We start from the raw sequence: 288,358 nt of genomic DNA, 5'->3' as shown, positions 1-288,358 counted from the left end.
CCTACCGCCTTGTCCTCCCGTCTTCTTGGCGGATTCACCCTGTTTTCCACACATCTCTTCTCAAACCTTGTCCTGCCTCCTCCCGCCTCCGTCCCCGGTTGCCCCAGTGTCCCTGGCTACCCCTGATGTCTTCGAGGTTTCCGGTATTCTAGGTTCCCGCCTCCTTAGGGGCAAGCTACAGTATCTGGTAGATTGGTTGGGCTACGGTCCGGAGGAGCGGTCTTGGGTCTCGGCTTCGGATGTCCAGGCCCCCCGGTTGGTTGCTCAGTTCCATCGGGAGCATCCTTCCTGCCCACGCGGTCGTGGGCCTTTGCGGGGGGGCTCTGTCATGCCCTCCATCCGACCCACCAGTGATCCCAGTTCCCCCTCGGCCCGAATACACCCCCCACTTACCCTCCGGGGCTCACGTTGGCGGTCCAGACCGGCTCGCACACAGCTACAGGAGCAGCTTCACGCTACCACTCCACAGTCACGACTGCGACCGTTTCTTCATTGGCAGCTGCCGTGGAGATTAAGCCATCAAAAGATCAAGTTCGCTTCTTTATCGTGCTGCTGGGTCTATCCGATCGCGTGACCTGAACTCGCGGTCACGTGACCGGAACTCGCGATCACGTGACCCGGACTCGCGATCACGTGATCAGGAAGCAAACGGTACTTAAGCAGTGGAGTGCTTCAGTACCGCGCTTCACAGCTGTTTTTTCGGAGACCCTGTTTGGCCTGCATTTCTCACCTTGTGTTACGATTGATCTTGGACCCAGCTAACTCTTCTAGGAACTCTTTTTGGATCACGTTATATCTGTGCTTTATTGGCTTGGACTGATACACTTGGCTCTTGACCTCGGATTGTTGTCACGGACTTCTCTTTGGATCCCGCTCTTCATTGTTCCGTCGGCTTGGACTGCTACACTTTGCTCTAGACCCTGGATTGTTGTCACGGACTTCTTGTGGATTACCCCTCTTCAAAAGAATCTGGAACATTGTATGAACTACGACTCATCACCGCCCTTACCTACAATTTGGTTCAGTCCTGCTTGCAGGTCTTCTCCAGGTGGGGTCTGGTGTGACTACCAGTAAGTGTCTCCTATTCGGGACCTTTTGCCTTCTTGAGCCCCAGAATCCCTTCTTCTATCAATTCCTGGTAAGATCCTTCCTGTTTTTTGGTTACTCGTGCTTTACCCTGCTTGCTTGGTACTTAACACTGCTTTCCTTTACAGCTTCCGTGGGGCTTCCAGTACTTCGCGGTTCCGGATTCTTCTCCACCTGTGGCCTCAAAGGTTGTATAGGGAGTGAATTTATCGTTCTCCCTGTGCGGCACTTGGGGACGGAGGTCTCACATATCTACACGACATTCAAGTTACAACAGCAAATTAGGCCACAGAAAGCAGTGAGGGACAATAAACTGAAAAATACCATTTACAGCTAACTGAAAGGCAAACACAAGATCAACTGGTAATCCATATATGGAAAGAAACTCATACCGGACAGAGTCATAGTTGAGAAGCTGGGTTTAAAACGATTTCCTGTAGGTCTCTTCAGACCGTAAGTTTTGATTTTTACAAATAAAGTCAGGAAGATTGCTCTTTGTCCACAGTCCATAACATGGGTAAGAGAATTCAAGTTTCAAGCTCCTAGCTAGGCATAAAAAGTCACTGTCCCCTCAGTTCTCTTCCTGCACACAGCACACCATTTCTTACTTGCCAAGAGAAAACTATTACTCGCCAGTGGCTAATAGCAAGTGCACATTTTGAGGGCTTCTCTATAACAATAGGGTCTAGCATGCAATCCCATGAATGCTAAATGCATTTACCTTCAATATATGTGTCTTTACCCTTTGTTTACTATTGAGTCAAGTACAGTGCAAGTGAAAGCATCTTAACCTTTGCGAATGAATCAAGCACAGTCTGATTGTGAGGGCTTGGCATAATCAGAGTGCCTGTGCTTCCTCCCAACTCAGAGTAGGAACCAAATTGTAAACCTTTCAGGGTTTGTGCCTTAGAGGAATTTTAGTATGGAGGATCTTCTGAACTTACTTCTTTTTAGTATTAGCTGAAAGGGGGCAAGGCCACCTTGGTAACAATGAACACTTTATTATGTTGTTTCTGTGTGCATGTACATACAGCATTTTGTCTTGCGGTTTCCTTCCTGTTAGGCATTCACTCTTCCTTTAAATGGCAACTTCAGATACACACCATATTTGAGTGAGTAGCTTTGTTACTCCACTCCTAAATTCATCTTGGGTCCTCTCTGCCCATCCCATACCCATACCAGATAAAGTTTAAACTCATTCGAAAAATAGAGTACATGCACACCATGTGTTTAATCCTTTTTTGGAGTCAATAGGTTTTTAACATTTGGAGCTCGTGAGGCTCACTAGTAGTAAGTGTAGGTAAAGGGTGTGGGGAGAAAAGAAAGACTCTGGTATCAAAATTCAGAGAAAGATAGCTAAGAAAAATTGAGAACTCATGGAACATGAGTCCTCCCGTCCCCTGCACACCTGTAGGTACTGGTAAATGTCACCAGTCAATATTAGTTTATTTCTATTTGTTAAATAGGAATTAGTGATAGCTAATGTAATTTATGTAACTTCATCCATATAATCATTCGAAAAGAACTTTCTTGAATAATTTTAAAGAAAACATACTCAAAAAATGTTTTGCATAATGGTTGTATTAGTTTCATACATATCTTTTGTGCCTATAAAGTAATATCAGGTGCATAATTCTTAAGTGCAAAATTCAAGATTCAAAAGTTCAACACTTCTGCACAATTTCAAATTCAGAGTTTCAAAATTCTAAGTTTTTTTCAAAAAAGTACAAAAAATTACAAAAAAAGGAAAATTACAAACAATAGTCAACATACACAATTTTAGATTCACATAAAACAGAGAGCTCAACGCGTTTCGAGAGATCAACTCTCTTGTTCAGGAGCAATATACCCTAAGTCTCTTAATCACAGAAGGAGCTTTGAGTTCATTTGTAAAGTAATATCCATTCAGCAACTTAATGCTGACATTTAACCTCTCAAGTCACGTATATTCGCCTTGTGGAGTGATGGTTACCCAGAGGTCAAAAGCAGAATCCTGCAATGAATATAGCTAACGTTGTGTTAATTTAAAAGGAGGTGGGAGATTTGCTAATAATATTGTAGTGTACTCTCACTGTTTACCTGCACTACGTTTTGGATAATATCCAAAGTGGATGACATTGTGCTTCAAAAGGTGACACAGATGCGGTCTGTGAGAGTCTTGACGTGCAGACAAGGTCCTGTAATACAGGAAAATGGCTTCCAATATCTAATGGTGCTGATTCTAGTACGCTATGTGTTGTCAGTTTCCACAAGCGATCCCCTCTATACAGAGATGCAACTCACGATATCATATACAGTATTGCACACCTCGGGTGCTCATATTGCTTTCGTCGAGCTGTGTCGGGGTAGTGGAGAGTTAGTCACTCCTGATCTCATCAAGAGGGCACTCTCTCAGTATCTTGTTAAACAATATGGCAATCAGCGCAATGTAAGAGCAAGCCTCCGTCCGTGTTCTGAAAGCACACGAAACCGGCGTTGCAGCCGGGGCCGTGTGTGTTGAGAAGCAGGTTGCTAGGAAACGGCCGTCTAGTGAGCTGCGTGTTGACTATGGAAACGTCTGCACGTTCATTGAAGGGTTTTCTGGGAATTGAAGTGAAAAATGACTCCTACTCTTGTGTGCTGTCAATGAAATGAAATACATATCCTTACAAATGTCGCACGGACGTGTCTGCAGACATGTGCAATGCGAAAAGTTTGAAAGAATTCGCTCGTGGTGGTGGATTAATCTTAAATACTGTAGCCAACTCCAGTGGTGGCCATTATTAAGAAGATTGACAATACTGACATACAAGTGGTTTCTAATTGGAAGCCACGTTGTCGCAACATAATTGGTCGTTCAATTACAACTGATGAGAAATTAACAGGGAAATCGTCGGTGGTAGCCAATTATTAACATTGCGTGCTAGATTGGTGGCCATCATTCCACAATCTTGGCTGTGACAGTTTTGACATTTTCATAAAGATACATGTAACCATACATCTGTTTGCAGCCCATTTGCATCGTTGCAGTATTTAGAGGAAAGCACAGGTGGAGAGAATTGAGAGAAAGGAGAGAATGTTTCTTCTGTGGGGGAGTAGTCTGACCTCTTATCGGCTATGTGCCTCAAATTGTGACCAATTTGGAAGAATCATAATATGGAATCAGGGTATGGTAAATGCAGTTCCTATTAGCTAAGTGATGCCCATTTTGTGTTGAGAGTGATCTCATTAAGGATTGTGTATAGTCCTGTGACCATCAAAAGGTCGGTTTATAGAGACTTTTTCGAATAGAATTTTATCGAATGCCATTATGTTGAAAAAATTTCCCCGAAAAAAAATATTTCGAATGTCTTTTGGGTTCCCCCCAAACCTCCAAACCCCCAATTTTTTTAAACACTTTTTTAACTTTCAAAACCCCCCAAAAAATATTAAAACATATTAAAAAAAAAATATACATATGAAATATTTTTTTTCAGCGAAGTTTTTTCGACATAATTGCATTTTGAAGAAATGCACTCGAAAAAATGACCGGATACCCAAAAGGTAATCTCTTGGGTATGTGTTAGGCCCAAGGGCCGAAACTCAGAAGTGGTGGCTTGACACGTCGTGAAGCAATTGAGTCTTTCTGACAATATACCCCTAAAGAGTACAAAAGGACAGATTGAGCTGAGTATTGCCCAGAAATATTTGGTAAACCCTGGTACCCACCCAGCTGGCTGCAAAAGAAAAAAACAAGGATAATGGATTACTCAGAGCACCAAGAAAACCTAAACAGTAATCGAAATTGTTACTCACAATCAGGAATGAATGGTTTGACTAATGTATTCCAGGCTAGTAGGATAAGTAACCCTGAGAAAATAGAAGCCGCAATTACTAAAGGAAAACAAAGTAAGAAAGAACTAACACTGATGCAATAGTCTGCTTACCAATGGAAGAATGTTATGCGTCTTGGGGTGTTCTTGTAAGAATATTGCAGAAGGATGAAAGTTAGTTCCGGAATCACAATGTTGATCTATTCCCGCCGGCATGAGGACGCCTAAACAAAAGTACTTGATCCTTGCGCCGTTGCGCCAATGTCCCCAGAGTTCTTTGAAGGTCCCAAGCGGAGAACAACCAGACTATTAGATGTGTGGAACGATGAAATATTCCTAATCCGTGACAATCCAATAAGCATTCAGAGTTGGAAACAGGTAGGAGCAGCGTGGCAGGGGTAAGTGTTCACAGTCCAGTAAGCGTTCCGAAGGGAAGGGCAGAGCAACAGGGAGAACCGTGACAATCCAGTATACGTTCCGAGTCGGCAACAGGTAAGGAAATAGCAAAAGGGAGAACCGTGACAATCCAGTAAGCGTTCCGAGCCGGCAGCAGGTAACAATACAGAGCAGAATCAGGAGACGAAGCAAGGGTATCCGAAATGCAGACCAAGAGTTCAAGACCAGGAAACAAGGCAGTAACAGATGTAACAAAGCTTTCAGAACAAACTCAGAAGCAGCGCCGTGCAGGGTGGGCGGGGCTTATATTAGGAACAGCTGACTGCATGCACAATGCGCCGCCGTAATCCAGGAAGCAAACGTCTATGCAGTGGAAGCCAGCGTTCCCACGGCAACCCATAGCGTTCTTTGAAGGGATGCAAACTTCTAGGTGAACGTGTTTTCTGAGGGCTTAGGAAAGGATGTTTGAGTCCCTAATTATCAGGAATAGAGGTAGATGTCCTGGAAGCACAGGGATGTTTCTTTTTATGTGTACCTAGTCCAGGACGTGATGATGAAGATTGAAACAGAACCCTGACAGTATGTAGTACAGGATTCCAATCGCGAGGTGGTTTGTGGCTTTTACAAGAACATATTTAATGAGAATTCTTCATTCATACCTCGTGGTTCGAGGGATACTAATCCTTGAATCCAAAAAATTTCTCTACAGGATAAAATTTGTTGCAGATTTCCCCCTCCTGCTGGTCTGGTTACCAATTCCAGAATGATGAATCTTAATTGTAAAATTGTGTGGCGTTTTTTCAAAAAATGTCTAGAAACTGAGGATTTTTCATTATTTGTTCGGATGTTTGATTTGTGTTCCAAGATCCTATCTTTGACTCTCCTCGTGGTTTGCCCTACATAGTATTGCCCACATCGGCAGATTAAGGCATAAATTGTCCATTTGCTGTCGCAGGTTGCATAGTCATGAAGTGCAATTTTTTGTCCCGTGTACGGATTCTGATAAGATTTCCCTTCTGAACATTGTTACAATGGCAACAGTTTAAACATGGAAATGTTCCTTTCTTGGGTTTTGAGAGAAAGCGTTGTTTGGTTTTCTCTATTTTTCGGCTTTCACTAGTGCATCTCTCAAGTTACGGACCCTACTGTATGCCATCAATAGTTGATTTGGGAATAGTCTGGATCCTACTTCAAGCAGTAACGAAGGTCAGAGCAAAAACAAGGACAGAACTTTTGGACAAAGCAACAAGGCCCAGAAAGATGAATTTCCTTGAATTTACTCATCTCAATTTTCACGACAAAGTTCTCAAATTAAAAGAATTGTCATGAAAAACTGGAAAATCACATGATTGGATTCACAACTGTTCAGACTATTCCCAAATCAACCATTGATGGCAGGCAAGTTGGACTAACAGCCTTTGCCAGAGTCAGGAAATTAACACTAAGGGCCTGCACCTGAACTTAATTGTCGCACCAGTAAGGAACAAAAGGCTGCAGAATGAAGGAGCTGGAGCAGGAACTCGGAGGCTGGCAGTAATAGCAGGAAAAGAGCATGAGGTTGGCACTTAATGAGGAAGTGTGATCACTTAAGGGATAATGGGATGAGAGAAGAGCAGATCAGTTCTGAGTTGGTCCTGTGTTCACAAACCCGACCTTGCCGTGGCTGTACTGAGAGAGATGTTCTGAAGTTGCAGGTCTTCCCAGGTGCACCTAGTGGCTGTAATTGCAGAGCCTAGATCATACTAAAACCAAGGCCCTTGTGCAGAAGCAAGCCGAGGGACGAAGGAGTGAAGGAGACTCCCCGTGGTCGAGACTTGACCGGAGACATGCATGCTGGAGACGGCTGTGAGTCCCAGGAGTGCCTAAAGCAGCAGTAGAAGGAAGAAAAGTCTGGAAGTGGAAGCATGTTAGGACACCACCACCACCTACCTGATGTCTTCGAGGTTTCCGGTATTCTAGGTTCCCGCCTCCTTAGGGGCAAGCTACAGTATCTAGTAGATTGGTTGGGCTACGGTCCGGAGGAGCGGTCTTGGGTCTCGGCTTCAGATGTCCAGGCCCCCCGGTTGGTTGCTCAGTTCCATCGGGAGCATCCTTCCTGCCCACGCGGTCGTGGGCCTTTGCGGGGGGGCTCTGTCATGCCCTCCATCCGACCCACCAGTGATCCCAGTTCCCCCTCGGCCCGAATACACCCCCCACTTACCCTCGGGGGCTCGCGTTGGCGGTCCAGACCGGCTCGCACACAGCTACAGCAGCAGCTTCACGCTACCACTCCACAGTCACGACTGCGACCGTTTCTTCATTGGCAGCTGCCGTGGAGATTAAGCCATCAAAAGATCAAGTTCGCTTCTTTATCGTGCTGCTGGGTCTATCCGATCGCGTGACCTTAATTCGCGGTCACGTGACTGGAACTCGCGATCACGTGACCCGGACTCGCGATCACGTGATCAGGAAGCAAACGGTACTTAAGCAGTGGAGTGCTTCAGTACCGCGCTTCACAGCTGTTTTTTCGGAGACCCTGTTTGGCCTGCATTTCTCACCTTGTGTTACGATTGATCTTGGACCCAGCTAACTCTTCTAGGAACTCTTTTTGGATCACGTTATATCTGTGCTTTATTGGCTTGGACTGATACACTTGGCTCTTGACCTCGGATTGTCGTCACAGACTTCTCTTTGGATCCCGCTCTTCATTGTTCCGTCGGCTTGGACTGCTACACTTGGCTCTAGACCCTGGATTGTTGTCACGGACTTCTTGTGGATTACCCCTCTTCAAAAGAATCTGGAACATTGTATGAACTACGACTCATCACTGCCCTTACCTACAATTTGGTTCAGTCCTGCTTGCAGGTCTTCTCCAGGTGGGGTCTGGTGTGACTACCAGTAAGTGTCTCCTATTCGGGACCTTTTGCCTTCTTGAGCCCCGGAATCCCTTCTTCTATCAATTCCTGGTAAGATCCTTCCTGTTTTTTGGTTACTCGTGCTTTACCCTGCTTGCTTGGTACTTAACACTGCTTTCCTTTACAGCTTCCGTGGGGCTTCCAGTACTTCGCGGTTCCGGATTCTTCTCCACCTGTGGCCTCAAAGGTTGTATAGGGAGTGAATTTATCGTTCTCCCTGTGCGGCACTTGGGGACGGAGGTCTCACATATCTACACGACATTCAAGTTACAACAGCAAATTAGGCCACAGAAAGCAGTGAGGGACAATAAACTGAAAAATACCATTTACAGCTAACTGAAAGGCAAACACAAGCTCAACTGGTAATCCATATATGGAAAGAAACTCATACCGGACAGAGTCATAGTTGAGAAGCTGGGTTTAAAACGATTTCCTGTAGGTCTGTTCAGACCGTAAGTTTTGATTTTTACAAATAAAGTCAGGAAGATTGCTCTTTGTCCACAGTCCATAACATGGGTAAGAGAATTCAAGTTTCAAGCTCCTAGCTAGGCATAAAAAGTCACTGTCCCCTCAGTTCTCTTCCTGCACACAGCACACCATTTCTTACTTGCCAAGAGAAAACTATTACTCGCCAGTGGCTAATAGCAAGTGCACATTTTGAGGGCTTCTCTATAACAATAGGGTCTAGCATGAAATCCCATGAATGCTAAATGCATTTACCATCAATATATGTGTATTTACCCTTTGTTTACTATTGAGTCAAGTACAGTGCAAGTGAAAGCATCTTAACCTTTGCGAATGAATCAAGCACAGTCTGATTGTGAGGGCTTGGCATAATCAGAGTGCCTGTGCTTCCTCCCAACTCAGAGTAGGAACCAAATTGTAAACCTTTCAGGGTTTGTGCCTTAGAGGAATTTTAGTATGGAGGATCTGCTGAACTTCCTTCTTTTTAGTATTAGCTGAAAGGGGGCAAGGCCACCTTGGTAACAATGAACACTTTATTATGTTGTTTCTGTGTGCATGTACATACAGCACTTTGTCTTGCGGTTTCCTTCCTGTTAGGCATTCACTCTTCCTTTAAATGGCAACTTCAGTTACACACCATATTTGAGTGAGTAGCTTTGTTACTCCACTCCTAAATTCATCTTGGGTCCTCTCTGCCCAACCCATACCCATACCAGATAAAGTTTAAACTCATTTGAAAAATAGAGTACATGCACACCATGTGTTTAATCCTTTTTTGGAGTCAATAGGTTTTTAACATTTGGAGCTCGTGAGGCTCACTAGTAGTAAGTGTAGGTAAAGGGTGTGGGGAGAAAAGAAAGACTCTGGTATCAAAATTCAGAGAAAGATAGCTAAGAAAAATTGAGAACTCATGGAACATGAGTCCTCCCGTCCCCTGCACACCTGTAGGTACTGGTAAATGTCACCAGTCAATATTAGTTTATTTCTATTTGTTAAATAGGAATTAGTGATAGCTAATGTAATTTATGTAACTTCATCCATATAATCATTCGAAAAGAACTTTCTTGAATAATTTTAAAGAAAACATACTCAAAAAATGTTTTGCATAATGGTTGTATTAGTTTCATACATATCTTTTGTGCCTATAAAGTAATATCAGGTGCATCATTCTTAAGTGCAAAATTCAAGATTCACAAGTTCAACACTTCTGCACAATTTCAAATTCAGAGTTTCAAAATTCTAAGTTTTTTTCAAAAAAGTACAAAAAATTACAAAAAAAGGAAAATTACAAACAATAGTCAACATACACAATTTTAGATTCACATAAAACAGAGAGCTCAACGCGTTTCGAGAGATCAACTCTCTTGTTCAGGAGCAATATACCCTAAGTCTCTTAATCACAGAAGGAGCTTTGAGTTCATTTGTAAAGTAATATCCATTCAGCAACTTAATGCTGACATTTAACCTCTCAAGTCACGTATATTCGCCTTGTGGAGTGATGGTTACCCAGAGGTCAAAAGCAGAATCCTGCAATGAATATAGCTAACGTTGTGTTAATTTAAAAGGAGGTGGGAGATTTGCTAATAATATTGTAGTGTACTCTCACTGTTTACCTGCACTACGTTTTGGATAATATCCAAAGTGGATGACATTGTGCTTCAAAAGGTGACACAGATGCGGTCTGTGAGAGTCTTGACGTGCAGACAAGGTCCTGTAATACAGGAAAATGGCTTCCAATATCTAATGGTGCTGATTACTCATTTACGAAAATCAATCTCTAGTACGCTATGTGTTGTCAGTTTCCACAAGCGATCCCCTCTATACAGAGATGCAACTCACGATATCATATACAGTATTGCACACCTCGGGTGCTCATATTGCTTTCGTCGAGCTGTGTCGGGGTAGTGGAGAGTTAGTCACTCCTGGTCTCATCAAGAGGGCCCTCTCTCAGTATCTTGTTAAACAATATGGCAATCAGCGCAATGTAAGAGCAAGCCTCCGTCCGTGTTCTGAAAGCACACGAAACCGGCGTTGCAGCCTGGGCCGTGTGTGTTGAGAAGCAGGTTGCTAGGAAACGGCCGTCTAGTGAGCTGCGTGTTGACTATGGAAACGTCTGCACGTTCATTGAAGGGTTTTCTGGGAATTGAAGTGAAAAATGACTCCTACTCTTGTGTGCTGTCAATGAAATGAAATACATATCCTTACAAATGTCGCACGGACGTGTCTGCAGACATGTGCAATGCGAAAAGTTTGAAAGAATTCGCTCGTGGTGGTGGATTAATCTTAAATACTGTAGCCAACTCCAGTGGTGGCCATTATTAAGAAGATTGACAATACTGACATACAAGTGGTTTCTAATTGGAAGCCACGTTGTCGCAACATAATTGGTCGTTCAATTACAACTGATGAGAAATTAACAGGGAAATCGTCGGTGGTAGCCAATTATTAACATTGCGTGCTAGAGTGGTGGCCATCATTCCACAATCTTGGTTGTGACAGTTTTGACATTTTCATAAAGATACATGTAACCATACATCTGTTTGCAGCCCATTTGCATCGTTGCAGTATTTAGAGGAAAGCACAGGTGGAGAGAATTGAGAGAAAGGAGAGAATGTTTCTTCTGTGGGGGAGTAGTCTCTTATCGGCTATGTGCCTCAAATTGTGACCAATTTGGAAGAATCATAATATGGAATCAGGGTATGGTAAATGCAGTTCCTATTAGCTAAGTGATGCCCATTTTGTGTTGAGAGTGATCTCATTAAGGATTGTGTATAGTCCTGTGACCATCAAAAGGTCGGTTTATAGAGACTTTTTCAAATAGAATTTTATCGAATGCCATTATGTTGAAAAAATTTCCCCGAAAAAAAATATTTCGAATGTCTTTTGGGTTCCCCCCCAACCTCCAAACCCCCAATTTTTTTAAACACTTTTTTAACTTTCAAAACCCCCCAAAAAATATTAAAACATATTAAATAAAAAATAATACATACGAAATATTTTTTTTCAGCGAACTTTTTTCGACATAATTGCATTTTGAAGAAATGCACTCGAAAAAATGACCGGATACCCAAAAGGTAATCTCTTGGGTATGTGTTAGGCCCAAGGGCCGAAACTCAGAAGTGGTGGCTTGACACGTCGTGAAGCAATTGAGTCTTTCTGACAATATACCCCTCAAGAGTACAAAAGGACAGATTGAGCTGAGTATTGCCCAAAAATATTTGGTAAACCCTGGTACCCACACAGCTGGCTGCAAAAGAAAAAAACAAGGATTAATGGATTACTCAGAGCACCAAGAAAAACTAAACAGTAATCGAAATTGTTACTCACAATCAAGGAATGAATGGTTTGACTAATGTATTCCAGGCTAGTAGGATAAGTAACCCTGAGAAAATAGAAGCCGCAATTACTAAAGGAAAACAAAGTAAGAAAGAACTAACGCTGATGCAATAGTCTGCTTACCAATGGAAGAATGTTATGCGTCTTGGGGTGTTCTTGTAGGAAGATTGCAGAAGGATGAAAGTTACTTCCGGAATCACAATGTTGATCTATTCCCGCCGGCATGAGGACGCCTAAACAAAAGTACTTGATCCTTGCGCCGTTGCGCCAATGTCCCCAGAGTTCTTTGAAGGTCCCAAGCGGAGAACAACCAGACTATTTCTTTTGAGAGAAAGCGTTGTTTGGTTTTCTCTATTTTTCGGCTTTCACTAGTGCATCTCTCAAGTTACGGACCCTACTGTATGCCATCAATAGTTGATTTGGGAATAGTCTGGATCCTACTTCAAGCAGTAACGAAGGTCAGAGCAAAAACAAGGACAGAACTTTTGGACAAAGCAACAAGGCCCAGAAAGATGAATTTCCTTGAATTTACTCATCTCAATTTTCACGACAAAGTTCTCAAATTAAAAGAATTGTCATGAAAAACTGGAAAATCACATGATTGGATTCACAACTGTTCAGACTATTCCCAAATCAACCATTGATGGCAGGCAAGTTGGACTAACAGCCTTTGCCAGAGTCAGGAAATTAACACTAAGGGCCTGCACCTGAACTTAATTGTCGCACCAGTAAGGAACAAAAGGCTGCAGAATGAAGGAGCTGGAGCAGGAACTCGGAGGCTGGCAGTAATAGCAGGAAAAGAGCATGAGGTTGGCACTTAATGAGGAAGTGTGATCACTTAAGGGATAATGGGATGAGAGAAGAGCAGATCAGTTCTGAGTTGGTCCTGTGTTCACAAACCCGACCTTGCCGTGGCTGTACTGAGAGAGATGTTCTGAAGTTGCAGGTCTTCCCAGGTGCACCTAGTGGCTGTAATTGCAGAGCCTAGATCATACTAAAACCAAGGCCCTTGTGCAGAAGCAAGCCGAGGGACGAAGGAGTGAAGGAGACTCCCCGTGGTCGAGACTTGACCGGAGACATGCATGCTGGAGACGGCTGTGAGTCCCAGGAGTGCCTAAAGCAGCAGTAGAAGGAAGAAAAGTCTGGAAGTGGAAGCATGTTAGGACACCACCACCACCTACCTGATGTCTTCGAGGTTTCCGGTATTCTAGGTTCCCGCCTCCTTAGGGGCAAGCTACAGTATCTAGTAGATTGGTTGGGCTACGGTCCGGAGGAGCGGTCTTGGGTCTCGGCTTCAGATGTCCAGGCCCCCCGGTTGGTTGCTCAGTTCCATCGGGAGCATCCTTCCTGCCCACGCGGTCGTGGGCCTTTGCGGGGGGGCTCTGTCATGCCCTCCATCCGACCCACCAGTGATCCCAGTTCCCCCTCGGCCCGAATACACCCCCCACTTACCCTCGGGGGCTCGCGTTGGCGGTCCAGACCGGCTCGCACACAGCTACAGCAGCAGCTTCACGCTACCACTCCACAGTCACGACTGCGACCGTTTCTTCATTGGCAGCTGCCGTGGAGATTAAGCCATCAAAAGATCAAGTTCGCTTCTTTATCGTGCTGCTGGGTCTATCCGATCGCGTGACCTTAATTCGCGGTCACGTGACTGGAACTCGCGATCACGTGACCCGGACTCGCGATCACGTGATCAGGAAGCAAACGGTACTTAAGCAGTGGAGTGCTTCAGTACCGCGCTTCACAGCTGTTTTTTCGGAGACCCTGTTTGGCCTGCATTTCTCACCTTGTGTTACGATTGATCTTGGACCCAGCTAACTCTTCTAGGAACTCTTTTTGGATCACGTTATATCTGTGCTTTATTGGCTTGGACTGATACACTTGGCTCTTGACCTCGGATTGTCGTCACAGACTTCTCTTTGGATCCCGCTCTTCATTGTTCCGTCGGCTTGGACTGCTACACTTGGCTCTAGACCCTGGATTGTTGTCACGGACTTCTTGTGGATTACCCCTCTTCAAAAGAATCTGGAACATTGTATGAACTACGACTCATCACCGCCCTTACCTACAATTTGGTTCAGTCCTGCTTGCAGGTCTTCTCCAGGTGGGGTCTGGTGTGACTACCAGTAAGTGTCTCCTATTCGGGACCTTTTGCCTTCTTGAGCCCCGGAATCCCTTCTTCTATCAATTCCTGGTAAGATCCTTCCTGTTTTTTGGTTACTCGTGCTTTACCCTGCTTGCTTGGTACTTAACACTGCTTTCCTTTACAGCTTCCGTGGGGCTTCCAGTACTTCGCGGTTCCGGATTCTTCTCCACCTGTGGCCTCAAAGGTTGTATAGGGAGTGAATTTATCGTTCTCCCTGTGCGGCACTTGGGGACGGAGGTCTCACATATCTACACGACATTCAAGTTACAACAGCAAATTAGGCCACAGAAAGCAGTGAGGGACAATAAACTGAAAAATACCATTTACAGCTAACTGAAAGGCAAACACAAGCTCAACTGGTAATCCATATATGGAAAGAAACTCATACCGGACAGAGTCATAGTTGAGAAGCTGGGTTTAAAACGATTTCCTGTAGGTCTGTTCAGACCGTAAGTTTTGATTTTTACAAATAAAGTCAGGAAGATTGCTCTTTGTCCACAGTCCATAACATGGGTAAGAGAATTCAAGTTTCAAGCTCCTAGCTAGGCATAAAAAGTCACTGTCCCCTCAGTTCTCTTCCTGCACACAGCACACCATTTCTTACTTGCCAAGAGAAAACTATTACTCGCCAGTGGCTAATAGCAAGTGCACATTTTGAGGGCTTCTCTATAACAATAGGGTCTAGCATGAAATCCCATGAATGCTAAATGCATTTACCATCAATATATGTGTCTTTACCCTTTGTTTACTATTGAGTCAAGTACAGTGCAAGTGAAAGCATCTTAACCTTTGCGAATGAATCAAGCACAGTCTGATTGTGAGGGCTTGGCATAATCAGAGTGCCTGTGCTTCCTCCCAACTCAGAGTAGGAACCAAATTGTAAACCTTTCAGGGTTTGTGCCTTAGAGGAATTTTAGTATGGAGGATCTGCTGAACTTCCTTCTTTTTAGTATTAGCTGAAAGGGGGCAAGGCCACCTTGGTAACAATGAACACTTTATTATGTTGTTTCTGTGTGCATGTACATACAGCACTTTGTCTTGCGGTTTCCTTCCTGTTAGGCATTCACTCTTCCTTTAAATGGCAACTTCAGTTACACACCATATTTGAGTGAGTAGCTTTGTTACTCCACTCCTAAATTCATCTTGGGTCCTCTCTGCCCAACCCATACCCATACCAGATAAAGTTTAAACTCATTTGAAAAATAGAGTACATGCACACCATGTGTTTAATCCTTTTTTGGAGTCAATAGGTTTTTAACATTTGGAGCTCGTGAGGCTCACTAGTAGTAAGTGTAGGTAAAGGGTGTGGGGAGAAAAGAAAGACTCTGGTATCAAAATTCAGAGAAAGATAGCTAAGAAAAATTGAGAACTCATGGAACATGAGTCCTCCCGTCCCCTGCACACCTGTAGGTACTGGTAAATGTCACCAGTCAATATTAGTTTATTTCTATTTGTTAAATAGGAATTAGTGATAGCTAATGTAATTTATGTAACTTCATCCATATAATCATTCGAAAAGAACTTTCTTGAATAATTTTAAAGAAAACATACTCAAAAAATGTTTTGCATAATGGTTGTATTAGTTTCATACATATCTTTTGTGCCTATAAAGTAATATCAGGTGCATCATTCTTAAGTGCAAAATTCAAGATTCACAAGTTCAACACTTCTGCACAATTTCAAATTCAGAGTTTCAAAATTCTAAGTTTTTTTCAAAAAAGTACAAAAAATTACAAAAAAAGGAAAATTACAAACAATAGTCAACATACACAATTTTAGATTCACATAAAACAGAGAGCTCAACGCGTTTCGAGAGATCAACTCTCTTGTTCAGGAGCAATATACCCTAAGTCTCTTAATCACAGAAGGAGCTTTGAGTTCATTTGTAAAGTAATATCCATTCAGCAACTTAATGCTGACATTTAACCTCTCAAGTCACGTATATTCGCCTTGTGGAGTGATGGTTACCCAGAGGTCAAAAGCAGAATCCTGCAATGAATATAGCTAACGTTGTGTTAATTTAAAAGGAGGTGGGAGATTTGCTAATAATATTGTAGTGTACTCTCACTGTTTACCTGCACTACGTTTTGGATAATATCCAAAGTGGATGACATTGTGCTTCAAAAGGTGACACAGATGCGGTCTGTGAGAGTCTTGACGTGCAGACAAGGTCCTGTAATACAGGAAAATGGCTTCCAATATCTAATGGTGCTGATTACTCATTTACGAAAATCAATCTCTAGTACGCTATGTGTTGTCAGTTTCCACAAGCGATCCCCTCTATACAGAGATGCAACTCACGATATCATATACAGTATTGCACACCTCGGGTGCTCATATTGCTTTCGTCGAGCTGTGTCGGGGTAGTGGAGAGTTAGTCACTCCTGGTCTCATCAAGAGGGCCCTCTCTCAGTATCTTGTTAAACAATATGGCAATCAGCGCAATGTAAGAGCAAGCCTCCGTCCGTGTTCTGAAAGCACACGAAACCGGCGTTGCAGCCTGGGCCGTGTGTGTTGAGAAGCAGGTTGCTAGGAAACGGCCGTCTAGTGAGCTGCGTGTTGACTATGGAAACGTCTGCACGTTCATTGAAGGGTTTTCTGGGAATTGAAGTGAAAAATGACTCCTACTCTTGTGTGCTGTCAATGAAATGAAATACATATCCTTACAAATGTCGCACGGACGTGTCTGCAGACATGTGCAATGCGAAAAGTTTGAAAGAATTCGCTCGTGGTGGTGGATTAATCTTAAATACTGTAGCCAACTCCAGTGGTGGCCATTATTAAGAAGATTGACAATACTGACATACAAGTGGTTTCTAATTGGAAGCCACGTTGTCGCAACATAATTGGTCGTTCAATTACAACTGATGAGAAATTAACAGGGAAATCGTCGGTGGTAGCCAATTATTAACATTGCGTGCTAGAGTGGTGGCCATCATTCCACAATCTTAGTTGTGACAGTTTTGACATTTTCATAAAGATACATGTAACCATACATCTGTTTGCAGCCCATTTGCATCGTTGCAGTATTTAGAGGAAAGCACAGGTGGAGAGAATTGAGAGAAAGGAGAGAATGTTTCTTCTGTGGGGGAGTAGTCTCTTATCGGCTATGTGCCTCAAATTGTGACCAATTTGGAAGAATCATAATATGGAATCAGGGTATGGTAAATGCAGTTCCTATTAGCTAAGTGATGCCCATTTTGTGTTGAGAGTGATCTCATTAAGGATTGTGTATAGTCCTGTGACCATCAAAAGGTCGGTTTATAGAGACTTTTTCAAATAGAATTTTATCGAATGCCATTATGTTGAAAAAATTTCCCCGAAAAAAAATATTTCGAATGTCTTTTGGGTTCCCCCCCAACCTCCAAACCCCCAATTTTTTTAAACACTTTTTTAACTTTCAAAACCCCCCAAAAAATATTAAAACATATTAAATAAAAAATAATACATACGAAATATTTTTTTTCAGCGAACTTTTTTCGACATAATTGCATTTTGAAGAAATGCACTCGAAAAAATGACCGGATACCCAAAAGGTAATCTCTTGGGTATGTGTTAGGCCCAAGGGCCGAAACTCAGAAGTGGTGGCTTGACACGTCGTGAAGCAATTGAGTCTTTCTGACAATATACCCCTCAAGAGTACAAAAGGACAGATTGAGCTGAGTATTGCCCAAAAATATTTGGTAAACCCTGGTACCCACACAGCTGGCTGCAAAAGAAAAAAACAAGGATTAATGGATTACTCAGAGCACCAAGAAAAACTAAACAGTAATCGAAATTGTTACTCACAATCAAGGAATGAATGGTTTGACTAATGTATTCCAGGCTAGTAGGATAAGTAACCCTGAGAAAATAGAAGCCGCAATTACTAAAGGAAAACAAAGTAAGAAAGAACTAACGCTGATGCAATAGTCTGCTTACCAATGGAAGAATGTTATGCGTCTTGGGGTGTTCTTGTAGGAAGATTGCAGAAGGATGAAAGTTACTTCCGGAATCACAATGTTGATCTATTCCCGCCGGCATGAGGACGCCTAAACAAAAGTACTTGATCCTTGCGCCGTTGCGCCAATGTCCCCAGAGTTCTTTGAAGGTCCCAAGCGGAGAACAACCAGACTATTAGATGTGTGGAATGATGAAATATTCCTAATCCGTGACAATCCAATAAGCATTCAGAGTTGGAAACAGGTAGGAGGAGCGTGGCAGGGGTAAGTGTTCACAGTCCAGTAAGCGTTCCGAAGGGAAGGGCATAGCAACAGGGAGAACCGTGACAATCCAGTACACGTTCCGAGTCGGCAACAGGTAAGGAAATAGCAAAAGGGAGAACCGTGACAATCCAGTAAGCGTTTCGAGCCGGCAGCAGGTAAAAATACAGAGCAGAATCAGGAGACGAAGCAAGGGTATCCGAAATGCAGACCAAGAGTTCAAGACCAGGAAACAAGGCAGTAACAGATGTAACAAAGCTTTCAGAACAAACTCAGAAGCAGCGCCGTGCAGGGTGGGCGGGGCTTATATTAGGAACAGCTGACTGCACACACAATGCGCCGCCGTAATCCAGGAAGCAAACGTCTATGCAGTGGAAGCCAGCGTTTCCACGGCAACCCATAGCGTTCTTTGAAGGGACGCAAACTTCTAGGTGAACGTGTTTTCTGAGGGTTTAGGAAAGGATGTTTGAGTCCCTAATTATCAGGAATAGAGGTAGATGTCCTGGAAGCACAGGGATGTTTCTTTTTATGTGTACCTGGTCCAGGACGTGATGATGAAGATTGAAACAGAACCCTGACAGTATGTAGTACAGGATTCCAATCACGAGGTGGTTTGTGGCTTTTACAAGAACATATTTAATGAGAATTCTTCATTCATACCTCGTGGTTCGAGGGATTCTAATCTGTGAATACAAAAAATTTCTCTACGGGATAAAATTTGTTGCAGATTTCCCCCTCCTGCTGGTCTGGTTACCAATTCCAGAATGATGAATCTTAATTGTGAAATTGTGTGGCGTTTTTTCAAAAAATGTCTAGAAACTGGGGATTTTTCATTATTTGTTCAGATGTTTGATTTGTGTTCCAAGATCCTATCTTTGACTCTCCTTGTGGTTTGCCCTACATAGTATTGCCCACATCGGCAGATTAAGGCATAAATTGTCCATTTGCTGTGGCAGGTTGCATAGTCATGAAGTGCAATTTTTTGTCCCGTGTACGGATTCTGATAAGATTTCCCTTCTGAACATTGTTACAATGGCAACAGTTTAAACATGGAAAATGTTCCTTTCTTGGGTTTTGAGAGAAAGCGTTGTTTGGTTTTCTCTATTTTTCGGCTTTCACTAGTGCATCTCTCAAGTTACGGACCCTACTGTATGCCATCAATAGTTGATTTGGGAATAGTCTGGATCCTGCTTCAAGCAGTAACGAAGGTCAGAGCAAAAACAAGGACAGAACTTTTGGACAAACCAACAAGGCCCAGAAAGATGAATTTCCTTGAATTTACGCATCTCAATTTTCACGACAAAGTTCTCAAATTAAAAGAATTGTCATGAAAAACTGGAAAATCACATGATTGGATTCACAACTGTTCAGACTATTCCCAAATCAACCATTGATGGCAGGCAAGTTGGACTAACAGCCTTTGCCAGAGTCAGGAAATTAACACTAAGGGCCTGCACCTGAACTTAATTGTCGCACCAGTAAGGAACAAAAGGCTGCAGAATGAAGGAGCTGGAGCAGGAACTTGGAGGCTGGCAGTAATAGCAGGAAAAGAGCATGAGGTTGGCACTTAATGAGGAAGTGTGATCACTTAAGGGATAACGGGATGAGAGAAGAGCAGATCAGTTCTGAGTTGGTCCTGTGTTCACAAACCCGACCTTGCCGTGGCTGTACTGAGAGAGATGTTCTGAAGTTGCAGGTCTTCCCAGGTGCACCTAGTGGCTGTAATTGCAGAGCCTAGATCATACTAAAACCAAGGCCCTTGTGCAGAAGCAAGCCGAGGGACAAAGGAGTGAAGGAGACTCCCCGTGGTCGAGGCTTGACCGGAGACATGCATGCTGGAGACGGTTGTGAGTCCCAGGAGTGCCTAAAGCAGCAGTAGAAGGAAGAAAAGTCTGGAAGTGGAAGCATGTTAGGACACCACTACCACCTACCTGCTGGCAGTCCTCGAGGGGTTCCCCTGGTCTTGCTCGACCCTGGAGACTCTACCCCAATTACCGCTGGTGGGGTCCACGGGTGGATGGAGCACAACCTCGCGTGGGCGCATTTTGCCGAGTCCTGAGCTCTGCGCATGCGCAGTTGGGCGGCTCCGCAGAGCTTGCGTTGCAAGCCTCGCTTTTGCGCCGTAGGAACGCGCGAGGAGGCGTTGCGTGCCTGGCCTCGTTCTCGTGGGGACTTCCTTATTATGCGGTCGGGTCGGGAACTAGTCGTGTCTCAACGTGGCTTGGTTTCTGACCCTCCGCATCGCTCTTGTGAGAGTTCTGACCCGCTCAGTTGCTCTGCCTTCCCCTGCCCTGCTGGGTAGGGCTCCCGTCCTGCTTCCCCTCCTGTCTAAGCTTGGGGGGTTGTTCCCTGCTCCTGTCTGCTCCTGCCTTGGTTCTGCCCTCTACTGATTCCTTCCTTCCCAGGTGCTGCCCTGCTCCCTGCTCCCCCTTGGCCAGCGTCCTGCTCCCAGTCCGCTCCTTCCGCTTGGTGGTCACTTGCCTAGGGGTTCCCACTTAGTTTTCCTCTGCCTGATCCTGTCTGCTGTTCTCCTCTGGCTTGGGCTCTTGGTCAAGCTTGTTACCAGCATCCTTCATCACCTGGCTACTACTTCTGGACCTGACATCTACCAGCCCAGTACCACGCTGGAACGGCCTTCCCTGTCAGTGCTTGCACTGTTCTGGCGCCACATTAAGATCCAGGGAAGCGCCTCATTTGTGGCGTCAGGAGTTGGTTCCCCTTCAGCCCTGTGCCATTAGGGCGGGAGTGGGGCTGACTTCTGGCATCATCTTTCTTCGGACTACCAATCGATCGGCAGCCTGGCATCTCCTCAACGTGCATCTCCTGGAAACTCAGGTACGCAACGTGCCAGGGACGTACATCTTGACAAAGCAACTGCAGTGTTTCTGGAGCCGGTCAGTGAAGCTCTGTATTCAAATGCACTGGAAAACCCTTGGCGGTAACTGTGACCAGCTCCATTACAAGTTGCGTAGAGTGAGCGCGTAGAAGTTGGTTGTTGCTGTGAAAAACTCTAACAAGAAAGGAATTGTATCACGTGCACGTTTAATTCAAGTTAGAGTGCTTGAGTAAACAAAAAGCTTTTCTTTTTCCATTGCTGAACTAAATAACTTTACCTGAGTGGTCACGTATCTCCAATTGAGAGGGACAATGCTGTTCTACATCACTCTGAAGGTTAAAGCTGACGTTCACAAATTGTTACAAGTATTATTATATCAAAAAAAGGTCACGTATGGACAATTGTGATTCCCGGCCAGAGTCAAAGTATCACTCCATATGAATGAAAGGGAATACAAGTCCTTACGGTTCTTTAAAGCTAACATTCTTCATCAAAGAGTGGCCGCATGTACCTAAATCTGTTTCTCTTGTAAAACTTGGATATTGTAACATCCAGATGAAATATTCCATAATTGTAGAATTTGCTGAAGTAAAGAGAAGAACAAGTATTACCCAAGTCAGTAGACAAATCCTTTCTACAGTGAAAACAGTCCTATTAAAATCTAACCACCTGTACTTTGAAGTTGTTAAAGTAGTTAAAGGTCCAGTATTATCTGATACAAGGGTGACAAGGTTATACAAAGCTGGAAGAGTGTCAGAACAGGTAGGGGTAGCTACTTGGGCCAAAAAGGTGTGAACAAACTGGGAAAGGGAGCTGGGTGCTGGTGAGAAGATTAAGTCCACAATGTGTAATGCTTAGACTGTTGAAGCTGAGAGAGAAGCAGTCTGGAAGCAACAGCAGATTATATTGGTAGCAGTAAGACAGATAGAAGAGGCAAAGAGGCTTCCCCTTCCCTATAACATAGAAAGGAAGAGTACCTTGCCTACCTGTGGACGTCGAAGGGTCTTCTTTCAGTTGCCGAACAATCATTAACTACCAAAATGAAGTAGAGCTAACAAACCTGTGGTTGTCTATAATACTGTCAGAGAATGTTGTATAAAAGGTGATTGAAGCAGTAGTACACTGTGGAGCAAAGGAGCCTGCTTCCACATTAACAGTAGCAGACAGAAAGGAGTTGTTGAGAGGAGAGCAAAACACCCTAAGAAGAAGTGGTACACAGTCCTTTCATCGTGGGATGAAAGGACGCTGGGTTTTTCACTGTTGTCATTTCAACGTGAAAACTCATCGAATTTTTTGGGGGGGGGGTTAAAAAAATTATAGATAAGGTGTGGGTGTTCGGAAATAGTTAAATAATTAAAGGGGATGGGGGTTTGGGGGAACCCCCAAAAATAAAATAAATAAATAAATACAATGAGTTTTCGCGTTGAAATATCAACGGAGAAAAACCCATCATTGTTTCATCCCGCAATGAAATGACATGGAACCGAAGAAGCATCCTGACAAATTATACTGCATCCTGACACTGCAGAGGTTACAAATATATGGACAGTTGTTGAAGTAGGAGTGGTACTTTTGTCTTTTGTCTTTTGAATTGTGTGAAGTACAACCTGGAAAGAGGATATCCAGGATTGCCATTGGTGCTGTTTTCTTTACTGAAATTGGAAGGGGACCTTTTCAACGGACAGATAAAGAACTGCTGTCAGTGGAATTTTGTTTGGGGGAACTTTTGTTTCTTTCTGAACTTATTCAAGATTGTACTTTTCTTTATGAACACTTGGAGAGATTGGCTTTGGACAATCCTGGGAAAGGGATCTACCCAGGACAGGTGAAGGTTATCCAAGTCACTGGTTATTTGGTAATCATTTATTTATGTTGTTTATGATTTACTTTGTATATTTTGATGTTTAGTGTGTGAGAAACCTGAAGGTGTGTCACCTGCCAGTCCCCGGGGATCTGTCATCCAGGTGGCCAGGACACGGCCATCGCTTTTGGATGTAGTTCCTGGGGGTGGACTAGTGCAGGAGGATCACCTGGATGAGGGGACCTCGGGGAGTGATAGTGGGACACCTGAGGGTGAGATTCGGTATCCCCTTCCCAATAACACCTTTTCCCCATCCTACCAGGTGGGATACCTAGGAACACAACCCCCCCCCCCTTTTCCAACACTAACACTTTCTCACAGACAGTTCACTGTGAGGACAACGGACTAACACCCGAGCCGTATACCTGACATGTCCCAATACAAGGATCAGGCGGAGTCAGGCAATTACTGATAATTACACACACCTGACTTCCATCACACTTCCCTACACGGATAAAAGGCGGAGCACGAAAGCACACTCTGAGCAAGGCAAAACACATGAGGAAGCAGCAGTTCCTATATTGGCAGTTTAACACGAGGAGAAAGATGGCAAGACCAGAAAGGGTTGCAAGGAGGGAATTGCCCTTGGCCTTTTCAGAGGAAGAAAACCGTGACTTTCACAATCCCTCAAAAAAAAGAAACATAAGACCAGGAATTAAAGCTGAAGAAAGGTGCAGTGTGTGTCGAAGGTACCCGGAGCTCCCCTGCATCGATAGCCGAGGCAGGGAGGAGTGATTGCCGCTGTGTTACTGTCCTTGGCTCCCACAACAAAGGCGCTCCTGCCCAGTCAGCACAGCCGGTGAGTCGGGGAGACTGATAGCAGACTGGTCTGTGTTAGAACCAAGGTTACAAGCATCAACATTGTATGAAGAAATCTGTAAAGAGCAGAGAGAAAGGTGTATGTTATGAACCATGCAGTTATAATTGAATATCTAAGGAGTGACTGAACTTTTGAAAGCCAGGATACCACATACAGAGTGGTCCGGCACCACATGGGTGCTCATTCGAAGGACTCTGCTAGGTATCCAACTGAGAGTGTAAAATTGTGAACAGTGATATCGAAGTGATACTGCAACGGGTCAAGCCAAACCCTGTGCACATTCGAAATTCTTCGATAACTAATACGAACTGTAATTAGTCCGAACCCGGCTGAGGGAGACTAATTGTGAAAATGGGATGTGAGCCCGACTGAGGGTGATCCGTGTTGAACCGTGAGTCACCCGAGAAAAGACATATGAACTGTAATCGGTCCAAACCCGGATGGGGGAGACTAATTGTGAAAAGGGGATCTGAGCCCGACTGAGGGGGATCCGGGGTGAACTGTGAGTCACCCGAGAAAAGACATAAGAAATGTAATTGATCCAAACCCAGCTGAGGGAGACTTATTGTGGAAAAGGGATCTGAGCCCGGCTGAGGGGGATCCAGGCTGAAGAGTGAATCACCCTACCTGAATACTTGGAAAGGAACTTTTCGTTTGTTTGATACATCAGGCCCTTTGAAGCCAAAGACTTTTTAAACTAAGAGACTTAGACATAGAAGGCCCTGATGCTTATAATGGAACTGGGTCCTCGTGCAGAAGGAGCCTAAGAGTGTGCTGTTCCCAAGTGAACCACCTTGTCCCATGCTGAAAATGTGGGGAAGGGAGGCCAATGGCCTGAGCATCCTGGCTTATCATTTGTGAATACTTCTTTCTTTTTAATGATCATTACCCCACACTATTTGTAACTTAGCTGTAAGGATTGGCAATAGTTTTTTTTAGTATAGGCCCTTTTATTTTGGCGAGACTCCACTAGGACTGCATTATTATTATTTGATGGTCGTGGCTTGTTCCCATCCTAGATTTAGGGTTTAGATAGACGTTATCGCACCCATTAAACACCCTTGAACTGTGATCACTTGTGTCTGTCTAACTTTGATGCGATGACTTCCTTACAACTGTCCAACTTTCAAATTCCCCAAGGGGAGTTGAAGGGTGCGAACGAAGCAAGCCCTTGGTAGAGTATCCCTACAAGCGAACAAGCCACCAAGCCAGTCGGGCTCAGACCAACCAGAGCACTTGCCAATTTAAACAGAGCCTCCGAAGGGCGATCTGTTAGTCTACTTCAAGTGCGGGTTAATTGAACTGAAGACTGTCAGAGGCTTGAAGGAAAGTTGTGTAGGGCACCTGTGTTGTGTGCGCCTGATTACAGCAAGCCCTTTGTCGTTCAAACTGACACCTGTGACACCGGAATTGGAGCTGTCTTGTCCCAGTTAGATGACAAAGGAGGAGAACATCCGATCATATTCATCAGTAGACAACTCAAGGGTAGGGAACGTAGGTGGGCTACTGTTGAAAAGGAATGTTTTAGTATAGTTTGTAGCCTTTGGCGTTTTAGACCCTACCTTACCGGTTCTACCTTCAAGGTCCAACCAGAACATAAGCCCCTGAAGTGGCTTATGCAGATGAAGGGTGAAAACCCGAAACTGCTCAGGTGGTCCATTAGCATGCAAGGGCTAGACTTCACCACTGAGCACAGACCAGGGAAGAGTTACGATAACGCAGATGACCTTTCCAGAAGGTATGTTGACCGTCTGGATGAGGATGTCATTCTCGTGGGAGATTAGACACCCTAACCTCAGTCTGGGGGGGGGGGACTGTAATGCTGGAAATGTATCGGAGGGACAGGGAATCTGTATCCTTGTCCCTTATTGCTTTTTATCGTGTGTTCTGTGATGTTTTTTGCGCAGGAGTTAATGTGGGACTCCTGGCGATGCAGCTCTCTCTTTTGGTTTGGTGAACAGACCCTTGGGATACCCCTATGGCACTCTTGGGCGGGAGTACAACCCTGTACTCCTAGTGTATTTTGGTGGCCCACAGAGCAGGTTCCCGGCTGGTGGCAGCACTATGCTGAACGACAGGTGCCCTGAGCGTCCTCCATTTTGGGATGCCCAGGCCCTGTCATTGGAATCCGTCGATTCTTGATAGGAAACAAGATGGCCCCTGTGGCCTCTTGCTTTCCATCGCCTGTTACCTTGGTTTCCCAAAGTCCCGGGAAGCCCGGACTCTGTCCCTTCCCCCTGACTGGCTGTTGGGTGGAAGTTCCATATATGTTAGTGTGGGGAAGTGCCGACCAGACTGGCTGGAGCCTTCCCAATGACCGTATGTTGTGGGTACGCCCTTGGTGTGGGACCTGGGTGAATGGAGTGTGTGACGAATACGCATTCTGTGTTATGGGTGTCTAGTATCTGGTGTTTGACACAATGACTGAGACAGCCCTCCCTGAAACTGGTATGAATGCAGTGTGTAGTGCTGAATGGCAGAGTGCTTGTCCGAATCCACATTCTGTGTTGTGAGTGTCTGGATGAAGAAGAATGGCCTGAATGCACCGTGTGCCTGATTGGCTGACTGACTGCCTGAATGCTCTTCTGAGTGATTGGTTGCCTGAGTGTGACCCAGCAGAAGGAATGGGAGATCAACTAGTGTATCTGGGGGCCTCTCACTGTAAGAAATCGTTCAGAAGCTGAAGTTGATACTCGATGCTTACTCTCGAAGCCGAGCCGGAAGAAGAAGGTGAACCGCTGTTCCCTTCTGTGTAATTTGAAAGCTGCTGTGTCCTCAAGAACTGATCTTAGAGAGGACCTGGTAAGGAGACCTCTCCCCGAGCTACGAGGGGCCATCGTGCACCAGCTGATCTTTGCCAAAGCACACTGGTAGACAGACCTACGAAAGGATGCTGAACGGAGAAGGGGACCACTGAGGAGAACGAAGAGAAGCAACGGATAGCCGTCCACCGTCGACGACTGCTGTCCCGGACCAGAGCCACAGTGCTCCTTTGCCTAAGAACATTTTCATTCAAGGACTCCCTTGTTCATCATTGTCGACCGCTTTCGTCCTGCAGGAGAAAATCAAGGCCGTCGACGAACGAGGATAATCCGCTGGTTGGTTTCCCGCCACCTGAAGACCTCAGTGACGCAGATGAAGCTACTGAAGCCAGCCGTGGTCACGTCCCATTCGCCGATGCCAGACGCCGACGACTCATTGCCCTTGCTGAGCCAAATTTCTTCACTAACTCTTTGCGGTAACAAACCAACGTCGCTGAGGTGCACCGCATGCATCCCCTGTTGCAGGACGTTCTCGATCACTCATCAACGGGCTCCGCAAGGACCGAAGCTGCTGCCTCAAAGACAGCGACAGCGTTCACCCTTTCTTCATCTCGGAAGTTTGGCGACCCGTGGCGCCTGCTTGAAAGGGAGTGCACTCAAGAAGGGCCCGTCGATTCCCCGACGAAGAATTCTACAACACAAGGTACATTTGGGTTGCAGAACTATAGAAGAAGATAAGACTCTGATAGACAATATATGGACTGGGCTTGTAGTGCAACTTCATTTACAGGTTGCCCAGATGAGGGGACCTCACACGGAACTGTGTCTAGGTATCAGGGCCAGTATTCTGCGAATAGTCTAACCAACTTGTCTTCCTCCTAAGTCTATGGTTGGTATCGTTTTGCTGTTGTAACGCTCACCTGATTCTCGCAGAGGCGCCGGTCTTGACTGGGCGACTACCGTATCTTCAAAGGTGATGTGTAGCACCCGGTTGGCTCTTTGGGCTGGACCTCTGTGCACTGTATGCCTGACGTGTAGAGTAAGATGTCTGCAGATAGAAAATATGGGGTTAATGAACTGGGGTTATTGGGGTGTCCCTATCTCTTTCCTCTTCTCCTCTCCTGTACACCCCCAAAGGTTAACGCTCTCACCTTAGGTAAGTGAATGCCGAGCTCTCCATCTGCCTCAGGGCAGGGTGCTGTAACCAGTTTCTTCACTGGATAGGTAGCGCAGGCCTCTTGACTTCAGAGGACTGCTGTCCGTCGTTTACTGCACGAACGGTAAGTTTCGAGTCATTCAAATGTCTTTAAAGTCTTTAGTAATGATGTCTCTTGTTTTGCAGGGTTCCGGCGATGGCGGATGACGGGCTGAAGTGAGTTGAAGATGGAGCCCGTGTGATGAATAGAAGCGCCTGGACGCACGTAAGTAAGCGCTTGTTGCCTGCTTCACTATGCGCTCTAACTGTCTTTTTATTTTGCAGGTACGAGTTCGGAGCGGCTGAAGGGTGCCGGAATACCCACTGGATTAGATGTGGAAAGGAGTAATGGCACGTGAGTATTAAAGTTCCCCAATGTCTTTAAACGCACCTTGTTTTGTCTTTCAGATGCGGGATGCAGCGCCGAAGACCTCCGGAGCGCACGAAGAGTAGGTAAGCCTTTGCCTTTCAGATGCCGGAATGCTAACCTGTTCTTTCTTGTCTTTATAGGTGTTGCTGAAGACTGGATTCAGGATGGTAAGCCTTTGCCTTTCAGATGCCGGAATGCTAACCTGTTCTTTCTTGTCTTTATAGGTGTTGCTGAAGACTGGATTCAGGATGGTAAGCCTTTTTCCTTAGGCCCAGGACCGGATGCAGAAGGCACGATGAGCGTTCTGCTGCAGAGGTTGCAGAATAACGCAAAGCAAGATTCATCCACCGGGTGTGGTTTAAATAGCCTCCTGTAGTGCTTAGGTGTCTCCTTCCACAGCCACGCCCAAGTAAGAAAAGAGTTCCTGGTAAGAAAAGAGTTCCTGCCTTCCAGAAGAGTTCCAGTGTTCTGAATCTAGGGAGTGGCTCCAGCCCCACCCAACAGGAAAAGTAGTTCCAAACAGAAGAGGATCAGAGGCTCAACTGGCAGGCAAGTAAGCAGCATGGTCTGCTGAAGGTAAGTCCACCCAAGCATTATGAGCCCGGCGCTTCCAGCGCTGGGACTGGGCATATTTATGAGCCTGGTGCCACTGGCGCCAGGACTGGGTCCAAAAGGTCCCAATTGGGACTGGTTGGCACTCGGTACCTGGGTTATGGATCTGCTTCCAAGGGAGTTGGGAAAACCCTGACCTTTTGGAAGCAGAGATCATGACAGTACCCCCCCTCAAGGCCCCTCCCAAACCAGGCTTCTCCGGGGGTTTTGGCTTGTTAGGAAATGTTCGGTGAAATCTTTTGATTAGGCGAGGATCGTGGACATATTCAGCAGGTTCCCAGGATCTCTCTTGGGGGCCGTAGCCTTTCCAGTCAATTAGGTAGAATAGTTTAGATTTGGAGATCTTGGAGTCCAGAATGCTTTTGACTTCAAACTCGAGTTCTCCATCCACTAGGATAGGTTTTGGAGATTTGGTTAGTCGGGTTTGAGGTTGCACGGGTTTTAATAGAGAGACGTGGAAGACCGGATGTATCTTCATGTGCGGGGGCAAGTCCAACTTGACCGCTACTGGGTTTACTATGGTAGTGATGGAATAGGGACCAAGGTATCTTGGGTTGAATGTGCGTGGCCCTTTTAGAGATAGATATTTGGTGGATAACCAGACTTGATCCCCTACTTGATAGTGAGGGGCTTCCTTCCGATGTTGATCTGCTCCTTTCTTGTATTGTTCTTTAGCCCTTTGAAGGTGAGAAACAGCTTCCTTAAAGGCTTGGGTGATTGTAGAATGCAGGTAGTCTACTGCTGGTGTTTCAAGATCTTGGAGGGGATCCAACTCCGAGGTTCGAGGGTGACTGCCGTACAAAAGAAAAAACGGGGTTTTCCCAGTTCCCGAATGGACAGAGTTATTGTAGGCATACTCGGCTATCCAAAGGATATCTTTCCAAGTTTTTTCAGTTTGTTGCAGCATGCAGCGTAAATACTGTTCCAGAGTTTGATTGGTCCTCTCGGTTTGTCCGTCGGTCTGAGGGTGGTGACTGGTCGATAGTCTCACATCAATTTGAGCTGACCGACAGCAACTTCGCCAAAAATGAGAAATAAATTGACTACCTCGATCCGAAATCAGAACCGAAGGAAAACCGTGCAGTCGGACGATGTTTTCGAGAAATTCTCGGGCCAGAGTTGCTGCTGTTGGCAAGCCTTTGAGCGGAATGAAATGCGCCATCTTGGAGAATAAGTCCACGATTACTAGAATCGTATTGTATCCGGAGCATGGAGGTAGATCGGTGATGAAGTCCATAGAAAGCGTATGCCAAGGGCGAGGTGGGATGTCAATAGGGCGTAAGAGGCCTGCTGGTCTTTCCTTTTGACTCTTGTTTTGGGCGCATACTCCACAGGACATTATAAAGTCTCTGATATCTTTTTTCCAAGACGGCCACCAGAAGTAGCGCTTGATCTTTTCTGAGGTCTTGGCTATACCGGGATGACCTTCCATTAAAGAGTCGTGATAACAAGAGATTATTTTTTTCTGTAAATCTGTGCTGGGTAGGTATAATCGTTCTTGGAAATACAATAAGTTGTCCTTTACTGCAAAGTCCTTTCCCTGCAGATGCCAATTCTGTATGTCTGCTGGAGTTACAAGTTGCCTGGCTTTATCCTTAACTTCCTCTATGGATTCTGTGGCGATTACACCCAGAATTCTTTGTTCGGGAATGATTGGTACAGGTTTAGGGTTAACCAAGTGTTCTTCCACTCCCATCCGAGAAAGGGCATCGGCTTTACCGTTCTTTGTACCAGGTCGATAGGTAATTATGAAGTCAAACTCGGCAAAGAATAATGCCCAACGGAGTTGTCTAGAGGATTGGGCTTTTGCGGTCTTCAAATATTGCAGGTTTCGGTGATCCGTAATCACAGTAACGGTGTGTCGGGCCCCCAGCAGATAATGCCGCCAAGCCTTAAAGGCAGACTTGATAGCCAGAAGTTCCTTGTCAGTAATCGTGTAATTGATTTCAGGAGGCGAGAATTTGCGGGACCAAAATGCCACGGGATGCAACTGATTGGTTACCGGGTCCTTTTGTGATAGAACTGCCCCCATGGCAAGGCTTGAAGCATCAGTTTCCACGATGTAGGGGAGTTCGGGGCGAGGGTGTTTTAAGATTGGTGCAGAGATAAATTTAGTCTTCAAATCCTGGAAAGCTTGTTCCGCCTCGGTAGACCATTCAAAACGTTTGTTTTTCTTTAACAAGGCAGTGATGGGCTGGACTATTCGAGAGAATTCGGGGATAAACCTGCGGTAAAAGTTAGCGAAGCCTAACATGCTTTGCACACCTTTTACGGAGGATGGGGATGGCCATTTGAGAACTGCATCGACCTTCTTTGAATCCATACGCACTCCGCCAGGTGATAATATGAATCCCAAGAATTCAACTTCAGTCACGTTGAAAACACATTTTTCCAACTTAGCGAAAAGTTTGTGTTGACGCAATCTTTCGAGGACCATTTTCACATGTTTCCGATGTTCAGATTCCGATGAAGAATAAACGAGGATGTCGTCAATGTAAACAACAACACATACATCTATGAGCTCTCTGAGGACATCGTTCATAAAATATTGAAAGGCGGCCGGGGCATTGCAAAGTCCGAAGGGCATGACCTGATATTCAAATAGCCCATACTTGGTGCGGAAGGCCGTCTTCCATTCATCGCCCTCTTTTACTCGTACCAAGTGGTAAGCTCCTCTAAGATCCAGCTTTGTATATATGCATGCTTTTCTGACTTGGTCCAGGAGTTCAGGGATCAAAGGTAACGGATATCTATTCTTAACGGTGATCTGGTTCAGGGAGCGATAATCGATACAAGTTCTAAGGTCTCCTTCCTTTTTTGGAACGAAGAACAAAGCTGAAGAAGCAGGGGACTTGGAAGGACGAATAAACCCATTTGCCAGGTATTGATCCAGGTATTGTCGAAGGTGAAGGTTCTCAGGCTCGGTGAGGGCATAAATTCTACTACAAGGAGGAGTAGATCCAGGTATCAGGTCTATCTGGCAGTCATAAGACCTATGAGGAGGTAGAGAGTTAGCCTGATCCTTCCGGAAAACATCTTGGTATTCTAGGTATTCGGGAGGTAACTGGGGAGTCTCTGAAGAAATTGCTGCCAGTGCAACACCAGGTGGAGGGTGACAAGTAGAGACACATTCTGGAAACTGGACCGTTCTTGCTCGCCAATCGATCAGAGGATTGCGTTTCTCTAACCAAGGTATTCCTAGAATAATCTGAAACTGAGGGGCCTTGATCACATCGAACACGATCTTCTCATGGTGTCCATCTTGACTTACTAGCGTCACCTCTTGAGTGGTATGCGTTACTGGCCCGGAGGCTATCTCCGTACCATCCACCGTAGTAATGACGTCCTTTACAGCCTTGGGACAAAGAGGTAGATTCATCCTCAAAACCATTTCATGATCCACATAATTGCCGATGGCACCGCTGTCGACGTAAGCTTCAATTGCATGTAATCGATCCGGATTATCAGGGCTAATGAGGACCATAGGTATCACGAAATGCGAGGTCACGGAACTGGTTTTCATGCTCGGCAAGAGGACCTCTATTCTTGTCGGGCGAGGTCGTTTCCCTGCTCAGAGTTTGTAACTTTGGTAACTGCAGCTCCTACTGCCTTCTTGGCAGGTTTCACCGGACAGTCTCGAAGAAAGTGCCCTGAGTTTCCGCAATATAGGCATAATTGCAACTGTTTCCTCCTTTCCCGCTCCCTTTGTGTTAGAGGACCTTTCAGACCCCCTATTTGCATGGGTTCCCCGGAGTCTACTCCTTTGGAAGGAGTTGGCGGTTTGGAAAATACTCGAGCACCAAACTTGGAACGATCGACCTTCCTGTTCTGCAGCCTGTGATCTATTTGAACGACCAAGTCTATATAATCCGAACAGTCTTGTGGGGGATTCACTACTTGGGCTAAAACGTCTTTGAGCTCTCCACGTAGACCTCTATAAAACAGCGTAATCCTTTTGTCCTCAGGCCATTGAGTTTCCACTATTAATCTATTGAAAGATGCAATATAAGCCAAAAGGTCTTGATTACCCTGTCGCAACAAAAGAAGCTCATTGTCCAAGGCCTGCCCCTGTGAATGTCTTGCGAACAGTTTTTTCATACTAAGCTGAAAGGCTTGAAAATCATGGAGAACCGGATCATCTTGATTAACTAGAGGGATCGACCAGTCTGCCGCATTGCCACTAAGGTACGAAAGTACAAAAGCTACTTTTGCTTGATCAGTTGGAAAGGCTGCTGGCCGGCATAAGAAGTGCAACCGGCACTGATTGATAAATACTGCAAACCTCTTTGGGTCACCAGAAAATCGTTCGGGCGGAGCCAGAGGTACATTCCCAGGTAGGTTGATCTGCACTGGATTCATAGAGGATGTTGAAGGAAGATTTGCCCCTGATGCGGGTAACGGGGTCTGTCCGGCTTGTGACTGTAGCACTTGTCTAGCAAGATTGTCTGTTCTCTCCTTGGAAATAATTAGTTCCCTTCTTAGAGCATTCGTTTCCTGACGAGCTGCATGCACTTCTGCCCTTAGTTCCCCAAGTAACCGGGCTAGGGGGTCAGTATCCGAGGTTTCCATAGCGCCTGGGCGAGAGTTTTGCGGTAGGCTTTGCGTTCTGTAACGCTCACCTGATTCTCGCAGAGGCGCCGGTCTTGACTGGGCGACTACCGTATCTTCAAAGGTGATGTGTAGCACCCGGTTGGCTCTTTGGGCTGGACCTCTGTGCACTGTATGCCTGACGTGTAGAGTAAGATGTCTGCAGATAGAAAATATGGGGTTAATGAACTGGGGTTATTGGGGTGTCCCTATCTCTTTCCTCTTCTCCTCTCCTGTACACCCCCAAAGGTTAACGCTCTCACCTTAGGTAAGTGAATGCCGAGCTCTCCATCTGCCTCAGGGCAGGGTGCTGTAACCAGTTTCTTCACTGGATAGGTAGCGCAGGCCTCTTGACTTCAGAGGACTGCTGTCCGTCGTTTACTGCACGAACGGTAAGTTTCGAGTCATTCAAATGTCTTTAAAGTCTTTAGTAATGATGTCTCTTGTTTTGCAGCGTTCCGGCGATGGCGGATGACGGGCTGAAGTGAGTTGAAGATGGAGCCCGTGTGATGAATAGAAGCGCCTGGAAGCACGTAAGTAAGCGCTTGTTGCCTGCTTCACTATGCGCTCTAACTGTCTTTTTATTTTGCAGGTACGAGTTCGGAGCGGCTGAAGGGTGCCGGAATACCCACTGGATTAGATGTGGAAAGGAGTAATGGCACGTGAGTATTAAAGTTCCCCAATGTCTTTAAACGCACCTTGTTTTGTCTTTCAGATGCGGGATGCAGCGCCGAAGACCTCCGGAGCGCACGAAGAGTAGGTAAGCCTTTGCCTTTCAGATGCCGGAATCCTAACCTGTTCTTTCTTGTCTTTATAGGTGTTGCTGAAGACTGGATTCAGGATGGTAAGCCTTTGCCTTTCAGATGCCGGAATGCTAACCTGTTCTTTCTTGTCTTTATAGGTGTTGCTGAAGACTGGATTCAGGATGGTAAGCCTTTTTCCTTAGGCCCAGGACCGGATGCAGAAGACACGATGAGCGTTCTGCTGCAGAGGTTGCAGAGTAACGCAAAGCAAGATTCATCCACCGGGTGTGGTTTAAATAGCCTCCTGTAGTGCTTAGGTGTCTCCTTCCACAGCCACGCCCAAGTAAGAAAAGAGTTCCTGGTAAGAAAAGAGTTCCTGCCTTCCAGAAGAGTTCCAGTGTTCTGAATCTAGGGAGTGGCTCCAGCCCCACCCAACAGGAAAAGTAGTTCCAAACAGAAGAGGATCAGAGGCTCAACTGGCAGGCAAGTAAGCAGCATGGTCTGCTGAAGGTAAGTCCACCCAAGCATTATGAGCCCGGCGCTTCCAGCGCTGGGACTGGGCATATTTATGAGCCTGGTGCCACTGGCGCCAGGACTGGGTCCAAAAGGTCCCAATTGGGACTGGTTGGCACTCGGAACCTGGGTTATGGATCTGCTTCCAAGGGAGTTGGGAAAACCCTGACCTTTTGGAAGCAGAGATCATGACAGCTGTGTTGATTTGTATGCTATTTGAACTGAGTACAGTTGATGCATTTAAATGGAATCAGAGTAATCGTGGTACCACCTAGAACTGTATATATTTACCATTTTAGAATTGTCGGAGCACAAAGTGTATTATCGTGATTGTGTATATACCCTTAACCTTATTAATATAAAGACTGTGATTTAACCAATACAGTGTGCGCACATTCCTTTGTGGGTGCTTGGGGACTACACTGTACTTAAGAACCAGCCCTCATCACCTCCTGAGAAGCTAGGCCTTGATTGCTCGCCCATTGCTACCATCAATGGAGAATCTTGGCTGGGGTCCTCTGTGCCTCTCCTCTACCATATAGAGAGCAGGAGTACAGACACCCCCCTCCGGTCCTTCACAAGTGCGACCCGCAGAGCAGGTGTCAAAGAAGGCGGTGAGTGAAGAACACCTTGCACAAGCAATGCCAGCAACAGTATCCAACTCCATTTTAACTCGCGTAAGCTTTAAAGCAAATAGAAGTTGTTAGTTGAAGCTGAAATATCCAAACAATGGAAATGTAGCACTCGTGTATAATATGAAAGTCATTTTACTCGCGTGAGAAGTTAACGCTGCCTAAACCCATTGTTCAATCTCTACAAGACTATTACTGTCTAAAGGAGTGGTCATGTGTAACTAATTAATACGAGTGAACTCTGTGAAAACCATTAACGAATACCTAACATTGACAATACAATTGTTGAAACCTTTAACGTATGAAAGATACATCAAGGAGTGGTCGTGTGCGCTTAATTGTGATTCCCAAAGGACGACTGAACTCTATTCTTCACTTTTACACGGGAATACAATTATATACCAATCTTTAAACCTTGAAAACTACATTAAGAAGTGATTGCTTGTGCCTAATTGGGATCTCTAAAGAAAGACTGAATTCTATTCTTTCCTTTTATGTTGCATACCTTTCATATTTCAGAAGTAAAGTGCATATATTAAAAAAGAAGAGAACAAGCATTGCCCAAGCAAAGGGTCTCTCCATATTAACAGTGAAACCAACCTTTCTCAAAGTTAAAACGCATTCTGACTGTACTGTGAAGTTTTGTTTGTTTTAAATTTATTTTTGTTGTTAAAACCAACACAACACATCTTTTCATTTTCATCATCCAATAACACTCCTCCCCCGAAAACTCCCCATCACTCCCCACACCTAGATTGTACGCCTTATGGTGCTCTACAGTAGCCTCGCCAATTGCTAGACCTATGTCCTTGCTTGCCGTAGCTTCCGAAGCATCCAAGCTTAACAAGGTCACAATCAGGCAGTCCACTGCTGTATATCTATGCTCATTTCCAGTTTCTGCCCCCGTAGTGCATTCTCCAATACCCCTGTTTCTGCCGCCACCCATTTCCTCAAGTCCTCCCACCACCGAATTACGCTCAGTCCCTTAGCATCTTTCCACTTCATGGCAATACAGTGTTTAGCTAATATGTACATTAAATCTCTGAATTTATTCAGTGGGTTTTTTTTCAAGCACCTTTTATACCTAGACGTACGCTGTCTTGGGCAGCCTTATGGGCCACCTGCCCCCAGAACCTCTGTATCACCCAGCACCCCCAGAACATATGAGTCATGCCAGCCCCCACTTCCTTGCATTTGGGGCATTCGTGTATGCTTGCGCCTCTAAATTTGGAAATCGCTGCAGGCGTAAGGTATGCTCTGTTTGTAATATAGAACTGGATCAATTGTAACCTAGAATTCCTGCAGACCTTTTTGTGATATACAGCAATGGCATCCCATTCTTTTTCCTCAAAACATTTACCCAATTCAGCCTCCCACCTTACCTTACACTTTAGTTCGGTCCTTGAGGTGCCCCTAAGCAATACTTCATAGATTCTAGAGATTTCATGTCCATCCTCTGCAGTATTGAGCAAGTACTCCACATCCTCGCATTCTATCTCCTCGTCTGAGATACAGGGACATCTGCTACTAACCACTCCTAGCACCGTCCCATGTAGCAGGAATTGTCCTGCGTGCATGCCTGAAATCTCTTGTAACTCGACAAACGTCAATTCCCCTCCACATTACGCAGGGCCCCGAGAGTGGCTATTCCGCAGGGTTCCCATATGTTCCGTACCATTGTGCTGCCCCATATCCTACCCATCATAGTCGCCGCAATAGGGATCTGTGGAGAGATCGGGTCTACCCACCCCATGGCCTTACAGGTTCTCCTCCAGATTTGGACACCCAACTGAACTAAGTATGGGTGACCTTTTACTTCTTTTCCGGGAGCCCAAAGCAGATCACTGAGGTACATACCCCTAATGGCCGGTTGGAAGAGTGTTGTTTCTTTCGTGGTCTCATCTGCCATCCAATGCAGCACATGCCTTAGTTGGCATGCCAGAAAGTATAGTTCAAAGTTTGGCACTTTCAATCCCCCTCGTTCGTAGGGCCTCTGTAGCACAGTCAGTAACCCCTGTGTCTCCCTTCTTGCCATAGGAACGCTCTACACAATTTCTCAAGGTCCTGAAAGAATTGCCTCGGGACATTGAACAGGACGTTGCCGAAGCAGTGCATCAGCCTGGGCAATGCTACCATTTTCAGAAGTGCGGCTCTTCCTGCCACTGACAACGACAGCCTACCCCAAAAATTCACTGATTTCTCCAACCCTTCCTTAACTCGTGTCGTGCTAAGAGCATGCTCACTGTTGGGGTCTTGGTGTATGTTAACCCCCAGGAATTTGAAGGAATCGATGCACCATGGCAGGGGCAGTGCAGGCAAACTCTATCTTCTCACGGCCACCATCGCGGCCAGAGGGAAGAGGCATGACTTGTTTTTATTTATCCAGATCCGTGTGAATGCACTAAACCCATCTAGCACCTCCAATACATATGGTAGGATGGTCCCTGGATCCCTTAGATATAACAGCATATCATCGGCGTACATAGACACAATGTGTGATATTCCATTTATTTCGATGCCTGCGTCGCCATATTCTTGTCTCAAGTATGCGGCTGTCGGTTCTGCGGCTTTAATGTATAACATTGGAGACAGGGGACAGCCCTGCCGCGTGCCGCTGTACAACTGCTACTTATCCGACTACACCTTCCTGGTTCTGACCCTAGCCATCGGTCCAGTATATATTAGCTTGACCAATAGGCCATATAGGTTAGTCCTATTCCCATTTTTCCCATGGTGGCATATAACCAGTTCCAGCGGACTGAATCGAAGGCCTTGGGGGTGTCTAGGGATGCCACCAGCCACTGCGCCTTCATTTCCTGTGAGCTATAGATAACATTGTGCAATCAGCGCAGATTTTCAGAAATGTTCCTGCCCGGCACATATCCCGCCTGATCTCGGTGACTCAGCAAGGGGATCACTGTCCTGAATCTGTTTGCCAGTAAAGCCATCAGTATCTTATTGTCCTGATTTAACATGGACAGCGGTCTATATGATCCGCAGTCCGTGCTCTCTTTACTGGGTTTCTGAAGAGGGGCTGTAACAGCTTCCCTCATGGAGTCTGGAAGGATCCCCTCTTCATAAGCTTTGTTGTACACTTTGGCCAGGAGTGGTGCCAGGGTGTCCTCATATGCCTTGTAAAACTTGCCAGTCAGTCCGTCAGACCCCAGGGCTTTACCAGTGGGAAGCGTTCTTATGGTGGCTATTACTTCTTCAGGGATGATAGCTCCTTCTAATAATTCAGACTGTTGTATTTCCAGTCAAGGTAATATTACTGTGTTTAAGACATCCTCTATATCACACTTGTCTGCCGACGGGGAGTCAGCATATAATGCCTGGTAGTACTCAGAGAAAACTGCATTTACGCCAACTTACGTGTTTACTTCTTCGCGCTCAGTGGTTTGAGTAGTGCATATTGGGGTCCTAGGAGTTTCTCGTTTATACAACCAAGCGAGCATTCTACCGGTTTTGTCGCCTTGTGCATCATTCCTTTGCACATGTCGTGCATAGTGGACCTTCCCAGCCTATTCCATTGCAACAAGCATGCCTGTCGCAATTCAATCTCCTTTTTTATGTGCTCCGGGCCCACATTCGCTTCAGTCTCAAGGACCCGCAGTTCCCCCTCTACGCCTATGAGGGTGTTTTCTATGGACTTCCGGGCCCCACCCGAAGCCGCTATCATTTCCCCCCTTATAACCACTTTATACGCCTCCCACACCATACCCACTTTCTCGATACTTCCCTCATTCATGGCTGTAAAGTCCAGCGTGCTTTTTCTCAGTTGTTCCAGAAAACACCATATCTAGAAGTGCCTCACTTCTCAATCTCCCTGTGGGAATGGGTGGTCTGGCGGCAGACACAGTCCAGGTAACAATAAGTGGGGCGTGGTCAGACAGAAACTTCACTAACTATCTTGCATCAGAGAACATCGTTTCATGTTCGGCCCCCACAAACACATATTCTATTCTAGTATGAACCTTGTGTGGGGCTGGGTAATAGGAATATTCCCTGCTGGCCCCGTGATGTTCCTCCACAGGTCACTGTGACAGCCCTCCCCAAAACTGGTATGAATGAAGTGTGTAGTGCTGAATGGCAGAGTGCTTGTCCGAATCCACATTCTGTGTTGTGAGTGTCTGGATGAAGAAGAATGGCCTGAATTCACTGTGCACCTGATTGGCTGACTGACTGCCTGAATGCTCTTCTGAGTGATTGGTTGCCTGAGTGTGACCCAGCAGAATGAATTGTAGATCAACTAGTATATCTGGGGGCCTCTCACTGTTAGAAATCGTTCTGAATCTGAAGTTGATACTTGATGCTTACTCTCGAAGCCGAGCCGGAAGAAGAAGGTGAACCACTGTTCCCTTCTGTGTAATCTGAAAGCTGCTTTGTCCTCAAGAACTGATCCGAGAGAGGACCTGGTAAGGAGACCTCTCCCCGAGCTACGAGGGACCATAGTGCACCAGCTAATCTTTGCCAAAGCACGCTGGTAGACAGACATACGAAAGGATGCTGAATGGAGAAGGGGACCACCGAAGAGAACAAAGAGAAGCAACAGACAGCCGTCCACCGTCGACGACTGCCGTCCCGGACCGGAGCCACAGTGCTCCTTTGCCTAAGAACATTTTGATCCAAGGACTCCCTTGTTCATCATTGTTGACCGCTTTCGTCCTGCCGGAGAAAATCAAGGCCATCGATGACCGAAGATAATCCGCTGGTTGGTTTCCCGCCACCTGAAGACCTCAGAGATGCAGATGAAGCTACTGAAGCCAGCTGTGGTCACGTCCCATTCGCCGATGCCAGACGCCGACGACTCAATGCCCTTGCTGAGCCAAAGTTCTTCACTAACTCTTTGCGGTAACAAACCAACGTCGCTGAGGTGCAACGCATGCATCCCCTGTTGCAGGACGTTCTCGATCACTCGTCAACGAGCTCGGCAAGGACCGAAGCTGCTGCCTCAACGACAGCGACAGCGTTCACCCTTTCTTCATCCCGGAAGTTAGGCGACCCATGGCGCCTGCTTGAAAGGGAGTGCACTCAAGAAGGGCCCGTCGATTCCCCAATGAAGAATTCTACAACACAAGGTACATTTGGGTTGCAGAACTATAGAAGAAGATAAGACTCTGATAGACAATATATGGACTGGACTTGTAGTACATCTTCATTTACAGGTTGCCCAGATGGGCGGACCTCACACGGAACTGTGTCTAGGTAACAGGGCCAGTATTCTTGCAATTGTCTAACCAACTTGTCTTCCTCCTAAGTCTATGGTTGATATTGTTTTGCTGTGTTGATTTGTATGCTATTTGAACTGAGTACAGTTGATGCATTTAAATGGAATCAGAGTAATCGTGGTACCACCTAGAGCTGTATAAATTTACCATTTTAGAATTGTGGGAGCACAAAGTGTATTATCGTGATTGTGTATATACCCTTGAACCTTATTTATGTAAAGACTGTGTTTTAACCAATACAGTGTGTGCACATTCCTTTGTGGGTGCTTGAGGACTACACTGTACTGAAGAACCAGCCCGCATCACCTCCTGAGAAGCTAGGCCTTGATTGCTCGTCCATTGCTACCAACAATGGAGAATCTTGGCTGGGGTCCTCTGTTCCTCTCCTCTACCATATAGAGAGCAGGAGTGCAGACAACCCCCTCCGGTCCTTCACAAGTGCGACCCGCAGAGCAGGTGTCAAAGAAGCCGGTGAGTGAAGAACACCTTGCACAAGCAATGCCGGCAACAGTATCCAACTCCATTTTAACTCGCGTAAGCTTTAAAGCAAATAGAAGTTGTTAGTTGAAGCTGAAATATCCAAACAATGGAAATGTAGCACTTGTGTATAATATGAAAGTCATTTTACTCGCGTGAGAAGTTAACGGTGCCTAAACCCATTGTTCAATCTTTACAAGACTATTACTGTCTAAAGGAGTGGTCATGTGTAACTAATTAATACGAGTGAACGCTGCGAAAACCATTAACGAAAACCTAACATTGACAATACAATTGTTGAAACCTTTAACGTATGAAAGATACATCAAGGAGTGGTCGTGTGCGCTTAATTGTGATTCCCAAAGGACGACTGAACTCTATCCTTCACTTTTACACGGGAATACAATTATATACCAATCTTTAAACCTTGAAAACTACATTAAGAAGTGATTGCTTGTGCCTAATTGGGATCTCTAAAGAAAGACTGAATTCTATTCTTTCCTTTTATGTTGCATACCTTTCATATTTCAGAAGTAAAGTGCATATATTAAAAAAGAAGAGAACAAGCATTGCCCAAGCGAAGGGTCTCTCCATATTAACAGTGAAACCAACCTTTCTCAAAGTTAAAACGCAATCTGACTGTACTGTGAAGTTTTGTTTGTTTTAAATTTATTTTTATTGTTAAAACCAACACAACACATCTTTTCATTTTCATCATCCAATAACAATCCTCCCCCGAAAACTCCCCAACACCTCCACACCTAGATTGTACGCCTTATGGTGCTCTACAGTAGCCTCGCCAATTGCTAGACCTATGTCCTTGCTTGCCGTAGCTTCCGAAGCATCCAAGCTTAACAAGGTCACAATCAGGCAATCCACTGCTGTATATCTATGCTCATTTCCAGTTTCTGTCCCCGTAGTGCATTCTCCCATACCCCTTTTTCTGCCGCGACCCATTTCCTCAAGTCCTCCCACCACCGAATTACGCTCAGTCCCTTAGCATCTTTCCACTGCATGGCAATACAGTGTTTAGCTAATATGTACATTACATCTCTGAGTTTATTCAGTGGGTTTTTTTTCAAGCACCTTTTATACCTAGATGTACGCTGTCTTGGGCAGCCTTATGGGCCACCTGCTCCCAGAACCTCTGTATCACCTAGCACCCCCAGAACATATGAGTCATGCCAGGCCCCACTTCCTTGCATTTGGGGCATTGGTGAATGCTTGCGCCTCTAAATTTGGAAATCGCTGCAGGCGTAAGGTATGCTCTGTTTGTAATATAGAACTGGATCAATTGTAACCTAGAATTCCTGTAGACCTTTTTGTGATATACAGCAATGGCATCCCATTCTTTTTCCTCAAAACATTTACCCAATTAGGCCTCCCACCTTACCTTACACTTTAGTTCGGTCCTTGAGGTGCCCCTAGGCAATACTTCATAGATTCTAGAGGTTTCATGTCCATCCTCTGCAGTATTGAGCAAGTACTCCACATCCTCGCATTCTATCTCCTCGTCTGAGATACAGGGCCATCTGCTACTAACCACTCCTAGCACCGTCCCATGTAGCAGGAATTGTCCTGCGTGCATGCCTGAAATCTCTTGTAACTCGACAAACGCCAATAACTCCTCCTCATTACGCAGGTCCCCGAGAGTGGCGATTCTGCAGGGTTCCCATATGTTCTGCACCATTGTGCTGCCCCATATCCTACCCATCATAGTCGCCGAAATAGGGATCTGTGGAGAGATCGGGTCTATCCACCCCATGGCCTTACAGGTTCTCCTCCAGATTTGGACACCCAACTGAACTAAGTATGGGTGACCTTTTACTTCTTTTCCGGGAGCCCAAAGCAGATCACTGAGGTACATACCCCTAATGGCCGGTTGGAAAAGAGTGTTGTTTCTTTCGTGGTCTCATCTGCCATCCAATGCAGCACATGCCTTAGTTGGCATGCCAGAAAGTATAGTTCAAAGTTTGGCACTTTCAATCCCCCTCGTTCGTAGGACCTCTGTAGCACAGTCAGTAACACCTGTGTCTCCCTTCTTGCCATAGGAACGCTCTACACAATTTCTCGAGGTCCTGAAAGAATTGCCTCGGGACATTGAACAGGAGGTTGCCGAAGCAGTGCATCAGCCTGGGCAATGCTACCATTTTCAGAAGTGTGGCTCTTCCTGCCACTGACAACGACAGCCTACCCCAAAAGTTCACTGATTTCTCCAGCCCTTCCTTAACTCGCGTCGTGCTAAGAGCATGCTCATTGTTGCGGTCTTGGTGTATGTTAACCCCCAGGTATTTGAAGGAATTGATGCACCATGGCAGGGGCAGTGCAGGCAAACTCTATCTTCTCACGGCCACCATCGCGGCCAGAGGGAAGAGGTATGACTTGTTTTTATTTATCCGGATCCACGTGAATGCACTAAACCCATCTAGCACCTCCAATACATATGGTAGGATGGTCCCTGGATCCCTTAGATATAACAGCATATCATTGGCGTACATAGACACAACTTGTGATATTCCATTTATTTCGATGCCCGCGTCGCCATATTCTTGTCTCAAGTACGCGGCTGTCGGTTATGCGGCTATAATGTATAACATTGGAGACAGGGGACAGCCGTGCCGCGTGCCGCTGTACAACTGCCACTTATCTGAGTACACCTTCCTGGTTTGGACCCTAGCCATCATTCCAGTATATATTAGCTTGACCAATAGGTCATATAGGTTGGTCCTATTCCCATTTTTCCCATGGTGGCATATAACCAGTTCCAGCGGACTGAATCGAAGGCCTTGGTGGTGTCTAGTGATGCCACCAGCCACTGCGCCTTCATTTCCTGTGAGCTATAGATAACATTGTGCAATCTGCGCAGATTTTCAGAGATGTTCCTGCCCGCCACATATCCCATTTGATATCGGTGAATCAGCAAGGGGATCACTTTCCTCATTGTCCTTATTTAACATGGACAGCGGTCTATATGATCCGCAGTCCGTGCTCTCTTTACCGGGTTTCTGAAGAGGGGCTATAACAGCTTCCCTCATGGAGTCTGGAAGGATCCCCTCTTCATAAGCTTTGTTGTACACTTTGGCCAGGAGTGGTGCCAGGGCGTCCTCATATGCCTTGTAAAACTTGCCAGTTAGTCCGTCAGACCCTGGGGCTTTACCAGTGGGACGCGTTCTTATGGTGGCTACTACTTCTTCAGGAGTGACAGCTCCTTCTAATAATTCAGACTGGTGTATTTCCAGTCTAGGTAATCTTATTGTGTTTGAGACATCCTCTATATCACACTTGTCTGCCGACGGGGAGTCAGCATATAATGCCTGGTAGTACTAGGAGAAAACTGCATTTACGCCAACTTGCGTGTTTACTACTTTGCGATCAGTGGATTGAATAGTGCATATTGGGGTCCTAGGAGTTTCTTGTCTGTACAACCAAACAAACATTCTACCTGGTTTGTCGCCTTGCGCATGATTCCTTTGCACATGTCGTGCATAGTTGGCCTTCCCAGCCTATTCCATTGCAACAAGCATGCCTGTCGCAATTCGATCTCCTTTTTTATGTGCACCGGGTCCACATTCGCTTCAGTCTCAAGGACCCGCAGTTCCCCCTCTACGCCCATGAGGGTGTTTTCTATGGACTTCCGGGCCCCACCCGAAGCCGCTATCATTTCCCCCTTATAACCACTTTATACGCCTCCCACACCATACCCACTTTCTCGATACTTCCCTCATTCGTGGCTATAAAGTCCAGCGTGCTTTTTCTCAGTTGTTCCAGAAACCCCAAATCTAGAAGTGCCTCACTTCTCAATCTCCCTGTGGGAATGGGTGGTCTGGCGGCAGACACAGTCCAGGTAACGATAAGTGGGGTGTGGTCAGCAGAGACTTCGCTAAATATCTTGCATCAGAGAACATCGTTTCATGTTCGGCCCCCACAAACACATATTCTGTTCTAGTATCAGCCTTGTGTGGTGCTGAGTAATAGGAATATTCCCTGCTGTCCCCGGGCTGTTCCCTCCACAGGTCCTTTAGTTGGAAACTCTGTAGTAATGATGATAACACCTTGGCGGGTGGAGATGGTCTTTTGTGTTTGGCATCTGATCGATCCTTCATAGGTTCTAAGGTGGTCCCCTCCCCATAGCAGAGGGTCATCCCGATATGGGCCTAGTCTCGCATATAGCGATCGGAAAAAAAAACAGTTGCTTCATGGTTTGGTGCGTACGTGTCAACTATGCAAACCTTGCGGTTCTCTTGCATGCCGTGAATGAGGACCATCCTGCCTTCATCATCATTTTTGGTTGTGAGAACCCTAAAGCAGATGGCCAGGTCTACCCAGATTAAGGCCCCTCTCGCATAGGTGGAGTATGTGGAGCCCACGAGTATACCTCTCCATGCCTTCGCTAAGTTCAATTGTTTTTGTGCATCCGGGTAGGTTTCTTGTAATAGTGCTATCCCCACTCTATTCCTTTTAATGTACATATGTATCCTGCAGCGTTTGACATAGCTGTTCAACCCTCTGACGTTGTTAGCCATCCCTCATAGAAGCCCAAATTATCATACTGACAGCAAAACTAACGACATCCTTAAAAATCCATGTACCTGGCGTAGCCCAAGGTGTGTCAGTGCTCCCTCCCCCTACTTCCCCTTATCCCCATTAACACCCATTCCACCTCCCACCCTCAACTGCAAACCAAACTCACACATAACTTGTCCAGCCAGGCAACCGCAGCTAGGACTACCCAGTTTCTGCTCCATTCTACCCTGTCCTAGACTAGTCCCCTGCTGCCCTACGGGCGGGCAAATAGGTGCCCGAAACAACTAATGGAACGCTAGCGGTATCCTGTTACCAGGAATTTGTGTCTTCACTGTTTGCTCCTGGTGTACTTGTCGGATCAAGTTGCCCTTATATTATCAATACAGCTTTTACAGTGGGCAGCGCCGATATGTTTATACACCCCAGAATTATATCTGCTGCATTACGTGTTAGCTGCAGTCCCCAGCAGTCACGGCATCTGTGTAGCATCCATCCTCTCCTGGGCATCCGCAGCCGACTCAAAGAAGAGGGTCTTATTGTTATGGAATACTTCCAGTTTTGCCGGGTATATTAGCATGTACCTCAGCCCAGCTTTCTTAAGTCTCGCCATCGTAGAAATGAATTGTGCGCGCCTCCTTTGGACCTGGAAAGTATAGTCAGCATACACCGCAATCTTCGATTGGTCTCTTTGGATGGTACCCTCAGATATGGAAAAGGCCAGGATCTTTTCCCTGTCTTTATAATTCAGCACTTTAGCTATCGTTAGTCTACGTGGAGTTCCAGTTGGAGGTCTCCTAACCAGGGATCAATGGGCCCGCTTGATCGTGAACCTCTGTGTGAGATTCTGTGCCCCAATTTTCTGAATCAGCAGGTTCTCCACATAATTGGTAGTGTCTGTTCTTTGGATTCCTTCTGGCAGGCCAACAATACGTATGTTATACCTGCACGCTCGACCTTCCGCTTCTTCAGCTCTATCTTCCAGTAGTTTGACTTTCTGCATAAGGACGTCCACGCCTTTTGTCGTCTGTGTTCTCACTTTGGTGTTTTCCTGGGCTTGTTCCTCCAGTTTGACTGTTCTTTCTGTTAAGTTCCGGACACCCTGGCGTAGCAATGCCAGGTCAATAGCTGCAGCGTCTATCTTGGTTTCCAGTGTGACCTGGAGCGCTGCTATGGCTTCCAGGATCTGCTGATTCCCAGATTCCGCTCTGATCCCAGCAGGCGGTGGCTGGTCTTTCCTTTTATGTCCATTGCCAGTGTCCGGTCGATGCGTCACGCCTGCCGTGAAGGTCTCTAACGTAGTCTGCTTGATTTTTACCTTGCCCTCTTTGGAGGCCATCCGGCTAGCTAATGTCGCAAGGCCTTAGGGTGGCAGTTATCGCCTGGGATAGCCTCCCGGCTTGGTAGGAGTATGTTTCATGACACCGTATTCACAGCTGTGGAATTCCCCTACGCGACGCAGCACATATATGTTAGGGGCCCTTGCTGTCTTCGGCTTCTTGTCTGCTTGCCAAGGCGCCCAGTCAGTCCTATAAGGCCCCTGCTGTACCTAAAGATAGGTTATGCGGTTCCCTGTTCAGCAATCCCTTTATTGAAGTGCATGTAGCTGGGGCTCGTGAATTATGGGGCAGCTGGCGTGTCCAGTGCGGCGCTGGGGTGTCTTTAACACCTTCTGTGCCATTATCCGCTGTGAAGGGCGAGTGTCTCTGGCATTGAGGAGGTGGGCTCAGAGTAACTTCTTAATCCGGAGGGCCAGTTCAGCCACAGGCACCGTGGTGACCTCTGAATATGTGCCCGCCGTCGTTACTGCACAGGACCCCGTGAGTAGTGGGGGAGGACCCGCTTACTTAGTGGGAGGTGTGTGGAGCCTGGTCATATGGATTCCAGGACTGATCGACGTATTTGGTGTTGCGCCAGGGCGTCTTCACTGCCTCTCACAACTGTTTACAACTATCTGGGAGGGTCACCGAGTGGGTGGTGCTGGGGCAACCGCGCTCTGAGATCAGGAGGGCTGGGTCAACTGTAGGTACCACGGTGACCCCTCAGGTGCACTATCACTTTGGTCACCTCACAGGAGCAATGGGGAGAGCCTGCTTGCCATTATTGGAAAAACTGTGTCTTATTTTGAGCCTCCCCCTCTCCCAGCTCCTTACCACAAGCTGCCGACACAGTCTCCATCAGCTTCACTGCCCCTCGTTGTTCGCTTCCTCGTAGGCAGCCAGTGGCGGCAGGCTCACCCGCTGTTCCTCCTCTCCCACTGCACTGCAGCTCATCTGTAGGTGCGTTGTACCTGCTTCTGCCTGCCGTCACCGAGCTGCTCTGTCCTTGCAGCGCTTGTATCCACCGAAGGAGCTCTCACCTGCGATTTTGTTCCAATCTTCAGCGGGTGGCCTAGGCAGCACGCCCGAGCTTGCAAGGCCGCCTTTGTTGTTACGCTCCCCGTCGAGGCAACCTCCCTCTTCCGGCATGGGAGTGTGAGTGCTGCCTTTACCTAAAATATGTTCATGTAAGCCCCGCCATGTAGAGCACCTCAGCCCCAAGCAGGTCGGCTTAGCTTTGGGCACTCTGCATCCTCCACCGCTCCCGTTCAGTAGTTTTGGCTGCGACCGCCAGCTTTCTTTTTTCTTTTTTTTCCTGTCCGCAGTTCGATTTCGCAACAAGCATTCACATCGAGTTCAGTCTCGCCTGGAAATCGTTCTCAGTGCAGAGGTTCCTTGTGTATTCATGTCACTGCACACAGCTTTATAGCCACATGGAACGTTGCAGGCAACAGATTAAGTCGGATCATTGTAGGGATCACCAGGAGCTCCTTAAAGACACGTCCTCCTTACATGGCCTCAAGCCATGCCCCCATGTACTGCGCAGTTACTAACAGTTAATTGGCCTAAAATACAAGTGTGCAAGCATTACCTGAAGCTAGGAGAGTGGCACCAAGGTTGCATGGTAAATACTTGTGCTGATAACTGGCAGAAAGGTGCAGGTAAAGTTGGGGAAGGGAAACTGGCTGCTTGTGGAAACTATTTTGAAGTGGACACAACCTGTATGTTTGTTTGTTTGTTTGTTTGTTTGTTTGTTTGATATAGCACGAAACCAAACCCGCAGGCAGGCAGGCGCAAACATTACAAGGATACTTGAGAACTTAGTTACAGTGAACACACAAAAGTAGGAAATAGGAACAGTTCTACAACATTATAGTCTGCAAGTGCTTATACAATTAATTCAGGTGTAGGAATCAAGGAGATAGGTCGTAGGATAGTTCAATAACGCTTCAGTCTGAATATAGTTGTGCAGTTGATTTCCAGGTGTCGGGAAGCATGAGAGAGCTAAGTAGTAGGAGTAATGGTCAACCAGAGTTAGCGGTCCTAGTGAGGTCAGTGAGGTGGCTAGGTACTAGCAGTGGAGGTTGGGGTCCCTAGGGTCCCTAGGGGATAGGTTGGCACAGTTAGCATAAGGGCATGGTCAGGAGGGTGTCGCTCAGGACGAGAGGTTCTGTTAGGGAGGGAGAACACATTAGATGTCATTGGAGCGTATCCATGAGAGCACCTTGTGCCTGAAACTTGGGTAGGGTTGGTCCTTTCTGAGTTCTATGGGGAGTTTGTTCCAGGTTTGAGCAGCTGTGACTGGGAAGCTGGCGCCGCCAGCTGTGCTCTTTTTGTATCTAGGCACCAGCAAGGTGAAGGCGTTAGTCGTTCTTGTGGGGCGGATTGAGATTCTCTTGTTAATTCTATTCACTAGGTAGGGAGGAGCTATATTGTTGAGGCACTTGGATGTGAGCGAAAGAGTTTTGAGGGTGATCCTGTCTTTGATTTTTAGCCAGTGGATGTTCCTTCTAACGGTGGAGACATGGTCTCTGTTAGGTATGAGAGTTTGGAGTTTGTTAAGGATATACTTGTTCGATCCCGCAAATAGGGCATTACAGTAGTTCAGTCTGGTTATGATAAGTGCATTGGCTAGGGTAATACAGCTGGCCTCCGTTAGGAATGGCCTGCATGCTTGGATCAGCTTACAAGTATAGGTTGTGGAGGAGGCTAGGGAGTTAATTTGTTTTTTGAAAGTGAGTGCTGAGTCCAAGTAGACCCCAGGGGTTTTGACTGCAGGCATCACTTCGATGATATTGTTGTCTATGTTAAATGAGGCATAGTTAGGATCAAGTTTTTTAATCGCTGTCTCTGTGCCGAGGATCAGAATCTCTGTTTTGTCGTCATTCAGACAGAGGCCGTGGGATGCCATCCATGGCTGAATGAGGGGGTATATCCTATTTACCAAAGCTGAGTCTTCCAAGTAGTTTCCTGAAAGGGGGATGAGGATCTGAGTGTCATTTGCATCGTTAGTGTAGATGACACCCAGTCTATCCAACTTGTCAAACAAGGGTTTGGTAAAGATGTTATACATAGTAGGAGATACACATGATCCCTGGGGGACACCACAGGAGACTTGTATGGGATCAGCAGCTGCAAGGGGGGAGAAGACTCTCATAGTCCGGTTGGCAAGGAAGGATTGAACCCAAGTTATGACATCGCTTGAAAAATGGCCAGCGGAGCTGAGGTGATTGCATAAAACTGTGTGTTCTACCAGGTCGAAGGCTGCTGGTAAGTCAAGGAAGAGTAGCATAGCTGATTTTCCACTATCCTTCAACTTGTCAATTTGAGTCTTAAGATCAATCAGTGCTGTTTCAGTGCCGTGAAGGGGGCGGAAGCCATATTGTCGTGCGCCTAGAAGGTTATTGGTTTCAAGGTAATCCTGGATTTGTAGGTAGGCTATCTTGTCGATAATTTTAAGTAGGAATGGGACGGTGGTGATGGGTCTGTAGTTTGTCGGGATGGCGGGGTCGAGAGTTTGTTTTTTAGCAGGGGTAAGACCCAAGACTGTTTAAGGTTATTGGGCACTAGGTTAGTCTTAAAGGAAGCGTTGATCAGTTTTGAGATGAAGGGAGCTAGGTCTCTCGCTGCATCTTTTATAATTTGAGGAAGGCAGTTATCTCCTTAGATGGCTTTAGGGAGAGTATGATTTTTTCTGTCTCAAGTATAGTTATTTGTTTGAAGCTAAAGGGGTGCGGGGTGTTAATGGCCTGGTTTGGGGAGGGCTGTGCCAAGGGGATGGGCTCAGGTGGCAATAGCAAGGCGGATTTTTTATTTGCAATTTTATTTTGAAGAGAGCTAATTTTTCCTGCAAGGGCATTTTGTATGTTGGTGCACAAGAGTTGATTTTTGGGGATGTTATCCGTTTGCGATATGGGCGATTCCATTTCACGCAGGATGGAGAATAATTCCTTGGTGACAGATTTGGCTTTGGTTATTCTTTCGTTGGAGGTGTTCTTTTTAGTGCTGATAATGTCCTTTTTGTATTATTTGGCATGGGTGGCTAACTTGACTTTGTTCTCCTCAGTAGGCGAGTGTCGCCATATAGAGTGCAGTTTTCTTTTTTGAGTCCTAAGGTCTTTTAGTTGAGGTGTGAACCAGTTGTTTAGGTGGGAGAGTTGTTTGCCTTTCCTGATTTTAGTGGGGGCGATCAAATCTAATGCCAAGGTCATGGTGTTATTGTAGGTTTCTACAAGTAGGGATGGGTCTGTAATGTTGTCTACATTGTTCAAGGTGGGGAGGAGGTGTGGAAGGAGTTGTTCTGCTGTGATGTCTTTTTTGCTTCTGGTGGGGAGTGGCGGGTCATTATTATCTGTTTAGGATGGGTGTGGTCAAGTGAGGCGGAGAATGAAATAAGATGGTGGTCTGTCAAAATTTGAGGGGTTATACTGGTGATGCTGATGTTGCAGTTTAGGTCAGCAACCCAGTCAAGGGTCTGCCCTTTGGAATGGGTGGAGGTAGTGACTTTTTGCGTTAATCCAAAGTCGTGCAGTAATGCTGCAACAGATGTGGCATGTTTGTCGTTGCAGTCATTGAAACCAAGGTTGAGGACTCCTAATAGTAGGATTTGCGCGTTGTCTTTTGGTATTGTTATTCAGGATACTAGTTAGGTCGTCCTCGAAGGTGCCTAATGGTCCAGTCTAGTGCCAAAGACTGGGGAAGACACAGAGAAGTGAGTCTTAAAGGCAAACCCAGGTTGTTATTGTGGTAGACAGACCAGAAAGGCAAAGAGACTGCCTCTTTTGAAAATAGATATTCAGAGAAAGAGTGTCTTGCCTACTTAAAGGTGTGGAAGTCCTTTAAAGTGTATATTGTTGAAGCCTGTCTAGAAGTACAAAATACTGAAGCTGAGGTAGTAGTCCAAAGTACTGGAGCTGTGGTGAGTGATATATCTGGTTATCAGTACATACAACACTGTAGTAGTCTAAACCAGGTGGAATACTGTGAGATGAAGGTGACTTTTCTCATGATGAATCAAGTAGAAGTGAAGTAATTGAAGTGGAAGCAGCAGCACTGAGATGTCATCCTGACACATATATGATTGTGAATTCCACAACCTGTAACTAAGGAAATACTAACTGTTAACTAAGAATTGTTTTTTACAGACAGTTGTGGATATTGTATCTCTTTTTTTACTGGGGTAAATCTTCTTGAAGAGGTGAGCAAGCATTGTGGCTGGGATTACCATTGGTGCTATTTGGTGGAAGTGGAAAGTTGATATTTCACCAAGGCGATGACAATTGTTATCATTGGAACTTTGGTTAACAAACTTTTACTTTTACTTTGAAACATCAAGAACGAATTTGAGACATTACTTTCTTTTGTTGAACATTAGCAGAATTGACTTTGAATCCTGGGGAAGGGAAAATACCCAGGACATTAGAAGGTCATTTAGAAACTGTGAAAGTTATTCATGTCATGTGTTGAATTGCCATATGTTTTGTTTGTATATTTGTTACTTAGTGTGAGGGCCAGTTATCCTGTGTTAGAGTATTTTCCCTTAGCTTTAGTTAGACAAAGAAATACTCAGCAGAATAGCGACAGTGAGGCATTTTGACCATATTTCTTTCAGAATAAAATTGCATGTCTTGACAAATCGTCATACAGTTGTCTGCCTCGCATTACAGACCCCTCACATAGTACAAAACATTCCCAACCCAAAGCGAATAAAGACCTATGAGCCTACAATGGACTAGTCAGATATTATAGAATGTTTATTCCCAACTTTCCCACACTAGCTGCACCATCGACTAACCAACTCAAGGGAAAGAAACCAAATCAACTTCGGGAAGGGGTAAGAGATATTGGAATTGAAGTATGGAAATATCAAGGACAAAGAGAGACTTAAGAGAAAAGGAGACAGTGTGGGGACAGAAAGGTGGATGAGGATTTCCTGGAGTTAGAGGGTCAGTAAGAGCCAGACCCATGCACAACGCCTAGATAAAGGTTGTATCATGGAAGTGGGAAGAGGAATGGGCCTGTGCCAAATCGACATTGAGGCTAGCCCAAAGACAGCATTAGGGACAGAACTATGGTTTATAGGCAGGAAAAGTGAGCAGCGATTTGGTGAGCAGGAACGTTAAACGAACTTGGAGGAGCACATGAGGCCCCATGGTCAAAGACGCCCCATAGCAAAGAGCCCAACATTTGGAAAGAACCTGAGCCTATTGCATCTCTGAGAGATGTTGTAGACCCTACTGAGGAAAATCTGGAAGCTTCAACAGGAGTGCCAATTCCACCTGAAGAATGTGGCAGAAGCCTGCTAAGGAATATTGATGGTTTGCAACAACACAGAGTGGTATACAAGAGATTGTGAGTGATGAAGGGGAGGAACCCCCAAGAGACTTTCCTTTAGGACAGGTTTTCTGAAGCAAGAAATCTTTGTTTGTTTGCCATCTATATTCCCCATTTAGGCTGCCCATCATTGTGTACATTTCCTTATAAACCTTGTTGAGCCAAACTCATGTTTTCCCACTCCACTTGGCTTCATGTTGCAGCATAGGTCATAAGGCAAGGGATTCCATTTCAACACCTTCCAGGCACAGATAATAAACACCCCACTGCATATTGCATTGCTAGATACAGACCAACTTTCATTTGTTTGCTTTTAAGCATACTTATGACAAGTCCTGCTCCGAGTTGCAAGTTCCTAGGTCCGTCCTCACCCATCCTTCCCATCATTGTCCAGGTACGAAGTGAAGTCTGATGACAGCATCCGGTAGAAAGTTGAGGCTGAAGGCATTGTATCAGCTCAACTAAAATGGAAAATTAGACTCAGCTGTTTCAACTAGTAGGTAGATTTTTGGAGTGGGTTTGGGAGCACTACATTGTTTAATGACCAGAAATAATGCATGTTTGGTCTTCACCATACAGGAACATGTTATGCCGCAATGCAAAGCCAACCCTTAGGACATAATAAAAGCAATCATTGACTGCACCAACCAACTTCCAGGCAGATGGTCTACAAGTGGAGAAACTAGATTTGACATTTATTTGAGAAATAAAACCAATATATAAACCCTAACTAAACCTACTCTACCGGGGGATTCCCTAGCTATTCAAAGATCTAAGGGAAAACCTCCTAGCATACACAAAACTAACCCTCTCACTAAACAATCAAACAATCAAAGTAAAGCAACAATAGCATCAATAAATGGTTACCAAACAATGAAGGTCTTGGTTGACTTCTGCTTGTTCTGGGCAGATTCCGTTCCCACAGAAATGGAAAGAGTCAATTTCTTTCAAGTAAATCAAAGTCTCAGCTACGTTCTTGAAAAGTAACTTGAAGAAAAATCAACAGGTAACAGTTTCTTCTTCTCTGAATGAAAAGCTCCCTTTTAAAAGTTCCATAAAGAAAAAAAGCACAAGCGGTAATCCTAGATAAGGTTCAAAAACCAAAATGCCACTTCCAATTTAATAACAACTTTACTTACTGCAGCGTCTTGTATGCAATTTGTCAGGGTGCTCCTATTAAGGAAATTGCTCTTCTCTGACAACTTCCTTTTCTCTGTGCTACTGTGAGAGCAGGCTTCTCTGCCTCACAGACTGCTGCTACTTCAGTTTCTTCAGCATGTAACAGTTCTGACAAAATTCTAGACAACCACAGTTCAACTTGTGCTGCTACAACTTGATGTTGTGGAAATGTTATGAGGCAATTTAAACAAGGCTCTTTGATCTCTACAGGTTGGGAAGGCACACTTCTGACTACTTCTGCCAGAAAGGGCAGTCTCTGTGCCTTTCCTCTAAGTCTTGTAGCTACCAATGAATCTGCTTCAGCTTTTGACTGCCACAGTGTCAGCTTTACTGATGTGTAATTATTTATTATTACAAGCACCAAGTACCCTTCCCCTGCTTCACATGCATCTCTGTATCTCCAGGGTTTACCCTAAAGTTGCAAGGCCACTGTCCCAGTGTTATATGACTTTGTCACCCTTGTATCAGAGGACCCTGGGTTAGTATCAGCTTCAACAACTTCAAGAAAACGAGCTTCAGTTCTTATTTTGGCTGGTTTCCTCTTTGGAAGGTTCTGCCTACTGGCTTGGGCAAAGCTTGTTCTATTTCTAAGTTCAATAACTTTAACAACTTCTGCAACACTTGAATGTACGATGTTGCAAGAGTTAAGGTTCACTTCAAAATCAACTTTAGGCACACGCAATGGCTTTTTGATGGTAAACTTCCACTTGCTACTTTCGTTCCCTTGCTCTGTAAAGTGCTTTGGATTAAGGCACTATATAAATAACACATCATTATCATTATCATTATTTTACAAAGACAGCTTTAATCTTTAACAATGATCGGGAAACATAATATTGCATATGGGGCCTCTCTGAAGTGATGTTTCCTTGTAACTGAATGGGAAAGTCTGATACTGCATACGCAATCATTACCGCTACTGTTCTCCCTGTTAATAGGAGAAACGCAATTTCTGTGGTTAATGATTTTAAAGTAACAATGGATAAAGAAAGACTTTTTTCAAACGCAGGCGCTTCAGTTATTGCTGGATAAGCATGTGATACATTTCACTTTGTTTGCCAAGACTTCCCACAACTACGAAGACTATCACTCACTTTACCTTTAACGTGAATGATGATCAGCTGGTTACAGTTACCAGCAAGGAGTTTCTGCTGCTCTGGAGTTCGGTCCTTCATTTACCGGCTCCAGTATTATAGTGGATTTGGGCTGCCTCAACCTCCCACTTCTTCTTCTCTGCTCCTGCTACCACGGGCATTCTCAGTATCCACACCTTTCCTCAGCACGGGTGTTTCGGATCTGGCCTCATTAATGGAGAGTCTTCCTTTCTTCAGCTTCCATTGGCTTGCTTCTGCATACGAGCCTCGGGTAAAACACAAGACTTCAGCTCTGCATTGACAACAAGTAGGAGGACCTGGAAAGACTGCCAGCTTTCTCCAGTCTCTTCCAATGCAGCCACGGCCAGATAGGGTTTGTGAGCCCAGGACCAACTCAGAGCCGGCAGGTAAAATCTGCTTGTTCTTTGTCTGGCGTCTTCCTTGTGAACTGCCAGCCTCCAGTTCTGTTTCTTCACCTCCTGCTGCCGACCTTCCAGCTCCTGCTCCAGCTTCTTTCTGTGACACCCACCTGCAGCAGCTTTTTATGCTCCTCATGTGGGTTAATTGGCTTTAGGTACAGACCCTCAGACTTAATTGCCTGACCTTGCCATAGGCGTTTAGGTCTGCCTGCCTGTTCCATACCTCTGCATGTCTCTTTAGCCCTCTTCTTTGTCACAGTGCCTGAGGGATTCGGGGAGATGCAGTCCCTTTTTGGAAAATGTGATCTTTTTGCCTCTCTGATTTGGCAAAAGGCCATCAGAAGGGCAGGGTCACTGGGAAAGTTAAAAAGGGGTTCATCCTAGTCTTCCCAGTCTGATTCCCCCCTCATGTGATCCTCCTGTATTACACTACCACGGGGTCGGGATCATAGAGCGCTTGTCTTCCCCTGGCCCCATCAGAAGGGTCCGAGACCAGGTTCCTGGTGGGATTACCATTGGATTCTCAACATACCCTTCCCTAATGTCACTGGTTTCTTCAGACTCCAGAGGGAACCGGCAAAGAAAATCGGCATTCCCTTGTTCCATACCTTTCCAATGTTCCACACAAAAACAATAGGGTTGCAAGTCTAGAAACCACCACATGACTCATTCAAGTCTTTTCTCAGACTTAACTATATTAACGGGGCATGGTCTCTAACTAGTTTAAACTTCCTTCCCGTTAGATTATACTTTAACTAGTTTATTGCCCATTTGGTGGCAAGGGCCTCTAACTCTATGGTGGGGTCGTTTTTTTCTCGATCAAAAAGTTTCTGACTTATATGTAAGACTGGATGTTCTATCCCATTGTGTAGTGAGACACCACATCCCCTAAGCCAATACGGGAAGCATCTGTTTGTAATACAAATGTTTGGTTAAAGTCAACTACCTTCGGAACAGGCTTGCTACATAATGGTTGTTTTAACTTATCAAAGCATTTTTGATCAGCAGGTAACCATTGTAATCTTTGAGGGGCTACATTATTAAGTTTATCGATCAGAGTGCTTGCGATGGAAGAACAATTTGGGATAAACCTATGATAGTAGCCCACAAGTCCCAGAAAAGCACATAATTCATTTTTAGTTCTACGGGTGCCGTTTTAATAACAGCCTCCACTTTATTTTGTTGAGGTTGTACCAACCCATTTCTGTCACAAAAACTAGAAATTTAACAGCAGCTCTAGCTAGGTAGCATTTTTGTGTATTGGCTGTTAATCCTGCTTGTTTTAGCGCTCTGGTGACTTTATATGGATGGGGCATAGGTTCAGGCCAGGTCTTACTATATATATTGATGCCATCAATATAGGACCCACAGAAAGATGATAATGGTCTCAAGACATGATCCATTAGCCTTTGAAAAGTAGCAGGAGCTCCATGTAAGCTTCAAGACAAAACTTTAAATTGGAATAGTCTAAAAGGAGTGGAAAAGGCAGTTTTAAGTCTATCTGCAGGACTAACTGCCACCTCCCAATACCCTTTTGTAAGGACAAGTGTGGAAAGGCAGTTGGCACTACCAAGTTTAGCAATCAGATAATCTTTTTTGGGCATTGGGTAACTATCAAATTGTGATACCGCATTTACTTTCCGAAAGCCTATACAGAATCTCCAGGAATTATCAGGTTTTTGAACCAGAACAATTGGAGAGGACTAGGGGCTTTGCGAGGGTCCAATTACATCAGTTTTTAACATAGCCTCTACCTCTTCCTGAATGATCTGTTTTCTACTTTCTGGGATTCAATAGGGTTTTGATGTACCACCTGCCACGGAGAAGTGCAAATGTAATGATATACTGCTTTCCACCGACCAGGTTCTGGTCTGAATACATCAGGAAATTGCACCAATAGATCCAACACATCTTGCTTTTGTGTTTGGGGCAACTCGGGGGATATTAGTTAATTTTCTGGATCTTCCTCTGATAATAAACTGGTAAGCATGATACAAGTATCTTTACATACAGGTTCTTTCCATTCCTTGAGAAGATTAACATGGTATATATGGATTTTGATTTTCCTATCAGTGCTGTGAGATGTTGTAATTATTAAGGGCTTGTCTGTTCAGTAGCTTCATAAGGCCCATGCCACCTGGATAACATGTTATTGTCAGATTAACGTAGAAGAACCAATACCTTATTTTCCAATAGAAAAGTATCCCATCACTGCCTTTTAGTTATAACATTCCTTATGTTGTTCTTCTGCATTTACCATATTGGAATTAACTATTTTCCTAACCACAGCCATTTGTTCTTTCAGTTTTTGGGCTGTTTGGGATAAAGGAAGGGTGGATATTTCTCTTTCTTTCTTCCCAAGTTTCCTTAAGCATTTCTAACACATCCCCAGGTTCCCTTGCACATAATAATTCAAATGGAGAAACTCCCATGGATGAGTTTTCCTGGTGGCAAACAAAGCCCAAGGTATCATCACATCCCAGTGCTTCCCATCTATTTCAATCAGTTTCCTCAAATATGTTTTAATGTCTGGTTGGACCTTTCAACCAATCCATCTGTTTGGGGATGATAAATTGATGTTTTTAGGGTTTTAATCTGGAGGATGTCCTTAACTTCGGACATAAGTTTGTTCATAAAGGTGGAACCTTGGTCAGTTAGAATCTCCTTGGGAAAACCAATTCTAAAAAAAAAAGGGTAATAAATGTTTCAAAATTTGGTGAGCGGTATTGTTCATAAAGGAAAGGCTTTAGGATATCTAGAGGCATAATCTAAATTCACTAAGAGATATTTGTTCCCTAATTCTGATGTTTCTAAAAGGCCTACTATATCCATTCCCATTTGTGAAAATGGAATATCAATAATAGGTAGAGGTTGTAAGGGAACAGGAGGAGGGATTTTTATACTGGCCTTTTGACACAATTCACGGGTGTTGATCTATCTTTTAATGTCAGCATAGATACTGTGCCATTAAAATCGGTTCACAATTTGGGCTTGCATTTTGTGGATTCCTAAATGTCCACCTGTCAAATGGCATGTGCCATTTCCAACACAATGGGCCTCATTACACAGTAGGCAGTAAGGATTTACCGGTACCGGTATTTTACCGGTACCGGTAAACCCTTACCGCCTTACTACGAGGTCCCTTTGCGGGTGGGTGAATTTAACGCCTGCTTTTTGCAGGCGTTAAAAACCAACCTGCAAAGGGACCAGGGAGCTAATTACGGTACCGCAATTTGCGGCACCGTAATTAGCGCCTTCCCCATTCCCATAGAGTCCTATGGAGCGAAAATGGGAATGGGGAAGGGCAATGGGGGAAAGGGGAATTACCTCCCCGCCAACCTTGGAATAGGGCGGTAATTCCCCTTTCCAACAAGGTGGTGCCGGTATTTTACCGGCATGAACCAAGGTGCTAATAGCAGCTTGGTCCACCGCCATCCGTGTAACGAGGCCCAATGTCTTTATGACTTTTGGGGACTATAATCTGGGTTCAGGTTTACCATTTGGATCTATATCACCTGTATACAGTAATCTATTTTGTTTAGGAAAAAATTATCCCCTTTTCTCCTGCCTTCCTCTTCATTGATAATCTGTTTAAAAGCCTCAACTAATAAAGGGTTATTACGTTGAGCAAAAGCTAAATCGTAAGTGCATTGGAAGTGCTGTTAGCTGTTGTGCTGGTCGTGCTGAACTCTAATGGTGCATGAAACGTGAACGCTGTGAAGTCACTGAAAAAGGCTTATTGGTTACTGCTGACTCCCCCCCTCACTCCAGAAGCACACTATAATAAGGGCGGGCCATGCGCATTGGCACGTGTGCATCCGTAAGTGCGGTTAGCTGTTGTGCTGGTCGTGCTGAACTCTACTAATGCGTGAATCATGAATGCAGTGAAGTCACAGAAAAAGGCTTATTGGTGATTTGGACACTTTGGACACCATATACTGGACATATACTGCACACATACTGGACTTGGATATTGGATACTTGCTAAAAAGGTTTTTTCTTTGATTTATACAGGTTAGTGCTGGCTCCTCCCCCTCACTCCAGAAGCACACTATAATAAGGTGGGCTGCGCACGTGCCTCCGGATGTGCATTGGAAGTGCTGTTAGCTGTTGTGCTGGTCATGCTGAACTTTATTGGTGCGTGAATCGTGAATGCTGTGAAGTTACAGAAAAATGCTTATTGCTGATTTTGACATTTTGGACACAATGGGCCTCATTACGACCCTGGCGGTACGGGGCAAACGGTGCCGTAAAAGGTGCCGGTGCCCTTTACCCCGTACCGCCTCATTACGAGGTCCCCTCGCGGGACCCACGAAGCAACACCTGGTCAAACCAGGTGTGCTTACCGTGTCCCGCGAGGGGAAGAGGGAGCAAACAATGGGCCAACTCGTAATGGCCCGTTGTTTGCTCCCTCTCCCATTCCCATTCCCATTCAGCCCTATGGGGGCTGAAATGGGAATGGGGAAGGACCGGGTCCGGGTTCTTGGAGGGAGGAATTACCGGGCCTTCCGAACTCGGAATGGCCCGGTTATTCCTCATTATGAGGACCCGGACGCGATTTCGGCGGCAGCCATGCCGCCAATAGCGGCATGGCTACCGCCGAACTCGTAATGAGGGCCAATATACTGAACATATACTGGACTTGGATATTGGATACTTGCTAAAAAGGCTTTTTTCTTTGATTTATACAGGTTACTGCTGGCTCCTACCCCTCACTCTGGAAGCACACTATAATAGGAGCGGACAAGCGCATTAGCGCGCACGAATCCGGAAGTGCATTGGAAGTGCTGTTAGCTGTTGTGCTAGTCATGCTGAACTTTACTTGTGCGTGAATCGTGAATGCCGTGAAGTAACAGAAAAAGGCTTATTGGTGATTTTGACATTTTGGACACAATATACTGGACATGTACTGGACACATACTGGACTTGGATATTGGATAATTGCTAAAAAGGCTTTTTTCTTTGATTTATACAGGTTAGTGCTGGTTCCTCCCCCTCACTCCGGAAAGTGCTCTTAGCTGTTGTGCTGGTCGTGCGGAACTCTACTGGTGCGTGAATCGTGAATGCTGTGAAGTCACAGAAAAATGCTTATTGGTGATATTTACATTTTGGACACAATGGGGGTCATTTACGACCCTGGCGCTAAGGGGTTAACGGCCCCATAAAAGGCTGCGGTACCATTAACCCCTTAGTGCCTAATTACGAGGTCCCTTTGCGGGACCCGACCTGAACGGCTGGTCTGGACCAGCCGTTAAAGTAGGGACCCGCAAAGGGACCTTCGAGGTAATTACAGTACCGCAATTTGCGGTACCGTAATTACCGCCTTCCCCAGTCCCATTGAGCCCTATGGGGCAAAAATGGGAATGGGGAAGGGCCAATGTTCAATGGGGAATTACCGCCCCGCCAACCTCGGAATGGGGTGGTAATTCACCATTGAACATTGGCGGACTCGTTACAACACCGGCAGCAACCAGCGCCATGGGTTACCGCCAGTGTTGTAATGAGGGCCAATATACTGGACATATACTGGACTTGGATATTGGATACTTGCTAAAAAGGGTTTTTTCTTTGATTTATACAGGTTAGTGCTGGCTCCTCCGCCTCACTCTGGAAGCACACTATAATAAGAGTGCGCTGCGCAAAAAAGCACGCGGGGACCCAGAAGTGCCTTGGAAGTGCTGTTAGCTGTTGTGCTGGTCGTGCTCAACTCTACTGGTGCATGAATCGTGAACGCTGTGAAGTCACAGAAAAAGGCTTATTGGTGATTTTGACATTTTACCATTACCGCTGCATTTAAGGGCTACCGCCCAACTCGTGTTCAGGCCCACTGTCACAGATCAAACATATATGCTTGAGATACAATATGAAGACATTAGTATAGACCCTAGTGTTCATATAGTTAGACCAACAAAAACCTATGTTGTTTGCAAAAAAAAACCTATATTGCCAAAAAGTATGGTGAATAGTGGCATAGAGTTGACATACATAGAGGGGAATGCATGTATGTCATTGAAAGTTGTCGCTCTGGCCAGTGAGTTGGCCGATGATCTTTGTATGACTGTCAGGAAACAGACACATGAAAATAGAGAAGAGCTGACGATTGAAAAAGAAAACAAAGAGAATGTCTTGGGGTTCACTGCTATTGTAACCTCTACTCTACCCCGTGCCATGACCAATGTGAAAAGCTTAGTTTTGCTTAATGTTTCGCAGTGTGTGATGGATTTTGATCTAGGGGTGTCTACCACTGAAAGTTGTCAGGTTCCTATGTTGTCACACCACTTGATTGAGCTATGTTGTGAACAGTGCCCCAAATGGCATACCCCCTGTGGGAACTGTACGAGCTGTAGCCAAACAAGCAGAGGTATAGAAGTAGACTTAGGTCTACAGAGACCTTGGAAACAACAAACACTCATGAATGGTAACTCCAAAATGGTAGTATATGCCATCTGGTGTCCTTGTGTAAAACTATACATTGGAAAAACAGAAAGGAAAATAGAAATCTCTTAGATCAGGAAATAAAAATTTGATAATACAGCCAAGATGCAAGACCTCAAAGGCTGAAAATGGAGCGTTCAATGTGAAGGCCCCTTCCCTTTAGAACAAATTACCTGCAAAACTTCGGAGTCATAATTCGCTCTAAGCCTTCAAGATAGAATTGAAAACCCTCCTATTCGCCTGAGCCTACTATGCCATGGAGGACTGGCTACAGGAATTACACCATTCTGATCTTTGGCCAGTCAGTTTTCTTTTTACGCTGCCACCAGCATCCCTTTTTTGCCAGGGATCCAGCAAACATTTCTTGTGGGTCCCTTAATCTCTCTCTCTCTTTTTTTCTCTGCTTTCTGTTTTGTGTTGTCTCTTGTTTCCAGTCCGCACCTTTATGCCTATGGGCCAATAGTGCGCAAAACAAATGTAATGTAATGTGATGTAAATGAGGATCACTGAACACAAGAGATGCATAAAAACAGAATACACACAGCACTGATAGTGAGTCATTTCGTCGAGTTCATACACAGAGCAGAAGAACTTAAATGGACGATAATTTACCAGATAAGACTAGGAAGTGATTTCAATATAGACAAAAGGAAATTAATACAAAAAGAAAAAGAATTGAGTAACAAAAGTCCTAAAAACAATAGACGCCTTAACCGGTTGAGAAGAGAATGGATAAGAAGAAGGTAAATGGAATACACATTTTACACATAGGCAATGCTTGAGATTAGCCGTGTAAACATACAAGATGGATTAAAATAGACAGGCCAATATAGGACCCGAGAGATACAAGGGAGAGAAGTGTGAGCCGAATTTTAAAATTGAAACACAGTAACGCATGTAAACAATGCACACAACCATTAGAGAAAAGCAGCTAGGGATGTTCCAAGCTCACGTGGTTACTATAGTAACACAGTGAGGACCCGTACTGCTGAGCCAGAAGAGATTGAGTCAGGAACCCTATCACGATGGTATATAAGGAGTACTACATACCGATGATCTAGCGGAGAAAACCTTAACCAATTTCGCGAATAGCGAAGAGGGATTGGAGCACGTCAACGCTCAAACTAATGTCCGTTCATCCTTTCTGCTTTGACCCATAGAGCACGGCGCGGACTAATGTTGTACATGGATGCGAAAACGCTGGATTAACACTCTGGACCACTATCAATCAAGCAGCCTAGCTTTTATGTGAATGACCGCCACAATTATGGTGAGTATCAAAGAATAATTAGAGCATAACAAAATGCCACGCAATGTAGAAACTGATTAGAACCACAAATATAAACCTACCAATGAATGGGATACCCTCGATGTCTTTGTTGTTTCCTATTCCATCATCTCCCTGTAGAACACTGGAAAATAAGAGCCTGTGCAGATTAGAACCCCCCATCCTGATAGAACTCACTGAACACAGGGACCGGACAGAATGATTAAAACAAGCAACAGAAAAACTGAGTAAAAAAGCCACCAACAAAACTACACCATATGCAGTCGCCGGAAGTTGGTTAGTCTGAGTACTTTCTCTTCCTTATTAAGCCTAAAAAGAAACGGGAATTAATCTCCCATTATCAAATTAATGTTGCGAGTGGCATAATTACTATGTACCTGATGAACGGTTAATCTAAACCACGAAAATAGGTTGTTAGAGGTAACACAGGTTGACCAAAATGTACTGAAGGCGAAGCATTACTGAGAAACAGAAGCTTATAATACTCGATCAATGCAATTGCGAACAAAAAGAAACAAGTTTCTAAAGAAGAATCATAAAACATATGGTCAAATCTATTGATTAAAAAGATTGAAGAATAGGGATTGTTGAAAAGCGAGTAGTGCTCCGCTGAAGAATTTCCTGTTAATGTTAACTGTTACCATTAGCTTTTACAGTTATGAACCTTGTTGAGAATTTCTCCAACAATGAGATATAGGATGATAGCACTAACCTGAACACTCAGCAGTGAACGGGAAGGCAATGGAACAGACGAATATGAGGATTCCCCCCGGGTAGCCACTCCCTACCCAGGTAAAACAACCAGGAGAAGAGAGGACTGCGCCCCCAGGGAAACCCTCCATGGGAAAAAACCCTGTGTAGCAGCGACGGCAGTCCACTGTCATCAGGTCTTCAAAAGTGGGAATCCTGGAGGAGTTCGTCTTTCATTCAGGTATACGATTTCTGCAGGGTAGTTGTTCTACGAATGAGAAAGGACAAGTGTGAGAGTTTGCAGAATAGTGAGCAGAAGGGGAGTCCCACGGAAACAGCCACCCACCTATGATCCGCTTCGGATGTTCTAATGCAGATCAATTATGCTCGCTACGTTCAGTAACTCGGAAGGCTGCAAGAAAGGGATGAACGATCCTAAATAGAAGGGTGAAAAGGGTTTACGAAAGGGTCAGTTGTAGTAATAGATATTAGAATAGCATAATCTGAAAGATGGTAATACAGTTGGGAGGAAGTGCGAGGTCGGGAAATATGTACCCCTGCGCAAAGTCAATTGTGGAACGCTAGGACGAGTTCCAGGCAGAATTCCGGAGAAAGACGGGATTGAGTCTCGGATGGCGGAGCCAAAGATTCCCCGATATCTGGAATAGTCAAATCTGAAGCTAACAAGAGGTAAGAGGTTAGAATTCAGGTAAGAGCCAGAATGTAAAGATCCCTAGATGGCGATCACTTACGAAGCGTCTGGACTAGGAGTAGCGACTCACTGAAGCAATGTATTAGATCCCTTATATTTGGTCACATGACCGGCAGGCAACGTGGGGAAAGCACGTGTAACAACTAGACCGGTGCTCAAAGAATGACATGAAAGATCAGCCGCCATTTTGGAAGGACTCATAAACGCAGAACGGCAAACTTGGCTGCTATGCCAAAAAGATCAGCGTTTATAGCAAGATGTAGCAGTATGCCCCCTCCGCAAAGGCGTGGAACCTGGCTTCCTGGGATGGAGCCGGAAGAACTTGCGCACCAAACGAGGAGCATGAACCCCTGAAGCCGGCTCCCAGGACCTGTATGCCGGAGCGAACCCCTTCCAATCAATTAGGAACTGAAGACGACCCCTGTGGTAGCGGGAGTCACAGATGGCAACTACCTCAAATTCCGGTCCCGTTGCAGTGGAGACAGGAGGTGGATGAAAATCAGAGGAATGTTGAAAACGATTGGGTACCCCCATCTTGATCTGGGAGATGTGAAACACGGGATGGATCCGAGACCAAGAAGAAGGCAGCAAGAGTCTGACTGCTGCAGTGCCCACCAGGGAAACAACCCTGAAGGGTCCAAAGAAACGGGGAGACAATTTAGAAGGAACCAAGTGGCGGGAAGAAATCGAGAGGACAACCATACTCTGTCTCCAACAGTTATCTTCGGTGCTGCCCTTCGATGACGGTCTGCAGATACTTTGGCCCAAACCTGAGCAGACTGAAGAGCCTTACGAGCGACTTGATGACCTAATTGAATGTCCGCAATGAGCCGGTCCACCCCAGGACAACAGGAAGGAGGTGGTGCTATGGTTGGGACATAAGCCGGATGGTAACCGTAGGTATAGTAGAAAGGGCTTGTGTTCAAAACCGAATGCATGGCATTATTATAGGGGAATTCTGCCAATGGTAAGAGATCAACCCAGTTGTCGTGTGCGGTGGATATAAAACAACGTAAATAGCACTCCAATGTCTGATTTAATCGCTCTGTTTGTCCATTAGTCTGTGGGTGGTACCCAGAGCTTAGTGCTCTTCTGATTCCCAAAAAGACACACAACTTCTGCCAAAAAAGGGAGATGTACTGGGGACCCCGGTCTGACACAATTTTGTCCGGTACCCCATGGCAAGAGAAGATATCCGAAATGAAGATTCGGGCCATCTGATCTGCATTAGGAAGTTTGGGCAAAGGGGTGAAATGGGCCATTTTCGTGAAATAGTCTATTGATACTATTTTAGTGGTATGATGAGAGGATGGAGGGAGATCCACTATGGAATCCATAGAAATGAATTCCCAGGGCCTTTCAGGGATAGGCATTCGGGTACGTAGACCCAAAGGAGGTTGCCTGGGTGTTTTGGATTGCAGACAGGTAACGCAAGCTGAAACATAGTCTCGCACATCGGAGTGAAGATTTGGCCACCAGAAATGACGTTTGACGAGTTCTAACGTAGATTGATATCCTCGGTGTCCAGCAGCTCTGGAATCATGGCACATATACAGTACCTCCTTCTGGAGAGTAGCGGAAGGCACAAGTACTTGCTCCTTATGAAAGAATAATCTGCGGTCTCTAGTTAGGTGGTGATTTCGTTCAAGAGCTTCGCAGGACCGTAAGTGTAGAGCCGTGTCTTGCTTAATTGTCTGGAGGAAATCAGTTACGACTGATATGAACTGAGCCTTGGGAAAAAAGCTTTCAGGGCTAAATCTAGCCGTAGGGTGGTCCTTCCGGGAAAGAGCATCTGCTCTAAGATTCTGACTTCCAGGTAGAAAGGTAAATAAAATGAGATAAGGGAGAAAAAAATGTGCCCAACGCGCCTGACAACTGTTGGTGGTTTGGGCATGTTGAAGTACTTTCAGTTTTGATGATCTGTGCAGACTTCCAGAGGAAATGGAGACCCCAACAACAGATGTCTCCACCCTTCAAAAGATCTTTTGATAGCCAGCAATTCCTTTTCCAGAACCGAATAGTTAACTTCAGCGAGATTAAAGGTCTTGGATAAATATGCAACCGGTGATTCCACACCTTGACTAGATCTTTGCAGGAGAACTGCTCCTAAAACATAATGTGATGCGTCGGTCTCTAATATAAATTGCTTGGACTGGTCGGGGGTAGACAAAATCGGGGCAGATGAAAACAATTTTTTCAGTTTATCAAAGGACTCTTCTGCATTCGAATCCCAGGAAAAGTGTACTTCCTTTTTTAACAACCTGGTAATAGGAAGAATGATGTTGGAAAAACATGGTATGAATTTACGGTAGAAATTGGCGAAGCCAAGGAACCGTTGTATCTCTTTAATGTTCGATGGAGATGGCCATTCCAATACCGCCGACACCTTTCTTGGATCCATAGAAACACCTTGAGCTGATAGCACAAACCCTAGATAATTGACCTGCGTTTTGTGGAATTCGCATTTTTCAGCCTTACAATACAAATGATTTGTTTGAAGTCGATCCAGGACTAACGTCACATGTCGGATATGTTCGGCTTTGTTTGCAGAGAAAACCGAAATATCGTCCAGGTATATGACTACACAGTATAACAGAACATCTGCAAATAGATGGTCCATAAATCTTTGAAATATGGCTGGGGCATTAGAGAGGCCAAAGGGCATTACTTGATATTCGTAGTGTCCAAAAGGTGTTCGGAAGGCCGTCTTCCATTCATCTCCGGGAGCAATTCGGATAAGATGATACGTCCCTCGGAGATCTAATTTGGAATAAATGGTGGCCCCTTGTACTGCCTCGAGAATATCTGGAATCAGGGGCATTGGATATTTGTCTGGTACCGTAATCTTGTTGAGGCCTCTATAGTCAATACAAGGTCTGAGCTCCTCTGAGTCTTTTTTTGGGATAAAGAACAGAGAGGCCCCGGCAGAGGAGGTGGATTCGGTAATAAGGCCATTTTGTAAGTTGGTATGAAGGTACTCCTTGCAGACGTTTTTTTTCTCACTGGGATAGCATATACATGCGCCCAAACGGAACAGGCTGATCCGGGATCAACTCTATATGACAGTCATCCCTCCGTTGAGGAGGTAGAGTAGGAAACTGCAGTGTGGAAAATACAGATTGAAATTTCTGGTAACATACAGGGATGTTCCCTATCTGTGAAATCGTAGTTATCGGAGTATGACTGGGAACTTGTGAGGGAACCTGAAGTCCTACAGCTTCATGAGAGAGACAGTGAGCCACTGTAAGACTCACCTGATTCCAGCAGAGGCGCCGGTCTTGACTGGGTGAATGCCGTATCTTCAAAGGTGATGTGTAACACACGGTTGGCTCTTTGGGCTGGACCTCTGTGCACTGTATGTCTGACTCGAAGAGTAAGATGTCTGCAGATAGAAAATATGGGATTAATGAACTGGGGTTATTGGGTGCCTCTCTCCTCTTCCCTTTCTCTTCTCCTGTAGAACCCCAAAGGTTAACGCCCTCACCTTAGGTAAGTGAACGCCGAGCTCTCCATCTGCCTCGGGGCAGGGTGCCGTAACCAGTTTCTTCACTGGATAAGGGTGCAGGCCTCTTGACCTCAGAGGACTGCTGTCCGTCGTTAACAGCACGAACGGTAAGTTCTGGGCACTTCAAATGTCTTAAAAGTCTTTTGTAATGATATCTCTTGTTTTGCAGGGTTCCGGCGATGGCGGATGGCGGGCTGATGAGAGTTGAGGATCGAACCCACGTGAGGAATAGAAGCGCCTGGAAGCACGTAAGTAAGCGCTTGTAGCCTGCTTCACGATGCGCACTAACTGTCCCTTTTATCTTGCAGGTACAAGTTTGGAGCTTTAGAGAAGCTGAAGGGTGCTGGAATACCCACTGGATTCGGCGTGGGAAGGAGTAATGGCACGTGAGTAATAAAGTTGCCCAATGTCTTTAAACGCACCTTCTTTTGTCTTTCAGATGCGGGATGCAGCGCCGAAGGCCTCCGGAGCGTGCGAAGAGCTGGTAAGCTTTTGTCTTTCAGATGCCGGAATGCAGTGCGAAGACCTCCGGAGCATGCGAAGAGTAGGTAAGCCTTTGTCTTTCAGATGCCAGAATGCAGCGCGAGGCGTTGGTGACAGCCGATGGACCAGGTAAGAGATGCGCTGCCACTGAAGACCGTAGTGCTAACCTGTTCTTTCTTTGTCTTTACAGGTGCTGCTGAAGACTGGATTCCAGGATGGTAAGCCTTTGTTCCCTTAGGCCCAGGATCAGAAGCAGAAGACACGATGAGCGTTCTGCTGCAGAGAATGCAGAATAACACAAAGCAAGATTCATCCATCGGGTGTGGTTTAAATAGCCTCCTGTAGTGCTTAGGTGTCTCCTTCCACAGCCACGCCTAGGTAAGAAAAGAGTTCCTGCTTTCCAGAAGAGTTCCAGTGTTCTGAACCTAGGGAGTGGCTCCTGCCCCACCCAACAGGAAAAGTAGTCCCAAACAGAAGAGGATCAGGGGTTCAACTGGCAGGTAAGTAAGCAGCATGGTCTGCTGCAGGTAGGTCCACCCAAGCATTATGAGCCCGGCGCTTCCAGCGCTGGGACTGGGCATCTTTATGAGCCTGGTGCCACTGGCGCCAGGACAGGGTCCAAAAGGTCCCAATTGGGACTGGCTGGCACTCGGAACCGGGGTTATGGGTCTGCTTCCAAGGGAGTCGGGCAAGTCCTAATCTTTTGGAAGCAGAGATCATGACATAAACTGGCCCTACTGCTTCTCCTAGATCTATCGGCAGCATTTGACCTTGTGGATCAAAAATGACTCTGTCAACACCTCTCAACCTCAGCTTTCTTCTCACCTAACGCAATCACCTGGATCGCCTCCTTCCTACAAGGAAGAGCCATGCGTGTCTTCTCAGACCAAGCAGCTGCAAATCCAGACACCATCCTATTTGGAGATCCACAGGGTTCCTGCCTAGCCCCATGCTGTATAACATTTTCACTATCTCCTTCTTCAACCTACTTGACTCGCTCGGCATCATGTACACCAACTATGCCGATGATACCCAAGTCCTCATTCCTCTCCCCGGCAACTACGAGGCTGACTCCAATACTCTTAACTCCATCTACACCACCATCCACACATGGATGGCTGAAATCTGGCTTTACCTGAATGGGGACAAGACTGAATTACTACTGCTAGCCCCTACTGACTCACGTATTATACTGGATGACCAGTACCTATCATTCACCACCGACAACATCACCATCCCAGTCTCCCATTCAGTCAAAACACTGGGAGTCTACTTAGATACTAACCTAATTATGTCTAGACAAGTTAGCGCAATTGCCACCACTGCAGCCTACTACTCCAAACTCCTCAATGCCACCAGACCGTTCCTCTCCCCCACAAACTGTGTGACAATCGCGCGAGCCCTCATAGGCTCAAGACTGGACTATTGTAATGTACTCTATACAGGAACCTCAGCGAAAAATGTAGACACATTACAAACTATTCGAAATAACCCTCTGCGCGCAGCACTAGGTATCTCCAAAAGGGAACATATCTCAGCAGCCAGGCAACAAGCGCAATGGCTGCCTGTCCCTAGTGCATCTTGTTCAAAATGCTCGCCATTACGCATAAATGCATCCATCACACTGCACCTCCATACCTCTCTCACAGAGTCATTCTGCCTCCTGCCGCAAGACCCATAAGGACACACCATATGCCAATATACTGCATGTTCCAAGAATTAAACATGCTAGAGGCGGGGGCGCAAGCTTCCCCTTCATTGCCTCCAGGCACTGAAACTCCCTGCCTGATGCCATCAGAGTTGAACCCTCTCCTCTCGCATTCCGCAAGGCAATCAAAATGAGATTGATTGCCTAAAACTGCAGCACACACAACTATTAAGGCTGTACCCTCCACTGATACTTGTTCAATGTTTAACAACCGTATCCTATTGACTATGGGTGTCCTTAACCAAACAACTGTATCCTGTGTATGATTGCAGCTCAACATGCAAGCTTGCTACCTTATCACACAAGTGTAACCAATGTAACCAAGCCTGCATACTGTAACCTAGGCAAGGGCTAATGTAACCAAGCCACTTACCTAAAGCATATAAACTAAGACAACATATTTTGTGGGCTAATGTAACATAACTGCCTAACTATCTTCTGCAACTAAGACATATGCTTGTAACAGCGCCTTGATGCCCCTGGGCTGTGTGAGAGCTTTATAAATGTAAATAAATAGAGTATGGTTGTCCACCAAATACCTACAAAGATGGGTACACCCTTCTATGCTATCACCTCGATTCATAGGCCCATACAAGATTAAGACTAAGATCAACCCAGTGGCCTTTGTCTTCAATTGCCAAAGTCTTTCAGCAGGTTACATCCTGTGTTTTATGTTTCACTGTTACGTACCTTGGTTCCAGACCCCCATTCCAGACAGAAGAAGACATATGGTACCTACACGGTTCCAGAAACTAAGGAATACAAGGTTACTCACATCTGTGATTCTCGTATCATAGAGGTTCTATACAGTATTTGGTGAGCTGAAAGGGTATCCACAATCCGAAGACTCCTGGGAGCCAAGTACGTATGTCAAGGCACCTCGAGTCATCCGGCAATTTCATCGACTTCATCCCGATAAACCTGGGGCCTTCAGGTATCAGAGGAAGAATACTGTAGCGGCTGCTCCATTCTGGTGTTGGCGGAGGAGAGGAACGCGCCACCATTAGTGTGCCGCTACGCTGTTGTGGAACGTTGCTGTTCGCTCTAGACTTTTTTTCCAAGATGGCTGCTGCCAACTGTATTCCTCCACACTGCACAGCATCGGCTGCGCGTTGCAACCCGTATTCTACTTTTTGGGTAAGGCACTGTATTCCTGCCTTTTCCTCTTTGCTCCTCGAGCGCATGTTCCTGGGCCTTTACTTTCCTCGCTGTGGCGCTTCCCATGACTGCTTCCTGCCTTCTACCTCTGTGTACTGCTCTACTTACCTGCAGACTCTTGGTTCTGTTTCTGCTTTTGTGTATTCCTGTGCTTGCTATTCAGCCAATCTATCCTGAATCCCTCTCTGCATTTAACAGCCAGTTACTTACTTGCTGTCCTCTCATTCCATAATACTTACCAGCCACTATGTCTTGTATAGACCCTGGTTACATAGTCTGCTTCCACTTGCTAGTTCTTACGACCGTCTTGGTTTGGAGTATCTTTGAGTGGTTTCCATCTTCACTCATCCTAATTTCTACAAGGAATCCATTTTATGTTGGTGATTGGAGGCTTCCCCCCAGCCCCGGGTGTTCCGGGGAGTGAGTCCCTTGCCTTGGCTGAATCCAGCAGAGAGGCATTGTGGCTACTTCTCATGGCAGACCATATCTCTACCAGGAATGTAAGACCTCCAAGAAGAAGAAAAAGAACAAGGCAAAAGAACCTATGGAACCTGCCTCCCAAATCACCTCTGAAGATTCAGGTGAGGAAAATGAAAGGGTGGTTGACAACAGTGTGTCGGAGGTACCCGGGGCTCTCCCATGCCGATACCAAAAGCGGGTAGAAGCGATTGCCGCTGGGTACTGTCCTTGGCTCCAACAACAAAGCAGCGTCAGAAAGGACAGCACAGCCAGTGAGTCGGAGAGACTGATATCAAACCAACGTGTCTATTGAACCAGGGTTGCAAGCAGCAACCTTGTATAAAGTGAAAAGTGTGTGAGGCGTTTCTAAGGATCAACGCAAATAATTTGAAACCAAAAGGAGTAGCCAAACTTTGTAAATGAACTTTGGGAGGCTAAGAAGTGATACCATACACAGAGTGGTCCGGTGCCGCATGGGTGCTCATTCGAAAGTCTCTGTTAGGTATCCAACTGATGATGAGTGTGAGAAAAAGGAATATTCAGATCGAAGTGGTCATGCAGCGGGTCAAGCCAAACCCAGTGCACATTCAAAAGTCTTTGATAGTTTCATGTACATCTCAATTGGTCTGATCCCGGCTGTGGGAGACTAATTGAGTGAGAAAGGGATCTGAGCCCGGAAGAGGGGCCTCCAACATTGACATTTTTGGTTTTAAAGGAATCTGAGAACGGAGGAGGGGGATTCAACTTTAAACTTATGTTTTGAAAGGGATCTGAGCCTGGTTCAAGGGGATCCAAGGTGAACACCCAAATTGAACACAGGAAAAGGACAGGAACATTTGCGTGTTATTACTCTTTTGTACACCAGGCCCTCTGAGTCAAGAGACGTGCAAGAAGTAACAAGACTTGGACACAGAAGATCCTGAACTGTGAAAAACGAACTGTATCCTCGTGCCGCAGAAGCCAGAGTGTGTGCTTCACTCGAGTGAACTGCCTTGCCCCGTAGCTTGCTCCTTTCTGCAGATTTAGATTTAGATAGGCAGTCATAACACCCTTGTGAAAGTTCAACAAACACCCTTGAACTGTAGTCACTTGTGTCTGTCTTACTGTTGATACCATGCCTTCCTTACAATACTCACATGGGGAAAGCTCAAGCCCAACAAAAATCTACCTATGACAAGAAGATAAATCTAAGATCTTTTTTAGTAGGACAGAAAGTGTTAGTCCTCTTACCTATCTCTGAAAATAAACTTGTATCAAAATGGCACGGGCCCTATAAGGTGGTAGAGCAAACAGGAACCTGTACATATAAAATAGCCCAGCCCGATAGAAAGCAAAAGACCCATCTCTACCACGTAAATCTCTTGAAAGAGTGGAAAGAAAATCCTTCCGCTGCTATCTCCTCTATATTGTCTTGTTTGGTACCCGAGGAGATAGTTCTTGGGAAATACGTTCAGAATTGTCTATCCAAACATAAGCAAGAGGATTTGAATGACATTATTACTGCCTTTCGTAATGTATTGTGTGAGAAACCAGGGAGAGCTCAAGGTACTTACCATTATATCAGAACGCCAAAGGGGAAACTGGTCCATTTGAAGTCATACAGACTCCCAGAAGCACAAAAGCAGATAGTAATTGATGAAGTTAGAAAAGAAATGTGAAAGCCTACATCATCGAGCCCTCTTTGAGGCCATGGTCCTCCCCTATTGTGTTAGTGACAAAATCCGAAAACACTTGCAGGTTTTGCATAGACTTCAGACAGGTCAACGCCATCTCCGCCTTCAATGCTTATTCTATGCCACGCATCGATGAGTTAATAGATAAACTGGAAAATGCCACATTCCTGTCAACCCTAGATTTAACCAAGGGATATTGGCAGGTCCCTGTACATGGACCTGATAAGCAAAAGACAGCTTCCTCTACGTCAATAGGACTATTCCAATTCAAAGTCCTCCGTTTTGGATTGCATGGGGCCCCAGCCACTTTCCAACGACTCATGGACAGGATACTTGAGCCTTATTCCGATTTCTGTGGGGCCTATATTGACGACATATTCATTTACAGTAAAACTTGGGAAGACCATCTTTTTAATCCTTCAACAATTATGAGAACCCTCCAAGAGGCCTGCTTAACTGCAAATCCATCAAAATGTAAACTGGCTCAATTGGCAGTGAAGTACTTAGGCTTATTTGTAGGGAATGGCAGTGTGCAGGCCCAGCAGGACAAAATGAAAGCCGTCTTAGATGCTCCCACACCCAAGACCAAGAAAGATCTCTGGGCAGTCCTAGGATTGATTGGTTATTACCAAAGGTTTATCCCACATTATTAAGATAGAACAGCCAGACTGACAGACAAACTATGAAACGCGGAACCCCAGAAAATGTGTTGGACTGATGAGGACAATGCTTGTGTAACGCTCACCTGATTCCCGCAGAGGCGCCGGTCTTGACTGGGTGAAAGCCGTATCTTCAAAGGTGATGTGTAACACACGGTTGGCTCTTTGGGCTGGACCTCTGTGCACTGTATGTCTGACTCGAAGAGTAAGATGTCTGCAGATAGAAAATATGGGATTAATGAACTGGGGTTATTGGGTGCCTCTCTCCTCTTCCCTTTCTCTTCTCCTGTAGAACCCCAAAGGTTAACGCCCTCACCTTAGGTAAGTGAACGCCGAGCTCTCCATCTGCCTCGGGGCAGGGTGCCGTAACCAGTTTCTTCACTGGATAAGGGTGCAGGCCTCTTGACCTCAGAGGACTGCTGTCCGTCGTTAACTGCACGAACAGTAAGTTCTGGGCACTTCAAATGTCTTAAAAGTCTTTTGTAATGATATCTCTTGTTTTGCAGGGTTCCGGCGATGGCGGATGGCGGGCTGATGAGAGTTGAGGATCGAACCCGCGTGAGGAATAGAAGCGCCTGGAAGCACGTAAGTAAGCGCTTGTAGCCTGCTTCACGATGCGCACTAACTGTCCCTTTTATCTTGCAGGTACAAGTTCGGAGCTTTAGAGAAGCTGAAGGGTGCTGGAATACCCACTGGATTCGGTGTGGGAAGGAGTAATGGCACGTGAGTAATAAAGTTGCCCAATGTCTTTAAACGCACCTTCTTTTGTCTTTCAGATGCGGGATGCAGCGCCGAAGGCCTCCGGAGCGTGCGAAGAGCTGGTAAGCTTTTGTCTTTCAGATGCCGGAATGCAGTGCGAAGACCTCCGGAGCATGCGAAGAGTAGGTAAGCTTTTGTCTTTCAGATGCCGGAATGCAGCGCGAGGCGTTGGTGACAGCCGATGGACCAGGTAAGAGATGCGCTGCCACTGAAGACCGTAGTGCTAACCTGTTCTTTCTTTGTCTTTACAGGTGCTGCTGAAGACTGGATTCCAGGATGGTAAGCCTTTGTTCCCTTAGGCCCAGGATCAGAAGCAGAAGACACAATGAGCGTTCTGCTGCAGAGAATGCAGAATAACACAAAGCAAGATTCATCCATCGGGTGTGGTTTAAATAGCCTCCTGTAGTGCTTAGGTGTCTCCTTCCACAGCCACGCCTAGGTAAGAAAAGAGTTCCTGCTTTCCAGAAGAGTTCCAGTGTTCTGACCTTAGGGAGTGGCTCCTGCCCCACCCAACAGGAAAAATAGTCCCAAACAGAAGAGAAGAGGATCAGGGGTTCAACTGGCAGGTAAGTAAGCAGCATGGTCTGCTGCAGGTAAGTCCACCCAAGCATTATGAGCCCGGCGCTTCCAGCGCTGGGACTGGGCATCTTTATGAGCCTGGTGCCACTGGCGCCAGGACAGGGTGCAAAAGGTCCCAATTGGGACTGGCTGGCACTCGGAACCGGGGTTATGGGTCTGCTTCAAAGGGAGTCGGGCAAGTCCTGATCTTTTGGAAGCAGAGCTCATGACAGCACCCCCCCTCAAGGCCCCTCCCAAACCGGGCTTCTCCGGGGGTTTGGGCTTGTTAGGAAATGTTCGATGAAATCTTTTGATTAGACGAGGCGCATGGACATATTCTGCAGGTTCCCAGGATCTTTCTTGGGGACCGTAGCCTTTCCAGTCAATCAGGTAAAATAGTTTAGATTTGGAGATCTTGGAATCCAGGATGCTTTTGACTTCAAACTCGAGTTCTCCATCAACTAGAATAGGTTTTAGAGATGTAGTTAGTCAGGTTTGAGGTTGCACGGGTTTTAATAGAGAGACGTGGAAGACCGGATGTATCTTCATGTGAGGGGGCAAGTCCAACTTGACCGCTACTGGATTTACTATGGTAGTGATGGAATAGGGACCAAGGTATCTTGGGTTGAATGTGTGTGGTCCTTTTAGAGGTAGATATTTGGTGGATAACCAGACTTGATCTCCTACTTGATATTGGGGGGCTTCCTTCCGATGTTGGTCTGCTCCTTTCTTGTATTGTTCTTTAGCCCTTTGAAGGTGAGAAACGGCTTCCTTAAAGGCTTGGGTGATTGTAGAATGCAGGTGGTCTACTGCTGGTGTTCCAAGATCTTGGAGTGGATCCAACTCCGAGGTTCGAGGGTGACTACCGTATAAAAGAAAAAATGGGGTCTTCCCAGTTCCCGAGTGGACAGAGTTATTGTAGGCATATTCGGCTATCCAAAGGATATCTTTCCAAGTTTTTTCAGTTTGTTGTAGCATGCAGCGCAAATACTGTTCCAGAGTTTGATTGGTCCTCTCGGTTTGTCCGTCGGTTTGAGGGTGGTGGCTGGTCGAAAGTCTCACATCAATTTGAGCCGACCGACAGCAACTTCGCCAAAAATGAGAAATAAATTGACTACCTCGATCCGAAATTAGAACTGAAGGAAAACCGTGCAGTCGGACGATGTTTTCAAGAAATTCTCGGGCCAGAGTTGCTGCTGTTGGTAAGCCTTTGAGTGGAATGAAATGCGCCATCTTGGAGAATAGGTCCACGATTACTAGGATCGTATTGTATCCGGAGCATGGAGGTAAATCGGTGATGAAGTCCATAGAAAGCGTATGCCAAGGGCGAGGCGGGATGTCAATAGGGCGTAAGAGGCCGGCTGGTTTTTCCTTTTGACTCTTGTTTTGGGCGCATACTCCACAGGACATTATAAAGTCTCTGATATCTTTTTTCCAAGACGGCCACCAGAAGTAGCGCTTGATCTTTTCCGAGGTCTTGGTCATACCGGGATGTCCTTCCATTAAAGAATCGTGATAACAAGAGATTACCTTTTTCTGTAAATCTGTGCTGGGCAGGTATAACCGTTCTTGGAAATATAATAGGTTGTCCTTCACCGTAAAGTCCTTTCCCTGCAGATGCCAATTCTGTATGTCTGCTGGAGTTACCAGTAGCCTGGCATTATCCTTAACTTCCTCTATGGATTGTGTGGCGATTACACCTAGAATTCTTTGTTCGGGAATGATAGGTACAGGTTTAGGATTGATCAAATGTTCTTCCACTCCCATCCGAGAAAGGGCATCAGCTTTACCGTTTTTTGTACCAGGTCGATAGGTAATTATGAAGTCAAACTCGGCAAAGAATAGTGCCCAACGGAGTTGCCTAGACGATTGAGCTTTTGCGGTTTTCAAATATTGCAGGTTTCGGTGATCTGTAATCACAGTAACGGTGTGTCGGGCCCCCAGAAGATAATGCCGCCAAGCCTTAAAGGCGGACTTGATAGCTAGAAGTTCCTTATCAGTAATAGTGTAATTGATTTCAGGAGGCGAGAATTTGCGGGACCAAAATGCCACGGGATGCAACTGATTGGTTACTGGGTCCTTTTGTGATAGAACTGCCCCCATGGCAAGGCTCGAAGCATCAGTTTCAACGATGTAGGGGAGTTCTGGGCGAGGATGTTTTAAGATCGGTGCAGAGATAAATCTAGTCTTCAAATTCTGGAAAGCTTGTTCCGCCTCGGTAGACCATTCAAAACGTTTGTTTTTCTTTAACAAGGCGGTGATGGGCTGGACTATTCGAGAGAATTCGGGGATAAACCTGCGGTAAAAGTTAGCGAAGCCTAACATGCTTTGAACACCTTTTACGGAGGATGGCGATGGCCATTTGAGAATTGCATCGACCTTCTTTGAATCCATACGCACTCCGCTAGGTGATAATATGAATCCCAAGAATTCAACTTCAGTCACGTTGAAAACACATTTTTCCAATTTAGCGAAAAGTTTGTGTTGACGCAATCTCTCGAGGACCATTTTCACGTGTTTCCGATGTTCAGTTTCCGATGAAGAATAAACGAGGATGTCGTCAATGTAAACAACAACACACACATCTATGAGCTCTCTGAGGACATCGTTCATAAAATATTGAAAGGCGGCCGGGGCATTGCAAAGTCCGAAGGGCATGACCTGATATTCAAATAGCCCATACTTGGTGCGGAAGGCCGTCTTCCATTCATCGCCCTCTTTTACTCGTACCAAGTGGTAGGCTCCTCTAAGATCCAGCTTTGTATATATGCATGCTTTTCTGACTTGGTCCAGGAGTTCAGGGATCAAAGGTAACGGATATCTATTCTTAACGGTGATCTGGTTCAGGGCGCGATAATCTATACAAGTTCTAAGGTCCCCTTCTTTTTTTGGAATGAAGAACAAAGCTGAGGAAGCAGGGGACTTGGAAGGACGAATAAACCCATTCGCTAGGTATTGATCCAGGTATTGTCGGAGGTGAAGATTCTCAGGCTCGGTGAGGGCATAAATTCTACTACAAGGAGGAGTAGATCCAGGTATCAGGTCTATCTGGCAGTCATAAGACCTATGAGGAGGTAGAGAGTTAGCCTGATCCTTCCGGAAAACATCTTGGAATTCTAGGTATTCAGGAGGTAACTGGGGAGCCTCCGAGGAAATTGCTGCCAGTGCAACACCAGGTCGAGGGTGACAAGTAGAGACACATTCTGGAAACTGAACCGTTCTTGCTCGCCAATCGATCTGAGGATTGTGCTTCTCTAACCAAGGAATTCCTAGAATAATCTGGAACTGAGGGGCCTTGATCACATCGAACACGATCTTCTCATGGTGTCCATCTTGACTTACTAGCGTCACTTCTTGGGTGGTATGCGTTACTGGTCCGGAGGCTATCTCCGTACCATCCACCGTAGTAATGACGTCCTTTACAGCCTTTGGACAAAGAGTCAGATTCATCCTCAAAACCATTTCATGATCCACATAATTGCCGATGGCACCGCTGTCGATGTAAGCTTCAATCGCATGTAATCGATCCGGATGTTCAGGGCTAATGAGGACCATAGGTATCACGAAATGCGAGTTCACTGAACTGGTTTTAACGCTCGGCAAGAGGACCTCTATTCTTGTCGGGCGAGGTCGTTTCCCTGCTCAGAGTTTGTGACCCTGGTAACTGCAGCTCCTACTGCCTTCTTGGCTGGTTTCACCGGACAGTCTCGAAGAAAGTGCCCCGAGTTTCCGCAATAGAGGCATAATTGCAGCTGTTTTCTCCTTTCCCGCTCCTTTTGTGTTAGTGGTCCTTTCAGGCCCCCTATTTGCATGGGTTCCCCGGAGTCTACTCCTTTGGTAGGAGTTGGTGGTTTGGAAAATACTCGAGCATCAAACTTGGAACGATCGGCCTTCCTGTTCTGCAGTCTGTGGTCAATTTGAACGACTAAGTCAATATAGTCCGAACAGTCTTGCGGGGGATTCACTACTTGGGCTAACACATCTTTGAGCTCTCCACGTAGACCTCTATAAAACAGCGTAATCCTTTTGTCCTCAGGCCATCGAGTTTCCACTATCAGTCTGTTGAAAGACGCAATATAAGCCAAAAGGTCTTGATTACCCTGTCGCAATGAAAGGAGCTCATTGTGCAAGGCCTGCCCCTGTGAATGTCTTGCAAACAGTTTTTCCATACTGAGCTGAAAAGCTTGAAAATCATGGAGAACCGGATCATCTTGATTAACTAGAGGGATCGACCAGTCTGCCGCATTGCCACTAAGGTACGAAAGCACGAAAGCTACCTTAGCTTGATCAGTTGGAAAGGCTGCTGGCCGGCATAAGAAGTGCAACCGGCACTGATTAATAAATACTGCAAACCTCTTTGGGTCACCAGAAAATCGTTCGGGCGGAGCCAGAGGTACATTCCCAGGTAGGTTGATCTGCACTGGGTTCGTAGAGGATGTTGAAGGAAGATTTGCCCCTGATGCGGGTAACGGAGTTTGTCCGGCTTGTGACTGTAGCAATTGTCTAGCGAGATCGTCTGTTCGCTCCTTGGAAATAATCAGTTCCCTTCTTAGAGCATTCATTTCCTGACGGGTTGCATGCACTTCTGCTCTTAGTTCGCCAAGTAACTGGGCTAGCTGGTCGGTATCCGAGGTTTCCATAGCGCCTGGGTGGGAGTTTTGCGGTAGGCTTTGTGTTCTGTAACGCTCACCTGATTCCCGCAGAGGCGCCGGTCTTGATTGGGTGAAAGCCGTATCTTCAAAGGTGATGTGTAACACACGGTTGGCTCTTTGGGCTGGACCTCTGTGCACTGTATGTCTGACTCGAAGAGTAAGAAGTCTGCAGATAGAAAATATGGGATTAATGAACTGGGGTTATTGGGTGCCTCTCTCCTCTTCCCTTTCTCTTCTCCTGTAGAACCCCAAAGGTTAACGCCCTCACCTTAGGTAAGTGAACGCCGAGCTCTCCATCTGCCTCAGGGCAGGGTGCCGTAACCAGTTTCTTCACTGGATAAGGGTGCAGGCCTCTTGACCTCAGAGGACTGCTGTCCGTCGTTAACTGCACGAACGGTAAGTTCTGGGCACTTCAAATGTCTTAAAAGTCTTTTGTAATGATATCTCTTGTTTTGCAGGGTTCCGGCGATGGCGGATGGCGGGCTGATAAGAGTTGAGGATCGAACCCGTGTGAGGAATAGAAGCGCCTGGAAGCACGTAAGTAAGCGCTTGTAGCCTGCTTCACGATGCGCACTAACTGTCCCTTTTATCTTGCAGGTACAAGTTCGGAGCTTTAGAGAAGCTGAAGGGTGCTGGAATACCCACTGGATTCGGCGTGGGAAGGAGTAATGGCACGTGAGTAATAAAGTTGCCCAATGTCTTTAAACGCACCTTCTTTTGTCTTTCAGATGCGGGATGCAGCGCCGAAGGCCTCCGGAGCGTGCGAAGTGCTGGTAAGCTTTTGTCTTTCAGATGCCGGAATGCAGTGCGAAGACCCCCGGAGCATGCGAAGAGTAGGTAAGCTTTTGTCTTTCGGATGCCGGAATGCAGCGCGAGGCGTTGGTGACAGCCGATGGACCAGGTAAGAGATGCGCTGCCACTGAAGACCGTAGTGCTAACCTGTTCTTTCTTTGTCTTTACAGGTGCTGCTGAAGACTGGATTCCAGGATGGTAAGCCTTTGTTCCCTTAGGCCCAGGATCAGAAGCAGAAGACACAATGAGCGTTCTGCTGCAGAGAATGCAGAATAACGCAAAGCAAGATTCATCCATCGGGTGTGGTTTAAATAGCCTCCTGTAGTGCTTAGGTGTCTCCTTCCACAGCCACTCCTAGGTAAGAAAAGAGTTTCTGCTTTCCAGAAGAGTTCCAGTGTTCTGAACCTAGGGAGTGGCTCCTGCCCCACCCAACAGGAAAAGTAGTCCCAAACAGAAGAGAAGAGAATCAGGGGTTCAACTGGCAGGTAAGTAAGCAGCATGGTCTGCTGCAGGTAAGTCCACCCAAGCATTATGAGCCCGGCGCTTCCAGCGCTGGGACTGGGCATCTTTATGAGCCTGGTGCCACTGGCGCCAGGACAGGGTCCAAAAGGTCCCAATTGGGACTGGCTGGCACTCGGAACCGGGGTTATGGGTCTGCTTCCAAGGGAGTCGGGCAAGTCCTGATCTTTTGGAAGCAGAGATCATGACAGCTTGTTACAATAACCTGATACAAACCTTATGCCAAAATCCAATACTAAGAGTAGTGGACTTCTCAAAGGAATTCGTATTAGAGACAGATGCCACCCTTGTATGGTTAAGAGCAGTATTATAGCAAATACACAATGGATTGCAACACCCCATCCTAATCACTAGTCATAAACTCTTCCCAAGTGAGAAGAACTACTCTGTGTTGGAATTGGACGCCCTTGCCTTGAAATGGGCAATTAGCCACCTTAGGTATTACCTTCTAGGGAGAAGGTTCACACTTGTCAACGGCCACTCACCTTTGGTATGGATAAGTCAATGAAAAGACTCTAACGCTCAAGACATGCGATGGTCCTTAGACCTGCAACCCTACTGTTTCACTGTGGAACACCGAAAAGGTAAAGAACAGGGAAAGGTTGATTTCCTTTCCCGGGTTCCCCTGTGAAACAGATGCGGCTACATGATATTGGGGAAGGGTATGTGAGAAACGAAAGGGTGTCTCTCTCAGGTAGCCAGGGTGGGAGGATCACCTGTGTGAGGGGTCCTTAGGGAGTGGGGATGAGGCAGCTGATGGTGAGATGCGGTATTTCCCCCTTTCCCACACACATGACCCATCCTATTTTATAGGATTCTCCAATGTCCCAACTTTCCCCCTTTTCACACAAACACTGGGTTGAGAAAGAGGGTGACTGCGAGTAAAGAGGCTAATCCTTACATATCTCACTGGACATGGCCCGTTAATCGGGTCAGGCAAAGTCAGGCACTTGACTTTAAGTGCATACATTTGATAGCAATTAGCTCTCCCGACAGGGATAAAAGGCGGAACATAGAGACACACTCTGAGCAAGGTGGAACATGAGTAAGAGCAGAACTTCCAGGGTGAAGGAAAACCTACTGGAGTGGAGCGACAGGCAGAGGGACGAGAGAAGAGGGTTGAGGACTCCAGGAGTTCCCTGCAGGAGGTTGTTGCCTCCAAAAGGCACGAAAGACACATGGAGAAGGCTGTATCCCAGACAAGAAGACTGCATTGTGTTTCAAGGATTGCAACAACTCTCCCTGGGTGAAGGGCAGAGTTTGGGAGGCGAGGACAAGCTTGTGGTAATAACCTTGACTCGCAAATTCAAACTCCAAAGACAAGAAAGGAATGCACACAGCCAGTGAGTTGGCGAGTGACTTGAAAGGCTAGTGTGTGTAAAGCAAAGATTGAAGCTGCAACAATATATTGCACAATTGAAAGCTGCAATGTGTGGATGAGATGCGAAGGAAGGCAGAACTGTGGTGAACTTTAGCTGTGAAACGAGTAATCCTGAGTAGCAGATTGGACCGGTGAGAGGAAGTAGGCCATTCGAAAGTCTCAGTGAAAGGTGAAGTGTTTTTGTTATGAAGCGTTAAAGCGAATGAACTATAAGAAGCTAAGTGAGCCAAATTAACTCGGGAGAAGGAGGAAATGAAAGGTGAACGTTGAACTTTTTGTGCTTTTGACATCGAAAAAATTAAAGGGAAAGTCGAAGTGGTCCTACGGAGGTCTATAGTAAAATCCACGCACATTTGAAAGTCTTCAACATTAACCAAAAGGTTCGAGTCTGGCTGAGGGAGACCGAAAAGTTTGACATCAGGAAAAGGTTTGAGCCTCACTGAAGGAGACCGAAAGTGTGATAAGTTAGGGCAAGGGAACCCCTAAATGTTGTGAACTAAGCTTTGGGAAGGGAACCTCTGCAAGTTATGTGTTTGAAGGGGTGAAGCCCAACTGAGGGAGACCCACGTAAACCTTTTGGTTGAACTTTTGCTTTGAAGGGTCCACGCCCGACTGAGGGAGATCCACGTGAACATTTCTGGTTGAACATTTGTTTTGAAGGGTCTGAGCCTAACTGAGTGAGACTTGCATGACCTGTTTGGTTGAACTTTTACTTTAAAAGGTCTGAGCCCGAATGAGGGAGACCAGCGTGAACTTTTTGTTGAACTGTGCTTTGAAAACTAGAAAGAGAGACTTTAATGTGGAAGGTCAGGTGGCCTTGATCCATATTCTGAACTGCCTTTGTTTTGAGAACCTGAGCCAGAGTGTGTCATACTGTCTACGGAAACCGCCTTACTCTGTGTTGTCCAACGTGGGGAGGAGAGCTGACTCAGCCACATTTATTCTTTATTTTCCAACACTGATTTTCCTTTGCATACATATCTTCCTTCACACAGTTTTTGCACAAGAGATAGGGCAGGCATTAGGTTTTGTTGGTGTAGGTCATTTTGATTTGACGGACTCAACTAGGACCGATTTATTTATTATTTGATGGTCAAGACTACTCCCATCCTAGCTGTAGGGCAACATAGGAGTTTTTCCAAACCCCAGAACTTTAATAAAGGTTTTACAAATTGTAGCTTTTGTGTCAGTGTCACATTTGTGATACCATGCCTCCCTTACACGTTGCTGCGAGCGATCTTCACGGGGCTGCCTTCCCCCTCTGTGCAGAAGTCCCTTTGGTTCTCGCGTCAGCGCTGACTATTCAGCTGCGCCAGAACACGCGCAGCTCTGCAGGGCCTCTCCTCCTTGGACACCACTGTGCATTGTTCACTCTCGCCTCACCGGAGCTTCTTCTCTCTGGCTCAGAACGCTGCTGCCCTGCTGTAGGCAACTGCTCACCGCCCGCCTTGGGCCTCTTCTCCTGGAAGCTGCCTCTGTCACCGGTCTTGCTTCCCGCTCCTCGTACTCTGCAGCGTCTCTCCACTTCCCTTCCTCGATCACACAGCTGCAGGTAACCTTTGGGTTTAAATGTCCTGCGCAGCTGATTCCAACTTGAACTAGAATACACTTCATACTTAACGTCACATTTCCTCCCGATTGACTCCTTGCTCTTCTTCTTTGTCCCAGTACCCCAGGCCTTATGGGAATTGGAGTCCCTATAGGTTTTAGACTTTTCAAGGTGATATTGTTTTAAATATTTATGAAAATAGAGAGTGTCAGTACTAGGAGAGGTTATGTGAACATTATGTGTGGTGCTGTTTCGCTCAGTACCCCCATACATGTCAAAATCAGTATAATCAAAAGATGGGGAATGTACATCATGCATACCTGTGGGGTAAATGTTATTCTGTTGAGAAGGGGTTTTATACACAGTGGTTTGGGTTTTAATATGGGAAGGATTTGTCAAATGACAACATGCCATCAGGTATTCATGGATTGTGGACTTGTCCTCTTCATATAGAGAAGAATACTGTGTCTCCCCTATAGAAGCCATCACATCTCCCCAACAGCCATTTCATCCCATGTGATCCTCCCTCAGTTTTTAATTTCCTGGGACTACACAGTCCTGCGGACAAAAAAGATTATACTTGCAGTCCTCTACAGTCTTCCAAACAGGGATAATATCTTGGCTGGATAGCCTTATGAAGATCACCCGACGTAAAAGGGCAAAGACCAACAATGTTCATGATCTTCTCTCATTGCTCCCATTCCCTTGATAGAAAAAAGAATCTTGGATGAATTTCTCCCTAGTCCTAGATGTGACAGAAATAGAATCTGGGTCAGGTGCTTGAGCATATGGCCTATCAATGGAAGGAGTAGGACCAGTCCAATCTTCTTTTGACATCATGTACGTGTGGCTAGTATCTACCATACTCATGTTGGATCCCCAGTTTGTATCAACTGAATCCGATCCCACCTCTGACACCATATATGAGGGGTCAGAAATGAGAGACGGACACAAAGTTGTAGGGTTCTCAACAGCTGCCATGTTTATTCAACACAAATAGGGTGGGATAAAGGCCTATCTGTCCCTATTCTAATGAGAATATCCCTACCTATAAAACTAACACTAAAGAAAATTGACCTTTGTCCAAATGGTATCTGACCCTTACACTAACATATACAAAAAGATGCAAGGTAATTGTCTCCGACTCCACCCCAACAAAGGATAATGTGAAAGCTTAAAATAGGTAATTCCAATAAAGGCAATCCTTGTATTCAGGAGTTGGCTCCCTTCCCCTGAACCAATTCAGGTAGCCTGTTGAAATATGTGGTTCTAATAATGTTGTCAAATGAATGAAAAAAGAAATTTCCACAAAAAACGACATCCTTGATAAAGCAGAATGTCTACTCCACAGAATACTGTTGTCAGAACAGCAAAACACTGAGCTTCTCTACAATGTATTTCGTATAATGGCACTTTTATCAGGATGGGAAAACCAAATGTCGCTTTTATATAATACTTTTCTCAGGATGTGTGAGAAACCTGAGGGTATTCTCACTCCTCCTCCCCCGAGGATCCTTTGCTCAGGTGGCCAGGGAAAGGCATCACTCTTGGATCCCGACACTGGGGGTGGGGAAGTGAGGGGGATCACATGGGCGAAGGGTCCTCGGAGATTGCGAGTGGGGCACCTGCAACTGAAACATGGTATACCCTTTCCCTATTGATGACCAGCCTAACCCTCCCCCGACCTTTATGGGGTATTGCAAAACGTCTCCCTTCATTTCCCCACATTTGACAGCTGAAACTACTGGGACAAGGAAGCGGGGACTAAGAGTAAAAACACTACACATCCATTTCACCACTCTGGTACTAGGACGAGGAAGATTCCTGCAGAGCACAAGGAAGATGCCTGCAGAGCATGATGAGAGTCAGGCATGTCCCCTTAATCATAGTCAGGCAAATCTAATGGGGTCCACACCTACAACCTGTTATAGGGTTGCAGGTGTATAACTTGAGAGCCAGAGAACGGTACAGTGAGGAGAAGCAGAGAAGCAGGGAAGCCTGTGGGAATGAGAACAGCAGGAAACCCTGTCCAGGAGGAGGCATCCATGGTGGGACCTGTGGAGGAGCCAGGACACTGGCCAGCAGCCCAGAGAGGTAGCCTCCGTGTTGTGGAAATGTGCATGAGGGAGGAGCATGCTGTCTGCATCTCCATCAAGGCAGCGGAGCTACCAGCGTGCGAGTGGGGGGCCCTGGTATGCAAGCTGTGCTCGCAGTAGCTTCTCTAGTGACCTGCAAGGAAGAAAAAAGCAGCTGGAGCCATTTGAGAACAAAGCCAAGTACCAGTGAGGGTCAGGAAGAGGCACTAGATAACCAGGACATTCCTGTCATCACCGTACAGTGAAACCTGGACCAGGGGACCACGTCTGTAGTATTCGGGATTTGATTGAAGAGCTCGGGTTGGAGCCTCCACCCGAGCCTCCTCTCTGTGAGGGAATGAACTCTTTTTAATGATATGATCCTCTACCGTAGGGGTAACAATACAAGAACCCGATCACTCAAAAGAGAGGGGAGAACGCACCGCCACAGTACCAGCTGTAAGGCAAGAAAAGACCATGAGTAACAAGCAGAAGACTAAAGAAACAGTCAACCCCCTTCTAGGATATACCCGATGTATTCTCCCTGGATGGATATCAGAGAAGCAGACCAAGGATACCTATAACATAAAGCAATGATATAATACCCAAATGACTATTCAGTAGCTATCCTTCTTATCCAGAGGTTGTTCTTACCACTATATGTACTGGAATAAGTCTTCTTGGAGAAATGAAAACAACGTCAGGGACTAAATAAGAAAAAAGGGATGTCAGTTAGGAAACTATCCCCGAACGGCACGAGGAGTGCTCTAGATCCGGGTTGGTGCACGCACAGCAGAGCATCCTTAGTGCACTTTCAGGCAGAGGGAGTTGCTACCAGTACGTAAGTATAGAGTTAGGAGCGGAGGAGTTCTGTATTTTGTAGTATAGCAGCTCTCCCATACAGGAGACGTGGATCGAAGAAATCAGGAGGTAAGTAACTGAATTAGTTCAACTTACTTGTTTGTCTCTGAGGTCCTGGAGCAGCAAGAAAGGGAGGCAGCATGTAGTCGGAGAGGTGGATGGAGCTACACCATGCGCCAGGTCAGGAGGTAGTTGCTGCGAAAGAAGGACTGCAAACTAAGCTTCTTCACAAGACGAGGTACAGGAAGCTTGTAAGCGGTCCGAGTTAGCAATCCATATAGAGTCAGGAGCAAAATCGCAAGGCAGAGCAGTTCCGATAGAATAGCCAAGCATCAAATGGGCGGCGAGCAGAAACGAGGACAAGGGAAAGCCAGAAGGAGTCCGTACGGCAAGCAAAAGGGTCTGGTAAACCGGAAATCCAATAGAATTCAAAAAGGGCCAGAGGAATGAAGACGTGACTTCACAAGAGTAACTTCAAATAGAAGCAATGACTCTGAGGTTACGGCTGTTTTAGTAGGTGGAGCGCCGTAATGATGGCAGCCTTCAATGTCATCACGCAACCCCAGGCAGCAGGGGTAATGTAGTCCAGTATCATGGATTCCTTTGTAGCTTCCACCGAGAGAAGAAGGGAGCAACGTAATGCCGCACACCCCGGGGGAGGTCTACAGGTGAAGAAAACCAAGTCTTGCCACCATATGAGGTGGAGGAATGTAACGGCCTTATGCATGCGCAATGGCGAGTGTAACAGTATCCACCCCCAAAGGCAGCGCCAACCCCTTACGGGCATGGAAATGACACACCAAGACCAGAGAGTGAATGTTACACAGAGGTTCCCAAGATCGATCCTCCGGACCATAGCACTTCCAATCCACCAGGTAATAGGGACGTCCCCTGCGTAGAGGGTAGCCCACTATATTCGCTATTTCATATTCCAGATCCCCATCAACAGAAACAGGGGTCGTGCGAGCAGGCAACCTAACACAGGGAGGACAAAGCTTCAAAATGCTGACATGAAAGACGGGATGAATCTTCCATGAAGAATGCAAGGATAGACGCACAGCCACTGGATTAACAATAGCCACCACAGGATAAGGTCCCACGTAGCGTGGGAGGAGCATACACTTGCCAGGGATCTTAAGGTTGCGCGTAGAAAGCCAGACTTTCATGCCCACTTTGCACACTGGAGCCGGGATACGGCAGTGGTCAGCGTAATGTTTAGCCCGTTTCTGGGCACGAAGCAGATGTAAACGGACTGAGCGGTAGACCTCCTTGAGGTTCCGAACACATGATCGAGCCGCTGGGTTGTTCACAGGAAGAGCAGGGTCTAAAGGCAGAGATCGAGGATGGAACCCATATAGAGCAAAAAACAGGGAGACCCCAGAGGCCGAGTGTACAGAGTTGTTATAAGCGTACTCAGCCGGGGGAAGCATAACCTTCCAGGTGGATTGGTACTGTAGACAAAGACATTGAAGACACTGCTCTAAAGTGGCATTGACCCTTTCGGTCTGCCCATTGGTTTGTGTATGATAAGCTGAGCTAAAGCGATCGTCAATGCCAAGGGAGTGTGTCAAGACCATCCAAAATCGTAGAAGGTAGGCCGAAATATCTGAAGATGTCTTTAAAGGAACAAAGCTGCCAGTGCGGGTGCTGAAGGCAGTCCGATACAGGGTGCGAAGATCGCTATCTTCGTAAAATAGTCGACAACGACCCATATGGTGTCAAACCTGTTCACTGGAGGCAAATCGACAATGAAATCCATGGAAATCATGTACCATGGTCGTTGTGGTACCGGGAGAGGTTGTAAAAGACCCATGGGTTTTGAGCGTGACGTTTTACACTGAGAACAAACAGCGCAGGAAGCCAGGTAGTCAACAACATCTTTGGACATTGAGGGCCACCAAGCCCAGCGGTGGATGGCTTCAAGGGTCTTCCGGTGTCCTGGGTGTGCTGCTAATAGAGTGTCATGGGACCAGGTAAGCGCACGCAAATGGGCCTCCCCCGAGGTAAGTACAAATGACCCTGAATATACGACAAGCCCTACACGATGTCTAGATTAAGATCAGTGCACTCCATGGGATGAGAAGAAATCCAGTCCGTGATCAAAGAACGCAGAGATGGTTGAGGAGTGCACGCGCACACCATCCGGCATGTCAATACCAAGGGGCGACCCGTCAAGGTGTTCCAAGAACTGGGGACCAGGCGTGACAGAGCATCAGCACAAGTGTTGAACCGGGCAGGACGGTAGGTGATGGAGAAATTAAATTGCGAAAAGAAGAGATGACATTGAGCCTGACGGGCGGTGAGGCATTTCATGGACCTGAATTCTGTGATCGGAAAAAATAGTAACAGAATGCATTGCACCCAACAGAGGGTGTCTCCATTCAGAGAAAGCGTCTTTGATGGCCAACAGTTCCCTTCCTGTAATAGGATAGTTTCTTTCATACTGGGTGAGTTTCCTGGAAAAGAAGGCAATAGGATGTGTTTCCCCCGAATCGGGACAGCACTGGGACAATACAGGACCAACAGCAGAACCTGAGGCGTCAGCCTCAATTAAATAAGGCAACAAGGGATTTGGATGTTGTAAAGCAGGAGCAGAAGAGAAGGCTGTCTTCAGGGCCTCAAAAGCCTGCTGAGCTGCTGGATTCCAATGGAAGGACTCCTGGAGCTAGTTAAAGCAGTCAATGCCAGAAAGATAAGTGACCAGCTCACCATGATTTACAACAATGTGCAACATTGGTTGGACTCCAATTGGATGTGCCTTAATGAACAAAAAAACTGAGCTTATGATCTTTGGCTACTCTTCAGTCAGAGCTAAACTATCTACCTCATATAAATCCTTCAAAATAAAAGACACACAGATTCAGGTCCTAAGTAAAGTCAAAACCCTGGTATGATGCTTGAAGCATCCTTGGAGACCAATGCGCAGGCACAATATATTAAAAAAAAACTGTGCTTATCACCTGAGATTACTAAAATCCATTCGGCCTTGCATATCAGAGGACAAAAGTGCCACCATTGCTAGAGCCATCATAATGTCTCACTTGGACTATGGCAATGCCCTGGTTCTAGGTGCCTCCAAAAAATGTTTACACAGCTACCAAGTTGTCCAGAATAACGCGGTAAGGATTGTGAAGCATAGAACCAGATCACAACACATCAGTGACTCCAGAAGGGAGGTACACTGGTTGAAAATTGAGGATAGGGTACATTTCAAGGCCTTACCAATCGTGCACAGAAGTCAGATGTATCCATGGAAAAGCCCCGGCTTACTTGAAATCCAGGATTCAGTCCTATGCTCCAGGCAGAACACTAAGATCAACCCATCTTGGCAAAATCACAGTTGCTCTGCACAAACTCAAATGCGGCCTTGGCAGATCCTTCCCAATACTGGCAGCTGGCCTTTGGAATAATCTTCCCACCCACATTAGACTGGAAACCAACTACATGAGTTTCCGCAAGCAAGTAAAAACTCTTATCTTTAAATAATCTTTTGTTGAAACCCACAACTAGGCCCCCTGCTCTTTTGTTTGTCAGTCCCGGTTTTGCAAAGCACCCGTACATTTGCATCATGTCCTTGTTTCTGCGCCCCGAGGCTTGCGGGATACCGGCACATTATAAATATTAAATAAATAAATAAATAAATGGAGCTGAAATGGCCGAAAAGGAATGTATAAACCTTCTGTAAATGTTAGAAAAACCCAGGAACGATTGGAGTTCCTTGACACGAGTTGGAATGGGCCCGTCCAAAACTGCCTTGACTTGGAGTGGCTCATACGAATGCCATGATTGTTAAGGTCATAACTAAGGAACTCCACTTCAGTGGTGTTAAAGACACATTTTTCAGCTTTTCCAAACAAATGGTTTTCTCTAACCCATTGCAGAACAAAACGCACATGATTGATGTGTGCCTCCAGAAAAGAGGAGTAAATCAAAATGCTGTCTAAATAAACCACCACAAACTGGTCCAGGCAGTCATGGAAAACGTTATTCATAAAGGCTTGGAACGTGGCCGGAGCGTTGCACCGTCCGAATGGCATCCCAAAATACTCGTACAAGCCATACCGCGTCTTGAAGGTGTTTTTCCATTCGTCCCCTTTACGGATACGCACTAAATTATACGCACCCCAGAGATCCAATTTAGTGAAAATAGCAGAGGACCCGAGTTGGTCAAGGAGGATTGTTATTAACGGAAGGGGGTACTGGTTTTTCATTGTAACAGCATTTAATGCCCTGTAATCAATACAAGGGCACGGAGGTCGCCTTCCTTCTTTGGGAAGTGGTGAAGCCACAGGTGACCTGGAAGGCCGTATGAAACCAGTGGCCAAGGATTTATCAATGTAATCCTTTAGCACCATGTCCTCCGGAATTGTAAGTGAATATACTCGGCCCGCTGGAATTTTTGCTCCGGGCATGAGGTCAATGGGACAGTCATGAGGGCGATGTGGAGGCAGATCTTCAGCCCTGCCTTTGTCAATGACATTGTGGTACTCAGATGGAATGTCCGACTCTGAAACAGCTCCAATGAGAGCTGACGAAGCAACTAAGGCCCGACAGGATGAACCAGAGGAAACACTAGTGTCCTGAAAGCACTGTTCATTGCAGAGAGAAGACGGAAACTGAACTAGTCTCTTAGTCCAGTCAATGGCTGGATTATGCTGCTGTAACCAGGGTATCCCCAAAATTACTCGGAACTGGGGAGCCTTGATGAGATCAAAGGAGATCGTCTCTATATGCCCATCCTCCGTCTGCATCCGGAGGTCATCGGTGTTCTGGGTAACCATCCCAGAGACGAAGGAAGTCCCATCAACGGCATGGACAGTTTCCGGGTGCGTTTTGGACAACAACGGAATGTTGTGGGAAACAGCATAATCATAGTCCATACAATTACATGTGGCTCCCAAATCAATGACCGCCAAAGAGGAAAAAGAGATATCAGGAGCGGTGGTGAAAACCACAGGCAGATTGACAGGAGCAGTAGCGCTGTTAGAAGAGTCCAAAGAGAACCCCCCCCGATGTAGGGACTCTAGCTATCGCCGTGTTCTGGCGTTTTCCGCCTTCTTGGTGGGTTTTTTTGGCCAATCCTTCAGCTGGTGTTTCGCTGAACCGCAGTACATACAAAGATTATTGACCCTCCGGTGTTCTCTTTGGGCAGGTGTTAAAGGTCCCCGAACAGCCCCTCTGTGCATTGGTTCTGGCATTGTGGAGGACAAACGCGTAGTGTCCGGCAGAGGAGCAAGTGGCGCGCTGTCATGATTCCTACCCCTCGTGTCCCCAGCCCTCCAAGATGTCAGGCTGGAGCCAGGCCACGATTACCTACATGGCCCTCAAGCGCCTCTCCATCCCTCCAAAGACCCACTTGGAGTCAGACTTGACACTTGTGGCACTAGACTCACTCACTCCCATAGGATAACATTGGGGATTGGACTTGTAGTGCATTGATGGGGACAAGATGGATTCCCCCACATATTTCGGTTCCCAGAACTGCATGTGCGTTCTAGTCTTTTGGGTGCGGTTCAGCCCAGAGACACCTGGGATACCCAGAGACTATTTAAGCCACAGCCAGGCTGAGAAACATGCTTTGCGTTTTCTGCACCTGCAGCGTGACACTCACCGTGTTCGGATCGGTCTCCAGTAGGCCTGCATCTTTCTTCTGCACTCAGCTCCTGCAAGAACAAGAACACCGTTAGGAACAGCCTTACCTTGCGGTGCTTCTGCCCATCATTCATCGCTCCTTCTGTTCTGCGGGCATCTTCGGCGGTGTCATTCCCATCCCGGCACGCCTCTTCCTAAGGAAAAGGGAAAAGAATAGAAAAAAGGCATTAGTAAGCATTCTGCAAATCTTCTCTTATTTTTAAATACTGTACGAGCTTCAAATGCTTACCTGAATCCCAGCCGCTCTGGGGAAACTCTGTCTCTGGAACTTCTCATCCATCTACAAGAGGGAAAAGACACTCCAGGTTAGCGTGGAAACATCTAGAGGCACTGCATACCGTGCTTACCCACCGCATTTGTTCTTCATAACCGGCATCCACGCTGAAAACGTCGCGGCACCTAAAAGACACAGAAAAAGAACTCAGTTCAATGCAAATACGAAAGGGGTGCATCGCGCATTCGTGCTCTCACTCATCTTCAGCGCTACTCATCTCAGCAGCAGCTGCCATCCCCGGATGCCGGCCATCATCTAAGGAAGGAAAGGAACGAAGTTAGAGAACTTTTCAAAAGACTCATTATACTTACCTGTCGGACTCTTGCCAATGAAGTAACTAGGCAGCAACAAGCCCGCATCAATCAACGCGCCCCTGCGCTGAAAGCAGGACGGAGAGCAAACTATCCAAGAAAGCAAGGTGAGCTGTTGATCAAAGGGAAGGGTTGGACCCCGGGGAAGAAGTGGTTCAAGCACACAGAGACAGTAGGGAGTTAAACTCTACCAATCCTGTGTTTCAGGCCCAGTCTCCAGTCGAATAGCCTCCAGGCAAGGGTTCGAGGTCGTAAGAGGTCAGAACAGGCTGAGTGACGTCCCTGTGGATACCAGGTGAGCATTACACGCAGCCGGTTTGCGTTCACCCTTCCTTTCTGCCTGCCTGGCATCGATCTGTCATACTAGGTCAAGGAGTTCACCAAACGTAGACAGGACTACCGGTACAGTGGCTAAGATGTCTTAATTCCTCAGACAATCCTTTATAGAAAACCGCAGATTTCTTTTCTTCTGGCCAATCCGTATCAGCTGCTAACTGGTTGAACCGGGTAAGATAGGCAAACAGAGAGGTAGTGCCTTGGCGTAGGTTCAGGAATTCCAAATCTGTAGTGTGAGCTTATAGCGAGTACCGAAAACTCTATGCATGGCGGTTATTAGTGCATCACAATCGTAATGTGGGAAGCTATTTGATTCAAGTAAAGGGTTCCACCATGCCGCTGCTGTTCCACCTAGATGGGACAGTACAAATGCAGCTTTTTTGGTCGATGTGGGAAAAGCCATAGGTCGGCATAGAAAATGCAACTTGTATTGAATAATGAAGGTCCTGTAATTTTTTGGATCACCAAGGAACCGTTCAGGGGGGGGGTGGAGGAAACTGTGAGGCCATTAGGACCGGTGGAGACACAAATCCCGCACCTGAGGCTGAAGATGCTCCTGAGGTAGATGCAGGGGCATCAGACGTGTCGGCCCCCAGGTTTTGGGGTGATGGAAATCTCCGAAGGCCTTCAATTCTATGATGTATGGCGTCATGGGCGGCTGCCATGTCTGCCCTAAACTCAGCCACCACGCGAACCATGGTGGCTAAGGGATCCTCTCCTTCGATAGCTTCTATTTCTGTCACTCACCGTACAGTGAAACCTGGACCAGGGGACCACGTCTGTAGTGTTTGGGATTTGATTGAAGAGCTCGGGTTAGAGCCTCCATACGAGCCTCCTCTCTGTGAGGGAATGAACTCGTTTTTAATGATATAATCCTCTACCGTAGGGGTAATAGTACAAAGACCCGATCACTCAAAAGAGCGGGGAGAAAGCACTGCAGCGGTCTTGCCACCATATGAGGTGGAGGAATGCAACGGCCGTATGCGTGCACGATGGCGAAGTGTAACAGTTCCAAAGAAGGCCGCGAGTGGGGAATGAATGCATTCAAATTACTGAATTGCACGGACACTTAAAAATAAGCACAAACAATACTTATTGAATACCAAACTGAATAACAATGTGAAGTCAAACCATATCAAGTGCATATTGAATACCAAATTGAAGGAAACTTTAAGCAATGCATACTTATTGAATATTGAACTGAAAAACATATCGAGTGAATATTTAAACATCACAGTGAAGAAACTTGAAATCAAACATACCGAGTGCACATTGAATATCAAACTAAATGAAACCTTGCAATTTCCTTTATTGAGTATGGAACTGAATTACACTTTTATGGGCAACAAAGAGGACAGCCAACGAGAAAGTGACCATGGTAAAACAGCGCATAGGAAAGAGCGCAAGTGTGAAAAGCTGTTATAGGAAGGTGGGACAGGAGCAAGACTACATACAGTGAACTTTATGGATAATTACAGTGTGGCAAGGCCAAAGGGCCAAAAACTGGCAAGAGGTGTGCAACACTTTGGGGCAGAGCCAAGGGGCTACTCAAGAGAAGCCAAAGGAGTGTGCATATTGCACATAAACCAAGAGAGACTACAAGAGCACAGCTCTGTACACAGGTGCAAGTCTGGATGAGCGGAGTGGGCTGAGGAGCATAGGGATCCGGTACCTGGGCTTACTGCACTTGCAGGTGGCTCTAATGGTGCCTAGCCTCATTGTGATAATACAAGAAAAGGAATGTTCCCTTACTGTGCTAAGTGGGCATAATGTAGTCCAGCATTTACATGCAGAGCATAATAATACCTGGGTACTGTACTATGTGAGCATACTCGAACCTGGCATTGCTGTCTTAAATGGGTGTATTGAATTATTACACTGTTTTTCTAACTGGGCATAAATTATCATGGCACTGTTGGCACCTAGACAAAAGTGAATCCGGCACTGCTCTTGTAACGGGCTTAATCCAATCTTTAACTGCTGTGGTACCCGAGTATAGTGGAACCGGCCACTGATATGCTAACCTTCTATATCCTTGACATTGGTATGTGTACCTGAGCATCTGAGCATTCTGATAACAGCACCTGAGCATTCTGATAACTCCTGGAAGTGATGCTACTTCGTTGGAATATGATGGCACTGCCTGGCGAATAGTGCGAGTACTTGGAGATATGATGCCACTATCTTTAGTTGTATTCATTTGAAGAACAGGGATGTCCATTTGGATGGGAAATGACATACAATAACACATTTAAAGATGTGGAAGCATTCCCATCAATAGTGTCTATAATATAGCATAAAGATGAAAACAAGTAGTGAGCTAGTTTATGAGGGTGTCAAAAATTAGGAAATATCGTTCAAATGAGAGTGGAGTATCAGGGGGACAGGTACCTTGAAATGTGGTGGATACCCTTGCCGAATGTATATTGTTCTGGAACTTGTGATACACTATAACCGATCATGTTTTCTTTATGATTAAAATTATTAAAATGTTTTATATAAAATAAAATTAGGACATATACTAGGGAAAAACTAAACAAACGGAAACAATATATATATATATATATAAGAAAACAGGTGACTTACAAAGGTAACATTAACATACGGGGCAAGTGCTTCAAACTAAAGAGGAGTATTAATTAAATATACAAAATGTCATTAAGTGTCACTGGCACCAGTGGGCTCTCCCTCATGAGCAAGAAATTGAAGTTTAAACTGAGCTTAGAAGAGATCTACAATTGGGCTGTCTTTGATTGTTATGGGCAGCGGGTTTCAGTGGAGTGGGGCAAGTAGGGAGAAGGAGCAGAAGCGAGAGAAGGCACAGGGAGGGTATAGGACGGTGAGGTTGAGTGCAAAGGAGAATTGGCTGTAACAAGATGGTGAGTAAACTGAGATACAATCAGACAGGCACTGAGGAGCAAGACAATTGAGAGCTGCCTAGACTAGGAGAAGGAACTTAAAAAGAGAGCGGTTGTGCATGGAGAGACAACCAGCATGTTGTCGGTAGGTAAAAGAGAGGGAGGATCTGGGTATTTGTATTGTATTTGTATTGTTTATCTATATAGCGCCTCCACACATGAGAGTGTTTCAAAGCACTCAAGGAGGGTGGGAACAGGGAGGAAAACAACAGTCGCTCAGAGCCCTTGAAATTCTGAGACGGTAATAGTCTGCACAGGCAGAGTAAGTGCATGAAATATATTCAATACACATGATATGATAGTTTATTTATATAGCGCCTATACACAATGTGTTTCAAAGCGCTTCAAGGCAAGGGAGGGAACAAGGGAAAATACAATGACATTCTTACAGGCCATGAACAGTAAGGATGTGAAATTAACTATCGTACTCGGCCTGACGACATTTCAGATAGTGCAACAGCTAAGACATAGATAAGGAAAGGAGGGGGAGAGTGGGAAGGAAATGGAAACAGACAGGCGACTACTGTACTAGGCCTGACGACATTTCTGGTAGAGCCGGAGAAAAACAAAAGGTGAGGGAGAGGGTTGCAGCAAGGGAGGAGAGGAACAAAACAAGTGACTATCATACTACGTCTGATGACATTTCAGATAGTGCTGGGGAGGAAAAAAACAGTAATGGGAGGGTGGAGGAAACGGACGAGGTTGCTATCATATTAGGTCCAGGGACAATTCTGATAGAGTAAGTGCATAGAAGAAAGTAAGGGAGGATATAGGAAAAGGGAGAAGGGAAAGGAGTAGAGAACAGAGAGTACGCAGTCAAAAAGAGTGGAGAAGCAAGAGTGGAGAGTGAATACAATTGCAGAAGTTAGTAGTAACACATAATGTTGCAAGGATACAAGATGAAGATGGGAACAGCATGATTCAGGGCCATCATGAGCACAAGATGCAAAGAGCATGAGAGTTGACAAAGAGTGATGCACTGTGAATCAATGAAGTCCATAAAAGTCAAATCCAGTATTGGCCACAAGACGGTGATGGTGAAACCAGAATGTATCAGGGCAGACTCCTGCAGAGGTAGGCTGGAGGAGGTTGAGGGGGAGCAGGGTAGAAGAATCAAGCAAAACAGGCAACATATGTGTGCGAGAAGGGGGGGCACCAGTGAGATTAAGGGGAGAAGACCAGGGAGAAATGACAGGCAATCATTAGGCATGTTGCATTTGAGTCTTGCAAGTGCATGGAAGGTCAACGGGGGGGTCCAAGAGCACTTAATTGGCGGAGACTGGGGTAAGTGCAGAGAGAGCCACTCTGTTGGGTTATTATAAGTGCAGTGAAGGTGGGTGGGAGTAGGGTGCGGAGGCAAGTGCGAGAGAGGACTGGCAGGTGTGCCTTGGACCGGTGAGACTCTGAGGTACACCAGATGGGCAGTCAGCAAGCTGTAAGGAAGAGGAAGGAGAGATGGAGAGAGCAGAGGGCTAGTAGGGTAGAGGAAGGGTGAAGGAAGAGTAGAAGAGGAAGGTATTGAGGCGTTTCTGAAACTTAAGAAGGTCAGGCTCAAGACGAAGGGCGGTAGGAAGGCTATTCCAAAGGGAGGCACCTGCTGAGCATAAGGATCTCCCTCCAAATCTCTGCTTGGAGAACCGGCTCACTTGCAGAAGGTTGGAGGTAGATGAGCGAAGGGCTCGTGAGGGACAGTATTTAGGTAGGCAGTGTTACAGGTAGGTAGGTCCAGGCCCCAGAAACCCTTGTGGACAATGCAGAGGGTCTTGAACTTGATCATTGCAGCCATGGGGAGCTAGTAAAGAGATTTCAGCACTGGAGAGATGTGGTCCCTGGGCTTGAGAACAATATTAAGTCTTGCAGTTCTGTTCTGGATAAGTTGCAGAGGGTGCAGGGTAGAAGAAGGGAGGTTGAGGAAGTTGTAGAGAGTGTAGGTAGCAAAGTTGAGGATTTTTTCTAGGGGGAGGGGCGAGTAGAGAAGGCGGCAAGGGAGTAGGCTTGAACAGTAGTCCAGTTTTTGAGTAAAAGAGTGAAGATTAGAGTTTTTATAGAGTGGTTAGTAAGAAAAGGAGAAGTGTATTGAATGTTGAGGAGGTTCGAGCAGTAGAGGCAGTGGTAGTGATGAATTGTTTCAGTCATAGGTCACTTTCAAAGAGAACCCCAAGATTGCGAGCTTTAGGTAAAAGAACAAGACAGTCGGGTGGGAAGGAGATAGGAGAGGGGACGGGATGGCATTGGAAGCTGGGACAAAGATGACTTCCATTTTTGAACAGTTCAGAATAAGGCAACAGAGACCCATCCATTAACGAATTGCAATGAGACAATTTGTAATCTGTTCTGAGATAGTCGGGGTGAAAGAGGGAAAGGAGAAATATATTTGAGAGTCATTAGCAAAAAGGTGATAGTGAGAACTAAAGGATGAGAGAAGTCGACATACGGCAGAGGTATAGAGGGTTTAGAGCAGAGGTCCAATGACTGACTGATCCTTGGGTGACACAGACAGGGAGATGGGTAGGGGCAAAGGTTTGCGAGTTCTACAAGATTTTAAAGTATCTACTCTAGAGGTAGGACACGATCCAGGCAAGAGAAGATTTGCGAAACTCAAGGTCCTGGAGAGCGAGGAGGAGAGAGGAGTGGTCAACGGTGTCAAAAGCGGCAAAAGGGTCCAAAAGGATGAGTATAGAATGGAGTGGTAAGCATTGGAGAGAAAGTTGGCGACAAGCATGAGTGCTCTCTCTGAGGGGTGTTTACTGTGGAAGTGAGATTGAAGTGGATCTCTGAGGCAATTATCCTGATTGTGTGTAGTGATCTGGTCAAAGAATACCTGCTCAAGGACTTTTGAAAAATGTGGAAGAAAAGAAACTGGGTGATAGTCTGCTGCGATGTTTGGGTAAAGAGGGTTTCTTTAATAGCAGTAAGACAGTTCCAGATTAGGAGGAAGCAGGGAAGAGTCAGGAGAAGAGAAAGAGACTTTAAAGAGCTCAGAGAGATGAGGGCAATTGCTTGAGACGAATTCTCGACCATTTGGGGAGAAAAAGGGTTGTTAGATGTGTTGGCACTGTGAGGGTGGGTGTTAATTCAATAAGAGGAGAGGTAGGGGAAAAGTAGTTGAACTTGGAAGAGGTAGGGGAGAGATGATGGACAGAAGGATGGTTGGGCAGGGAGAGAGGAGGGCTGTGAGAGTGTCACGAAATTTAGAGGAAAGGTAGTGTGCAAAGTCATTAGCAGGAAAGGAAGAGGCGATGGATATTGGCTTGGGAGGTGTGAGCAAAGATTGGAGGATAGATGAAAGTTTACATGGATGATTGCGAAGGGAGATTAGGTTTGTGAAGTAGGAGGATTTGGCAGAGTCCAGTGCAAAGCTTAGGACAGTAAGGACATCTTTCTAGGCTAGGAGGAAAGGTGTCTGTAATGACCTAAACATTTCTTACTCAGTAGCCAAGACCATTCGCTTTTCCAATGCGTGTTTGTTTTGTGGGGCGAGAAAAGAGCACACGGAGAACACAAAATGATTAAAAACAAAATACCAGGACCTGAGTGGTGCACTCTGCAGGGTTTCCTGTCAGATGACAGACCAGAGAGGTGAGTAACCACTCAAGCTTTGCTCTTGTCTCTATAGTGGGACAGAAATCTCATACCTGGCAGGAACAATGTCGTTGATGGTCTACCACCGAGTGTTATATAATGTTGCATTTCCCGAGTGCTCAAAGCGAAAGGTGGCTAGGCCTTGCAATTGAATACTTTGTTGTACTCTTCTCGGTGCGCATGTATGTTTCAATATATAAACAACTATGCCACTTATATTTCCATTCATAATCCAATCATATAAAGGGAATATCTTGTAAAGAGGCTGGCAGTTGGGTTTGCGTTGCTTTGTTTAACAGACTAGATGGCTTGGGATACTCCTTATGATTTCATAAAGTCCCTTTGCATGTCTTTGTGGGAGATTTTTTGCGAGATTCGCCACAGTCTGCTGCAAACGGTAATTGTTCTGCCTTCTCTTAGGAATGTTCTTTTCTTCCAAAGCAGGTCGTGGGGTGATTACGACACTTTGCTGCTGTTTACATCAGTGTTTATTTATTGGCGCCCTTTAGTTTTACTGACATATCGTCTTCCTCATTGCTTTACTCATAAAGACAATAAACCATGTATAATTGTGGAATCTATGAAACGGATTTATTACTTATGTTGCAGTATGAAAGGTTATCAAAAAGGTGTTTCGATCAACATGAGTGCCCCTATGAGATTTATTGTGAGAAAACAACTAACTTTCGGAGAACAATGACATCTTCAGCTATTCACTTCTATCGTGACACAACTGGATGGCCATGGCTTGAAGTTTCAAAGGAATACAGTTGCCACATTAACCCCTAATTTTGGTACATAATGCAATTCTAATTTCTAATGGCAGGGTCAGCAGCACTTCTCAAAAAGGGTCTACACTTTAGTCTTGGTGCAATGAAGGGCTGGTTAAATAGGTGCACATGCAATGCCACCATTTTTGAAAAGTCATCATGATGTTCTTTCAGTTGGGGAAAGTGTTGCCCACTCTGCATGGTGCATCTGTAGCATACAATGGACTAATGAAGGTGTTGGCTAAATATAGCCATTATATTATTGACAGGTGTGAATGCTTATCAAATCATTCAAACAATAGAAGGTTGAGATGGCCAATGGGGGTGTCATGTTGATTGATGGTGTCACATGGAAAATACATTACATAGCTTTTTGTCCAATTAGACTGCAAGAGCTGCACAATGGCCTTTTCTTATTGGCTGATGGAGAGTGGGCGGGACTGCTGAGCTCCACCTCATTCCATGCAGATTTGGAAAGCCTTTTTTCCAATGCATGTGACTGTTCTGCGTATGAGACAGACACTCCCCATTTGGTGACGTCATCCTCTGAGATCTCACGGTTACTTGACAGAAATGACCACCCCTTTACAGAGAAGGGGTACAAAGGTGTATGGGGGAAGGGTTAGGTGATGTAAGAAAGCTTTGGGGGGGTCATGACCCCCAATATGAGACTTTCCAAGGAATCCACGAAAGTGCCCAAATGGAATGGGGCCAAATCCTTAGGCCCCTCTCATTGGTCAGTTGACAACACATGCAAATGAGTAATACGTCACTTCCTGGGTATAAATGGGGCGCCATTTTCTCGTTCACAGGAGTTACAGGCTGAGTGGCGGGGGGAGGCGTTTCTTGCTGCTGGGTGCAGGACCGGGCGGGAGAGCGGGTAAGGCCGTACCGCGCGGCGGAGGAAGGGGGGAGGGGGAGGTGGCTGTGCATCTGTGGGGGGAGCCGAGCCACGAGGTTGCGGGTGAGTGAAATGCGGGGTTCGCGCAGGGGGGTGGAGTATAGGGGCGGGAAATAACCCCCCCCGCTTCAGCCAGGTGTGTGGAGGGGCGGGGTGCTCTCATTAGAGCCCTCTGGGCAATCCCCGTCTTTCTCTTATCTCGGGGATGCCACCGAGACCTGGGCCCTGCAGCGCTGTGTGCCGAAGCGGCTCCTCCCACAGGATGGCATGTTGCAGGGCGCCCGCCGCAGAAGGACCGCTAGTCTAGGAGAGGCGGCCTCCGCCGAGCGCAGCCCCGCGCCTTCTTGTGGCCGCCTCGGCCCCTTCCTCCTGCGGGGTTTGCATGCACGTTACCCCCGCGCCTCACAGAGGAACATGCCGTGCAGCCGCTGGAAGGCTTGCAGAAACAGCGAGCGAGCAACGCAGACTGCGCCGAGAGTGTCGGCCACGGAGACTGCCCCTCCCTCCCTCCTGCAGAAGGGGTTGAACCGAGCCCGCACTCCATGTGCTGCTGCTGCGCGCATCCCCTGCCAGATCCCGGCAACAACACAACAGGGACACGGGTTTTATAGCTTTGCAGCGCACTTCTGCTTATTCAGCCATGTGTATACTCCTTTAGTAGGGGGTGTGTTAAGTGACGTTCACATTGAAGTGCATTAGCCAGATACATGCTTTTTGACTTTTTTGTTTGTTTGGGACTTGGACACTGATTAAATGGGGGACCAGTTCATCAAAGTAAATATCATTCGAGGGTGAACTGGGTTGCATCTTGCAGGCGGGATTCGCTTGAAACGATGACAGGTCATTTGTCCTGCTTGTTGAGGTGCAACTAACCTGGACAATTGGTTCTGTGCAATTGGCCCACGGAGTGGATTTTATTTGATTTCATAGACAATGTAGCCTTGTCGACCAATTATGTACGTTTGGCAAGGATCCAATAAGTGACCGACCCCTATCGAGGCCTGTGAAGATATCGGGACATGATTTTATTAGCAATAAAGGTTTTGGCGTTCTAGTGGTACAGTTAAACATGTTTAATGAGCAAAGTACACCCAAGATCTTAACACTTTAAATGTAAGGTTGACTTGGAGCAACCAGAATCCCAATAACAAATACTTTAAATGTGGTTTAATCTTGTATTTGAATAACTAGGTTGTCTTTGTAAAGATAATATTTTAATTGTAGCGTTGGCTGAACTGGAAGCTGTTTTTTTTTTTTTAACTTTCTCTAGGTGCATTGTTAAAGTGAATGTTTTTTTTCTCTGCAAAAGTGAAAGCATTATTTCACGTCTTGGCTTTCACTTTTGTTAAATGTTTAGTGTCTTGTAAAAAATATTGCATCGCTGTTTATTGAATGCAGAGGAATGTTCTGTTTGCTTCTGAAGTCAGAATGTTTGGAATGCAGTCAATACTGTAGCTATTGACTGCATTCCGACGACTCTGAATGGCGAAGAGGAGGGCAATAATACCAAAAATGTCTACTAGCACATGGTCAAGTTGTAACCTTGTATAGGTTGGGAGTTTAATAAAACCTGCGCATAGTGTTTGCAGAACCTAATGCGAACGCTGCTCCCAATACCCCATTAAGACACATGTGAAGGGGTTACGATGGAGCCAGAACCGGACACGCCACTCCTCACTTTTCTTTTGTATTTATATTACCCCGAGACTATTGTTATACCTATTACAAAAATGCTACAATACATTAATTGTCAGACAACCGCCTCATTCTTTCTGTCTTGCATTAAATAACTACAGCGTGTTGCTTAAGTAGAACAGGGTTTGTGCACTTGTGGGTTTTAAAGAGCAAGAAACTAGCTGCGCAGAAACAGAGGTGAACCCGGGGGATCAGAGGGAAGGTTGGAGGAATCTGGGGTAATGGGGTTTTGGGGGGAGTATGGTTGAGTGGAGCGTGCGGCAATTAGCTTTCTGAGAAAACACTTGTCTATGGTCCTGCACGGACTTCACCGGTTCTAGAAAAGCAAATCGGCGACAAACTAAGGTCAAGTTGCGATTCTCTTTGAGAGAAAAAATGTCTCAATTGGCCACCTCGGATAAGGGGGAAGGAAGTGTATCAATCAGTATTATGCCCCTTTGAGTTATTTTATTTCCTGGTCATATCGTGACACTGTATTAGGGTAATAATTTTATACTGCCATGCTTAGCTCTAACGTTAAAGTTTGATGGTATAACGTTCAAGTTTGATGGTATCCTTCTGCTTAGGGAGGGAGGAGTCAAGCAGGGGCTCTTTTTGCAGAAAGTAAATTAGCGTGCTCGGAATATTTTAAGCACAGCGAGGGTTTTGGTTGGGAACATATTTCGCCATGGCTAGGCAGTGATGCTCTTTCTCAATGACTCGTTAAATTCCATGACCTTCCCAGGCAGTAGGATACTTTTAGGAACGTCAGACGTGGGAAATGTTGCCTGTGCTAACATTGCCAGAGCTTCGGATAAATGGTACATTCCACTAATCTCATCTTGTGCCTACTTATTTTGACAGTGTAGTTTTGGAAATCGGTTTACAGTAGTATGGTTGCCCCTGACCAACTCATTGACATGCTGCGGGTTTCCATCGACTTGACAAAGATGTTATTTTTCGTGAGACGGCCATGTCAACTTAAGGTCATGTATATATTTTGCCTGATACCAAGCTGGTATGGAACCTATTCGTAGCTTCCTCTGCAACTAATTTCTAATCGGCTGCTTAAGTGGTTGATTATGATGACTTGTTTCGCCATGTGGTGTCTCACATTGAGCAAATAAAGAATTATGAACTGAATGTTAATACAAGGATGGCTTTCATTTTAAAATTAAAGCACTAAGTATCTTTGTGAATTTCAGTTGTCATTTAACTTTGTACATGAGATCTGGACTTCAATAAACGCCTTTAGGCACCACATATGCTGGTTTTTGATGTCCACATGTATCCCTTTTTCAAATCAGCTTTTTTGTGTCCTTTTTTTTAAAGCAATATGCAGAAGCTACAATGCGAATTTGTGTGTGTATGTAATGTTGTTCACTAATTGTCGCCGAGCATTGTGTATGGCTGGCCTCAAAATTTGCACTAGCCATTTCCTAGTGATAATTGACCCTTGATGAGTAAGATATGGTATGCTGTGTGTATGTAGGAATTGAGGAGGCATGTGATTTTATGCCTGGCTACTAGCTTGCACCTTGAATTTTCTACCCCAGGCTTATTACATTGACCCACTACATCCGATTTGGCCCAGACAAAAGCGTAGTACGTTGCTTTATACCGTGCTCTACATCTGGGTCGCCTATACTAAAGCTTATTGCATTGTGCTATGTTGTGTCCTGCATTTAGGTGCTCCAAGACTCTAGTGCATTGTATTGTATTTTACTGTAATCTGTTCCAATCTGTCCCGAGGGTAAAGCGTGCTGCACTCTACTTTTTGTTTAGTTGGCTCAGGCCAAAGTCCATTGCCTTGTCATATCCTCTGCATCCAGGTAAATCACGCTAAAGCATAGTGCATTGGTATACAATGCTATACATCAATGTGTCACCCAGGGTAAAGCGTCCTGCAGTGTGTTATTGTCCCCTGGACCATATTGTGTTCTGCATTGAAGTATCAAAGACCAAAAGAAGACTGCATTGTATTGTATTTTGCATCTGGGTGTTCCATGGGCACACTGTGCCTCAATGTACTGCAATCATCTTATCACACCATGTCTTTGCTCCTGGGGTATCTTTCTCCTTTATCACAAGATAAACATGGAGCACTTCCTTATAATACTTCAATGTGCACTACGCAGGCGTGGGTCTGAGGCACGTGCGTCCTACACTGTACCTTTCTGGTCTGCTTTATCATATGATTGCGGAACCAGTTTCTCTGGCAAAGGACATAGAATTCGCCTGCTCACTCGGTATGTACCTAGAAATATCTCCTTATGCTCGATGTGTAACTATTACAGCACTTCATTCAGCTCATTGCTCGACTCCTGACTTAACATGCCTTTTTATGATCACTAAAAAACGACCAGCTTCTACATGCAACCAACCAGGAAACTGCCAAAATAAATGGTGCAACTTGTAACCTACTAGACCTAATTATCAATGAAGCAATCTGTTTGGTGTAAAAGCTCACTCCCACAATCGATCAACCTGCAACAAACGGTCGTTGGCACACACCTTGAAGACGGGACCAATAAATGACTCCATCATGGCAACCCAAAAGCAGAAGACAAGATCTACTTCAGCCTGAGCAGTGCCTGCTCCATCTACAAACGCAGAGAACAGATCCACAAAATTCTTAGTGAAGGAGGAATCAACATGAGCTTCATAATGGAAACAGTTGTCTGACAACTGCAATGTATTGGTGCAGGCATCGATTCCCCAATACCCTTACTCCAAGTCGACATGGCTTGCAAGTGGCATACTATAGGAGTGTAATATTTCAACTTCTCACCGCAGAGACTAGCTGCACCGTGAAGAACTCCTGCTTACACTTGCACGCAATGTTTAAACCAACTTTTCTTTCCTACTTGTTAAGACCACCCTCATCCAAACCAGCCTTTGCAGAAAACTTCAGACATACTTGCTAACCATGCGACCGATCTGAAACACTGAACAATCCTGGCATTTTACAACATGTGGTTTGAGAAACAGTCTGCGCTTAGACCTCAGAGTTCCTACATGGGTTACTTCCACCTCAAACAAATGGTAAAAGTAGCGATGTGTGCTGCAGGCCTCACCCTCAACGCAATCTTCTTTAAGCCAGCCTGATATCCAACCCTCAACCATATTTGGGTATTGTGGAGCGACCATCGGTTGACAACGTTTGCTTCCTCAAACCAGTGCTTACACTCCTGACACGCACAGGCCAAACGGTCTCCACCAGGAGAAGCTGGTAAGCACTAAACCTGGAAAAGTCTGAAATCTAATGTAAGAGATTAAGCCAACCGCCAACAAATCGGTTCTGTTAACACCACATGCTACAGAACTAATTCACTGAGGCATTCAACATGTTTATGCAATTAAAACCCCTGACCAGAGAGGGAATGTGGTGAGGGGAGACAGCACCTAGATTGTTCATATCCAATTTAATAGCCCTGCAAAGTAGGTGAAGGCTAGAACAAAACATGGAGGGAACACTGCAAATCCTGAAATGTACTACTCAAGTGTATTCTTAAGACCCGTCCCCCAGAGAGAGAAATTCACTGAATCACTGATGGGGGGAAACCCGGCATTTTCGCTGCACCATGCCAACTTCCACCCAACAATGCTGAAGATGTCAGCACCACATCAGAAATCGGGTATCAATATACAGCAGGTGAGTTGATGCAGCAGCCATGGTCGGATGCAACAGTGAACTCAGTGTACATGACAATCGTCTTAAAAACCTGTCGGTCATCAGATTAAAATTTGTCACATAGACTTGCAAGAATTGGTAAAATGATTAGGCAGTCACATAGATGGACCTTTCCACTGCACCCATGTACCGTTCCCTCATTACCCAGAGTTGTGCTGCCTTATGATATATGCGAAAATGAGGAAACCCCAGGTCTCCCCAAACCACCACGATTCCTCGGAGCTGTTGGGGTACTCATTGCTATCTGGAGAGGTTTGTTTTGCCATAAATGCCGATACAATTTTATTAAGGGAGCCAGAGAATGTTTTCCACTCCCTGCCTGCCCTTGTTTGTTTATTTATTTGTTGTGCGCGCCGGACCCTTGAGTAGCAGGGTGCATAAGACAAGGAGGTTTACAACTTAGATGCAGAAAGGTTACGGTTACAACATATGGCAGAAAAACAGGAGATTTTGGCTCCACATGGTGAGGCATGTACAATACAGAAAATGCGCAGCCACACATTCGATTTATACCTAACGTTTGCATAGTAACAGGTCAGTCTATAACAGGTGAAATGCATGTAGTGGTGGGTGGGAGAGTGACCGTTATATGGCATTTTCGGTAAGCCATTTTATAGTGTGTGTTCTGAATTTGTTGAGTGTTAGGTCAGATCTAAGTGCCTGGGGTAGGGAGTTCCACAGTAGAGCTGCCTTGACAGGGAAGCTGGAACCTCCGATTGTGGTTAGTTTAAATCTGGGCACTAAAAGGGAATTGGGGCTTAAAGCCAGCCTGGTCGTATGGATCCATTTAGGAGGAGACCCTATTCAGCCTACCTGCCAGGACAATGGCGTACATTTTAGCAACCTTGTTGATTAGGGATATGGGTCTGTACGACCCACACGCCAGGGCGTCCTTACCTTCCTTTGGGATCACAATTATGCAGGCTTGCATAAGAGTGGGGGGAATGTCTCTTACAAAACGCTGGCGTGCAGCTGACCTACCTGCAGTCTAGAGATGGCCAATCACATTTCCTCACCGAGATTGGAGTTTCTCCCTCTTCTGGCCTCAACATCTTGAGCGGTAAAGAGTTATGTTATGTTAATTGGATTTATAGCGCGCCAAAGCCCGCAGGCATCCAGGTGACGAGTGACGGAAGTGAGAAAGGAAACTGGGCGATTGTCCTAGAAAAACAGCACTGTTTTCAGTTGTTTGCGAAAGGCGAGATGGTCCTCTATCCTTCGTAGCTGGGGTGGGAGAGCATTCCATGCTTGAGCACCCTGAACATGGAAGGCCTGCCCTAAACCACAAGATCTTTTTTATCCGCGCCAGTGCCAACAAGGAGCCTTCAGTAGATCGTAAGCGTCTCTTAGGTCGGTAAATGCTAATCTTCTGCAAATATAGGGGAACATTTCTGAAAATACATTTGTGACATGTGTTGAGCAGTTTAAATTGGATGCAAGCTGCCACCGGGAGCAAGTGACATTTTTTCCTTGCAGCACTAGTGGGTTCGAAGTTTTTCATCTGAAAGATGATCCGCACATCTTCTGTAACTGTTGGATATCGGCCTTATTGGCACCTCCCAATGGGGCATTACAGTAGTCCACACGTGGCAGTATCACTGCCCTTATAAGTTTTATACGATTTTCCACCGAGATTAATGGGGCTACTTGTCTACCTTTAGATGGTAGTTGGTGTTGGTGGAAATGGCTGTGACATGTGCCTCACTATCCAGACTTTCCTCCATGTATGTGCCTACGGTCTTGACTTTCTGCACTATTTTAATTTGAATGCCTTCGATGGTGAAATGGTCATATTTTTGGCTTAATTTAGATTGAGCATGCTGAGAGCCGAAGAGCATCAACTCAGTTTTGGCAGTATTTAAGCAGAGCCAATTTGAGGTCCAGGTAACGCATTGCACTCCCTCCCCCGACCCACAGTGGTGTAAAGCCAGACTAAAACTCCCCAAATCTGGCTGTGATTCCTTCTGGATCCACGATCGCCACACCACTGCATCTCTGATTTTAAAGACCACCCTTTGAGGGCGCAACCTTGATGCCAGTAAACTGACCATTTTAGCGATGGATATTTTGTCCTATGTTGATGGTATGCCCAACGGGCTACTGCTGAAAGGACTCGAGATGGGTAAAATGGTTTCTCTTCAGGAGAGCGCTGTGGTCTCTACTTGCGTATATACTTAAGTATTTCACTGATTCTGGCTCCATCTGTACTCTCCAAGATCCTCCTCATTGGCACACCTTCACCATCCTTTCCCCTCACTCTCTGACCGGCCTCCCTTGGCCCTCCTCCTACCCCCACCTGCGAGGCCAAGAACCTCTGGGTCATCTTTGACTCCACACTTTTCTTCTCCGCACACATCTGAGGTCTCTTAAAAAGTCAAATGTCCTACTGCACCTCCTCAGAGGTAGTCTGCCTTTCCTCCCCCCAGAAACTGTTTCCCAAGCTCTGGTTCTCTCTAGGCTGGACTATTGCAACAGCCTCTTTCTAAATCTAGCTGCCTCTACTTTCTGCCCTCTGCAATGAATCCAGAACAGGACTGCAAGACTTGGCTTTGGCCCCAAACCCTGGGATCGCATCTCTCCAGCTCCGAAATCTCTCCATTGGCTCCCAGTGGATGCAAGGATTACATTCAAAACCCTCTGCATTGTCCAGTCTTTCTGCGGCCTGGGTCCAAAATACCTTCAGCTATCCCTCTGCAAATACCTCCCCCTCGAGCTCTTCGCTCCTCCAACTCCCCCAGGGTCAGTAGTTTTTTCAAAGAAACGAGCTGGGGGTAGATCTGTCTTTGGCTGGGGCATCCCACTGGAACAGCCTCCCTGCCACTGTAAAACTTGAGGAGAACCAGCTCCTCAAGGCCTTCCTCTTTGCCTCTGCCTTCGCTCCCACTCTCCTCTGCTGAACTGTGCACCTGGCCACCCTCCTGCACTGCATAGAGAATTGCATAGCAAATTGCTGCCTAGAAAAGCATCTGGAAGGTATTTTTTGTAGTACCAACAGTCGCAAACTAGGCAAAGTGTTCAGGGACTGCTGCTCCTGCGCTCTCAGTTAATCCAAATGCTCTGGAATGTCTGGGGGAAAACGCTCACTGATGAGGGGCAATGGATCAGGGTGTTTGGCCGATGCTTGAACATTGTGATACCAGATATTGTTAGCGATTGGTGGGGAGAACATCTGGTGGCTGTACTCGAAGGGGGTTTATATAAATTAGAAGTTGAAATCTACTAGCCAGTGGGCGAGATACCTGGATAACCACACCAAAACAATCGTAACCGGGAGTGCTAGCAGCTCCCTACCATCGGCGTCCCTAGATGGTAGCCACCTGCAGCAAAGCCGAACGCAGCACTTGCGAAACCGGCTAACAACACCAAAACAATCGTAACCGGGAGTGCTAGCAGCTCCCTACCATCGGCGTCCCTAGATGGTAGCCACCTGCAGCAAAGCCGAACGAGCACTTGCGAAACCAAAGACTGAGTAGCCAGACAATGAAGTAGATTACCAGAGTGAGTGCCAAGCCCTGCAACTTTCGGGCAACCGCACATGAGTGGAGAAACTCGTCCCAGTCATAAGGAAGATATATGAACAATAAACTAGCCTAACTGGAGTTGAGAAGCCAATAATGAACATGACTCATAACCCTGTTATGGGTAGTACAGAAACAGGAAATCCCTGTGAAGGGGGAAAAGCCACTTGAGTGCAGAGAACACACCACAAAAATGTATATAATAAGACCACCATCCCGCAAGTATTCCAACAAACACCTCTGCCAGATGACCAGAAAATAAATGATGACTGGGTCCTTCTCCCCTTCCAAAAAAAAAACAAGCCTGCTACAGAAAAACCGATCCACCAACATCACTACAACCAAGAAATAGTTAAAAAAAAAAAAAGGAAATTGCTGCGCCAAAACCTGCGCAAATGGAGAAAAGATCCCGGAAAGCAAAGCAAGCATACATAAACTGGACCAAATCAAACGTGATGGCTCTGCAGTAAACAGATGCCGAAGCTATGCTACAAACACTCAGAAACGAGAACTTGAGACCTCTTTGGGATCTGCTAAATAATCACCAGCAACAACAAGCGATGGTCACCCAATGTCACCCAAAAGAATTGGATCGCACATTTTTCTAATCTCTACAAATCGAGGAATAGCAACGAAAATATGGAGATAGCGACAATGTCAAATCAATGGACCGTCTCCTGGGAGAAGAACATATTTTGCAGAAAAGATTGGCAAAGTAAATTCCTCCAGAGCACCCGGACCGGATGGGTTATCTAATGCTGTCCTGAAGCGTGATCCGGAGACTTGGGCGAACATAATGGATCTCATACTAACCTTAATAAATACAGTCAAGTTATTACCATCTACTTGGACCAAAGCGATACTGATTCCACTTTATAAACAGGGCAACAGAGATAATCCGGCCAACTTTAGACCAATTGCCCTGCTAGATCCTTTGGGAAAATTGTTTGCCTAATATCTGCTACAAAACTTGATCACATGGGCGAAAGCTTCCAACCGGTTGGATAGTTGACAAACCGGCTTCACTGCGAACGTAGGAACTAATGTAAACCTTCTAACTTTAAACCTGCTAAAACATGAAGCCATAAGCAACAACGCCCCCGTTTATGCAGCGTTCATAGACTTACACATGGCCTTTGATGCCATAAACGGTTCCATCCTGTGGAACAAACTTGCTAAATGGAATTGCCCTCTTGAAATCAGCGAACCGATCAAACTATTATACAGCAACACAACAGTTTCGATTAGGCTAACAAAAGAAGGTACGACGGAGGCGATAAGAACCTGGAATGGCCTAAAACAGGGATGCCCCTTAGCAGCAACCCTGTACAATCTGTATACTGCTGATTACTTCACAAGCACTGCAAATCTCAATCCACCAAAGATAAACCCAATTCTGATCCTGTATTTGATGTATGCTGATGACATTGTACTCCTAGACAAAACACCATCTGGACTACAGGAGAATCTACGGTTGACGGAATCATATATGACCAAGAACGAACTCCAGATAAATATCAAAAAAACAAAATCATGGCATTAACCAATTTCATAAATCGTCTTCCCAAAGGAGACCAAACTTCACCCTGGATAACAAAGTGCTGAATACGGTAACCTTGTTCAAATATCTTGGCGTGTTATTAAACCAACAAAAGGAAGAAACAGCCTGGGTGACCTGTCTCGAAGGAAAAATCCAACTGCTAGCACGTCAAGGCGTGATGCTGCATAGATGCTATGGAAAATTTTCAGCAAAACCGTCATAGCGTTCTACCTCCAAAAGGTAATTCCGATCATCACTTATGGTAGCGACGCCATGATCATTGCTACCAAAATAAACTGACAAAAGATAGAGGCATCATTCTGACGTAAAATCCTACAGCTCCCAAGGAACTATCCTATGCCCAGAATATGTTTTGAGGTAGCCCTACAATAATTTGCCTCAATAGTACGCTGGAAGCAGTTTGATCTCCTTCGTAAAGTCATAAATGAAGATACAGTTCCAGCAATGCAAATCCTTAAAATAACGCCACAAGGAATGCAGAATACCAGCTTGAAAGCATGGAAGAATGAGCTGTTCAACCAAATGACAAAAGAAGAAATCACGACGGAAATGTTGATAAACCGGCCACAGCGTGCAAAGATCAAACTTCAGTGCAATTATAGCAGAAAAGGCAGCACACTCTATGAACTTGCAATGCCCAATTGACATACGAGCTCTGAATGAACTTCAACATTATTTGGAACTTTTTTTGGACCCAGTCATTCGAACAAATTTCATGAAATTACCACTAAATATCCCTCCTACCAGACAAAGACTATCCCAAATTCGAAATATACCAAAGGAGTAAAATATTTGCCGCTTTTGCAAGAATAAAGAAAAAACAGTCTTTCATGCATCTAATCATGATATGCCTTGCACTCGCGGACAAGAGAACCCTCTTTGGAGACCTATTTAAGATCTCAGACCAACAAGAAAAAGGCGATTCAAGATGGCTAAAACTCCTTCAAGGCAAAAATAATAAGCTGATATACACAGTTGTACAATTCCTTGACAATATCTTGGAGCTTACACAAGTTGCCTAAAGTAACTCTTTGCGTCTCTTGGCCCTCGTTGCTTTTCTTAAGGATGCAGCATATTGTTCTAATTTGTAAATAATGTAAAATGTCTTATGCAATTTAAATGAAAAGTTTATATATAAACTATATCATTTTAATAAAAAAATGTGAGATAAGATCAAGTGAACAGAATAAGAGAAGTAACCCAATAAAGAGAAGCCAGGAGAGGGAGGACGGGGGGTACCAAAATTGGATAGTCCTATCAGACCTAGGAGAGGTTGAATTTAAGATTTGAGATATACAACCAAAGACGACAATGTGAGTGTCTCAGGGAAAGCTGTCCTAAGCTTATCACTAAGTGTGCAAGATCCAGGAATGTTTTGTAAGAGCTACCAGAGCGCATAAAGGAGATATCAAGGGACTATCCAAGATGATTGTCTTAAATATATATTTGAAAGACATTTCTATGAAGGCAATACGAGGAGCCAAACAACCTTGAGAAGAGACATTCTTTTGGCCTGCATCAGTTGTTCATATAGAGTTAGAGTTTGTTGGTAGAGTTAGGTTTGGACCAAAGACATTTATTTTGGACTTCCTTTAGTTATTTAGATAGGCAGGGTAATCCCTTTAGCGGTAGGATACGATGGGTCTTTTCTTATAGTTTGTTTAAATATAAGAACCCTTAAAATGGCCAACTCCTTCTTTGGACCCGCCACACCAGGCATAATAACACATTCACCACACTGCACACAATTGCTTAGTTGCCAAGTGTCTTATCACTAGCCAGTGCATATTTTAAGGCCTGCTGCACTTGTCTCCTGTGAGGTGATTTATCTTTTTATAAGAACTGTCCCGAGTTCGTTTTTTATTTCTTTATATGTATTAGTTAGTTTCTATAGAAGTGCAACAGTTATATAAAAATAAAACATTGTAGTGGTCCTGGTTGACATAAAGCCATATTGTGTCAGATGGGATAGATTAAATCTAATTTTGTGGAAAGATTTATACAGTCAAAATATGTGTAACTTATGGAAAGTGTCAATCCTGATAATCAAAAGCGCTTTTATCGAAGAACTCATTAGCTGTTTTCTTTGGGAATTGACATTACTTGGGGGAAGTGAGGAAAGTTTTTTTTTTTCTTTCTTTTTTTTATATAATAGAAAAAGACCACCAAGCAACAGTGAAAGTAGGCCACTGTCTGCTGACATAGCAGAGTGGTTTGGTATGGAAATACAAACGCTGAAGCTATGATTTATAAGATGAATTTACGGGAGGGTAGCTGTTGAAAAATATAAATGCAACAATTACATTCCTAGGCCAAAAGACAGATGTGAAACCAGTTACCTTCAACATTTGGGACAAGCAAGCTATAAATAATAATAATAAACAACCAAGCATTTCAGTGAATATCCAAAAGGTCTGATGTGCATCATGCCCCTCCAGCCTCTTTTCCTTTGCAGATAGGGAGCAGGTGCAAGTGGATCTAGGTCACCTGGCCTAAACCCCACCCACCTGGTGCCTTCCTGCCTACTGCTCTTTTTCCCTACTTAAGAGCCCTCCAGCTTCTTTTCCTTTGCAGATGGGGAGCAGGTGCAAGTGGATCTAGGTCACCTGGCCTAAACCCCGCCCACCTGGTGCCTTCCTGCCTACTGCTCTTTTTCCCTACTTAAGGAGCCCTCCAGCTTCTTTTCCTTTGCAGATGGGGAGCAGGTGCAAGTGGATCTAGGTCACCTGGCCTAAACCCCGCCCACCTGGTGCCTTCCTGCCTACTGCTCTTTTTCCCTACTTAAGGAGCCCTCCAGCTTCTTTTCCTTTGCAGATGGGGAGCAGATGCAAGTGGATCTAGGTCACCTGGCCTAAACCCCGCCCACCTGGTGCCTTCCTGCCTACTGCTCTTTTTCCCTACTTAAGGAGCCCTCCAGCTTCTTTTCCTTTGCAGATGGGGAGCAGGTGCAAGTGGATCTAGGTCACCTGGCCTAAACCCCGCCCACCTGGTGCCTTCCTGCCTACTGCTCTTTTTCCCTACTTAAGGAGCCCTCCAGCTTCTTTTCCTTTGCAGATGGGGAGCGGGTGCAAGTGGATCTAGGTCACCTGGCCTAAACCCCGCCCACCTGGTGCCTTCCTGCCTACTGCTCTTTTTCCCTACTTAAGGAGCCCTCCAGCTTCTTTTCCTTTGCAGATGGGGAGCGGGTGCAAGTGGATCTAGGTCACCTGGCCTAAACCCCGCCCACCTGGTGCCTTCCTGCCTACTGCTCTTTTTCCCTACTTAAGGAGCCCTCCAGCTTCTTTTCCTTTGCAGATGGGGAGCGGGTGCAAGTGGATCTAGGTCACCTGGCCTAAACCCCGCCCACCTGGTGCCTTCCTGCCTACTGCTCTTTTTCCCTACTTAAGGAGCCCTCCAGCTTCTTTTCCTTTGCAGATGGGGAGCGGGTGCAAGTGGATCTAGGTCACCTGGCCTAAACCCCGCCCACCTGGTGCCTTCCTGCCTACTGCTCTTTTTCCCTACTTAAGGAGCCCTCCAGCTTCTTTTTCTTTGCAGATGGGGAGCAGGTGCAAGTGGATCTAGGTCACCTGGCCTAAACCCGCCCACCTGGTGCCTTCCTGCCTACTGCTCTTTTTCCCTACTTAAGGAGCCCTCCAGCTTCTTTTCTTTTGCCGACGGGGAGCAGGTGCAATTAGATCTAGATCACTTGGCCTGAGCACCATCCACCTTCTTAGCCCTGCCTCTTCCTTTCTGCTCTTAACTCTTAGATCAAGGGCGTCTCTTGCCCAGGCGTCTGAAGCGAAGGGCAGACGAAGAAAAGGGCCATTCCTGTTTGGACCTGTTTGACCCAGGGCCCGAACCCCTGCTCAGACAGCAGGTAAGCATGCACCAACTTGTGTTACTTCCTCTGTCCCCACAGGCCATCCCCACCCCCTCTGTTCCCCCCCTGATGTTCCCTTGTGCCCCTCCTTCTCGCACACAGGTGTTGCCTGTTTTGCTTGATTCTTCTACCCTGCTTTCCCCTTACCCCCCCTCAAGCCTACTTCTGCAGGAGTCTGTCCTGATAAATTCTGGTTTCACCATCAGTGTCTTGTGGCCAATACTGGATTTGACTTTTATGGACTTCATTCATTCACGGTGCGTCACCCTTTCTCAACTCTCAGGCTGGACTTCCTTTGCCTCTTGTACTCCTGGTGGCCCAGAATCATGCTGTTCCCATCTTCATCTTGTATCCTGGCTTGCAACATTATGTGTTACTACTGACTTCTGCATTGTATTCACTCTCCCCTCTTGCTTCTCCACTCTTTTGACTGATAACTCTGTTCTCTCCTCCTTTTTTTTTTTTCCTCCCTTTTTCTATCTCCTCCCCTTACTTTCTTCTATGCACTTACTCTATCAGAATTGTCCCTGGAAATAGTATGATAGCAACCTCGTCTGTCTCCTCCCCCCTCCCCTTACTGGTTTTTTCCTCCCCACCTACCCCTATCTGAAATGTCATCAGGCCTAGTATGATAGTCGCTTGTTTTGTTCCGCCCCTACCTTTCTGCACCCCTCTCCCTCACCTCTTGTTTTTCTCCGGCTCTACCAGAAATGTTGTCTGGCCTAGTACGGTAGTCGCCTGACTGTTTTCATTTTCTTCCCACTCTCCCCCTCCCTCCCTTATCTATGTCTTAGCTCTTGCACTATCTGAAATGTCGTCAGGCCGAGTACGATAGTTAATTTCACATCCTTACTGTTCATGGTCTGGAAAAATGTAATTGTATTTTCCCTTGTTCCTTCCTTGCCTTGAAGGGCTTTGAAACACATTGTGTATAGGCGCTTTATAAATAAACTTATCATATCATGGATGAGGGGAATAGTGCCCTTTTTAAACTGTTGCTTTCCCATGCAGGCGCAGAATGAAGATTTTAGGATTTTGGAAAATATCATTGATGGCAACCATGGGCATGCAGCCTCGGAATATACAACCAAAACTATTTGGTTTATCTAAAGGCAACCTACCACAAGTGGCACCCCTGCTGAACGCTTTTTGAGAGGGGAAGCCTTGCGATTGGAATTGGGAGACAGAAGCAAAGTGGAGTTGATGCAGCATTTTACACTCCAATGGACTGGAACCTAATTATATTTTATTGAACCCCCAATAAAAGGTTGAAGTTACACATTCAATCTGACCATTGCTGGAGGTACAACTGAGATGTGGTAACATTTTATGCTGTTGGTTTGTGCACGGAATAGACTGGACCTACTATGGTGGTGGTGGGGGGGGGTGTGCTCTCTGGGTTACAGTATGCCTTAATTGCATTGGAATCCTTAAGGTAAACCACATCAGATGCCGTGGCTGCACAGAGGATTCAAGTCAGCAGAGACACATTTCGTGGACTTGGGATAAGCCAAACTGGGGCTAATGGATTCAGGTCCTCAAGTTTGGGAAGTTTGGAATTTCTAAATGTTCTGTCTTTCAGCTAATGGTTCTGTGGTGTAGCTTTGAAAGATTATGATAAAACATCACGGCCCTGCTTTCCTTGCATGCCAGCTTTGGATGTAAAACACTAAACCTGTTTTCTCTCCTTCTAATTGTTACCATCTGATGAAGCATCACAATATTTTAGTTATTCCTTCCCACTGCCCTGAGCCAATACCTGCATGGTGGAAGCTTCTACCCAAGTGACACAAGGGCTGTTTGTACAGCCAAGCTATCAAATACCAATGCATGTGCTCCAACAGGATGAGAAGGGACCATTACCATGCCACACTATGCACATCCTGCTTGCAAAAGGGTCCCTCCGCCAGACAAATTAACAGAGAATTTGAATGCGCATTTATAAATACCTAGCAACAACCTGCTATAATAGATACAGAAGAGAGACCAACAAATGCCCTTTGGTTGTCACCTACCATCCAGCATTAGTACAACTGAATAGGAGTGTTAAGGACCTATAAACCAATTTTTAGCAGGTATAATGGGCTGAGAAGTTCGGTATCATACAAGCAACGGAGAGAACGCACGTTCTGAAACCAGCAGTACATGTCCACTAGATCAAGAACAAAAAATACCTGGAATATACTCTTGCAACATCAGCAGATGCAAAACATGGCAACGCATCTGCATCGGATCTGCCATAACCCTGCAGAACTGAACAAAACAGATACATGGGACATGCAACCTACATCCCATCCAATGTGTAACTCCTCCAATGTAAATAATGCATGCAAGGGAATTGTGGATTAGACTGGCAAAGGGCTATGAATGAAACTGCAGAGAACCCCATCTCAAACCACGAAACGGAATTATCAGTGGTTTGACACTGCACACAGGATGGGCATTCATAGCTGGGTAGATCAGTGATGGTTTTAAAAGGTGGCTTCTCAAAATCCAAGCGCAGGTCATGAGAGCTCAAGTATAAGTCTGAACATAGATGTTGGTTTAATGACAGTGTGCAACATTGAGCCCAGGTCCAGCAGTGCAATTGCAGCAAGTAAGCCAGAAGACTCTCCTCCAGTACCATTTCTCAGCATCAGTTGTCAGACACTACCGTTCAGCAACCTTAATGCGTATGGGACACAAGACCCAGCCAATGGGAATATTCGACTTCCTAAGTTCAAATGTGTTGCACCCATTACTGAGCATGAGAGCTGCTGAGCTAACTGTGCCAAAATGAACATGTTTTGCGTTTGCCACACTGTGTGCTAGCCAGGAAATCATTGTGAAGTACGTGACATAGTGAGGTAACGTTGGAAACCATACCAGTTTTACTTTGAGAGCATGGTGCACATACAAGCCAGGAAACTTTAGCCTCTGCATTGGAATCGCTACAATGTACTGACCCTGCATCGAGGCTGCGAAATACATTTTTAGACTCTGTGAGGAAAATGCAATACTAACCCGGTTTCCCTGTTGTGTCTTCAAACCTCTCAATTCGCTATGGGATTGTAGGAATCTAGTGGGGCCCACCTTAAGACTCATTGGGCCTAACTTAACGGTTATATGTGAATGGATGGAATTTCTTTTCTTTTTTTTGTTTGAATGTGTGCTGTTTCCAAACTCTTGTATTCCCTTCTTCCTTGAGGTTTATGGTCTTTTAATATGACGAGAACTCCAGACCCACATTTCATGCATACTGGTCCTTCAGCCGTAGTAGAGATTGATGCACAAACACCTTTATGAAAGTGTTCACTGCTAGCTCAAGAACAAACCGTTTGTTTTTTGCTCTAGGGACAAAGGTCTCATCAGAAAGTCTGGCTGTGCTGTAGGGGCGTCTGCATTCAGGGCAGCCTGTTATGAACATTTACCCAGGCACAGTTTTTCCCAATGCATTTGTTATGGACTGTATCTCTATCTTGCATTTGGTCATGTGAACAAATTGGTGACCTATCCTGGCACTGCTAGCACACTACCTATTTTTTCACAAAATGCCATAATTGATTACAAACTTGAAATGTCTCTGCTTGAGCAGAAGGGACATCCACTTTTTTGGAGTGTAGGTGAGCCCCTAACATGGCATTGCAAATCCGATGCGGTGATGGGAGTAAATATTCTGGACATTGTGTGCTTTTACATTTGAACAATTTTCATATGTAACATTGGAGCCCAACATAATCTGGATTATTGTTTAAAATAGTATATTATCTGGATAACCCAAAGTTCCCAATTTGATTGCTAATGGCCAGTAGTTCCCAGACTTATTGGTATTTAACTTTGACAGCCGCACACTACTGTTCAGGATTTACGAGGGGGTAATCCGTACTCTGAAAAGTGGTATAGTTCAAAATAACCATAGAACTACAAAGATACTTCATCTCCCCCAAATTGCAGGAGTGCCATAATCTAAACATAAGCAATGTAACATAAAGTAGCCAATAACCAAAATATAGTTGATGTCCATACTTCATTCTTGCTTTTATGATTCCAAATCCTATATTAGCTAGCACATGTTTGAAGCCTCCCAGGACTCGTTCTCAAGGCTGACAAATATCAAATGGTCTATTAAAATAAATCTTAATGTATACAGACGAATCCAGAAAGTACCTTTTTTAAACAATAGCTGGTTATCGTCAAAATGAGTATCAGCCGGCCGCAGATACTAGTATGGTTGTAAAAGTCCTAACACCACACCCTTTATGATTACATAGATTGATGTGAGCATGTTAATTCATGATCAACCTAAGGATTCCATTTTACCGTTTGTCATTTTAAACATATTTACAGATACTTGTTTAGATGGCAAGACGTCCTGATTGTACAGTTTTACGCTGACACATACTTGTCAATGTATCCGTTTCTGAAAAGGAAATATACCTTTTTATAGAAACATTTTTCAAGGTACTTGCATGTTTTTGAAGGAAGTTCTTTTTAAAGAGTCCTTTAGAAAATAAGGAACAGTATTATCTTGGGGAGATGAAAGGAGTACACAATTTCAGTTTGTATCTCATCCATTGATCTTGGTTTGTGTAAAAGATTGCCTTTTTGGAGCTGTAAACAAAAACTCTTGGGATAGTACAGCTTAAATCTGCCGGACCGCTTGATCCTATCCGCCTCGCTCTTCTCAAGGAGATTTCAGGGTAGATTGTATCATTGATTACATCTGCAGTTGATGCCTCTCCCCTCTGGCTTTATTCCTCATGCCCTTAAATATGCTCTAGTAATTCCTTTGCTTAAACCCTCTCTTGATCCTCCTTCTGTTCTTTCTAATTTCCGCCCCCATCTCGCTTCTCCTTTTCTTATGAAGCTTCTTGAGTCTCTGGTCTCCCCCCTGCTTTCCTCATTGCTTGAATCTTCTAGTTTATTTGACTCTTTTCAATCTGGCTTTCGCCCTGGCAGCTGCACCAAATCAGTTTGTGTCCCTGATTGAGGACCTTGCTCGCATGGTTGTTTAGGGTGGTGTCGGGCACTGATTTTATTTATTATTTTATTAGGTCTGTCAGCTGCCTTTGATACAGTTGACCATCCCACTCCTGTCTGGTGTCTGCGGGTCTGTCTGGCAAGGTCCTGGCTTGGTTCTCTGCCTTTTTGGCTGACCGTTCCCTGTCTGTTTTTATTGCTCCCATCTGCTCTAGGTCTGTCTCTCTGTCTTGCAGAGTCTTCTGCCCTATCTCCCACTGTGTTCAACATTTTATATTCGGCCACTTCTCCGCCTTATCCATTACTACGGCTTCTCGTGCTACTCCTACGCCGATGACATGCAGATCATGCTTCGTCTGGATCTTGCCAGGCCTGATACTGCTACACAGCTTGAGGGGTGTCTTAATGACCTGGGTTTATGGATGGGCGAGAACTGGCTGAAGCTGAATGTTGAAAAGACGGGGCGTTCTGGTTGTTGGCACCTCCAGCCCTCTGTCTTTCTGGACTGCTGACTTGTGGCCTGCTATTCCTGGCCCATTCCCTTCCCCCTCTTTGAAGGATTTGGGGGTTAGAATCTCCTCTATGTGCAACAAGGTCACCTGTCTGTAACTCTGGCCATTTCAAACTTAAAATCTTACAGAAAGTCTTGTTTTTATTCCTCTGCAATTTCAGACACCCGTGGTAGCCACCCTCGTGCTTGGCAATATTGATTATTGCAACGCGCTCTACCTGGCACAGCCTGCTTATCTTGTGCGCAGTCTGCGGCTTCTTCAGAATGCAACGGTTAGGTCATTAACTTGCCATCCTTTTGGCACTCGTGTGTTGCCCCTTCTCCGCCACCTTCATTGGCTTCTGGGTGAGAAACGTGTCCTTTTTAAGTCGCTCTGTATTGTGCACAGTGCTTTTTATAAATGTGGCGCTGAATTTGCAAACCAAATTCCCTCCTTATGTTCCGCCGACATTCCTTCGTTCGCAGTGAGCCTTCCTGATTCAAATCCCTCGGATTAGACTCTAGCTTATGGGTGGTCGTGTCTTTTCGGTAGCAGCAGCCAAGGCTTGGAATTGACCCCCCCCCCCCCGACCCCCATTCTTGCGTGCCACGTCTGACCATCTTCCTTTCCGCAGGGCTTTGAAGACTTTTCTGTTCTGAATCTTGCCTGCTATATCCTTTGTCTGGTGAGCGATCTGATGCCCCCGGGTGAACATGCGCTATATACATTCACTTAACATAAGAGCCATAAGCAGGCCTCAAATGTTGTACTCACCGCTTGCTATTGGCTAGTGATAATTGACGCTCTACGAGTAAGCAATGGTATGCTGTGTGTATCTAGAATTGCGGTGCAGTGACATTTTATGCTTGGCTAGTAGCTTTCATCTTTAAATTGTAACCCCTATCATCTGGTATATTTAAATCTCATGGCTAACATTGTTTACATGTGTTATGTCTTTAAACTCTCCTTTCGAATGGATTGTGTTCTCCAACGTATTCCTCATCTTGGACATACGTTGTCCAGCTTTGGCTGCTTCGGAAAACTTTTTCGGCAGAGGGCGCTCTGCATCGATTGTGTCGGGTCCATGTCCCTCGAAGGCCTCCGTCGAGGGTGACATCATCCGCTGTTATATATAGCACGCATTACATCCATTGGCCACAGTTCCGTTTTTCCGCAAACAGGCTTGCTTTGTGCGACTGTGTGCCTTGTACTAATGAGTATATTTCTGTGCGTTTTTCAAAAACCTTCTGAGATGTCATTTTCTACTCCAGTGACTCCTTGGTCTAGTTTTAAAAAATGTAAGGACTGCGGTTCGAAAATGTCTATCGCTGATCCACATTGGATCTGCCTCAGGTGCCTTTGAGAGGGCCACGATACGACTTTGTGTTCCAAGTGCCAGGCCATGAGGGGAAAACCCTTGAGGGAACGAAAGGGGAAATTTAAGTTAGGCAGAGTTTCCAAACCCCCAAAGTCCTGACCTGCTGGTCTTTCAACCGAGTCGCGAGATGACTCGTCTCAGAGGAAGAAAGCCAAGTGGTCTCGGTCTAGAAGTGGTTCCTGCCATTCCTCTTTTTGTCTTCGGGGCGGTCACAGCGTAGGCACCGCCGGTCACCTTTCCCATTGTCTTTGCCAGGCGACTCACCCGCTAGGGTGGCATGCCCGTCGAAGTAGACTCCTGCTGAGTGGAAAGCTTTCAGAGGAAAAAATGCTTGACATTTTTAAAGAAGCAAGGTCGTCCTACCGCGCCTTCTGTGGAAGTCGGGAAGGAGAGGTCTCTGCCGAAAACTCACACGCCCGTGTGAATTGTGTGATCCTTATCGAGAGTCCTCAGTCTCGATCAGAGAGAAAAAATGTAAGGATCATTCGAGATGGCGTGAGAGGTCGAGGCCACCGATGCCTTCAAACCCCTCAAAGGAATCGATGCTGTTGGTGCCTATGAAGCCCATTGGGTCTGGATTGCCCATTTTTCTAAGGTTTATGGTTCTGACGCCTCGATGTGCTCGGTTGCAGATGCAATCCATAGTTGGTTTCTTGAGTTTAACGTTCTGGATATAGAATTGTTAATTAAAAAATCCTCAACTTCCAGAGCTTCTGGTCCGAATGGTTTAAGTAATTTGATCTTGAAATCGGATCCAGAAATGTGGGCGAAGATTCTTAAAGCCCTCTTTGACAACATAATTGTCCAGAGGAGAATCCCTGACTCTTGGACTCATTCAATAGTTATTCCTATTTACAAGAAGGGTGATAGGCTATTGGCTTCTAACTAGCGCCCCATTTCTCTCCTAGACGCCGATAGCAAAATCTTTCCGGGCATTGTTCTAGGCGAATTGGAATCTTGGGCGAAAACAAAGGGAATTATTCCGAAGCAGCAATCTGATTTTAGAAAGGGTCTTTCTACCTCACTGAATGGGTTAGTCTTGAGTTGTCTAGCGGCGAAGTCTTTCACCAAGGGGGGGGCCCTGCTCTTTTTGGAGCCTGGATTGATTTATCCCAGGCATTCGATATGGTTGACAGAAATCTATTATGGGGAAAATTGGATGCCTGGGGTATTCCTGCTGGCTTACTTTCTATCTTAATAGAGCTGCATTCTAACCATTATATGCAGGTCAGATTGGGCAGGTCCAGTTTGCTCTGATCCAATCAGGATAACTAGAGGGGTACGCCAAGATTGTTTATTAGCTCCCTTGCTTTTCATCCTTTTTATGGCGGATCTAGCGGCTTGGCTACAGAATATTGGGTTAATATCTCCTTCCATCTGTAATGTAAAAATCAATTGGCTTGCATACGCCGATGACATAGTAGTCTTAGACTACTCACAAGTGGGGTTGCAGCGTTTAACTGCTTTAGAATCTTATGCCAGGACTAATAAATTAAGAATAAATCCCTCAAAATCCAAGATTCTTGTATTTAGGAGGCCTAACAAAATAGTGAAGACTTTGATCTGTAAGGTAGACTTCTCCCTGGTAGAGGTTGTCTCCGAATTAACCTATCTGGGAGCTGAATTAAGATCCTTCCCATCTAGGCTTACTTTGATGGCCTCGATTGACTTAAAATTGATCAAATTGGGAGCTCAGATGAAAAAAATCCACTCTAAGTTTGGCAGATTTACCATCCTCCCCCTTATAAGATTTTATTTCGGGAAAGTAGTTCCCATAATCCTATATGGCATGGACTACAATCCTCTAGCCTTCGAACTAGACGGGGATGCTATTGAATCAAAGATTTGGAAACGTACTTTGGGCCTCCCTGATTGTGTTCCGATTGTTTCCTTACGATATGAGCTTGGCTTGTCTTCACTTAGATCATGGCTAGCCTGGAAGTGGCTTACTCTCTATAGGTCAATTCTTGATCCCCCTAGGAACTCACTTTTTGAGGAAATTGATGTAGAGCGGGAACAAGGAAATGATGTTTTTTGTGTAGGCTAGAACTAACATGTTTAGCATTATTGTCTGGATGTGATTCTGATGCTGAGTCCCTTTTACAGAATCCTCTAAAAGTGAAGGAAAAATTGAAAGTGACTGATTGGATTCACACGATTGATAAGATGCGGAGAACTAAAAGATCAGCCTCTCTGACACTGTTAGATAAGCGTTTATCGTTTCTTCCGGCTTATCTTAAGAAGTCCCCCAGTTTTTGGTTTAGATCTGCTTTTTTGAGATTTCGTTTAAATTTACTCCCTACCCTGGAATTACTTGCTAAAAGGGATAAAGAAGGGGGTACTGCACCAATATGTGATAGATGCTTAACTATGGAAGTGCAGACTACTAAGCATTTACTTTCTAAGTGTCCTGGGACTTGGAGTATCAGGGCCAGTTCTTTTGGCAGATTTGTTCATGAGGAGTCTCATTTGAATACTGATGATTTTTGGGCGAGACTATCCTATGGCAATGAGATGGCTTTATCAATTGAAGTGGGTAGAGTTTTAAAGGAATTGAAGTTAGTAACAACTTGATTTTTCGTACTGTGAAAAAATGTGTTGGTTAGATCTTCTTTTACTCTTTTCTTTTTTCTTGTTAGATGTTTTTGTTTAAAAACTGAAAATGTTTGTCTTTATTGTTTAATACATTGTGTATGAAATGTGTTAAAAGTCAAATTTTGGCTAATGCACTTTAAATAAAAAAAAAACTTTAAATAAAAAAAGTCCAATATTATTGAGGTAGACTGCATTAGGAAAACACCTATCTATGAATGTCCTGGTATGGTGGGATTGTTTTAAGTTCAGAGAATGTATTGGACCATTAGGTGGTAAAGGGCATAACAAGAAAAACAGATCGTAGAGTCCAACCTTTGGAGTCAGGTACAGTATGTGAATAGCCTAATGTATAGGAATCTGCAGGACTAGATGTTAAAGGATCTTGATTTTTTTAAAATTGTGTTTTAGTTTTAAAAGGAACACTTTTTGCACATCACTTTTTTAAAAAAAAAAAAAGACCAGGAGAAAGCGATTTGTCCTTTGTTTCCTTAATCATCATGTCAACATTCAATTGGCAACTTTTTCATCCACAAGATCTTACTTAATTTATCTAAGGAAGAAAGTCTTCGTCTAAGCTTTTCCTAGGAAGCCTACTCCTGCACAAACACAGGTTGGCTTGTGTCTAAGTCGAAACATGTTTCACCATCTTGTGCAAATTGCCGTTCGAGCCAAACATTCCGCAAGTAAGTGTTTAGTTGTTTCAACCATTTTGAAGTCTTTACAAAAACGACATGGCGTTGTTACAATTTTCTCTTTTCTCTACAAACGGGCGTTCCTTTGTTGGAAGTAGGTTTATTCTCAACCGGTGAACAGATTTCGATGGAACCTACTTGGAAATCTTTGAAGATATTTCAGAATTGTATTTAAAGTGCGCTCTTCATGTCGTAAATCCAGTTTATATTTGTATTGATTTCTCAGCTCTTGCGACTCTATCCAGTCTTGCCTTTTTAGCTTTTGTTTAACTGCATGTGGTTTATAGATCACGCACTCGGCTGTGGTGGTCAAGTACTCTAAATGCCCAAGGCATTCAACCTGCCACTTTTCCAGTAGCTCAGGGTAGGTTCCATTGTCGGATTGTTGTAGAATTCGATATGGGTTTACTGCCATCTGCCACCCTCACTTTTCAAAAGAAAGCCAATGACTTCCAGACAATTACTGAGAGCAAGGATTGCAGTCCTAGTTCCACTCTGATCACAGCCATTGGGCTACTTTTTGGTCGCTTTAGTATTTGTTTCCAATATTTTCCCTCAAGCACGTTCCAGATCGTCCATGAGAGGTTTAGAGTGGCTTCTCCCCCATAGGTCATTATTGCCACTATTTGTAGAACGCGATCGGTGGCGTCATGGTGAACTTGCCATATCTTGCGTGTATGGCTCATTGTAAGGCTAGCCCTTTTTTTTTTTTTTTTTTTTTTGGGCTTGTAATTCATCTAGCCTTGCTTTCTCTGCCACATTTTTATTGAAGCAAATCCTCAAGTATCTGATGGATTCAACCTGTTTTGATTTTTTTTTGTATTCTATTTCTCAGTTGAAGTTTGTACTTCTTGATGTCATTTTTGCTCCAAATGCTATTTGGGTTTTTTCTGTATTCATTACTAGATCGTTGCTCCTTGTATATTGATTTAACGTAGTTGGTAATCATTACAATCCAATTTGAGTTTGTGAGAGTAGCACTAAGTCATCTGCGTGGATTATAGCTGTCACGGCCTGATGGTTGATTTTTGGCAGATCAGGTGTTTCTAGTGCATTTGGCAAGTCTGTTGGATATAACTTAAATAGTGTTGCTGCCAATGGACACCCTTGTTGCACTCTGCAATTGATCTTGATTTCGCTCTAGAGGTTACCTTGGTTGTTCAGTCTAATTCGCATTGAGGTTTTTGTGTGAAAGGCTTTAATTGCATTGAACAATTCGACAGGGCAACCCCCTGTTTGAAGTTTAGGCCATAGTTTGTCTGGATTCACGCTGTTGAATGCTTAATAAATCCTCAAAACAAACTGCTTTTATTTTTTTAAAGCCTGTAGTTTTAGTTCATTCAGAAGGAAGAGGTTGAATTCTGTCCCCATGCCTTTGGTGAATCCGGTTTGTCTTTGATCTATTTGGCATTCAACTGCCCATTTTGCCAGTCTTTTTTGGAGATTGGAGGCAAATAAATTGCCAATGGCATTTAGTAACACAATTGGCCTCTGATCTGCCGGATTGGTTCCATCTCCCTTTTTAAAGATGGGCACTACCGTTTATGTGGTCCATGTGTGTTCATTCACTGGTGACAATGTGTTGAAATAGTGCAGCGATAAAGAGAGCCCATTTTTCTATATCTTTTTTTTAAAAAGTAAATTATTTGTAAGACTATCTAGTCCTGCTGCGTTGGACTGCTTTAGTTTCTTAATGGCTTCCATGATCTCTTCTTTGCTGAGATTGAAACACCTCCAATTTGTTAGTATTGCTATTTTTTTAGCAGAAGGTTGCGTCGGTTCTGCAATAACTTTGGAGAAGTGCTCTATCCAGCAGCGTTAACCCACTCCATTACTCAAGCCGGCCCTTTCAGTGTTTTGTTTGAGAGGCCATAGGTCTTTAGACCCTAGGATCACACATTGCCATGAACATCATCTCAGCTTGCCCTTGACTTCTCTGCATCCTAAATCCAATCAGCCCGTTTGTATAGCATAGTTATTTTCTTCACTTCAGCTTTTTCTAATGAGCCACTAAACATCTTTATTTGTGTTATGTCAGTTGGCAACTTTTTTTGCTGGTCAAACACTGCCGGACTAAATTGATGTATCGGTTTCAAGAGTGGTTGCATCAGTCCTGTGTTTATGGTTTTAAAGTTTTGGAGTAAGGTGTCATAACATAGATTGAGTCTATGCATATGACACATCGCCAAGTATTGATCATTAAGGCAGCTGAGAGCTTTGGTTGTAAATCTCAGCGGATTTCCTCCTTAATTAACTACCACGTGGTTTTCTGATGTATTGTGGAAACGGTATTTTTCATTTACCATGTAAGTATCAAAGCATCGTGATCACTGGTTTGTTGTATATTTTCCGAATGTTCAATGTTGTGATGGAATTTACAAGACAACCAAATCTAGTCTATTGTTGAGGTACAATTAGTTCCTCCCCAAGTTGGTTTTCCTGATACATCCCCGGCTGTTTGGCCATTTAACATGTAAGAGTTCTGATTTTTAATTGCTGCATCCACATTTGTCCTTTCATTTTGATCTATTGTTTTGTCAATTGGTTTACCTTCTTTATCCAAGCATCTCACATTTAAATCGCCACAAATTAGAAAATGAGGATTTGGCAGTGTTATGTATACCTCTTCTTCAAAGATTTTAGAAATAGTTTGCAGCACTTAAGTCGTAGAAATCAGAGGATTCCAATATTCATTTATGATTATTGTATGTGAGGGAAAGTTATTCTCATTTGGTTGGATGTTTTAGGATTGTCCATTGGACGAAGGAATTTGGGTTGCACGTTTTGATTATTTGTAAGCCTTGTCCATGTTTGAGCTGGGTTAAGAGACCGGCATAGGGTGGACTGGCCTGCCCCTGTAACGCTGGATTTATTAATGTACTATAGACGTTACATAATGGGGGGGTGAGCGAAGCCATGTCTCTTGTAGACAATTATATTTTGAACACTGCTTCACCCCAGAGCAATTGAACAAATGTTTAGCTGCTGATGTCTGGAGCCCACTAAAGCTCTTGAGATCCAGGACCAATCCGTTTCATGCTTTGTGTTATTTGGAGAGCTATTAAGTGTGGGCTTCTTACTTGTGGTGGTATTGTTGTTTCTGATGCTGATTTTCAGAGGTGCTTCCTGGGACTTATTCACTTTGACCACCTTCGTTGATTTTGTTTGGTTCCATCACTTTTTTGGTTTGGATGACACTTTTCTTTTCATTTGAACCTCAATCGGTCTTTTGTTTGTCACCATCTCTTACTTCAAATCCTAGTGGCAGTAAGGCTGCACAAGCATTCATTGTTGGAGATTTCAAATGTAAGATCACCCTATCAGATCTATCTTCATTGGTATATTCAACAATTGCAATGTCGTCGGTCAATTGTTCGTAGTGCCGGAATACAATGTAATAAGTGCATTACGTTCCTCCTGTTTATTTAATTTCTCAGGCTTAAAATATTTTCCAAATTTATTTTTTCTACTACCCTTGAGGACCCACTAGAGGACTTTGTCGCGTTGACCCATGATCTCAACTTCGCTTTTTCTCTTACTCGTGGTGCTTTTGGATCGATTTACCTCTTCCGTGTTTGTTCCAAAGTGATAGTGTGACACTGAGTCTTCTTTGGCTTGAATCGAACGTCGTCGATTTATCATTTGACCGCTCCAGTGTCTCTTGACACTGTTCTTCTTGTGACTGCGCTGCTTCATCAGTATCCTCAAGGTATTGCGAAAGGTCATCAATTAGGTCCATTTAATCTTCAATGGTCGTTTTAAATGGTGTGACTCATTGACGCTGGTCCTTGCTGCTTTTCGCTTAACGTTGATAAGTTTGCCGGCCTTTCTTCACCACTATTCTCCACTACTTATAACAATTTCTCGATACTTACTCTCTTTTTCTGTAAACCTTGCTTCCCTTATGTTATGTTCGATCTTCCAGATGGTGGTGATAAGTTCCTGAGAAAGACACGAGAGCCATTTGATCTCATTTTGCAGGTCACTAGATGTCTTTACTTGAAGCCTTTTTTGTTTTTTGCCTTTTTTGTTTTTTGCTTCAATTGTTTTGTGAACCTTGGAAAAATGTTGTCGATCTGAAGAATGCACTAATTTTGTTGTTATATCACTTGCTTGATTGTTAAATTCTCTACTCATTTGGTCGCTGGGAATTGTCTTTGTTGTGCGAGGATCCTATCTTGCTGCTTGGTTCTTTGAGCTTGCGCGATTGCACCTTCCTCGTTACATTCTCGCACCGCGTTTGTCTGCCTGCGACCTGACATGACAGCTGCTGTCTGTTGTTGATTCTTCTTGAACTGTAATTTGTGAATTTTGCATCTGTACTCTGTCCAGTTATCACCATTGGCCGTATATTTTGAGTCAAAACTTGGTCACCATTTACGGTTGTTTGTCCGTGCTGATGTTATTTCTTCCCTCAGTTGTTTCCTAATCCATTTATTCGAATCTACTAGGGCTCCCATCATTGCTTTGTCTGCATGTTCACCTCTGGCCAGATCAGAGTTGTGCTTGCCAATTCGCAGGGGTTTCCGATTCTTGATCTAGTCTTTCATTCCTTTTGATGGTAAAGGTTTCCAGATATAACCGTTTCGTGTGCATCATTGCAAGTAGTGTGAATTTATCTTTCATGCTGTCATTTATTGACTCATATCATTTTAGGAATAGAATGCTGCCGGAGAGATCGACAATGCCGCATGCCGTTATTGTGAATCTGGATACCAATTGCAATCGATAGTTGGTTATTCTCTTGACTTCTTCATGAGGCTCTACTGCCTCCGCCTGTTTTTTTTTTTTTCTTCTTTTTTAAAAAATGTATAGAGCGCACCAAAGAGACTGTGTTATGGCGCAGGTGATATTATCAAAAAACGAGAGTTTAACAGTATATGAACAATGTGTGCGGCCTGTGATGGAGATTGCTTATCTAAACAAAGTTTTCAGCATCTTTCTGAAAAGTCCAAAGACTGACCAGCTCTGAGTGGGAGCTGGTTCCACAATTTGGGACCAAACGTGCCAAATCTCCTGTCTCCCCTGGATACCAATTTGGAGCGCGGCACACAGACCAGTAATCTGTCCCCAGAGCGCAAGTTTCTGCTTGGATGGTACACAAATCCTAGCTGTAAGATAGTCTGGTGCTAACCCATTGAGGCATTTGTACATCAGGCAAGCCATTTGATCCTATACTCTACCATTAACCAATGAGGGGATCTACGCAAAGCAAGAGACATGGTTCCTCTTCCTCAGATGTCCAATCAAACTGATTGCCGCCTTCTTTAGTTTGATGGATACCCTGCCATCAGGCTATTACAGTGATCAAGATGGGTGTTGGTCATTGCCCCCATCAACACTGCATGGTCTTCCACAGGGATAAATGGGAGGACATTCCTCAGCATCCGCAGTGAATGAAATACTGCTGTCACCTTGGCCCCTACCTGTGCTTCACTGCCAGGTCCTCTTGCCATATACAACCAAGGTTTTTCATTTTCTTAGCGTAATTTAGTACCTCACCCAAAATCAAAGGAGGTATTATCTGTGTCTCTGCTGACATTTTCCTCTTCGTGCCAAACAGTACTACCTCGGCCCTAGCTGCATTCAGCTGGAACTGATTACATGCCATCCATCTGTTGTTGTCAACCATACATTGATTAATTAGTGTTATTGTTTATTCGTAGGTTATTTTGTGATGTCACTGTATCGTGCATCACCTGTGCTGACACTGTCCATATCTAGCGTTCTTGGACTTGCGCAATGTCAATTGTTTCTGATGAGTGTCCAAGTTATTGCCATTATTTCTTGCCGAATTCAATGGAGTGGACTGAGCACTGGGCTTCGTGAGGGGCGTCGGAACAGGTGTTTCTCCGACACTGATTTTAACCGTGGTGGTGTACAACCCTAAGCCTTCTCATGCTAGGCCTGTATTCTGCTATTTCAGAACAGTTGGTTCCATGGACAGCGAGTGGTGCATTTGGTTCATCAGTCTCCAGCCATGAATTCCTCCCATCTGCTGCATTCTTCTAGTTCAGTTGCAATCGACTTTTCATTGCTGTTATTTTGGGCAATTAACTGTTCGCTCCTCTATGTTGATTTTTCATTGCACCGCCACTTAATTGTATTCACATTTATTGCCACTTCGCAAGCTTGAAATTGCAGCAAGCCTTTTCTTTTAGGTGTCTTTATTTATTAAAATGGGAGATTCTTTGATGTCTGTAACGCGAGCTAGCATTAGATTAGTTGGCCTTGAGGAACTTGCCATTGGATTCTCTGGCTTCTTGTAAATCCTCGGATTCCCCACTCAGACTTGCTGACTGAGTTTCCCAGAGACCTGACGAACACTCCACGTTGTTTTTTTCTGGGTTCGTGAATTGCTTCCATTCCAGCAATATTCGAATCTTGCAACACGGGACAAGAGTTAGTGATTCGGCTGAGGCCGAGCTTTTATTCGGTCTATATCGGTGTCGCCACGTAGCAGTCAGCTGTAGTCGCTGACTGTACTAACAAGGCTGTTTCCACAGTATCCAAGGAAATCAGCTCTGCCTCCATTTGTTCAGTGTCAATTACAGTCTCAGTAGGGACTCCAACGCTATTTATGTGATGCTTTGGTAGCCTGCGTTTACTCTTTCTAGTCAGTCTCATCAACTACCATATTTTCTGATGTAAAACTCAGTTGTTTTCTGTGGGTCCTCCTTGTAGACACTGCCTTAAACAGGTACACGGCCTGAGTGCTGCACTGCAGGAGAGATGTTTATAGCCGGCATTCCTCAGTGTTTGTTTGCGGAGCGCTTGGCAGAGCTTCAGACACAGGTCTCCCGCTTCTCAAGTAGCCTGCAACAATTAGCAGAACTTCTCTTTTGAAATCAAAGCACCAAGCACTAGCAGGAACGGCATCTGAGGGGACCTGCAATCTAGCAGGCCACCTACCTGGACACTCCGACTTCTTTCACCACTCGACACCACTCTGCTTTAGCCACCTGTTCTAATGACGGTCAATTAAAGCGGATTGTGTAGTCACTTATGTCTCGAACACGAGGTCCCTGCGATGTGTGGGAAGTACTTCTATTTGAAGCCCAATCTCTGATCGAGAGGATTTGTTGGCATTCAAAGGAACTGCCTCTCGTAGTTCACCACCAACACGTAGCGTCCGCTATCTGCTGCCTCTTGCGGACTATCACAGACTATCTGAACTCTGCCGGGACACTGCCGTGCTTCGCTTGACTGGAAAAATGTCCTTTTCCAGTCAGTGCAGTAGGCAGTGAAGGCAGACTGATACTGACACGATGAAATAAACAGTATCCGCTTGACTGCATACCACCACCGGAGTGGTCCCCTGGCGGATCTAAAAAAAGGGTGGTCAGTTGGGGTATGTTAGGCCAAACTTTGTAGAAGGAGCAAGAGAGCTGTGATATGCTGTTGGCAGCTACCGTTCGCGGAGCTTCTTGGTGTGGCATACGGTCGATATCCCTTGTGTGCTGTTGTGTAAGGCTATGTGGTTTGTTGTTGAAGTGTAGTGCGTGCGGTTAGCTGTGGTTTATAGAGGTATGGTTGTGTTTATTTAGAGTTTGAGAGGTTAATGCAGAGGGGTGAGGTTTTAGTAGGGATGGTTATTGGCATTGTTGTCTGTAGAGATGCGCATTCATTTTGTGGGTCTTTCAAGGTTTAGACAAATGTCCTGCCTTGCAGTGATCTTGTTCCGTGATGACACAAGGTTTTCCCTCGCCTCTCTGTCCATATGTCACGCCAGTCAGTCTCTACAATGTTATCTTTGTTACTCGGGCCAACCTTCCCATCCCAGTCTGTGCGTGGTGCAAACTAGTCCCCATAGAGATATCTAATTGTGGCCCATGTCGGTTCCTGTGGCTCTGTCTGGATGCGACGCGGTTCTGTTATCACTACCATGTCCAGATTTGATGCAATATCGGTCACCATACCGATGTCTCCAGTTGATTTTGGTCGTGTGTATCAGGTTAGTCATGTGAGATGCAAGTCCATCTCGAGAGATTCTGCCTGGATTTCATGTATGTTAGTCTACTGGATTCTATCTTCGACTTACTAGCTTAAGTGCGGGTTTCCTAGTGGAGATAATAGTGGACTTGTTTTGACTAGCAGGAAGCTTATACAGTGAGATAAAGAACTAGATATGGACTCAAGTTGAAATGTTTAGATTACAATTTTTAGTTCTGGGATTAGAACATTGCAAATAAAGCAAAATGATATTGTCAAATATGTGACATGAATATAATGTAGCAAGCAGTTATTTAAGACATTAGTGTTGCAATTATATAAATATAACGGATAATGAAGTATGAAAGGCTCTAATCACAATGCACCCTTAGTTTTTAATGTATGTTAGATGGTTGTTAGAGATTTCTTTTTTTAAATTGTTTTATTGGTTAAACAAAAATGTCAACCTTTAAAATACAGAAATGTGTTAGTCCATTCTCGCTCTAGGGCATTATTAGATGTCCTCCTCATATCAGTTCATCATCCTCCATTAGCGATGTAAAGATCAGTTCCACCAATTTAAGACCGTCCAATGTCTGGCCGACTTTATCTACCGTTATGAGTCTTTCCGACCACTCCTCTGTGGTTATTTTGAGTTGAGCCATAGTGCCCCCCAGATACTTGCTCCTTAATCGTAAGAGTTTCGGGCAGGAGTGTCAAGTGCCTGGTTGTTTGTAAGATTTAAGAATTTCCACAGCAGCGGCAGCTAGCATCTTGCAGTGTAATCTGTTTTCTTAGAAACTGCACTTCCCTCTATGGCCGGAGGTTAAGCCTGCAACACATCAATAGCTCCCTATAACGAGATGAAGGCAATCTTGTCCGGTCAGGGCGTGGCGGGGGCTTGTTCAGCTTTTTCCTTTCCCAAATGTCATGACAGTATTTATTCTGGGCCTTCAGAGAGTTGCTCTGAGGATTTTGTTAGCCTTGTCCAGATTGCTTTTGAGCGTCTCCATTTGAATATTGTAATGCATTAGTGTGTCACTGCATTTCTGTTTCCAATTCTGAAAGAACTTATCCCCCTTGTTCACCCTTGGATTTGACAAAATCTCAAAGGGGACTGGAGGACTGTCCAATATGCATTTGCGAAATGAGATTGTCTTCCATAGTACTATCGAGGCCATGGATTGAAGTCTTAAGTTCATGTCTAATTGCGGCTGACAAACAATTTGGAAGTCTTAACGATTTTTCGCCAAAAATATGCCTCAATTTTACCCCATGATTCCCAGGGCAGATTTAGGAGAGTCTCCGCTCTGTGGGTCAGGACAGGCACAACCTTTTGTTTATAGAAGGAGATAATTGGCATCATGGAGTAAGTTCCATAGCTCCATTGCAGGGATCTCCCCTGGCTGGTAAATTTGATTCGTCTTTCCCTGATGAAATTAAATTGCGCCTGTTCGTTGATATTTTTATTGATTCTGACCCAGAGGTAGGTTGTTAAACTATGTCCAAGTCCTGATTTTCTGTTGTCCAAGTGAAAAGGGTTTTTTTTCCTGGCATTTTGAGCAAATTGCATAATCAGGATCTTTTATCTGTGTTGATTGTCATTCTATTTCTATCCAAATAGTTCTTGAATTCAACAATTAGTCTCTGGAGCCCTATAGCAGTTTGGTCTATAAAGACAACATTGTCTGCATATAGGACCCAGGATAGCTTGGTTACTTCCAGCTTCGGTGGAAATGCTTGTATTTTTTTCCTGGTAATCTTTTATATCTGCCAGGTATAAGGCAAATAGAAAGGGGGGGCTAAGGCACAGCCTTGTTTGATGCCCTTAAAGGTCAAGATCTTCTTGAACGTGTCGCCTCCCTTTGAGACAATTATTTGTACTGTTGTGTTTGTATAAAGCGCCTGTATAGCTTCGAGGAGGTCTTCTGGGCAATGCCATTATTTTAGTTTTGCCCACTGGAGATCTTTACTGACTTCATCAAAAGCCTGTTCGAGGTCAATGAATCCTAGGTAGATGTTCCCTTTTGTTTCCAGTGCACGTAACTTTAACATGTTTAAGAGAAACAAGTTCAGGGAGGTGCCAACCCGGTCATGAAAGCTGTCTGGCGTTTATCCAAGACACCTGCCTTACTGGCCCAGCTTTTAAGGTCTCTTAGTAGAATAGAAGAGAAAAGCTTCCCATGGAGTATAAGAGGGCAATTGGCCTATAGTTCCTGGGGTTTGGACAATCTCCTTTCTTGAAGATTGGGGGGGGGCGGGGGTGGGGGGGGGCTATCAGGGCTTCCTTCCAGGTTTGCAGTATAGTTCTAGTTCTAATGACCTGTTGGATGAGTGTCAAGATGAAGTCAGTCCAGGCTTCCCCATTTTCTTTAAGCATATGGTTAGAGATGCCATCAGTGCCAGCCGCTCTTGAGGAGCTCAGTTGTTTGACTCTTGATAATATATCCTCCCGATCGATTTCAATGATCCAGGGAGGGTACTGTAATGTACTTTGTGCACTGAAATACAGGTACTAAAAGTGGCAATAGTCATAAAACTAAGGGAAACCTTAGTACTGACTGTCGGAAGGACCGGTCAGTTTCCCCAGAACGATTAGCGAAAGCCCAGTGGAGCGCAGCTGAAGGCTGTGCTTCACTGGCAGAAAGTCAGGACAGGAGGCTGAAACAAAAGCAAATATAGAGGTAAAATAGCAGTAAGTGAAATTTTACTGAACAAGACTCTGGAGGAGAAAAGGGAAGGGGGATAATGCAATACGTTGACGTGCCACGAAACCAAAACCAACAGTTTGACGCATCCTACAGGTTGCAGAGTCCATTTTCAGCATTCAGGACCACATTGATCATGCTCCACATCTGAGCCTTTCTCAAGGTGGGGCCTGGCATTTCCTAAAGCCACCAAACTTGATTGTTTAGACGTTTACCGCCATATAAGCAAGTGAGAGTAGTTTTACGAAGTGTGATAATCTTATTTTAGGAAGGGTGTCCGCTCATTCTTTCTTCTGCTAGCGTATTATTTGAAAGGGGCACTGTCCATTTGCATGAGGCGGGCACTTGACAATTAGCTGGCAATGAAAGATTATCTGCAGATTGGTTCAAGCAGTCTACACTATCATCTTAGACCATGCTCCCTGGAGCAAATTTACTTTACTAATGGGGGCAGAGCTAACTCTGTAAATCTGTCACTGAAAAGGGGTGTGGAAAGTGATAGAATTGTCTAATTGTTCATTAAAGGGAAATCTGGAGTGGAGATGGTTTATAAAGTACATTACATTTCAGGAGCAAACCCATTATATAAAGATATTACATAATTTAAAATGGACACTATTGGCTATTTTGGGCCTATGAAAGTGCGTTAATGTAGTGTTTTGTAAAGGTACAGTTAGCGAAGGTTCCAAAAAATGTGTTCTTTAAAGTAGTTTTATTTGTTGTGTGTTTTATGTTACATTAACATTGATATTTGCAACGTTTATAGACTTTACTTTTTAGAAAAAAATGTAAATATTTCTGTTTTAAGAGAAATCTTGATTACTTGCCTTTTTCGTAGAAACACTTTTCTGATTTCTTGCTAATACGTTGCTTCACCCAAAGTATTTAACACATAGTTAATACTTCGGACTAGAACACGTGTTAGTCTTTCACTTCATTTGGTGTTCAGTTTTGTACCTTGTTCTCATAGTGGAAGTGTGTAATTGTTGTGTTGAAAGAAATTATGTATCTCTGGCAACTTGTCTATTTTCTTTATTGGAGAGGCGTAAATGTTTGCCATAGCTACCAAGCATAGCATGTGGAGCCCTAACCAACCAGGGTAAGTTTTGGGAAGTTCTCCACCCTAGAATATTTTGAATAATCAGTTATAATGGTGCATTGTATAGTAAACTTTCTGTGACAACGTGGGTAAAAAGCCAGACAGTGTGTAGTTAGTGTTATAGGGTAATTCATCCAAAGAATCCAATAGATACAACTCACCAACAGTGCAGAGGACTATCATTTACGTGATGCCTTGCCCCATAGAATATGCAAGTATTAAAAACATGTGCATGCTGTCCGTGCCAATACATTTCCATGCTGGCTGCACCTATATATGCCAGTATTCCCATATAAGGGCATACTCCATTGTGCTTTGCACAAAATGCCAGTAATGATACTATGAGAACCTGTCAAAGCTGGCTCTGCCAACATCTGACAATATGCACGCTAGAACATACTTTGTAGATTTTAAAAATACCATGCCACAATAAGAACACCTATTCAAACTGGCTGCTCCAATGGAGGCCAGTGCAGACACTAATAACGCCCATGTTGGCTGCATCATAGATGACCAGTTATAAATAGCATACCACAGTAAAATATTCTGGCTAGACTGGCTGCACCAAAATGCAAGTCAGTCATATAATGATGCTCATCATACTTGATTTATTATGGATGGCCAGTAAAAATGTCATGCCACTTTAAGAAATGGCTAGACTGGGTAAACAAAATGCCAGTCTAGCTACATAATACTTGTCATACTTGCTTTTATACAGCAATCATGTTAACTGTTAATAGTAAAGATTAAAAGGCAAGCTGAGAGTGACTTTAGGGGGTCTTGGCAAGTGAGTACCATCTTGGTTACCATGGCGCCCATGTTGCGGAGCTGAAGGATGAGTGCACATCTGGTAAATTGACAGCGTCAGGGAAAGTGTGCTGGTAGTTTGGGGGAAGAGGTGGGCGGCTGGCAAGCCAGTCATGCTTACCTGAAACACTGGAACACTGGCTTACGCTTGGGGATTCATGCTGGTGTTCTACAATGCTGATTGGCTTGCACCTGGTGTTAAGACACATTACAAACAGGGGGTTAACATTACCACAAACCAGCACTGGTGGCTGAAAAAAAAATGGAGGAGTAAAATAAACAGGGAAAAGTATTATTTTTCTAAAGAGTACGATGCACCCACCAAGCCCATTAATGAATAGTGCTTCTCTGGTTTGTGTGGTGAACTTCACACTAATAGTTCAGCATCCTGCATGCTTTGGGTCCTGCATCTGAAGCACTGATTTAGTGTAGGAACCGGTCAAAGGAACATTGACACATGTGGTGTTAGCATGGATTTGAGTTGTGAGAAATGTTCTGTAGTTTCTGCTAAATTTGATGTGCAGATTGCAGGCTTGGTTTATCACCACCTCATTTTTTGATGGACGTCATTGATTAAACTTCAGTGGTCAATGTCTTACCCCTCAAAAAGCCACCATGAGCAAAATAATGGCTTGGTATGATAACACCACACATCTTTTATACTGTGCTTTCCCACAAGTTTAGATAGTAGTGGCCTTTCCGTGCTCCAAAGTGAAATGTTGGTGTCAGAGGAATTGGGTTTATCTTTTATTGTAATGGCACATTATGATTATCTGATTATTGGCATAAGGGGCACACATTGAATTCTGTATCGTGCTGGTATGTTCTCATTTGAAGGGTGGGAACGTGGAAAAGTGATAAACTGCATTGCAATGAGCTATTCCACCCCTGAATAATAACCTGTGAATTGACACACTGGGGATTAGATTAAGGTGACCAATTCACACGGTACAGACATTTAATGCAAACCTGGGACGGTGAGGATACGGTCAAATGGGCATGAGAGCTTGTAAGCGAGAAGTGGGGTAGCTATTGGCAGTTTGCGTGGCTGGGGAGGTCAAGCACTTATTGGTAAGCCAGGTGTCATATATGACGCAGACATTGCTAAAATTTGAAGAGAATTGAATGCGGAGGTAAGGAAAATTAAGAGAAGCCTGATGCTGTTGGGGCAGGAGAAAATGGCTAAAGTGGTGAAAGCAAGGGGAGGCTTTAATAGCAGGTTAAAGAGGAATAGATAATCCCAGAAGAATGCTGGTTGGAAATGTATTGATGTTCTGATTAAGACCATGATACAAAAACGGTTTGGCATTATATCTGCACGCACTTGGTGGGGGCAGTGACCAAAAATTGTGGGAATATCAGAGGAACAATGGGGGCAGTTCATAAAGGTGTACTGGTGGGAGGAGGTGGACTGGGCAATAATAGAACCCAGCCCGATGAGTGGCACATTAGCGAGCTTGTTTTTGCGTGTGGCAGACCTGGTGGAATGCATAATTGGATCTAAGGCCTCCAGAGCCACCGGCCCAGATGGATTCTGTAACATGGTATTAAAGGGCGACCCTGTTGCACCATTCATATTCGCTGATATGTGAAATGAGGATTATCCCACGATCCTGTAAGAGCTCTATCTTGATTCCAGTCTACAAGAAAGTCGTCCCCTCCCACCCCCCTGCTCACTAGCTTCCAATTATAGGCTGCTGGAAATGCCGGGAATGTTGCTCGAAAATATTTGAAATCTCAAGGAGCTTCTAGCGACCTGGGTGGAGGAAAAGGGCTTTAGACTTGGTTGTGGGACCACACATTCGATGTCGTTCCCTTCTGACCCTGATTTAGGAAATCTCACATTACCTGAGATGGACACTGTAGCCGTGTTGATTATTCAGCTGCCTTCGACAGGGTTATTAGATAAAAACTGTCAGGCAAGCTTTCACGATGGGGCATTGACCCGTCGCTGCTTTATTTCATCAAGCCACTATACAGTGACAGGCGTGTTAGGATGAGATATCCCAGGAGGAGCTGCTGTCAGTTGAATTTTCAACTGACCGTGGACTGAAGCAGGGCTGCCCCTCCTAACCCCCTCCTGTACAATGTGTGTACAACTGAACTATCCAGGCTCTTGAAGGGAGTGAAGAATCACAGCCCCCCCCCCCCCCCTTAGTTATGGCGGTGTAGGCTCCAATCCTCCGACATACACAGAAGATGGTGATCCTGGACCACACGCCTATGGGATTACAACTATCCTTGATTGCATTACATCTGTTTGCCAAGGAGCGTGGGTTGATCCTCCCCCCCCCCCCCCCCCCCCGCTCTCACCTCCCCCCCCCCCCCCAACGCAGGCAAAACTGAAATCTTGGTCTGCGGGAAGGGGGCTTACGGATCCCCCTACCGTTACCTGGAATTTAGGGGGCATTAAACTTGAACAGGTACAGGAATTATAGATACCTTGGATTGAATAGTAGGCCTAGCCCACTATTTTCTCACCTTCAGGATGGGGGGGGGGTAGTGCACGAAGCCTGGTGCAAATGGGTGGCAATTGACTAGATGCCCAGGGTGGGGGGGTTAATTGAAGGCAAAGCTATTGGCATACAGGACTGCGAAAATCCCCTGTGCTCTGTATGCCTTGAAGTCTTCCCAGCTAGAGCCACTGACTGGCTACCTACGCTAGAAGGATGAATCTTACTTTTTCTACTTGGTTTACCAAAAAGGGTACCGGTAGAGACAATCCGACTCGAATTGGGAGTCCTGTTCTCAAACTCCCTTTGGAAGATGGCAGCTTGCTATTCAGCAGAACTACACATGCAATGGGGGCCAGTATAAGCAGTTGGTTTAGGGACCTAGAGGTGCTAGTAAATGGCCACTTTAGTGAAACAGGCATACACAACACCCTGGCTTCTTGGCTGGATTTAAACCTAGCGAAGTTAGAGAAATAAAACACAATGACACTATCCGAGCACTGAAATGTTTAAGTGGAATTTGCAGATACAGGCCCTGTTCACAACAGGTGTTTGACCTAGACCACACAAATATTTTTGATAAAGCTGCATGAACAGGCATTGATTAGATTTATTTTGGCATTGCGTCTCCAAACACTAACGATATTGGAGAACACAGGGGCATGGATGGTGCAGAGCTTAACTTGGTCTACATTAGGGCGTACAGGCAATTCACTTCCGGCTCCACAGATACATTTTGGAGCACGATCTTCGGTGCACAGCCCCTAGTAATTCCAGGAGCTGCTTTCTTTGTATGGAGACAGGCGTTAAATAGACGATATTCAGGAGCAGGGGATCGACATTTGGCGGGTGCCTGGTGAAGGTTCAAAGGGGGACTCGGCTTGGTCAAAGCCTACAGGCCAAGCTCTTCTTTTAAGGGAGAAGGATATGTAACGTATTTCATTTATGGAAAGAAATTGTGAATGTGTGTTGCTCTTTCTCTTATGATCTGTTTTTTTTCTTTTATGGTTGAAGATTTAGTTTTTCGTTTGTTTTGTATATAGTGTAAACGGCTATTGCTAACCAAAAGCACTTAATAAAACGATAATAAAAATGAGCTATTTATCCCTAATTATGTTTATAAGGGAATGGTTGGTATGCATCCAACATTAACCAGCTGCTGTGGGCTCCCCAGGCCAACTGGTGCCACTTAAACCTGTAAGGAGCATTAGGTGACATGAAAGCATGGGTCACGTAGCATGCACAAACAAGTAGGGTGTTTTTCACTTTAGTACGGCATTTCATTTATTTATTGTTCAAACTCCACATTTAAAAAAACTAAACTTTCTTTGGGCACGTTTTGGAATTAAAAGGGCAAAGCAATGCATCTCTGGGATAGGTGCACATGTTCTCTATGGTAGCCTTTTCGAATTCCCTCTACATTACTCATTTTTGAATGGCCATAAGTGCATTCACGTGGGGGCTAGGGGTTGCATGAAGTGGCGAATTGCTTTAAAACTTTCGTCTTTTATCACATCTTTTTCATATGCTCTTGTTGCTGTTCTTCAGAACTCGTTTGCAAACCGCAATCACAAATGGGACATTTATTTTTCAAGTGTTTAGTGTCTGGCAACGAGTGTGTATAGTGAGCAGGGTGGGGTATAGGAGCAAAATTTGCTCCTGTACTCTCACCACCGTCGCCTGTTAACCTTTCGGTCGCCATAATTGGGCAAACCGTTCTGGAGAACGGCATTCCTTGAAAGTGTATCCAATCTAATCCATCGCCCAACGATTTTGTTTGCTGCATGGCCGGCGTGTTTCTTAAAACTGCATGCATTGTGACAGAGTCCTGTTTTCTTCTCTGGTTTCCGAGTTCATATAGTCACATTTGTCTTTTTTTGGGGTGTGTTAGTTTTTGCTGTGTGAATATGGGAGTGCCACCCAGAGACAGGGGGTGTTCACATGCCATCTCCCTAGGCACTCCATCCTTGCGAATGTAGCCACTTAAGAATGGTGCCAGTGGTTTTTAGTGAGACTGGGGTGTTAACTACAGTACTAGGTTGTGCAGTATTTGAAAATTGGGCTGAGGGGTGTGGGATTTATTCTGAACTATTGCAATCTTCCTTTTGTTTATCTTCATGAACAGTTAACATGACATCGATAATGTAACAGAGGGGCCTGTACAGGTACACGGACGTTTTGATACTCGATCCCACAACTAATGATTTGCCGCGGTTTCCCGTGCTGGCACGAATCCTTTGCAACAGTTTAGCTACCTCACCTGGTGTGGATAACCCGAACAGTCACCGAAGCGTATGGTTTCTTTCCATTAAAGGAATATATCAGGGAGCACAAATTCAAGTTGCAAGCTACTAACCATCCATTAGTCACTCTCCAGCTTCATTGTATCCATACACACAGCTCACCGTTTCGCCAAGAGTCAAATTGCTAGCGAATACAAAGTCCTCGCTAGTGCAAATGTGCAACACTGGTACGAACGAGCGTGTATAAATATGTATGTTCATTATGAGTGGAATCCTAGCTAACTGGTTCAGCTTTCTTTTAGGTGACTTGCCAACATGTTCCAAGTTCCGGTGAATAATCTTGAGAGAATCCGAAGAGCTCGTAAAAAAGTGAAAGGGATTCTTCTGGATCTTGGATTAGAAAGCTGCAGGGACTTGCTGCAGGTAAGATGTTGAAATTAATTTGAACAGCAAAAGCGTATCCTCATGCATGCGATTGACGGGGTATCTTGACACGTAATTTGCCAAGCCTTATTTTTGCTTGGTTTTATTTACTGCTGTAAATGTTGAATTGTTTGTTTTTCTTTTCCAACTCCTGGGTCATAGCCAGGCCTGAGTCAGCACAGCATTTATGTACTTGCACAGAGCTGGAACATGCAAGTGTGCGGACCATACCTGGCTCTTCCCCTTTTGGCTCCTCGCTTTAGCCCTTTCCTTTGCATGCTATGACATGAGGTCCATGAAATATATTCGTGTCCCTGCTCTTGGGTTATCCTTTCCCAGGCCTTTTGACTTGCTTTCCGCACACAGTCCAATAGTGGTCTTTCGGTTGGCCTGGTTTTTCTCTTCCATTGCTCTTCTACATTTCTGGAGTTCCTGGGTCACAAGATCTCGAATGTGCATTTGACTTTTTGAATCCTACGTCCATGTTTCTATCTCGAATGGATATTTAACTTTTTGAATCCTAAACCCATGTTACTAGGTCCAGGGGGACTGCCTTGGACTCCACACCGAAGGGCATTTATTGTAATATAGGGCCAACGTCTGAGGGTTCGCTTACACCTAGGTTTACCAACAACTTGATTGTTCCTGCTGTGTCTACCTGATGTTTAGGCTCATCAGTCCTATGTGTCCATGGTTCTAGGTTTCTGCTGAAAAGCACAGACCAGCTCATACAGGCCCATAAGTGAGACTGTTCACCAATACTGAAACCGAGTGCTTTGCCTAGTCATGACTGAGAAAATAATCTGCATAATTACTTCAATTGATCAACTAAAATTATTGACGCTCCTGCAGTTTCCATTGATGCTGCTATCCTCCTCTAATGCAAATGGATTGGCAGAAACTCTGATGCAATCCTCCATGCAAATATTTTCACAATGATATGAGATAAAGGGGAGAGTAAAGGTAAGACAATACGTCTCCATTAAGATTTTCTTGCTTTGGCAACCTGCTCTTGTACCAGCAGAAGTGGGCCTCTCACTACCTTCTATGAAGTTGTAAAAAATTGGGACCAATGCTGATGTCCCCACCATCTCGCCTATTATGGAAAGAACTATGGGAAACCTTCTATCCAGCAGATTCCTGCATTCGGATCCCAAGGGCATTAGAATCTTTTTTTAGGAGAATTCATTTTTTTGGAACCTATGCACTCTTCCTCACACAAACTGTCTTTTGGCCCTCACACACCCACCCTATCACACATCACTCTCATGAGATTCAACCTTTGAGAGGTTCCTACATGTAGGTTTCCCTACAACCACTGGGACTTGCAATCCATGTCAATGGCCTGGCAGTCTTACCACTGATACATGTTCGTATCATGGATGCAGCTGCACCATCCAATCTTGGAGGCCCAGATATATGCTCTCTGTAACTGCCTTTTGTGAGGACACTTGGTGTAATGGGTGTATTCTGTACAGATTTATTTGCATGCATTCTGTTGTAGGATTCTGTGCTTCAGTTAGGATGGTCAGTACTGCTTTCAGGTCCATGTAAACCGACCAGTTTTTTTCTATCCAGTACTGGACCTCATTCCTCTGCTAAAGAGTGCGGGCCACTTTGGTGTTAGCGTAGACTAGTGTTTCAGAAGCTGGGGGTGTTGGCCCAGCCTAAGGGATGCCCATGGCAACAAGGGACATTACTTGGGTGACAGCAATGGGATGGTTGCAGTGGAATTGTCTGTTTGGAGAGACGCACCCCTGACTGTTCCAGAGGATGTCTAGGTGAGTGACCATTCACCACCACTGACTCTGAATTCTGGAGTACTTGTGCCCCTTCCCTGCAGTGTCATATCCTCCTGTAGTGAGCAAATGTCTGCCAGGTCTGTAGAGCCTGCCGCGAGAGAAACAGTAGATGGTATAGCGGTTTCATATCCCTGGCATGTGCCTTTAGGGAGAATTTGGCACTTGAGGGCGCAAATGGCACATGGCAACTTTGTAATCCAAACGGCCAACGAGAGACATGAAGGAAGACTAAAAGAAATTGAGTCTTGTGTTCTCTTAGGATCAGACTGTCTCTGTTGTAGGTTGCACACTGTTATCACAATATTCCTGGCCTGCCATTCCCCCACAAACCACCCTGTTGTATCCTATAGTAGCTCCGACAGAAGTCCATGTACAACTGGTTCCCTTTCATGTATTAAGCATATATCTACCACAAGTTAAACCATCATTCAGGTTAGATAATTGCTCCTTTTGTGTGACATGTTTTCTATTGATCTGAACCCGGGACTCAAACCCAGTACAATGTGCGAAGAGTGATGATTCAAAGGAAATTGCTAAAAAGGCTAAATTATTACTTTAACCGGACCACGCATATAGACTACTTTGACCATAGACCCTGCAAGTAGTGTTTGCAGTTGATGGGTAGAAGTTGTTGGCTAACGAAAATATAAAGGTTTTTGCCAACACCCAAGGCTTTTTGTGTACCAAGGGGGAATTTAGGTTTATTTTACATCTTATGCGGTTTGAGAGACACTCGCCTCCTCTGTTACATATTGCTCTTTCAACTAACATCATATTATACGTTTCTGGTTGAACAGATGCATGGACACATTGTAGCAAAAGTAGGGGCGGACAAGTTTTTTTTTTTTTTTTAACATGGCATGCCAAATGCTCTTCTTGTGCTTCCTCTTTCTGTCATAACCTCACTAACTTCCCTATGACCGCCCACCTCTTGACCATTTTTTTACTTAGTCTTGCTTTTCCACAGTAAACCCCAATGGATGATTGACATGATCCTGGCCATATCTGCAAGGTTGTAATGGCAAAAGGGTCACCTTGCAAGTCTAACTCATCGACAACTCTTAACTCTCTATCAACATCCACTGGTGCCCTAACAACTCTTGGAAGACTCCCATTTTTCAGCCGTTGACCAAATGGCCTGCCTTTTTCTTCTTAGCACCCTCTTGGACCTGGAAAACCAATGCCCCTCCAACCTGGCAACTTGATGTTAACACCCTCCCCATTGTGAATTTCTGCTTCAGTCACACCAGTTCTCTGATCAAATCTGAAGGATTTTTCAAAAGTTTCTCTTGTAACTTTATATTGCAGGGCCTTTTTTAAATCAACTTAACTTGACATAAAGTAGGTGCATTTTGCCTGATCAGTTGAAATGATGTGGCAAAAAAATCTCCCATTTCATCTTTGTCAAATTGCACACCATTATTGTTATCTATTTCCTCACAAATGCATTTCCCTGTGTACAAGTGCATAAAAAAAGTCTTCAACTTGTTTTTTTCACTCAGAAATGTCAGCTCCCCAATTAAGAGTACAAATACAATTTTTGTTTTCTTCACATGACCAATTATGCAATTGGCCTATTAACATCTTGTGCTATTTTAGACTAATAGTAGTACAGTGTGACGAATCGTGGGATTCAGTCACTTCTCCCCAGGGTGGGGGGAGGGGGTCGAGATTAGGGAGGTGAGCATGCTACGCAATACTCACCCTAGGGGTAGAGGCAAGTAGGACCTCACTGTAGAGACTGCCCCTTGGTGTTCAGGGCTCCCGTTCTTCAGAGGAACTCCCAGAGGTACTCTCATAACCCATCAGTGACGACTAAACTTCAGAAAGGCCAAACCAATATTTGTTGCTGTGATATCAAAACCACTGGTATATTATGAGAAACTATATTTTGATGAAACTGTGAAGAAGCATGCAAGAATAATACAGGTCACTCCAGCATCAGGGAGTGTTAAGAAGAGTGATCAAGTAATACTGTACACGCGGGAAACCAGTAGGACTTCCACGAGAGGCTGGGGAAAACCCTGAGCAGCGTCATATAAGTATGAGGAGAGAGAACGTTAGTGAGGCGCAAGAGTTTCAAACCAGCTGTGATAGGGACACTGGTGAACACTGGGGAAAGGCTGCTTCCCAAGCAGGAGAGCAGTTGGAAGGAATAGGTGCCTGAGCTGCAGTGGTCAAGGGGTAGACTAGCAAGAGTCTGTCCAACTGACCCGCAAAGGAGAAGTGGTGGCAGAGACGGGGGTGAGGAGGGAGAAGAAGAGAAGGAAACCCCTCTGAGCTGATACTACTCATAAAGAAGCACGCCCAAGCCTGTCCGAGGAAGAAAAGGAACCAAGTACAAGAGCTTACCTGACAAGTGGGAGAAAAACTAAGGAGACTGCCATTCCGGTGATGCAGCCCTATTACAAGGAAGGTAATTGGGAGAGCGGGAGACCAGCAGTTATAACGATTGGCATAGTTAATCGTCAGAAAAAACAAATATAATGATTTGTGTAATCCTACTTCTCCCAGTAAGAGAACAAGTAACCATCAGAGTGGGGATCATGACTGGGTTCAGCCTAGTTGTCCCAGTGAGAAACCAAGTAGCAAAATAGAGTGACGGTTGTTACTGGTCTCATCATACTTTTCCCAGTGAATTACAAAAGAGTGGGTACATCACGCACATCCCAGTGAAAAGGCAAGTGATCAGAGGATTATGACTTGTGCTAAAGAGGATTGTCTATAATTCTTGAAGCATAAGTTTGATGTCAGGCAGACTTTCAACTTCATAGGAGAAGGACAGACTGAAAGAACCTCCAGGTATCGGAGCATCTATACAGAGGGACTTGAAAAACCAAGAGAAGGGGAACAAAGGGGCATGGAAAAGTCTGATAATTGAACTGAACGAAGATAGCCAAGAACTATCAGAAGATTCTATATTGGAGACTTGCTGAGAAAGCACCCTAGGAGAAGTTTGACATTCTCCTGGACTTTAGTTGTTTAGTATTGGTGGTAGGGACAAAGCAGCTTAGATTTGGACAGAGGACAGACTTTTGCTTTGGACTTCACAACAGACAGCGAGGACCTTAGCTTGGGGAAAGTGAGGAATTTTCTTATCCTTTCATTAAATGTTACTTGAGAATGGCAACTTCTAGTCTCTCTTCTGTCTCCTTCTGACTCAACAACAGCTGCAACATGTTAGAGGGAGACTTCTCATCTTAATGGATTTATCCACTATTTGACATGCTACAGCTTTTTCAAACGCTAGATCTGCATTGTTAATACACTGCCGCGAAAACATTGCTCTTAATCTCGATTTAGGCAGGAATATCAGGGATGCCCTTACTAGGCCAAAGTGGCAAATCTACCACTCTCCCCGAGGAGGAAACAACAAATCATTCCAAATGAGAAATATTGTCAATTTTGCAACTACTTTGCAGATTACTGTGTGAAGGTTCGTTATCTATACATGGCCACTGTATGTACTTGCTGCCAAAATGCTCCAAGCAAGTAATTGTCCACCATACTCGTGAAAACTGCCCCTGTTGCCACATACTCAATTACACTCCATTCCTTTTCTTTCTGTGGAACTGGTTTCTGTAATTGACAAAAAATATGCCCAAAGTCTTGTTGCTCCGGCAATGTTCTCTACAGAGAATTCTACATTTTTCCAAACTGGGACACATTTCCTTGTCTAATTGTATTTAACAAATCTGTTTGTGGCCCTTCCAAATAATAAATGTACCCCAGATGCATACATGGACTGTGCAACATTTACATTTCGAGGCAAATATTTATTTTTCAGTAACTGAATGTCATTTAGCTAGTTTACATTTTCTGCATTCTAATGCTATAGGTATTAGTATCTGTTTTTTCTTGTACCTGCCTCACATTCATTTGTACAAGCAGCCATGGTAATGGGACATGTTACGTTTAAAGAGTGCTTGTATAATTCGTACTTGACCCTATTAAACATCTGCAGTTATGTTTCTCCTAGATTATTCTTTTTGTTTTTAACATCTTTTTTACTCTTCTAATTTTGGATGCATCATTTCCAATTCACTTTGTAATAGCTCTACATGCCAACAAACAAATGCACACATTGGAGGTTTTGGTGTATCTATTCATCACCTTTGTAGCACAAATAAATCACATTTTAAGAAACCAGTAGAGTGCAGGGAAGCTTAATTCAGTTTTCAGAGCTCGCATTCCTCCGATCAAATGCAATACTACTCCACTCTTATATGGGGCTTTTGTCTAACATGCACAACTCCCTTTAGCACAGTCATGTGGGTGAGCTAAATGAGCTCTCTATCTTACTGCGAGTGGGTGGGGCAAGCTGCTAAGCACTAAGCTGACCCGGCTGCTACAGTCTCCCCAGAGTGTGGAAGAGTGGCATCCAGCAAGCTGGCCTTTCAGTCAGACATAGCATATTACCACCTTCCATGGAAAAAACAATCCTGCACAATCAGGCAAAGGGCTACTGGACGCAGCATCCATTCAGCCAAAATATAATCTAGCTGGATAAACCTTTTACACTTGCAACTCCTGTAATCTATAGGCAGGGTGGAATAGGGAAAACTGGGATTATGAGACGTGTGATCATGGTGCTCACTGTACCTGCGACTGGTCACAAGAAAAGACCAAACCCAGAAGTACTAATGTTCTTAGATATGCTAAGCAAACATTATTGCAGATGTCCCACCCAGAAGGTATGCAGTTCAATCACAAACCTATATTAAGCATTCCCCCATCTTGAACGCAGGACACCACAGAACCCTGTCGAGCCGCACACTCAAAACTTGGCAATTGGAAAATGGCACAGACATCCCGCTGTGAGATCAACCATTGGGCCCCTTCAAAATCTAATTGGAAGTGTTTGTATCCTGACTAATGCAAAGGACCTAAGGCTACTAAGATAACAAGGCTATTGAAAATTCAAAAGAGACTTGACCACCACAAGATGCAAAGCAACCGGCTCTGAGAACCGATAGTCAGGCTGTATAATCAGGCACTACCTCGGAAATATACCAGGAGATTGGGAAGGAGGGGTTGGAATGCCAGGAAAGTGGGAAAGGGCACTGTAAAGAGCAGACTTGCAGACCAGACTCATGCATACAGAGTCCCCAATGGGGAATTTCTTTTAAACTTACTGTGAATACAGTAGAAATTGTCAGACAATGCAGAGACTGCGCCAGCAGGGTTGTTGGTGTGTGCATGCAACTCGAGTACGAGGTTCCGTCCCAGAGATATTTGAGGAGAACCAGTGGCACGAGGCTACGAATATTGGCTGCTTGAAAAGATCCATGTTGTGAAAGCAGCTAGATCAAGAGTCCATACTACGAGTAACCCTAGACGATCCTTCCCATTACTTATTCTGGTTCATTTGCGCTGGATATTACAGTGCGAACTTGGGTACATCATTGCTTTTGATAGATTAGGGTGTTCTTGGAGTGACAAGGACTCTCTAATGTAGGTTACAGATTGCAATTTGCATGCAAAGCTTTGAAGTTGTGGAGACTTGAGAATCCTTTTATAGTTTGCTGTGGGACCATCATATTATTTCTAGCTAATCTCCTTATACCTGTAGGTGTTTAGTTCCATTCCTTGTAAAGACAATTTTGGAACACAACTATCCTGTGTCGAGAGTGCCTTTGTTCAACCTTACCAGAGTCGCCAAACCCCAGATTAGCGACATTCAGAGCACTCAAAGCAGAAGTATAAAGGTGGAGGACAAACTGTTCCTTAGATCATCTGCTAACCTTTAGTCCACCGATAAATGTTCTGCAATACTGTAATTAATGGTACAGTGTAATGTTCTGAAATATGAGAAAAATAGACTAGATTATGCATTTTCTTCTGTTGCAATGTGGTTTTTGTTCGCAGACTCCAGGCCTTGTAGTCGAGGTTGACTCCCTTAATGATGGTGGGAAATACCAAATAGCAAAAATTGCCTTCATCTGCAGTTCTGTAGTGGTTGTGCTACACTGTAGCATGCCTTATTATGCACCAGGAAGACATACCCTTATGCTGCTTTGTTGTGCTCTCCTTTTTGCGACTGTAATGATGCACATAGCCTCAGAATGCCGTGTCACAATTACATTGTTTTTCACCAGTAACCTGTGAAAACTGAACTTAGTGCAGCCTTTGTTCTAGGATAACTGCTCTTGCCACCCAAGTGGCTCTGGTTGCCCAGAAACCTGCCCCTTGTTGCTGCAAGGCATTGAAAAGATAGGGTGTACACTGATCACAGCATTTATGTGAATAGAGTATCTGCTCATCTTGATGTCTCCCTGTAGTGTAGAGTGGGTAATGGAGCCGAGGACTTGGGTGCAGAGTACGGGGCATAACAGCCAGTAAATATAGGGTTACTTTTGCCTTTTTTCTCTCATAATTGTTCTCAGCGCTAGTCCTCTAATTGAAGCATAAGGGTCTCTTTGTCTTTGTTCAGTCCTCTGGGCCCTCTTCATCTGCTCAGGTAAGTAAGGAGTCTTCTACATCTGGTACCAGGTCCTGTCTGGTACAAAAGGAAATCAACAACCCGTGTCACATTCCAAGGCCGCATTTATATTTTCCACTGTTGGCTCCCACCAGTTAGTGTCCCTCCCTTGATGCAGTGGGAACACTGGCGTTCAGCTTCCCAGCGCATGTGTTTTGGCTGTTCCTCCCCCTTGCTCCACGCTGCATCAGGGTGGCGTGCCTCTCCCTGGCGTGTCTGGGCTCTGACAGCATGTCGGCGCTCTGACAACATTTCGTCTGTGTTCCCCATGTCACCGCTATGGGGTTTGGACTCAGACCCAGCCGGGGTCCTTGCACTGCTGAGATGGATTGGCCTGTGTTACCTCCAGGCCCCGCACCACAGTTAAGTGGGTAGAGTGTGGCTTCCCCGCCACTGATAAGGGGGGGCGGATGTGGCTTACTTGCCCTTCGGCTTACTATCCACAAAAAATGTATCCGTCTTTTCCTCCCTACCAATGAACCTTTAACTTACTACCAGCATTCTAACTCTGTCCCAAATGTGTTCATGTTTAGGCTATTTCCAGGTTCTCACCTCCTACAGGCATATCCTATTCCACAACGTTTCAGTTAAAACTAGTTGTGTTTTTTTTCTTGTCTCTGTTGATCTTGCTGGTTGTTTTATTGTCCCTCTAACTTGACGACAGGCTTACTTTTTGAGTTTATATTCTTGAAATTATTATTCCCCATAAGCTTTCACGCTTACCTTAAGCAAGCTGTTTTTTTTATTCAACTGCCCAGTGTTTTTGGACAGGATGTTACTGTTTGCAGTGCCATCCCAGCACAGACAGCTCCCTGCAGCCTTTTGGTAGTGGCCAACATGGCGCATCTGAATGGGAGCTACGCAAAAGGTGCCACATCGAGACAGTCGCTGCCAAATCGGCTAAGCCAAAACCGAGTATTACCACCTACATCAGTCAGGTGCTGCTGAATAGACCTCACACTCTCTTAATCACTGCAGTTTGAAATCCTTTTCTACTTTTTCATATGCTACTCCAGGTTTTTCCTACTAACTGCTGTACTGATTGGTTTATAAATGCTACTGAGCGGTTAGGTCATATTCCATCTATCACATGCGAACTGTTGGGTCTTATGTAAACCAACACCTAAAAGAAGATGTTTAAACTGCAGCAGAACTGTGCTGAAAACGCTCATGCATCCAATACATGGAGGACATGTCCGGCGCAATAAAAACCTAATGCAGAGGAAATGCTTTACCCCACACAGTAGGGAAAGAGGTAAGTGTGCAGGCTTAGCAAGTTTCCCATTTCATTGTTGAACTGCATGCAAGGCAGTGTGAATGACGGTGCCCCTTAAACTTGGTGTCTAGTTGGGACCAAATAAAATGTAGATCATTGTAACTCTTTATGAATAACCACCTAATTATTCCCAGTGCCCATCTCATGCGTTTGCTAACTGCATCACATATAGGTCTTGTACTGTGGAGCACTAGTTATCAGAGGTAAAATGTAAAGTTGATTTGTGCATTGCTTATAAATTACAATTCCCTCTGCTATGGCAACTAGGAGCTGCTTCTGAGTTGAGACTGATATACATTTACCAGTAGTATAGGTACGCCTTTGAGCGTTTCCTAAGGGAAGAGCAGATTATCATTCTTCATTTGTTTCTGACTGCACTCCAGAAGTGAGGCGCCTATGTTGAAAGTAAAGGCCTCCCTATTTTTACAATTGATAGAAAGGAAAAGATGGGGTAGAGCAGAACGGTCTTTGAGGTCTTCGAATGATAATGGGAGGAAAGGTTTAGCATCCTCTATGGTGGGAGCTTGAATGATACTCCATCATGGACCAGTGAAGCTTTTCAGTTGCTTCCTATCGGTAGGACTGAGGGGGTTTCAAGCAACTTTATTTTGGACTTTGTTTTTACTCCTTGAGTATTTTGTAGACCCAGGTACAGGTGAAAGCCTTCCTTGCATGCTGTTAACAAGACCTTGGCTGTCAAATTAACTGTTTTAATTTTGTTGCACGACTAGCGCATCAGTTTACTGTTCTCTCTTTATATTAATGGCTGTTGTCCCATTGGAGCCGTGTGGGATGTGATGGCTGGGCTGGTTTAAGCTGTCTGCTTGGGACCAGTTCCCATTTTTGAGTGGATTGATTGCTCATCTTCTAGTTTGTACACCGTCTCTGCCTCCATCACATCCAAGGATTATTGTTTCAGAATGCACAGTTTGTCAATGCCCTTAAGGACATGTTTGTTTGTCTTTCAGAGTAGTCTGTTGCAGGCTTGTCTGATAGTTCCTCTGCTGGGTCCCAGCATGTGCGTTTTCTGAAGCTACCAAATCTGACCGGTTCAGTTGCAGACGTGGGGGCTCTTTTACACAAAGTAAAATGTTGTTTAACCGATACAGAGCCTTGCTCTTTGGAGCCATGGTACATGGCAATAATACTTCAAACTTTAGGTTTCTTGGGTTGCTGGAATATCAAAGTTTCTGATGCTTGCTAATCTGTTTAGAATTAATGTGCATATAGTCTGACATCTAGTGGTAATCGCAGAGTATTGCATCTTTCTTTCGAGGATCGAAAGGGGACAGCGACATGGGAGCGATTGTAACACTATCCCGAACTTGCCGTGTAGTGTACCCAAAATCCCTTACATGTCGAGGTCCCTCAGATTGTTTGGTCGCCTTATGCAGAGCTCGCAAGAGTTGATATTGCTCAATTGTTACTTCTTCGTCCCACAACCGATGGTCGTCTAGTCTTCGACTACTTCTCTTCGATGACTGCTTTGTGGACTCCTTCGCCGAAGACATCCACGACTGGTGCGTTGATCGACATCTGTCGGCCACCTGGCCTCGGTCTTCTGGCCAGGCCCTTACAGTAGGGAGATTCTTTTTGAGAATGTTTTTTTTTCTTTTTTCTTCCCCTCGCTGTTCTGGTTGCCATTCACCTCTGCTATGCAGAGAGCCCCATTAAAATGTTGTGCAACATAAAATACCCCTGGAAAGACACCCATCGCGAATGCAATAGGTGGTTTCCTCGTGACCACGACAGGCATTCCTGTAAGACCAGCAAACTTTCGCCCCAAGACTTTAAGATAGGTGGACAAATGGGTGGGCAGCTTACGCAATCCCGTTGGCGAAGTCGGCTCGGATGACCAGGACGCTAGCGGGCTACGATCTGGAGTACATGGAACTTTCGGCGGAACCCTCTGGTTCCCAGATGCCCCTCCCGGGCACCGACGGACCACTGGTTCTGTTATGGGGAGTTCACACCCCAGCAACAGGGGCACACATGCACCACCCAAGGCAAAGCACACAATCCCCAAGGCCTCCTCGACGGACGCGTCGAAGCGCCAAATGCCAACAGGCCTGCTGAAACTCAGGTGCCTGCCGAACCTCGCAGTCCGACGCACTCCCCGCAACCGTCTTCTCAGCATGTGACTGGGCTTCCCTCTCATAAGGGCGTTTGCATAAAAAAAAGCACACGGCTACTGACACATCCTCCAAGGGTACGCTCGCACCTAAGGCTTTGGCGGAGACGGCAAACACAATGATGCCTTCAGGTGCATAGAAACTCGTTTTCCGCTGCTGAAAATATGCGAGAGTCTCATTTCGGCAGCGGAACCACCCAAGAGCACCCCCTCCCGTCGAGAGGAGTACTCTGAAAGCCCCCAGCCCCTCTCTAGGAATTTAGCAGGTAAATCTCCCCCTTCTGAACAGCTGTACCCTCCTCCATACCCCTCTGTGGACTAGCCAGAGGTTTGAGAATTGTATGGATAAAATGTCCCAATTCATAGATTTCTTTGAGAAATCTTACTCCCAGAGACCAGGGGAAGAGGACGACTCCTGGCCCATTCCACCAAAACTGCAAAAGCTTCCTATTCAGTCACACACCCATTAGGAGGAGGATTTCTAGTATTCAGAACCAGAGGAAACCTATGAGGACACTCCTTTTGGTCACGGTACAACTGACCAGTGCCCAGACTGGGAACAAGATCAGCCAGCAGATCAAGGCCTTGGCGCTCACCCACTCATACCCAGACATTATTTGTCTAGACCCGCCTTCTTGCCCTCAACAAAGGCAGTCATCGCCAATAGATGACCAGATGGTATTTAATGCCATCCTAAAGAGAGCTGCCGATCACTTTCTGATTGCTACGCAGGAGACTGTCCAGGACTCTGATTTCATTGAGGATATTCTCAAAAGAAAAGCCTCCCAATAGTCGGGCTAGTCCTCTGCTCAACTCCATAAAGAAATGCCTCGCTCCCTTGTCACCTTCCCTCACAAGGGCTGTCAACCCTCGGATCGAGAAACTGTTTCGCCCCTCCATCTGACCCTATGTATATCCAAGGTCATGCCACACTGGACTATCTGCTTGTTACAATCACCAGAAAAAGGCCAGGGGTGCCACTGTCTACGGCAGAGGCTCTCCCGGACAAGGACTGCAAAAAACTCTATGCCCTTGGCAAACCTACCACATCTGCAGCCCATTCAAGCAGAATTGCAAATAATCCGACCCTTCTCGCTAGTTACAGTGACGTGCAATGAGGCCTGCTCCAAGAGGTCCCTGAACCCACGTGATCATGCCTGCTGGCGGTCGTCTCTGAGGGTAGACTGGTAACCCATATTATTCTCAAGAACACACTGGACGCTGCTGAAACTGAGGGACGCTCTCTGGCACAGGGAACTCTCCTCAAGAGACAAACCTGGCTGATCAATTCAGGCTTCAAGCCGGAGACTCGGGTCTCCCTGATAAATTAGCCCGTAGAAGTCAAACTTATCTGGTAAGGCTGGAGATGGCTAAAAAAAGAACATGAGAGGCTAAAATCGCTCAATCAGATTCCAGCCAAGCCTTTCCCACAGCAGTGAGGTTCAAACTCTCGTTCCTTTCGAGGTCAGTTCTTCTCCCGATTTCCCCACGGGCAATATGGTGCTGGAAGCACCCCATAGTCCTACGGACAAGGTTCATCTGGCATCAGGTCCTACACTAAAGACACCACAGCAGTATTTGTACATCTGAGCGAAATGGTTCTGAAGAGTGATAATATTTACATCGTCACAATGGACATTGAATCTCTCCATTCTAAGATACCACAGATGGAAGCTCTCGAAGTGATTGACAATGTATTACAAGCTAAAGGACCACTGAGCGAGATGACTCTTCTCTCATCATGCAACTTGCAGAAATAGCATTGACCAAGAATGGCTTTTGAGTAGAAGACAGGCACTACGAACAGATATCGGGAACAGCAATGGGGGCAACGTTTGCCCCCTTTAGCAAATCTGTATGTGGCAGATTTTGAAGAACAGAGCATATATCACAAATCTAATCCTTACTTTAAAAACATCCTGAGTTGGCGTAGATATATAGACAATGTTCTTATGTTCTTCGAAGGGGATGAAGTGACTCTACTTAACTTCATGGCATGGCTGAATAAATGGTTTGAACCCCCTTTTTGAGATTCATACATGAATTTAGTATAAAAAGAAGCAACCTTTCCGGACCTTAAGATTGTCAGGATAGGCTAAAAGGTAGAAACAACTATATATCAAAAAGCTACAGACAGGAACTCCCTTTTTGTAGTTTAACAGTTTCCACCAAAGAACTCTCAGGGAGAACCTGCCTTTTGGGCAATTTCTCCACTACAGAAGGAATTGCAGTACTAGAACTGAATACGACACACACGTGGAGAGAACCTAAGAGAGAAACTATACAGAAAAGAACTATATGGCATGCCAGAAAAAGAGTGAGGAACATACCCAGAGAGAACTTTAATACAACATGAGAAAAAAACTAGAGGTGAGACTGAGATAAAGGGTGTCTTCTGCCACTCACCAGAGGTCAATCGCAACAAAAAGAGGAAACTATGGCCCATTCTCAATGTAGGAGATACCAACCGGAAGTCACCACATTTTGCAATCAAGAGAAGGAAAAACATTAGAGATGTATTGGTGCACACATATAAGGAAAGCAGTAAAGAGATTGAGAACCAGCCTACACTATGGGATTCATCAAGAGCAACTGGACACTCTGTGGAGGATGTTCAGCATGTCACTTTACAAAATGTACCACCACCATTGACATAGGCTGGAGAATGCCATGGAAGCAAAGAGCGCTCACCAATTGCAACACTACAAATGTGGCATACTTCATCACATGTCCGTGTAACATGAAATACATTGGAATGACAACAAAAGCCATAAGAATTTGAATGTGAGCATAGGTCGAATATCAATAGGAGTTGGCTGACTTCTCCACTTGTCGACCACTTTGTACAGAAAAACACTCAGAAAATGACATCAGCTGGACGATACTGGAAAAGGTAGTGGTCCCAAAGAGAGGTGGCAATATAGGAGCTTTGCTCCTCAGAAGAGAACAAATGTGGATTTACAGGCTTAAAGTCATCAAGAAGGCATAAATGAAGAAATATGTTGGCAAAATTTTGCCACATTATAAGGCGCTACCACTACAATAACTAGCCCAGATTGGATGACTAGCCTGAATAGAAATATTCGAGACTGAAGCTGGAATTGATTGACTGATTATTTGAATACACAGGGTCAGTTAAAACATGAAATATCCAAGTGGTCGCATATACAACAGGCAGCGCCAATTGAGCTGACGTGGAAGTTAACAGCATATTAGCCCTTATGTATAAGAATGCTTGCGACCGAAAAAACACTTGCTGAAGATGGTCTAGCAGTATATATAAAATTTGTAGACTGACCAAGAAGTAGTCGAACGTGATTAGCACTGAATCACGCACAACACCTGGGCACAAGTCGTGATGCAAGCAAAAATGCTTAAAGTATAAACTTGGATCCAACAGGTAGCCTTTGCCGCCTCTGAATACCATAACCGATAGATACTTACATAGAGTATGAATGTAATGATACTAATGCGATCACACATTATAACCAGAAATTGAGTTACCTAAGTCTAACGGTTCTATTTACGTTGCCACAGGCCTCTAAGTGTACTTTGTATATGAGTGCTTGCGACCGGAAATGACATAGCTGAAGATGGTCTAGCAGTACATACCAGGTTGTAGCTGAATGACCAACAAGCAGCTTTACGTCATTAGCACTACATCACCCATAATACTTGGGCACAAGTCATGATGCAAGCAAAAATGACGCCTCTGAAATACCATAACACATAGATACTGATGCAAGCAAAAATGACGCCTCTGAAATACCATAACACATAGATACTGATGCAAGCAAAAATGACGCCTCTGAAATACCATAACACATAGATACTCACACAGATTATAAATGAAGTGATCCAAATGCAATCACATATCGGAACTAGAAATTTAGTTACCTAAGGCTAACGTTCCATTTACGTTGCCATAGGATTTTAACTACATTACCCAGAAAGCCTGGGAACAATCCACGATGCGATTAGAACACGTGAGCCGATGTTTGTAGTCAATAGATATCTATCGACACAGAGGCAAAAACGCAACTATCATTAATAGAAACTACACTTTATAAATCAAATAAAATAAATGTCTCACCGCACTAACGTTACAATCACGTGACCATACATATTTAAAGTAATTGCAAAGATGGCCGCCGGTATCGCGACTCACAATGTAGAGATGATGCTGGAATGCCGTTACTAGGTAAGACAAATCGTACAGGCAGAGCACAATGAAAACAAATTAGGGATTCAATTGGACGAATCCATGAACCCACTTTCATTGAGGGACTTTGCAAAACGATTCTAGAAAGTCAAGATACTCAACAGATTAGATGGACATGGATATAACTTTCACTATTCCTATTTCAGGCTAACCCCACCTGTAAACAAGATGACCATAGAGAGGGAAGGTGGACACTGTGTACAGTGACAAAGGAAGAATAACGCAGATAACATGAATTTTGAATGGGTAAGAACCTATTGAAATATAGGAAGATATACCCAATAATTGGTGAATGAACAGATGGTAAACGTAGACGTCTGACTTACAGGTTGTCTCTAGCCAACACTGAAAACAGATCTGACTACACGAAAAACTAATGTGCCCAATTCCGTGCTCCGAGAGGCGCAGCTTCACCTCACTGAGGCCCAACAAGGCTGAAACGAGTGTATGGGGTTGCTGTTGGTACTCTTGTTCAGAGAGGAATTGCCATAGCATTTCGGTGCTGGACTGCTCATGTGGGCGGGACAAAGACTGATATGTCCCATTGTGAAAGGTACAGTGAGCAAAAAGCGTGTGCTGCAAACTCTCATCTCAGAACAGGTTATGCCATGTTCTTGCTGGAGAAGAGCACCTGCTACCTTTTTTTGAAACAATTCCGTATGAAGACAGGTCAAATTTCCTGACCAGCCAACACGATTGATGCCAATCAGATTTAAGAGAGTTTACTTATGGTGCCCCTCTCTGTACATTCCCCGTCAGGGTATTTGGAAGGAAACTACGATGTCCAGCAGAGTAACCGAGACGCTCTCCCTAGTCCAGAAAATGGATACCAAGCCAAAGAACTAAGTCTTTTTTTACATTTGCATTAGAAGATGAACTAATGTAATTATTTGTCCTGAAGAAAGCAGAAAGGGTTCTGTAACCGCTGAAACCAGTTGACAGTACTAAGGATCAGTTGTGATGACCTGATCCCCAAAACATACACTTTTTGTGAGCTTGGTTAAAATATATCACATTTTTAAGATGAGTGTAAATATAAACATACCCTAAGCAATCCAAAAGCTGGATTGTGTTTTATCACTTGATTAGGATTAATCGAGGCTTTTTTGCAGACCAATAAGACATGCATATTGGAAGCGAGAACAATAAAATGGACAAAATCGACTTCCAAAGAGTGTGTACCATTTTTAACACTTAGTAAAAGTAGTGAAAGAAGATAGGGTGAGCGCCTCGTCTATCCCTCACACTAGATGAGCCTCACAGCAGCGCTTTCTAGTGGAAGACCTTCGCAGGGAGGGATAGCAAGATTCCTTTATAGGGACATTTAGTTGGATTTAGGAACTTTAGAAGCAGGAATAACTTTTTTAATAAAGTGGTTCTGTCTGGATTGTGTTATATTGTAGCGGGTAGAGAAAGAATGAGTTAACCTCACAACTAATTGTAAGTAAGCAGCCAATATCTGCAAAAAGGACAGCGCAGGGGTAGGGACAAACTCCACCCCAAGAGGCTCTCCGACCTCTGCACCAAAATGTCTCGCCAGTCCAGGTCACCTCCCACGGTTGTCATCATCCAGCCATTCACTCATGGGATGGTATCACATCAGACCAGTGGCTGCTCAAGACCGTCACCCACGGTTATTGCATAGAGTTCCACCGGCCACCTCAATACCACCCACCAAAGAGCAGACACCTATCACCAGCACACCTGCAAACCCTCCTGGAAGAGGTGTAGATCCTGCTAGAAAAGGGCGCTGTAGAGGTCGTCCCCATTCACCAGGTAAAAAAGGGTATTTATTCAGTGTACTTTTGTACCCAAAAAGGATCTCACCATGCGCCCTGTTAGACTGGCAAACAAATTTGTCAAATCGCAAAAATTCAGAAAGACAGCATTGCAGGAAGTAATCCCACTGGTGCAGGGGGGTTACATGGCAACATTGGATATGAAAGATGCATACTTCCATATTTCAATGTTGCCAGCGCACAGAAAGTACAGAAGGTTCATGATGGAGGGCACACACTATCAGTTCAAGGTTCTTCACTTTGCCATTGCCTCAGCTCCATGGGTGTTCATGAAGGTACTGGCGGTAGTAGCTGCTCACCTACACAAGCAGTCCATTACAGTCTACACTTACCTCGACGACTGGCTAATAACGGGATTTGTACGGAACACGCCTAACAACAAATAACCAAAAGATGGTAGAACTCTTCAGTGTGGGGCTCTCGAACGTGAAAGTCCAGCCTAGACCCAAGTCAAACAGTTTCTGGGGGCTCTTAATTCGGACCAAAGACTGCCTTGTCTTTCCCTCCAACGAAAGGGTTCAAAACATGTTGTTCCAGATCCCTCACTATGTAGATAGTCAGAAGGTGACTATACGCAAGGCCATGCAACTCTTAAGATCATGGCCTCCTGGATTTACCTAGTTCCGCACGCACGTCTGCGCATGACTCCATGCAAGAGTGGCTCTCGAGCCAATGGTGTCAGACCAGCGGACAATGGGACGATCTAGTGGTGGTCTTGGCAGCCCTCGTCAGTCTCTGCAGTAGTAGTCCAGGGAAAACCTTCTGCAGGGGAAAACCTTCACCACCCCTGCAGTAGAAGCCACTCTCGCCACAGACGCATCTTGGACTGGTTGGGGGCGTGAGGGGGACCCACCTTCATCATACGGCGCACAGCGTGTAGTCCCCAGAGATAGCAACCAATCACATAAACCTATTGGAACTGTTAGCAGTGTTCAAGGCCCTGAAGGCATTGCATACCCACCCCCAGGGGAAGACGGTTCTAGTCCTCACGGTCAGTACTAAGGCTGTGTATTACCTAAACAAACAAGGGGGCACTCTATCCAAACTTGTCACAGAACATATGGAAATGGGCTCTCAAACACAAGATGTTCCTTCTGTCACAACATGTTCCATGGGAACTCCATCTTCTGGTGGATGTACTCGGCAGAGTACGAGTGGCAATTAGACAAGGACATTATCAACGTCTTCCCAGACTGGGGCTTCCCAGAGATCAACTTGTTCGCAATTCTGGAGAACGCACAATGCCCAGATTATGCCAAGGGGGAACAGTCTCTGGATTACATGGTCAGGGAAATTTGTCTACACGCCCACCCCACCCCCCGACTCCCCAGCTCAACAGGATAGTGCACAAGTTGGGCTACCAGTCATTGTCGAAATCCAAATGGTCGAACCCAACCCCCCTTTTTATATATTAATTTTTTTTTTAACCAAACAAAACAAAAAAATATATATAAATAAAAAATTCGACCATTTTTTTTTCCGACCATTCGATCTTCTTTGTTTTTCGACCAAATGAGCGGACACCCACAAGTTGCACCAAGAACCAGTCAGGATGATTCTGGTGGCCCCGATGTGGGCCTGCCAACCTTGGTTCTCCAATCTCATGGCAATGTCAGTCTCCCCTCCCATGAAGCTACTATGCCCTTACAACATGCTGTCACAAGACAAGGGGGAGACACTGCATCCATGCCCTCAAACTCTCAACTTAGCTGGCTCCTGAGGTCATAGATTTCGGCACCTCCATCTCCCTCAAAGATGTATGGACATACTTGGGGAAGCACGAAAACCTAACACCAGACATTTCTACTCTCCAGCAAATGGAAACGCTTTGTAATTTGGTGTAATGGCAAAAACATGAATCCTATTGAAATCACACCAACACATATTGTCCTGTACCTCACCTGCTAGATTCAGGTCTGGTATTCAATTCCCTGAAAGTCCACTTAGCTGCACTTTCAGCATACATCACGTCCCAGAAAAAGTTTTCGTGGTGGAAAATTCCAGTAATTAAAGCGTTTATCGGAGAGGTAAAAAGACTTCATCCTCCTATTTCCAACCCAGCTCCCGGGTGGGACCCGAACGTTGTGCTTACCAAACTAATAGGGCCTCCCTTTGAACCAATGCACAAGGCTAGCCTTAAAGCACTCGCCTATAAGACCGCCTTCTTGGTGGCGATCAAATCAATAAGGAGATTTGGTGAACTGCAGTTCAAGACCCATTTGTCATGATTCTCAAGGATAAGGTAGTCCTACGCCGTCACTCACGATTTGTGCCTACATTTATTTCAAAGTTCCATGTGAACCAGTCCATAGAACTACCCAACTTTTTCCAGAACCCCACTAACGTGGCAGAAAGAAGCCTCCACACACTAGATGTGAGGAGAGCCATGATCTATTATCTGGAAAAGATACAACCACTAAGACAAACCATTTTTTTGTTTCAGTGGCAGCTGGAAGAGAAGGGGGGACCCTGTCTCTGAATCAACTATTTCAAAGTGGATCGTAAACTGCATCACACTAGGCTACACTCTTGCCAAGAGAGATCTGCCCTTCACGCCTAGAGCACACTCTACTCGGGGCACCGAGGACTACCATAGCATTCATTGCAAATGTTACTCTTGAGTCCATTTGTAAGGCAACGACCTGGAGTTCTGTTCACACCTTTACACAGCACTACTGCCTAGATGGACTCTAGGTCTGATTCTCAGTTGGGACAATCTGTGCTAAGACATCTTTTTGCTACTGTTCCTTCCCATATCCCACCACCATCTCTGGGTACTACTCGCTAGTCTATGCACAGTATGTTATTCTAAGCAATTAAACAGCACCAGAAGACCTGCATTACTCACCGTAATGCCATTTCTGATGATTGTATCTGCATAGATTCACATGCACTCCCCCTTCCTCCCCTCATGGAGTAGAAGGAACATAGACGTCTTACACCTTCTCTTTTGTATTCACGCTGACTATAAAGCTCCCTCATGGCAGAAAAAACACAATCTGAAGGACCTTGCCACGTGAGGGATTTCGGGTACACGTCACGGGTAGTGTTAGTCACGCCCATGTCAATGTCCCCTTTCGATCCTCGAAAGAAAGAAGCAATTCTCTGCGATTACCACTTGATGTCGAACTATATGCACAGCATGTGAAGCCGATGCAATAATCAGAAATGCTATTACGGTGAGTAATGCATGTCATCCTGTCTACAAGTATGCTTCATTTATATTCAAATCGAAAGACTAATCTAGACCTATATAAGAAGAACTGACAAAGGGGGAGGATGGCTCAATAAAGTAGAGTGGCTGAATTGCAGCTAAAAGCATGTCTATGCAAGGTAAGTAGAGAAGCCTGACCGATGTCTGGTTAGAGGGGAAAGGTGAGCTTTTAGTGAAGTAGTCCATTGGGAGAAAGAAGATGATATAGGAACTTTGACCCCAAGATATTGAGAAGTTGTGGCAGGTAAGACAGCAAATAATTGCTCCAGACTGGATGAATACATAGGGAATAAATGAATGCGCAAAGTTGTCACAAGACTGCTCCAGTCCATCCAGCATTACATTTATACATTTTATTGAAAACATGATTTCACATTTCAGATTTGTTTGGGGTAATTGTAGCAGAGCGCTCATTTATTAGAATTGCATTGTTTTCAAATAGCATTTTTTCTTTCTGAACATTACAAATAAATACTAGCGTTTTTTTATTTTTTAAAGATGTGCTTTTTAGAATGCCCTTTTGTCATTTCGGCCACTTCATCACTGTGGGGTACTTGTTGCTCTCAACCAGTGGATTTGTTTTCCTGTATCTTTGTTTGCCCTCTGTCTTGCTTTGGGCAGTAGGTTACTGTTGGGATAGAAAACCCTGGTGGTTTACTGAGATGTAATATTTTGCCAATTTTTTAATCTGATCAAAAAAGCCAACAAAGAATTTCACCAATGTCTCAGTGGTTTTACAATCTTGCATCAAAGACAGCTACCCTGTTGTAAGCTTGTAGTATGTCTTAGTTTACCACTGCCACCGTCATTATTTTTTCCCACTTTGCCAATTTTAAGTCCAAGAAATTGAATGGTATCCAGTAATCCAACATCCTTGTGTTTCTAACATTGTTGTCTTCAATTATCTGTCTGCTGGATAGTAAACGTGCCATGCTGCTGACCAGGTTGTTTTGTGTAAAATACTGTCTAGTGGAAGTTCTCAAAGTGACTCGCTTGCAGTTCCCTTCAATATGCTTTCCTCCCTTGAAAGGTTTTGTTTTGCCAATTTGAAGAAATCTTTATTCATTGCATTGTCCGATCCTTCATCTGTCTTATTTGTATAGCACACGCTTAATTTCCTCCTTGGCGCCACACAATCAATGTTTGCAGACTGCCGAACACAATCCCAGTAGATGTGATGGTGCAAATGCAGTGTTGGGCTCCATGCATTGTCGCCTGATGTGGCAGTCCTGCATGGAAGGGGAGAGGACTAGTCTGCTGAGCAGCATGTGTTCTACTTTGAGCCAAAAGTGACGAGGGTGGGGTTGAGACATTGAGGGTGGCAGAAGAGGGTCAGAATATTGCATCTACTGCTTGGGAGACCTGGCTGTTTGGCCCACACACATCTGGAACAATCGGAGGTCATTCTCTTGCCTTCCTTTGTGCTTGGAGAAAGGAGCTGTGAACACGTGGGTGTTAGCAGATAGTGGGCCTCATAGGTTTGCCAGTCTGGAATGAACGTGACGGACCGGTAAACTACAAGTTTGCCGGTGGGGTAGCCAGATTTACTGCCAGCCAAGAGCAGGAGGTAAATCAGCACCCCACCGGCAAAAAACAGCTAGTATTATAGGTGCCGACAATCCCCTACCCGCCCCTGCCATGGGACTCCATGGAGTGGGGTTTAACCTACACTTACTGGCACTCTGAATCTGCTGACAGACCGAGTGCCGGTAACAGTAATTCCATTTGGTTTTTAGCTGATGGATTTACCGGTGGGATAACTCCTAATAAGGCCTAGTGTCTGAATCTTGTTTTCTATGTTGCAGGACTGTAGTGTTGGCTCGTTCAGTCTGGGCACAGGACTGCTCAGCCTTAACCTGGATCAACGCAAGTGGAAGCTCCTAATGAGCCACTATAGATGCAGATTGTTTTGTTTCAGTTAAATAGTCAAATTGACAAATGCTTTTGTAACTGCTTGTGAGGTCGAGGGGCTCGAGGCGCTGCTGTTTAGCGGCTTGCCGCTACTGTTGCACCTATGGCATAAAAGGACTTGCCTGACCTTTTCCCAGAAGCATAGTAAACCTATTGGGGTTCTCCTGTTCTCGATGGGGAAACCTTTGGGGACTTCTAAGTTACTCCAACAGGTTCCTTCCTGGACAGCGCCCCCTCTCTCCTCCCTGCTTTGGTAATTCTGGGTAGTACCTGTGATTTATGATCCATTTTGGAATAAATCATTGCAGCTTACTCTTTGCCCTAGGATAACATTGGTTATTTTGTGTCCATTTCTGATATTTATTTGTTTCCTTTGGGGATTTGAGTGTAATGGGATTTGTATTGACACAGGAGCCGCTCCTAGTTATTTACCATGTGGAAATGGTTCCATGTGGAAATAAATTAAAAAAAGAATGAAAAATGTTATAACTGATTTTAAAACGACAAATATTTTTTCTCCTTTTTTTCTTGTATTTGGGGGGGGGTCCCCCCTCAAAGCCTTGTTTCCTATCTTTATTACCCAACCCAACACCCTCCCCAACTGTTTTAATCCCTTAACCCACCCCCACATATACTTTTAACATAATATTGGATATTTTTGCATTATTTTTTTCGTTATAAAATACATTGGTTATTAATTTGTGGAAATAACTAATCTACTTGTGTGTTTTAATCCCTTTCCTTCCTCTGTGTATTATGTGTACCCATTTTGTATGATTATCTGCGATGCAATGTATTGGCGACAGTAGAAGCACTCTTGAACCCAGGTTTGTGCTCTACCAATGACTGTGTATGTACCTTACCATCTCTCATACCGCCATAGTATAGCAAGGTGTAAGGACCTCCACCCGCCACCAGGTAGTTACTCTTATACTGGTTTGAGGGATGGGAGAAATCTTTTTTGTCTAAGGTTAACGTTTTGGAACAAGAACAGAAAGTGTCCATTTGCAAACTAGTAGTTGGGCATACAATCACTGGCCACCTCAATTCTGCATATGCACGCAGCACACTATGAAAGTTTTTTTTCTTTTTGCTGCTTTTCTCCCATAGACTACTGTGGTACACCCCATCTTTTTGCATGTTTGACTGCTCACCTGACTTTTTGGCGTAAGCAACGCCTTCTGCTTCACTGTTTTGTGCTCATTTTTGTATTCATTATTAATGTGATTAGTTCAAATTGAACTTTACACATATATATTTCTGATGCTTGTTAATCTGCTTAGAATCACATGCTGTGCATATAGTCCGACAACCAGTGGTAACCGCAGAGTATTGCATCTTGTCTTTCGGGGACCGAAAGGGGACTTTGCATAGGCTTGTCTGTAACACTATCCCTATCGTGACGTGTAGTGTACCCAAAATCCCTCACGCATTGAGGTCCTTCAGATTGTTTTTTTCCAACTGGTCGCCCTATAATGGAGCTCTTACAGAAAGAGACATTGTTTATCTATAACGACTTGTCAGTTATTCCCCGTTAAGTCACTTCGATCACAAGAACATCTTTGACAAAGACAGCGGGGATTCGTCTTACGGTGGTGGATTTCGGTGCCTAAGATCCGGCGGCTGGACTTTCCACGTGGTCAGGCCCTCTGGCTGACGTTTACAGTAGGGATAGTGGTGTCGGGGTGGCCATATTTTCGGTATGTCTTTCCTCCTTTCCCCGCGTTACCCTTTTGGTCTGGTCATCTTCCCCTTTGGCTATGCAAAGGACTCCTTTTAGGCTCTGCCCTAAGTGTAGGGTCAGATATCCTTGGAAGGACGAACACAGGAGGTGCAACGCCTGTCTCCCCTTAGATCATGACGAAAAGCGGTCTAAGACCCTTAAGGAGCACCGTGTAAGCGGTGGCCCGCGTACGGTATGTCGCGGGTGGAATCCCCACCGCCATACCAGCTGAAAGTGACGGGGGGCACCTCAGATGACCAAACATCCGTTGCGGATGTAATGGACCTTGAGGCGGACACTTCTAGGTCTGCCACGCCCATCCCCGCCCCTTTAACTCTTTAAGTGCCACGGACGAGGTATCTCGTCCTTGGGATTACCTCCCCAGTGCCAAGGACGAGATAGCTCATCCTTGGCACTTAAGGGGTTAGGGTTAATGAAGGAGAAAATGTTAGAAGGCTTTCCATGGTGAAATACCAAAATCACCAAAAAAGGGGCCTTGGCACTGGGGGGGAAAACCCATGGCAGTTAAAAAGTTAAGGCCTGACTCTGGTCTCACTTCAGGGAGAACACCCGGCGACAGGGGCGTACAAACGCATCTCACTAAGCATACAACGCCTAGACCGGTTTCAACGTCCTCCCCAAAAAAGGTGAAAGCGCCAACAGGGCCTTGGAAAATTTTGACGGCTTCCTCGGATTGCGCAGATCCAAAGCCTTCCCCGCATCCGCAGCTGCGTCTTGCGACTGGGCATCAGGGGGGCACCTCACATGACCAAACATCCGTTGCGGACTTATGGAGATTATCAGGAGCCTCTTTTCGACACCGTAAGACTCTTTTCGGCGCTGTAGGGCGGAGGACGAATCAAAAACAAGTAAGGGTGCTACTCCAAAAACTTCACACGTCGAAGCACGGAAATCTGACGCGGCGAAGGCCGCGGTAGGCCTGAAAGTTACGACTAGGCCTATAGTCGAAAAACCGACCGCTAGGCCCCCTAACGCCGCGGAAGGTAATACATAGACCATCGGAGCAATTCTCTCACGCTGATTCGGCGGTTATCGAAGACTGCATCGAGAGGATTACGGCAGTGGTGGGACTGATCCCAGTTCCGCCTAAAATCATGGGACAAGCCGCGGACAAATCTTCGGATGTGGTTTGGGGCCCCGATTCTCACAATACTTATGAAGATTATCAGGAGCCTCTTTCCGACACCCTAATAGACTTTTTGGCACTGTAGAGCAGAGGACAACGTTTTTCCACCCGTAGGCCCGCCTGGGTCCTCTAAATGGACTGGAGAGAAATTCGAAGGGTGTATGGACCGCCTGGAGAGGATTCAGTTTTTCGGATCGTCCATCCCCAAAAAGGTCTTGTGGAGAGCCTAACCCTCAATCTTATCATTTTCAAGAAGATCAACCTTCTGTCCCCTTCCAGCAGGAAGACATTGTCCACATGGACACCTATAGGGACATTTACAATGAAGCCTTCTTTTCTACAGAATTATGAAGAGGAACTGCAGGGTGCCACAGACAATTGGGAAGAAACCCAGCAGGAGGGTACAGACCCATGGACACTACCACTTCAAGATCAGGACACTGATGTTTTGTGTCTGGATTCCCCTCCGTCCACCCGGCTCGCAAGGCCTCGCCTGTAGATGACCAGATGGCCTTCAACACTATGTTGAAAAAGGCAGCTGAACACTTTAAAATCTCTACTCAAGAGGCTGTGCGTGAACAGGATTTTGTGGAGGATATCCTTAAGGAAAAGCCTCCATCTAGCCAAGCTATTCCCCAACGTAATTCCATCAAGAGAAGGTAGGCTCCCTCCTGGGTGTCAACAGCTCAAACCTGAGCATTGAACCCAAGAGTGGAAAAATTGTTTTGACCGTCTCCTTCCGACCCTCTATACATTAGGGGGCACGCCATCCCAGACTCTCTGGTAGTAACTACCACCAGAAAGAGGGCATGGGTACCCCTCCCTCCGGACAAGGCATCCAAAAGGTTGTCTGCTCTAGGCAAGCGAGTCACCTCGGCTGCCGCATACGCTACGCGGATAGCTAATAATACCACGCTATTGGCACGTTATGCTAACGCTCAGTGTGACCTACTCCAAGAAGGCCTCAAAGAGGTTCCAGAACCAGTCAAGTCCAAGCTTCTTTCTATTGTGGTCGAGGGAAGAGAAGTGAACCAGAATGTGATTAAAAATATCCTGGACACAGCTGAGACAACAGGCAGGTCTCTGGCCCAAGGGATCCTACTCAAGACACGCTTGGCTGCGTACCTCGGGGTTCAAGCCCGAAACGGAAACAGCCAAGAAAGAACATCACACAGACTTTCCCCCCAGAGAGGTAATAACTCTCGGCGGTCCTTTCAAGGGCAGTCCCGTGCAGGTCAAAACAACTATGGCACGGGGAATTTCAACACAGGACAAACTTCAGGAAGCCCCGCATACTACCCTTAAAGGGGTCAACGACGCGGCTAAAACAGAGGTAGAGGCCACATTCCTAGAGGAGCCGCAGCCTCTGGTCAGAAATGATCACCAGATCAAGGTCCCCTCCCATGTCACCCCGGTCGGGGGGGGGCGATTAACCTCTTTCCTCAGGCCATGGGAGGCGATACCTTCAGACCAGTGGGTCACCATGGGTACTGTGTGGAATTCACCCGACCTCCACATTTCAGACCGCCGTGCTCACGGCGCCTTTCACCGGACCATCTGAAGATCCTGAATCGAGAGGTGGAAGCGCTGCTGGGAAAGGATGCCATAGAACCCGTCCATATTCAGGTAAACCAGGGTATTTATTCAGTGTACTTCCTTGTACCCAAAAAGAACCTCACCATGGGCCCTGTTCTAGACATGCGCCCAGCGAACAAGTTGAAGCCCCAGATGTTTTGCATGGTAACCCTACAGGAAGTGATTCCGCTGCTGAGACGGGTACTACATGGCAAAATTGGACATGGAAGATGCATACTTTCATATTTCAATGTTGCCAGCGCACAGGAAATATCTAAGGTTCATGATAGAGGACAGGCATTACCAATTCACGGTTCTCCCTTTCGGCAGTGCCTCGGCACCAAGGGTGTTTACCAGGGTCCTGGCAGTGGTTGCAGCACACCTGCGCAGACTATCCGTCCCAGTTTACCCTTATCTCGACGACTGGCTCATCATGGGCGACTCATACAACACATGTTTTTCGAACACCCAAAAAACAGTAGATATTCTATTCAGGCTGGGTTTCTCAATAAACGAGAAGAAATCCAGTCTAGTCCCCAGTCAAACAAAACAATTTCTGGGAGCTCTAATTTGGACAGAAGACTGCCTCGTCTTCCCCTCCAACGTGAGGGTTCAGAACATACTTTTCCAGATCCCTCAATATGTAGCCAGTTGGGAAGTGACGGTGCACAAAGCCATGCGTTTGCTACGAATTATGGCGTTGTGCATATACATGGTTCCCCACGCACGGCTACGCATGCGTCCCATGCAAGAGCGGCTCAACAGCCAGTGGTGTCAGGTCAGCAGACAATGGGAAGATCTGGTAGTTGTCTAGCCAGCCCTCGTTCTCTCTCTGCAGTGCTGGTCAAGAGAAAACCTCTTGAAGGGGAAGACTTCCACCACCCCTGCAGTGGAAGCTACTCTCACGACAGACTCCTCTCTCACGGGGTCGGGGGCTCACCTGCTCCAGCAGACAGCACACGGAGTGTGGTCCCCTCAAGTAGCATCCGACCATATAAATTTACTGGAGCTATTAACGGTGTTCAAGGCATTGAAGGCCTTTCAGATGCAACTGCAAGGGAAAACGGTGCTGATTCTAATGGTCGGGCTCCTCAGCTGCCAGGCAGGACGCACCTTCACTGACGCCATCAACCATGAGCCAACGCTCTGGCTCGGGGAAGAGAAAATCTGAGAACCCGGCTAAGCTTCTGGAGAGATCCTGGTCGATCTCGAAGGAACCGGCCGAGGGGGAGCGAGGCGATGACCACCCCCCTAAGGTGAAGCCCTCAAGTGCGCCCAAGGTGAAGGCCTTGATTTACCCGGCTAAGGCCTCCGTCGAGGGAGTCGCTGCGGCCCTGGCGAAGCCTGTGGAGGCTATCCCAGTGGAGGCGACCTCAGGGCCCAGAGTTTCCCTGCCTCTGCAGAGGGAATCCTCTTTTAAGCCCATCGAGAAGACCCTGTGAAGGCCCCAGTGGAAAAAGAGAGGGGGGGGGTGGCCGTTACGGACCCGACCTCCGAGGAGGAACTGACCGAGAATTTGGAAGAGGCCGGTCACAGGGGAGGAATCCCGACGAGGGGGACAACGAGAGCAAGGGTGGCAACGACGACTAGGTTCCTGTGGAGGAACAACCGTCGCTCCCGGCACGCCCGTCGCAACCCGAGCCGCAGGACAACTCGGCGGCCATTTTGACGGCAATCCAAGCCTTATGCACGGAGATAAGGACGAGATTGCCCCTACCCCCGACCCAGCTGAACCGGGTCTGTCGGGAAGCCCTCCAAACAAGGAGAATTCATCCAGTGCCCCTTCAGCCCTCATGGCCTTCTCAGCCTTTGTCGCCTTCCCCGGTCCTGAGAGACGACACGGGAACAGACACGGCCACTGCACCCCGGATGACGGTGGTGACGGGACTGGCCTCCCGTCTCCGATACCTCGGGCGTCCCCGCCCGACGAGATTTGCTCCTTCCACACCGTGATTGCCAGGGCATCCGAGCTTTTTCAGCTCTGTCCTGAGGAGAAGGAAGGCTTCCTCTACCAACGGCGCGAGGCCAAGAGGAAGACGGTCCTCGCAGTGCCGTTGCTGGATGACCTCTGGGACGAGGGACTTGCCCTCCTCAAGAAGCCGTCCACGACACCTGCCAAGAGGGACCGGTACGAGAAGAAGTACCGGGTCCCTGACGCCGCCCCGTTGTGCCTTAGGGCACAGCCGACCCTGGATTTGGTTCTCGGCAGCGGCCAAGAAGAAAGCGCGGGGGGGGCATCGGCTTCAACTTCCCCACCGGATGGAGAGGGAAAGAAGCTGGACGTCGTGGGACGAGACATCTCGTCGGCGGTGACGACGATTAAGGCGGCCAACACCCTAGCTATTGTGGCCTGCTACGACAGGGAATTGTGGTACAAGATCGCCCCCCCCTGTTGGACTTCCTCCTGGACGACAAGAGGGCAGAGGCCCTGGTGATCCTACAGGAGGGTGAGGTGGCGTCGGACCACGCCATGACTGTGGACACGGACATTGCCGACACCGGTTTCCGCCAGTTGGGCAATGGCGTCCGCCTTAGACGGCGGGGGTGGCTCAAGGCGACGGATTTCCGCCAGGACGTGCAAGCCAAGGTTTTGGACATGCCCTTCGACGGGAACAATCTTTTTGGAAAGACAGTGGATGAGTCGCTGCAGGCCATCAAGACCGACACGGAGACGGCTCGGGTCTTGGGAGTTCTGGAGCAACGGCGGCCGCCCTTTCGGAACTCAGGAGGCAAGCAAGGTGCCTCCGAAAGGATTCGGCGGCGGCTCCTCGACTTACCGTCAGGCGGCCCGCTCCTCGTCGCAAGAAGCCTACAGGGGACGAGGCAAGTCAGGTGGATCTCGCCGTCGTCGCCAGGGAGGCCAAGGAGGCAAGGCTGCTTTCAAGCAGGACTGAACCGGCCGTTGCATCGGGCCCCCACCGAAGCACCCCGGTGGTAGGCCGGCTGGCGCAGTTCGTCGACGTGTGGGAGTCCATCTCCACCGACCGTTGGGTGCTGGATGGCCTGGCCCACGGGCACACTCTGGAATTTCTAAAGAAGTGCCCCCGAATTCCTCCAGTGGCCAGGAAGGAAAAACCACGTCCCTCAACTGCTGTTAGAGGTAAGGGCGACGCTCAAGAAAGGGGCCATCGAGCTCGTCCCAAAGGGGCTCCGGGGCTCCGGAGTATACTCAAGATACTTCCTCGTCAGGAAAAAGACAGGAGGTTGGCGTCCCATCCTGGACTTGCTTCGGCTAAACAAATACATCAAGGCACAGAAGTGCCGGATGGTCACCCTCCAGCACGTGCTGGGCCAGCTGGAGGAAGGCGACTTCCTATCGTCGTTGGATTTGGAGGATGCGTATTTTCACATCCCCATCCTAAAAGGACACCCAAGGCCCTCCCATTCGGATTGAAGTCGGCACCCAGGGTGTTCACCAAGTGCCTGGCACCAGTGGCGGCGCGGCTGCGCCTGCAGGGGATCCACATCTACCCCTACCTGGACGACTGGCTCATCCGAGCAGGGACAGGGGAACGTGCCGTCGAACACACAGCAAAGACCGGCTGCTCACGGACCTAGGATTCGCCATAAACTTCCTTAAATCCCACCTGGTTCCGTCGCAGGTCGCGCTGTTTCTGGGAGCCAAGCTCGATACAGTGGCGCGACTGGCCTCGCCGTTGGAGGAAAGAACGCAGGCCATCCTGGGCAAGGTACAGCGTCTGCTGGCCACAGACGTGGCCAGAGTGAGGTCCATCAAGTCCCTTCTTGGGATGATGTCCTCTTGCATCTATCTGGTGCGCCTGTGCAGGCTTCGGATGCGCCCTCTGCAGGAGTTCCTTGACGCCTGTTGGATTCAATCGACTGGCAGCTTTGAGGACAAGATCTCGCTCAACGAAGTATTCCGCCAAGCAATTTGATGGTGGGGCACCCGTGCGTATCTCTCGGCGGGCACAGACTTTCAGACCCCAGCATACCAGGTGACTGTGACAGATGCCTCCCTGGAGGGGTGCTGAGCGCACACTGGAGACCTTCACGCGAGAGGCCTGTGGCTCCCAGAGGAGAGGCCGCTCCACATCAACATACTGGAGCTCCGAGCAGTGTTGTGGGCCCTCGGGTCATTCCTCCCGTCCCTCAAGGGCAAGGTGGTGAGGATCTTCATCGACCACACCACCACAATGTTCTACATCCGGAAGCAGGGAGGAACCAGATCCCCAGCCCTGTCCAAGGAAGCCCAGGATCTGTGGCACTGGGCGGTTGCCCAGGGGATGTTTCTGGTACCTTTTCATCTAGCAGGGATGAGAAACGCCATCGCCGACTCACTCAGCAGGGAGCTGCGTTTGTGCCACGGGTGAGAACTACGCCCGGGACCAAGTGGATCGGCTTTTCCGGTGATGGGACAAACCCCAAATCTACCTGTTTGCGCCGGCGACAAACTCCAAGTGCCAGAGGTTCGCCAGCAAGTTCCCCCGGCCGAGGAGCATGGGCGATGCTTTCTCGTTCCCATGGGACGGCCTGGACAGCATGACCCAGAGACCAGTGATTGGTTACTACTAAGAAAGACAGATCCGAAACGAAACTGATACTGATTTTTTTCTTTAACGAGGATTCCCAGCCTGACGACGGGGAACATTCATGAGCATGTGAATCCATGCCAGACCCATGCTGGAGAACAGCAGTTACAGGTAAGTAACTTGTTCCTTCCCTCGGTACGATACATTCAATGCTGCCATTTTTTTTTTTACGATTTATGTAGAAGTGGGTTAGTGGGGAAAACATTTGTAGCATTGACGGAAGGCAAGCAGGGAGTTCTGTGTTCAATATTACACTGTATGATATACGTCAATGAGAATGTTGCAAGCACATATCACTATCGTGCCACTTCATGGTAGGGGATGGGGAAAAAAAACCTGTATACTTAAAAGAAATGTAATGGCCGCTCAGTAACGCATACCATGCCCACAGGCACTTCTAACACAGTAATACGCATAGTGCAGAAAACGTTTCAGTACCTTAAATCTGTGGTAGTGGGTGCGCAAGTGGATGCACAAATTTTGCCATCTATTACTGAAATGTGTACTGGACGTGCTTGCAAGTGACAGTACACTAGCAGGCTGATTTTCTAACGGTATCTATGAAGTTTTGTGCAGCACAGACAGTGTTGGCTTGTAACGTCTTGGAGGCTTTGGTGGAATCATGTGTGTCCATTTACCCGTACCCAATTAGGTGGTGCTGGACAAAAGTTAGTGGAAAGGGAAGGATTGCTCCCGCTTTACTGGGGTGCATCCCTCGCGGTATTTTGGGCACTGCATGTGCCACAATCTGCGCTTTTTACGTTGCTTTCCAATGCACATCGGACTTTCGGGATTATCCAATCCAGTAGTGTGGGTGTGGTTCACAGGGAGGGGCATTCAAACTGCTGTACATTATACTCTGCGTAGTGAGGCTGGCTGACATGACGTAACCCATTGTTTTGCCTACAGGTGATGCCTTTTTACTAGATCTGCACAAGTATGCCCTGGAAAAAAACTTTGATGGCAATTTCGGGTTGGAAGGAGTGGTCGCATTGTGGAACAGTGTCTACGAGCGCAGTTTTGCTGACGTGGTTGCACTTTACAAAGACTTGCCCACTTTCGGTAGAGGCGATGTTATCGTCATCCACTACACTGGCATGCATATGGGTTACATGTCTTGTTTAGGCTTGTTCTGTCGACTAAACAGGTCGCTAAAGTTAGTGAAGAGGCTTTTTCCCCACTGCCAATGTGCTGTTCTCATCGATAACACCACGAAGAGTGTGGGCTACTGCTCATGGATGTTCCGAGCCAGACGCAGGAAGGTGTCTCATCAACAGAAGCCCAGATACTTTTTTGTCAGCTGCTGGGATGTTCTTCTGCAACAATTACCTCATTAGTTGTGGAAATGCAGAATTTCTTTGTTGACCATTGGTAATGCTGTTTTGTTGCCAGTTTACAAGATGCGTGAAGTTTACTGTAACAATGTCCGCACAAGGAAACACAAAATCAAATAAATGAAAAAAGTGTTCTCTAGAAGCATCTAAAAAAACAAAAAAACAGCTCTTTTGAGCAGCCCCTTATAACAAACTTGCACATTGTGCCCCCACGCAGCAGGAAAGCCACATCCGGGGATTTTCAGGATGGCTGCGCTGGAAATGGACTGTGGAGCCACAGGGATTAGGCAATAACATGTCTGGGCGGGTGTGTAGGCAGAGGACTGTTGTACAGAACTGATACTGTAACATGGAGAGCTCTTCAATATCATTGGTGGAAGGACTGTAGCACACCAGATTTGGTGCAGCATTACTTACAGGGCAAACCTATTTGGCCTGCTACTTTGTTCAGCAAAGCTGCAAACTGATTGCACAGCACCTCTGGGGTGTGCCCTTTTGTAGGGTTGCTGTGGACAACGTTCACCCGGAAAGCAGGCCTACATTGTTCAAAACCATACATACTTGTGCAACGGCACATTGTGGTGTCTGTAAGCTTGTACTTTCCGAAAAACACTCTATAGTTTGCTCAACCCTTCACTTTCCCACTGTTTGGTCTGGCTCCTGTACCCGAAATAAGGGCTCACGCCCAGAGTGGGTGCGGTCACATGGTAACGTTGCCACTGTTCTCCATTGGGACGGCTGTCTCCTGCATGCATTTTGGGCGGAATACGTTGTGTGCACGTGCATGTGTGTCCTATGCTCACCGTTGCCTTTTCTATACTGACTAAAAGTGTGCCAACAATTCAGGGAGACGCTGGGTATTTATAAGGTACAGCAGGTGGGATGTTTATCTGCATAGCTACCTGCAGGACATGGGTGGATGCCCAACCTAATTAACGTTCCTTCGCATATGCTGCACAGTGGCGATGTCCACAGGACACAGGAACAGATACACATGCATGTTCTTGCACTACGCATAAACGTCCGGGTCTACACGGATTGATTGGTGATGGACAACACGCGAACATAAGCATGCTGGCGGCATACGTATACCTCCATTGTCATTGTGGATAGGCCGGACAGCTGCAGTGTACGTGGGACACCTACCTTTTTATTTGCGGTCATTGCAACAAGGACTGTGTGCCGTTGAGTCATAACCCCATTTCAGGTACAAAAAAAATGACCACTCAAAACACTCCTCGTTTTCTTGTACGCATGCATACACCCCATTTGGAAAGGAAGGGGTAGCAGAAGTACTTATTGTGGGGAAATGGGGATTTGCACAATTTGGTTGTGAGAGGAGGGAAGAGATTGTTGTATTACCGTAATGTCTCCGATGAAACAGTTTTTGAGGGAATGGCGAGCTCTGACATTGGGAAGGATTACACATGCAGGTGTGCCAATGCTGTTATTTTGTCCAAATGATCTCCTTGTATGCAACCTTTAAAGCGGCACAATTGTTCACCAATTTCTCAACTTTGACTTCCATGCTGTCCATTTCCCTATGCAGTTTCTTTCCTTTCCTATGCCTGTGTGCTGTTGTGGAAGGGTTGCCGCTTGTACTGCCTTACTTCCCTTTCCAATACGTTGTATTAACGAAAAGAAAATGTTTGATGTACATGCAGCAATATATATTACATATTTTATGGTTCACAGCCCTGTGCATACCAATGGGGTTACTATAGAAAGTACTTGCGCCATGAGTGAAATTTTCTTCCTGCCGCTGTAAGGTGGTTGCCATTGCTGCATTACACCAAGACACGTTATACCTCCGTACTATTGCATACTGCAGCACCGGTGCAATTATTTTACAAAGTTTAGGGTCCTTACTAGTTACTCTGGCAGTTTGTTCTTTCTTCCCCTTTAAAGTAGAAGTGCGGTAAGGTTGGTGAAGGCAGACGTCCCTTCTGTTGATGCATTCCGTTATGGTGTACTCCCTATGCCTTTGTCCAATTTGCAAATCTACTCCCATGGTGCTGTTTGTCTGTTATTTGCGTTTGGTGATTCTTACCACTATGTAAGAGAGCACCAGCCTTCCTCAGCGTTTAGATGCCACACGATCTCTGCTAAAAGACGCATAGTCCGCGACTGCTGTCCGCATTAACATGGTGCCAGGAGTTGCACTATGTTGCACAGTTCTTCTTTACACACTAAGGGTATCTGCTAAAAACCAATGAAATTCACTGACAAAAAACATTGTTAAAGGGATGTTATTAAGTTGCACTAGTAAAAACCTATAAAATTCAATGGAAAAACATTGTTACAGGGACATTATGGTTACAGGTAAAACAGAAAAACCTCAGAAATTCGCCAGTTATGGTAAGCTAAGCATCCGTAACTCGTGCCACCAATGTGCACTGCGAAGACTAACACCCATAACATCAAAGATGACATTACTGATGACATCACATGTACATTTACATTTAATGAAGAGCCTCCACAAGGGATTGTCGATATAATGTTGGCAGGAAACTGTCAGAGGTTATTGGGAGAACTCTCATGAGATACATAATTGATAGACAATGCATTGCTATAAACACCATTGCAGTAGAAAACGAGTCATGCAGAAACGTAGTCATGGTTTGCATCATGCACCATACAGGTGCAATGATCACATTTTTGCCATGTTGGATAGTAAAATGATGCTTTAGTGTCAGGTTTTGCGTACTGTGAAATTTAGAATAAGTAGCTAATAACGCCTCACTTACTACATAGTTGTACTACTTCACACAAAACCTAAAGAGACCAAAACACACACGCACACAAATAAGCCCATATACAGGGAAAGTTAAGTAAGCAAGCTGCAGTATTAACGAAGTGTTCATAACCGAACTGGTTATCTTCATGCCCACAAATGATTGCTGTTTCAGGCCAGCTTCTTCCCTTATGTATATGTATCATATGCCGTGACTGAACCCTTACGAAAGTAGTGTAGGAACATATGAGAAGGGAAAGGTCTACAAACATAGTACCTATTTGAATGTTTACTTCCTGTCAGCGAAGAAAACCACATGCCCTACATATGTCAGTGACCAAAAAAGAGGAGCATTTCATGTCTTCTCATCAGTGATGTCATCTTTGATATGGGTGTTAGTCTTAGCAGTGTACAGTGGTGGGGCGAGTTATGGTCGCTTATTTCTGAGGTTTTACCTGTAACCATAACGTCCCTTTAACGTTTGTGTGTGTGTGTGTGTGTGTGTGTGTGTGTGTGTGTGTGTGTGTATGTATGTATATATATATATATATATATATATATATATATATATATAAAAAATTTACACTGACAATAAATATATATATAATTTGTATGTGTGCAGCACAGTATTGGCTGAGATGACTATAGAGGAGCAATATGGACGTTTCCTAGGGAGACAGCACCTGGTAGGCGTATGTGCAATCACACTGCAAGTATCCGTAGGACTCCATTAGTGGCTGCATGTCCGCATCTTCTAATGCACTTTTAAATAGTTGTGGAAGCGCACATGTATCCGTTCCACACCTATTCCCATGCATAGGCCATCCACTGTGTACTGGTAACCGCCCCTGTCGCAAGCCCGACTGTTAGGGAGAATTCTCTGTTTAGGCTGAATTTCCTAACCTAGTGAGTCCCCCAGCAGCTTTGCTGGATTTTTGGGGTTTATTTTTTCCTCCTGCCAAGAGTGAGACTCTTTTACCCTCACTCTTGGACATGATTTGAGTGTGTTTCTTTGATTCTAGATGTGTTTAATGGGCTATGGGGTCTTTTACTCCATAGGGCTTCATGTGTTTTGTGATGTGTGTTACACAGCACCCTCAGTGATGTAACACAGGTGGGTCATAGTGACTCCCCAGTATAGACTCCATACCCTGGGACTGACTACTGTCTCCCAGGGTCTGTAAAGTCAACATTGATTTTACTAGTCTTAAATTCTGAACAGAACCAGTACAAACCATCATATTGTGGACGTACTGGCTGGGGCAATTCGATTGCCCCGGGGTCTGTTAGTCGAGGGGGCACGTCTCCGTCCCCCCTGATAGTTTTAGCTGGTGGCAGTGGATACTAGTTTTTATATTCAAACCGCGAATATTTCTCTATGGGATTTTCCCATTGTTCGAGGCTACTATCTTTATTTAATTACAATAGCCTCGAACATACCGCCGGTTTATTTAATTAATATTAATTCTCCGGTTGGTGTTTTCTGCCAAAACTCGTTCTAAAATGGCATTTGTGTTCTCTTCTGTGACTCCAACCCAAGTCGAGCCCTTTGTTCCACTTTTTGGCGGGCTTCTCCACAGAAGCCCTCCAAAGTTGTGCCACTCTGTCTGGGGTACTTAGGAGGGGTGGAGGGGGATTTAGGCACCCTGGACTGAGTTGCCTAGGCAACTCAAGTCGCACTCCGTCCTGATTGGCCCAAGTGGTGAGCCGGTGCTCACCACTTAGCATGTTTGAGTGACAGCTAGGCTGAGTGAATGGGGGTTTTCTGCATAAAAGCAGGGCTTTGGGGACTGGAACTTCAGAAGTCGCCACAGGACCTAAGAATCTGACCAGGGAGAAGCTGAGCTGACCTGCCACGACGACACCACCGGTGGAGCCCTGCTGGACCGTCTCACCACTTTTCCCAACGACAGAGGAGATCTCCCGCCGGAGAGTCTTCTTCCTTTGACTGGTGGGGATAACCAGTTTCACCGTCTTTTTTCGCCTTCCCGACGTATCTCGTGGCCGCCTTGCCTGTGCCAAGCACCCCGGCAACCGGGATACCACGTTTTACCACGACCGCGAATTAAAGGGTAATACCTTTAACCGGAAAACTCTGCGGCTGGTTTCTTCCCTGGCAGTGCAACGACCTTCATCTTTCCTCCAAGTCGAGATCTTCTCTTCCCCTGGACGACGACGAGACTTGCACCCGCTGCCAGGAACAACTGCCACCGCTGGAGGATCCGTCCCACTTAAGGTACTGTGTCCCGCCCGGCTTCCCTTGCCACCGACTGTACGGGTTAGATTTAGCCCCCGGCTTTCGAACCTGGGTTAGCCTGGGACACCCTGGCTAAACTTTTCTGAGCCTCTCTACTCTTTTCGAACTCTCTGCAAGACTTTCAAAGCCTAGTGTAACTGTGTGATCTTGGGCGCATTTGTGCTCTGCTCTAAGAGTGGGCCCAGCCTATGGACTTTGGCTCACAAGTGACTTTTGCTCTTCTGCCTTGCTAATAGTGTTCCTAAAGCTTAGAGTGGTGTACCTTCCCATATTCTGTCTTTTCCCCTCCCTTCTTCATGAACTTGTTGGAGTGCCATCTATAGTTAAGCGCTCACCTCTGTATGAAAATAAGTGGTGTTAACTAAGACTTATCTAATAAGGAATAAAGGTTGTATATATTATAATAGTAACTGTGTTTAGAGTGTTTTACAATAAGAGTCCTGGAGTGTTTCAAACAGTGTGTTTTTAAATAAATAATTATATACTTTGATACCAAAGCTCTGGTCAGTGTTTGCTTGTATTATTGTGTCTGAGTGCCTATTGTGCATACTTTGCATACTGCCTAACTCTTCTTGAGAGAAGTCCGACTGCTCAGCCACAGCTACCAGGTAAATCTGGGTGGTACAGACTGCTACCAAGTGGGTTTACTGCTAACACCTGTAGTCCTAAATCTTTTGCAGTGTTCCCAAAGGGAACGGCACAGGTTTCTGCCTAACACCGACGGATGCATACAGTAGGCTACTGCATTTCAAGTACTCCTGACTACGTGGGTGGCTCTGCAAATCTACCAACATGTGGCTGACTGTATGACGCCCACTGGTAAACCAGGAACAGCAACCTGCAGTGTAGCCTGGGCGTGTTAAATGTCACATTAATTTGCTTGATGTGCTGCTTGACTTTCCATGACCCGTGTAACAGACACATGGCTGCACTGAGCATTGTGACGGAAAGTGTCAAGAGGTCGCCGGCGGGTCCTACAGTTGAAAACGTGTAACTGCAGGTGGGACAGTTTGTAGTGACACTACCCGGAGGGGCCTACTGAATATTGTGTTTCATGGCCCGCTGCGCCCCGCCATCTCGGCCGGCGCAAGGCCTTGAGGCTTTCGCCTTTAGCGGGCGCCTCCTGTAGAACTTGGTGCACGATGTGGCGCCGAAAGACGCCCGAAAACGACCTCTCTTGATAAAACTTTTCCAAAGCTTTGCAAGGTCCATTCTCATGGCTCAACCCTTAAGAAGGCCTCCCCTTTACCAGAGGGATATTCTCAAGCCTCTCCCCTCTATCTCAGGCCCTAGAGCAGGATCTTACTCCAGTTGCTTCATCATTCCCTCCCATTGATGAATCTTCTTCCTCATTCTGGACCAGTGAAAAATGTGAGGCCTGCATGGACAAAATGTCTGAATTCATAGACATTTCAGCTAAATTTGAAATTTGGGAAAGACCTCGGTCTGTGGACGATTGCCACAGGGCTTCCAAGACTTATTTCTCTGGTGCTCAATTTTCTTCTGCACTTAGACAATGTGTCCCTGAAACTACTGTGGACATGTTCCAAGATGACCCAGATGATAACTATTATGCCACAGATCCAGATCAGACGTCACCAGGCCCAGTTTCTCAGGATCTAGATACCTGGTCCCCTGCTAACTACCAGGGTCTTTGGCCCAATACTCCTGCCCGCGAACTGGACAATATCTTCCTGAATGATCCTCCTGTTTCTCAACCACAGGGAGCTTCGCCTATAGATGAGATGTTACTCCGCACCTTCCTCAGGAAGGCTGTTGACCACTTCAAAATCAGAACACGGGAAGCTGTACCTGACTTGGATTTTGTTGAGGACATCCTCAAAGAAAGTCTCCATTAGCCAGGCCGTTTCTCTTCTGAACTTCATTCAGAAGCACGTTTCCCCACCTCCTTCCGTCCTCACTCACGCCATCAACCGAGAGTTGAGAAAATGTTTTGTCCAGCACCCTCTGACTCTTTACATCAGGTGACATTCCGTTCCGGGCTCCCTGGTTGTGACAACCACCAGGAAATGTGCAGGAGTCCTGCTGTCATTGACTGAGTCGCCTCCCGGACAAGGACTGCAAGAAGCTTTATGCTCTTGAGAAACAGATTACCACCTTGGCTGCTTTCAGCACTCGTATAGCCAATAACGCTACTCTTCTGGCTAGCTGTAGCAATGAATAATGGGCGATCGTGCAAGATGGCCTGCAAAATTCCCCAGGGCCTGCTCGATCTCAGCTTTCAAGTGATGATTGAAGGGTGTTGTTTAATGTGGAATATATTTAAAAAATACCCTTGATTCGGCAGGGACAGCAGGTCGGGTACTTTTGGAAGGGACCCTCTTAAAACACCATGCGTGGCTCAAAAACTCTGGCTTTAAGCCCGAAACGCAGGCTTCTCTTATTAATAAACCTGTTGAAGATCTGCACTCTTTAGCAAAGCAGTTCTCGAGGCCCTCAAACATGAGACGCTGAAGTCCCTGAACCAAATCTCAGCAAAACCATTTGTCCAATGGGTAGTCTTCAACACCCGCCAGTCCTTTCGCTGGTAATTATTTTCCCGCTCCTTTCAAGCAGTCTACGGGACAGAGGTTCTCATTGGTATTCCGGCCAAGGCACTTCAAGCAGTTTTCAAACCCCTCAACATCGGGGATTTTGATGAGGCAAGGGTAGGGGGAGAAACTCTGCAGCCAGAAGCTTTACGGCCCTGCAAGCAAATGACTCGGTGGGTCAGACCCCCTCCCATGTTTACATGGTAGGGGTACAATGAGCATCTTTTACCCATGCATGGGAGGGCATCACCTCTGATCAGTGGGTTCTCAAAACTGTCAGCAGCAGTTATTGCAATTCCTGCAGCCACCTGCCGAAAAGCAGACGGCTGTCGCCAGAACAGCTACACATCCTGCTAGAAGTCCAGATCCTGCTGCATAAGGGAGCGATCGAGGCCTTCCACAATCTTTAGGTAAACCAGGGTATTTATTCATTATACTGTCTTGTACCCAAAAAGGATCTAACAATGCACCCTGTTTTAGATCTGTGGCCTGAAACCAGTATGTCAAACCTCAAAAGTTCAGGATGACCACTATACTACAACGGGGGGTTACATGGCCACCTTGGATATGAAAGATGCCTTCTTTCATATTTCAGTGTTGCCAGCGTACAGAGTCCCTCCCTCATGATAGAAGACATGTCATATCAGTGCAAGGTACTCCCCTTTGGCATTGCCTCAGCTCCAATGGTGTTTACAGGCAGTCCATTCCAGTGTACCTTTATCTCGATGACTCTTACCTGGAGACTCGTACCAGACGTCTGTCTTTTGGGTGTTCCCCAGTCTGATCCCCAGTCAAGACTAACCGTTTCTAGGAGCACTAATTCGGACGGAAGACTGGCTTGTCTTCCCCTCCGAGAGGGTCCAAAACATGTTTCCAGATCCCTCCAGTATATAGCCATTGGGGTATCCGTATGGAAAGACACGTGGCTATATATGACGATGGCATCCTGCAGCTTCCTAGTTCCACATGCCTGTCTGCACATGCGTCCTATGCAGGAGTGGCACTTGAACCAATGTCGTTGGGCAAGCGTTAAGTGGGACCATCTAATGGGTGTCTCGACAGCCCTCAGTCCCTGGTGGTTGGTCCCCAGGAGAACCACCTGAAGGGGAACATCCTGACCACCATCTCCTGGTGCTGCTCGCTAGTCTATGCACAGCATGTGATTGTAGGCATTCACAGGCATCAGAAGACATACATTACTCTCTGTAATCTTATTTTTGGTGCCAATTTCTGCTTCAATTCACATGCACCCACCCTTTCTCCTGTCTTGGAGTTGAAGGAACATGGACATCTTACACCTTCTTTCTCTGTACTCACTCATTCTATCAGGCTCTCTCACGCCAGGAAAAAAGGGGGACCTCGATCGTGAAGTATTTTGTGTACATTACACGTCAAGTTAGGAATGGTGTTCATCACGCCCATGTCGACGTCCCTTTTTGCTTTTCTAAAAAAATATTCAATACTCCACGATGACCACTAGATTTACAGCATGTGAATCTAAGCAGATGCAAGCACCAGAAAAACAATTAGGGTGAGTAATGCATGTCATAAATATAGAACTATCTCTGTGGCACCTATTAGAGGTAGGTTTATATGAACTACATTCATCAACCCATCCCTTAGTTCTAGCAATTCATTACACAAGAGATTGGCCATTTTATTGACTAGAAAGGATGCTCTGAAGTGCCCTAATACCACTAGTTCTGTTCCATAATGTTTGCAGAAATGCACTTCTCAAAAAAATGTAACAATCACTTGAAATCCCACATCCTCCCTCCATGTAGGCTAGACTCAATGCACCAATCTTTTCTGATGGGTGCTAATTCTATATTCACTTTGAATTTATAAAATGTCTTCATACGTCTGTATGACCACATCAGTGCAGACATGAAAGATAATAAGCTGATTTTTACACTCAACTCTCATATGTGCGTTCTTGGGGGTTTTATTCCTCTTGACAAGTCAAGGGCAGCTACATTATGTGACAATTGGCGTGTGCCGGGACTGGACATACATGGGTCTCAACCTATTTATGATTGTAATAATATTGTGGAGGCATCCAATGCAGTGCAGCGGCCCCTGTGGAGATCTGACTCCATCGTAGTCCCTGATTATTCTATTCATTGCTCTGAAAACTCAACTGGAATACCACACACCAGAATAAAAAAGGAAAACAAGCCTAGAAATGTCACCACTGCAAAGAAACTGGGGGACTCAATTGCCTGGGAAATATGAAATTAATTGCAGGCCAGTTTACCAGAGGCTCCAACATCTCATGTCTTGCATCAAGAACATTTCTCTGGGTCTACAGTTGTGAAAAGAAAAGGAAATCCCAGGTTTCTTGTGAATTGAAGCCTTATGCTAAGACTGTCAAGGATGGATTCCTATAATCATGACAATCAGCTGTGCACTCTTCTTTGCTGGACCTTTCTGTATGTACGTATCCACCTCAAATTGACTGCTTATGTAGCCTTTCAATTGTGTGCCCTTCGTCACAAATGTGAAGATCACTAGGTAATGTGAAGCTCCAGTTTTCTGTAACACACACAGCTCCTCAAAAATGGTTTACAGAGTACCCTCAACTGGCTTCTAGGTCTGGATCTTCTATTACCCCATGCATCACATGTAGTCCTGAACCGATCCAATTTTTTGGCTCTACTTCACAACATTGTGAGGCTTTGAATGATTGCCTTTTTAGATATTGAGTTTGGCTTAAACATCTCTTGTGCGAATGATGCTCCCCCCCCCAATAGATCTGTTCATTTCGACTCAAAAATCTAGGCATTGGAGACAAAGCAGACTTGTCTGTGCTTCCTGCAAGCCTCAGCTTAGAAAAGGAAACGTTGGAATCTGGTATTAAAGATCTTATGCTGGAAAAACCAAACTTTTATCAACTCTTTGGCCTCCACGAAGGCCTGTTTCAACTATGTAACTTTGATATCGTTATTTGACAAGAGGTTTGGCGGAGGACCCCACCTCTTGTTTAGATGGTTTTAATGTTCTTTTACAACTGGCCTGTACATGGGGCTAAATCATGGCCATAGAGCATGATTTGGGCATTACTTCTAAGAATTGGACTGTGCTCCACCCCGGCCTCTTGGTGGTTGTATGCTCCTCGAATGGTTTAAATAACCATTGTCCTCGTAGGATGCTCTCCCTAATAAATATTTACTGGAATCCAGCAGAAAAACATGGTATTTCCATATTGGTCAAGTCATTATGGCGGCTGATCTAAACTGAATGCTAGCATTTCTTTGACCATGCAACTGATGGTGTAGTTCAAAAAGATTATAGACCTGACACAAGCAATGGTTATGCATGGTATAATTTGATGTGTACTTGGAATGTGTGCTGCCTGAAAGGTCAATTGGAGGGCAATCTCAATTTAAAATCTACTTGCATAGAGGGAGTGCCTCTTCAGTTATAAATTACTTATTTGTTAGTCACTCCATGTTTGATATCTGCCATAGATTTGAAGTTGTCGGGTGGCAATTGCTTTTTCATGTGTCATTGATTCATCAATTAGAAACTTGAAGTCATTATCTTCTGCATTTACGGTCAACTTAAAATGGAATAAATCTATGATACCAAAGTTCTCTATACACACCTTCAGAAGGGAAAAAGATTGCTTTTCCCAAATTATTCTATGCCTTGACTTCAACTAAATAATGGGCTTGTTCCAAGCTATGGCTTTTTTTTTTTTTTTTTTTTTTTTTAAAAAACACCTGATGAGGGATCCAGGATTGAAAGGCCTGGAAAGGGAAATCCGTGCCCTTGAACATAGCAACAACCAGGATGTGCAAAGGTGTGAAGTTAAAAAAAGCTACAGGAACTGGATAAAGAAATCTAAATATGAATTGACCAGACTGGGTAGTGAGGGTAATGCTCCAAATTAGGCTAGCCAAACAAAGCCCCTGCTTTTGGCAATTAATAAATGGCATTCAAGGGTCTCGGGCAGAGGAACAATTAAATCCCATTGAACAGATTTGGGTAAATTACTTTCAACAACTTTATGGCCAGACTGGCTATTGCGCGGAGTCATTGGTGGTTTCTATTTTTTTTTTTACCTTGAGCTTGATGTCATAGTGTCCCTGATTAGGAAACCAAATCCAAACCCATTTTAAAGGCTCTCTACAGCAGAGTATCTCTACCCCTGTTCTGTAAGGAAGGCATGGTATCACAAGTTACTTTGCATTTATATAGCGCCTTATATACCATTTGGTATGGTCTGAAGGCGCTGGTAGGTTGAACGCCCTTGGGAACCGAAGTTCAAGTCCAGAGAGAGACAGACGGACACCGAGAGACCGGCTATGTGTGCAGCTGATATGGCATTCGTGTAATAGCTGCTCCTTAGCGGTAGGTGTGGTGGTTGAGAGGTCAAGAGTATGTTTTCGTTCTGGCAGGGTTTATCCAGACCAAGTGTGGCTGCGTTAGGCCTGAGAACGCCTGGCTGGGGGGTGAGTAGCCAGCAGTGTTTAGTTAGTGATGGGGAGTATGAGGCAGATGTTGGTATGAGAACAGCTATACCGAATGGTGTCATAGTATCGCTGTTCTATTTGAGTGGTGGTGTAAAAGAGAGTAAGCGTGGAGATGTGAATATGGTGGTTTACTTTAGGTGCTTGAGATCGCGCCCACTCCAATAGTTCCATGAACTTCATCCGTTCCATGTACTCGGACTGTTCCGTGCATTACGACCGTTTCAAGCACTCAGACCGTTCCTTTCAATGCTTTTTCAGACGTTCCATGCCCTCCAAACCATTCAAGTATATTAATATATATTTATATCTCATATATACACACACACACATAAATACCCTTTATGACACTGACACAAAAGGTACAGTTTGTAAAAACGTAATTCAGTTTTCAGGGTTTGGGAAAACTCCTACTTTTCCCTGTAGCTTAGAATGGGAGTAGTCTATACCATCCATTAGTAAATAAATCAGTCCTAGTTGGGAGACCACCAGCCTTCGTCTCCCTCTCCAGGCTCGGAAATACGGAAAGAAAACCTTAAAATAGGAAGATATAGAACATTCAAACTATACTATATTGAGGGTGAAAATATAGAGCACCCCACGGTGAAACTTGAAGAAATACTGCAGCTTGCTAGCACATAAACGGGACCTTTCAAGAAAAGCACTCACTCCCGACGCGGAGGCACCAAGATGGCAGCTACCGGGCAGGCACAGCAGTGACAACAGGAGAAACTGCGCACACCAGCAATGCTCCCGTTGAGCGGCATAGACCGCACAGTACTCCTGCCCGTCGAGTGACTTCACAGCGGAATTGCCCGAGCACCACTGGTAAGGAGAGAGAAGGGAGCGTGGGTGCATTGTTGAGGTCGTTCAAAGTGGAGGGTGCTGTTCCCCCTCCTCCTGCACCCCACTACTCGCCTGCGCAGAACTCCTCCCGGACCACTGCGCACCACTAACTGGAACCTCTAGCCTTCTGGGCACATGGTACGTAATGCAAATGGAGGCGAGCAACGGGGAGTCCCACAAAAGCGACAGCGTAATTGGAACGCCCTCTGCTTCGGGGCAAGGAGCTACCGTATCGCCACCTGAAATGCCTGCAGTCCAACACCAGCCAACATAAGACGGTGCATGTGGCTGGCTGAGAGCCTGCACTAGCCATCACACTGCACCGTGCCTGCTGAGCTGAACGTCCAAACATCCACAACTCAACATTCACCTAACTGCAGGATCCTCACTCCCCCATGAACAGAAGAGGAGTACTTCTGCAACCCTTTTCGCCCAGTCGGCGCTCTGCTCCCTCCATCCCCCCTGTCCCCCAACCACTGTAATATGCTTTCATTTGTGACTGTAGAAGCCCCGAATTGGATAAAGTATAAATACTGCAGGCCAACACTTATCAAGGAAACAGCACCACCAATAGCCCCACTCCAGCGCAACTTGGAAAGTGAAATCTCAAGGGACAAAACAGCAGGCCAGCACACAATGTGTGAAACGCTGTGTGTCCGCCTCTGAACGCTCTCACCTTTATAAACTGTGCAATGCACAAACAAAAACCACTCACTCCACGCAAAGCTCTCCCGGGGACCCTGCACAAATATAGCAGGAACTGTTATTGATAAAACTTTACACAGCTATACATACACATGGTGATAAAACATAGGGAAGTGCCTTGCTATATGGAACTCTTGACGGCAGCTTAAGAACTCAGAAAGACTAAGTTGGTTGGAGTTTTGAGGTGAAGCGGGCCCCTGCGCTTACATGTATGTTTCACTAGCTGAAGTAGTGCGAGCTGCGTCCTGGCACATGGTTTGTCTAGGAACGGAAGCTCCAAAGTTCCCAGGGGAAGTTTTGACTGGGTGGTGAGACAAACCTGGTTAGTTACTGGCGCTGGTAGGTGGGTGTTACCCCCGTGTTGTAGTAATACTTGTAGTTCCAAAAGTTTATAATAAAAATGCAGCACGATTTTTGACTTGTCATCAGTGAAGGTTGTTTTAATGTTTCATACATAAAACAATAGACCTAGTAAACATGCTAGGTACAGGTGAAAGCAAAAAAGCCAACACGTTTCGACTGTGGTCTTTGCCAAGGCAGAGCATTTGTAGGTGATCCTCAGTGGGATATGGGTGCCTGGTGCTGGCCGACACGAGTCGGACTACGGAACATCAGAGCTCATACAGCCCGCTTCCCAGTTTGGCTAACCAACCCTCCGTCCATTAAAGGGCAGACGGAGCGGTACATAAAATCAACGATGAAAAGGGCATAGCGCTTTCTGACCCCCAAGAAATTGCAAAACGCTTCTCCAGATTTCACACCACATTATATTCGGCAGAGGGAGAAAGCACAAACCTGGAAATTGATAGGTACGTAGCAAAGCTGCCCCGACCCCAGTAGCACGAGAACACCCGAAAATGCTAAACAATCCGATCACCATCACAGAGGTCCAAGCCACCATCTCCAGCCTAAATGCGGGATCAGCACCGTGACAAGACAGCTATAAAACGGCCAATCCACTCACCCCCTTCCTCACTAAACTTTTCAACTCTATTGTAACCAGGCAAGCCCCCCAATCATTTACGGAATCAATAATCGTAATCCCCAAGGAAGGAAAAGATCCCTTGGTATGCATGTCATACCGTCTGATCTCCCTCAAACGTAGACGTGAAGATCTACGCCAGTATTTTAACTGCCCGTTCAGCCCAAGTCCTTCCCCCAACAAGTTCACACTGGCCAAGTCAGATACGTGAAGGGTAGGCAGGGAGCGGACAATATCCATAAGACCCTAGATCTAAAGGCCAGTCCCGACAATACAGAAAACTGTCCCATCCTACTTTTTAGTAGATGCCGAAAAGGTATTCGACCGTGTTGAATGGCCCTTTCTAAAAGCAGTAATGAAGTGGTCAGGCCTAGGCGAAATATGGACCCTCCGGGCTCCAGAATATCGCAACTCTTCTGCCAAAGTCTTAGTCAACGACGTTGCCTCAAAACCCCTTCACACTGACAGGTGGCACGAGACGGTGAGGCCTGCTCTCTGCCTTATTGTATGCCTTAGTGATGAGAACCCTTTGCCCAAGTGATTTGGTCCAATACTCAAATCCACGGATTGACACTGGGGTGGGGGGGGAGAGAGCTTAAGCTGCCAATGTTTGCAGATGACCTCTTGATGTACCTCACCCAACCATTAGACAATATCCCTGTCCTTTTTGAAGACCTGGAAAAATACGGAACACTATCGGGATTCCGAGCCAACTTAAAGACCATAGCAGTCCCCATACAGCCAAACACCGAAATCCCTCCTCACTTGATGGCAAGATGGGGCTTTCGGGTGCAAACGCAAGCCATTCGATACGTGGGAGTAGAGATCACAGTAGCCCTGGCAGACTTGTTCGATGCAAATTACACTCCCCTATGGAACGCTATAAAGGGAGACCTCAACAGATGGGCTAAGTTACCCCTTTCCTGGGCAGCTCGATTCACCTCAATAAAAATGAATATTCTCCCCAGGTTCTTATTCCTTTTCCAATAACTCCCAATAATAGTCCCAACACCTTTTTTTCACAGAGGTCAAACGCACACTATTAGCATTCCTCTGGGCTAACAAGAAACCCAGAGTTCCGTACACAACTCCGATTTTGCCAAAGGAAGAGAGAGGCATGGGGTACTCCGATTTGTCCGAATATTAGCTTCCCATCTCTGGGTCCTCTCGGTCCACCTATGGCAAAACCCTGAAAAGCAATGGGTAACCCTAGAAAACGCACTTTTCACACTAGTCACACTGGGGGAATGGTTATGGGTCCCTCTCTCCGCTAAGCCCCAAAGACTACAATAACACCCGGTCCTCTCGGTATTAAGGTCACTGTGGCGTCCCTCTCGTTGCATGAAAGGAGTCACAACATGGCCGTCCCCTCTCAGCTGCATCTGGTCCCCCCGCCCCTCCCATGCACAATGAACTGAGCGAGGTACTCCGCTTCCAATCCTGGTACGAAGCAGGTCTAGTAAGAGTCGGCCAAATGTGGAGAAAGGGATCCTATGTTTCTAGAGAAGAGCTGGGGGAAGCCCTGCAGGGCATTACTTACAACTGAGAAATGTCTTCCGAGACCCACGCTGGGGCATCTCTCAGTCACCGTTTGAACAGATACTGAGTACCCCGAACTTCCAGAGGGTTGTTGGCTCATCTGCACCGTGCACACCAGGGGCCACCTAGCAGGCCTTACATCTGAAACCAAATGTGAAACGGACCTAGAGTTAGAAACCCAGCTGGATGCATGGAGAGCCATGCATAAAGCCGTTTGGAGCTCATCAATATCTGTGCAATATAAAATGCACAATGCACGACTGTTGAGATGGCACTACACACCAACGGCGATCTAAGATGTTTCAGGGGGCTTCCCCTTATTGCTGGAAAGATTGCAGGGAGATTTGGGAATTACTGGCACCAATGGTGGAAATGCGGAAATGTCCAGTCATACTGGAAGGAGGTCCTGGGGTGGATCCAAGCTATAGACTACATTACTAGGACACTCACTCTGTTACTAATATTGTTTGGCGTTCAATCAGATGTAGAGGACTCGCACACTACACTCAAACACCTGCCCCCGAAACCTATTACTTGGAGCAAGAGTATGTCTAACAATTAAGTGGAAAAGCAACACCCTGCCACCAAAAAAGAATGGCTCACAAAAGCTCACTCAATCTACGTGATGGCAAGCCTCTCGTGAATTAAATCTCCAGTTTACAGAGAGCCACAACAATACTGCTATTGTGTATTTGGAGATTCTTGTTAAGGTGGCTCAGGAAGAACTTGTCACAGAACTATATAGGAAACCAACAAGTTTGAATATACCACTACACGCCAAAAGTAATCATCCCACTGGAATCCCGTGCACATATAGACATGATCTGGTTATCCTTTAAAGAATATTACTCAGCATATTGGGAGTCTCTAAAACGATTGGACTAATATTGGACAGTGCTGTGCATGCAACTGTTAACTAGAAACCTTAGTGCACTTTACCATACATGGCATTGCAACTGTGGATTAACTGTAGAAATTAAAATAACTTCCTATTAATCTTTTTTTCAGTCTTTTACAAGCTTATTCGAGATGAGTTGGGGAGGGGGTCAGGGAAGGTTTACTTGAGGAGGAAAAGTCAAATTATGGTTTTACTAGTGCCAACTGTTCTGTCACACTTGAGTCCATCAAATCGAAATGGCCTACACTAACAAAACCTAATGCCTGCCGAATATATTCGAAAAAAGAACTAAAGCCTGATACGAGGTGGAGCCAGGCTCGAGTAAGCGGGACACACTCCAAAAAACAGCAGAAAAAAGCCCAAATGGCTATCTACACAGAGGCAGGAACACCTAAGCAAGTCCAAACTGACAAATCCTTTAATTCATTAGTAGGTCAGCATGGCAAGGAAAAAAAACAAAAAAACGACTCATTTCGCGGTGCTCTCACCGCTTGGTCACGTTAGAAGTGCAAATATAGTAAAGGTGACTTTAAATAGCACAATAGTCTGTCTCCTTGGCTCCGGATAGAATGTCTCCATTTAAAGCAGAGTGTTTAACAGAAAGCAGAGTGGCAGACCTCTTAACACATGAATTTTACAACGTAATTGCAGAAATTTGGCAACCTGGTCTGATCACATAACATTGCATTGAAACAGTGCACATTATTCGCCGACAATATTGAAAGTTCCAACTCGCGGCTTTACATAGGAAAAATGTTTATGCTTAGTGCATGAAAATTTGCCATGGTAAGTTGCCACTTTGTTTTTGGCAAGCATTAATAATCTGTGCATAACATGAATATCTGCGTTTTTAATATATTGCAGATTTAAAGTTATGCCTGCAAAATAAACACTTGCCCTTATTGCCTACTGTTACTGCTGACACAATTAATACCCATGGACCTGGCCTATGTCTATGTATACTTAGCAAAATTGCTGGCCTGGCTCCTATAAAAATGTCCTAGGACTGAGAAAAGCATCAGTAAATAGTGCCTGTACAAAGCTGTACTGTAAACAATCTGACTAGTGCAAACATGCATAGCAGCATCTTAACTGGAATGTATTACTACAGTTAAGTATATTCAAGTCAATAAAGTGCTTAGTGCCTGTAAACTTCAATTGTAAACATAATGACTTGTGCAAATCAGCAAAAAATATTAACTGTATCTGATGCGCGCCCAAGAACCAATGCTGCACAGGATGAGATGATAAATGGTATGATCTCGCTTTAGTCTCTAGACAACTAGAGTTACACATACATATATCATTCTTACAGTAAGGTGCCTTTTGCTTAATCCTTAAAGTATATGTTTGGCAGCTTGGTAAAATTAAACAGTAATTTCATTACGTGATTATTTAAATCATGCAAAGAAAGCCTGCCAATGTTGGGGAGTCTAAGGGAGTAGACAAGATTAGAATATAAAATATAAGGGAAACAAAATGTTACTCAAATTCTAAAAAACTAAGCTAAATAGTATCCAAGAATATGACTGGAGTGTAACAGGAATGTGAGTATAAGGTAACCACTGTAATAGGGATGTAACGGTATAACGGTATACCGTTAAAGATACCGTGAACCACTTAATTGAACAATAATAACCGTCACATTGTTTATACCGTTATACCGTTCATACCGTTAAGTGTGCTTTTCAATCTGATTTGGAAAGGCTGCAGTAAGCAATTGCTTGTGCCTTACACAAAATCAATATGTTAGCAATAGGAAGAATAGATACAGTGCCAAGAAGGAAAAGGGTTTACTTTGGGGTGGCGGCTTTGGGGTTTATATATTTATAATGGATAATGTTCTCTAAACATATGGCAATGCGGGATTTCCCTGGTTCTATCATTGAATTTACATATAATAAGTCACACTGCGAAATTCACTCATCTCTGTGGGTATTCCCTGCTGCCATACCAAAGGGTAACATGTCAGTGATTACTGAACACCTTTTGGCCAGCAAGTAAACTAAAGGCTGTAACGTAAAAAGAAAGTGCGTGTGTGGGTGTGGGTGTGTATGTGCACAAGCGTATACTACCATCAGCCTCCATTGATCTGTGGCATGCAGGTTATCAAGATGGCAACATGTTTATCTTCACCAGTAGCCAGTGGGGAAGCAAAAAGCCTAAATGACCACTTAAGAAAAGCTTTTCAGTTTGCTTTGCCAGTTGCAGCAGGCCTCCACCCCACCCCCTCCTCTCCACACGTGTGTTTGTGTTTGGTGGAAGCAAGGCATTTCAGTGGAAAGTATGTTGAAAAGCCCAATTCTGGCCCTGGGTGCCTGGTTTTGTTTGTGATGATAAATCTGTCAATTTATGACCTTTTAGAAAATATTTGTTAAGATCAGTTAACTCCACCTGCTATACCGCGATAACCATGATATACCGTCATTTGGCAAGAAGGTTATCGTACCGTCATAAAACGAATACCGTGACACCCCTACACTGTAAACCCACCTGTAATATCAAACATAAAAGGTAACCCCTGTACAATGCAAGGGCAAGCAAACCAGAAGAGACCCATACAACCAAAAGGCTATTGGAGACTATGCCTTGGAAAGAGAAAAACGAAATAATTTTTAAAAAAAAGCTCTTGCAGAAATAAAGCATCATACCCAAAGCTTCAAGCAGTACAACATGGGAAGTTCATATGAGACCCAACGTTCGGCAATACCACAAACACTCCAAGCTGGATGTCATCAAAATATGTGTGGAATATCAGACAATAAAAAGCATCTCATGGAAGTGAAGAACATATATGTTGCCAAAGGTAATCATGGTAGTGATCTTGTCTATCCATGTTAAGTCCCAAAAAAAAAAGCATAGAGTTCTTCATCTAAGTTCTGGCCTTTTGGTTTTTTGTTTCTAGATCCAGGATGCATTTAGTTTCCAATTGTCTGAATGCCAATTCTCTGTTCCCGCATCCTAGGGTGTTTAGCTATTGTGTGTATGCCAAAGAATGTCAAGCCATCTAATTTGCCATTATGTACTTGTTTGAAATGCACAGCCATGGGGTATGTTGGATCCACATGTTTAATGGCCCGGATATGCTGGAGCATACGCAACTTTAATCTTCCTATGGTGCTCCCAACGTACCACTTGTCACAGGGACAAACAAGCACATAAACCACGTACTTGGTGTCACAAGTGGTTTGTGATTTTATAGAAAGGCTCCTGGCCAAAATGGGGTGTTCATAGTTCGAGACATCTCTGGCATACTGGAGGCCTTGCATTTCCTGTATTTGAAAAAGCCTGCAGTTGATGTATGAAGCCAGGTAAGGCCTGTGGATGGAGATGGAGAGCTCATGAAGCTTGAGCCCAAATTGTCTTTGAGGGAGGTTGAGCGTTGAAATGTGATGTTCATCCCATCTCCCAAGATCCCTCTCAAATGTTCATCCAGCTGTAAGACATGCCAATGTTTCCGCAAGGTTTGCTGTATATGCTGGGAAGCCTTGCCATAAGTAAGAATGATTCTAGTCTCACGATTACATGTATCTGAAGGTGGCAAAACTTTAGTTCTCCAGCATTGGATCTTTCATGGATTCACATGCTTAGAATATTCCCCGTTGTCAGACGGGGACCCCTCAGTACACATATATAGCCTTTTCCTATAGGAAAACGTCTGACACTTTTGTGTCCTATCTACGTCCTTTTAGGACCCGCCTATGCATGCTCCGTAGGCCGTCCCAGTATAAGAGGCCCGCCCCCGCGGCTCCCCTTCAGATTTCGAGGTTGCTATATTCGAACTTGTTGGTTTCCTATATAGTTCTGTGACAAGTTCTTCCTGAGCCACCTTAACAAGAATCTCCAAATACACAATAGCAGTCTTGTTGTGGCTCTCTGTAAACTGGAGATTTAATTCATTGGTATTCAATTTCTGGACGAAATCCAGCCACTCAGAGCTTGTTCCGTCCCAAATGATTAATAAATCGTCTATATACCGCAGCCAGAGTATTATTTAGCTGGGTAACAATTGTTCTCTGTTCTCCAAAAAACAAACTTTTCCCACCAGCCCATAAACAAATTTGCGTATGAAGGAGCAAACGTAGTCCCCATAGCTGTACCTTTGGAGCTGGACATAAAATTCTCTGTTAAACAAGAAGCAATTGTTTGTCAGGCAAAGATGGATCATATCAATAACTTTTTGCTGTGCGATTAAACAGTTCATGGAATATATATATATATATGCTTGTGGAATCTGCTTAGATCACATGCTGTGCATAGGCCGACATCTAGTGGAAGCTGCGGAGTATTAGTTTGTTTTTCGAAACTGGGCGTCGACACAGGGCGTGCCAGTAATACTATCCCTAATACTATCCCTAGTGTGACGTCCACTGTACCCATGATCCCTCACGCGTCTAGGACCCTCAGATTGTTTTTTTTTTTCTGCCATACTGGTCGGAAGCATCCAGCGGAGTTCCCGGGTCTTAGCCATAATTTTGCAAAACTATCGTTATATTTTCCCATTTCTCCACCCCAATGCGAGTCACTGAACTTCCACACTCGATGCCGGCCCGGAGAAGAAATCGACCGTCGAGAGATGCACGACGGATTTGGGCCTCGGAAGGCCTCTGGCCTCGGCCCTGCAAGTAGGGAGAGTGGGGTACATACTCTACACTCTTAAATATATAGGTACATTCTTATATATTCCTACACTAATTAGCCCGCTACCACAGGGTGCGTATGGAGGGTACCCCTTTCCAATTTTGCCCCAAGTGCAACCGCAAGTACCCTTGGTTTGACAGACACGCAACGTGCAACCTCTGCTTGCCGAGAGACCACCCAGAGGCAAACTGCAGAGCGTGTAGTAGGCAGCGACGCCTTGCTTTCGGACGGCGAGGGCAACGTGGTGTCGAGACAGCAAAGCACAAGTCCCTGACCTCGGAAGGTCGTCCAGCAGGCCGGCTATCTGGGAAAACCCCCGGCGACACAAGCGCTACCCACAGCACTTCCACCAAACACACAAAGTCCCACCGAGAGTTCTCGGAAAGAGGCACACCGAGAGCGGTCCACCGAATCGGTGTCCTCTGGGCGTTCTCGTTCTAGATCGCCGCATGCCTCCAGGCAGCCATCCACTGTTGCCAAAAGTGCCTTGCTCCCTAAGGTAACGGAGGTTCGATCGTCGGAAGACGAAGCCGACCTCTATCCCCAGGCCACACTCCAGGAGTCGGCGTCAGCAGATCGCATAACGGCTGTTCCCGAGTCCCAACCTCCACACGCGAGAGATAGGGACACTACCCTCGAACCTCGATGCCAGACGTCAAAGCTCAGAAGGGGCCAAAAAACAGGGAAAACACACTTCCACCCACGGGGAGGGGGGAAAACAACAAAAGAAGCAGTTGCTGCCTTCTTCCACACCTCAGAAGCAGACAGACAGGTCACAGTCTACTACTCCACAAAGACAAACGTCTTCTGTCATCCTAAAGACCCCTGCACAAACCAATAGGTCCAGTCAGGATAAAAAAGGGAAGTTCTCCCAGGAGAGTCTCATTCCCAGCTGAAGGGAATGGTCTAGTGACGACGAGGACCAAGAGGAGGAAGAGGATTACCCAGGAACCTACAGGGTAGATTCCCCAGTAGACAAAGATCCCCCGGTTACCGACTCCCCTGTCGACAACCAACCTCTCTTGAATGAAGTTTTGTCCAGAGTGGCAGAACACTTCCACATTGACACCCAGGGAGCACAAGAAGAGAAGGACTTTGCCTAAGAGTTAGTGGGAGAAAGGAGACCTGTTGCCCAGGCCATCCCTATCCTTAAATTGATACAAAGGAGGACAGACCCTTCACTTGTAAATCCCAACCTCACCAGGGCAGTAAAACCCAGGATCGAAAAGCTTTTCAGGGCAGTCCAATCAGACCCTCTGTACATGAGGGGGCATCTGAAACCGGACTCCCTGGTAGTTGCGAACACCTGAAAGAGGGCGGGAACACCCCTGTCATCATCCGAAGCTCCTCCCGACAAGGAGAGCAAGAAGATTTATGGCTTGGGTAGGAAGGTAGCCTCCACTTCCGCCTACCAGGCAAGGATTGCCAACTCCACCACCCTACTGGTGAGTTACAACTGCCACCAGTGGGAAGAAGTCGTGGCACTCATAGACTCTGCCCCAGAACCCTTAGAGCCAATTGGCACGAGTTGCGTCAGAGGGAAGAGCCGTGTCCGGTTGCATCTTAAAAGCAACCTTTGATGCTGCGGATTACGCCGGCAGATCGATGGCAGAAAGAACAGGCCTATTACAACTGTTCCCTTCTTGTTAAAAATCCTTGACAGAGTTGCTTACTTGCAAATTCTGCATTACCTAGAGTCCAACCAATTACTCAGATTGCGTCAGTCTGGTTTCCGGCCTCAACATGGAACAGAAACTGCCCTTGGTGATCTTAAAAGTCAGATTGACGAAATTAAAGATAAAGGTAAGGCTGCCATCCTACTCCTCCTAGATCTCTCAGCAGCCTTTGACTTGGTCGACCATAAAATACTCTGCATCCACCTCTCCTCTGCCGTCCACTTTTCCCTTTCTGCTGTCACGTGGATACAGTCCTTCCTGGCCAATAGAACCATGAGGGTCTTCTCTCCGGTGGCAGCAGCAGACCCTATCCCAATCACTTGTGGTGTCCCTCAAGGCTCATGTGTTTCACCCACCCTATACAATATCTTTACAAAGCCCCTCTTTGATAAACTGGATCGTCTGGGTGTCACCTACACAAACTACGCGGATGACACCCAGATGCTCCTCACCAACTCTGGCAATTACAATACTGATGTAGCCAGGATCAATGAAATCTTCTCCGTCATTCAGGCATGGATGGCCACACACGGTCTCTGCCTGAATCCCGAGAAGACTGAACTGCTCATTGTTGGCTCACCGAACAACTTACAAAAACTAAGTCCCAACTACTCCAACATCATAATTGATGGCAAGACCATCCCGGTCGCCCAAAACGTGAAAACACTTGGCTTTTATCTTTATGCCAATATTAACCTCACTAAGCAAGTTAACTCGACCGCCTCTGCCACTGCCTATACTGGTTAACTAATCGGAGCCTGTAGACCATTTCTTTCCCCCAACTGTTGCCTCGCGCTAGCCAGAGCTCATATAAAATCTAAGTTGGACTACTGCAACAGCCTCTACTTAGGTGCCAACCAAGCGATAATTAGTAAACTCCAAGTCCTTCAAAATAATGTGTTACGGGCAGCGCTAAACATCCCCAGGCGTGAGCACATCTCTGCCACTAGAACCACATGCAAATGGCTCACCATCCAACATAAAATTGATCTAAAAACACACTGCCTCACGTACAAAGCTCTCAACCATCTAGCCCTCCTACCTGACTAACAAATTCACCTTGAAATCTTCCATCAGAACCACAAGATCTTCCAATACCTTATGTCTCACAATACCTAGATGTACCTCTAAAAGAGCCGGAGGCTCAAGCTTCACTGTCCTCTCCTCCCAACTCTGGAACACCCTGCCACTGAATATTAAGTCATCCAAATCCTTCCAGTCGTTCAGGAAACTTGCCATCGGGTGGCTTCTGACAAAAAGTCAACCTTGAAGTTAGACTCATCTATAAACTGCACTTATTGCACATGCCTCATTTATGTCATCATTGGTTGCTATCACCTCCACTGCCTGTATATCTTGTATATAACTGTTGTTCCTAGTATATAACTGTGTTCAAGCTGTTCTAGTATCACCGCTTATCACCATGTACTGTGCCTTGTAACTTGTACTAAGTGCCCTTTTACTCCCGGGTCCGGAGCGCTATAGAAATAAAATAAACAAAAAAACACTTATCAAAAGACATGCTTGGTTTTGGCAATCTGGGTTCAAACCCGAGACCCAAGCATTGTTCATAGATAAACTGGTGGAGCCGGATCTATTGTTTGGAAAGGCGGTAGAGGACGCGCTGAAAAATGTAAAGGATGAGTACGAGACTCTCAAATCCCTGGGCCAATTAACCAACAAACCCCCGAATCAAAGAGGGAATGGCAATTTTCTTCGCCCACGTGGACAAAATTCCCAGAGAGGATCCAACTATTCCCAGGGGCAGGGTACACCATAGAACAAGCAGTCTACCCAGGGTTATGGCAGGGGTAATAAGAGAGGACGTGTTAAAGGTAGAGGCAGCGGCACGCCTCCACCAAAACAGCGACGTTCTGTTCAGGGTCCCTTCTCACGCATCCCCAGGGGGACGCATTTCCAACTTCACCCAAGCTTGGGAAGGGATCACATCAGACAGATGGGTGCTGTCCAGAGTGTCCGCAGGATACTGCATAGAACTGTTAGAGCGTCCCCAAAAACCACCCTCCACAACGACAAATGCACTCATTGGACCACCAGAAGATCCTCCTCGAAGAGATCGTCAATCTTCTAGCAAAGGACGCGATAGAACTCGTCCCGGGACACCAGGTAAGCAAGGGTATTTATTCAACTTACTTTCTTGTGCCAAAAAAAGATTTGACAATGCGCCCAGCATTGGATTTAGGGCCTGCAAACAAGTATGTCAAGATCCAAACATTTTGCATGACTACTCTCCAAGAGGTAATCCCCCTCCTTTTAAAGGGGGATTACATGGCAACATTGGACATGAAAGATGCCTATTTTCATATTTTTATATTTCCATGTTCCCAGTGCATAGAAAGTACTTGCGCTTCAAGGTGGACAGTCAGCACTACCAGTTCAAGGTACTGCCCTTCGGGATAGCCTCGGCTCCAATGGTATTCACCAAGGTACTGGCGATGGTGGCGGCACACCTATGCAGGGAGGCAATCCCAGTGTACCCTTACCTGGACGACTGGCTCATCACGGGGGAGACCTCAGTAATTTGCAGAACAAACATCCAAAGAATGATCGACCTCTTCAATTAGGTTTCTCCATAAACGAGTAAAAAGTCAAGTCTGGTGCCAAGCACCTCCAAACACTTCCTAGGCGCTGTCTTAAACACTCAAGAGGGGTTGGCCTTTCCATCGGAGGAAATAATTCGGAATATACTGCTACAAATTCCGCACTATCAGGCCGGTCGCCAGATAACGGTACGCAAAGCAATACGCTTGCTGGGCATGATGGCGTCATGCATTTACCTGGTCCCCCACGCGCGCCTGCGCATGCGTCCCATGCAAGAATGGTTGGCGAAACAGTGGTCTCAGGCAAGTGGTCAGTGGGATGATCTAGTGGTCGTTTTGCCAACACTTGTACAAAGCCTTCACTGGTGGACAAGAGAGAATCTGTCCAAGGGGAAACCTTTTTATGATCCTGAGATACAGGCGGTAGTCACAACAGACGCATGCCTGACAGGGTGGGGAGCACACCATCTCCACCACTCAGCTCAGGGTCGCTGGTCTCACTCAGTAGCCAAGAATCATATCAACCTGCTAGGGCTTCTGGCAGTATTCAGAGTGTTTCAAGCGTTCGAGCCCTACCTGTTGCAGTGCAGATCCTGACGGACAGCACTACAGCCATGTTTTACCTGAACAAACAAGGAGGGACTCGTTCTCCAAATCTGTCCAAGCTTCCCCAGAAAATTTGGATATGGGCACTCAGACGGAACATCTTCCTGTCACCTCCGAATGTTCCAGGGATCTCAATTCTCCGGCGGATGCTTTGAGCAGAGATCCCCTCCCAGAGGAACACGAATGGTGTCTACACAGAGAAGTCATAGAAGATATCTTCTCTCAGTGGGGTTTCCCCACTATAGACCTATTCGCCACAAGCGAAAACAGACAGTGCCCAGGATTCGCATCCAGGTTCCCCCCACCCGACTCCCAGGGGAATGCCCTGTGGATGAACTGGTCAGGGATGTTTGCGTACGCTTTTCCACCAACACCTCATCAGGAAGGTGGTCAACAAGATGAACAGAGAATAGATGACGCTCGTCCTAGTTGCTCCCATGTGGGTGAGACAATCAGGGTTCCTACACTTATGCAGACTAGCGGTGTGCGAACCCATCAAACTCCCGGGCTGGTACAACCTACTGTCCCAGCACCAGGGTCACAAAGTGCACCCTCAACCCAACTCAATGAACCTGGCAGCATGGCTCCTGAGGTCATAGAGTTTGGACATCTCATTTTACCACAGAGATGTATGGACATCCTAAAAGAATCTAGGAAGCCAAACACGAGGCACTGCTACTTTGACAAATGGAAAAGATTTGTTATCTGGTGCCAGAATAAGCAAATCAACCCGGTTGATTGCACTCCTTCCACAATTGTCACATGCATGCTCTACCTGCTAGACGCAGGGTTGGTTTTTAACTCGCTGAAGGTACACCTGGCAGCTCTGTCAGCATACACCACCTCCCATAGCAAGGTGTCGAGGTGGAAAGTACCAGTGGTTAAAGCCTTCATGGAAGGAGTAAAGAGACTTCACCCTCCAATTTCAAACCCACCACCAGGATGGGACCTTAACGTGGTGCTATCTAAACTCATGGGGCCCCCTTTCGAGCCCATGCATAAAAGCAGTCTCAAACACCTGACGGCCTTATTAGTAGCAATTACATCTATAAGAAGGGTCAGTGAAATTCAGGCTCTGTCAGTACAGGATCCTTTCTTTACAGTTCATAAAGGTAAACTGGTTTTACGTACACATCCTAGGTTCTCACCTAAGTTTATTTCTAAATTCCACGTGAACCAGTCCATCGAGCATCCGGCTTGCTTCCAAGACCCACAAAGCTCGGCTGAGGTGAAACTACACACCCTAGATGTGCGTAGGACGGTCCTATACTATGTAAACAAGACCAGACCGCTAAGGAAAACAGACCAACTGTTTGTCTCCGTAGCTACAGGCAGAGAGGGAGATCGTGTCTCTAAAGGTGCCATCTCTAAGTGGATTGTTAATTGTATCCAGCTGTGTTACTCCCTTTCTGAAAAAACTCTGCCTTTCACGCCAAGAGCCCACTCTACAAGAGGCCTTGGGGCCACTCTGGCTTTCATTGCAAATGTACCCCTTGACACCATTTGCAAAGCAGCTACTTGGAGCTCTATTCACACTTTTACTCAGCATTACTGCATTGACACCCATTCCAAGACAGATACTCAAGTGGGACAAGTAGTTCTAAGACATTTATTTGCTCATGACCCTTCTCACATCCCACCTTCTTCTAACACTGCTCGCTAATCTATGCACAGCATGTGATCTAAGCAGATTCCACAAGCCTCAGAAGGGATACATTACTCACTGTAATGGTATTTCTGATGCTTGTATCTGCTTAGATTCACATGCGACCCACCCTTCCTCCCCCCTGAGAAGGCGCATGGATGCTTGTAGTCTTATCTTTCTATCTATCTGCTTGGATTATCTGGACTCTTGCTACTCCTCATGCTACCTCATGTCAGAAAAAATGCATCTGAGTGTCCTAGACGCGTGAGGGATCATAGGTACATTGGACGTCATACTAGGGATAGTATTACTGGCACGCCCTGTGTCGACATCCATTTTTGCGTTTCGAAAAACAAACTGTAATACTCCGCAGCTTCCAATAGATGTCAGCCTATGCACAGCATGTGAATCTAAGCAGATACAAGCATCAGAAATAAGATTATGGTGGTAATGTATCCCATATCCATTTACACGTTGGTCTCTTGCCAGCTTTCAAAACCCAGTTCAACAAAGTTTATGCCGGTCTCCCTCAGTCGGGCTCAGACCTTTCAAACACACTTTCCAGGGATTCCCTTCCCCCAAGCCTAATTCACATCCTTTAGAGGTTCCCTTGCCCTAACTTATCACACTTCCGGTCTCCCTCAGTCTGGGTCGAACCTTTTCCTGATTTCAAAGACTTTTGAAAGTGCGTGGCTTTTACTACAGACTTCCGCAGGACCACTTTGATTTTGCCTTTAGCTCACACTCTTGTTGTTTGCCCCAGTGTCTCTTGGTTAGAGTAGTTTGATGTCATAAGCACAAAGTTAAACTTTTTACACCCACCACCCTTTTCCCGGGGTGATTTTTGATCACATTGCTTTTTATAGTTCATTCACTTTATCGCTTCATTACAAAAACATTACACCTTTTTAGAGACTTTTGAGTGGGCTACTTCCTTTCGCTGGATCACTCTGCTACTCCATATCGCTGGTTTCACAGCTTTCGGTAATTCAAAGTTCATCACAGGTCTGCCTTCCTTTTTGTATTTCATCCACACGCGTACAGCCTTCAATTGTGCTATATCCTGTTGCAACTTCAATCTTTCTTTAAAACACATCAGCCTTTCATGTCGCTTGCCAACTCACCGGCTGTGTGCGTTTCTTTCTTGCCTTTGCAGTTTTTAATTCACGAGCCAAGGTTAATAGCACAGGCTTGACCTCGCCTCCCCAACTCTGCCGTTCACCCGGGAGGTTTGCCGGCATCCTTGAAACACAATGCAGTCTTCTTGTCTGGGATTTGTCCTTCTCCACATGTCTCCTCAGCCTTTTGGAGGCCACGACCTCCTGCAGGGAACTCTAGGTGTTCTCTACCCTTTGCTCTCGTCCCTCGGTCTGTCACTCTACTCCAGTAGGTTCACCTTCGCCCCAGAGGTTCTGCCCTTGCTCGTGTTCCACTTTGCTCAGTGTGTCTCTGTTCCTCAACTGTGTGATGAGAGCTAATTGGTATCAGTTGTATGCACTTAAGTCAAGTGCCCTACTTTGCCTGACCCGATTAGCAGGACACGTCCAATGAGATATGTAAGGGTTAGCCTCTTTACTCTGTCGCCCTCTTCCTCAGCCTAGGGTTTGTGTAGAAAGGGGCAGGGAAGAGTTAGGACATTGGAGAATCCTATAAAATAGGATGGGTCATGAAAGGGGGGAATATTGCATCTTACAATCAGTCGCCTCACTCCTACTCTGCCGCAAAGACTCCTCGCCCAGGTGATCCTCCCGCACCGGTCCACCCCCAGGGTCTGGATCCAAAGGCGATGGCCGTGCCCTAGCCACCTTTTGAGAGAGATCGATCCTTGGACTAGTAGGTGAGACACCCTTTAGTTTATCACAGTTCCCAAAGGTTTTCCAAGCCACACCCAATGGACCCTTCAAAAATTTGATAAAATAATTCGAAGAATGTCATGCTTTGTAGACTTATTTGATTGTTACCCTGATCAACTGTTCAACCTCCAAGGGCCCTCACAGGGGGAGCCAGCTAAAGACCAACCTGCTGTCAAAAAACCATGACTAGACCCTGCCCAGCCAAGCACTTTGCTGGACATGTCCCAGGATCTCCCTTACATTGACACTTAAGGCTCTCAAGATCCAGGTTTACTAGCAGAACAAGGGGACCTATATGACGGACCAATATTATGATGACGTCTACATACAATACCCGGACCATCATGACCAACCCGTGGCTGACTCCCCCTGTGGATAATGGGCTGCAGTATGAGCTCCCCCTAAAGGCTGCCAACGTTTCAAGATTGATAACCAAGAAGCGCAAGTGGACAAAAGATTTGTAGAAGACATCCTTGGGGATAAAAGGTCTGCAGCACAGTTTATACCTGCAGTCCATCCAGAGGCGCATTCAGCCTTTCTATACTCACCCCACAACCTTACGAGGGTAGTTAACCCCCTGAATGAAAAAGATGTTCAGGCCAGCCCTCTCCGACCCTTTATACATCAGGGTTCAATTAAAAATGGACACTGTCGTTGTAACTATCACAAGAAAGAGGGCCTCCTTTGCCTCTGCTGACAAGAGCAAAAACACAAACACACACCCTTAATTTGGAAAAACAGTCGCAGTCGAGGACGCACTGAAAAGTGCTAAAGAAAAGTTTGACATCCTGAAGTCATGCAAAAGGCACATTTTAATTAATGCCGATTTCTGGGACAAAACTCAACGGTCCTCGAACTATAGTTGGGGTTGACAAAATTCATCTTGGGGCTTCTCGCAGGGGCAGTCCTCCCAGCAAAATTTTCAAAGGGGGCACACAAAGTCTGGGAGTAGAGGCAGATGCCCCTCTCGCCTCTCCCCCCAAACACCACCACGTCTCTCCAGTAGGAGGTTGCATTTGTCAATTTACCCATGCATGGGAGGGGAATCGCGTCTAGACAAGTGGGTACATTCCACCGTGGCAGGAGATTTGCATAGAACTCCTATAGAGGCCATCCATCCAACTACCCACCAAGACGGACACAAAACACAGGAGGAACCACTCATTCTGATAGAAAGAGGTCAAAGCACTGCTGGAAAAGGACGCTATAGAGATCTTTCCGGCATACCATGTAAACAAGGTTATCTAGTCAATGTACTTCCTTGTGCCAAAGAAAGACCTTACAATGTGCCCTGTCCTAGACCTCCGTCCATTAACGCATGTCAAGACACAAAAGTTTCACATGACAACGCGACAAGAAGTAATCCCACTACTTAAACAAATGGACTACATGGCAACATTGAATATGAAAGATGCATACTTTCATATTTCAATGTTCTCAGCACACAGAAAATTCCTGCACTTCAAAATAGCAAATCGACACTACCAATTCAAGGTGCTCCCCTTTGGCATAGCCTCAGCTACAAGGGTATTCACCAAGGTATTGGTGGTAGTGGCAGCAAATTTACGCAGAGCCTCAATCCCAGTGTTACCATATCTGGACGACTGGCTGCTGAACAGGGGAATCCCCTTTAGATTTGCAAGCAGAATACCCAAAGAACAATCAACCTTCTGTTCCATTTGGGGTTTTCAATCAACTAGAAGAAATCTTGCCTAGTTCCAAGCCAAACCAAGCAGTTCTTAGGAGATACCATAAAGACCATTGAGGGGCTAGTCTTCCCCTCAAACGAAAGAGTTCAGAACCTACTGATGCAAATGCCTTGTTATCTTGCCGGTCGCCAAATAACTGTACACAAAGCAATGCGCCTTCCCGGGATGATGGCTTCATGCATTTATCTGGTTCCACACGCACGGTTACGCATGCGCCCAATGCAGTAGTGGTTAGCAAAACAATGGTCTCGGGCAAGCGGCCAGTGGGACGATCTAGTGTTTGTTATGCTCACCCGAGTACAAGCACTTTGCTGGTGCTCAAAGGAAAATCTGTTTAAGGGAAAACCCTTTGACAATCCTCCAGTTCAAGCAATACTTACAACAGACGCCTCACTCTCCAAATGAGGAGCTCATTATCTTCATTGCAGAGGGCATGGCCGTGGACACGGATCCTAGCCCAGAACCACATCAACATTTTTGAACTACTGGTGATACGCCAAGCCCTACAAGCTTTCGAGCTGCATCTAACAGGCCAAATGCTGCAAGGCCTCGGAGACTGCACCACTGCCATGTTATTCATAAACAAGCAGGGAGGCACCCACACTCCAGTCTGTCCAGGGTATCCCAAAAAATGTGAAAGTGGGCCCTCAAGTAGAAAATGTTCCTAGTATCTCAACACGTTCCAGGGGAACCTGATGCTCTGGCAGACTCTCAATGCAGAAATCCTCTACCCGAGGAACACGAGTGGCAACTCAACAGAGGAATTCTAGACAATGTTTTCTCCCTCCTGGGGTTATCCTCCTTTAGACTTATTCGCCACAAATCTAAACGCACAATGCCCAGACTTTGCATCCAGGTTTCCCCAACCCAGATCCAAGGGGAATGCCCTGTGGATGAGCTGGTCAGGGAAATTTGCTTGCGCTTTTCCACCAACACCACTCCTGAGCAGGATAGTGCACATGATGCACCAGGAATAAACTACTCTAATCCTGGTTGCTCCTATGTGGGCGAGACAATCCTGCTTTCCACATCTGCTCAGACTGGCGATGTGCAAACCAGTCAAACTCCTGTGCCCCTGCAACATGCTATCCCAGCACGAGGGGGGAGGGTGTGGACTGCATTCCACCCACATCCTTGGTCTATTAACTTCACAGCCTGCCTCCTAAAAGTCCTAGAGTTTGGACACTTAAAATTACCTCAAAGGTGTATGCATATCCTCAAGGAGGCACGCAAACCTAACACCAGCCACTGCTACTTCAACAAATGGAAAAGATTTGTAATATGGTGCCGATCAAAAGATGTATTGAATGTACCCCATCGCACATTCTTCACTTAGACTATGGCCTAGTATTTACCTCCAAGGTTCACCTAGCGCCTCTGTCCGTGTACACCACTTCACAAAACAAGGTGTCCTGGTGGAAAGTCCCCGTTACGGCTTTCATGGCGGGAGTAAAGAGACTTTACCCCCCCTGCTCCCCTCCCAAACACCCCTTTTCCAATCCGCCTCCAGGTTGGGATCTTCATGTGGTACTCTCAAAGCTCATGGATCTACCCTTCAAGCCTAGGCACAAATCCAGCCTCAAACACCTAGCCGACAAGACAGCTTTCTTAGTTGCCATCACCTCAATAAGACTGGTTAGTGAGCTGCAAGCTTTGTCAGTGCAAGACCCTTTCTTTTGTCATCCACCAGGACGATAGAATACACCTTAGGTTTTCATCTAAATTCATATCCAAGTTCCATGTTAAACAACCCATTGAACTACCCGCTTTCTGTCAAACTCCATCCATCTCAGCTGAGAAAATCCTCCATACACTGGATGTATGGAGGGCAGGACAAAATCTCTAAGAAAAACAGATCAACTGTTTGTCTCCCTAGCACCTGGCAGGGAGGTTGATCACGTTTCAAAGAAAGCCATCTCCAGATGGATAGTGAAATTCATACAGCTCTGCTATTCCCTAGCAAAGAAAATCCTACCTTTCATGGCAAGAACTCGCACTACAGAGCGGGTGGAAAGGATGGAGCGGGTGGAAAGGAAACTGATGCAGTGTGTAAAACACATGGAACAGATCAAATTAATAAAACGGATGAAACAGACCGAACACACTAAACAGATGGGAAGGATGAAACAAACCAAAAGATTGGAGTGAGCAGTTTATGTAGATGAACGATCGAATGATGGAATGAATGGAAAGACTAGTAAACTAAATGATGAACCAGACGAAATGTATGAACAGACTAAGCAGATTGAACGGACAGTGTGAATAAAACGGACAGAATAAAGGGTTCAGATGTGCGCTCGATCTCAAGCACCTTACTAAAAACCACCATATCACATCACCACGCTTACTCTCCTATACACCACCACTCAACTAGAAGACAGCGATACTATGACACATTCGGTATAGCTGTTCTCATACTAAAACCCGCCACATACACCTCATCCTAATTAAACACAGCTAGCTCAGCACACCCGCTAGCCTATGCGTCTCCTCAGGCCTAACGCAGCCAGAAATCAATCGGTCTGGGTATCAACCCACCAGAATTAACACACATTTCTGACCTCCCAACCATCACACATACCGCTAAGAAGCAGCTATCATGCAAGTGCCACATCAGCTGCACACATATCCGGTGCACCCATGCACCTTATGACTCTGTCTCTACTGACTTGAACTACGGTTCCCGAGGGCGTTCAACCAACCAGTGCCTTGAGATCATACCAATGATACATAAGGCACTATATAAATGCAAAGTAACATAACTACTAGACGTATAGGAGCGACTTTGGTATTCACTGAAAATGTCCCTCTAGATGTTTTTCTCAAGTTGCTGCTGCTTATCTGCTTTATTACATCTGTACTCGCGATGCACTTCATGCTACCTCATGTTGGAAACAAAACAATCGAGAGTCCTTGTGAAGGACCATAGGTACAGTGGACATCGCACTAGAGATAGTATTACTGACACGCCCTGTTGACGTCCCTTTTTGAGTTTTGAAAACAAAGTAATACTCTGCGACTACCACTAAATGTCAGCCTATGCATGGCATGTGAATCTAAGCAGATACACGCATCAGAAATAAGATTCTGATGCTTGTTAATCTGCTTAGAATCACATGCTGTGCATATGATCCAACATCCAGTGGTAACTGCGGAGTATTGCATCTTGTCTTTCAGGACCGAAAGGGGACGTCAGCATAGACGTGTCTGTAACACTATCCCTATCGTGACGTGTAGTGTACCCAAAATCCCTCACGCGCTGAGGTCCGTCAGATTATTTTTTTCCACCCAGTTAACTGGTCGCCCTATTGCAGAGCTCTTCATAAGAGACACTGGGCCTCATTAGGAATGTTGCGGTAAGGGAACAACTGTGCCGGTAGTGCTACCAGCGCCGTTGTCATGCCGCAACATTCTGAGTCTGATTGCAGGTGCCGCTCCGGGCGCCTGGTCCGACCAGGTGTGCAGACCGGCCGGCACCCGCGAGCCGATAAGGATGGTAGCAACGGACCCGTTATGAAGGGTACCGCTGCTACCATCCTCCCCATTCCCATTGAGCACTATGGGGGCTCAAATGGGAATGAGAATGTAACGGGTCTGGGTCCCACGAAAGGTACTTACCGGGCCCTCCAAAGTCAGAATGGCCCGGTAAGCCCCCTTTTGCGGGACCCGGGTTTGGGGGTAGCCATGCCCTTATTAAGGGCATGGCTACCTCCAAACTCGTAATGAGGCCCACTCTTTATCTTTATACCGATTTTGTTGGTTATTGCCCATTAAGTGACTAAGACAGCGATTCAAGCAACTTCGGCGAAGACTGCAGGAAGTCTATACGGCAGTGGATTTCGACACCGGAGATCTGGCGGTTGAACCATCCACATGGCTGGGTCCTCTGGCCGGCCTACACAGTAGGGAGAGTGGGGTTGGAGTGGCCATATCTTTCTCTCCTCTTTTGCCCTCTAGCTCTGGTCTTTTTTGTCTATACCTTTTGCTATGGAAAGGACACCATTTAGGTTCTGCCCTAAGTGTAGTGGCAGGTACCCGTGGAAAGACTAGCACAGTACGTGTAATTCATGCCTACCCCTAGATCACGAGAAGCGGTGTGCGGCTTATAAGCTCCTACGGCCTAAGAACCTTAAGGAGTGCTGTGTGAAGCGGTGGGTCGTGTACAGTATGTCACATGCTGAACCCCTCTTCTCCCCCCCCCCCCCGCCACACCCGCCGTAAGTGACAGGGGCACTGATGATGACCAGACATCCGTCTCGGATGTCATTGACCTTGAGGCAGACACTTCTTGGTCCGCCGCGCCCGTCCCTGACCCCTCTAGGCCTGACGAAAAGTTTTGCTTCGTGGAAAACACCCGGCGACAGGGGCGTACAGAAACCACACACTAAGCACACACCCCACCACCTATTTTGACGGTTCCGTCGAAAAAGGTGAAGGCGCCAACAGGACGGCCGAAAATTTCAACTGATTCCTCTGATTGGGTCGATCAGCAGCCTTCCCCGCATCCGCAGTAGTGTCTTGCGACTGGGCACTCCAAAGCTAAGGGTGCTACCTCTAAATCGGGTTCAAACACCAAAGTACGATCATCCGACACTCCGGGGCCCCCTAAAGCCCCGGTATGCCCGAAGCCTAATCTTAGGCCTCCTAGCCTTTCCGCAGGTGAAAAATCTACCTCTAGGCCCTCTAGTGCCGCGGTAGGTCTACCGCTGACTCAGTTGACTCCCGCCGATTCGGCAGAGATTGAGGACAGTATTGCGAGGATTTCTTCGGCGTTTGGGCTGATCCCTAAGGCACCGTCGAAACGTATGGAGCGTGCTGCGGACAAGTCTAAAGACATGCCATGACACCCCAGTACTCGCGAAACCTACGAGGATAGTCAGGAGCCCCTGTCCAACACTCTTGGAGATAAAATTCGCCAACAAGAAGGTGACGTTTTTCCACCTTTCTGTCCCTTCTGGTTCATCGAAGTGGACCAGGGAAGAGTTCGAAGGATGTATGGACCATCTAGAAAGAATTGTCTCGCGTTCAGAGCATCCTTCCTTAAGAAATCTCATGAAGACACTCTTGATGTCTGCTTCACATTCACATGGAAATCTTCACTCTAGACCCTTCAGCTTCTGCCCATCATGAAGATGTGGTCCAAATGGCCACTTACCAAGACTTCTATGATGAGGAAGAAGAGCCTTTCTGCAAAGCTACCATGATGACCAGGTGGATGCCATTGACAGCTGGGAGGAGACCCACAAGTGGAGATGGAGCCATGGACGCTCCCTACACAAGATCAGGACACTGATGTCCTATGCCTGGATTCCCCTTCCAGCACTCCGTCCCATCAGGCCTCTCCTGTGGACGATCAAATGGCTTTCAATACCATCTTAAGGAAGGCAGCAGAGCATGTTAAAATCACCACCCAAGAGGTGGTACCCGAGCAAGATTTTTTTGGAGGACATTCTCCAGGAGAAACCCCCCTCAAGCCAAGCCATTCCTCTCCTGAACTCTAAGAAGGTTGGCCCTCCCACTGGTCACGCCAGCACAGACCCAGGCAGTGAATCCAAGAGTGGAGAAACTATCAGCCTTCTCCTACTGACCCTCAATATATTAAAGGCCACGCCACCCCGACTCCTTGGTAGACGCTACCACCCGGAAACTGGTAGGGGTACCTCCGGATAAGGAATCTAAAAGGTTGTATGCCTTAGGTACATGTTACCTCAGCAGCTGCATACACCACACGCATAGCAAATAACACTACGCTGCTTGCCAGTTATGCAGACGAACAATGGAAACTTGTCCAGGAAGGTCTCAAGAGGTTCCTGAATCCGCTAGGTCCAGACTACTCACAATCGTGGCCGAGGGCAGGCAGGTAAATCAAAATATAATTAAAAACACTCTGGACACTGCTGAGACGGCAGGCAGGTCCCTGGCCCAGGGCACACTACTCAAGCGGCACGCTTGACTCCGTAACTCAGGGTTCAAGTCTGAAACACAGACGGCCCTTATTAATAAACCCATAGAAGAGACCAATCTCTTTGGGAAAGCGGTCGACGCTGCTCTGGAGATGGCCAAGAAAGAGCACAAGACTCTTAAGTCCCTACAACAAATAACAAAGAAGCCTTCCCCCAGAAGGGAGGCAGTTCTCGTCTGTCCTCTAGAGGCCAATCCCGTTCAGGTCAAAATAACTACAATACAGGAAACTGGCACCCTGGACAAGCATCCGGAAGCCCCACCAACTACCCACCTAGGGGTCAACGATGCAGCAGAGGCCCCAATTCCAGAGGAGCCGCAGCCTCTGGTCAGAAATGACCAACAGATCCAGGTCCCCTTCCATGTCATCCTGGTCGGGGGGCGCTTAACATCTTTTCCTTGCGGCATGGGAGGGGATAACTTCAGACCAGTGGGTCTTAAAGACGGTCACCCACGAGTACTGCATGGAGTTCGCCCGACCACCACAGTTCAGACCGCCACGTTCCTGACGGAACATCTGCAGATCCTGATTCAAGAGGTGGAAGCACTTCTGGGAAAGGACGCCATAGAAGCCGTCCCTATTCTTAAGATAAACAAGGGTATTTATTCACTGTACTGCCTTGTACCCAAAAAGGACCTCACCATGCACCATGTTCTAGACCTGCACCCATCGAACAAATTTATAAAACCTCAAAAGTTTCGTATGGTAATGCTACAGGAAGTTATACCACTGTTGAAACAGGGGGACCACATGGCAACACCGGACATGAAAGATGCATACTCGTACGTCCCGTCCCCTTTCCTCCATACTTATGGGACATCTCTCCCTCCTGTGGGACGGGACCGGAGCACTTTGTAAAAAGCATCCAAAATGTGTTCTTCCTCTTTCTTGTGCGGGGCCCGGCACGTGGCCGTAACCCCGCCCACCTTGGCTCCGCCCTGCGCATCGCCCATCAGTCCTTTTCTCCGCTCGATCGGGGCCGGACGCACTTGCATCCTCGGAAGATTTTCTTCAATTTTTTCCTCTCTGGCTCTCGCTAGCGTTCGTTTACTAGTCTGTCTTTCAAATTGGACTTTACAGATTGTTCGTGTCACCGTCGCTTCGCGAGGGCGGATCCCCATCCTCTATGTTTAGAGTGTTTGGGTCCAGAACACCGTTGGGACTCCTGTTTTTACTGTGACTCCCTTCCGGTCCGGGCACTTCAACGTCGGTTCAGACGAACTCCTCCTTCGCATTTTCAGGCGTTCATCGACGAGAAGTAAATTCTTTACTTTTCATAGCACCCTGGCCGGGGGATACATTTCCGGGTTTGTCTCGGTCCGGGAGGGGGTTGATCGCTCTGTCACTGTGGTTCGCCCTGAGGTGCCCGTTGGGCTTAATAATTCTACCGGAGTTTTCACCGAGGGTCTCCGTAAGGGGCCTGTGAACACCGGAGTATGCTCCGAGGCCCCTCCTGTGGGGGCTGTTTATAGACTCAGTTCTACTGAATCGTGGGGTACAGGAGCTTGCTCTGAGGCCTCTGTCGGCTTCCCTCAAAAACAAGACCGGGGTGCTCACCGAGGCCTTGGCTGGGCTGGTTGTTACCGAACGGATGTTCGAGGCCCGTGCAGATAAGGCTGTTACCGGGCCTGAGTCCGAGGTCCCTCGTTCAGAGGCTAAAGCTACCAACAGTTCTGAGAGGCTGGACAAGGCTTTGTCGGTGAAAGCGGTTGCTCACTGTTCCCGCTCTTGTGGTGATACCAGATCTGTTGAGGGGGCAAAGAAGCAAAGTTCTTCTTTTACCAGCAGTGCCGAGGTCCTTCCTTCGAAGGCTAATTTGGCGGTTGGTATGTCACAAAAACATTCCAGGCCATAGTACCGGCTCGGCCGAGGTTCATTATGTTAAGGGTAAGATTAAGACCCCTGATCCATCGACGGGGACCCCTGCCTCACTTCCTCATGTGCCGCAGTTCCCCTCAGATGAGGACTAAATGGCGCCCGTTCCTGCCACGACCACGGCGGCCATTTTAGGTGCTACCCCTACAACTACGCCATCAGCCTCAGGTGTAGGGCTGGGTTCTGGGCCTTGAGCGCATCCTTATTGGTCCGTTTATGACCGGAATGCTCGGATGCCCCTTACGCACAATGTTTCGTTGCCTGCGGGGTGGGCACCTTTGATCTGTCCATCCAGATATGGGAGTGGGCCATGCTTCATGGTGTCTGGCTGCTTGCGGTGCACATCCCGGGCCAGCTGAATGTCACAGCGGATGGCGGTCAGTGGTCAGTGGAATTGAGGGTGGAGGTACTTTCTTGGATTTTCTCGCGTTGGGGCACACCGGAGGTGGACCTCTTCGCTACGGCGGTAAACAAGAAGCTTCCTCAGTATGCCTCCAGAGGGGGGCTGAGAGCCTCCTCTCTGGGGGAGGCTTTTGAGATTCCATGGCACAACATGAGAGCTTACGCTTTCCCGCCTCTGCCTCTAGTTCATCGAGCAATTTGGAATCTGAAGAACTCTGTGAACTGTTCCCTTCTGCTCATGGCCCCGTGGTGGCCGGCCAGGTTTTGGTTCTCAGAACTTCAACACCTGTCAGTGTTTCCGCTGATCAGGTTACCAGTAAACCCAGATCTTCTTCATCAAGGGGACCAACAGATGTGGCACCCCTCCCCACAATCGCTCAGCTTGGCGGCATGGTGCCTGAGTTCAAGTCTTTAGAGCATCTTAACTTGTCTACGGATAACATGCATATTATCCAGGCAACCAGGAAAACCTCGACCAGATCCCAATACAGGAGAAAATGGCTCAGGTTCTGTCGTTGGTGTTTGGAAAGGCAGTTGGATCCAAGGGTGGCTACGATTGACACAGTGCTGTCCTTCATGTCCTCCCTAGCAGAGTCGGGTGTTCACGTTCTGTCATGCAGAACTTACCTTTCAGCGTTTCCGCTTATCTTGCTACAGACCAATGCTCTTATTCTCTGAGTAACCCAGTGGTTAAGAGGCATTTTGCAGGCTTGACACGCCTCTATCCTCTGGTTCGTAGTCCGCACCCGCCGTGGGACCTAAATGTAGTCCTGACGGCGCTGTGTCATAAACCTTTTGAACTCATGGCCACGGTGGACCTCAAGTACCTATCCTGGAAAGTGTCCTTTCTGGTCGCCGTTAGGTCTGCGAGGAGAGTGAGTGAGCTCCAGACCTTGTCGGTGGAGCATCCTTTCTTAGTCTTTCACAAGGACACGGTAGTCCTAAGGACAAACCCGGCCCTTCTACCGAAGTAGTAACTGAATTCCATCTGAATCAGTCGATCTCCCTACCGGTCTTTTTTCCGAACCCTGCCTCAAGAGGCTGAAAGGGTTCTGCACTGTCTGAATGTCAGAAGAGCTCTTTCTACCTCGACAGGACCTCCGAGCTTAGAAGTTCTTAACTTTTTGTGACCTTCGGTAACCCTCAGGGTAAGCAGGCGTCTTATCTCCCATAAGTATGGAGGAAAGGGGACGGGACGTAGTAGTATAACCAGATTACTCACCGTAGTGACCACCTTACTCCTAGTCCATAGTCACCTTTCCTCCATACGCCCGCCCGCCGTCCCCTCTAATAAGGTTCCTCTGTTATTGCTAATAGGTCTCTTATCTGTCGATAGAAAAGGACTGATGGGCGATGTGTGGGGTGGAGCCAAGGTGGGCGGGGATACGGCCGCGTGCCGGGCCCTGCACAAGAAAGTGAGGAGGGACACATTTTTTTAAAAACATTTTGGATGCTTTTTACAAAATGCTCCGGTCCTGTCCCACAGGAAGGAGAGATGTCCCATAAGTATGGAGGAAAGGGGTCTATGGACTAGGACGAAGGTGGTCACTACGGTGAGTAACCTGGTTATACTTTCATATTTCAATGTTGCCAGCGCACAAGAAATATCTAAGGTTCATGATAGAGGACAGACACTATCAATTCAAGGTGCTCCCCTTTGGCATTGCAATGGCGCCAAAGGTGTTTACACAGGTCCTGGCAGTAGTGGCAGTACACCTGCGCAGACTATCCGTTCCGGTTTACCCTTACCTCGACGACTGGCTCATAACCGGGGACTCTTACGACACATGCTTTTTGAACACCAAGAAGACTGTAGACCACCTGCTCAGTCTGGGATTCTCTGTCAACGAGAAGTCATCCAGTCTAGTCCCCAGTCAAGTAACACAATTTCTTGGGGCTCTAATCCGGACAAAGGACGGCCTCGTCTTCCCCTCCAACGAGAGGGTTCAGAACATGCTTTTTCAGATCCCTCAAAATGTAGCCAATCTGGAGGTGACAGTACGCAAGGCCATACGGCTGCTAGGTATGATGGCGTCATGCATATACCTGGTTCCCCACGAGCGGCTGCACATGAGTCCCATGCAAGAGTGGCTTAACAGCTAGTGGTGTCAGGCCAGCGGACAATGGGAAGGATCTGGTAGTTGTCTCGCCAGCCCTGATTCTCTCTCTGCAGTGGTGGTTGAAGGAAAACCTCTTGAAGGGGATGACCTTCACCACTCCTGCAGTAGAAGCCACTCGCACGACAGATTCCTATCTCCTGGGGTGGAGGGCTCACCTGCTGCAGCAGACAGTGCATGGAGTGTGGACCACACAAGTAGCATCCCACTACATAAATCTTAGCTAGAGCTATTAAGTGTTCAAAGCACTAAAAGCCTTTCAGTTAACTACAAGGGAAGACAGTTCTGGTTCTGACGGACAGCACCACAGCCATGTATTACCTAAACAAACAAGGGGAGACGCACAATCCATCGCTATCCACGCTGTCCCAAAACATTTGGATGTGGGCTCTCGGACACAAGATGTTTCTGTTGTCTCAACACTTACCCAGAGATCGACCTGTTCGCACCTTAGAACGCCCAAGACTACGCCTCCAGGTATCCCCATGGTCAGGGAAATGTGTCTACGACCCCCCCCCCCCCCGCCCCCACCACCCCCGACTCCCCTACTCAACAAGATGGTGCACAAGATGCACCAGGAGCCAGTTACCATGATTTTGCTGGCCCCCATGTAGTCCTGCTAATCCTGGTTCGCTCATCTAATGGAAATGTCCCTCTCACCGCCAGTAAAACTACCCTGCCCGTACAACCTGTTGTCTGAGGCAGTGGGGAGACCCTACATCCATTCCCACAAACTCTGAACTTAGCAGCATGGCTCCTGAGATCATAGTTTGGACAGTTACAGCTCCCGCAGAGATGCATGGAGATACTATGGGAAGCTAGGAAATCTAACACCTGCTATTTCAATTCCAGTAAATGGAAACGCTTTGTCATCTGGTGTAATACCAAGGGCGTCAGTCCCATTGATTGCTCACCCACACATATTGTGCTGTACCTAACCCATTTGTTAGACGCAGGTGTGGTATTCAATTCCCTAAAGGTTCATCTTGCTGCTCTCTCAGCTTACACCACGTCACAACAAAAAGTATTGCAGTGGAAAATACCGGTTATTAAGGCTTTTATGGAAGGGGTTAAGAGAATCCATCCCCCCATTTCTCACCCAGCTCCTGGATGGGATCTAAATGTGGTTTTAACTAGACTCATGGGATCTCCCTTTGAGCCAATGCATAAAGCAAGTCTAGAATACCTTACTTACAAGACAGCCTTTCTAGTGGCTATCACTTCTATTAGAAGGGTTAATGAACTACAGGCTCTTTCAGTCCTAGACTTTGTGTTACAGTCCACAGGGATAAGGTGGTTCTGCGCGCTCATCCCAGGTTTGTGCCTAAATTCATCTCGAAGTTCCATGTGAACCAATCGATCGAACTACCCACTTTCTTCCAGAACCCCACTAGCATGGCCGAAGAAGCCTACACACACTGGATGTGTTCAGGGAAGTCGGGTTTTAACTGGAAAGAACAAAGCCACTGAGGTAAACCAGTTTTTTGTTTCAGTGGCAGCTGGTAGAGAAGGGGATCCTGTCTCTAAATCAGCTATCTCTAGGTGGATTGTCAAATGCATCACACTCTGTTACACTCTTGCTAAGGGAGAACTGCCCTTCAAGCCTAGAGCACACTCTCCTCGGGGCACTGGGGCTTCCATAGCATTCATTGCAAATGTTCCTCTAGAGTCCATTTGCAAAGCAGCCACCTGGAATTCTGTACACACCTTTACAAAACACTATTGCCTAGACACTCATTCTATATCTGATTCTCAGGTGGGACAAGCAGTATTAAGACATCTTTTCTCTACTGTTCCTTCTCACAACCCGCCTCCAACTCCGGGTACTGCTCACTAGTCTATGCACAGCATGTGATTCTAAGCAGATTAACAAGCATCAGAAGACATGCATACTCACTGTAATAGCATTTCTGATGATTGTATCTGCTTAGATTCACGTGCGCCCTCCCTACCTCCCTGCTTGAGCTGGAAGGTACATAAACGTCTTACTACTTTCTCTCCATGTACTCGCTCACAATAGCCTTGGGTTCCCTGATGGCAGAAAAAATAAAATCGGAGGGACCTCGGCACGTGAGGGATTTTGGGTACACTACACGACACAATAGGGATAGTGTTAAAGACACGCCTATGCTGACGTCCCCTTTCGGTCCCCGAAAGACCAGATGCAATACTCTGCGGTTACCACTGGATGTCGGACCATATGCACAGCATGTGAATCTAAGCAGATAGTCATCAGAAATGCTATTACGGTGAGAAATGCATGTCTTACGGTGAGTTGGCAGCACTTTCATTACATTGACAATGACCTCACTATTTAACAAAACTGCTGCCGAGATTGCAATTTGCCTGTTCTACAAAAACAGGCTGATTTCAGACAGTTCATGAAACTTCTATGTCGTGCATTGTGCTGACGGTGAGGCCCACTTCGGAATAAACATGGTTCCTGGGCGTTAGGAAAAGGTACAGTGAAGCATGCTGTTAAGCATGCTCACTGCGCCTCGATGAGAATCGGGCTGTAATTTGCATAAAAGGAATCCTCTTTGAAATTCCAAAGAATACAATACTGTCAATGTGGCAGTCAAACACCACACCATTAAGATGTTATGACACAAATGTAAACCATAAGGTGAATGGAAAGTAAATTCAATATCCAAAGTGTGTGCCATTTGCCAAGAGTCTTAACTCCCCAACTGAGAAGCAGCATGAGAATTCTTCATGGGCTTTGCAAGTCATACAAGTTTTGATTTATGGTCAACATTATTAGTCACAAATCACTGTTGGCAGTCCCGATTTCAGTGAGTTTTAAAGCTCTTCCTAAAGGACCGCTCTGGGTTAGCTGGACTGTAAATATTCATAATTGATAGTTTCCAGGCCAATTAATAAGTTAATCAGACCAATCTACCATTGTCATTTTTCATTATACAAATCTAGACTTGCTTATTAATTTAGTGACCTATTTGCCCTGATCCTCCCAGCTGGAGAAAGCCTTTCGACACAATCTCTTTAAGTGGCTTCTTGTGAAAACAGATTAATTTCTTGTAGAAAAACGGTATTGGGTGTAAATCTCTTGATGCGTTGAAACTGATTTAATCCCCTGTCATTCCATGAAATGCACTTTAACAACATTTTGTGAGAACAAAGTTACTGTAGTCGCTAATCTTAATATGCAAGCAGAACTAAATCTACATAGTGGTACGAAGTAGCAAATACCATTCTTTTTCACGAGTTGGACAAGTCATTAGGGGGAAAACATGGCAGAAGATCCAACAAGATTGTGACTATGCATCACACAACAGAAACAAAAAAGTAGTATATAAGTTACAAATGCAAAATGTGTCCATCATTGCATTCCAAGTTAAGGACGTTTTGAAATTAGGGGGTGTAGGATAATGGAAGGATAAGCCACTGCTTGATGACCTCCCCTAATCAGGATCATTTAATAGATTTAATAGTAAAATTGAGCAGCCTAACTCTAAATAGAAAAGGAGAGGGAGTGGAAGTACAGAGAATACCATATAAAAAGGCACTGATATTTCAGTCTTGGCATCAGAGATGTTTAGATGTATTTTTGTGAGTGTGGCATCCAGATCTTCTATTTTGAAGGAGTGAATAAATTGTTTAAAGTCTGCAGGTTCATCAACTCCACAATTCTCCAGCATGGGTTCTGGCATAGATTCACATGCTCGTGGAATATTTCCCGTTGTCGGGCTGGGAATCTTTGGTAAAAGAAAGTGTGTCACTTTCACAAACAAACTGTATTCCTCCTCTAAACAATTACTGTCCTCTGGGTCATACTGCCCCCATCCAATGACCGGCCCCTCCTCTGGCAGCCATCTTCTGATTTTTACCGCATGCTTCAGTGTTTGGAGTCCTCGAGTTTCTCCGAGCTATTTGTATTTTTTTTTTTTTTCAGGTTTTCGACGGAAAAGTTTTTTTTGTTTATAAGGAGCCCGTGTGCTCTATTCTCCATCTGCCGACAGCGTGGACCCGTTGTCTGTGAATTACAGCGCCCCTCAAGGGTGAAGATCGTTAAGATTCTAGAAGGCCATCGGGTCTACTTAGCTCGCTTTGACCATGACGGAGGAGGAGGGGGAGGTCCCTCTTCAAGCCCTGCACTAAATGCGAGCTACGGAACGTGTTTGTGGAGGACAAGCACATGTGATGCCTGCGCCCGGACCACAAGGAGGTGAAGTGCGAAATGTGCCTCTGGTTCTCCAAGAAGTGGGACAGGCACAGACTACTGGTGTGGCTCAAGGCCTCTGGCCCATGCGACAAGCAGGGTCATGCCTCACCCCGTGTCCTGTGAGGGCGCCTCATCCATGGGGCCCAAGATAAGGCCAAGAACCGCAAGTCCGAGTCCACCCGGTTTGCAGCGAAAGCGGGTCCCAAGGTCGATGGGGTGCGATCGACATAACCAGCCAGCAATCGAGCGCTTCCTCGAAAAAGAGGTCATCTACCCCGGCTAAACTTCGTGAGAAATCCGTGGACAGAGAAGCAGGCCCAAGCGGGCCCAAACGGGCCCAAACGGCTCAGGCTAAGAACTCTACTATTGAGTTGAAGACTGCTGCAGCTAAGGGCTCTGACCCTGCCCCAAGGCGAAACACTGGCACAGTTACTTTGGCACAGTCTGCTGGCATGCCAGGAGCAGGGGGGTTGAGGGGAGGAGAAACCAGTACAAGCCTCGGTTCAAGAACCTGGGGGGGATGTTGAGGGAGGGGGGGTGAGGAGGCCCTGAAACAGCCCTCCCAGGTCCCCGATCAGCCTCCAGCAAAGAAGCAACATCTGAAGCCCCCATTCCAACCACCACGTCTGGTCCCTTCTCCCCAAGCAGACCCAGACACGGGTACGAGACCGATACGGCCACGAAGACTAGGATATTGCGGTGGACGGCAAATCCCCACATTTGCATGCTCCTTATACGGTGTCTCCAGCGGATGAAGTAGGATCATTCGACTCCCTGATCTCAAGAGCCTCCAAGCTATTCCAGCTGGTGCCTGAGGAGACTAGGGCTTCTTGTACTAGAGGTGCGAAGCCAAGAGACTGTCATGGCAGTACCCCCTCTGGACAACGTTTGGGAAGAGGGCTTGGCCCTCATGAAGAATACTTGCACGGTTCCAGCCAAAAGGGATAGGCTGGAAAAGATCGGGTACCGGACTCCGTGCCTGAGGTCGCAGCCATCACCGGATTCGGTGGTATCGGCGGCCGAGAGGAAACGGTCGGCCAACCCCTTGTCAGTCCATCCAGACAGCGAGGGGAAGAGGATGGACACCATGGGAAGGAAGGTGATTTACACTGCAGCATCCACCATCAAGTTGGCCAGCACACTGGTGGTCCTAGTCGGGTACGACAGAGTTCTGGTACAAGCTGGGGCTAATTTTCGAGTTCGAGTTCGACTGCGATAAAACAATTGAGGCAATCGCTCTCTTCCAGGAAGGGGAGGTAGCATCTGATCACACAATCACAGTGCCGTTGGGCGTCACCGACACGGGATTCCGGCAAATGGGTAACAGTGTCTGCCTTCATTGCCAAGGCTGGATGAATGCCACAAATTTCAACCTGGCGGTCCAAGCGAAGGTACTGGACATGCCCTTCGGAGATAACCTATTTGGGAAGGTTGTCGACGAAGGCGGATACGGAGACAGCCCGTTCAATAGACACTCTCCAGCAGCACCACTTTGTTTTGCTCCTCTACGGGAAAGTCGAGCAGGTCTTCTAAAGGTTTCTCCTCTTCGTACTCTCAGCCTTCCAGATCCAAGACTCGGGAGGATTGGAGGCAGTTCCCAGGCCTGCGGCAGCAGAGGACACTGTCACCCGCAGGGCAGGACGCCGGTGCCGAAGCAAGCATGAAACCACCAGGACGTCAGGGTGTGGGGGGGGTAGAAGGTGGCCCCACCCGTGCACCCAGGTGGGTGGCCGGCTGACTAGGTTTGTCAACGAGTGGAGCAATCCCCACCGACAGATGGGTGCTGGATGCTCTCGCCCAAGGACATAACCTGGAATTTCAGCACGTGTCCGCGGATCCCTCCGGTTGCCCGTCAGGAGCAGCACATCCCTCAGCTCCTGGAAGAGGTACCGCCCATGGTGCGAAAAGGGGCGATGGAGCTAGTCCCCAGTGACTCCAGGGCGGCTCCAGAGTCCATTCCAGATACTTTCCAGTCCGAAAGAAGACCGGGGGCTGGAGGTCCATCCTAGACCTACGATGTCTGGAAAAAATACCTCCAGTCCCAGAAATTCAGGACGGTCACGTTGCAACATGTGCTCGGCTAACTGGAAAGAGGAGATGTCTTGACGTTGCTGGATGTCTTGACTTCGCTGGACCTGGAGGACTCCTACGTCCCCATCCACAAGAAACATCAAATGTTGATGCTTCGTGATGCAGGGACAGCACTACCAGTTCAAGGCCCTAACTTTCAGCTTGAAGTCGGCCCCCAGAGTGTTCACGAAGTGCCAGGCACCAGTGGCGGCCCATCTACGCCTACATGGCATACACGTATACCCATACCTGGACGACTAGCTTATTAGCGCCCGCTCGCGTGAGCTGGCCAAAGGATAAATGGAGGTGACCGCCCGGCTACTAACAGATCTGGGATTCTCCAACAACTATCCAAAGGCCTGCTTGACGCCATCGCAGAATGCGCTGTTCCTAGGCGCCAGACTCAATCCAGAGTCTTGCCTGGCGCCTCCCTCGGAGGAGAGGATAACAGCTATTCTGGGGAAGGTGCAGCGGATGTTGACTAAGACTGCCACGGTGCGGGCTCTAAGTCATTGCTGGGCATGTCGTTCTGCATCTACCTCGTCCGGCTTGGCAGGTTCTAGATGCGATCCCCTCTAGGAATTCCTGGACGCCTGCAAGACACAGGTGGCCGGAAGCTTCACGGACAAGATTTCCCTCAACGACGAGTTCCGGCGTGCGATAGTATGGTGGGGCGTTCTGTCCAACATAGCCCAAGGCACAGGATTCCAGAACCTGCCATACCAGAATCCTGTCGCCACAGACGCCACCCTAGAGGGATGGGGAGCGCACACCGGACGTCTGCACGCCGGAGGCCTGTAGTTGCCAGAGGAGAAAGATCTTCACATCAACATCCTGGAGCTACAGGCATTGTTCTGAGCCCTGAAGTAATTTCTCCCGTATATGAAAGGAAAGGTGGTGAGGATCGTCACGACTATACCACCACCATGTTTTACATCGGGAAGCAGGGGGTCACTCTATCCCCGATGCTCCTCCAGGGACTTGTGGTGATGGGCCATTGGACAGTGTTCCTAGCCCTCTTCATCTGGTGGGAGTCCCTGAACACCATTGCAGACTCGCTCAGTTACCCCCCCACCCCCACTCCTGCTACGAGTCATCTACACACACTGTGTCCATGCATGATGATACTCCTTGCCCTGGCGGGGACGAGGCAGATTTGGTATCCAGACCTTTTCAGTCCATCAGCGTTGCCTCTGGATCTTCTCACCAGAGAAGGAGGTGCAATCCTGGATCACGACCCTGGACCACTGAACCGGAGGGCTTGGCTCCTGCAGCCCTAGAGTTTGGTGGATATGAGTTGCCTGCGGACTGCAGAGAGGTCCTCGCCAAGGCCAGGGCGTCGTCGACCTTGAAGTGCTACAGTCACAAGTGGAAGCGTTTCACGACATGGTGCCGGTCACAGAAGCCCAGCTGAGGGTCCCCCGTCCCCCCCACCGCCCCAGAAATTCTTCCATACTTGCTATCCTTGGCCAAGTCTAGACTGGCACACGCCTCTATCAAGGTGCTTCTGGCAGCGATCTCCCGCTACACCAGGTCACCGGGAAGATCTTCACTTTGGTCTCACTGACTCGTCAAGGAGTTCCTCCAAAGGACTTTTCCGATCTTTCCCGCTGGTGAATGCTCCTGCCCTGGTGTCGAAACTCAATGTGGTTCTAACCAGGCACGCGGGGAGTGGTGGGGGGGGTGGTCTGTGAGCCTCTGCATCAGGCCCCTCTCGTTCCTCTCGTGAAAGACTGCTTTCCTTGTGGCAGGAGGGCAGGTGAGATCCAGGCCCTATCCTGCAAGCAGCTATACCTGACTTTCCACAAATCGATGGTGGTGCTGCTGAAGACGCACCCCTCTTTCATGCCGAAGGTTCAGTTTGAGTTCCACCTCAACAAGCCTTTAACTGTTTTTGTTTTTTTTTTTTTTGAAGCATTTGTCATCGGCTGAAAGGTCCTTGCACTCGCTGGACGTCGCTCTTGCCCTGAATTTCTTTGTGGCATGCACGAGGAGTTTTGTAACTGTTCATCAACTTTGGTCCTGTGAACCATTGGAAGGCCTTGTCCAAGGCTTCCATATCAAGGTGGCTTGCCGGCTGTACTATGCACTGTCATCGGTTGGCAAACTGACTACTGCCTGGCCATCCCAGAGCCCACTCCACCAGAGTGATCCCTGTGACAACAGGGTTCCTGGCTGGTGTGCCCCTGCTGGACATCTGCAGGGCTGCTACATGGAGGTCCAAGCACGCCTTCACGAAGTTATACTGCGTCGACCAGGATTCCACAGTAGAGTCCAGAGTTGGCCAAGCAGTGCTACGCAACCTATTCGCTTGAGGTGAGTCTGTTCCAGAGGTAAGAGTTGCTTCTGTTGAGCCTTGACACCTCCTGTGGTTGTGTAATGTGTACTGCTGTGCATTCGTTATTCATGAGAATGTGAATCCATGCCAGACCCCGTGCTGGAGAAGGAACAAGTTACTTAAATGTAACTATTGTTCTCCAGCATGGGTCTGGCATGGATTCACATGCAAACCCTCCCTCCCTCCCCTCTGTGGCTCTTATTGGTTATACTGCCACTTTACGTGCTTACCAAATCGGAAGATAGCTGCCAGAAGAGGGGCTTAGGGAGAGGACTGTCATTGGATGGGGGGGCCAGTATGACCCAGAGGATGATTGGTGTTTAAGGAGAAATACTGTTAGTAAGTGAACCTGTTTTTTCTTTTACAGAGGATTCCCAGTTTGACGGTGAATATTCATGAACATGTGAATCCATGCCAGACCCATGCTGGAGAACAATAGTAACTTGTTTCTTCGCCTTCATGGTAGAATTCATGCACTGACCGGCATATACACATAATCTGAAATTATTATATAAACTATGAATTATTTCAAAAATGATGTAAGACTACAAAATTGAACAAAGAGGTCAGGGCGTCCATCAGCATCCATAACCTGTTCTGTGGGAATGTACCCACTCTGAATCCGCAGCCACATGTTTTAGCTTGTTACCTTTCAAAAAGGAGGAATACCCATTTGCATATCAGTCTGTCCTGCCCACTTGAGCAGATGGCACTGAAATGCTATGGCAATCCTCCTTTGAAAAAGAGTACCAACAGCAACCCCAGACACATGTTTTGGCATAGTCTGGCCTCATCAGTGAGGTGGAGCTGTGCCTCTCTGAACACAGTGAACAAGGGGTCCATGTCTGGATAACCCTAAGTAACTTAGGGTGACCGACCCCAAGTTCCTTTAACATACAAAAAGAGGTCAGGGCACCCCTCTGCAAGAAAGAACACTGTGAGGACATCTAGGTCTTCAAGGAGGTGGCAGATGTCAGGAGTGTTTACGGCAGAGCGAGAGTTGAGGGTAGCTAAGTGAAGCATGTTGCCACTTTTGAAGGTCTTCTGAGGAGGGGTACAGGTGTGTGGTACACCCGTCGGAGGTGGCAGGAGAGGGGAGGAAGTTGATGAGAGACGGAAGACACCTATCACGAAGGAGGTGTTTGGGCTGAGAGCCCTGGACCGTGGCCGTGCCATTTAGGTAGACCTTAACGATGACCTTAGAGGACAGCGAGGATGCCAAGAGTACCTCCCAACGGGTGCCACCATTAATGGGAGAGGAAGAGAAAGGGGAGAGCATAGAGACCATAAGGGGAATCCAAAGGTCTGGAGAAGGAACGACAGAGGATATCGGCGAAGGTCTGCCTGGAAGAAGTGTTGACGTGGGTGTCGGCAATGGGCAGGCCTGGATTGGAGACCAGGAGATCCTTCTTGCACTTCCTCCTTCCAGACTTCGTCAGCGGGATAGAATAGCAATTAGAGAAGATAGAGGAGATTGAGAACACCATTGAGGGAGAGTGCAGAGAGAAGGAAGGGGGGAGAGGGAGGAGCTGCAGAGCACGACAGCAACTACAACCAACAGCAACGCAACAATCTAGAGTCCAGTGTCCAGGAAGAGAAATGGCAGGGGGGGGGGGGGAGCCACATGTTTAAACGCACCAGCAAATGCAAGAAAACAGATGACTTATCTAGAAGGGTGACAATTCACCAATGCCAGATGAGGATAACCTACAACTGCAGCAGACTGCAGAATTGGATAATAGAAGTAATAATAAGCGAGGCGGGGGGGGTTAAATAGTGAGCAGTAATGGCCGCACCCCCTACCCGTACCTGTTTTACCGTGTCAGTCGGTGCTGGTTGATGGCTGCCCTGCATGCTCCCACGGCAAACACCCGCTGGAGCTGCAATTGTGGGAGCTGCCCTTTGCCTCGGATGCTGTTCTCGGGAGGGGGCTGATAGGGCAGTGGGGCTGCCCTACAGTAATGGCTTAAGGACAAAAGAACCAATTGCAGGTTGGGGGAGGTTTGGCTGGGGAGGTGGGAGAGGGAAGAGGGGCTCAAAAGCAGGACACAACGCACACAGCAATAATAAAAATACATTTTCCAAATTCTCCAAAAACGATATTGGGCTGGCAGGGACCGAAGCAGGAGAAAGTGAGCAATTCACCCCCCGCAGCGGCACAATTTGGACACAGACAAATAATTAAGTTTTTATATCGTTCTCCATAATGGCTGCCTTTACTATGTTATACAGGTAAGTGCCATACGTGGCAGTAGAATTGTACCCTAGAAGAGGTAGAAAAGGTAGTGATCGACACATTACTAGATATCCAATCACCCCACTTAGTTTTTCGACGCACTGAACACAGTGACGGTCTGATATCTAGTGAGAAGGCATATAGTATCAAAACTGATATCAAACTCAAGGAAAGTAACAGATCTGATGTTCTCCACCATGGATTTTGAACTGATTGTAGCGATAGCGTATCTTCTCTTATCGTTTGGGTTGATACTACGTTATGGAGGCTAAGACAAAACCACAAGAACACTAGCGTTGGGTCTCCCTGAAGGTGCACTTATTTCGACATGGCTCTGGGCGAGTTATACAACAGTTTTGCAGCTTTATAATAGCTTGTAGTCTCGGCTAAAAATGGAAGATCTTTTCCTCTCCCTAAACTAAATTCGATGGTTTTGTAATTTCTTTAGATGGCGGCTACTACTAAAGACTAGGGTCTAACTCTAGAAATGCAGCTGCGAGAATGCTAAAGGCACACGGGAGAACCCTGGGTAAGGAAACATTGTAGTACTCCATCTCAACATGCCAGGATAGGGCCATTCAAAGGTTGTTTGAAGGTATTCCCATTCCCATTCTCATTATTGCAGCGTTTTGTTCTCTGGGTCTTTTTCCTTATTCATCCCGTTTTACACCAGTAATCTTGTGGCCACAAGCAAGTGACTTTGAATAGGCTTACAGCAAAGGGCAGGTAAGCATTTGTCCCTGTAGTTAAGCCGCAGTTGGAGCAGATGATGGTCCATGGTACAAATATTACAGGATAATCAAAGCTCCTCTGGCTACTCTGAATTATTTAATTTTTTTAATGTGCCTTTAAATATGTGTCCAAAGATTTCAAGTTGCAAGCTTCTTGCCAGTCATTAATATTCACTTACCAACACAATTCTATACATACAGCGCACACCATTTCTTAACTCGGCAAGTGTGAATTGTCACCAGCTGAAGGCTAGTGGCGAGTGAAAATATTGAGCCCTGATTTTGTTGTTCGGATTGTGAAATGATATTTTATTTATATTGCTCTCGTACACAAGTGTTTCGGAGCGAGACCAGGCAAGAAGGGAGGGGAACAAGGGAGAACAAAAAATAAAACGGCGATCTTACTAGGCACAGTGACATCTAAGAAAGCGCAAGCGCATGGAAAAGGGGAAAGTGCATGTTCTGCAAATCAAATAAAATAAATAAAGGTAGTGCTGCCAACAAGTGGCAGGTTAAAGTTGGTCAGATAAGGTATATCTGATAAGTGCAGAAGAAAAGTGGAAGGGGGACTGTATGGGTACAGATACAGAACACTAGTGCAAAGGGTGGCTTGGAAGCAGTGCAGGAGGGTGGCATGGTGAGCAGGTACCTGGGCCCGAATGACAGAGGGTGGTCAGGTGCACAATGCCAAGAGAAGAAACAGATCAACAGGGGAGGAGGGGGGCAAAGGCAGAGGCAAAGAGGAAGGTCTTGAGATACTTCGGAGATGGTTTTCCTCACGTTTCAGGGTGGCCAAGAGGCTATTCCATAGATCTACCCCAAGCTCGTTTCTTTGCAAAACGACTATCCCTGTGGGAGTTGGAAGTAGAGGAGCGAAGGGCTCGAGAAGGTAGGTATTTACGGAGGGATAGTTGAAGGTATTTTAGACCCAGGCCCCAGAAAGCCTCGCGGACAATGCAGAGGGTTTTACATTTAATCCTTGCATCCACTGGGAGCCAATGAAGGGATTTCAGAGCTGGAGAGATGCAATCCCAGGGCTTGAGGCCAAGGACAAGTCTCACAGTCCTGTTCTGGATTAGTTGTAAAGGGCGGAGAGTGAAGGCAGGAAGATTTAGGAAGAGGCTGTTACAGTAATCCAGTCTGGAGAGAACAGAGCTTGGGAGACGGTGAGCTTTTGAGGGAAGGAGAGGAAAGGCAGAGTACCTTTTACCTCTTAAGGAGGTGCAATAAAAAGTTTTACTTTTTGGAGAGGTCAGATGTGTGCGGAGAAGGAGTGTAGAGTCAAAGATAACACTGAGGTTCTTGGCCCCGCATGTGGTGGGGGGTAGGAGGATGACCTAGGAAGGCTGGCCAGAGAGTGAGAAGAAAGGATGGAGATGGTGTACCAATAAGAAGGATCTCCGTCTTGTTGGTATTTAGACATAGATCGTTGGCGGCACACCAATTTTGAATGGCGCTTAGACAATCGGAGATGAGGGAAGGAGAGTAGGAGGCTGAAGGAAGCCTGAAAATGAGTTTGGTGTCATCCGCATAGCACCGGAATGTTGAGCAGAAAATGGAGATGCAGCCGGCGAGAGTTGGCAGGTATTGGTTGAAAAGCCAGGGTGAGAGGTTAGACCCCTGGGGGACACCGCATGTGGAGAGGGAGATAGAAGATAGATAGGACCCACGTTGTACCTGGGAGGGTCGATCAGAGAGGTCAGCCAGGCCAGAGCCTGATCAGTAATACCCAGGGTATCACTGAGACGATTGAGCAGGGTGGTATGGTTGACCCTGTCGAACGCAGAGGATAGGTCAAGTAAGATGAGGATCGAGGGAATGTTAGTCGAGGTTGGAGAGCAGGTCTTCAAGGATGTTCAGGAGAGCAGTTTCCGTGCTTCTGGCAGCTCTGAAGCCAGATTGGTGTTCATGGAGGGAGCCAACAGTCAGAGTGAATATTAAGCTGAGAGATGGCAAGCCTTTCCAGGAGCTTACCCAAAAAGGGAGTAATGGAAATTGGACGGTAGTTTGCTGGACTTGCTGGATCAGCAGTGAATTTCTTGAGGAGAGGATGCACAAGGGAGTGTTTAAGAGGAGAGCGGAAAGAGCCAGAGGCGAAGGAGAGGTTGCAGAAATCGGCAAGGACCGGAGCAAGAGTGTCAATGTGGCCCTTAATGGTTTCAGAGGAATAGACGGGGATGGACCTGTTTTGATGAGGTTTTCATAGATCGGACTTAGTTTAGCAACCTCATCAGGGGAGAAAAGAGGAAAGGTGGATGAGGGGGGAAGGAGAGGTCGCAGAGGGAGGGTCGGCAAGAGAAGGCGAGGGTGGAGGAGGGAGAGCGGAGGAGAGGGTGGACAGGATGTCCTGGGTTTTATAGATAAAGTAAGAAGCAAGGGCATTGCAAAGAGCGTGGGAGGCAACAGGAGGGGTGGAGACTGCAGCAGGGTTGGTCAGCTCATTGCAGATTTTGAAGAGTTTGGCCAAATAGTTTGATGCCGCAGAGATGCAGGCTTTTATGTGGACTCTTCTTGATGCGGACAGCGAGTCGGTATTGCCTTTGGAGCAGGTGGCAGGCCAGTTTGTCAGAGGATGAGCAAGAAGCCCCCCTCATTTCCTCTCCGCCGTACTACGCTTCCGTTTAAGTGTAGCTAGGTCAGAGTCATACCAAGAATTGCACTTGGCTGTGGACTTCAAACAGATCCTCATGACGGGGGAAAGAATAGCAGAAATAGAGCAGTAGAGAAGAGAGATGGCCGTGTCAGGGTGGAAGTCAGCCTTGGGTAGAGATGGGGGGGGGGAGAGAAGGTTGCAGCGAAGGCCTCGACTGACTCGCGCTCATGAGACGAATATCCGAGAAGGTGGGTGGCAATCTAGGTGTGCACTTGGCTTGGGGGGGAGGCGATGGAGAGATGAGAACAGGCAGTGATCACTGGGGGGCGGTGTTGAGGGGGGAGGCCAGATGAGATTAAGACATCAAGTGTGTGCCCAGCAGAGTGAGTCGGGCCAGAGGGTTGGATAGAGAGGGAGATTGAATCGCAGAGGACGCAACAGAATGAAGATAAGGGACAGGTAGAATCAAGATGGATGTTGAGGTCACCAAGGAGAAGTTGAGGGGTTGAGGCCAAGAGGGAGGAGGAGAGGTCAGCCCAGAGAAGAGAGGTGATTTGACCAGGGGGCCGGTAGAGGGTAGCAACAGTAAGAGTGGCTAGGAGAGACCCTACAGACTAGGCATTCAAAAAAGGAGTAAGCTTGAGTGGGAATGAGAGGCAGGAGTCCACACGGGAAAGATGAGGGCTACACCTCCTCTAGGCTTGTTTGATCTGGGGGCTGAGAGGATCTTGTAGCCGTCCGGGAGGAGAGTGTCAAAACTTGTGACAGAGCTGGCCGTTAACCATGTCTCGGTGAGGCAATTAAGTTAACATTGTACTTTTGTATTTAATTCATTAGGTTGAAAAATATATATTTTGGGTCTGATCAGTCCCCTGGTTGCTTTCCCTTTCATGCACTGCTAAAAAACACTGCTGTAATACAGGATTTTTATTATTTGAATTGGTAGTTGAGTCCCTTTATCCTGTTCATTATTGGCACACTTCATTTAGTGAAGCCTTCCTTCTTAAAATGCTTGTCGAGGACTACCCTAATTGTTGCAATGGATGGGAGGTCTCCATAAATAAACTCCTTGTGCAGCTTTTCGGTTGATACCTTTTGAAGGTCTTTTGGTGGTTTAGACTAAATCCTAAATGACATTAAATGGATTCCACTTGCCCTCCCCTCAGAAAGGACTTGCATTTCGATGTTAACAATTAAGAGCCCCTCCTTGTTAATGCAATTACCTTCACATGCAGTAAGTGACATTGGTAAAGAGGATACAGTTTGCAAAAGTGTACATGCTGCCAATGGCTGTACCACGTGTGAAGATCAAAGTGCTCTACGTTCCTCCCTTGGGTTGCCTATATATGGTGAAGGGGTTTCAACACACTTCGAGACTGCGCCACCTCCTGTTGTCGTTTTGAAAAATAATTATCCCACACTATAGTAAGGTTTGAGCCAATTTATTCATTATTGGCTCTAATTGCCCATTTTGACCATTGTTGACACGTGTTACAGCCTCTCAAGGGCCTTTTTCAAAACAAAAGATTAATCTCAAGGGCAAGGTTATTGTGCCAAAAGAATGTTTTCCTTTACTCTAACATAAATAACACCAAATGTACGTATCATGAAAAAAATGACCACACACAAACATAGTCACATATGGCGAGTTATTCACAAAAAACGATTTGTAAAAGAGTACATGGAAAAAATGGAGAAGGATGGAGAGAGAAAAGAGAAAATAACAGAAAAAAGAAAATTAATTGTGCTATGAAATGCGCTTTCAAAACATTTCCACATGTTTAAACCTCATAATTCAATTGCAATCCAACTTAAACCAATCTTTTTTAACATCATTTCAAAAATGTTGTTGTTGAAAATAACAATCATATCAACCAGAGTGCACCTGCATAATAATATCCTTAACCTGCAGTATTGTAGTATATTTCCCACACCACTGAAATTTACCGCGTTTGTGCATCTGGGAAAAAAATATATATAAATTGACCTAATTGCGTAAGCTCTATTCCACTACCTTTCTGTGATGGATGTAGTCCACTGCTTATACAAAGTACATAATCAATTCATATATGAATATATAGAGGCTTACCCGAAAAGTCACTTTCACAAAAAGTCATGGGTTAATCCCTGTGGAGCAAAAACAAAGGCGAGTGTGTTCAACTTCTTAACAAAGCATTGTTGGCGCTAAAACCCATTTCCCCGCCTTTTCTTAACTTGATCTTCGCTCGAGCAAAATATAACGCGTATCCAATCCCCATTTCATGCCCTATTATTACTCTTGAAACCCCCTACGGGCCGCGCACATTGAATGTATTACCTCATCCCCTGTCCTCGCTTACCGCTATCTCCCAACTGCTATTCCTCGCATCGGCGGGCAAACTGTTCTGAGACAGTGCCTAACGCGTACATAGAAGTTTGTAGGTTGCCAAGGCAACCTCACTACTTAGTCCCTTGTTACTGTTACCCGCTTCGTATTTCATGGCGGCCATCTTGTAGTGGACCCAATAGCGGTGATCCCATATAATGTAGATTCCATCCCCGATAGTTTAGACCATCACATGTTATGATTCATGTATGTTCTTATACTATTATGCCTGAATGTTAGTTAATTGTGTCTTAATAGCTCAATAAAGAACAAAATTAATATGCAACGAAAAATCTATAAGCATATCTTAAAATTAAAAATGCCAAAATAACAAGTATTCTACTGCGTTTGTCAAGAGGTTAAGCATTAAGTCTGGTTGTCAGTGTTCCCTGGTCTGTTAGTGTTAGGCATATAAATTCAGGACAAAAATGTCAAAAAAAAATGTTTTCTTATTTACTCCTGACCCTAATTCGTGTGCGCCGCTGTGGCAAAGCGATTTAAGCTAAGAATCTGTAGTTCAAAAAGAAAAATTATTAAATCTTTTTGCTGCTTCCCACTAGAGTGTACATGACTTACTGTTCATGCTGCATGGTTCCTTTCTTCAGTCATCAGTCTTTCGGGATTCCACCTGTATCAAACATCGTATACTCTATACTCATATGTAAGCATTGCATTGAAACATAATGAAATTAATTTCATCATAGTTGAAAAAACTCTCCCCTTTAAACCTTTTTTCTTTTTACTTTTTAACATGATGCATTTCCCCCCACACAGAATCCTAGGCAAATTTAAACTGAAATTTGCATCACAAAAAATGCACCATCTCATTGTCCTTGTTTAATCCAAAATCAATCGCTCTAAATTTGCAAATAATTCTTGCTTCGGCCTGTCTCAATTTTTGTTCCCAATTTCCTCCTCCTGTCCATCTTCACTTTTTATAGTCCAATAAATCTCAGATTTTTTTTTATCTTCTAGTTGATGCTCGGTTTGCCAATGTTGGGCCAGTGGCAAAGTCGGATCCTGGCTACCAACTGATCCAAAATGCTCCCGATTTTGTGTCCTTACTTCCCTAATCGTGCTTCCAATATATATTAAATTACATACACATATTATTGCATAAACACAAAATTTTGAGCGACAGTTAATGTTGTCCTTTATCCTCATTCGTGTTCCTCTTTTGTCCTCGAAGAATGTTGTTGGTTCGTGAGCGTAGATGCACATTGAGCATCCCCCACATTTCCTAAACCCCAAGGGTTTGTCCTGTAGCCATGTTCTAGGTGTCTCATTAATAATTTCTGGTAAAAGTGAAGGGCTTAGCATCATTTTGATTGTTTTTGCTTTACGAAAAAGTAATCACATGTTTGTCCCCAATATGTTTGGTAAGATGTGGATCGAGCTTCAATAGATGCCAATTTTTGCTCAAGATGTTCCTCAATTGAATATTCTCGTAACTGTACGTTGTTATAAAGTTAATCTGATTCATATCCGTTCCCGCTGGCATCGTTCTTGGCGTCACTGTTTGTTCCCATGACATTTTAGTCTCCTTTTGACGTGCACTTTGATACATGCTTTCGAATAACCCCTCTGTTGGAAATGCTCTTGTAGTAGTTCACATTCATCTTTGAAGTCCTTTTGACCGCTTTCAGTTTCGTCTGGCCCTAATGAATTCCCCTGTTGGGATATTCCACTTCACTGGTTTGTGATGGCAACTTTGTGCATGTAGAGTTCACCTCTGTTTCTTTTCTGAAGGTTTTGGTGGACAGTTTATAACCCTCTACAAATATCGTCAAATCTAAAAAAGTCAATTTCAGTTTTACTCTCAGAACCAACAAATTCTATTCCAAGTTTATTCTGGTTCATTCTTGTTTTGAAGTTGTTCAATGCCTCACTGGTTCCATCCCATATTAGTAAGACTTCATCAATGAACCTGATCCACAACTTTACATTCTTTTTATATGATTCATCCATATATACTACTTGTTCTTCATACTTCCCCATAAACAGATTAGCTAAGGCTGGGGCATATTTAGTGCCCATCGCTATGCCTCTCTTTTGTTTATAAAAACAATCATCAAACATGAAAATGTTATTATTCAACGTAAATGCCAACATCTCCTTGAGCATTATTTAGAACGTTTGCCTATATATGGGCCTGTTTCAAAGTGACCCTTGTATTGGTATGTGAAGCAGGGACTGGGGCTCAGCATTAGACAACCAAATGTTAGCCTATGATAGTTGGACTTTGGAAAGTCTCAAGTAAAAAATCTTTTGAAGTTATTTTTTCTTAATATAAAGATAATGCACCTGAATAATTTTAATACAACATTTTTATTGAATACACAACAGCGTGCGACTTTGCACTGTGTGACTCGTTGAATAAATGGAGACCAGCACCAGTAATTGGATACATGGCATGGTGGGTGGGGATAGCATATGTGGTTGGAGCAACATGCATGCAGTTGATCCCTTTAAAGATCTTTACAGCTGCTCCTTTTTGTAAAAAATATGCGTTTTATGCTTTAACTTCTGCTGAAGCTCAGTTTTCAACCAGAGTATGAGCAATAGCGTACTAAATCTATTAAGTAGTTCTCTACTTTGTTGGCTGCCTTTAAAAAGTAACATTCCAACCTTAACCCATCATTTTATTAAATACTTTACTTACATAAATTAATGTTTGTTTTTAAGGAAATTAACAGTTGTGGTCCAGGAGAGAACTATTTTTCCAGGACGTCATGGGCAGATTTATCTCTTTGGGAAACTACAGGAAAGCGAAAGGTAAGTTTACCCAAATTGCTGTGAGTATAGAACCCACGCTTTCTCATGGTTGTTGAAGAAAATGGATTGGGCATATTGGTTTGCCACATTTAAATTAATTGGCTTATTATTCCAAAGGTTTAAGCATACTCCAGTATTGTAATATTACTTTAAAGGGAAGTTGTTTGCCTGATGTCAAGTGTTCGTTTTGCATGACTGTTTTAGCACATTTATGGAGTCTGCCAAGTGGCCTAGGTATAAGGGGTGCTGTTGGCGCTGCTTTACCGTTCGTGTTAAATAGTGAAGGCATTTTGTTAATTAAACTTTGTAAGAAGGGGAGTGAAGGGCGTGAAAGGGGAAGGCTTGGTGAGGGTTTCTTTTTATTTATTTAACCGCCCTGTGCGCTAGCTATTGCCTTTTACCCTCCTGAGCAGTTGTAATTCACTTAGGCAGTGCAAGCGGCTATTGGCACATATTGGGTTCGCTGCTATAATTCCAGTGCCGTCTGGCTTCTCACCCCATACCCCAAATCAGCCTGCTTTATCGCTTTACTTGATAATAAGTCGGCACTTTTCAGCCCAGTTGCACTAAATTTACTGTAACTTCTCAGCAGAAATGCTATTCCGTTAATGGAGCAAAGCCATGTTTTTAGCTCTACTGAGCTCACTTTGCGAAGACCAGGGGTATTTGTGCAGCACCCCCTAGCTCCAGCACAACTGGGTCTGTCTAGCGGGGCGTGCCTTAATTTCAAATGAATGCTACATATAAAACGTCAACTGCAGTGTTCTTGTTGCACAATCCCTATCCTACAAATGCATGCATCTGTGATGCTCCATAGTCCTCAGAATTTGGGGGGGTGTGGGGGAGGGTTAGGTGACTTTTTTTTTTTTTTTTTTTTACACCCCTCACTATATATTTGGTCACCGGATTCTGAGCTGAAACTATTTCGCGATTTGAAAACACGTCGGCAAGTACTGGCAATCCTGATTGATGCTGGACCGGACCAAAGCATCCCCTCGGTGCTGAACACTTTGCTCCCGGACGAGTTCAGCAAACAATAGGGGAAGAGATGCTACTCTTACCCACCGGTTCTTTCGGCACCTATTCTCTGGGTGGAGAAATCTCCCCTGAGATTCTTTCCCTGATGCAATGTGTGTTTTCCCTGGCGCAACACCACCAAGGCTTGTAATAGCTGCCTCTCACTCGGCATGTAAACCACATAAGCACACAATGCAGCGTCATCCAACTGCTTGACGGCCCTCGGTGAACAGCTCCGTCGACGACGGACTGACTCGACGACCAGACACTGCCTTTATGGGCCTCTTTGGACCTTAGCCCTTTAAGTGGGGGGGGTTCATAGCTGCTCCTTTTAGAGAATACATATTCTGCCACCCCTTTTTCCATTGTCCATTCCATAATGCAAACCTCGAAATCCCATGATACAAAAGAGAGAAAGCGGGGGCAGTAGCTTCAAAGTCCTCACACCCAGACATTGAAACGCCCTACCTACTAATAAGAATGAAACATCCTATGCCCAATTAAAATAAATCACTGAAAACTTGGCTATTCAACCAATACTAATGCTAACTATGACCCTCACACACCCTGACTAGACCCCATTTGTTTTTTACTGTTTCTTTTAAAATATTAAGATTGCTTTACTCGTTGTCTGTAACTACGCCTTGATACCTCCAGGTCTGGGTGTATAACAAATGTAATAAATAAAATAATAAAATAGTCGCCAAATTGCCCTTTCCATTTATTATGGAAAATACACCCTTTTAAATGTTGCCCTACCTGCCATAGGAAGCTCCCATGGAAGGACATGCACCGAGTGTTCAATTACTGTGTCCCTAGGGACCACTCAGAAAAGCTTTGCAAGTCTTGCAAACTTTTCCGCCTGAAAACTTGGACCACCAGACCAGGCGATGGGCCTGCCATGCAGGCTGAAGCCTCCATCGACGTGACTGGGGAATCCAGCGAGAGGGCAGTATCGGTGTCCCTAGTGATGCCGAAGGCGACCAAGGTTTGTCGGAACCCCCCTGTGTGTGCCACCGACTCCACTAAGAAAGCCTGCAGCTCTATGACTGAGACGACACCAGCAGGCCATAGCACTCATGCCAAGCACATAGCCGACCTTCGATGAAATCGTTGACGGTAGACGCCTGTGCGATGTCTGTGGAAAAAGCCTCTAGATCTTCCCTGTCCTCTGGGCAATCGCTTATTCCTTCGCCTCATGACAGGCCTCCAAAACTGGCCTCAAAAGTCGGTTCGGACACTGCATAAAAAAAGCCCACCTTGCGCATGCCGGAAAACAGGCGGCGAAAGGCGCATAGTCGTCTCCCATACACCGGGTGTAAATGCAGAAACTTATTAAACATGTCCCTGCTACCCTTTTGAAGACAAGATCACTGAAAAAGGTAAATCCTCGACGCCTTTGTCTCAAGACCTTGGGCTTGCAGGAAACACTCTCCGCTGCAGATACACTCACAGGGGCGATGCAACACAAAGGGCAGACACCCTCCCATACTACCTCTACCCCTACAGGTTCCCACCCTCCTATGAGTGGACCCCTAAACAATTCACCAAGATTATGAAAAGGATGTCATGCTTTGTTGATAGGCATCCACAAGAACTTGCGTCCCTTAGAGAGGCCTCCCAGTCGAGGGCTTCAAAACATCAACCCCCCACAACCAAAACACATCTTGACCCACAGCCAAGCACTCCTGCCCTAGCACCCCCAACCTCCCATTTATCAAGACCCCTCTCAAGACATGTATGCTATCGATCCCTCAGGGTCTCAATACCTTGGCTCCCAGGGAGACCAGTACAGTCGAGACCATAATACTGTGACGACATCTGTCATCCAGTCGCCTCATCACCAAGATCAGCCTGTAGTATATTCACCTTTAGATAATCGGCCTCAATACAACGAACTGCTGCTGCAGGCTGCCCAACATTTCAGCATTGACACCCAAGAGGCACAAGGAGACAGACTTTATGGAGGACATTCTTGGTGACAAGTCTAACCTCACAAGGGCAATTAACCCTAGAATTGAAAAACTATTGAGGCCAGCGCCCAGACACCCTGTACATTGGGGGTCAGCTGAAACCTGACTCACTTGTCACCACTACTAGGAAGAGAGCTGGCACTTCTCTGGCATCGGCTGAAGCCTCGCCAGATGAAATAAAAAGATCTACACTTTGGAAGGAAGGTTGCATCTTCAGCGGCATATCAGTCTAGTATTGTAAATAATTCTACTCTCCTAGCTCTAGTTATGGCTGTCCTAAGTGGGATGAGTTGGAGCACCAGGTTGCAGCGGTTCCAGTGGTTCCAGAACCCCTAAAATCACAACTACTAACCACCATCTCAGAAAGCAAGACATTATCTAATTGCACCCTTAAAAAAATAAAAAACTTGATGCAGCAGACAATGCGGGCCGCATCATTGCAGAGGGCACACTTAGCAAGCACCATGCCGCCTGGCTTAGACAGTCTGGATTTAAATTGGAGACACTGGCCACCCTCCTTAACATGCTGGTGGAACCTAATGTCCTCTTCGGCAAGGCTGTAGAATATGCCCTCAAAAGTGCGAAGGAAGAGTTTGATACTCTTAGTCCCTCAGACAGCTAACCAACAAACCCTACGTACAACTGGGTTCCTCAAGCTCTAGGTTTCGGGGACGGGGCACGCAACGCTCTTCCGGATACAGTTGGTTCGGACAGTCGTCAACATGGGCCCCTCTCAAGGACGATCTTCCTCTTCTAATTTTCAAAGAGGACATAAAAGATCCAGAGGCAGTACCTCACCTGGGAGAGGCTCCACCCCTACCAAGCAATGACTCGCTGCTACAGGTCCCTTCCCAGGCCACTCCAGTAAGTCACATCTCCCAAGTATGGGAGGGGATAACGTCAGACAATTGAGTGTTGTCCACCGTAGCCGGCGGGTATTGCATCAAACTTATGTACAAACCACCCACCATGACACAGAAAGCTGACGCCAGAAGAGAGGTGCATATTAGTGGAGGAAGTAAAGCCCCTACAGGAAAAAGAAGCAATAGCGATCGTCCCAGTAAAACAGGTAAACAAGGGTATTTATTCAAAGTACTAACTTTTTCAAGACCTGTCCATGCGCCCAGTACTAGATCTGCGCCCTGCGACCAAATGTCAAACCTCAAAGGTTTTGCATGACCACATTACAAGAGGTGATCCTCCCCTAAAACTGATGGATTACATTGCAACATTAGATATGAAAGATGCCTACTTTCATATTCCAATGTTCACAGCACACAGAAAATACCTGTGATTCAAAATAGAAGTTCAGTAATAGCTGAAAAACAGCAAAACATAGAAAACTACCAGGTCCTCTCTGCATCTAAGCAGAAACCAGCATCAGAAATATGATTAAGGTGAGTAATGTATCCCATATATACTGGTGAAAGGGTTTTATTTAATCTATCGCCATGGTATATATTTTAAAACAAAAAAAACTGGTGGCAGAACTGTATACCCAGTGCAGACATTGCCAAAACACCAAACTAGCTGATTCACAAGTGGGTAAAGAGCACCCAAACCAGCAGATTCTGAGGTGGGTTGAACAGTGCTACAGAACTTTCTTCAGTGCCATCAACCTGCTCACCTCTGCAAATGTCAATATAAACCGATTCACAAGTCCCAGAAGACCCTACGTGGCTAGTAGTCTTTCAGGTACTTGTATCTGTTTAGAATCACATGCATCCGTCCAAACACCCCATAGTTGAGAATTCAGCCCTAACACAAGACCTTGCACTTCTCCATTCATGATCTGCTCATTCCAACACATGTATGGATAACAGAGGGCATTGCAGGTGTGGAATATTTGTCTAATCTACTTGTCCACGTGGTAAGATGCTAGACAAATGCATATGTCCTGTGAAAACATCTGCTTGTCACTCTGTGGCCTAAATTTAGTAAATCTGGCACGCAGACACAACGTGCTATTTTATATTTGATGATTGACATACACCAGACAGACTATACCAGATAAATGTATGTTAAAAAATGAATTCAACACAGTATGGTCCGCTTTCAATTTGTCCGTAGGTGTGACTTTATACGTAAAAATAAAAAAAATTGCATACCATAGGCATAATATGTATATTCAGTGCTTAATCTCTGCAGAGTAAAATAGAAAAAAATATATATATTTTTACCCAAACTATCAGAGCTATTGTTTCCAGATTACTTTCTAATAAATCCATGGACATTTTTTTTCAATTTTATTTAGTGTCTGTATTGAGAGGATATTGGGCAGTTTCGTTCTCTCTTCACCTTGGTGCGTATGAGACGTTTGAGTAAGACGCAAATTGAGCTTTATGGTCAAATTGTCTGGTTTGATGTGTAGTGCTAAAACTGAGGTCAGCTTGCAGCTGAAGAGTAGAGGATTGGGTCTGCATTCCCCAAAAAGGATGCATTACATTATTAGCACCATTGTCGCAACGTTTTAGCATGACCACTACACCAGAAGATGTGCAGTTAATTCAACAGAGGTTGCACATGAATTCTCTAAGCAAATGGCTGCACGTTTATATGCACACAAATGTAATTGTTGCTCCTGAATAAGCTGTGTACATACTAACCCCCAGTACCAAAGCTATGTTCATCTCCCCCCCACCCCCATTGGCTCAGTGAATTAAATCCACTTCTCATAGTATTAAAAAATGCCCCCATTGAAAGGTCTTTAGTGACACAACTTTACCCTTGTACTTAGTCCAAAAAAGGCCTTTTCATTCTGTGGTCGGCCATGCCCAAAATCAGATTTCAGTTGAATGAATTTTAATGGGCAACTGCAGTTGGATTTCGACGTTAAAGGAGGTGGATGGCAATTTTGAAAGATGGAGACCATTGACAATACTTCCCATTCTGGTAATCACATTTTATTCCACCACAATTCAAACACAAAGATGCTGGAGGCATTCAGCAGAGTCGCTAACGTGTAGTAACTATGATGGTTCCTTGGTATACATTAGTTAAAAGCGAGTAGTTTGAAAACCTATACAGATGTTACCCAATCGCCACTTGCACAGGGGACAATTTGTATGGAATCATCTTGTCCGTGGCAACAAAACTGTTCCTGGCAATAAGACGTCCACACCCCTTTGTAGGCACAGAGTGGCATTTTGGTTGCATGCACATATCAGATGGAATAGTGTGAAAGGAACACCCCTGTTAATGCCTACTTTGACTTTTGAAGTAAACAATTTGTAATACTCTGAACCCACCAATAGATGGCAGAATATTTATAGCATGTGATTCTAAACGGAAGCAAGCACTGGAAAGACTATTGTTTAAGTAATGGTTGTCATATCTATAGCCTATTTTGGTTTGGAAGTTTAGAATGCCACAAGTTCAGTCCTGGGAGACTGGCTACAAATGTGTTTTTTTTTTTATTTTTATTTTAGCGGTTTGTATTGTTGGGACTGTTATTCTGGTCCCAGCACTCAAAAAGATTATGTATGAGAATTTCTAGTGCATATAAAGGACTGCGTAGTCTCATACTAGAACAAATTTAGGACTGGCGGAATCCATTTTGCCATTTTAGCACCTCTTGAGTATATCAGAGGTGCTAGAAGCGGTTTTACAACTGGAGTGGCACCAGTCAATTTGGTTGCCAGGTACAAGGATGACTCCAGCCACACAAGTGTTGCATCAAGTGAGCACCTCTATAACAGGATGTCTTTTTCTTTCTGCCCATTGGCACAGGCACCCAGCAGTCCGTTGCGCCCCCCCCCCACACCCCTTTTGCTTGTTTTTTTTTTTTTATTCTGGAAATCTTCACATGCAAAGCAGATTTCCCCCAGGTACATTGATAATATTGCTTTTCCATGAGTTGTAAATTTTTTTGTGCCTTTTTTATTAAGCAATTATTCGTTCCTCATTAAACACTTTAGCCAAATGTTTGTAGAAAATAAATTGATACAATACTACTAAGCATGTTCCCAGACTTATCAAATTACAGATTGCGGGAACTGAATGAAGTTTATAATCCATTTTGTTTTATGGTTTTATGGTTATATTATTTATGTCAACCTAATTTGTAATGTTTCTTTTGCAGAGATACAGGACCAAGCCGTTTTGCTGCAGCTTGTGCAACTTTTCATCCAAACTGCCTTCTTCATTGAAGAACCACTTGCATCGTAATCATGAAGAAGAAATAGACCAGGAACTTGTAGTTCCTTGCCCAAGTTGTGCATTTTCATCGCAGTCCAAAACCGTTGTGAAACACATGCGGATGTTCCATACCTCTGTTCGGAAAGTCAACAATTTTGGAGTGAATAATGTTTCAAGTGGATCAGCCCAGAGCTATTCCAAGAAGGACGTCCAATTTTCCTGTCAAAAATGTTCTTTTACAGACACTTTATATTACAGCATAAAGAAACATGTGTTGGTGACCCATTTTGAGAATATTGTAGCAGCCTATTTTGGGGAAATAGCAGGACCAAACTTCAGTGAGCTGCATCAATATGCAGGACTTACCAGCGAGGAGAAGAGCAGACTTCCAAACAAATACTACTGTAAAAAATGCCACACACCTGCTACGTGTCCAGAAGCTCTGATTTATCACATTCTCACCTCTGAAAAACATCGGGATCTGGAATTTGAGCTTCGAACTCTCATTTCTGAATTCTCCAAAGCACCCATTAGAAAAATGGGATCTTCAAAGCAGATGAGTTTAGCTCCCAAGACTTACGCTGGTAAACACTCTACATCTCCAGCCCCTGTTAGTGGATCTGTCCCAATGTCAAATCCTGCATGTGTCCAACTAGTTTCTTTTCCACAGCACAATAGAAATCAACTTATGGTGGGACAGTCTTCTGCTCTGCAGAGCCCTGCTGGACCAATGCCAGTTGTCTCAAATGCTCCTGTGGGTATGATGCACACATCGCCTGCTTCTGTCATGACCCAATCATGCCTTAGTTATTTACCCAATTCTATTCCAGTGAGTCAGAATATGTCACTTCAGTCCTCTCTTTCCCAGCCTATTTTTGTTTCCCAAGGATTTCATATCAACCAGTCAATTGGACCTGGTGTTCATCCTGGAAATCATGGAATAAATTCAGGAGTCCTTCCACCAAATCCGTTTGTTAGGCCTGGGATGTATCCACCATATCAACCTGTTAGGGGTGGTGTTCTTCCTCCTAATCAATCTCTGCATGCTGGGGGGCATCCTATGAATCAATCCCCATCTGGTGGCTTTTCACTTAACCATTCAGGCCCACCCAGACTATTCAACGTTAATCAGTCTGTTGGGCCTGGATTTTTCCCTCCCAATCAAAATGTCAGACCACCTGCTATTCCTGGAGCACAGTCTATTGCTCCTGGAGTCTTTTCCTCAAATCAATATGTTGGCCCAGGGGTACCGCAGAATAATTTTATGTCTACTGGAGGACCTTTAATGCGACAGTTAATTCCTACTGGTCAGCAAGTTAATGGAATACCTACATTCACGATTGGACCAGTTCCTGTTACATTGCCTGCATCCACAGGTGGTGGGTCTGCTTCGAACCCGCAAGTGCCCATGCAACTCAATCAATCAAACTCTGTGTCACAGGTCTCTCTGTCACCATCTAGTGCACCCTCTCCCCCTGTTACCTCCCCCAAACATTTATTAGGCCAGGCACCTCATCTTCCACCGGTCTTAAGTGCAGAAGAAAAAAATACTAAACAGTGGAAGACCTGCCCAGTATGTAGTGAGCTTTTTCCTTCCAATGTCTACCAAGTACACATGCAGGTGGCTCACAAGCTACAAGGCGGTGAACAGAGCAAAGAAAAAGGCACCATTGACCAAGAGAAACTTGCTGCTCAAGCGCCATATTTGAGATGGGTTAAAGAAAAGGTAGTCCGATGCCTATCTTGTAAGTGTTTCATATCGGAAGAAGGAATTATAAAGCACTTACTGATGCATGGATTAGTTTGCCTCTTCTGCACGTGGACATTTCATGATCTGAAAAGCTTTGTGGAACATAATGCAATTGTGCATAGTAATAGTAATAAAATAATACCTGTTCATTACCTCCAGAGAGGACTTCAACTTGCCTTCGATGCTAACAGGGAGCTCTTATTTCCTCACTTTGACTTTAACACAAAGATGCCAAAAGAAGAAATCGGAGTAAGGGAGGTACTTTTGGCAGTGTTACCTGGTACAACTGTAAAGGACTATATGCCCATTTACATTAAAGTTCAACCCCTAGGTGTTGATGTGGGAGGTACATGTGTTAAACAAGCAATAAAATGCCCGTTCTGTCTATGTGCTTTTGCTGGCTCAGAAGTATATGAAACACACTTAAAAGATCGGCACCACATTATGCCAACTGTGCATACCATTTTAAGGACTCCTGCTTTCAAGTGCATCCACTGCTGTGGCGTTTATACAGGAAACATGACACTTGCAGCCATTTCTGTTCATTTGCTACGATGCAGAAGTGCCCCCAAAGATAGCAGCTCTGCTGTAGAACTCGTGCCAGAGAGTAATGGGGAAATAATTCAGCCATTGAATGGAGAGAAACACAATTTCTTGTCGAAGAGGAATTCATTGGATTCTTCATTGCCACCAGCACAGGACGAAAAGGATGACTTGCAAGATGAGGACACAGTGCAGATGATTTGTAAAAGAAAAAAGATTGAATGTGCAATGCAGGCAATGCGATTTCCAGCAGTTGGTGACCATGATATTCACGAACTTGCCTTGGATCCTACGGAATATGAATGTGGTTCGAAGGGTGATGTTAAGAGATTTCTTTCACAGTATTTTCACAAAAGGCCATACCCTACAAAGAAGGAGTTGGAAATACTCTCTTCGCTGTTTGCTCTATGGAAGATTGATGTGGCTGATTTTTTTGTGGACAAACAGGAGGCATGTCTGGAGGCGATTGAAAGTCAACAATCTTCTGTGGTTATGGGATTCAATATGTGTGAACTAAAAAACATGAAGCACAGATTGAACATAGGAATGGAATAAACTTATATTAAAATGGCAAACTTCAAGTGCATCCTAAATCTAGTATTCAGCGTAGCAATTTATAACACTTGACCACTTTTACAAAAACTGAACTATCAAAACGGAAGGATTAACTGTGGATTTCCATAGACTGCATATCCTTGTTTGGTTTTGTCGACAATGATGCAACATGGCCACTCTTGGATCTTTTGGAGAAATTGTTGAGTTCATTTGTATTTGATAAAACTTTTTAAAAATATATACATTTTTGGTATTTGTATAGTTTTTTTTTTTTTAAAGTCCCTATCTTTTTGACAGGGAGATTATGTTTCATAGAAAAGGTCTTCATACTTTTCTGATGTTCTACCAGTCAGTTACGTGACAAGTTTTTTTTCTTTTGAAAGCTACTGTTATCGGGAAGGGACAAACCTAGTTTATACTTTATTTTTGGGGTTGAGGTAAATGTTTGGTTCATATTCTATGATTTAAAGGTCCTCCTGAAATTGATAATCATTTACTTGTAATTTCACATTTTCTTTGATATCTTGCTGTTATGCACATATATATGGTTGCTGGCATTTCTTTTCTTGAGTTTAATAATGATTGGTCTGTCCTGTGTTGCACACATTGCACTTACTGTCCTACTTGATGCTACATTATCAGTTTCAAAGAAGAGGAACTCTGGTTCAGTAAGATGCACACAGTCAAATCACCGTTTTTGTTTACTTGGGTGTTTCCGCAGTATTTTGCATTTCTCCTCACGTCATCAAGTTGCAGAATCTAGTGCCTATGTTCGTGGGATTTTGGTTTTCTCATTGGCATTGTGATGTTTTGTATATTAGAATTTTGTTGCCTGCTATTATTTTAACATGTTCAAATAATGAACATTGACAAATAGTCTGCATCAACTGCTTAGTCTTGCTTCTTTCCTCTATCTGATGGCTGAGGATCAACCAAAATGAACATTGGAAACAAAGGAGGGATGGTAAGGCATACAAAGTTCTACTGTTGGTTGTACAGTAGAGGATGTACGTTTTGTATTTCACATTATTCTATTTTCCAGTGACAGTCCATGAAAAGTTTAATGAAACAAGCAGTTTTTTAAAGTATTCATACTGCAGATGTGCTATTTAATATGGAATACAGGGATGCAAAGTAACCAGATATGCCCAGCTTGACCGGTCAACAAAGCCATTTAAAATAAGTGGTCTTAAAAAAAAAAAAATTCTTTGGGTGACCTGCTCATCCCAGAGCAGGATTTTTTATTTCTTAGTTTTCCACACTGTAATCCTTGTTTCTTTAGTTGATGCCCTGGAACTTCAGTGGAAGACTTAAGGTCCATCTATACTGAAAGTCTGAAGTAATATCACAGAGTGAAAATATCTTTTGAAAGTTTACTAACTTTCTATACTTCTTGATTTTATAGCAAGGCGCCAACATCTGAATTCGGATTTCTTGTGCTTTTACTTTTTTTTTTTTTCGCCCTTTCTCCATCCAAGTAAATTAATACTGTTGGCACATACGCTAACAGCCATTGGTACAGACTACTGTTTTCTCTGATCCATAATTTATTAATGGCGTGGCTTGGGCTATCGGGAAAGGTCGAATTAGTTGTAGTTAATGTTCGTGTTTGTGCGTGTAAAGTCAAAAGGACTTTCTAAACATTTTCTTTATTGTATAATGTCTACTAGAAGGAATGTGTTAATCATTTTATCTATTCAGATTCTTCCATTTTCCAATAAACATTTTAATGATTGGTTTGTGCTGCCGTTACTTAATATTTTAAACTGGTCATTAAAATTAAAACTTTTAAACTGGTCATTAAAATTAAAACTTGTAACAGCAAGCGATAGCCCAAAATATCTCATATGCGTGAAATAGAAATCTACCATAGGACACTTACTGATTTAGATTTGTCTAGGCATTTTTATTCAATGGTTTAATGTTCTCAGAAGTTTACTTTTTTAATGGCGATCTTTTACTGGTCGGTTCTGCCTGTGTAGAAGTAAGGTTGCCTTATTGTGTACCCTTATGACAAAAATGTTGGTATTGCTGCATGAGGCTGTTTAAAAAAAAAAAAAGAAAAAAACAGACACACAGGGATCAGACGCCTGTGGTACTGATGAGTGCAGGTCAGAAGCACCAGACCTATGTGACTGTAGAGATTCGGTGCTCAGTGAGGGAAAGATGGATTGCATTATCCAGAGGGGACGCCCCAGGATTGAGAAATCTGTGGTGTGGGCGTTGATAGCAGCCATACATAGTTGGCAGTCCTTAATAAGCTAGACCTTGTGGGCCGTCTGAGGTGGAATGATTGTAGTGTAACATCTGAGATTTTAGCAGTGAGGGTGTTGGTGAGGGAAGAAACAGTAGTTGGAAAGAAAGGGAGTAAGGTGCCAAACGTTCCTAGGCACAGTGTTAGTCCTTGGTTTGTCTGGTTTTGAAGGTTATAAGCTGTTGGGCAAAGGTAAGCGAGTCGGCATCTCTAGTTTCGATGTTTAGCAGTCTAATCTCCTTGCACTGCTTTCCATTGGCAGTTACAGCAACCATCCATCCATTGAGAGAAGAGGAAGGGTTGTGAACTTCTAGTTGATTAGGTACACTGGATTGTGGTTACCCAGGCAGGAAGTACCACAGGCCAGACTCCCTTGTAGAGTTTCTTTTGATTTGTCCGTTTTAGTGCTCGTCAAGCTCAAGGATCAAGTAGTCTGCTATCCTTGCCACGTTCCATTCTAAACCAATTTGGTTAATTGAAAACGCACATCTTCAGCTGATTTCTGAAACTCTGGGGTCTTCTTCCATGCAAAGTTGCTAAGATAGAATGTTCCAGAGGTAGTTTGAGAATCCTCACTGTCTTTTCCTACTGACGCTAGTAGCTGATACTAGAGCTCTGTTGCTGAACTTTGTTTTACTTGCAAAGGAAACTGAGCTCTTTTCTTGGACAATTCAGGGGGTTTTGAAGCATACTTTTTTTTTGTTTTTTTTTGTTGGGAGCCATTGGGGGAGAGTGCAGTGCTGTGGTGATGTTTTTGAATCGTTTCATTCCAATGAGTAGTCTGGCTGCTGCATTATGAACTGTTCTTTCCATGAGCTGTTCTGCGAGACTGAAATGGGTCTGTTTGTGCAGGTCAGCCTTGTTATAACTAGTGATGATATGGTTGTTGCCCTCTGGCTAAAGGACAGATGAGGCAGGAAGTGTCGTAGAGAGTGAAGATGGGAATAACACTTTTAACAATGGCTCTCACTTGTTCAAGCAGGATACTGCTTTCCGTTGTTTGTGTTCTTCACCTAGGAGGATTGCACTGGCCATGTGTCCATCCAGTCAGGCCAAAGGATTGAGTTTTATTTTGCCATCCATGCGTCCAACTGTGCCAGGCATGTTTTTATGGCTGGTGGTTGTTGAGATATTCTTGATTTTGTAGATTGTCTTCTGCATAGTAGTAGCAGTTGAGATCAGCCAGAATGGTGAGGTCCAGGTGGGAGGTCATGTAAATATTGAACAGAAGAGGCACAAAGAGCTGGATCCTCTGCGTACTCCAAAAGCCAGGTCAGGCGGCATGACTGGGCTTTGTAGTGAGCCATGGTGGTGGTTTTGGTTCTCCCGAATAGGAAAGGGATAAGCCAGTGTAGTGCAGCCACTTTTATTCCAATGCCTTCTCGTCGCTTTAGAAGAATGTTGTGACTGATGGTGTCAGTCTGCTGAGCTGTTGAGTAGTAGGAGTATGCTCTCAGGGTTGTCGGCATTTATTCTTTGGTGTCCGATCAAGTTAAGGGTCTAAAAATAGGTAGTTTGTCTCAACAAAACCTCAGATTTGGCAATATTTGAATTTTTCAAGTACTTTTCAGATTAAAGGAATGTTTTCTGAATGGGGTGGTAGCCTGTAGGCCTTTAGGTCAGATGTGGGCTTTTTGAGAAGTGTCATGAGAAAAGCGGACTTAAAAGCCACCAGGACACTTGCAGTAGTGATTGAGACCTTGAAGGATAGGAAAACCCGGAGTCTGTTCTAGCTGTTTCATGATGGATGGGCCGTGGATGGTGGGGAGGGCAAGTGTTTTCGTGATTCCACTTGGTTGCATGAGTAGAGTAGGTCCTGTAGAGAGAAGCAGCATTTCAAGTTTAGAGAAGGGGTGGTTGGTTCAGACTATTGATTCATTGGTTGTGTTGGAGGCCCTGTGCAGTTGCTCTTGGATTGTGAGGATCTTTTTGCAGAAGTGTGCAGAAATATGGCTGCAGTTCTTGAGTAGCAAGCTAGTTTTAAAAACAAATTGACATTTCTCACAATTATAACAATCCAACAGAACTCCCCCCCCCCCAAAAAAACCTCTCCCCACTCCACCATCCCCCTCCAAGTGCTGAGATTCTTTTTCCCGAACTGGGAGGTTATAGATTTCTCAAATTGGATAAGCAGATGGGAAGCTGCAGCAGTGTGTGAACAATGTGTTTTGAGGCGAGGTGGCGGCAGAGTCTTATCGTTGCATCCGGACCTTCTACAGCCTGCCTTCACTATCCTTTGTTTTGAGGAGGACCATCAATAAAAACACTGCGCCTGCGCGGAGCGGTGTGCAAACTGTGGGTTTTGTGTTTAGGGATTGGAATACGGAGCCAAAGAAGAGAGAACTCCACAATACATCTTATTATGGTGAGACTTTACTATGCTGAAAGTTCTTAAGTCTATTTACGCGTGACTGCGGCTAGACCTATGCAGCAACCGACCACCTGCATGTGCTTTTTGGACTTGCTCTTGTGCTTGGTAATGTCAGCACTGGAACCTTTCCCTTTGGTCTTGCATATTAGCCTTTTGATGGGCGGTGTGGGAGTGTGAGCGCCAGAGTTTAGCTTATAGCCCTTCAATCCTCCTTACACTGTTTGCCATAAACTCACACGGTTTGGGAGGTTGAGTGTTCGACTTAAGCTTATAGCCCTTCCACCTTTTGCATGCAGTTTGTTAAAACACAGGCAGGCTGGGAGTGAGCATGCTGGAGTTAAGCTCAAAGCCCTTCCGCCTCTTTTATCTTGAGTGACCCCAAAGTAACTTTTGAATGGATTTTCATGTCCTCCCTCCTTCAGATCTAACACTCCTATCTTCACCACGTCTGCTAAAGGTGGGAGTGACTAATACTATGTGTGAATTATGAAGAGGGAAACATTGATGCACCGCAATGACAGAATCCAATATATTTTGGCTGCCTTAAATCTGCCTCACCCCCATTCTTCAGAGGGAGGCAATAACCAATGATTCTGGGTTAACTCTGGCTTTGGGATGACTGCATGGGTTAATGTTCCGGAAGCTGCAGCCTACTTCACTAAACGGCAAACCGCCACCTTGACAACACAATCTGATAACCTCCTTTTTTCCCCTCATTAGGAAAAGTCAAGTTTGGGCACAACTCGACACCACTGGCATTATCTTCACTACCTTCATTGGTCGCTCAGGGAATTTCACAAATCTCAATGGGTAAAGTGCCTGACACTTGTGACAATGTGGATTTTGTGGAGGTTAGCTTTGTTGACACTCCTACAGACTCAATTCCACCCCGGGTATGGATTCCTTTATTGATTCTCCACCTGCGTCTGTTCAACCAAGACGACTCTCCAACTCCAGGAATGGATTTCAGATGGGATACTCCATCTAATCAAACTTTACAACTTTACTTGAGATAAATCAAGTTCTTTGCATATTTGTTCTTTTATGAAGGCCTAAAAATAGAAGGTAAAGCCAACAATGTGGCCTTGGAATCGCTATTGTTCAAATTTGATTATATAGAATTGCATATTGCGTCCAAGAGTTTCTCTTCCAACAGACATCTTGTCCATTGACAGCAGAGGTTGAGCAAGTGCCTAATGAGGGTAATTTAAGGTGGGGTGATGTGGTTAAGGGTGATAGCGTCTCAAATGAATGTTTGAATTTGAGGGAATGGTTCTGTCCCGTTCAACCCCATAAAAAAATACATGCCACTCTGTGTAAAGATCCTTGTTGTGAGGCAATATCTAATGCATCTATAGACTTCATGCCTGACAAAGAGGTAATATGGATAACACCTACTCATCCTCCAATTATCATTAATATTCACTTGAAAAATATTTTATTGGGTTTTTAACAACATCAACAAAACAGTTAGCATCATTTATGATAGCTTGTGTGTCTCTCCCCTCGCTTTCCTCCATCCTCACCCTCCCAAGACCAGTTTGTCCTTCAGTTCAGCCTTTACGGGTTGCTTGCTTCATCTGTGGAAGCATCTTCCTCTTTTGGGTTAAATGACACTGTGAGCGCCACCCATTGATGTAGGTCTTCACTGGTATCTAGTTTCTGTTCTCATAGCGCATTCTCCCACGCCCCAGTTCCGCCGTCGCCCACTTCTGAAGGTCTTCCCACCACAGTACTGCACTTGGGTTTTTGGAGCTTTTCCAACCCATAGCAATGCGTCTCTTCGCTAGAATGTACAAGTCCTTGAGCTTGTTCAGGGGTTTGTTTTTCTTGCTTTTTTTTTTATATCTGCCCAGGATGCATGCCTTTGGTGTCTGTACATCTAAATCAATGTCTGCCTCTGCCTCCTTTGCAGCGATTTGTGACCAAAAGGCTTGTATTGTCCGGCATCCCCAAAACATGTCATTCACACGTGGGGTTCATTGCATTCTGGACATTCTTTAACTCCCACACCCTTGAACTTGGAGATCACTTCTGGTGTAAGCTACGCTCTATTAATGATGTAGAACTGTATAAATTGCAATCAAGCGTTTCTGGATATCTTTTTGTGATGGTGGGTTATGGATTCCCATTCCTTATCCTCGAATTCCAGGCCCAGCTCATGTTCCCATTTCGCTTTACATTGAAGGTCTTGTTTAGTTATGCTGTCTAGTAATGTTTCGTAGAGCCTCAAAGTTTTATGTCCTCCCTCGGCTGCGTTCAGCATGTTCTCTATGGTCTCGTGCCCTGTTTCTAGGTTCTCGACCTCTGGCTATCGGTCCGTAAACCTTCTTACCACCGCTCAGTGGAGCAGTAACTGCCCAGTTGGCAGTCCCGAGGTCTCGTGTAGCTCTGCGAATGTTAAGATCCCTTGGTCATACACCAGGTCCCCCAGTGTGGCAACTCCACAGGGATCCCATTTGTTTCTTACCTCTTTTTGTCCCCCCGGGTCTATTCGTCATAATGGCGGCAATAGGGATCTGAGGGGAACATGGGTCGATTATCTTCAATGTCTTGCAGGCTCGTTTCCAGATCTGGATCCCCAGTTTCACCAAGTGTGGGCTGTGTTGTTTTGTGCCTGCTGGGATCCAGAATAAGTCTGAGTAGCATATGGGGGATAGCTGGTTGCAGGAGTCGGGTATCAGTTGTGGTCTTGTCTGCCATCCATTGCACTACGTGTTTCAATTGACCTGCTAAGTAATATAGTTCGAAGTTGGGGATTTTCAGGCCTCCTTTGTCGTAGGGTCTCTGTAGCACTTCTAGCGCTACTCTGTGCCTTCCTCCCTGCCAGAGGAATCGTCTGCAGAGTTTATTTAAATCTTTGAAGAACTGCAGGGGGGTGTTGAATAGGACGTTGGTGAAGTAATGTAGGAGTCGGGGCAGCGCCACCATTTTAAGAAGCCCAGCCCTTCCTGCCACTGAGAGCGGGGGTCTATCCCAGAAGTCTATTGATTTTTCTAGGCTTTCTCTTGCTCTTACCGTGTTCAAGGTGTGTTCAGTCTTATAGTCTCGGTGGATGGTAATTCCTAAATATTTGAAGGAGGTGGTCTCCCACTTAAAGCCATAGTGGGGAGACTTTCTTCTCTGACCTCGCTTAGAACTGCTAGGGGAAAGAGGCATGACTTTTTTTTGTGATTTGGATCCCTGTGTATCTATGGAACCCGTCTAGCGTCTCCAGGATGTATGGCAATGTGTTCTGGGTTGTTTAGGTATAGGGGTGTGTCGTCAGCATACATTGAGACCAGGTGGGTCACTCCGTCTATCACTATGCCCCGTCCCTGTACCCCTGCCTTAGATATGCTGCTACAGGTTCAATGGCTATAATGTACAGCATGGGAGAAAGTGGGCATACCTGCTGCGTGCCCCTGTTTGAGGTGCCATTTTTCAGAGTATGTATTGTTCGTACGCACCCTGGCCGTGGGGTCGGTGTAAGAGTTTGGTCCACTTTAAGAAGGCCGGCCCTATTCCCATCTTGGTCATGGTGGCGTACAGCCAGTTCCACTGGACTGAATGGAATGCTTAAGTGGCGTCCAAGGACGCCACTGCGCATTTCTCGGGTCTGCTATTGGTGCTGTATATGACGTGATGTAATTTGTGCAGGTTCTCAGTAATGGTTCGCCCTGGCACATAGCCCGTCTGATCTTGGTGGATCAGTAGTGGGACCGCTTTACGTAGTCTTCTCGCCAGCAGCGCCGTCAGGATCTTGTTGTCTGAGTTTAACATGGATAGGGGCCTGTATGAACTGCACTCCTCTCCATTCTTGCCAGGTTTTAATAGTGGGATGATTGCGGCTTCTCTCATGGTGTCTGGGAGGGTGCCTATTTTGTACGCTTCGTTAAACACTTGGGCTAGGAGTGGTGCCTGGACGTCCTCGTGCGCTTTGTAAAACTCCCCAGGGAGCCCATCGGTTCCTGGGGCTTTTCCGGACGGCAGGGATCTGATGGTGACTGGGGTGATGGGCTCGTCCAGGGCATCCGCCATTAGTGCATCTAGTTTGAGTAGCTTGATAATGTCTAGGACATCTTCTATTGGCAGGGGGTTGGCATAAAGGTCCTGGTAGAACCCAGAGAACACAGAGTTTATTTCGGTCAGTGTGTGTACTACTGCGCTGTCCGGCCTACGGACATGGCAGATGGGCGTTCTGGGGGCTTCCCACTTATAGATCCATGCTAGTAGCTTCCCTGGTTTGTCACCAAGGGAATGACTTCTTTCGATGTATTTTCTGTAGCCGAGTTTCCCCGGTTTTTCCCAGTACACTAAACGGGCTTGTCCGATCTCCACCTCTTTTTGTATGTCATCTGGGTCCAAGGAGGCCCTGGCTTCCTCCACCAGTTCCTTTTCGGTGCGTGCTAGTGAGGCTACAATGGATCTTTGGGCTCCCCCTATAGCTGCAATCATTTCCCCCCTCATGACCACTTTGTATGCCTCCCATGCTGTGCTCATGCGTTGCATGCTATTCTCGTTTATCTGCCAGAAGTCCTGTGTGCTTTTCCTGATCTGTTCGCGGAAGGCAGCAATCTAGCAGGGCCTCGCTTCTAAGCCTCCACGTAGGCACAGGGGTGTCTAGGTGCGAACACCGTCCATGTGGTTGCTAATGGGGAATGGTCTGACAACACTCTGGCCAGGTATTGTGTGTCCCCAAACGTGGCTTGTTGCTCTTCACTCACAAATAGATAGTCTAACCTAGTGTGAACAGCATGTGGAGGGGAGTAGGAGTACTCTCGTTTCTCAGGGTGTTGCTCCCTCCATAAGTCTTTAAGCGCAAGCTGTTGTGTCAGTGCAATTCATATTTTGGCGGGTGGGGAAGGGTGGGTGTGTTTGCTGTCTGATCTGTCTTTGTGGGGGTCTAGGGTGCAATTGTGGTCCCCACCCCATATCAGGGTGCTATCTCTGTATGGGCCGAGCCGACTGTATAGTGAGCGAAAGAAGACTGTGGCGTTGTGATTCGGGGCATAAGTATTAATTAAGCAGAATTCATTTCCTTCTATAGTGCCATGTACCAAGGCCATCCTGCCTTAGTCGTCTGTTTTTGAGTTTATCAGTTTTAGAGGGATGGTTGGAGCGATCCAGATCAGGACCCCTCTAGCGTAAGTGGATTACGTAGAGCCTATTGGTGTCCCTCTCCAGGTTTTGGCTAGTGCTGCTAGCTTTCGTGCGTCCAGTTGAGTCTCCTGCAGCAGGACGATTCCAACCTTACGTTTTATGAATGTGTGGATTAGGCGTTGCTTGACGTAGCTGTTCATTCCCCTAACATTCCACGTCATAATTCTGATCTTGTCAGCCATGAGTTTTGAATGTCCAAATGTTCTTGGTGGTGGCGCTGTTGGTGGATCCTCTTCTGGTTTCAGCAGTTTTCAGAGCTCTGGGTGGTCTTGTCTTTTCCCTGTATAATTCCCCAACTAAAATACCAACTCCTGTATTCACTCCCTCCCTGAACTTTGAACTCCCCTGTAAAAAAACCTGTCCAGCGAGGTTTCCCCCATTACGACTACACTGTTTCCGCTCCATTTGACCATATAGTGGTCTCTTGGTGCCCTACGGGTGGGTTAGGTGTATCCAAATTACTTCTGGGGGCAGAAGAAATCTGCTTCGGTTACTTTCGCGTTAGGAGCTATCCATTTCCGGTACGGCTCCTGTGAAAATCTTTCTTGCTGCGTTAGGAGGCGAGTTCTACCTTTTTTATGTGCGCCATGCCCAATAGCAGGCCTTACATGTAGTCACTGATTGTGGTTTAGCGTGGTTTGCACTCTTTCACTTCCAGGTCTGGAATCTGTTCCCGTCCATCCATTCCCTGGCTTCCACCGGTGTGTCAAACAGACGCGCTTTATTGTAATATAGCACTTTCAGTCTTGCTGGGTATAAGAGCATATAGCACAGGCCTGCTTTTTTCAGTCTTGCTTTGGTGTAAATGAATTGTGCTCTCTTCGTTTGGACTTGGAAAGTGTAATCGGTATATATGGCTATCTTCTCAGAGTCTCTTTGTATCTGGCTTCCTGATCTTGAAAAGGCCAGAATTGTCTCCCTGTCTCTGTAGTCGAGCACTTTTGCTATTACTGGCGTAGGCGGGGCTCCTGGGGCGGCCATTTGGTGAGGGATTGGTGGGCTCTCTCGATGGTAAAGCCTTGTGAGAGTTTCTCAGCCCCGATTTCTTGCTGTAGGAGGTTCTCTATATAGTTTGTAGGGTCGGTTCCCTTGATGCCCTCTGGCAGGCCTAAAATTCTAATGTTATTCCGGCAAGCCCGCCCTTCGGCTTCCTCAGCCCTATCTTCCAGGTGTTTCACACTCTGCACCAGTTCGTCAACATCTTTCAGAAGCTGTGTTTTGGTCTCAGTATTTTCACAAACCTGGGTTTCGAGCGCTTCGGTTCTGCCAGCAATGGTGCGGACATCCTGTCGCAGTAAGTTAAAGTCTATGACCACTGCATCTATTTTGCTTTCCATAGTCGTTTGGAGCGTTTTGATGGCCTCCAGGATCTGCGAGTTGCCTGGTTCTGCTGTCATTTCAGGAGGTTCGGGCCGCGCTGTTGTGGTGCCTATGGTACTGGTGTCGGGTCTCGTTGGTCCTCCAGCCGTAAAGGTCTCCATGGTGGTCTGCTTCTGTTTAGCTCTCGTCCCCTTTGTGGACATTACACCGAGGGCTGGGGGATCTTTTAGTTCTCTGAGAGGGCTGCTCAATCACTGTGGGTGGTGCACAACCAAGGGGCAGCGCAGCTGCTGTGCGCACTCCGCGGGCTCCTCGCGGTGATCTTTGTGGCTCGTAGGCACTGTGCGTTGGCATATGTGTTCCCCCAGGGGTAAGTTGGGCGGCATCGTGGGTCTGCAATGACTTTATGAATCGCCCGTTCCTCTTTACACTGTTTATTAGGGTAAGTGGTCCCGCCATCACCCTGTCGTACTTCCCTGGCAGGGCCCAGCTATTCACTCGTGCCTTGGTGCACATATGGAGTGAAGGGGGAATCCCCTGTTGCCACCGAGGCAGAGCCTGGTTCCAACGGGGCTCTCTGCTTGTATAACGCCGTGTGACTAGCAGTGTCTGCTCTGGTGCCAACCTGTGCAGCGTTAGTTCTCACGCCGCCTGACCTTGCTCTCAGTGGTAGCTATCTGTTGTACGTGCCTTCCATGCTCAGTTTCAGGCCCTGCTCCACCTGAGGTCTAGGCGTATGCTCCCTCCGTCTGGGCAAGGACCCGCGGGGGAGGGGGGGGTCAGCCCAGCTCCTGGGATGTAAGGATGTGGCAAACTGGCTGGGTCCTCCCTCCCCGCTGGCTCCTCACCTTGTGTCTCCTTTGTATTCTTCTGGGCAGTCTCATGCGCAGGCTCGGGGCTCCTGCTCCGCCTCTCTCCACGGGCCCTCTGCTGTCTGGGTCCCCCTCCTTAGTTCTGTTGCCTCCTCTTCACTGCACTGGGGGCGATCTCCTTTGCCGCCTTGCTGCCGCTTCCGGACTCTACTGCTTCGCCACAGGCTGCACTCGCAGCAACCGGGGTTCGGCGCTTCTGTCGCCCGACCTGACTACTCGGCTGCACCGGGGGTGGTCTTCACATGGGGCCCAAAGGTGCCGGGCCTCCAAAGCCAGCCGGTGTCGCCGGGCGCACACCCCTCCGCAGCTTGGTCCCGTGGTGTGCACGTCTCTCACTGCTCTCTGACCGCACCTGGGGTCACTCAGCCGCCCTTCAGTTCAGCCGGGCTTGCACAACCTCAGGTCGATGGATCGGGTCGATGGGCGAAACACCGCTTCTATCTCATGTGGTGGGTGGCATTTTTCACCCGGCTCGCAAGCTCTCCGTAACACAGTGCCCCGCTCAGGGTGCAGCTCGTGGGACCTTCAGACTCTGGATGAAGCTGCCCGGTGTTTCTCGCAGCAGTTGTGGCAGCTCACAGTTGTTTGGGCATGCACGAAAACGTAGTATTGCAGCTTATTGTGGGCACATCATGCGGAGCTAGCCGAATATTCGTCCTTCTTACATGGCGGTTAGCCACGCCCCTCATTAATATCGACTTGGATATCGAGGCTTCTTGTTCTGTTACACATGCTTTCTACCTGCCCATTATAACAACCAATATACATGAGAAACAAATCTGATGTAAAAACAAATCGGCAACAGTGAAAAACTAAGAATATACCCTCTGAAAAAAAGAAATTGTTCATCAAGACACTTTCTCTTAATCAGTCCACTGTAATAGCTGCCTTGTCAAAACCTCACCTATCCACAATTAGACACACCCCATACATGTCGAGATACCTGAAAATAACGTATCCAAATGTATTAATGGGCCCACCAATGTTGGACCGGGGAAAAGCTTTGATGATGGCCATACTGATAATATGAACATAGTTGTTAAACATGGCACAGCCAAATCCTACTCTGCATCGAGTGAGCCAAGCATGGACCATGCATTTCAAACTGTGGGCACGGTGTTGAGTACTTAACCTCATCTGTCACTTTCCACTGTAGAGGGTGGTGAGGACAACATAGCATCCAAAAATAAATTTGAACATAGTTGTGTGGTTAGTCACCAAGAACTTTCTTCTTTGCTTCAAGGCCAGAATGTCCCTCGCTGTTCTTCTCTAAGGACTGGAACATCGACCTAGCATGGTACTCTGTATGTGACATATGGCCTATCTGAAACTGGTTTACAAAACTGGGTGAACTTCACCAAACTAGCAGAGAGCCCCAATAATACGATGACTTAAAAATCACAAACTACAGCAGCCTGATAATACATGCATTAATTATTTGACGAGTGGGGCTTCGGGTAAATCCCAGATAGTGAATGTGTGTCTATTGATTTTAAATAAGAATTTAGCTATTCAAACTCCACTGGGTCTTGATGCTTTGAGAAGGTGCGAGCCATATTCTAACCCAATAGCAAAAGGGGGTTTGTCTAATGAGAAACGCATTCTAGAGGAACATCCATATGTAATATTAGTTTAAGGTTTATTGCCCAAACAACTGTTTTACAACTACTCTCTGCAATACAGAGTCTCTATGAAATTACGTCAAATGATTTGCAAAGGGTAGACTTCATAAACAGCTCCAGAGCAAGTTCCTCTATTGTTTTGTGAGAACAGCACCAAAACATCCAACATGGGAATGGAGCCTGTTCCGAGGTCTGAAATACAAGGTCTAAAAAACATCCCTGAGCAGACAAATAATTGGTCATAGTTATTAAAACTTCACAGCATAAGTGAATTCCTTATGTTACTGACTCCTTCTACACCAGAGTTCAATTTCATGGAACACAAGAGGTCATGGCCACTTATCTAATGTTGTGACGCAAATTACAAACTTTCTTAGTGATTGCTCTCCTGGGGACTTGGTTGGTGGAACAGCTTGTAAATGGATGGCTATCTTCTGTGCCAACTTGCCCAGCAAGGAGCTCTTGGTCGCCCATCTGGTGGCCTAATTACAGGTGTTCATTCATCAGGTCATATGAGGTTTGTTTTGGAATCTTGGCAGCCCATATTCAGTATAACAATAAGGGACTAAATAATTTCTTGATCCTAAATGTTTATTGACATGATAAACTGGGGGGTTGTACTCTATATTAAGCCATTTTACTAACTTTTTGTTGGATTACTTCACCAATTTCTTGAGGCCTTATAGTGTTGTTTGAATATCTGAACTCCAATTGGATGAACCCAGAATTGCTAGGAGAGGAGTTTGGACCTCCAACAAAAGGGGGAATTGTTAGGCGGTGGTTGAATTGTTCGAGCATAGGCATTTTGAATGATTGTTTCTCCTCCCCAGTTGCTGGAATGCCCATATGGACAGACTAACAAATCCTCTATTTTGGACTATATTTTTGTCTACAAGTGGATATATACACAATGCATAAAGTTTAGTTACACCCACCAAATATAGTGATCATTCCATGCTAGAGATTGCTTTTGACATCAAAATGGAGCATGAACGTGAATCCATATGGAAACCTTGTGATCTGGTGGTTCATCGGGCCGGTAACAGGATCTCATGGAATGCGGGTCTTGCAGCCTGGGTGAATTATCTCACACTTCCTGCATCCCTCCACAGAGGAAAAGAAATCCATCACCCTTGCTTCTGACACGTTTGACACCTTTGATGCTTCATTGATGGCGATCTCCTGTGACATAAGTAATTGTGGGAAGATGGGTAATTTGACAAAATGAGGTATTATTACTGATCGCTATGCCCGTACCTACAATGAGGAAATGGTATTGATAAGGAGGGATATGAGAGAGAATATAAGGCGTCTCGGATATCAATTGAGCCCTCCACTTGATGTGGCTCAACTGCTCATCAAAAAGATTCATCAGTCCAAAAAACCTGGATGCGAAATTCATGGCAAAAAGATGTCAGGTTGACTCTGAAGTGATGCTCAACTGTCTTAGAAGCAGACTGCAGAGCATTCTGGAGATTGGTTAACAGCAATGATCTGTCACAATCCAGCAGGCAAACTAATGGGGTGACGGAATCGGTATGGGTTGTTCATTATAAAATTGTAAAGATGACCACGTGCTAGGTACCATGCTTCTATTAGGCAATCATTTCAAGTACTTAAAGCCTGAACATTTTGGGTCTGAGATGGTACATCAGGCTATGTTGCCTCTTGGCTCTTCCCGTGTCCTGGGTCCGAGTGGGATCTCCAACTTTTTGTTTAGGAGTGACCCAAATCTTTGGGTTGGTGCTTTATCTAGTCTATTTCAAAACCTAGTTATCACTGGTCAGTTACCACCCTCATGGTCTTCTGCCCTTGTCATACTGATCTATAAAAGAGTTGAGGGAACATGTCCCCTGAATTAGTGACCAATTTCAATCCAAGATGCAGAAAGCAAGTTATTTGCCTCAATATTACTGAATTATCTTGAGCTGTGGATTTCTGACTCTCAGGAATTGGGAAAATGGCAGATGGGATTTAGGCGCCATTTAGGGACGTCTCCAAATGGTCTTATGATTTGCTTACAACTTCTAGCTTGGGGGGAGCGAAGTATGAATCAATTTGTGTTGCTCCTGTCTATCTTAGAGCTGGGTTAGACGCAGTTGATTGTAATAGACTCTGGCTCAAGCTTCAGACCTGGGTCATTCCTCATCGTCTCCTTAAACTTATTGTGGCACTCTACATAGATACCAATATACAAGTTTGTCTCAATCACACTGGTGGTCTTTCTAATGTGAGGTTAGGCAGGGGTGCATACTGACCTCCTGCCTATTCAATTTGTATCTTGCAGACGCAGAGGATTCCTTCTGCTATATTAGTTCCACCTAACTAATCGCCTAAAACCGCAAGCCTTGGTGTACGCTGAAGATTTATTAGATTGTACTGCAGTTAGCCTCAGTGCGTAATAACCTCTTTTGTCAGTTATGTAGCTCGCTTCTTGGGGGTCAATCTCAAAAAGATAAGTGATTCGGTTTACCAAACCTAAGATAATGAGCTCATATTGCTGGAAGATACGAGATGAAAAAAATAACATGAATTTCAATGACCTATCTAGGTTTTTTTGATCAATTCAAAGCCTTGTATAGGAAACTTAAGACACTGGTACAAAGATAGTGTTCATGCTCTCTCCTCCCAATTAGTAAGGGTTGATAAAAAATATTGCAAATTCTCTTTGAAACCCGCAATAATATTTGATGAGGGCAAACTTGTGCCAAAGTTACTTTATGGCATTGAAACATATCCTTAAAAAAAAAAAGCAAAGCAGATCCAAAGGTAGAATCCTCCCGTCCCCTGCACTCTTATACTGTAAAAACAGTCAGTATTCAATGAATTCTGCGAACAGTTTTTTTTTTTTTAAAAAAGTACACAGCTTAAAGAAAAGAGGGTATATTCTATTTCAACAAGAATAGGTTTAATAACATCAGATTTTGAAAAACAGTTTTAAAGTAGAGATAGCGGACGCGTTTCGAGGTAAGAACCCCTTCTTAATGAGCAAAACGGAATGTAAAGGAAAATGACACACAAAACCAAATCACTCTTTTGTACTCTCTAAGGTTAATAAATATCCAGTAATCTGCGCAAAAATCAATCTCTAATTAATCAATTGTGCTGTTACAGTGTTGAAGTCCATCAACTGCATAGAGCCAACTGGATGAGACCCCACATCACCATTAGTAGAATATCTTGTCTTGTATCCACCTAGAAATGGTGTAATACAATCCCATGTGCTGAACCTCTCTCACACATTAGTCACCTCTAGGTATAGGAGAAGCCCAAAAACAAGTAGGGCTCCATATATGGAGTGCAAAGGGTAAATAAAAATGAATGAAGTATAGCGGGGAACCGGGTCCTACAGTGTAGAGGGAAACGTTAAACTAACATAAGTCACAAATAATAACCATGTCAGTGTTCTAATAATTGAAATCAACATAATCTGCTGTAACAAACCCGTATCCGTCGCCACTATTCCACTTCAAGGTAACATTTAATTGATGCCTTTAGGATATGCACGGGATCAATCATCAATCCAACCTGTGTCTTCTTCATAACATTCCCTGACATATAGCATGTATTACTACAAAGTGATTAAAATCCATCCCCATGGAACAGAATACCAGAGGGTCAAGTAACACTGCACTATACAACACTGGACTATACAAAACAAATTCAAGGAACAGTCTTCATTGAGGCCCTTAGGTTGTACAGTGTCCAGTAGGTGTATCCAGTACATTTACCTCAGAAAGAGGAGGGTCTGTTAGTTGACCCCTCTTTCTGGACGGTTAACTACTTCAACACCTGGAATTTAAGTTGGGCTACAGCGTGATGTTGTTCATAAAAGTATCTTGCCACTGGAGATCTAGGGTTGTTGCACCTAATGTTCGACTTATGTTCTGTTCAGCATTCTTTTACAGGTCTCATTTTCTGGCCAATGTGAAGTTGCCTGCAAGGGCATTTAATCTCATAGATTACTCCTGAGGGGTGGCAGGTTGCGTAGTCCCTCATTTTTTTTTTTTACCTGGTTGTGGATATGCAATTGTCACCTTTCACGATGTTGTTGTAGTGACTGCAACTCAGGCAGGCGAAAGTCCCCTTTTTGTTTTTCAAAAACTGTCTATCCTTGAGGGGTTTTTCAGCTCTCGCTAATTAATCTCAAAGATACCTCCCTCTTTTGAAGGCCATCATGGGGGCTTTTGGGAACAATTTTCAAAGGGTTGGGTCATTATTGAACCTGCTCCAATGTTTTTTGATTTTGCTCATCTGGAAGCTTTGCCTCAAATTTCGAAATGAACAGCAGAGGAACTTTTTTTCTTTCTGTGTGGTAAGTAGCTGTTCTCCAGCATGGGGTCTGGCATGGATTCACATGCTCATGAATATTCCCTGTCGTCAGGCTGGGGAATCCTCGGTATAGAAAAAATCAGTATCAGTTTCGTTTCTGATCTGTCTTTCTCAGTAGTAACCAATCACATGTCTCTGGGTCATACTGCCCCCAGCCAATGACTGCCCTCTCCCTAAGCCCCACCCCTGGCAGCCATCCTCAGATTTTTACCGCACGTTCAAGTGTTGGGAGTCCTCGTGCTTAGCTATCGAGCTTTTGCTGCGTTTTCGCGCTTTTTTTCAGGAGATTTTCTCATTTTTTCGGTTAAAAGAGCCTCAAGCTCCACCGTTTCTACTTCCGATCAACGGGGATCCGTTTCGGAGTTTTCTACACCCCTGAAGGGTGAAGATTTCGTCGAGTTACGCTTTTGGAGGATTCCAGAATTTCCGAGGCCTACCCCGGACATGGCCCAGGAGAAAGGGAGCTTGACGCCCAGGAAGCTTTTCAGGACCTGCCCTGGATGCCAGCTTCAGAACGTTTTCAAGGAGGACGTTATGCCTCTGCTGTCTCCATGAGGACAAGACGCACAAGGAAAAGGACTGCGCGTTTTGTGGAAACATGTCGGAGCGGACCATGAAGGATCGCCACCTCCGTCCCGCCAACTGGCTGGAAGGTAAGAGCCCGCCAGGCGAGAAGAAGTCTGAGCGGTCTTCTAAGTCCTGTGAGGGTGCTCCGGTGACGGGGGCCCAACAAAAGGCTAAGCACCGCGAGTCCGCGGGCACCGGGAGCGTCGAACGGTCGGGCTCCTTGGCTGCCAGGCAGGGCGCTCCCTCCCCGGCGCCATCGACCACGAGCCAACACTCTGGCTCGGTTAAGAGGAAGTCCAAGAACCCGGCGAAGCTTCTGGAGAGGCCCCGGTCGATCTCAAAGACTCCGGCAAAGGGGGAGCGAAGCTCGGACCCTCCCTGAAGGTGAAGGCCCCAGGCGTACAAAAGGTGACGTTGGCCGTGATTCACCCTGCTAGGACCTCGATTGAGGATGTCGCCGCGGCCCTGGCTCAGCCTGTGGAGGCTACACCAGTGGAGGTGCCCTCAGGTACCAGTGTCTCTCTGCCACCGCGGAGGGAGTTGTCTTTCAGGCCCATCGAGAAGACCCCCACGAAGTCCTTGTTGGAAAGGGGGGGAGGGGGTGGTGGCCATCGTGGATACGGACACGACCTCTGAAGAGGAGCTCATTCAAGTCGTGGAGGAGACCCAGCCCATTGGGAGGGATCCTTACGAGGGCGCCGGTGACGCAGACGAGGCTCCTCAAGAGCCCTCGTGCCCATCGTCTCACGGAGATGAGGACTAGGTTGCCCCTTCCCCCGACGGAGGAGCCTGAGCCAGACCCGACGGAGGATCCGGAGCCAGGACCTTCGGGGAGCCCACCGCCTAAGACGAGGACGATGCATCCTAGGCCTGCTCTCCCGCCTCTGCGGCCTTCTCTGTCTTCCCCCCGGTCCACTACCCACGGGGATGATACAGGCATGGGCACGACTACAACGGGTACGGATGACGACGGAGGCGACGACGGGACGTGCCCCCCGTGACCCCCTGCCCGGGCGTCCCCGCCCGACGAGATTGGATCCTTCCATGCAATGATCTCCAGGGCATCCAAGCTCTTCCAGCTCTGCCCCGAGGAAAAGGAGGGGTTCCTTTACCAGCGGCGCGAGGCTAAAAGGAAGACGGTCCTCGCCGTACCGCTTCTTGATGACATCTGGGATGAGGGGCTCGCCCTCCTCAAGAACCCTGCCACGGCTCCTGTGAAGAGGGACAGGTACGAGAAGAAGTACCGGGTCCCCGATGCTTCCCCCTTGTGCCTTAGGGCGCAACCAACCCCGGACTCGGTCGTTTCGGCGGCGGCCAAGAAGAAAGCGGGGGGGGGCATCGGCCTCGACTTCAACCTCCCCTCCGGACGGTGAGGGTAGGAAACTGGATGCGATGGGACGACGGGTCATCTCATCTGCAGTGACGACCATCAAGGCGGCCAACGCCCTGGCCATCGTAGCCCGCTACGACAGGGAGTTGTGGTTCAAGATCGCCCCTCTGTTGAACTTCCTTCCGGATGCCAAGAGGGCTGAGGCCCTGGAAATCTTGCAGGAAGGTGAGATTGCCTCAGACCACGCCATTACGGTGGCCACGGACATCGCCGACACCGGTTTCCGTCAGTTGGGCAACGGCGTTTGCCTGAGACAATGAGGATGGCTCAGGGCGACGGATTTCCGCCAGGAAGTTCAGACCAAGGTTTTGGACATGCCCTTCGATGGGAACAACCTTTTTGGCAAGACGGTTGATGAAACCCTTCAGGCGATCAAGACGGACACGGAGACGGCCCGTGCACTGGGTGTGCTCCAACGACGACGGCCGTCCTTTCGGAGTTCCGGAGGCAGACAGGGTGCCTCCACTCTACTTACCGTCAAGTGGCAAGGTCTTCGTCGCAGGAGGCCTACAGGGGACGTGGCAGGTCAGGTGGATCCCGCCGTCGTCGCCAAGGAGACAAAGCGGCCTCCAAGCAAGATTGAACAGTCCGTCGGGTCCCCGCCGAAGCACCCGGGTGGGAGGCCGGCTGACGAAATTCGTCGGCCTGTGGGAGTCCATCTCCACCGACCGTTGGGTGCTGGACGCCCTGGCCCTGGGGCACGCCCTGGAGTTCCAGAAGAGGTGCCCCCGCATTCCTCCCGAGGCCAGGAAGGAAAATCACGTCCCTCAGCTGCTGTTGGAAGTACGGGCGATGCTCAGGAAAGGTGCCATCGAGCTCGTCCCGAAGAGGCTTCGGGGCTCTGAGTTTACTCAAGATACTTCCTCGTGAGGAAGAAGACAGGAGGATGGCGTCCCATCCTGGACCTGCGACGAGTAAACAAATGCATCAAGGCACAGAAGTTCCGGATGGTCACCCTCTAGCACGTGCTGGGACAGCTGGAGGAGGACGATTTCCTGTCGTCGTTGGACTTGGAGGATGCTTACTTCCACATCCCTATTCTAAAGAGGCACCGAAAGTTCCTCAGGTTCGTGGTCAAAGGGCGGCACTACCCGTTCAAGGCCCTCCCGTTCGGATTAAAATCGGCGCCCAGGGTGTTCACCAAGTGCCTAGCACCGGTGGCGGCGCGGCTGCGCCTGCAGGGGATCCACGTCTACCCCTACCTGGACGACTGGCTCATACAGGCAAGGACAAGGGAGCTCGACGTGGAACACACTGCGAAGTCCGTCCAGCTGCTCACGGACCTGGGGTTCTCCATCAACTTTCCAAAATCCCACCTGGTCCTGTCACAAGTCGCCCTGTTTCTGGGAGCACAGCTCGACACAGTGGCGCGGCGGGCCTCACCGTCGGAGGAAAGGATAAGGACCATCCGAGGAAAGGTGCAACGTCTACTGGCCACGGACGTGGCCAGAGTGAGGTCTATCAAGTCCCTCCTCGGAATGATGTCCTCCTGCATTTATCTGGTGCCCCATTGCAGACTTCAGATGCGGCCCTTGCAAGAATTCTTCGACGCCCACTGGATCCAGACGACGGGCAGCTTCGAGGACAGGATCTCGCTTGACGAAACGTTCCTTCAGGCGATACGATGGTGGGGTGTCCGCGCTCATCTGACAGCGGGAACAGGCTTCCTAACCCCGGCCCACCAGGTGACGGTGACGACGGATGCCTCCCTGGAAGGTTGGGGAGCGCACACCAGGGGCTTCCACGCGAGAGGCCTTTGGTGCTCGGAGAAGACGCTCCACGCAGTGTTCTGGTCCCTCAGGTCCTCCCTTCCGTCCCTCAAGGGCAAGGTGGTGAGGATCTTCACCGACAACACCACCACGATGTTTTACATTCGGAAGCAGGGCGGAACCAGATCCCCTGCCCTGTCTAAGGAAGCCCAGGATCTGTGGCATTGGGCCATCGCACAAGGGATGTTTCTGGTACCCTTTCATCTGGCAGGGATAAGCACCATCGCCGACTCAATCAGCAGGGAGCTGCGCTCGTGCCACGAGTGGGAACTGCGCCAGGATCAAGTGGACCGACTATTCCGACGATGGGGCGAACCCCAGATCGATCTCTTCGCGACGGCGGCGAACTCCAAGTGCCGGAGGTTCGCCAGCAGGTTTCCCCAACTGAGGAGCATGGGCGATGCTTTCTCGTTCCCCTGGTACGGCCTGTTCCTTTATGCATTCCCGCCATTGCCGTTGCTACTCCGGCTCGTCAACCAGCTCAAGAGGTCCCGGTGCAGGATTATCCTCGTCGCACCGGCGTGGCCGAGGCAGATCTGGTTCCCGGACCTTCTGGACTTGTCAGCGTCCACACCAGTCAAGCTACCGATGGACGCGGATCTTCTCTCCAGAGAAGGAGGCGCCATTCTTCATCACGAACCAGAGTCGCTAAACTTGCCATCACCTCTGCACGACGAGTGGGAGAGATCCAGGCCCTGTCTTGCAAGCCTCCATACTTGACTTTTCACGACACAAGGGTGGTGCTGAGGACGCACCCCTCCTTCATGCCCAAGGTGCCGTCGGACTTCCACCTCAACGAGCCCTTGGTGTTGCCAGTTTTCTTCCCATTGCCTTCGTCGCCGGCTGAGAGGTCTCTGCACTCGCTAGATGTAGCTAGAGCGCTGAAGTTCTACGTGGACTGCACAAAGAGTTTCCGGAAGACATCACAGCTGTTTGTGAACTTTGGACCTGTGAATCAAGGGAAGGCTCTCTCGAAGACTTCCATTTCCAGATGGCTCCCCGGCTGCATCATGCATTGTCACCGGTTGGCAAACCGACCGGTGCCCGCCGTCCGAGAGCCCATTCGACCAGAGCGATCGCTGCTACTACGGCGTTCCTGTCTGGTGTGCCCCTGCTCGACATCTGCAGGGCTGCTACGTGGAGGTCGACGCACACCTTCACGAGATTCTACTGCGTCGACCGGGATTCCAGGGAGGAGTCCAGAGTCGGCCAGGCAGTGCTGCGCAACCTGTTCGCCTAAGGTGAGCCTGGTGAGGAGTTAAGAGTTGCTTAATATTGAGTTGTTGTATTGCTTGATATTGAGCCTTGTGCCACCTCCTGTGGCTGTGCATGTGTATACTGCTATGTATTCTTATATTCATGAGCATGTGAATCCATGCCAGACCCCATGCTGGAGAAGGAACAAGTTACTTACCTGTAAATGTTGTTCTCCAGCATGGGTCTGGCATGGATTCACATGCGAACCCTCCCGCCTACCCCTCTGTGGCTCTTCACTTGGTCATACTGCCACTTCACGTGCTACCAAATCTGAGGATGGCTGCCAGGGGTGGGGCTTAGGGAGAGGGCAGTCATTGGCTGGGGGCAGTATGACCCAGAGACCAGTGATTGGTTACTACTGAGAAAGACAGATCAGAAACAAAACTGATACTGATTATTTCTATACCAAGAATTCCCGGCCTGATGACGGGGAATATTCATGAGCATGTGAATCCATGCCAGACCCATGCTGGAGAACAACAGTTACAGGTAAGTAACTTGTTCCTTATTTCGATATCTCACTGGATCTCAACTTTGCCTCATCAAGGATTCACCCCTCTTCTTAAACTTATCAACCAGCGTGGAACATTCCATTTCGAGGGGATTGGGTCCTCCGACGTATTCCATATCTATGACGGGTAATCACCACAGCTGTGCTGCTTTGGCAAATTTTCGGCGTCCGCGCCCTGCGTCTATGACGTTGATATGCTGTCCTCGAGGGCCTCCAACAAGCCGACGTCACCGGATGTTATAAGTAGGACGCACAATGCCTGTATCCTCAGTTCTGTTCTTTCCGCGAACATGTTCGCTTCGGAGATCTCGGCGCACCTTGGTTCTTCTGAGTTCTGCTCTCAGTTCTTCGAACCTGTTCGTTGTGAAGATATTCCATGATGTCTTCGTCGTCTTCCACCCCGCGGCCGGGTTTTAAGAAGTGTCAGGACTGCGGGTCCAAGTTGTCATTGACGGATTCGTATGACGCCTGCCTCTGGTGCCTCGGTGAGGACCACGACACGGATGACTGTGTAGACTGCCAGTCGCTTACATCGAAGGCCTTGCGGAAGCGTAAGAAGAAGCTTTCTGTGGTTAAGGTGGCCAAGCCCCAGAAGTCGAGATCCACTGGGCTTTGGATTGACGATTCGATGGGCGATTCTCTGCATCGTCGGCGTAAATCCGGGGGTCTCGGTCCAGGAGTAGGTCCTGCCATTCCTCTGCCTCCTCGAGGCACTCACGGAAGCGCCGGCATTGGTCGCCTTCCTCGTCCGAGGACTCTGCCCGTTGGCGGCTGCTTGTCACAACAAGCACTCCACTCCTGCGGAATGGAATTCATTCCGGCAGGAGATGTTGGCGATTTTGCAGTCGCAGGGCTCCGGTCCGTCCGCGCTGCCGAAAGGCGCCGGCCGAGACTGTGCTAGAGACACCACTCGCACGCCTTCGGGCTCGAGCGGTCGTCGTGATCACTGGGCACCTTCGAGGTCCCGGTCGGACAAGTTTGGTCGCTCTAGACATGCCCGTTCCAGGTCCCGGTCTTCAACACCCTCAAGACCGTCGGAGCCTGTGAGGTCTTCGAAGAAGAAATCAACACCATCAGCGTCGAGGGACTCTCTCAAGGCTCCGCCTCTGAGGAAGCTGTCGATGCCATCGGCGCCCAGGCTGTCGAAGGACACGCTCGGGGCTCTGCCCTCGAGGACGGTGTCGGAGCCGTCGGCACCACGCTCGACGTCGATGCCTTTAGAGGCTGCTGGAGGTACTACGTGACACGGTGGAACCCCCTAGAAAGGCTCTGGCCAAGGCTAAAAATGGATTTGTCCCTTTTTTCTGTGCCCTCATTCCAGCCTCTGGATTATATTTCTGAGGTGGATGAAGGGTCTGAGGAAGGTATGGTTCCTGAGGAGGTACCTGTCGAGATTTTGTTTGGTCATAGCCAGATTGAAGACCTGCGTCAGTTGTTGCACGACGCCAGTGGTCTGAACACCCGTTCGGTAGGCCTGAGTCTGGCACCCATGCCGAGTCCTCGTACCGGCACCTTATGTCGAGGGTCACGGAATACTTTGGGTGGTCGGCGCCACCAGTGGATTTTCTGCAGGATGACCTGACTGATATCCTCGACCAAGGTCCACCAACTGATCCGGTACTGCCATTCCATATGGCCTTGCAGAGAAGGGTGGCAGCAGCTTGGACTGCTCCGGAGAGTCTCCGGGCAGTGAGCAAGTCTTTGCCGTGAAAATACCACCCAGCAAGTAGCGACCCCTGCTACTTGACCACGCACCCCACTCCGGAGAGTTTGGTGGTGCAGGCGGCTACGGCCCCCGCAAAGCAGGCATCGTACCCTACCATCCCTCCTGATAGGGACGACAAACGTTTTGATGGCTGGGCGAAGAAAGTGTTTTCTTCAGGGGGGTATGGCTTTACAGGTAGCCAACTCCATGAGTGCCTTGTCACGTTTGACGCACACTCTGTGGAACTGTATTTCGGTAGCGGCTGAGCATATTCCCAAAGGGGAGGAACAGGATGGTTTTCTTATTGTGCAGGATGGCAAGGATGCCATGTGTGAGTCTGTTAAGTTGGGTCTGGACATGGCAGATTGCATCAGCCGCTCCATGGCGGCAAGCAACGTAATACGCAGGTTTGCGTGGTTGAAGTCGGGGTTTGCTCCGGATGTTCAAGCCCGGCTCCTCAACATGTCCTTTGATGGTGTACATCTTTTTGGCAGCAAGGCTGACGAGAGCTTTGAGAGGTTGCAGACCTCCAAAGCTGCAGCAAAGTCATTGAGCGCTGCAGTTCGCCAACCCTCCGCCTTTTCGTCCTAGGGGACAGCAATGGAGGGGAGGTTCCTTTCGATATTACTCATCCTTTGGTAAATCGAGAGGAGCAGCAAGTCAAAGGGGCCACCGTAGGAGTACCGGAGGTGGAAAACGGGGTACTCGAGGTGCCAAAGCCGCTCGGGCAGTTGCCTCTTTGCCCTCAGGCACTGCCGCAGCCGCTTCAGCTCAGTCATGAGGCCATGTCCCATGGTTTGCCGGTTGGGGAGGAAGGCTGGCGCAACATCTTGTAGAGTGGCGTGCCATTACTTCATTACTGTGGGTTCTGGAGATCATAGCCCACGGCTACTGTCTTCCTTTCCGGCAGAGGCCTCACGACAATCCACCAGGGAATCTCTTTGAAGAGTCTGGATCCGCTCCTTGCGCAGGAAATGCAATCCCTGCTGGAGAAAGGCGTCATAGAACTGGTGCCTGTAGCTGAGAGGGACAAGGGATGGTATTCCCCTTATTTTTTGATTTCAAAGAAAGACGGGGGATTGAGACCCATCATGGATTTGCGCGGTTTGAACAAGCTCCTCAGGAAGGACAAGTTCAAGATGGTTCCCCTTTCTCAAGTCCTCCAGGCCCTTCAACTTCAGGACTGGTTGGTGTCTCTCGACCCCAAAGACGCTTACTTTCATGTGCCGATCCATCCCAAGCACAAGAAGTACCTGAGGTTTGCGGTTGGCGACTCGCACTTTCAGTTTCGGGTCCTGCCGTTCAGATTGACGTCTGCCCCAAGGGTCTTCACCAAGCTCATGGTGGTGGTGGCAGCGTATCTCAGGAAAAGGGGTATTCATGTCTACCCCTACCTGGATGATTGGTTGATCAGGGCGTGCTCTCCCGAGCAAGTCCTAGATCTGTCCGTCACCTGCCACTCCCTTCACAAGCTGGGCTTCTCCCTCAACTTGAAGTCCCACTTGACGCCAACTCAGCGGCTCCAGTACATCAGAGCAGTGCTTGACACGTCCCTGGGGCAGTGTTTTCCTCCTCAGGTGAGGGCTCATCACATTCAGCAGATGGTGCACAATTTCTGCATGCCCAGAGTCTCCCAGCGCTCAAGTTCTTGAGGTTGCTCGGCCTCATGGCATCCTGCATTCTTCTGGTGCCAGAGGCCAGGTTGCGGATGGGATCTCTGCAATGGGCTCTCAAGATGCAGTGGTCACAGTCCTCCGGCAGGATGTCGGACCCCGTTCAGGTGCTGCCCTCGGTCGCAGGACCTTCTGTGGTGGGCCGTCGATGGCAATCTGCTGAGGGGGGGGGGCGCTCTTTTTTTGCTACCCTGGCCGTGACGATCATGACGGATGCATCCCTCACGTGATGGAGAGCTCATGCCAACGAGTTGACAGTCAGCGGTCGTTGGTCTCTGTCGGAGTCCAGACTCCATATCAATCTGTTGCGGCCGAGGGCCGCCAGGCTTGCCCTGAAGGCTTTTCTGCCGAATGTGCGAGGGAAGAATGTCCTGATTCTGATGGACAACACAGTGGCCATGCACTACTTCAACAAAAGGGGGGGGGGGGCAGGGTCACTTCCTCTGTGCAGGGAGGCGATGCAGCTCTGGTTCTGGACCATCCAGCAGGAAATTTCGATCTTGGCAGTTCATCTGGCCGGAGACAAACAAGACTGCGGACGCTCTGAGCAGGCAGAGCGCGATCTCTCACGAGTGGGAGCTGGCTCAGGAGATTCTCCTGGAGATCTTGACCCTTTGGGGGACTCCTCAAGTGGATCTCTTCGCCTCCAGTGTCAACCGAAAGTGCGAAAGGTTCTGCTCGCAGGAATTTCCTCCAGGAGGTGCCTTAGGAGACGCGTTTGTGGTGGAGTGGTCCTTCCCACTGCTGTACGTGTTTCCTCTAGTCCCCGTCATTGCGCAAGTTCTGCAGAGGTTACGGAGGTTTGGTTCCCGGGTGATCCTCATTGCTACGGCATGGGCCCGGAGAACATGGTACCCGGACCATCTTGACTTGTCCATCTGCCCTCCACGTCATCTTCCCTACGATGATATGCTCTCATGAGAGGGGGGGGGGGGTCAGGTTCTCCATCCAGATGTCAGATTCCTCAACCTTCACGCTTGGCTTCTGAAAGGTTGAGGTATAAGGATTGGGACCTACCTGAAGACGTGATGGAGGTGTTGCTTTTGGCCAGACGGCCTGCAACCAAGTCCCTGTACCGTTGCCGTTGGAGAAAGTTCTGCGACTGGTGCAGGGTTAAGAATGTGGATCCTTTTTTCATGTGACATTCCTGTGGTTCTGTCTTTTTTGCTTTCGTTAGCCCACAAGTGGGTACCATTAAAGGTTACCTGGCGGCGCTCTCCATATTTAAGCGCTAGTCTGAGGAGTGTTCTTATTTCAAAATTCCTTTAATTTCTCAGTTTCTCAAACGGCTCACTGTGTTTCCGCCATCACCTTTCCAGGTGCCTGGTTGGGATTTGAGCCTTGTTCTAAAATTCCTAATGGGTGCTCCATTTGAGCCTTTACATTCTTGTCCTTTGAGACTGTTAACCCTTAAAACTGTATTTTTAGTTGCTGTCACTTCCGCTCGCAGAGTGATTGAGTTGCAGGCACTTTCAGTTAAGCCACCCGTCACTGTGTTTCATAAGGACAAGTCCTTAGAGTTCGTCCTTCCTTTCTTCCGAAAGTTGTCTCGGAATTTCATTTAAGCCAGAAGGTCATTCTTCCGGTGTTTTATCCTCCTCCGCATCCTGGTAAGGAAGAGGAGAGGCTCCATAGGATCCTAGGAGAGCTTTAAGTTTCTACATTTCCCGAATGTCCCAGGTCAGAGTGGACGATCAGCTCTTTATAGGTTACGCTGGAAGGTGTTTGGGACAAGCGGTTACTAAGCAGACTTTGTCTAGATGGATTATCTTGGCAATTTCTGAATGTTACCGCTTGGCGGGTAAGGACCCTCCGGTAGGCTTACGGGCCCATTCTACTAGGGGTATGGCTGCCTCTACTGCCCTGCACAGGGGCGTTCCTATTCGAAACATCTGTGGAGCAGCCACTTGGGCTTTGGTCCATACTATTGTATGACACTATTCCCTAGATTCCATCCATGGGCAGCATCTGTCCTTTGGCAAGGCGATCCTTTACTCTGCAATTTGATTGGACATTCTAAATTTCTATATTCTAAATTCTTTTCCCTCCTCCATACGTTGGTACTGCTTTGGGAGTCTGTCATAGATATGGAATACGTCGGAGGACCCAATCCCCTCGAAGAACAAGTTACTCCCTTACCTGATAACGTTCTTTCGATGGGATGGTCCAACGTATTCCATATCACTCCCTCCCTCCCTGCCCTGCTGCTGAATTTCTTATGCGATTGCAGCTTACGTTTCGGCAAGGCTTTCTGTGGTCGTACTGGCAGAAGATTGGTGCCACACGTTCTGGGGAAAAAAACTTCAACTGAGGCTACGGGTGTCGTGCGTCCTACTTATAACATCCGGTGACGTCTGCTCGACGGAGACCCTCGAAGACAGCGTATCGACGTCATCGACAGGAGCCGAAAATTTTCCAGAGCATCACAGCTGTGGTGATTAGCTGTCATAGATATAGAATAAGTCGTCGGACCATCCCATCGAAAGAAAGTTACCAGATACTTGTTAATCTAAGCCAGAAGGGTTGGATATTATTCGCCTCAGTCTAAGTATTTGGCTATAAGGCACATTTTTTAACATAGCTCTGGGATGAAAACTTGTGTAGTGGAGAAAGTTATTTGTATCAGTGGGCTTATGATACACTGAGGTAGATATCTCACCCTCATTGATCTGTAAACATACATCTAGAAAGTGAAGTGTAGGAGAACCAACATCAAGAGTAAATTTAATTCTAGAGTGTACTGTATTAAAATAATGGAAGAAAAGTGTCAAGTCTTCTTTTGAGCCACGACAAATGCCAAAAATATCAATAAAACTCTTCCATACCAAGATATACATAGACCCTTTAGGATGATCAAGTATGTAGTTCTTCTCAAATTTGTACATGAATGCATTTGGTACACAGGCGCCATGGCTGACCCCATGGATGTAGTATGTACCCTGAAATCTAAAATGGTTATTGAACAGGATCAAGTTCAGCAGTTCAAGAATAAATTGTGCACTCCCTCTGTCCAGTTATTCTACAGCCTCTAAACCCTCCTGGTGGGGGATCGATGTGTAAAAAGCTTCATACGTCTTGGGAGAACAAAATGCAGTCGGGCTGAGTGCAGACATTTCTCTTAATGAGTTGAGAAAATCAGTTGTGTCCCTCAGATAGGTGTGAATCCCTTGTACTAAAGGTTGTAACAGCTTATCCACGTAAATAGACAAAGGATCGAATACACTATCTGTCCCTGCTACAATAGTTCTCAATGGGGGGTTTATGCAATCTTTATGAATCTTTGGCAGTCCATAAAACACGAGTGATAGGAAAGCGATTAATCAAGAATTATTTTGTTTTACAACTAATCCAGTCATTACTTAAAGCTTTCTCGACTGTCCTCTGAGTTTTAATCTCATTGAAGGGGTCACTATTAAGCCTAATGTATTTGGACTCCTCATGTATTCATTCCAAACATCTGTTTGTATAATGGACTGTGTCCATCACAATGATGGCACCTCTTTTGTCCACTGGTTCAATAGTTCATCACGTGCTAGTGTCTATATATGGTCCAATTGACAATTCTTGATATTCAAAGGAGTAGATCTATGGTACTTGATCTTACCCAGATCTGATAGATCTGATAGAACAGTTTTCTCAAACATATTCAATATGGAATTATGAATATGTTGGTCAAACTCGCTCTTGGCATGCACTTCCAGCCTGTCATCCATTGTAAAGGCAGGTCTCTAGATGGCTGGGGTCAAAGAAGATTTCTTTTCTGCAACAGCCTATGTAGGCAAATGTTTTCTTCAAAGAGTGAAGTGTTGCAAGTCGGTACAAAAAATAGACCCCGATTTTAAGATGTCAAGTTGGCCACTTGTGAGGATTTTACTGGAGAAGTTGATCACTAAATTCTCACAGATTACTTTTTCTTTTGTTTGGTGTTTTTTCCTCCCTCTCCCAGCTTTTCTCTTAGGCCTAAAAAACAAACACCTGACTCGGCTGTTGCTGGTGGTCTCCGCTCCTGCTCTATCCAAAGTCCCACTACTTGAACTCCTAGGGGGGAATTTTGGTACTACTAGTTTGTACAATGTTCTCAGGCTGAATGGGATCTTCTATGCTGCTATTGCTGCTACTATCAGATCTGGGTAGACCCGGCTGTGGGGATCTTGCCTTATTCAAGTTCCTATGATAAAATCCCTGCCATGTATAAACTATATAGTTTAATCAAAGGTGTCACATTTAAACTTTCTCAATTTTCTCTGGTCTATGTCTGATTTGTTTGTTTTATTTGTATTTATATAGCGCACAACATCCCATAGGCATCGTGGCACTTGTTACATGAACATGCTTAGTTACAGAAAATATCAAGTCGACATTTATTACATATAGTGAGCAGTTTGAGTACAATGGTATTACATTCGTCAGTGTGTGTACAGCAAGGATACAATATATATACATAGATTACATTCTATTTATATTACATTTAGATTACAATATACATGTTAGAAACAGAGGACGTAATAGCACCGTTGGTTCAGGAGAGTGGTCTTGAGGTTATTACGGAAGGCAGAGATGGACTTTTCAGCTCTGAGGGGGTATGGAGTGAGTTCCATAGTTTAGGCGCAATGTATGAGAAGCCTAGCCCTCCAGCTGTAGCTCTCTTGATGCGTGGTATGGTAACTGGTTGGTGTACTGAGTTCTGGTAGGGCGTGTTGAGGCGGTTCTTGATATCGCTTCAGCCAGATATGTGGGAGCTGTGTTGTTGATGCATCTGTGTGTGATAGTGAGGATTTTGAGAGTAATGCGGTCTTTGACCTGTAGCCACCGTGCTGCTTGTCTGGCTTGGGATATATGGTCTCTTCTAGGGATGCTCATAGCGGATCTTAGGGAATTGTTTTGTGTAGTTTGTAGTCTGAATGTTTTTGGAGGAGCTGCCAGCCAGGAGAGCGTTGCAATAATCGAGTTTGGCGCCTATTGTTGCTCTGGCTATTGCAAGACAGTTGGGTGCGGCTAGTTAGGGCTTAATGGCATTGATAAGTTTGATGCTGTAGGCTGGCGCAGAGGCTATGGCACTAACTTGTTTGTTCATAGATACATTTGCGTCAATGTGGACATCTAGAGTCTTAACGGATGGCGATACAACGGATGACATCTATGTTAAAGTTGGCGTATTGGGGGCTTAGCTTTGTTATTGTGTTTTTCTGACCGAGGATAAGGATTTCAGTGTTCCTCGTTAAGGCAAAGGCCATTGACCGCCATCCAAGCTTGGATTGTAGCATAGATGTCGTGTACGGCCGTGGCGTCTTGGTGATAGAAGCCAGATAGTGGTAGGAGTACTTGAGTGTCGTCTGGATAATTGGTATATGCTACACCCATTGAGTCAAGTAGTTCGAAGAAGGGTTTAGTGAAGAGGTTGTAGAGTGTGGGGGCTGTACATGATCCTTGGGGGAACTCCGCAATTTTTGGTGGTACGGTCAGCGTTTGCTATGTTAGAGAAGACCTTCATGGCTCTACCTTCAAGGAAGGACAAAATCCAGGAAGCTGCTTGTTTAGAGAAATGGGCTGCCTGAGTGAGATGGGTAGGTAGTGTTTTGGGATCTACCAGATCAAAAGCTGCTGATAGATCGAGAAGGAGGAGCAGGGCAGGCTTACCTTTTGTCTGTGATCTGGGAGATTTGATTTTTTTAGTTCTAGTAAGGCGGATTCTGTTCCATGCCCTACACGGAAACCAGATTGCCTTTTACCCAGTATGGAGTTGGCTTCTATGTATGATTGGATCTGGTTATGAGCTGCCTTGTCCAAGATTTTCAGAAGGAACGGCACTGTCGTTATAGGCCTGTAGTTGTTGGGCTGCACTGGGTCCAGTGTGGTCTTTTTTAGAAGGGGGCGCACCCAGGCTTCTTTGAGACTGGTACGGAACCTGTTTTGAATGAAGCGTTAATGAAAGCAGTAATCAGGGGTGCTAGATCGTTAGCACATTCCTTGATAATTTTGGGGGGGCAAATGTCTCTTTTGCAGAGAGATGGTTTGAGGTTTTTGAGTTCAAGGACCTCGGATTGGGTAGTGTCTCTTCGGGAGTGTTTGGGATTACTACTCTTGTCTTGTGTTAGAGGGTTAGTCTTTTGGTTTGGGAGGGCTTTGCAGTGGTTGTGAATTTATTTTTTTGGAGGAGCTCTATTTTATTGAGCATAGCGGACTGGATGCTGGCGCACTAGGCCTCGTCTTTAATTCTCTCATCTGATGTAGCCGGGGGTGTGACTAATTCGTTAAAGATTGTGAATATCTCTTTAGCTTGCGAGTTGGCCTTTGATATGCTTTTGCTGCAATGATAGCTTTTTTGATATTGGAGAGCTATCTGTTTGAAAAGTCTTATTTAAGTCAGTAGGGTCCGCCTGCTTGTTTTTTTTAGTAACTGACGCTTTTGTGCGCGGAGCGTTTGGAGTTCGTCTGAGAACCATGAGTTACAGTGAAAGGATTTTTTTTTCTTTCTTACTTTCAAGTGGGGCTTTTGAGTTTATGGCATTGGTAAGAGTAGCGTTAAAGATGGCTGATAGCACATTAGGATCCTGAGAGAAAGGTGGTGCTAAGCAAGGGTTGTTGAGGTAGGGTCGGAAGTTGTCTGCGTTCAGTTTTTTTAGAGCTTCTTGTTGCTGGTGGTGGTGCGTGGGTGAGGGCTTTGGGACTCGGGGTGGTGGGGATAAGGAATTCAATGCAAGTGTGGTCTGTCCAGGGATAAACTCTGTTTGAGATAATGTTGGATGCACAGTTGTGATCCATGACCCAGTCAAGGGTGCGGCCCTTTGTGTGAGTGGGAGTGTGTACTCCTTGAGAGAATCCTAGGTCTGCTAGTTCTTTTGCTAGGGTTGAGGCAGATTTATCTTTCTGGTCATTATATCCTAAGTTTAGGTTTCCTACTAGAAGGATTTTAGAGGATTTTTTTGATGTTACTGAGTCGGTGGGAGAGGTGGTCTTGGAAGTCTGCTGGGAGTCCAGGAGGCCTATACAGGATGTGGATATTAATTAAGTTGTTGGGCGAGAGCGTAAGCTTGGATGAAAGGATGTCTGCATATCCACCCCATGTACTGTTAACCTAATGGAGAGTGAATCTTTGTGGATAAGGGCGACTCCCCCTCCAATTCTGTCAGGTCTATCTTGTCTCAGGATGGCGTAGCCTGGGAGTAGGGCTAGTGAGATAGCTGGGCAGGAGGCATCATTGAGCCGTGTTTCGGTGATGCTTAGTAGGTCAAGATTATGGGTGGATAGTAGGTCATTTTTCTCTAGGACATGTGCAGGTAGGGGGCACGCACGTTCAGCAGTGCACATTTGAGGTTGGTATTGTGCGATTTTTGTTTTTTTATTTTAGGGTGAGATGATGTGTACTTATCGTGGTGTGCGGTACTGTGAGTCTTAGTGTGTGGTAGTGCTGAGAAAGGTTGGAAGGGTGATGAGAGAGGGGCAGTGCCTTTGCAGCTATTGGTGTGGGGTGTCAGTGCAGTACAGGTGCCTAATCTGGAATTTCTTGAGGTGAGAGGTGTGGGTGAACCTGGTAGGTGTCTGTGAAATGTGCTGATTCTGAGTCTGTGGAGTCTGACTGCTGAACTGGGTGGCTGAGACTGTGTGATGTTATGGTCTGGTGGAATGGGAGTTCAGTGCACGGTAATGAGTGTGATGTGCCGGGTGTGGGTGTGGGTGAGGAAGTATGGGGACCATTATTGTGAAGGCTACAGCAAAGGTTATTAGGATGGCTGGGCGGGGTGTGGCAATAAGAGAGAGGGTGTGTGAATCTTCGTTGAGAGTGGAGTGTGATATCTTGGGCAGCATGGTGGGGAGAGTCACTGGTGTGGGTGCGTGCAGCTAGTATACGGCAAGGGAAATCAGTATGATCATGAAGTTAGTGGAGGAGCAGTGGGTAGTCTGCTCGTTTGAAGTGACAAGGATTATCTATGTAAGCTTTTCAAGTAGTGGTAGGCAACAGGTGGGTCACAGATTTTAACATTTACAACAGTGCCTAGATTCGATTTCCATGGTATGGGCAGGAAATGCTCAATAGTGGTAGATAGCAGGAGGGTAGCAGTTCAATCGGTTAGTGTCTAGAAACGATTTTCAGGGGTTATACATGTCGTAATGGGAGAGGTAGGGCGAGGGTGCAAGTTCTGCAAGCGTGGGTAAATTGTAGGTAGGTGGGATAGTGGAAACTCTGTAGCTGTGACGGCGTGTGGCAGGAAGCGGACAGGCAATATGCCGCAGTGAGAGCAATGCCCCGGCTATCGGTAAGATACCTATGCCTTAGATCATGTGGGCTTGGGAGAGCGTACAAGGTAATGGAGACATGTATGGGTATCACACAGAGCTTAGTGGCATGCCTGGGCTGGAGTAGAAAGTACCTTTAGTAAGTTCATCCTTGGAGAAGGTGTCTGTTGTGCAGAGTGTCTGGCCGATGGCTGGGAAGGCGTGGACAGGAGAACAACCGCCTTCGTGCTATGGCCAGCTACGCCTACCGGCTTGTGGATTGGCTGGGTAAAAGAGCCGGATAGCCAATAGGGCGAGCTAGCAGCCAGGGGTCTGCAACAAGAAGAGGCTCGCAGGTTAGCGACGTTGGGCGGCCATGTTGGAGTGTCGCCGGCAGGGATCCAGGGGGATAGGATCTATTAGTAGCACGCAGTGTGGCGGCCTTTCAGGCAGAAGAGAAAAGAGTCTCCTGCAAAGGTTGAGGGCGTTCGCGTTTTGCAGAAATTGCCGGTTAGGCAAAAATGGGTGGTGAGCCAGCGGGCCTACCTCCAGTAGAAGGGGGGGGGGGGAGAGGCTAATTTGGTGTTCACCTCCTGTTCAGACTAAATTCCGATAGCTGAGTTTTTAAAGCAGCAATATCTGTATCAATGCTGATAAGGGACTTGGATAGTTCCTCTATCGTTAATAGGATCAAATCTAATTAACATTTGTTCAATATTTGATCCCATTTAGTGACAAACTCTTTACTTTCTCTGCACAGAGTAGGTCTCAAATTCAAAGACCCTGTGGGATCTTGTGCGATTTATAATTTTCCACCAAAGTTGTTGCATGACGTTTCTGTGAAATCTTGCGTCTGATGCTATTGATGCCAATTGACTCTGTTGATTCAAGATTTTAAAACCGGCATTGATCTATATTCACATGAATTTTAATGTTATTCTATGTGTGTTGTTTTATTGCATTGTTATTAAAGGTTGAATTATATAATAAACAAAAATAATATATAGATATTTCTGGAGCTTGTGGATCTGCTTAGATCACATGCTCTGCATAGTCCTACATCTAGTGGTAGTCGCGGAGCATTACAAAATTTGTTTTTGAAACTGACATTGACAGGGTGTGTTAGTAATACTATCTGTAGTGTGACATGTACTGTACCTATGGCCTTTCAGGTGTTGGGGTTCCTCAGATTGTTTCTTTCCGCCGTTATGGTCTGTTGTGGAGTTCCTTTCCAGGCTGATACCTATTGACTAGTTGAACGTTTATTCATAGATTTCTCTTTCTTTGCTATTATCCGATTTTGCCACAGAGTCCACTAACGGCTCGATGGCCTTAGACTGGCAAATCCATTGTCAACGACTTGACTGAATTGACGACCAGACGTGGCCTTAATGGGCCTCTTCGTGCTTCGGCCCTTACAGTAGGGAGAGAGTGGGGTGCGGGGGGAATCATCATACTGACTTCTTTTAGAGAATGTATATTCTGCCATCCCCTTTTACTCACCTAACTGCCCTTTTCATTAATTATGGACAAAACTCCTTTTTAATTGTGCCCTACCTGCCATCGAAAAAATTCCTGTGGGAAGACGGAACTTGGTGTGCAATTAGTGTCTCCCTGGGGATGACACCCCCAAAAGCTTTGCAAGTCTTGCAAACTCTTCTTCCCAAAAACTCTCAAAGATCGACGCACCAAACACTGGTCCGTCCATGCAATGCAGGCTGAAGCCTCCGATGTGACGGAGGACTTCAGCAAGGGCAGTATTGATATGATAAGGGGAGCAGGGTTCATCGGAACCCCTAGTGTGGGCCCCCCCAACGCCAATAAGCAGGCTGGTGGCGCTGTGACGGAGATGACACCCGGTGGCCATGGCACACACCCGTCCAAAAACATTAAGCACACAACCCGCGGCCGACATTCAACAAAAGCGTTGCGGCCCACGTGGTGTATGCAGAGAAAGCCTCAAGATCTTCCCTGTCCTCTGGGCCATGGCTTATGCTTTCCCCTCACGACAGGCCTCCGAAACCGGACCCGAAGGTCGGTTCGGACACCATTCACAAAAAAAAAAATCCTTTATGGAAAGGCATCCAGAAGAATTAACATCCCCTGTAGATGCCTTACTGCCAGGGACCTCAACGCATCAACCCCCTGCCAAATAACCTTGTCTTGAGCCACAGCCTTGCACCTCTGCCCTGGGCCCCTGAGCCTCCACCTACCAAGACTCCTCTCGGGCCTTGTATAATGTGGATTTCTCAGACCTCGGCTCTCAAGTGGACCTATATATTCAGGACCAGTACTATGATGATGATGACCCCTCTGTCATCCATCGCCTGACCACCAAGAACAGCCTGTAGCATATTTTCCCTTATGCACCCAACTACTATACAATGAACTGCTGCTAAAAGCTGCAGATCACTTTAGTATTGACACCCAAGAGGCACAAGTAGACAAGGACATTCTAGGAGACGGGAAGTCCACCACTCAGTACATCCCGCTGTTTGTCTGTACAAAGACGTATACAGCCCTCCCTACTTACACCTAATCTCACAAGGGCGGTTAACCTCAGAATAGAGAAATTATTCAGGCCAGCACCCACAAACCCTCTGTACATTAGGGATCAGCAAAACTTGATTCACTAGTCGTCACCACTACCAGAAAGATGGCTGGCAGTCCTCTGGCATCGGCAGAAGCCCTGCCAGACAAAGAAAGCAAATAAATCTATACTTTCGGTAGGAAGGTTGCCTCCTCAGTGGCATATAGAGCTAGAATCGCAAACACTACACTTCTGACTAGTTATGGCTGCCACAAGTGGGGTAACTTGGAATACCAGGTGGAAGCAGTTCCAGAACCCCTAAAATTGCAATTGTTAAGCACTATTGCGGAGGACAAGCAGGTAATCCTCATCCTCAAATATAACCTTGAAGCCGCAGACTATGCAGGCCGCATCATCGCAGAAAGCACGATCATCAAGCGCCACGCCTGACTCAGTCTGGTTTTAAGTTAGAGACTCAGGCCACCCTACTTAACATGTCGTTGGAGCTGCGTATGACACACTTGAGTCCCTTGGCCAGTTGACAAACAAGCCCTGCGTACAGGGCTCCTCAAACTCCAGAGGGTTTCGGGGTCAGGGTTCTCAACGGTCTTCCGGATGTACTCAGGGCAGACAGTCTTCATCTTGGTGCCCATCACAAAGACAAGCTTCCTCTTCCAGTTTTCAAATGGGAAATAAAAGGTCCAGAGGAAGAGGCAGAACCTCACCTGGGAGAGGCTCCACCCCTCCCAAACAATTGACCCACCGCTACAGGTCCCCTCCCATGCCACTCCATTAGGAAGCTGAATTTCACACTTAACCCACGCATGGGTGTTGTTCACTGTGGCAGGCAGGTATTGTATCAAACTTTTACAGAAACCACGCAACTGCCCGCCAAGATCGAGGAAAATGACTCCAAAAGAAAAGCGCACACTGTTAGAAGAAATAAAGGCACTACTGGAAAGGACGCCATAGAGATCGTCCCAGCAAATCAGGTAAACAAGGGTATTTATTCGACGTACTTCCTTGTGTCAAAGAAAGACCTTTCCAAGTGCCCAGTACTAGATCTGCGCCCTGCAAACCAATATGCTAAATCCCCAAATGTTTCGAATGACCACGCTTCAAGAGGTAATCCCCCCCCTCTTAAAACGGGGGAACTACATGACAACATTGGATATGAAAGATGCATACTTTGATATTTCAATGCTCCTTGCGCACAGGAAATATCTGCGTTCCGTGATAGCGGAAGTTCACTACCAGTTCAAGGTACTCCCCTTCGGCATCGTCTCAGCGCCAAGAGTATTCAAAAAGGTGCTTGTGGTAGTGGCAGTACACCTGTGCAGAGAGTGGATGTCAGGTTTATCTATAGTAATAGATTCTTCACAAGATCTAAAGAAACCCTCCTCCTACTCACCTGATTCTTCAGAGGATACTTCTTGCCGTCTTCCCTTCTTTCTGTGTTGTCTCTTCTTGGAGAGGTGGGTTCTCCCTCGAAAAGAAGCCACTCTGCCGCCGTACCTATGGAGGCAAGCAGATGGAGCCCCCTTCCGAAGGATCCCGAGAGGAAAAAAACTTGGGGCAGAAAAAACCTCTCCTTTCCACGGACTTGAGTGGTGCAATGTAAGTTCCAGATAGGTAACTTGGCGAAGGAGGAATCCGGTCCGGTGGCAAGGAAGAGGGTAAGTAGAAGTTAAGTCCTGGGTAGCCACTGATGACCATGAAGGGATCCGCGGTGGAACAGTGGAAATTCGTCTGGGGCGGAGACCTGAGTGTCTCTGGTAACAGTCAAAGGATCCAAGA

General features: G+C 46.1%; 1 protein-coding gene across 3 annotated transcripts; it reads left to right on the top strand.

Moving 5' to 3' along the window:
- Positions 1-102,366: 102,366 nt before the first annotated feature.
- Positions 102,367-250,767, top strand: ADNP2 (ADNP homeobox 2). 3 transcript variants are annotated; one of them, XM_069620573.1, is made up of 4 exons: positions 102,367-102,459; positions 144,446-144,566; positions 238,968-239,057; positions 246,129-250,767. In XM_069620573.1, the coding sequence occupies exons 2-4, from the start codon at positions 144,459-144,461 to the stop codon at positions 249,030-249,032; spliced, it is 3,102 nt and encodes a 1,033-aa protein (XP_069476674.1). In that variant the 5' UTR covers positions 102,367-102,459; positions 144,446-144,458; the 3' UTR covers positions 249,033-250,767. The 3 variants fall into 3 exon arrangements, with proteins under 3 accessions (XP_069476674.1, XP_069476676.1, XP_069476675.1); XM_069620574.1 differs by lacking the exon at positions 102,367-102,459 and adding an exon at positions 102,519-102,543; XM_069620575.1 differs by lacking the exon at positions 238,968-239,057.
- Positions 250,768-288,358: the final 37,591 nt, after the last annotated feature.

This window comes from Ambystoma mexicanum, chromosome 5q (genome assembly GCF_040938575.1).
Source record: "Ambystoma mexicanum isolate Mex_15411 chromosome 5q, UKY_AmexF1_1, whole genome shotgun sequence".
Lineage (NCBI taxonomy): Eukaryota > Metazoa > Chordata > Amphibia > Caudata > Ambystomatidae > Ambystoma > Ambystoma mexicanum.
The sequence above is the reverse complement of the archived record's forward strand: the minus strand, read 5'-3'. Positions and strand labels throughout refer to the sequence as shown.

Excerpts from the sequence above, each read along its gene's own strand:
- ADNP2 (XM_069620573.1), top strand. The coding sequence starts at position 144,459 with ATGTTCCAAGTTCCGGTGAATAATCTTGAGAGAATCCGAAGAGCTCGT. Across the intron at positions 144,567-238,967 it reads GCTGCAGGGACTTGCTGCAG|GAAATTAACAGTTGTGGTCC; the intron begins GTAAGATGTTGA and ends TTTGTTTTTAAG. Across the intron at positions 239,058-246,128 it reads AAACTACAGGAAAGCGAAAG|AGATACAGGACCAAGCCGTT; the intron begins GTAAGTTTACCC and ends TTTCTTTTGCAG.